Genomic DNA, 244,026 nt, shown 5'->3' with positions numbered 1-244,026 from the left:
TTGGGGCGGCAAGAAAGCTGGAGCCGGCCCTGCACCCACCGCCCTGCAGCGAGCTGAAGCCAGAGTGCAGGGTTGGGGTTGTCTCCCCCGGCAGCTGCGCTCCCTGTTCCCGCAGGCCTCTGCCAGCCATGGAGTTAGTCCCCAGCCCAACAGCTCTGACCGGCTGTGTGAGCAAAGGAGGCTGGGAGCTGAGCAACTCCCTGCAGCAGCAGGAGACAAGGGAACAGTGCCATTGCCTGCTCCATGGTACCAGCCAGAGCAGTAGCTGTCCTGTACTACCCGGCTCCAGCTGCCCGCCTCCAACTGGCTAGGAGGTCCAGGGGAGTGTAGAGCTGTCTGCGACAGGACTGCCCTACTCTTGCACTGCAGTTTGGGGGTGGGCAACACCCCCATGCTCCCCAACTCTGTCCTATGGAGGGCACTGGGGAATCAGGGCTTCAGCCCCACGGGAGGTGCTCAGGTTCTGGGTTTTAGCTGCAGGGCCCCATGGCCCCCCTGAAAAGATTCACGAACCCCCAGCAGGCTGCACAGCCCCTGTTGAGAGCCACTGTTCTAGAGGGAAGAGGTTCTGAAAGGGGAGAGCTAGGAATATGCCAAGGCCCAAGGGACACCTGGACCCAGACAGCAGTAGGTAGTCCAGATTGTGGTGGAACTACATGCGATGCCAGAGAAGAGTTGCAGTGGTTTGGCCTCTGCAGGGGCCCTGAGTTCTGTGGGGGGATGCTTCCCTAGGTGGTGACAAGAAGCCCAACTCCAGAAAAGGTAAAGCGCCTGGCTGGAGGAGACAGAGGAAATCAAGTGGGACTGAAAGCCTTAGTCATAACTAGGAAGTAGATTCAATGTTAGGGTAAGATTTTGTCATGGATATTTTTAGCAAAAGTCACTGACAGGTAACTGTCAAACAAAAATTGAGGGAAGCCTGGGGCCAGGGTGTCCATACTGCCTGCAAAGGTTGGGCAGCTCTGGGGCCCACTCTGAGCTCTGGGGATCCCCACTGCCTGTGGGGGGCTTGGAGCTCCAGGGGAGCCCCCCACCGCCCATATCCAACAGGAGCTGTGGAGGGTCCCCCACCGCCCACAGCAGCTGGGAACTCCAGGGATCCCCAGCACCCACAGCCACAAGGAGCTGTGAAGTCCTGTGTCATCCCCCACTGCCTCCGCAGTTGGAGGACCCTGAAGCTCCTGGCTGACTGGGATGAATTCACAGAGGTTGCTGGACTTCAAGGATTCCATGACTTCCACAACCTCTGTGAAAAAATTGGTTAGCCTTAGTTATGATCCTTCTGTGAAGGCTTCCTCTTGTACCAGGTTGTCGCCTTTTGTTAAGACCCCTAAAAGCCTCACTGGACTAACTGAAAGACCATTAGGGGAGGCTGAGGCAAGGATACAACTACTTTCTGCAACAGACTGTTAGGGTACACTCTAGGGTGAGTATCCATCATAACTCTTTCATTGCTGATTAAAGTACTGTTAACCGATTTGTGTCATTCTTAGGCTTCAGAATCAACAGCTCATTGCAATAGAGAAGGGACAATTTACACTGCTCTGAATTATATTTTAGGCTGCCCAAAGATTCAGGCAAAAACACACCATTGGTTGATACTTAAGTCAGGGGTGCTGAGAGCCATTGAACCAAACTGTAAACCATGCATATAATGGAAACCACATCAAGCCAGGGGGTCACCATCACCCCCAGCACCCATAGTCCCAGCACCTATGCACTTAGTTCACATCTTTAAGATTATCTTCACAACCATATAGGCTATACTTTTTTATTTTAAATAAAAATTCAGAGTATTTCTGGTATTTGGCTTCTTGTAACTAAAACCAAAACCAACTCACCTATCCACTGTGAATCGAACAGTAGGGGTTGAATTGGGCTATGTATTAACTTTAATCTGCTTCACAATTTCAGGGCTGCACATCAGCTAGTAATTACTTCATTACTCCTAAACCTGAATGTAAATCTTGAACTTATTTGGTGAGTTATCTTGCTTTACTGACCAAGTATCATTAATTTAATTTGAGCTGGACACCCCTGCCAAACCCACCTAAAAACAAAACAGTGGCGTGAACACACTTAATCTACCTCCTCCCCAGTTTAAAGTTCCTAAATTCCATAAACTTTCCCAAATGTGTCTACTTGGAATCCTGGTGAGTGGCGGGTGGGGGGAGGGAAGCTTCTGACAATGCAGAAAAATTTGCTGGATGAAGGCTTAAGACACATTTCCAATTAATTCTACAAACTGTAGTTGAGAAAATATATAGAAAGACAATTCATTTTATTAGCCTGATCCGCTTTCAGTCATAGAATTACAGTGAAAAAAGAATGGAGTCTTGCAACAAAAAATTAAACTTTTTTTTCGCTAACGCATAAAATAAATTAGTGAAGTAAATATATAGTAGAACAATTGGTTATTTTTATTAAATGGGGAAATTAGTCTCAAACTAGATGCGTGGCACATTACAAAAGTGACTTACAACATAAATGTATTGTATACCAAGCTCCTTGAACTTCAATATTTGTTCAGTTAGGTGGGAATCTACACTGACTTTAGGAGGGAATGAAAGAATAAATGTAAATTGGAGCCAGTATTTTAAAGTAAATATAGTGCTCATGAAAGAAGCTGTCTTGACTGCCCAGGTGAGTGAAGCCGTAAGAGATCCAGCTTGAGCAGTGGGAGTGCACATTTAACCCACCAATGTCCCTGTTGATCACCAAACTTTCATCACTGAACTTTACAGACAACACTTTTTTGACATTAAGGACTCAATTGTCTAGTAATGTTTCTGTTTCGGGACTGAAGAACTGCTCTTTGCAAGACTGATAAGTCAAATATTTTACAGTTCCCATTTAAAAATGATATTGGCCTTCAATGTAAGCACCCAAGTTTGGCATGGTTAGAAGATAAATGTATTATAGTGTTCCCAGCATCTTGTCAAGAATACACTCTCATCTAAATTGGTAGTTTTACGTGGAATTAATATTTTAATAGTTGAACTAATCTCTTCCAGAGATACAAAAATCTTATCTTTTGCTCCTTATTGTAGTTTGGCAAACTGAATTTTGAAAAGGAAGTGGAGAGAGAGAAGGTAATTAACTGATGCAATCCAACTCTCTGAACAGAAAACTGTTGGGATATTCCCGCAAGCCTTTTGCTCTGTTATTGAACTTGTCCTCCAGGCACAAGTTTATCTGTGGGGGACTTTGCGGGGGAGGGATGTTTGGTTTTTTGTACCTCATGGGAAAATATATTCCCTCCCCTCCTAGTATCTGCCTTTGCTTGCAAGGCTGGGGAAAAAATGCCCAGGATTGAGTTTCCTGATGTACTCACTCTAACTTCCTAAAATGGGGAAACCCTCATGCTGCTGAAGTTGAAGCTGTTTGTTCTGTATACATGGCTTCTGAGTCACATAGAAATTATTCACCATACACTGAAAACTAATAAGAAAAAGTGTTTAAATTTAAGTATCAAAATAATGGTTAACTCCCAGATTTAATGGCAGAATAACCTCCATTCCCACAACAGTGATCAGCAGAGAAACAGACTGGAAAATAGTCTATCCAGTAACAGGATTATGTACATATACTTTAGCTGGTCAGTGGCATAGTAGTCAGCAATCACAAGGCCAGCAGCTGAAATTTGCAATGCCTACTGTGAAGTAAGAGGCCTTCATCTGGCATTGAGCATTCATCATGAACAAGGAGCTGCCTATTGCTGACAGAAGAGCCCCCTGCCCATGAATGCTATTTTGAGTGTTTAAATGTTGGTATGGATCCCAAGTGAAGCAACGGAATGGAACATATGGTGAAGATGCAAGTGATGATGAATGTCAGCTCATGCACTTTTTCAACAGAGGGTACGTTTATACAGGGGAAAAAAAGACCTGCGACAGTGAATCTCCGAGCACAACTGTCTACACTGCTATTTTTAGCTTGTTTGTGTGAGCCCTTTGAACACATCAGTTGATCTAGGCTCTGAGACTTGCTGACATGGATTATTATGATTTTTTTTTTGGGTGCCTATGGGTATCCAGAGAAATAATCAACTTTTATATCAAGCCTAAACTCCCTCGCAGTTTAATTCTCAAATAAAGGTTTTAGTGCATCATTTAAACACAAATTTAACAAAACCAAACATTAGATAGCTCAGAAGGGGAAGTAGTGAGGATGCAAGAGCCTTCCCCCATTGCACTGTATGTGTAGAGACTTGCTATAATTGGAACACAGAAAGCAGACAGTGTCACTATGATTAAGCTCCCTAAAGGGGATAGAATGAGAGCAGGATTATGCCCTGCCATCTCTCCCTCACATATGCCAGCCAGCAAAGCGGGTGGATGGAAGATTTGGGTGGGGAGCTGGAAAGGAAGAAGCAGTTGTAAAAGGGGGATAGAGTCCCCACTCCCGCATATGCTCCCCTAGACCACATGGAAAAACTCTGACTACTTCACACCTTTAGGGGAGGATTAAAATGCAGACATTTTTCAAGTGCTCCAGTACATTTATACAGCTTGCCACAAAAATAATTAACTTCCATAATGCCAGGAGCTGAGATTTCTTGGTGAAAAAAGCCAAAAAGACATGTTGGCACCATAGACGTTGTTAATACATGCCACAAACACAGCATACAAGAAAGTTTAATTCAATTTTATTTTCCACTTCAACAGTTTTTAAATGATACATCATGCAGTCTGCCAGTGTATCCATACATCTTTAATAGATAGTATTTTAGAACCAAGATTAAAAGATTTACCCATGGAAGGGGGAGAGGGGTTCAGATCTGCTGTTAAGAGTTTAATACATTACAGCATCATTTGCTGTAGTGGCAATTTATTCCCCTTGTTACCACCAAAACGTGTCCACAGTTTAATTTTTCCTAAAATGAACACTACTGTACAGATACACAGAGCCCAGAAAATACACATCTGCAGTACACATTACACACTTTACAAACTAGACACGTATAATTCTACAGAATGCCTCAGTCCCCATAGTCCTCCTGAAATGACAAGTATTTCAAATTGATGGACAAAGTTGTTTAAGACAGACTCTGAAGTGTTGTTTCTGTGTTTGTTTAGCAGATATTTGTGTGTTTTTCAGTTCATAAAGTCCTTAAAGCAAAAATATCACAGCAAAGGTCAATTAAGATTATCCTGCTAGTATGATTTAATGATTCCCTTTCTTGTCATGGGTATCTACTTTATATTATAAAAAGTTATTGTCCCATCCTTGCTGTCCCCAGCCCCCGTCCCCAAGGAAAATTACATTCACGCTATTGTATGAAGCCACAATCCTCAAATACTTATTCCTTTCAGATATATGGAATCCAAAGACTGATTTGGTTTAGTTAGAGATTTGTTCATATTTAGTGAACTGATGAGGATTGCACTCTATTTCACATATTCTACAGTTACAAATCTACCTGAGAACTGCAAAGGTATGTTAATTCCTGGTTCTTCATAAATTTAAGTTTAAAAAAGTCACTCCGAAGTCTGTTGTAGACAGACATTAACATAGTTAAGAATCTATTTTTAAAAGTTTCCAATACATTCAGGATAATCTATTCTCACCCTTGTTTGGTGACGTACACACTTGGTTGCACATATCAGCCAGGATCCTTACTTTCAGCAAAACCAAAAACACATTTCAATAAATAAAAGATGAATTTGAGGATAAAACACGAGATAATAGAACTCATTAGTAAAAAATACAACTGAGCAGGAACATGCTCTTAATTAGTAGCAAAATGAAAAATGTGCACTTTAGTTCCATATTGCAAGTCAATCCATGAAAGCATCTCCATTATCTTAGTAAAACTTGTTCTGTGTAAAGTTTTACATATGAAATTTAATCTAAATTATTTAAATCAGTTTCCTTGCAAGCAAACATTTAGAATAAATATGAAATATGACATTCAAAAAGGAAAGAAAAAGGAAGCACAACAGCATTAAGTGAAATAGCAAAATACAGACTTTTGAACTCTAGTAGCAGAGGTGTGGTTTCCATTTGTGTATAAAATATATAAGATACTGTAAAAAGTAGTACAAAAATGTTGAATGAAATTAAACCCTTACCTAAAACAGTCTTAAGAATGGAAGATACTAGCAGCAGCATAAATTATAGCAACACATTCATGAGTTCAAATTATATAAATTTTCAGTCCTCCATTTTGAGGATTACAGTATAATATACCTCTTCAGCATTTCAGTGATAAAGTTATCTAAAAGTTAACTCTGAGGCACTTAAGTGATCTAAGCAAGATGGACTGACTGGCTGATCAGCACTAGCATGATTATCTAAGAGACATCAGAGCTAACTTATCAATGAAACTGAAGATAACTATCTATCTAAACTCTTATGCATAATAGGATGATTTTGCTTTTTGTTCTGATGTGGAACCTGGGCTTTGTTTTAAGCTAGAAGCAATTTTTAAATATAGCTGTGTGACAGATTTCAAATCAATGATACAGGAAAAACATACTCTACAGTAGTCCAGTTATATGACATCAGTGTATAAAGAAAAAATACAGAATGTTTGATAATAATTCATAGTTGGCATTCCACTCAGACAATGGTTTTAGAAACAAAAGAAGAGAGTTGATACTTTGTTAAATATACAAATTTTAGCTATACACAGCTATCAAGATAGAACAGGGTAACTTTGAAATAGTCCCATTACTGGAAATCGCATATGACAAGTTCACAGTTCATTTTCCTGATGGTGCCTATGCACATAATTTAAAGAAAAATAAATGAAACCTAGGAAAATACAAAATAAATTAAATGCAAATTTGCAGTCTTTAAATACTTTTAACAAAATGCTCCCCAAAATAGTGCAACATTTAAAAAAAATAAATTAAATCCAACTTACTGTGCTATAATTGAAAGCTTTCTAAATAATTTCTGTAGGAAAAAAATGTCTGAAGTCAATTCAGAATCTTTAGATATTCTCTATAGCAGGTTAAATATCTTTAAATATATGTCTACCAACACACACAACACATTCAGAACCCCAAAACTAACCCTAACGTTAAATAAGAACAAACAGCAGCAACCAAGACTAAAGGGGTATATTCTTGCTTTAGTCATCTTGAAATCTGTACTGCTTTAAGACATAGTTTGATATGCACATGTGAAACAAAAGCAGTAGGTATCCAACGTAAGAGCTTTGACTTTGGCCTGCTAACCTAGCTTTTCCATGGTGATTCCAGTGCTCCCTGCTGTGAAGATGGAAACTTTGTATCTGGCACTAAAAGAGAATCCAAAAAAGGCAAGTAGTCTCATTATTGGTTGAATGAGCTAAAGCTATCCAGAGGCAGACTTGCATATTATCAAGTTCCAATACAAATTTATTATTTACATTCTTTGCCTTTGCACAATGCTGTATTAACATGTGCCATCTTCCTAAATTCTTTTTGCACAGCACAATTGAAGTATGTACCCCCATGCTCTCTTAGGAGCACTCAATAGAATTTTCTCTAGGTACCCAAGAGACTATTAGCTCTCATTTCTGCATTCCAATATGAACATATCAGGGCTTGCCAGAAACATGATGGGAGGGGGAAGCATCTCACTTTTTTTCCCAAACAAGATTTCTGCAGCATTTTGAAAACTTTCAGAATTTCATGATGAACAATGCTTATAAGCTCATGGCTAGCTATCAAATTCAGGGAATACTCATCTCATCATAGGCAGAATTACAAGCAGATCAGAAGCTGAGATAGTTTGTGTGACCACTGAACTTCAAAATGTAATGCTATATTAACAGATTTCTCTCCATTCCATAGTTTGATCTTTAATAGGTATGATAGTAAAGAATATTTTTATACAGGTCCAAAGATTTTACCAGGATATTAAAAATGCTTCTTTGGGGAAATTTACTTCAGAAAATGTGTTTGAATTATTTTAATAATATAGCAGCACATTTTCATCCCCTAAAAATATAAAATAATATGTATATTATACAGTAAATCAGTCATGATAGAACACAATCAACTGCCTTTGATGGCACTTGGTTGATGAATGATTAACTATTTGATGCCAGAAGTCAGGATTTACTGATGCCACAGAGTACTTCAAACAGCATCAGTGTCAGCAGGGAAGCCCCAACTTAACCAGCGCCAAGGGGTAAAATGAAGTCAATGGAAGATATTTTGAATGGCAGACCTTCTATTGTTACTTAGATGGATATGTTACAGATATTGTATGTTTCCAAAGAACAGCTGAGCTGAACACACTTCTGTACACATGGAGATTCTATGAAGCTCAAATTATTTGAAAAGAGTGCACTGCAGATGGCAGTAGAAAGTACATGATGAACAGGACGCAGAGCAGGTTGAAGAAGAAAAAAAAATATCAGTGAATTAATGTCTGTCTTTCAACATGCTACGTGGAGCCTGACCTGTCAAAAGAGGAGAAGAGAGAAAAAAAAAAGTTAGTGAACATTTAGGTCAGCAAGGGAACATTTATTGGGCCCAATCCTGTACTCACATAAAGAACTTTAAGCACGGGAGTAGTCCAGATATCATAAATGGGATTACTCATCTGCTTAAAGTTAAACATGCATCTAAGCGTTTGCAGGATGGGGCCTTAGACAGTAAGCTATGAGGGAAGGGAATTTTTTCTTATCTATTTTTAAAGCCCCTAGTACAAAATTGGCACAATACATAAAGATATTAATAACCATGGTGAAAATCATTCTTCTCCATCTAAAATGTAATAGGGTGTCCTTATTTAAATATGTCCCATTGTACTATTTACAATCATAGAGTACTTAATTATTTTGTTCCTCCTTTCACCCTCAACCTTTTAATAGGGCTTTCCCTCTATTGCTAGGTATATGGATATAACAATAGAGATGTAAAATTTCAGAATCGGATATATTTAAAGGTGGGTTTAGGTAGCTAAATATCTTTACTATCAAGCCCATTTGTCTAAATATTATTTAGTAAGGAACATATCTGTATTTGAGTTTGTAACCACAGCAGGATGTGGATAAAGAAAAACAAACAAAATCACATCCAAAGGTTCAACATATGTCTTAACATAGAGATATTCATCTGCTTGTACAACCTACATCGTTCTTATCCACCACAAATAATGGAAACAAATAATTTTAGGAAACAAAGTTCAAGGTATATAAAACAGCCAAGTACAAGGGGAAGCTACTTAAAGTACATTAAAATAATTTCACAAACAGCAACTTGGAAGAATTGGCTTCCAAGAAAAATATTTGATTTTAAATCATGCCACAGGCTTCCCATTATATATAATTAATATATTTAATACTTTTCTGCATGCCTGGTTATAACAATAATTGGAAATTAGAAGACGATCAAAGTCTTGCTTATTCACTTTTTCTTGTAAGTTTGTTATAGTAAATTAAAAAAAAGAATAAATGCCGTTATTCAAAACACAATTAAAAAGTCAATGGTGCCAACATTTCTTTTTACTTGTGTTTTCAATACCAAAACACTGAATTCTGTTCTTTAAGTTTGCTTTGAAACAAATGCAGGGACAGTATGTCAGCTTCTCCTCACTCTCCTTGTAAATTCTTGCCAACTAACCAAAGCAGTTTTTAATATATACTTTTTATTGGTTGATTAAATAATGTTATAGCTTGCGTAAGGATGGGGAGGTGCTGGGAACATACCAGAGATTTCAGGATTAGGAAAAGGCACAGATATACATGACTGGCCTATGTTTATACAGTATTTCATTTATACAGATCCCAACACATATTGCTTTAATAAATGTCAGTAGACCACATAGTGGCATTACTTCTATTGTAAAAGTATTTCCATTTGAATTTCCCCACCTCTTACTAAATAAGGTGTCATGCAAATTTCAGCAAATATCAAATAAGAGTGGGAGGAGCAGGGAACAAGTCTCCTTGAAGACTGAAACATGAAGACATTCATACATCATCAAGGAAGAACTGAATACATTTGTTAGCTTCCTACCTATCATTGGCTAGTCTGTTTGGTATTTCCACACAGATAATGGGCTCCAAACACACCAGCTTGCTTATTTGTATATCATTATCTGGATAATGATTTCCAGGTTGCAGGTCAGCATTTCAGAGTAGTGTTGCTGGAGTGCTGGTAGCAAACGAAGTCTTGGGGAATGCTTTTGTGTTCATTAAGCTTCTCTCTAACAAAGGTGGTTTGTGAGAAAGAGAGAGCTGTGAAAGGCTTTGGCTTTCCACACTTGACCCTCCAAGGCTCAGATCCTCAGCTGCACCAGAGCTCTGCTCAGTGTCACTTTTCTGCTCCCCTGATTCCTGGGACTGTGGAGGCAGGTCCAGCCCCAGCTATAATGGGAACAGAATCAGGAATGCTTTAAACTATGCCTGGATGTCACAGCCCCCCAAAAGCCACTGAGCAGCCATGAATGGCCATAGCACCACACTGCTGTGGGCATGCCCCCAGAACAAGAACTGCTGCATTTTTTTTCTCTTCTTCAGCACCCAGCTCAAAGTCAACAATGTGAATTACCACAGTCACTCTTCAAGGATCAGTCAGGCCCTGACTTTGTGTTTTATTTATTCACTTTTTTAAAAAAGCTGCTATTAATACAAGTATCGGGGGGTAGCCATGTTAGTCTGTATCCACAAAAAAAACGAGGAGTCCGGTGGCACCTCAAGGACTAACAGATTTATTTGGGCATAAGCTTTCGTGGGTAAAAAACCTCACTTGCATCTGAAGAAGTGAGGTTTTTTACCCATGAAAACTTATGCCCAAATAAATCTGTTAGTCTTTAAGTTGCCACCGGAATCCCTGTTGTTTTTCTTAATACAAATTATTTTTATAACTTAAAAAAAATACATGAACACAACTCATTTAGGTTTGAGCATTCCCTGCAGTGTTTGCAACCTAGACATTTGTATGACAGCATGAAAAGCAGAAAGTGAAAACTGACTACTCTGTTTGCAACGTCCAAACCAAGCAAAATTCAACAACCTCCTTCTCACTCCCTGCATCATCCCTTCTCCTCTTCACCAGATGAATGGTGAAAAATAAATGAGCCATTTGAAATTTGCAGTTTAAAAAGTTTAAGTTGCATTTAGTAACACAAAAGTTGACTTTTCTTTTAAATTTAGTTTTTAACTTGGCCATGTATCTTTACATTCCCTGGCTGAGCATCACAGAAACTAAAATGCTCAACCAAATTCTGGTATTTGGGTGTGATTTGCAGTTAGTCAGGAGGAGACTGTGTGTGCGCATGAGGGGGAAGAGATTTTTAGAAATAAAACGAAAATCTTCCACCACACAAAAGTCAAAATTTGTAAATTCAAAACATTTCTTTGAAATTCAAAAAATTTTGAACAGCTTTAGTTTATCTACTCTGTGTTTGTAATGATAAGAATTGGTTCAGAACTGGCTAATTGTGGAACCAAAGTAGAAATTTACAGTTCCTTGATGTTCTGTCTCAATTAGACACTGGCACCAGAGTAACTACATTGATGTACTTACATCTGGGCCAGCTTCTAATGCAGACACAGTGCACTTATGTGAAGTGAAGATGACACTGGTAAGAGTTATCTAGTAAATTAATGGAGTAGCCACACCAGCAAAAAAACGCACTTTATATCAGTGCAGCACATCTACATTTAAGGTTTGCACATTTTGCAAATTTCTCTAATGTGGACAGGGCCTAACACTTCTGACATGATGCTTATGAAACACTTGACAATGGTTAAGCAGCTGATCTGCTATGACTGCTACTTATGCCAATTATTTCCCTGTTCCTTTTTTCTCCTCATTCCCCATCTCTTTCCTCCACCTGCTGTCTTGTCATATGCTAAGTTCCTTGAGCTAGAGACATCTTTTTACTAGATGTGTACAGCTCCTAGCACAATGGGACCATGATGGGGCAATCAAAGTCTTGATTGAGTGACTTGGTTTCTTTGTCCAGATCTAGCTTTTTATATGTACAACTGCTTATCCAATTCTGTGCACCACTGGAGCTAGTAGAAATGGCAAAAATAGCACTGACTTACTGACAAACGCTTAATCATGTTGTGATTAATAAGTTAACATCAATGACCAGACCAACAGTAATAAATGACTTATCTCGTGTGAAATGATCAATGGGCTATTAAGGTAACTTCCCTCATCATGTCATAAAATTTCCATTCTGGAGATAGGGTAGGCTACGCCACTTGACAATAAACAGTTCATGTAGGAATCACATTCCTGTTTCATTGCTGTTAAAAGATTATAAAGGAAGTTCAGCAGGGCACAATTTTATTTCAGGAGTTCTAAAACAATTCAAATGATGGGGTGCAATGGTGATGATTTATCAGCTATGCTGTGAAAATAATCTGTGTGAGTATCTGTGCAAGACATTCCATTTTAATAATATACTGAGAGTTATGCAGTGGCTTTCATCCAAAGATCTCAAAGCATTTGGACTACTGTATCTAGCCAGGAATCACTTGCTCAGCCTGGTTACAGAGTACTGGCCTTTAGCTGCAGGGCCAATGTAATCTCAGAGAGTAAACAAGTCAGTAAATTGACCAAGGAATATTAATGGACTGGAGAATGAAGTTGCCCTCCTAGATTTTGGCAACATAATTGAGTTAAAAGAAAAAAATTTAAAGCATATAGTTATATTCTGAAGTAGCAACTCTAAAAATAGTAACATGAAGTTCCATATTTATTGTATCAGTGACTTTCAGATCAAAGTTACTCAGTTGACCAATTGTTAACCACCATATTCTAGGATCTGAAATTCAAGTAATGTCTTTTATGGCCCAGCATAGTGATCAGTAAGAAATATTCCCCATATCAAAAACTACCTTATATTACACACATACCATTTTTAATAGGGTTGCATAGATGTAACAGAGTGAATTTGGTCCTGCAACTGGAAATTGAATAAAAATTCTATGGATGATGCAAGTACCAAAACAGAATCCAGTTTATAGCTGTGTTGGTTTTCTGTTCTAGTGGGATTAAAAACTTGAAAAAAAAAATTAATATAAAGTATATATGACAGTTTTGTCAAAAATGCTGATTTGATGAACCCAAAATGTTTTGTGAAGACATCTCAGGTTAGACAAACTTTCAAGAATTACCTCAATTTCATGCACAGCTGCTGATCAAGGGGACATGTTTCGTTTCAGAAACATCATGTGTCAGTGTGTCGGAAATTAAAAAAATTCGGAATCAATTTGGTTTGCAGGAAATTTCCAGTTTTAGCCAGATTTAGTTCCAAGGTCTGTTGATACAGGGTGTTCAGCAACAGTCTGCTTCTAGAACATGGAAGCAGTGAACAGGGCGTCTCTGAGAAGATGACCACTTCTGCAGTTCTGTTTGAGGGTTTCCTGCACCTGCTTTGTAGCAAATTTGATGTTGCCATTTATTATTGTACTTTTGTGCAGATGATTTCCTAAAAGCACACTCGGTATATACGGATACAGTTTATTTTTCCCACTATAGTTCTTGTTGTAAAACTTCTTATAGGCCTCTTACTGTACACTTTTCCTTTGTAATTATGTGTAGATGACAATACAATGAAGTTCTTAGGTTATGTTGCTGGCAAGACCAAAAAGCAAACTTCAATTAAGTATGAGCTAATACATGAAAAACCCCAGCAAAGGCTTGCCCAATTCATCTATAGCAAAAATATGCTGCCTGTAGCAACAGGGCTCAAGGCAAACACAAGCAGCAAAAACAACCCACACAGGATATTAAATAGCGTGAATGTGATTAGACGGATGGTTTGCATGCATGTATGACAAGAGACATTCTCAGCAAAAAACACACAGAGTATCTAAGAACGCTTAGTGCCTAAAGCAAACAGCAAACTTTCAAAAAAGAAACCAGGGAAGAGTCACAAAATAGCAGAATAAGAGCCATCCTTAAGGGAGGGGGGAAAAGTGAAAATCACTGGAAAGAACGTAACCATCCCTCAGTCTCTTTCAACAATTGACAGGCACCTGGCTAGAGTCCAAGTCATTTTAGTCAGTGCGATGGAACTGTACAGCTAAGTAAAGCTACTAACTGCCTAAAATAATAATTAGAATTTTAAAATATTGAAGAAATAAAGCACTTTTAGGAGACAAAGAGTTACAAAGTAAATAATGCTCGAGAGAGGATACCGTACATTCCTGGTCCTCCCAGTAGAAGCCGCTTTGCTCATTTGAAATCCTCGTGACTAATTTAAACTGTTAACTAATAGTTTTTCAATTGAAATCTGCCAGGAAAATGTAGAAAATATAAAAAAGCCAACAATATGTTTACAAAAAACTTAGGTATTAACATGAACATCAGCATGGAGTTAACCATGTGACGTCAGCACACTGTTCCAGTGGTAATCCTGGCCACATTTACTAGAGATGATGAATCTGCTGAGAAAGCAGGATAATCAGATGGCTAGGAATTTCCAGCCTTTATAGGAAACAAATTTGTGAAGCAGCCATGCACACAAAAAGGGAGTGTGGGGGGGCTCCAACCAACCACATTTCCTTCCTTCATGAGCAATTCCTTTAAAAAAAAACATTGTCAGGAGTGTCAAACTGGCTCCACCTGGTGAACAAATACTGAAGAACATTCAGGGTTCTCACTGCTTGGCAAATATTTTTAACTAGCTTCACATTCAAGGAGCTAATGTAAATCAATAAAGAATGTATGAACAAACTATAAACTATATCAGAGTTGGGATATTTAGCCACAATCTAAATATACAGAGAAAAATTCCTAAATGAGGAAAAAGCCACAGGAACATATCAAAGCTGTACATGGAGGCGATGCTTAGGCAAAGCTGAGAAAACAGAGACGAGAGGAAACATTTAAATCCAGCAAACTGATTAAAGGATTAGGCTTCACAGATGCATCCATTTTATGGTCAGAAGGGGACCACTGTGATCACCTACTCTGATCTCCTGCATAACACAAGCCATAGGACTTCCCTGAATTAATACCTGCTTCACATCCAATAGCTAAAGTCAAACTAGAGCAGATCTTTTAGAAATACATCCAGTCTTGATTTAAATATTTCCAGTGATGGAGAATCCACCACGGCCCTTAATTAGTTGTTCCAATAGTTAATTATCCTCACTGATAAAAATCTGTGCCACATTTCCAGTCTGAATTTATCCAGCTTCAACTTCCAGCCATGGAATCGTGGTATATTTTTGTCCGCTAGAAGGAAAAGGCCACTATTACCAAATTTCTGTTCCCCATACAGGGATTCGTAAGACACTGATCAAGTCACGCCTTAATCTATTTAGCCTATCCTAGAAAAGGTTAAGCTAAACAGATTGAGTCTTTTGAATCTACTATAAAGGCAGGTTTTCCAAGCCTTTAATAATTCTTATGGCTCTTCTCTGAGCCCTCTCCAATTTTTCAACATCTTTCTTGAATTGTGGACACTAGAAATGGGCACTGTGATCCAATAGCCATCACCAATAATGACAAATGCAGAGGTAACATAACCTTCCAGTGCCTGCTCAGTATTTCCCTCTTTGTACACCCAAGGATTGCACTGGGGAGCAGACAGTGTCTCTCAGTGGATAGAGCACTGGACCAGGACTTGGGTTCTGTTCCTGGCTCTGCCTCTGGCTGCTGACACACCTTGGGCAAGTTACTTCACCTCCTTGTGTCAGTTTCTCCTTCTGTAAACTGGGGATAATGAAACTGACCTCCTTTTGTGAAGCACTTTGAGATCTACTAATGAAAAATGCTATACAAGAGCTGGATATCATTAATATAATTATTAGCAGCCCTTTTGGCCATAGCATCACTTTGTGAGCTCATGTTAGCCGATTATCCACCATGACCCCAAACTCTTTTTCAGTCAGTGCTATAACATGAGAGAGTCCCCCATTCTGTAAGTACAGCCTATACACTTTGTTCTTAGATGCATGATTTTACATTTGACCTTACTGAAACACAAAACGTTTGCTTGCACCCAATTTCCCAAGCACTTCAGATTGCTCTGTATCAGTGACCTGTCCTCTTCATTATTCACCACTTCCCCAATATTTGGGTCATCTGCAAACTTCATCAGCAATGATTTTATGTTAGGTAGCATAAGGACAACCAATCTCTGAGGTTGGACACTGCATCTAGAAACACTCAATGATAATTTCTCATTTACTATAACATGGAGACCTATCAGTTAGCCAGATTTTAATCCACTGGACATGTGTCATGTTGATTTTGTATTGTTCTAGTTTCTTAATCAAAATGTGCATGTTCTATAAAAAAATCTGTGCAGATAAACAGTGATGCCTTCAAAACACACACACAAATCACAATGAAAGAGAAGGAGGGAACAACACGTGAAAGATGTTCTGATTTTGCAGATAGTGTATTAAAACTGTAGTGATGCTTGCTGTAGTGTAATTGCCTCTATTGTATATCCTGAATGTTGCTTGTATTGTATGATCCTAGGGGGAAAAAAAGCTTTCCCCAAAGCCAGCTTTGCCATTCATGCCTTTGTTTACAATGCAGTAAGATCTTCACCACCATCAAATATCAATGAAAATCACAATACGTGAACTAGAGGTGGGCAGAATTTTTTTTCTAAACAACATTTTTTCCATCAGAAAATGCCAATTCATCAAAACAACTTTTTTCACAGGAAAGGGTAGGTTTTGATGAAAAATTTTCAACTTAAAGATTCTGAAGTTATCAAAATGTTTCAATTTGACATTTTCAAAACAAAAATTCTGGTTTCCTGGTTCAAAACATCTGTTAATTACAGTAAAAAAATGGTCAAAATAAATATAAAACATTTAAAAATTATCAAAACAAAATGTTTTGATTGACCCAAACCTATTATTTTTTGGATTTTTGGTTTGTGAAAATTTGCAATTTTGACTTTGCATCCCAATTTGACATGGGAACATTTTTTTAAATCTCCAACATTTTTGCAGGACTAGAAAATTGTTTCCCACCCAGTTCTAATATAAACAACCCAACTCCCCTTTAACTTTCCTATTAAAAACACAGAGCTAATTTCAACATGTTGGCCAACCCCGTCCCTTTCTCCGGCTAAATGGCAGTGTGGCTGAGGCATCAGCCCACTGACATATTGTTCTCCCTTCTGATTACTACAACTACCAGTGCTCTAGCTGTTCACGTTATTGAGTTTGGTAGAATGTAGTGCAAGAAATTGAACATTGCTGTGTAACAGCTGCAGAGGATTAAAACAAAGGATGGTTCTCTCTGAAACTTGCCCTGCTTGCCTGCTGTCTGGAATTACAGTCACCTTAATTCAGTACAGGATAAAGCCAAAACTAATTAAAGAACAATTGCCTAATTTCACCTTCCTCCATTTTGCATCAGGAACAGAACACTTTTCATCAGCATTTTTTACAACACCAGTTTTTGTAAATCCTACAAAGTTTCCAAATTGCTGCTTTTTGTTCCCCTTTGGCATGCCACTTTCCATAAGCAGCATTCACTGTACATGTTTTAAGCTAGGCCTCTATTGCTACAGGAATGACCTATCAGATGGCTCCATCTCTCAAGTGGTCTCTCACCTTTATGGCATGAGATTTGCTTCTGAAAGTTCACATTCTGAATGGGGTCCAATAGACATCTTCATCACCCAAGCATCCAGAATCACTGAACAGCCCATTTCTCCATGCGTTCACGCACACACAAAACAGTTGCTCTTAAACTTTTCAGCTACATAACATTACCCCTGGATACCCTGGGTATTCTCTACCCTAAATATAGGGAATACTGCAAACAATGAGGGCACATTATGTTATCCAAAGCAAAAAATGGAAAGTTTGCAAGGGCAGCCACTGTACATGGGGAATCTTCTCCATATAACATAGGTTTTACTTTTGTACATTCCATATTTCAGCCTATATTTGTAATAACAGTTCAGTTTACATAAAAAGCATCCACAATGAGAAGGATGCTTGCACAGTGTTGTAGCTGTGTTGTTCCAGAGAGACGAGGTGGGAGAGGTAATATATTTTATTGGACCAAATTCTCTTGGTGAGAGAGACAAGCTTTTGAGCTACACAGAGCTCTTCTTCAGGTCTGGATATAATGAAAAAGGACAGATAATCTAAACCAGCATCTTGCAAAGTGTTCTGACAGTGCATTCCTTCTCACTACAATGGTTATTATTGTTCTTCATAACTAAGCAACCAGAAAAATAGATTCCAGATAAGCCACCAGAAAAAAGCCTTCACGGGTTTTCTAAGAACAAGAATGGGATATAAAAAGAGTGAATGTTGAACAGCAACAGATTTAAAAGTCACTCACTCACTCACTGTTTATTTCATGTTCTGGTAGTAACTGGAGTTTGACATTCCTCCTCCTCCTCGGATAGCATGAACCGCTGTTGGAGAAGATGCTGGGTAATGGCCAGGACGGATAGGCTTGGCTGTAGCATGAAAATCAAAACAAAATTTAGCACTCATAGCAGCAATCACACCTCACTTTCTGCTCTAGCACATCACTCTACTGTTATAAAAGTAACTGTTCTAGGCATTTCCTGACATCTAGAATAGTTTGGGCCAAATTCTGGCTGTGGGGAAAGTGACAACTTCCCTCACCCTGCCCACAGACACATGCTGCAAAGGTGATCACTTGCACTTGCTTTCTGCCAGCGATCATCCCTCTATACAACCACCTCATACATTCTGCTTCTGGAAACAGGACTTCTCAGTGAAACTGAATGGGGAAGACTGTACATGGTGACCACTGCTTGGGTTGGCCAGCCAGGTACTTGCATATGCCCACTTTCCTCCCACTACTATGGAGGAGATGAGAAGGCATCTTTGGGGGACTTTCTGGAGGAAGCAGAATGAAAGCATTTAAGTATATGCGCTCCCTGCTGCCCCCCTCAGGTTTTCCAGTGTGCTTCACCACACGATTTGAACACAGTGAATTCCACAACGAATTCCACTTCAAACACTACATGGCTGTGTGTGCAGTCTGTCCAGTGCCCTGGTAGCACCAGACATCCCTAAGCTGCACAGCAATTGCTTCTTAAAATAAAGTGTGCACAGAAGTGAGAGGATGAGAAAGGGGACAGAAGAGGGAGGAAGAGCAACAAGGGGAATGGAAGAGACAGACCAACTTAAGAAAGGTCATTAGAAGTACACAAGACACATTAAGCTATCTAAATCAGTAAACAAATATCTGAGGATCTTTATCCTTCAGGTGGGTTATGTTCTATAAAAGTGAGGTCCCTGAAGTGGCCATGGGTGTGGCGTGCACACCCTGTTCGGGGAGGCTATCCCCTTGCCTCAGCCCTTCGGACTGAGGCCTCGCCCTACTCTGCCAGAAGCTCCACTCCCACTCCACCCATCCCCAAACCTCCCAGCTGGTGCCCAGAGCAACCCGAGCCCCCTGGCCACCCAGAGCCCAGAGCAGTCCAGAGGAGCCCCGAGTCCTGGCCACCCAGAGCAGTCTGAAGGAGTCCCTAGCCTGGGCCACTTGGAGGAACTCTGAGCCCCGCCATGCCCTGGCCCCAGCATTAGCGGAGGTTTGGAGAGGTTTAGCCTTCCCCAGCCTTCATTACCTGCCGCCCATGGAAGTGTCCTTCCTGTAAGGAAGGGTGCACTGGCAAAACATAGCTGGGAATCAATAGTTTGCCCTGGATGCCTTCTACTATCACAGCACTTTTAAAATGTACACAAAGTTTGTGAACAACCCAATACCTTGTTTGCTTTATGTCCTTACCAATCTGAGCAGAGTGTGCTCTCCTTGCCATGTTCTTGGCTCTTACAGCCTCTTTAATGCGATCTACCTCCTGCTGGTAGCGTTTGCGGTCCCGCATGGCATTCTCCTTGGCTTCCTTCAGTGCACTCTCCAGAGTCTTAACTCTCTCTGCAGTAGCTCGAAGTCGTTTTTCCAGCTTAGGAAGCTCACAACGAAGATCTGCATTATCACGTACCAACTGTAGTAGGAAGAAGAAGAAATGGTATTACTCCTTTTGCAAAGCCATGTGGTCTAGTGGATAAGCCATCATGTCCTGCGGGAATAGAAGATTTCACTGTCATCCTTACAGAAATGTACTGGGGCGAAACAAATAGGGTTCTGTAAAATTCATTGTAAAGTACACAGGAAAGAGGAGGTTTTTCAACTATAATGATTTAGGAGCTGGTATTCCCTTGTTCTTCCACTGAAAACCTGAAAGTTTTGTATGTTTTGTTTTAATAGATGTGTTGGTCCCAGGATATTAGCGAGAGAAGATGGTGAGGTAATATATTTTATTGGACCTACTTCTGTTGGTGGGTGAGAGAGACAGACAAGCTTTCGAGCTGCACAATGCTGTTCAAAGAGAAGTCCAGTAATGAAATTTTGGATATACAAGGAAAGCAAGAGTCAAACCTCTTTCAGTGACAGCTGTATTTAATTTGTAAACCTCAACACTCTCTTTAGGAAATAAATCTGCCTAAATTTAATTTCAAAGATAAATAAATCCATAGCTTGTTGTCCAGATTCATACAAGATCAAACTAGAGATGCTCTTTGTGTTCCATATGCTTAAACTTCATGCTACTAACAAGACTGCTTCATGTATTAGACTGCCTTCAGCATTCCCTTCTTGAACTGTACCATCATTAGTGGTTAAATGCATGTGAAACACAGCCTAGTCTACTTCAGTAAGGATTTACAGCTTGTTGAATCAATCAGTCTGCTGCTACTGAAACCTCACAAAGGGGAAAAAATGATCAAGCAATAATGAATTCATTAACCCTCAGAACACTGACTACCCACAGATATTTAACATATTGGGGGAACAGCTAGTTTTCTACGGTTTCAGATGAACTACTGGAAGTGAGTGGGCATTCCCCATCACAGAGGGAGAATGGGTTTCTGGCTGCCAGGAGCTGGGCCAGCATCAGGACGCTTGGGAGGAACCAGTCCTTAACCTGAACAGAGAACCCTACCTCTTCTCTTCCATGCTACACTCCACTTCACCCTGCTGTCAGTTTCCAATTTCTCCCTCACGCCATGAGCCACTGTTGGCAAGATAGGTCATACCCGCAAACCCGTTTAGAGACGGGAAAGAAGAGTCACAGAGCCAGCAACAGAGGAGAGCAGGGGGAAACAAAGGGACAGGCTCAATGAGGGATGTGTGTGTTTGTGTGTGCACACAAACGGGGAGCTTTATTCATCTCTAGTCCCTACATAAAAGGGCACTGAAGTCAACTATCAGTTTTGGTTTTTTTAAATGTTGTACAGACACATTGACAAAGTCTTGCCCAAACAATTACCAAAGCACATTAGACTGGCATAAATGTATACAAATGTATATTTATGCCAAGCATCACATGTTCATGACACATGCATTCATTACACAAACATTGTGAGTGTAGGAGACCAACTCAGACTCCGATTTACTCCTGATGCAATTAATTTTAACTGAATATCATGGGTATTTTGGCAATTTAAACATTATTTCAATCAATCTAACAATATCGGAGGCAAATTACCTTCAATAAACTATCCTGGGAATAATTATATAGATAATTAGTCTCAATTAATTACAAAATCATCTATCAAAAAGGTCAATTAAAAATGTGATTTGGAATAATATAAAATAGTAACACGTTAACAGGATTCTCCTATGGCTAGAATTTCAGGGAAGACCATGGTTAAAAATTAACTGAAGAAAACAAACTACTAGACTAGCCCACTTTCTATTTAAAGATTGACTGCTAAAATCGAAGCCAGGGGTATTAGTCCCACCTGTTTGTGAACCTTTGTAAGCTGCTCCAGGTTGTTCTCAAGAAAGGAAATTTTCTGCTTCTGAGCAGCACTTCCTCCTGCATCATCGCTGTCCAGTTCAACACTCTGCACAGAGAGCAAATGATAGAATTAGAGCGAAGACTCTGAACCCAGGGAGAGGGAAAAGCTAGGGTTTTTGGGGGTCTTGTAAGCTCCCCAAAGGGAGACCACTTCTCAACAAAAAGGTCAAAAAAGACATTGCTTTTTCTGTTCATGTTGTGTTCTCAACAGCTACATTCCCTCAATATGGAAATTAAACAAATAAAAACCTTCACAAAAACACCTTAAGGATCTGGAAAGGGGAGTGGCGTGCAACCTTTTGACTAGCTTTCATGTTGACAAAAAATTCAGTTTCTCCGTGATAAAAAAAAATACCTTAAATTCTGCTAAAAATCATATGTCAGAGGTGCACAATGAATTTCTCAAATTTATTTTGCCTGGGGAAAGGATGAGGAGTTTTGAACCATAAAAAAGAACCACAGCCCACAATTACAGCTCAGGTCAGCACAAGTTTTAGGTATGGGTTTGGGTAAGTTCTGGTTCACTAACTCTGAGTCAGTAACTGAACTGATAAGTGAGATCAGCCCATTGCACTGAATAACTAGTTAGAGGGAAAAGCCTCAAAAACAGGAGCTGAAGCAGAATTCAACTTTCCTAGACAGAGCTGAAAGCACTCCAAATCTCACTCCCCCAGAGTACAACCAGCAGGGGAACAGCAAGCTCTCAGAAACCAAGATAATTGGGCATGGTATAAGAACATTGATAAATAAATTACAAGTCTGCTGGATTTACATCAGGAATTATATACACTACGCAATATAATAGCCTGGCAAGATTTTTACTGGGGGAAGGAGGTAGATTGTGTTAAAATAAAATCCAAGTAAGATTTGAACTTACTTTTTTGACTCGAGTGGTGAGGTCTTGAACAAAGAGTTTTCGTAGGTTGTGGAGGGTCTGAAGTTCTCTTGCCTGGAAATAGAATTTAAAAAAAAAAGTCAGTAAAATTTTGCAGATACTGTTGTAAAATTTCTCCTCACATAAGAACATGTAGGGTACATTATACTATAAGTATATATGCAGGTATGCCTGAAAATATACATATATCATTACTGTTTAAGTAACTTTAAATTAATGAATTGCATTAGTTGACAAAAGGGCATGAATTTGGGATGTAATCGGTGTGTGGGGAATCTGATGGTTTCACAGTATCTCTATCACAGCTCACTTTACTGTCCATAATCATTTCACATCAGCCAAAATTGAACTGATTGTAAAAGGGGGGAGGGGAAAACCATCACAATGAGTTAAGGCTTAGTTCATATGACTAAAAGCAAGCAATTGTAATTAGCAAAAAACCCAAATCCTTGTTTGTACATCTTCTGTCTCGCTCAGTCACATCCCCATAGTTCACTGTTTTTGGCTACATGTCTGCAGTAAAGTTCTCGCTGAACACATCTAACACACTGAAGAAAAAAATAAACCAACCAGAAAGACAGTCTCAAAAGCTGGCTGTGGTAACATGTCCCCAGCTATTAAATGACACTTAAATCATTGAGCCTTGAATTCATGCTATGACAATTTTGCTGACCAAACCTATGCACTGAAAGATGGTGACATTATACAGGCACTTAGATACCAAGGTGATAGGTGCCTTATAAATACCACAGGTTCATTCCTAATCTTTCAACACTACTTAATTTTGCTAAACTTCAGCATAAGAGCCACTTTATTCAAAGAGAAATGCGAGAGGCATGGCACAAAAAGTCTTAATCCTTTGCCCATTCTGTGAAGGGCAGAGAAACCGGTTACAGGAAGGAAATGTGCAAAACCATTTGGAAAAACAGTGAATTCCAACCCATTCTCTACTTTTTATATGTTGCACTGGTATGAAGGATATGCCCCAAGTTGATAATTATATATGGAGATATGCCTATCTCATAGAGCTGGAAGGGACCTTGAAAGGTCATTGAGTCCAGCCCCCTGCCTTCACTAGCAGGACCAAGTACTGATTTTTTCCCCAGATCCCTAAATGGCCCCCTCAAGGATTGAACTCACAACCCTGGGTTTAGCAGGCCAATGCTCAAATCACTGAGCTATCCCACCCCGTTAGGAGTTGCCTTAAAGCACAACCTTGGCTTTTCTATCTTATTTTCATCTTCTCACATAGAAATTTGAACTGGCCACTCAATAAATCAGGAGCGATAAGACTATAAGCTTTTGGACTGCCACGTCTTATCTTTATCACTTACTGGGAAAAACTAGAAAGTGATTCTGAACCCAAAAAAGGAGATGCTACTGCAAAAGGACGGATAGAAGTGCTTACTTCCACTTATCCACAGACACAAAATCAGTAGAAAAATGTGATGTAGAATTATCCACATAAACTGTTGTATTCATAACACATACCTTACACTGTTCTAATACAAACATACAGATGCACATTACTACTCTCAGAAGGGGAAATGTAATTTAGAGCTAGACAGAGTTTATTCTTATCCCACAGCTCTTATCCAAAGCAAGGGGCAGCATGAGTCCCAATTCCTTCCCCAGTTCCATCCTGAAACTAAGCCATCCGCTACTGATTACTTCCCTCACCACACTGGCTCAACTGTGCTGGTGGTCGGTGGAGGGGCCAAGTCAAGGCTATGCCCATTCTCAAGCCCTGCTGGGGACAGGAGACAGGTCTCCTGCTGAAGACCTACCTGCACAGGACAGGGAAATAGCAACCCCAGGGAGACAGCTCTCTCCACCACACAGTGACCTAGGACGCACACCATGCTTGCCGGGGTTTACACTCCCTTACTTCTTTGTGCACATGAGAAAGCCACAATCCTGGACTAAAATGGCACATGTTGCATGTAATTTGTTTTACTTGATTTTTCCTCCTGCTGCAGTAATTAACGACTGAAATTTTGATCATTGCTAATATTTTAATATAGCTGCAGCAACACCCTCTGAGATGCCATGGGAATGGACAAAAAAGAGTGCATGAGTGCACAACAGTTTAAGAAGTTCCTTGATTTTAACCAAAAACACCATCTGATATAATCGGTGCAAAATATCCATGTCCTATTGCTTAAAACTGAGCTCCAATTATATCACTTACTCACTGAATAGGCCAATATCGTCACAGGTTATTCTTACAATTCGTGAGCAGAATGAGCTGCAAGAGAACTCATCTGAAATCAGGAGGGTAGTTAAAGACTTTTTCTAAAATCAGGAAATGTTTATATCAAATATATATATTTGATATATGAAATCTGGGTGCCTAAAGTTCAGTTCCAAAATAAAAATAACCTGATTTTAAAATTATGCTCAATAGGAAAAAAAAATTAACAAAATATGTAAGCAATTATGCTTCTTCAATGCAAAATATAATATTTTGCATAGAGTTAATCAACAACTTATACAGTAACTGGAAGAATTACTAAAAAACGAAGTTATGTAAAAACTTTAAAAGATAACGTTTGAATGTTTTGCTCAAGAAGGTAAGGGAAAAATAAAACTGGCTAGAGCCAAATTGTTGGCAAGGGCTGAACAAGTTTCACCACACAGCTCTGAATACACACATCTTTCCTGAACTACCTCTGATATTCCAAAATTGAGTGGAAAAAAATGCCTATTGTGTGATAGTTTTGGGGCACACACCAATGTCCACCTGGGATTATGAGAAACACCACCAGATTTATTTTCCCTTCAGAGTCAGTTTTCAGAAGGAAAAAGCTAGCATGTTAACCTACCATACAATCTACTCCTCCTTCATAGGCTGATACAAATGTAGGGCAGGAAGGGACCTCAGGAGCCCCATGTTCTGAGGCAGGGCCAAATATACCTAGACCATCCCTGACAGGTGTTTGTCCAACCTGTTCTTAAAACCCTCCAGTGATGGGGATTCCACAACCTCCCTTGGAAGCCTATTCCAGAGCTTAACTATCCTTATAGTTAAAAAGTTTTTCCTAATACAACACCTACATTTTCCTTGTTGCAGATTAAGCACATTACTTCTTATCCTATTTTGAGAGGACATGGAGCACAATTGATCATTTCCCCCTTTATAACAGTTCTTAACATATCTGAAGACTTATCAGATCACCATCAGTCTTCTGTTCTTAAGACTAAACATACCCAGATTTTTTTTAATGTTTCCACATACATCAGCTTTTCTAAATCCTTTTATTATTTTTGTAGCTCTCCTTGTGACTCTCTACAATTTGTCCATATCTTCTTAAAGTATGGCACCCAAAACTTACACAGTCTTCCACCTAACGCCTCACCAGTGCCAAGTAGCGTGGGACAATTAATCCACTCGTATTGTAATCAAGAAGAAAACCACTGTTGTTTCATCCAGCCTTTTTACCTCTTCCAAAAATCTTGTATATTGCACAAAGTCAAAGTTTTTCACAAGAAGATTTCATAGCATTGATCTGAAGACAGAACTAGTTCTTCAAAAGAAGTGTCCTTTCAGTACTGATTGCAGAGCATAATGTATTTTATACAGGATTATACTGATTGCACAGTGATAAAGTACTAACATCTCTGAGAAACACAATTTAAATGTATTAATTGAATACATTGGTTATGACATTAAATCATAAATATCAAATATTGAAAAACTTGTAGAATGAGCCATTGAGATGACTATATGTAGGATGATAAGTAAACCGATCAGTAAAATAGCTTTAGGAAATTTAGAAATAAGGTGTAACCTAGATATGGGCAAAAGTGGGTTGGGTCAGATCCTAAAAGTATTCAAACAAGTTCAAGACAGAAGGACAGTTTGGAAATATACTACTTTTTTAAACTTATTTCTCACCTAAGCTGGTCATTTTCTTGCAAAAACATTGTAGGCAACAAGCACACACAAAAAGGCTGGCAACAAATCACTTGCAAAACCCTAAACCCTTGCAAAAAAGCTGATGTTTTAGTTATAACATACCACAGTTTCCTCCAGCCCTTTAAGATCTTCTCTTGCTTGTTCCCTTTTATCATTAAGCAGTCTAAAAAGAGAGACCATTATGTAAGCCAAACAACATACTGAAATCATGAAAATAAAAGAACATGAAACAGAATAGCATCAGTCAAAGTTTTCAGATTTGGATGGAACAGGTGTGCACACACTCGCACATCTGAGTAAATTGCACGTGCAATTACCCAACTGCACACACATGTGGAGGCTTTTCAGCAGTAATGACTGGGCCACCATCTCCATTTTGACATGCATCTCTTGTAACTGTATTTGAAAATTTAATCTTCTATATTTTCAGAAAAGTCTGAGAAAAAGCCCAAATAAGCAACTAGGCGGTTTTGTTAGTAGTGGATTGTTTGTTTTTACAGTACAATAAGCTAATCTGCAGTCTTGCAACAAGCAAGACATTTTCAGTTTATTTCCTTGCACACGGTAACAAAACTAGAGCTCTGAAAAGCTTATTTTGGCACATACTAAAACAACAAAAAAGCAAGACATAACCAATGTGGTGTGCCCTGTAATTTGTGGGTTAGCCTGGTTATTGGGATGGTGTCTTCTGTATGAGTATTTTGGTGTAAATGCTTCTCACTAGGAGACAATCTGGGATGAGTCAGGCAGGCAGGAAGACATTGGTCAAGATGATCAGCTTCCACTTAAGAGTTGTCAAGAGACAACACCATAAATATTATCTCTGGTGACTCTGGCATAGTCCTGGACAACCTACAGAACTAATCTGACCAGGACGGTTCAAAGCTGGCCAAGACTTGAAGTAGCCTCCTGGAAAACAAAGAATCCTTGTAGGGTTAAAAAGGACTCTCTTGAGGATATAAAGGGGGAACCAGACAGACACACACAGACTGTGCCAGTGTCTGAAGAAGCTAGGCCTGCCTCAGTTGCCATTATGGAATGGTAATACTTTAGGTAAGATAGACATGTTTACACGCTGTTTATTTAACATCCACTTTTCTCTAATGCTTTGATCCAGTTGTTAAATAAAAATGCTTTGTTTTAAGAAGGTTGTTGGTCACTATGTCACTTGTCCCTGTAAGAAGGAAACAGGTGCCTGAAACCCAACTGGATCTGCTGAGTAATATTCCATCTTCTGTGGTACCTATATGGCCTTCTCCATTCCCATAATATCCAAGCACTTCAATCTTTAGTGTATTTATCCTCACAACACCCCTGGCAAGTAGGCAAGTGCTATTATTCACATTTTACAGATGGACAAATGAGGCAACACAGGCAAAGTGACTTGTCCAAGGTCACACAAGAAGTCTGTTGGCAAAACAGGGACCTGAATTCATGCCCCCCCCCGCAAGTCCTAGGCCGGTGTCCTAACCACTATACCATCCTTCCCCTCTAAGTGGCTGGTATACAAAGGGTAACAATCTCAGAATGGAAGAATTGTGTGATTTCACCCCAAGACAGATAAGGCCTATCACCTGAGCAGGTGCACTTAAAGAGATCAGAAAGGGAACAGAGGTGCAGCTAGCTCGTAAGTATGACAATATACAAGAAACAAAGCTTAAAGAAATCAGAGAAGGAGACTGCAAACTTACATTAGCTTTTCCAGTTTCATTTCTCTTTCCTGATCCTCTATTTTCAATTTATCATAATCAGAGCTCAATTTCTCTTGTTCCAATTGCAGCTTCTGGTTCATACTGAAATGAGAAGGGGAGAAACCTATCCAGCTTGATACAGACCATTGTAGGTAAAACACTTCGAGAAACCTTCACATTCAGAACAGAGTTACCCACAGAGAATGAACCTGCAGTTCCACTGAGAGATTCTAGTATTTATACTAACCATGAAGGATCATTAACTGGAGCAATAGCCTTCATTAAAATATTTTTGGGAAACAAAACATACAAACATCTCTTGTCCCCTCCCCCCACATACCCTTTTTATACCTCAAGGGCACAACCTGTACTTCCAAAACTATTCTGTTTTCACATTTCTCATTTTTCAGTTATCATGCCTTATCCCTTTTATAAATGCGGTGGAAAATGAGCATTACATTGGGATGAGACAGATTTAATTAACTGTTTACAGAACCCAGGGTATAGCAGTAAGGAGCACAGTGCCCCATATTGTACTTTACATCATAATTCTATTGAGAAAGAATTCCAGTGCAGAATCATGCACTAGAAGTACAGACTTGGCTTCAGTATGTTTTCGGGGTACCTCATTAACTGATATATACTGAAACTGGTGATGCCAAGAAAAAACATCCATAGTGCTGGAACAGGAAGCAGCTGGAGTTTACTGGCTAGTAGTTGTTTGAAGAACCAGAATGGCTGTGGCAGGACCAGTCACCATGACAGGTGTTCAGAGTCTTTATTTTTCTAATTTGTTCTCATCTACTATTTCTATTATCTATAAGGCTTTAGGCATAACATTACTCTGTCTTTCTTCCTCCCCTCCACAATTCTTTTTATTGAAGTAGATACACAATAAGGAAAAGGACAGTTTAATCCATAATATTCTATACTTTTCTGTCCCTTTATCTTCAAATCAGTACAGAATAGTTATACAGAGTACCTGTACATGCTGGTTTCTAAGGCCAGCTAGGGCTAGTAGAACTCTGAGATACATAGGTATGGATGGAAGAACAATCGTACAATGTCATTAGAACAGTATAGAAAAGAGCTAAATGACAGGGAAACAATGAGCAAGCGTACTCTCTGATTTCATCAATGATTTTCTGCTTCTCCTCAATCTCATCTCGTAGCCTGGACAGCTGTTTCTGGTGGGCTTCCCTGTGACTCTCCATCTGCTGCTCCAGCGCTTTCTGTAGTTTGAAAAAACAGAAACGGTGTATTTCAATAGTTATCTGCTTTTGCTAATGCCTAATCCTTTCTTTTCTGCACATACGAGCTGAGTCAAACCTATAGTTTTAGATTTAAAAAGCAAATCACATCAGAACCTTACTCAATATACTGATTTATATAGACAGTGCGGTACCATCTATTGCACCAAGTGCTAGATTCATGACTGCGCATCTGTCTTATGTGGGGAAGCCCTGGTTTCTATTTCTGTGGCTTTGCAAGGAACATGTACAGGAAGATGGCAAGTGTGTGTTACTAAGCATCCCCCAAGAATTACAGCAGCTCCTGCCATCTACTGTACCATTGTACCCATCTGTTTACCAGGAAAAAAATTTTTTACTGCTTTAGTTGTGCAGATGAAGAACACCTAAAGGGGGATTTGGGGAGGGAAGCAGCTTACCCATGACACTACTGCCGAACTCCTAGAGCTAGAGATATTTCAAGTACTTGGGAAAGCTACATTTTTATTCTCTCTCTTTTTGACTTAATGTTACATAAGACATTTTTCCCTCACACTAGACATTGACTAATTCTGCATGGCTATTTAATCGTTAATTTAGGTTTTTGAATCTGAGGTCAAATTTTTGAAGTTCAGTTACTATCTTTGTGAAACACAGAATCCCCCCCACCCTCACCCTTCACACAAACTGTAATCCTCATTAAAAAAAACATAGCGGTTCTCTACATTATTGCTTAATATTTCCTCCTTGCATTCTACTTGCAAACAGGAAGGATAAATATCAGAAAATGTGTTTTTGCTTTATAATTCATTAGGTCATATTTAGGAGGAGGTTCTTTCCAGATGATTGGGCAATTGTTTAAATATGATCTGACCTTTCCTTATTAAATTCCAGTATAAAAATCACATTGATCCACAAGGCCTGATTCACCACTTAACTAATTTACTTCAATAGATTTCTACTGGTATAAAACTGAAGTAATGCAATGGTGAATCAGGCTCATTTTTGGTAAGGAAACCATTTCCAATTACGAGTGCTATATTAGACACTGAATTTCTCTCCTGGGTTCAAATGAAGAAGTGGATTTACTAAAATCTTTTTGATTAAATTTGTACAAATCTTTCAACTGAATCTTTTCACCTTTTGAAGTTAGCTCAACTTCCAAACCATGCAGCGCCAATATTTTGGCTACAATGTACCTTTTTCCCCCTGACAGCTTTACTTTATCAACATTATCAAGCTCTTCCTTTCAAATCGGGTAAGTCACTCCTACGTGGCATGTAGGTTTCCCAGTGGAAGTTTATGGCTCTGACAGATTATAAAAGTTTATTAAAAATTATTGGGCATCACATGTGCATTTGAAAGCAGAATTCAGACCTAATTGTCGGTTTGACAAGTGTTCTTGGTGAGAAAATCTATAATTGTGGCCTGCAATGCTACCTTCATTTCCTCTGCATCCTGAAGCAGGGTCAGATGCTCCTTCTCTTTATCCTGGAAGCTGACTTCATGCATTTTTTCTGTTAAGAGTTTAAAAAAAAAAAGTTAAGAATTAACCAAAGACTTACTCGACACACTGAATCTGAAACCATTAAAAAAAAATCACTACAACAGCTTTTTCTTTCCAGAAGCAGACAGAGAACTTCCACTCTCACTTCAAGAATATCGCATATTACCCATCTCCGATACATTTTTAATGGTAACAGAATAAATTGGCACACTAACAGTAATTTGTTGAAAAAGACTCACATATGGCTATGCAGGGCTCTATCTGAAGTGACATGTGGATAACCCATCCATCACCTTCTCCACTTATCACCAGGTCATACCCCCCATATACCTACAACTCCTCCCTATTCCCAGCATCCTCATGTCTACTTGTGACCCTTCCCACTGGCCTTAGGCCTTGGTGACTTCCATCCTTTTCTTCTATCTTTTCAGAGGATCCAAAGCATCTGATGCCACACCTACCCCTAGGAATAGATGGGGAAGCCTGAAGGTGGAGCCAAAACACGACTTGCCAGACCGTTAAATAATGAATTCTCTGACACAGCCTGCTGCTCCTGGAGTCTGAAGGGACCCCCAACAAGGAATATGGGGTGATGTTCTGGTTGGCAGGTGTATGGTGGAAATCAGGACCCACTGTGGCAGTGTGTGCTACAGAGGCTTAAGGACACTAGAGAGAATTGCTCTTTCAATAAATTTTTCATATGTTGTCACAAAAACCTAATTTGCAATCCATAAAATGAAGCCCATGTATTTTCAGGATGTAACGTAGCATCTAGGAAAGGAGCATTTCACCCAGGATCAAACAGGGAGCAGTCTCCCCAGTTGTAGAGCAGGCAACCCACAGGGCTTCTACGGGTCAGCAACTAGGGGAATTATTCCAGTTGGACTGGACTCGAAGAATATTACAATACCAGGAGGGCCTGATGCTGCTTCAACTGCATGAACTAGGCTGCTGTGGCTTAACTTTGAGTTTCATAACAAGCACAGTGTGTACTGCAAGTCACTGAACTGTTTGATACTGACTCAGTTGTACTGTTCTATGACTGAATATTAAGCATGCAGGACTATCCAATCTGGCTCAGCCATGTCATCGTTCTAGTAATGGGAGGAATGAATGACACGTGGGCAGGGGCAACCATTATTTGCAAGGAAAGGCACAACAAAATACAAGATCCTCAGAAGAGTTGTCAATGTGCCAGTTGGACAGAACTCAATTTTCTAGCCTGTAGAGGTAAAAAGTCTATGGACTAGAGGCCCCCCACAATTAATTACCCTGTTTTAAGTACAGTACCTTGAGCACGCAACTTGGCCAGCTCTTCATTAAGCGAGTCTTGTGACTCTTCTAGGTGCCTTCTCTTCTGTTCCATATTTTGCATGTAGTCTGTAAGGGATTTAATCTTTGCTTCATGCTTTAAAAAAAGTGAACAATAAGTAGATATAAATGGTAAAGCTTGTAATTTAGAAATTCAGGTACTCTCTTCCTATAAAGATCAGGGACGTGTGAAAGCTCTCTGCGTCCAGAGCTACCTTCTAGGAGGACGTGCTGTACAGGATCTACGATAGATGTAACACCAACACAGTCTTAACTCTTTGTGGCCTGTGGTTAACACTATGCAGCATGACAGGTATTTCCACAATGCCATATGGAATGCAGGACCAGCTTGTTATCAACCAGCAGCAATATTTTAAAGTCAAATTCACTTAACATTAGGATGGAATACATAACTGAGTAGCTTCCTGGGCATTTCGAGCTGTACTACTAGGAAGCCAGTTGTGCTGGTCAATAGCATCACTGATCATTTGCTCCTATTTTTTTTTAAACAAGAAAGGTCACTTTAATTAATAAAAATAGCAGCTGACACATTTCAAATGTAAAAAGAACAAAATATATTTTATTTTGAAACAAATTCTATTCCTAATTTCTGAGTTAAGAGGGGCCTGTGTGGGAGCTATTACAGTTCTACTGATGAGATCATTTCATTTTAAGAAGACCTGCCTCAGCATGGAGAAGAGGTCTAGATTTTTGAGTTCACATTATATTTCCGCATTTAGGGCAAAAGCCTCAAAGGTGCCAAGTAACTCCTAACCTTAATGGGAGTTGAAAGAGTTCAGTACCTCTCAGGACTGAGTTCTCAATTAAAAGTACATGTCAAATTCCACATCTATCATGGTGACAGTCGGCTAGATTTCTAAGTTTGATAAGAAGCATTTGGAATGCTCATTCCCCAAAGTGTGGAATTAGAGCAGCGCATGGCAGATACACTCAATTTTAAGGGCTCAATTAAACAATCCAAACCTCTATTAACTGTTGCTAAGTTTCCTTCTAGGCTTAAATACAGAGGGAGCCTCATCATGGTCTTATTCACAGGGTTCCCAGAATGACAAGGAAAAAAGTTCTCATGGTTGAAAAAATTAATGTGGTTGGTTTCCACACAGCACTAAAAGCACTCAAACACCAGAAGAGAGGTGTGGACCATCAATCTCAGCACAGTAGTGAGTTCCACTCCCAGTTCTGATCCTGCCTCATTCAATGGCCTCTGGCAAGTCACTTAACCTTTTTGCCTCAGATTCTCTATCTTTACAGGGGTGTGGAGGGGAATAATTAGGTAACATTTGTTAAGTGCTTTGAACATGTTGAACAAGTGCTATGTAACTGTTAGGTATTACCAGACTCCAGTATACAATTTTACTGATTAAAAAAAGCCCTGGGATAAGATCATTCCCATGCATGGTTCATTTCACATTTCTGACAAATGATCTATCCAGCCACAAATTGGTCTAGTGTTTTCCTGGAACATTTGGAAGCATGCTACAACTTCTGCCTTTCCATACCAAGATCTACAGCAAGTTCAATGGCTTGGAGAGCCACAGCAACTGCAAAACTGGGCCTGTCCCTACTTATATTTTAATGATAAACTACAGTTTTTTCACACTAAGTGCCAGCAAATTACATGTAGTGGACTCACAATCCCTCCCCACAATCAGGGAACATGGAGATGACCATGTGGAATCAATAAAACCCCATCATATTGGCAGTAGCACATTTCTTTTCCTTTTTCCCCTTTAGTATCACAAAAAGTCTGACCCAGAGGGGAATCCTCCAAGCTCTTTTTCTGGTCACACAACAGCCACCAGGAAACCCTGCTGCTCAGTATTATATGGTACCATTCTCCATAGTTTTAACAGTATCATTTCATATACTATACTGTATATCTGCTAATGCCTCTCCCAGCATATTTTACAAATGAACTGGATATTAATTTTGTTAATTTAATTTGCATGTCATTTTTTAAGTTAAAGGCAGAGTGTTCAAGGTATAGAGTTGCAGAAATAAAGTTGTTTCTTCAGCATGTACGGGATAAGCTGTACTTTACAGTATGAGGGAGATAGAAATCTACAGCCAAGCAGGCATGAGCTCATCATTGAGAAGTAGCATGTTTAAGAAGGTTGGGGGTGGAGGCAGGAGATTTCAAGGAAGAAGAGGGTAAATCAGTGAGACCCCAGAGAGGAGGAAGAGGAGGAGGAAAGAGGCATACTTGTGAGATGAGGAGCTGGCAGGCTGCAAGTTCCCTCTCACTGGCATTCATCTTCCTGTTGGAGTCTATCTGGGCACTCTCCAGCTGCTTGCTGCGGTTCACCAGAGATTTCACCTCAGACTTCATCTTACTGATATACAGCCGTGCCATGGTGAACTCCTCCTCGATTACCCCGTTCACATCTGCTAACTAAACACACAAAGAGTTGCATTGCTTAATGCAGGCTTATAAAAGAAAATAGCCAATGCAGAAAACTTTCTACTAGTGAACCAGTTGTCTAGAGCTAGGAGATCTCAGTAATACACAGCACAATTCACAAGTCCTGGGTATACCAGCTTGGATTTTTTCCCATTTACATTCCAAGATGTTGTATCACTCAACCTCTCAGAAAATTCATGGATAAAAGTCAGACAAAGGCCAAAAGTTAAGTCTTGCTGCTCAGGTTATAACCACTGATCCAATGATTCAACATTAAAAGTGGGAATAATTTAGAACCCTTGCCCTAATTGCAGTGACACATTGCAGAAGAGCTTTCCGATGCTGCTGGAGAGGCCATGAACCTCCCTTTTTAAAGTGACATTATAAAGCACCCTCCATTGTTACTTGTTTACACTGAAAACTGTCCTGTAAAGCCCTGGCTTCTTAATTAGTACAAAGCCTCCACTAGATGGTAAGCATCTATTTTCAAGTACTGTACCCTTTAACATAATTTCATATACAATTACATGGCCACCAGGGGTTGCTGTAACATCTTATGCAAGATTCACTCCTGTGCTACTAGGAAAAAAATGGTTAAAAAGAACTTCTAGATCAGATCACATTAATCTGGACAGAGCTACCTGCAATCTTATATCAACCCTAGATTTACTGGCTATTTGTATCAGCCAAAAACTGAAATGGCATGACAGTTTATTTTGCTTATTTTGAGATTGCAGTAGCTAAATTTCCAGAATTATTAAATACTTTAATATCCACTAATACACTAAGGAACATTCAGAACCTGTGGAATCCCATGATAACAGCAGAATTCCAGGAGCCCAATTTTCTCTTAGCTCGTTGAGCAAGGAATTCCTCAGCGAGCATGGATTTCCTTTCCCTCCCGTACCCAAATAGGCCTTCTAGCAACTCTTAAATGAACAGTTCATACTCCGGGAAATAATGATGCAGGACATATCATAAGAAACACATTGCCAGACAGACAAAGATCATGTCCTTTGTAAATCGAGAGGAACTGAGCACTTGCAAATCCCATTGACTTCAGTGAGAGAGAGGCAGGTGCACAACAACTCTCAGGATCAGGTCCAACGGGTATATCATGGACAAGGTATCCAGCGACACATACTTGTTTTTATCCTTGAAGTATGGGGAAAGAGTTTAAAAAGTAAGATGCCAGCTCCAATATTCCAAGTGAAGCAAAATGGAGAAAGTTAGTACACTAAATAGACAACATGAAATACTACCTGGAAATAGATTTGTCTCATGCAAACTTGCCAGAATGGTATAGCAACTAAACATAACATTTAGTTTCAAAAGAAAAAAGTGACATGGTCAACAGTGTAAAGAGAATTTGTATATCACCTACAGTGAATAGTTTGTTTAGTTACCTGATGCAGTTTTAGCCAGTGGCCATTAAAATACCGTTTCCAATTGCTGAAATTTCCTTTATCTACAGTGGGAGAAGTGAGAACCTTGAAGAACTTGGCCAGCTCTCTGTATTCAGAGGAGCCAGTTAGCATGAAAATTGCAAAGCAGTGAGTGGCGCAAGATTTCAGGTATCTCCAGAAACACTTCCACTCCCAGGGTTGTACTTTGTCAATAGCATTCGTTTATTTTCCACTTTGTTATTCCACAGAAGAAGAAATCATCAATAAGTTTCCTTTTCTACATTGTCTATAGTCAGGCATATGCTACAGCAATGCTGACATTTACGGGGTAATCAGAAAAATTCACCAATGCTGGAGATTGACATACTTGAGTTTGTCACCAATACTTTGATTTCCCTGAAAATTTGTGAAATTTCTAAATTCAGCCAGTGTTTAAATGATAAGCCACAAACATTTCTCCTCACATGACTCCGTCCTGATCTGCTGAACGGGTGCTAATACAAATCCTTGACTTCTCAAGAACAGAGCGCGCCCATCACAATAGATTGCGTAAGCTGCATGGTGGTTTTATGGCCTAGAAAAACATCCACTAAGACCAAAACAAATTATTTTAATTTGTGATCCAAGGAGGATTTAAGTAGCAGACTACAGAGGTGAAAGGTTGGGGCTGTAAATACCCATACCACCCATCCTCAGAACTACATCTTTATAGTCTTTTGAAAAAAGCAACATAAGATCTGGTTTACCGTTTTAACATCATTGGTACCAATGATTCCTCCAATCTCTCCCAGATCTTTAAGCAGTAAGTTCAGGATCTCTGTAGCTCTCTTTTTCTGATGATTACTGAGTTCCTGCAACTGACCCAGCTCTCGTTGGGTGGCCGTCAAAGCTGTCTGGAAAAGATTTAAGAGATGAGATTACAAACCTGTCCAATGATTCCCTTTATATAGAACAGCAACTATAGTTCAGAAAACTGACAGTTCATACTCTGAACAGAACAAACCCACACAGGTCAGTTTTCCTATTTCTGCATTTAAAAGATTGTCTTTATATGGTTGTTTTTATGTCTCCCCTTTGATAGAGATATAATTGTGACCCCCACATTTCATTTTCCCTTGTTTCAGTGCCATTCCATGGGTACAGGCTGTTCCATTATGGCTTTCAGGATACAGGATTATTTATTTTATTCATCTTTTTGCAGAATTCATTAGAGTCTGACATCCAAGTTACATATTAAACACACCAACATCTGCACCTTTCTAGCGTTTGTACAGTAATGCCTTCTATCTAACTACCGGTCCTTATCACCAGTGTCCTCAGCAGACAGCCAGTATGCCTTTTAGCAAATAGCACAGGAAAATGAAAATTGCTAATATAATGTTAAAAACATTACCAACGTGAAATCAATATTGTTGGTATCAGTTACAAAATAATGGAAATCACACCCTGACAAATAGACACGACTCACACATGCTCCAGAGTCTATCCTGCCTAACCCTTTGGGTATTTAAACCAAATCTAGATCTGAAGCTCTTGTAGACTTGGATATAGTAGGTGATATAGTTTGATCACATCCAAGAAGCTAAGGTATGTATCATCGGAGAAGAGAATAAGAAATGAGTGAATACAAAATGTTCTTGTAAATATTGGCACTCTTACTTCATCCCAATGCTAAGTTTTCTCTACTGCAGCCGGAGAAGTCAGGGAAAAGAAACATTTACGTTACATTCTGGTGGGGCTTGTCAAGATGCAGATTATTCCAACCTCCTTGAAGGGATAGGGGTGAAGGAGGGGGATTTTCACCAACCTGGCAGTTTTAGGGTAGACCCAGACTTCTAACTGGATAAATTTCAGCTGGAAGCAACATACCCATGCTAGCTCCAATCAAGCTAGAGCCCTAAAAATAGAGTGTAGCTGTAGCAATTTACACTGCCAGCATGAAGCTTAGATGTACCCTTAGCGAGTGAGGCTGAGACATTGTAGTGTCAAAGTAGATCTACATACCAGAATATTAGAAGAACAAAGAGAGGATAAAGCTAATAGCTGCTGAGAAGAAAGTCTAGTCATTAGAAAGAACATTACTACTGTTCTTTGCTCCTACAAATTACCATTATATTTTGAGTGTTGTATGCAAGTATCTGCCAACAATTACCACACAGTAGTATCAGAGTCTACCACAATTTTATTCTTCAAGATGGGTAATACACTTGACTACAATATTAATAAAAGATTTATAAATTGGTGCAGACTAGTGGGTATCTGGGATGCCCCAAAACTTTTACATCTCCCTAAAAATCAATCAGTCTTTTTGACAATGATAAACTGCATGTAAAAAGCAGACATCACATAGCGGAATAACCAGCAATGCTCCTACTGTTTTCTGTGACAGTTCATCAGCCAGCTGTTCATTGGCTCGGGTCTTGTCCTCCACTTCTTGTGATTTCTGGTCATAATTGACAGCTAATTCCTCCAGGGCCTGAAGAACCTCTTTCACCTCATCTTTTGCAGCTTCATTTTCAATCTGCAGACGAGTCAGTTCCTCTTGGATCTTCTCATAATCTCTTCTAGTGGAAGCCAAAAGCTGGAAATAGATGGCAGAGATCACAAGTAGGTCGCTGTTCCCCCAAGAACTAGCTCAAAAGATTTACAACATTGACTACGGGAGACAAGAGACCTTGCCACTCTATCAGAAACAATATAAGCAGCAGGTAGAATGTGCAAATACATCTTTGAGGAAACTAAGCAAAAAACCTCTGGACCTCATGGAAAAGAAAGCTTAATCAAATCCTATTATGCCACAAGCTTCAGACAGAAATAAAAACTTATTTTGAGCAATTTCATAGCTTCAAATGCTTTTTCTACTCTGAATTCAATGCTGTCCAATCTAAGAACCAAAATGAAAAAGACTTCAAGCCAAAGTGTCACAATTTTGAAGTGAACCATATAATTAGCTGTCTAAAGTAGCTTGGCATTTTGTTATAAGGAATATTTTAACAGGAAAAACTGTGATAATCATTTTAACTTGAGTTGAAAGAAACTATAGACAGACTTCTTTTAAAAAATTACTATTTGCACAGATCAACTTAAAATAAGCATTTTTATGCGCAAAGTGTTGATTAATAAAAAGAACACAGGTTTAGCACAGACTGATGGCTGTTTCCAACCTTCCTGTTATACCCATTTAATCCATTTCATTCTCAAATAAGAAGGGACGTAGGTAAGTTTATAGGATGGCGAAGATTATGCAGAGGTCAATTTCATATTCTACTCTCATCTCCTATTCCATCTTAATAAAAAAAATTAAACCATGGAAAATTCTTCAAAATTCAGATTGCACACACTCTGAACTGGAAAACCTCTCAGGTAAAGTTACCTGTAGGAGAACAGTGTCAAAATAAAAGAGAAAACTGAAAAGTATCTCACAATATTTCTTGCTAATAATACACTTTTGGAAAGTCACAAGTTGAAAAATCGTTTAAAACAATAAAATAAGGCAAAAAGCAGCACCAAATAAAGACTTCAAATTTAATGCATCAATTAAAAGAAGGGGTTATTGATCAGGGTCATCCTAATGGCAACATCCTGGACATTTATTCAGGAGATGCTTTTGTTTTTAAGGGTCTCACTTTTTGGGTTGGCTGGAGCTTGAAGCGCTGTAGATGTAGTTCTCCTAAGCTACTCACAGCCCTTAGTGCCAAATTAGTAGTCCTGGTGGGGGCTGAAGAATTAAATCCTGTCCGGTTTAGCCAGAGGGATAATGAACATGCCATGAGAGTGGACCGTTAAAACAATGAAGAAAAAACGTGGAGCTCTGAAAGATGGTGTGGTAAGCTCTTCTTTCTACTGCCACACTTTATAGGGATAATAAAAAGTTAGGTAAGCATGTGGTTATCATCAGCCTGAACTACCACTGTTCACTACCTCTTCACCCCCAAGCCTTGAGGAAGTTCAGCTCTAGATACAAAACCAGAACTGAGATAGTATCTCTTCACCTTCTCTTTCTATATATTCAGCATCTAGAGTTGTCTCAGAGGAAAGCTGGAAAATAGAAAGTAAGCAGGTTAGTTTCAGGACACATGCCCCTGCTCCAAAAATGTGGAAGAGATGATTCAGATGGTAATACTGTATCCTCAAAGTGAAGTGTTAGTTAATTTATCAGGACCTAGGGATAGAAGATGATTTAAATAATAATAACCAAACACCTTAAAAGTATTTCTCCACTAAACTGACATGGACTACTCCTTACGATTTATTTTAAAGTATTTTGATGTGCTTACCACTGTGGTTTCACAATACCACAAATCTATTGGTGCAATATACTACCGAATGTGTAAGTGGGAACACTACCCTTTACTTGATTGCAAGGGAAGCAGGGGCGAAAATCAAGACTTCAGGAGCTTAGTTATCTCATTCTCTACCAACTGGTTCACAAAGAAGAGATAACCCTTAATAATACTGATAGATAGGTGCAAGGAGGAGTTCTCTATCTTAAGGGGTACAGATCTGTGTTTCTGGAGTTCTATTCCCCATGTTTCACAACTTTGAGATGTAAGCTTCACTGTGGGGGCTATTAGAAGCAGCGTATTTACTACAGAGGCAAAAGAATCAGAATAAATAGGAGCGAACAAGTTATTGGCCATCCATCCAAAGGAAGAGTGACTGAAATCTTAGGATGGCTGGAACACTGTGAAAGGTCAATTTATGAACACATACATACAAAGAAAGCAGACCAGAACAATTTATCTAGCAATTAAGCTTAATTTAGTACATGGAGTTCTATCCCTCATGTTCTAGTAAAGCTTAGGCACGGCCTTCCTGCGAAGATTCAGAACTTCATCTGAGAATACCATATAGCAGTATGTAGCTCAAGTGTATGTACTTTCACCTGAGAAAGAAATAGTTAACCCATGGCAAAGGAATTCCAAGGGTATAATAACAGCATGTGTCCTATCCATAACATGGTTTATAATAGCATTGAATCTACTAGTTTAATCAGCCAGAAATAAGTGCTCTGGCTAATTAAGGAGAACAGCCACGTTGCATCATATATCAATGAACTAATCACAAGCAGTAATAGACAGCAGGTGGATCATTTCAATGAGAGCTGTGAGAAGCTTGTGAAGTTTACAGACATGAAGTCAAAGCCTCAAAAACCTTTATTTCCTCTTTTAGAAAGTCAAACTAACACAAATATTGCACTGCCCTCCAGAGGTGACAGACTGAGATCCCCATTAGAAGAGCCAGTAAAGCTTCTAAGCCAGTGGTACAACACTCGCCTCAGGGATTTTGATAATAAAGTTGGTGAAGCAGGAATGAATGCAGAAAAGAAAGAAAATGGTCACCATGGCAGGGATTAGAGGCCACTGAAAACAAACTAATATTAAATAAGGATCCAGAGGGAGGCAGGAGATGAGCTAGAATACAACAGACTCCCAAGTAAACAAACATCCAAAAGGAGAGTGATACAAATAGCCCAAGAACTGAAGGTAGGAAAAGATGCCAGAACCCAGGAGTACAGAAACTATACAAATGGGGAACTAGTGAAAATGAGTGAGATTTGGACACTAAATTAGACTTACAGACATTAGATCCACAAAGGACTACATTATTTTATTAAACAGAAGTAGATGGCTTAAAACCCTATAAAGTTAAGAATACACATCAGCAAGTTGTAGAACGTAATTTGAAGTATTATTGCCAGCAATATGTGAAATGCAACACTAATCAAGACACTCATAAGAATAGCCATACCGGGTCAGACTAATGGGCCACCTATCCCATTTTCCTGACAGTGGTCGGTGCCAGATGCTTCAGAGTGAATGAACAGAACAGGGACAATGTATCAAGTGATCGTTCCCTGTCATCCAGTCCCAGCTTCTGACAGAGTATAGGGTTACATCCCTGACCATCTTGATTAATAGCCATTGATGGAGCTATCCTCCATAAACTTATCTTATTCTTTTTTGAACATACAACATCCCCTGGCAACAAGTTCCGCAGGTTGACACAGCTGTTCAAAGCTGAACAGTCCCAGTCTTTCTAATTTCTCCTTGTATGGATGCTGTTCCATACCCTAATCATTTTTGTTGCCCCCATCTGAACCTTTTCCAACTCTAATACATTATTTTTGAGATGGGATGACCAGAACCACATGCAGTATTCAAGCCTACCATGGCTTCACATAGAGGCATTATGATATTTTCTGTCTAATCAGCTACCCCTTTCCTAATGGTTCCTAACATGGTTAGCTTTTCTGACTGCCGCTACAGATTGAGCAGATGTTTTCAGAGAATGCTCTACAATGTCTCCAAGATCTCTTTCTTGAGAGTGGTAGTTGAGATTATGTTTTCCAATGTGCATAATTTCATCTGCCATTTTGTTACCCAGTCACCCAGTTTTGTGATATCCCTTTGTAATTCTTCACAGTCAGCTTTGGGATTAAACTATTTTGAGTAATTTTCTACCACACTATCATTCGATGATTATCTGTTCTATTCATTCCCTCTGAAGAACCTCTCTTTGGCCACCGTTGGAAGACAGGATACTGGGCGAGATGGACCCAGTATGGCCATTCTTATTTTCTTATGTAATATGTTGAAAAGCACTGGTCCCAGTACAGATCCTTCGGGGACCTCTCTCACTTCTGAAAACTGACCATTTATTCCTACCCTTTGTTTCCTATATTTTAACCAGTTACTGATCCATGAGAGCATGGGCGGCTCTATGTTTTTTGACGCCCCAAGCACAGCAGTCAGGCAGCCTTCGGCGGCGTTTCTGCGGGAGGTCCGCCCCGGACACGCGGATTCGGCGGCGGTTCTGCGGGAGGTCTGCCTGTCCCACACCTTCAGCGTACTCATCGCCGATTTACCATCGAAACCACGGGACCGGCAAACCTCCTGCAGAAACGCCACGGAAGGCAGCCCCCCGCGGCTTGCCGCCTCAGGCACACCTTGATGCGCTGGTGCCTGGAGCCATCCCTGCATGAGAGGACCTTCTCTCCTATCCTATGACTGCCTAGTTTCCTTAAGAGCCTTTAGTGAGGGACCTTGTCAAAGGCTTTCTGAAAGTCCAAGTACCACTAAAGCAACTGAATCACCCTAGTCCATATGTTTGTTGACCCCCTCAAAGAATTCTAATGGATTGGTGAGACATGTTGTGTTCATCTAGGTTTCTGATAATTCTTTTTTTACACTATGGCTAACCTAGTGAGGAGGGTTTTAAACTAGATTTGATGGGAGTGGGAGACGAAAGCCCACATGTAAGTCAAAAACAAGGATCAGAATCTAGGTAGAGCATGGGCCATTTCAGGAGGAATATGGGCGAGAAAAGAGAGAACATTGGAGAAATCAAATCAGTATCTTAGATGTCTGTATACTGATGTGAGAAATATGGGGAATAAGCAGGAAGAACTCTCAAAAAAGATAAGAGGTGGGTGAAGGAGCAAATTTTGCTCTGTTTAACTGATCTCAGTTCACTTGCTGCACTGGTGTATCAGAGTTACTCTGTATTTACACTGCTTTAACAGCAGAAATTGACCCAAGAAAAGCTTAAAATATTTTTTTAAAAAGTGTGTCGAACTGCAAAAGAAAGCACAGCACAAAATAGAGGAATTTAACTCACTATGAAACATTTCACCTCCTCCAAATTTTCCGAAAAAATACCACAACTACATTTTGGAAGCTCAGCAATAGTGATTTAGCATTTATACAGTATTTTACATCTTCACACAATTACTACTGTATCCTCTTACCATCTCTGTGAGGTAGGTAAGGATCACCCGCATTTAAACACACACATTCCTTTTTCTGACACAGACACTGATATAAAGAGATATTAACTGATTCACTTAAGGTCTCAGAGCACATCAGTGGCAGTGCCAGGATGAAAACTCAAGAAAAACTGGTTCCATTTCCCACATACACTCCACTAAACTGTACAGCCTACCCATCAGTAATTCCCAATCCTGGGCATTACTAATTCAACAGTAGTAATAATTTTTAAAGCGTCAGCATTCCCAAGGAAATCAGGTAATTGGCTAACGTCCACCTTTGGCTTGCATTTTACAAGACAAACATACTGAAAAATGTTTTACCAGCATTTCTCACTTTCAAAAGCCCAGAGTTACCATCCTCTATATCGGGGGGATTGGAGGGGGGGGGTGCAACCTTTTTGGCCCGAGGGCCACATCAGGAAACAGAAATTGTATGGTGGGCCATGAATGCTCACAAAATTGGGGTTGGGGTGCGGGCTCTGGGGTGGGGCTGGGGATGAGGAGTTTGGAGTGTAGGAGGGTGGTCTGGGCTGGGACTGAGGGGTTTGGAGGGTGGGAGGGGAATCAGGGCTGGGGCAGGGGGTTGGGGCACGGGGAGAGGTTATGGGGTGCAGGCTCTGAGCGGCGCTCACCTCAAGTGGCTCCTGGAAGCAGTGCCATGCCCCTTCTCCGGCTCCTAGGCAGAGCTGCAGCCAGGTGGCTCTGCATGCTGCCCCATCTGCAGGCACCCCCCCTGCAGCTCCCATTGGAGCGCCAGACGGGGCCATTGGAGCACACAGGAGCCAGAGCAGGGCCATGCCGTGGCTTCCAAGAGCCGGTGGTGCAACCCTTAACCTTGCGCCCTGACCGGAGTGGGGCTGAGCCACGTGGTGTGGCTCACAAGCCGGCTTAAAACGGCTCAGCAGGCTGGATCCAGCCTATGGGCCGTAGTTTGCCCAACCCTCCTCTATATTATGGCCCAGCAATATGGTGTACTTGAATGTGTGCTCATTTAGACTTCAAAATCTCAAGGTGACCAGACTAACAAATTTAAAGTTTAAATCCTTCCATCTGTCACATAAAAGGCAACTGTCCACACACTTGGTAAGGCAACTCACATCTTTTCATGTATTTATACCTGCTCCTGTATTTTCCATTCCATGCATCTGATGAAGTGGGTTCTAGCCCACGAAAGCTTATGCCCAAATACATTTGTTAGTCTCTAAGGTGCCACAAGGTCACCATTGTCTTATGAAACAGATTTTTAGCCAGTTATGACATCTAGCAGCATAGCTAATACAGTAATGTTAAAAAACAAAAGCTCTTTGTGAAACAAAACTTTTATAACAAAGGTTCTTTGGATTTTTTACCTCATCTTGATCCAACATTTGTTGTTTTAGTTTCTCAGCCAACTGGCTCTGCTGGTTAATTTCATCATCCTGCAATTTAATAAAAAGATTTATTTCTGTAATCTGGATTTGAACCCTTTTCTTTTCTTTTGCAGGACCTGGACAACAGTAATGCCCCAAGATGGAAATGAAATGAGTATAAATAGGGATGGGCAAAAGAAAAAGAATGATAAAGAACAGCATGGTTAAAAAATACATTAGTGATTAGACGTCTCAATAAAAATCATAACATGTAGCTAAGCAGGCTTGCCTCAGATCATGACTAAGACACTGGAATGGCAGTAACTGCATCAAGCAAACAAACTGGTAACAGTCAATTTGTAATTGTATAACACAACAAGATCTTCAGTGCTAAGATTGCAGACTTCAGTTAAGGGCTTTTCCAAACACACACATATCTCATCTCTCCCTGCTTACACTGAAAGAGTTCCAAAATCTTGACAGTCATGGTGCCCCTAAAACGGAGCTGCTTTTATAGGGAAAGATCAGTCAGCAGTTTTACCGTCATGTTTGACTTTCAAAAGTTTAAATTAGCTGTGATAATATAAATATTATTTTATAAAAATGTCTGCTGCTCTATTCTGAAAGGAAATAGATTAGAGATAGGTTTATTAAACAAGAACTAGGGCCAGCCCTGAACTTCATTAAAAAAATACATCGTAAAACATGGAATGTGTACACTTTGTTACATTTATATCTTTCCTTCCCTACCAAAGACCTTGAAGGAAACATTATCCACCTTTGTGTGTCTACTGTAACTCCAGGTGTTCAAGTCTATTGACATTTCAGGTTTTTAGTTAAGACAATATCCTCAGGGTTAGACATTGTTGTTGAATGCAGAAGTAGAACAGAGCTGTCTGACTCCACTGAATATATTCTCTAAAAGCATGGATTCAGACAGACAGGTCAATCCCGGCAGCTGACAAAGTCACTCTCATCCACTCTTGTTAAGAGGGATGTCTATCTCTAAAGCAACTCAGCATCTAAGTGGCTGCTTTTGTGTCCCATCAGAGACAATCAGAATTCTGAATTTTCCTGGCGGCCATCCTAAACCATAGACTGATGTCTGATGGCAAGGCTAGCTAGCTAGTATATAGGACACTTCACTCTCAACACTTCAGATGGTCTTTCAGATTTCCTGTAAACATAAAATGTGGGTTCTTGTGAGTTATAAATGGGAATGCCTTGTTTTTATACTAGGGAAAATCACCACCCTTCATTATTCCCTATAATAGTGTAATAATGGATTGAATTGTGCATTCCTATATTTCCTGAAGAAATAAATCTCAAAAAAAGTGCAAGTGACTAGAACATCTATAGTTAGTCCTTTGAAGAATAATATAGCCTGTGTGGGTTTAGAGGGGACGGGGGAGAGTAAATAGTTAAGTACATTATGACTAGAATTTACACCTCTTGATAAGCTATGTGGAATATCTGCAATTTCACCAAGTGGCTCAGATGGTATTTTGAAAATCAAATCAAAGATTAAAACACTGCTTGATATTTCTGGGGTCAGACTGTGCATGGTCCTTGTCCAAGAGCACAATGGAAAGCACACGTTCAAGTAGCCCTAGCACTCTCTCCCACTGCATTCAGGACTCAGAGACAAGTGCAGTCCCTGTGCTCTCCTAAGTCCAACAGCTTTTAGCTATCAGCAGACACAGAGCCAATGCAGCTTTTTATGCATGATTTTCCATTTGTGTTGGACAATCCTGATGAATAAAATACATGAGTTAAAATGAAGTTTTGGTTCAGGAATATTTTTAAGCAATCCTCAGTTTTTGCCAAAAATGTTCATATCTTTTGGCACTCCTAACATATATGCTTATAGTTAAAATCTCCCGAACAGAAGTATTTTCTTTTGTCACCCAAGCCCAACTATTCAGAATGATAGGTGCCCTACAAATTGCTCTCTCATATATTTGAGAAGTACTGATAATGTATTGGACCTGCACAAGACAAATAAAAGACTCCTGTCCCAAGGTACCTGCATTCTAGGAGATTGACATAGATCAGACAAGATGCATTCATTAGAAGACCTAAAGGATGGTCTTAGATTTTACTTGTTAAATTAAAATCTAATATTTGTATCTCATGCTCTCTTCCCTACCTTCTCCTAAATAATGTTGAGATGAGGTGGTAGATAACTGATGTGGGTTCTGGATCTCCTGGAAAAGGTGAGGGATTCAGGAAGAAATGGGTCAGAACCTTACAAATTAATCTCAATCTTTGCCTAGACTTCAATGAGAGCTGTATAGAGACATACATGAGAGTGTGGAGTAAAATAGATGGATACAGCAGATCTGGTGGTGGGACTTTGAATCCTGGATTGCTTTCTACCCACCAAGAAAGAAAATTCATGAGGCTCAAAATGAAAATATAGAAAATCTGTGACCGCCTCACCAAGTAGTTATGTAAAATGGTGGATTGCTAGAGGTTTAGTGAGTTTCAATTATATGGCTCTTATCCCAAAATTCACTAGATGTTAAAAAAAAAAAAAAAAAAGAAATCAAACGGGGCTGGAAGGCTCTCCCTTGTTCTATTTTCATATCAGCTAGTGTGTATTAAATATCAAGCTGTAAATATCAGATGAGCCTACTGTTTTTAGGATGATTCACCAGTAACAGGATAGTCAAAGTCTATTTACTGTGCTGTGCAGTTATGGTCACAGTGGGACTGCATAAGGGGAAAAAATAATCCATAGGACCAGTATTTACCATAAACAGAGGCACTCAAGAGTAACAGCAGTGAGAACATAAAGTTCCTATACACAACACAGAGAAATCCCTAAAGGAGTTCAAACAGTTCCACACTACAGATAGACTGAAAATGAGCAACTTTGAGAAAGAAAATTGAAGGCAGTTAAGATATGCTTACAAGCCAAGAACACACACAGACACTAGTTTAAATAAAAGAATATAGCATAGAAAACGTTTCTTAAAACTATATAAAAAACTGGAATAAGCCAATAGCCCCCTCACCTGTTGGGAGAGGCAGCCTCATAGGTGCCTCTCACCACTGTGAGGGTAGGCAGCCATGTGCGTCACTCGCAAGCTGTGAAGATGGAGGCTAGGACTATTCTACACAGTAAATAGAAGGGACTACATCTTGAAGTTTGGGAAGGATACAGCACTGATAATGAAACAGCTAGGGACACGTACCCATTGACTGTTGGGAAGCAGTTTACGTACACAGAGCAGACTCAGAGAAACAATTTCCAGACCTTATCATCCAGCTGTCTGTAGAGACAGGTAATCTCTTCATCGTATTTCTGCTTCTCCTCAGTTGAGATGCTGGCAACAACAGGTGCAATGTTGTCAATGATGGGTGTGTTGTCACATGGCTCCAGATTTTTCTGCTCCTTAGCACTGATCTGCTCATCCTCAGGCACTGCTTCTCCTGCAGTGGCAGAGAGGAAACAGTTACAGGAAGCGTGTCATTAGAATCCATGAGAAATAGAGGCACTTCTGAAAACAAGGGTTAGACAAGAGGCCAGGAACTCAGCTGTCACACTGGTCCCTAGTGCAAGTCAGAGGAGCCTGAAGGAAGAGACCATAAAAACAGCTATTCAGCCAGATTCAGGGATGGGATGGCCACACACCCCCACTGGTAATTAGGAGGAGGAGTTATGGTAAGTAAGAGGGGGGGAAAAAATCAGACTAATTTTAAAGCGTATTAGGCTTAAGTATCTATTTTCCCCATTTTCCTGTTGTCCTCTCCTTCCCACCCCTATGTACTGCTATAGGAATACAACAGGGTGACCAGAAAGCAAATGTGAAAAATCGGGATGGGGATGAGGGGTAATGGGAGCCTATATGAGAAAGAGACCCAAAAATCAGGACTGTCCCTATAAAATCAGGACATCTGGTCACCCTAGAATACAAAGATCAAACAGCTGCATGAAAACAGCAAACTTCCAATACAGTCACAGAGATTGAACCAGGAAATTGTAACTCTGGGCATCAAAAGTGCAATAATTTAGATCGGTATGCAGTTGCAGAATAAACCTAGATATGATGTTCTTAAACTTTTTTCTTCAGAAGAATTTTCTCTGAAGAATATTTTCTTTACAAAAACATATGTGCATTCCAATTACTAGTCTGTGCAATTCATTGAAAAGGAACAGGCAAGTAGTTAATGCCAAAAATTGAATTGATGTTCATTATAATCTGGTGGGAACACTCCTCTAGTTGGTAAATACTGTGTGTATTGTATGGGGTTTGGGAGGGTTAAATTCCACTATCTGCATGAAGATTTTTTTTAAATCTAGAGAATATCTGCAGTTTAAGGCAGAACCTACCAAATTGTTGTTCCACAGATCAAATAACTAGCAGTCACTGTCAACTCTGCAGACACTATCCATAACACTGCTAGGTAAACAAGTAAATAACGCAAATGTAACAAAACAAAAGGAGACATGGTAATTCAACCCTGGGAGAAAGAATAGGGCCTGGGAGTGTAATGATCAATGTTTCCCAGATGTAATCAGACAAAGTTAGTGAGAAAATAAAATTTTCAAGCTTTAAAAAAATTACGAAATTATTAGACATACAACACAAAATCAAGCAACATAGAAATCCTACATTAAAAATATTCCTTGTCTACATTGCTGAGATCACTTTATACAATTAATACTGAAAATGTTAAATCTAATTTATTTTTCACCATTTATGCTATTGATTTAGCTTTTGCATTTCACTCATATTAAACAATGAAAGCAGATACTTTCTGCCCTTGGGAACTAGAACAGTGTTGTTATGTTTGGGTTCCCAAGGTGTGTAAATAACGTCTACAAAAAAAAGTTCAAACATTTTAAAAACCAAAAAAGAAAATTAAAATGAAAAACTTTTTCATTCATGTTGCTTTGTGTGGAAAAAACAACCACCACCAAAATTTGGATCTTAAAATTATATGACATTATCCTTCTTACTGGAACACACAAGTCAAATTCTGTCCTTGGGTATGTGCATACTTAATTGGTGCTGACTGACTGTCCTTGGGATTTGTGCACACATCTTTGTTTCTACTACAGCTTCATTTGGACAGAAAGTCACCTTTTATGGAGCCTTCCACCAAACAATGCTATTCAGAAGGTCAGCCAGCCAGCCAATAATATATTTCTGATTGCAGTTAATCTGCTTGTAGGCCAGGCCAGTGAGACAGAATTGGGGTTGAGAAAGTGCATACATTTAAAAAAAAAAAAAAAAAAAAAAACACGTTTGCTGTAAGAGCTGGTTACTCTGCATACAGTCATGCATCTTTGTTCCCTTTTCTAAAATGCTACTGGTCCTTCTAGGATGGAAAGGAAATTTAGAAAGTTACACTTAGCAAACATACAAGCATATTAGGAGACGATAAATTCCCAGCACTACACAAGACTCAACACACCAGACAAACTGTCTCCATGGCAATTTCACTGCATTAATGGAGAAATATTCCCTGCACGGAAGTGGCCTGAGTCTCCAGAGATGGCCCAAGAAAGCTATCATTACAGTCAGTTGACTGTAATAAGGAAGACAACCACAAACACCACCTGGGGAAAGAGAGCATTTATATAAACGGAAAGGTTTGATTTCTCCTGCTTTCATCAAAATCAAAAGCAGTTGCCTCCTCCCAATGAAGATTTTACATATGATGTTCAGAATGAGTGTAATTGATCTGTCTTCTGACCACAAATTCAAAGGTTTTCAAATCACTGGTGTGCATTTACTTCAGATTACCAGCGTTTTTTGTGTGTTGCATACAATTAACCTTTCGATTACTAGCTGCAGAAACACACAGGATTTGTCTGAAATAAAAAAATGTTTTTGTAATGACCCCATTCAAGTGGTTTTTCCCATAATTACAGTTTATTTTTAATAAGAAAAAACTGCAGTCAAGTATTAAGTAAAGATAGTCACAGTTAACTATTTGTCGAAATGTCACTATTTGTCAGAATGCTGGAATAGATAAAATCCTATGAATTGGCATTTACATGTTGAAATTTCAATCCCAGAAACTATCTACCAAATTACCCTCTCTCCCGCTATATGAACTGAACCTTATGCAGAGAATGGAATAGTAATTCCACTCTTTGTGCTACTCAGAACAGCACATTTACTGATCTCCACAGAAATTCCATCTGAAAGTCACAGGAGGGCAGGCGATCAGATTGTCAGTCTCTAATGCAGTCTAACAGATTGCTTATTCTAATGCCAAACTCACACCTAGGAGATAGCCAGCTATACTAGAGGCACCAGAAAGTAGAATTCCATGCTGGAAAATAGTGATTAAAAAAATAAAAATAAAGGTGAGAAATTAATAAGATCCTTTATAAATGTTTGTATCTCCTGTACTGTGCCTTCCTGTGACCCTATGTGAATTTTAGTACTTATGAAAGATACTGTAAACTGCTTGCAGTTTTGCCAGCTGAAATAATGGGTCTAGCTCCAAAATTTGCTGTGCAGCTTTTTACTTCCAGAAGCTGTCGATACGCTGGAAGAGAACAGAGCTCTGTGCAATTAGTGATAGCAGTTCCAGAGGTCAGCTTCTGCTTTCAGCTGCACCAGTGTAAATCTAAAGCGGCTCACTAACTTCAGTGCAGTTACTCCAGATTTACACTGGTTTAAAGGAAAATGAAATTTGGAGCTAGATGCCTTATAATAGTTGTACGTATTGTTATTATGCTAGTTTAATTATTTTGTAACAAACCACAGTGAAAACCACATTAGAGACAATCTCCTACAGGAAAAAAAATCTTAACATTACATTTTTTGTTCATAAATTTCACACTTATTTACCAAGTAAATGCTATACGATTTCATGACTACAACAGCCCAGTTACTCCAGATGTACCTAATTGAAGGCCGCAGTAACAAATAAATGACAATATAATTTTCCATTCATTATGCAGTTAGACAAGCAACTATGTAATTGCAGCTATCAGATGACCATTTATGCTCTAGAAAAGTTACCTGAAATTGTGTTCATTTGCAGTAAATGAATTCAATTTAGTGATTAATATAGAAAAAATCATTTAATCACAAATTCCTTCATTTCTTTTGAGCAACGCCATTGGAACACACCAAATTTGCAGGTTAAAATTAAACAAAAGACTGTTTTCAGATCTTGCTTTAAAAAAATTTTTTTTAAAAGATACCAATATTTTGCCCCATCTGGGTGTTTTTATCAACTCCAAATGCAGAAAATGATCTTTTCCGAAAAGTTATTACAGACAAGTATGAGCATGAGAGGGATGACCAACATGTCCAATTCCAATATTACTAGTATCTTTATATAGGATTTTTGTTAAGCTTTGTTGAAAACTAGGATCTTCCTTGCACCTATGGATTTCCAGCAGCATAAACATTTCACCTGAGTGTTAAAGAGTCAGGAGATTTGTACCATACCAGGAAATGAGCTAAACCAGTGGAGGCAAGACTAGGATGACCCAGACAATGGCAGGCATTCCTAGGCTTGGCTGCAAGTGGTTGCAGCCTGATGGTCAGATCAACAGTTCCAGTTGCTGTGAGGTTGAAGGTGCCATTAATTAGATGTTTGTTAAGTGTGATAAACATAAACTTAAAGCAATATTGATTATTTAGGCTTGGGGTTTGTTTTGGTTTTTCATATTTTAAGTTTTAATTCTCTGTTACATATGTTCCTAAAGTGTGCAATAGAGACCTGAAACTTTTAAAAAAATCCATATCGCAATAATTGATATTGCTTATATAGGCTCCTAAATTGTTGTTCATGGACTCCTCCTAATTTTCTCAACTGCTAAACAGCATTAAGAGACACTAAAAATATATACTTCCCTAATACTACTTTTCCTCATAAGCAATGATGTAGTTGCAACAGACATTATGCAATCATAAATCTGAGGGAAACTGTCTACATACTCATGAAGAGGAGGAAGCAGATTGTTCATGAGACTTTCTCTGTAAAATATGGCCCTTATTATGGAAGAGTTTGGGACCTCTGTTTTATCTACTCTGAACTGTATCAGTTTGGGAAAGTGACAAGCTAGCTTTTGAAGAATATCATCTCTGTCCTCTCTCAAACCCTTAGAAGAGACTGTGACCACCTCTGATACTGAGATAAGCACAGAGGCAGCTAAGGCTGCTGTTCCCCATAAGGGCAATGAAGGCACCTGCAGTCACAAAGGGTATGTCTACACTGCAGTTAGACACCCACGGCTGGCACAGGCCAGCTGGCCTGGGCTCATGTAATTGAGATCCAGAAATATGGGCTCGAGCTGCAGACTGAGCTCTGTGACCTTCTCATCTTGACTCCAGTCTGAGTCAGAATATCTACAATGCAATTAAACAACCCCTTAGTCCACTAGTCTGGGCTAGCCAGGGGTTTTAATTGCAGTGTAGACATATCCCCTAAGGGCAAAAGTGATCTAAAGAGTCTAAGGAGCAATTAAAATGGCCAACTTTGCAGAGTGGTGATCTTGAAAGGAATTATTCTGCTTTAGCACCGTGATTCAAAGTGGTAAGCAACATCAATTAAACAAAGGCAGAAGATACAGCAATACATCAATTAAGCTGCTATGCACATCCATCCCCAAACTCAAAGGCTTTAAAGTTTCTCCAAAGACACTATGGTGAAATTAGGTACTCATGAAAGTGAGTCTTTAGCACTGTTCTGAGACTAGAACAATGTAGACAGACGCTGTGCAAACTTCCTTATACAACTGTCACTCCAATTCAATCCTGATTTATTACTTCCTATTCCAGTGCTGGTATTCCTCTGAGCGAAAAACCTGCTAGTTATGGCAAATAATACAGCAGGTCATTAGTTCCATTTTTTCTGGTTCTGTAATATATATGGACCTAGTAGACTGAATAATCACTTATCATGGAAGTGTATTACCAGTTCATCATCATTTGGAAATTTTGTATTTTTCTGTGTTGAAAACTTGTATGACTGTTTTGCAATTCAAAGAAAGATTTAAACATCTAGAATGAAAAATAAATACATATTTTGTTTCATTGTTTCTTACCATTTCTCCACCTATTCAGTTCCATCTCCAGATGCTGGATAACATTCTTCAAACTCTTGTTTTTGTCTTTTTCCTTCTCATATTTTTTCTTCCATTCTTCTGCAGTCAGCTCTAGATTCACAGAAACTGTGTTCTTAATCGTCTTTGCTCTGTGTAATAATAAGGAAGGCATGAAAATATAAGTGATCATTAAATTGTTTTCATCACAATATTTCTCAGTGTAACATAGCAGGATTCAGATTTTAAAAAAACAGAACCAAAACACGGAATGCCTGCACCTTAGGAAATAAAGTACAATGCCACAGGTCACTCTTCTCTTAAACACCTTGGCACCTTGGAGCTTAAATATAAAAATGTTCACATAGCAAATGCAGCAACTGATTAGTAAAGGGATCAAGTCTCAAAAAGCAGATCCACTTTGAGGTACAGAAGTTCAAAAAGAATCCCTTTTAAATTAAAAGCAAACAAACAAAAAACCCACAAAAACCATGCTGCGGGAGGTATTCAGCACCAGAAAGTTTTGCCTTAATTTTCTTCAAGTTAGTTAAAACTAAAGTCTGTGAAGAATTCTCTCTCTTCTTGGTTCGAAGAAGGATTCTGCACGTAGAGTTAGGAACAGATTTTCATGTAAATTTTGTAATTCACCTTGGACAATATAAAGTAACACTGTATACCACTTTAGCACAAAAATATTAAATCCAGCTGAATTTACTAGTTACCACAGCTAGTAAAAATGGATAACTTTACTTCCCTTCTAAAGACGGCTCCTTTGATGGCATGCTGCTCCCTAAAGCCATAATATGGCACTGTCTCAGAACTGAGTACAAGTACCGCTTACTAAAATCACAGCACAACTACATGAAGAACGCTGGCCTTTCCCAGGGTGTCTCCCGTCCAGATACTGACCAGGGCCAAAACTGCTGAACTTGAGAGATCCTGCCTGATGTGCTCCATGAGGGAAACAGGCCATTAATACTAATAATGTTTAAATTGTTGGTGCTCAATATCTAAAGGCCTTTGCGTGCCTTAGAAAAGCATCCGCAATTATAAACAAAACCATACGCCTTATTATACTGCTAGAGTAAGAAATAAGCAAAACCCTAATACACATATCAACAGTAACAATGAATGAAGTTGACTCAGTTGCAGTTATTGTATCCCAGCAGTGATTGCAGTTTTGCACAAAAAAATCCCCACACAACCCACCACCCAAAACATGCAGGACAATTAGCAGGGCATCTGCTTTTGAATAGACGTTTTCTAAAAATAAAATGAGTTAGGAATAGAACTGAGCAAATAACTGATTTTTCAGTTTGGGGGCCAAAGTGAAAAATAAAAAAATTGATTTGAACCTAAAATTGAATTATTAGTTTTTTCCTCACCAGAAAAGGGGGGGCGGGGGGAAATTGTTTTGGTTCAAACAAAATATTTTGTTCAACCATATACAAATGTCAGTTTTTGTTTTGGATCATTTTCAGGTGGTTGTGGGGTTGTTGTTTTTTGGTTTTTTTTTTACTTTTTTTTTTTTTAATCTAAACTTGGAAACAAAATGCCATTTTGAAATGAAAAGTCAAAACATTTCATTTCAAAACTGTCAAAACAAGCAGTTTAGGTTTAAAAAAAATTCCCCCAATTTTTTTTTTAGCTGAAACTATTTATTAAATTCAACTCAAATTAGCAAATAGTTTCAGTGACATGAAAAAAATGCAGTTTTCAGTGAATTTACTATTCGCCACACAAATATCACCAGCTCTAGTTAGGAAAGCTACAATGTTGACTGCCCTTGGATTGCTCAACTATAGAGCCAACCAGAGTGAAGGCAACACTATGAGGTTAAACTTCAAGCAAAGGAATATTAGGACAAGCAATTTAATAATCAAAAGATGCAGTGTGTAAAGCACAAATGCAGAAAAGCTGATAAATAAACTACTTTTCTAAATAGATTACGTCCAATGACTAGCCCAGAGACACAGGATAATTATTAGCTGAACAGCCTAATTATTGTAATTCTCTTAACAAACTTTCTTCATGGCTCCATTAAGTGATTCTAAAAACATGGTTGATAACAAAAAACTCTGAAAACATTATGTCAGCAACCTCCATCTCTCCCACTGCTCCTCCACATCCCAGCCACTACACAATCAATCATGCTGCACGTTGGATGCAGTAGTTTTATTACTTGCATCTTTGGCACAGAGAACTATCCTCACAAGTGGAGAACCAGTGTTGACAGGGCCAATTCGATCAGGGTGGATGTAGTCCACTCCCAATAATTGAGAAGGTGTCAATTCCAGGAGAGGCAAAGCTGCTTTTGTAGTGAGCCAGCCACTCCCAGTCCCTATTCTCCTGTTTTAGTTCACTTATGCATGATTGGGGTGGGGGCGGTTAGCTGCCATAGTGTATCAAGAGAGAGAAGGACCATGTCTACACTACCACTTATGTGGGCAAAACTTTAATGTCGCTCTAGGGTGTGAAAAAACCACACCCCTGAGTGACATAAAAGTTTTCCCGCATAAGTGGTAGTGTGCACAGCACTATATTGGCAGGAGAGCTTCTCTCGCTAACCTAGCTACCGCCGCTAGTTGGGGGTGGTTTAATTATGTTGATGGGACAGCTCTCTCCAGTCATTGGCATGAGGGAGGAGAAGATGAAAAAAATCCTGGGATCAACACAGCTACACCACCACCGATTATAACAATGGAGTATCCTGCTAGTCTGCCAACACACACAGCTGGGCTGGCATCCTGGCCCTAAATAAAAAACATTATACATGATAAAAAATAAAACATATCTTGAGATAAAATTGCTTTCCTCCTCCTAGAAAAATACTTAGTATTTTTAGCATGGAACTTTGTTATTTCTAGTTTTACAGATGACATAGTAAGTGAAACAAACTCACAGCACTGCGTCTATTATTCATGCGGCAGCAATCAAGGCTCTCGTTAGCCAAGCTGTGCTGAGTCAGACAGTTTCTAAAAACCGATTTGCCTTCTGAACAGAAGGTCCATTTCTGAATCCCAGAGAGATGAAAATCCAAATATAGAAACTGGACTGCCGATGTTCAATGCACTTTGCTACGGCTGTATAAAATGAGGTTTTGATATATATATGGCACTATCTACACACAATGAATGTGAAAATCATTTCCAGTAATGTTAGAGGGGATTAATACATGCTTATGAAGGGAAACTAGCTTTCATGTTCTTACAGCTTTAAAAATATGTTAATCTATATTCAACTAAACTGAACTGCAAAATTGTATGATGTCCAACTTGGTGTGTTCTGACCTTTATCTGTACAAACAGGCAGCTCAGTGTTAACCTCATCTAGGCCCCCATCCATTGAAGCATTTACTCACAGGCTTAAAGTTAAGCACCTATTTAACTGCTTCACAAGATTGAGGCGCTATCCAAAAAGGACCAGGGACAAGCAATTTATTCAGACAGATGGAGTTGGCACAATAGGGACTATTTATTTTGTTATGTTATGAGGTATAAACCATTCACCAGAATTAACTGAATTCAAAGTGAAAAAATTACAGATATAAAGATGACAACAATGTGACCCCATTATACTGTTTAACAGTAACTCCCTGCTCCTAACCTCTAACAGTGGGCAGCATGCAAGACAATAAGCCACAACTACTGATCTATTACATAGCAACGTTTTTATAATTATTATTATTGCATCCCAATATTTGCGTTTACTCAGTTTCACTACTCAGTTATCACGTATCAATAAGGAGCAAAATGTCTCCAAGAAATGTAATTTATTTTTGCATGATGATACACATTTAAATTAAAACAAAATTAATGAACAAGAAAATCTTTAATAATAATCCCTCAGTCTAAGCATAGAAATGACTATTTCTCCATTTTATAGTGATTTTTGAATTATAATTTTGTCATAACTACAATGGGCCAGATGTTCCATTCCACCAAAAACCCAGAACGAAAGCCCCCATAAAATTCTCCCTGGGGAGTTCTTCCACATGCACCTATTCAAAGTGAGCAGTTTATGGCGCCACAGAGCAGGAAGGGGACAAAGACCCTTCTCCAATGGCAGCAGAACTCACAGGAAGTCGGTCACACTTCCCGTAGCTTGTGTCTGTTTTGCCACGTCTGGGTCCTATCTGCCCTGGCCGGGTCCTAGCAGATGCCAAGGGTAAGTTAATACTGGAGCAGCATCAGAATGTCCATAAGGGGAGAGTGCTGCAAAATGGCTCCACTCACTGTCACCTCTGGCTCCACCCACTAACTGTCCCACACAGCAAAGCTCCAAATGCATAGACGGGTGCATGCAGCTGAGCCATTTCACCTCCTCCATTGCCCCCTCAACTGCCCCCATCCCAATATATTGCAGTCTTTATGCCCCTTTCTGTCTATATGCAAGGAAGGCATCATCATCAGGCACCGGTTAAGAAACACAGGTCCCATCCTTCTCCCACTGAAGTCAATGGTAAAACTCCTATTAACTTTAATAGAAGCTGGAATGGAGCCATAATGAATAAAGCGTTGCCAGGTAAAAATTTCCACATTCTTATACCATCCCATGTAAAATGCTCCTTCAGAAGGGTGGGTTTTGCTGCAAATTGTGCACCTCAGGAAACATAACCCAATTTCTGACAGATAAATGAGATTCCAATATATTATACAAATAGTTAAGTAAATTATATTGCAAAGAGCAATTATTAGCACATATTGTTTTGTTTATCAGTCATACTTTTGGAAATTACTTGTTTTGTGTAGTGTAGCAAAGACTCCATAGATTATAATAAAAACAACTAGTTATTCAACGAGTATGGCTTTTTTTCTTTTCTTCTCTCTTTTTTTTTTAATACAAACTCCCACCATGGACTTCATAGAACTGTTTCTTGTGGACCAGTGTGTGACAAAATTTTCATTCTTGCCTTCATCTCCAGGCATCTTTAAAAGTGGCAAGATCCCATTTATGCATAAACCTACTGAAACAGACATTACACACAAATCCACATTATACTCCTCCTAAGAGGCGTCAGAAAATGCTTCCTTTGCAGTCCCATCAGGTACATCAAGGTGTCATTCAAGGGAAAACTAAACTTTAGAAGCTTCAAAAGCAGCCTCAAGTGAAAGCAAAACCAGATGAAGCAAAACCAGAAGTTGGTTAGCTTGGGGATGAAAAACACAGTGCTGTTGCCATTTCCACAACATTTTAAAGTGATGCTACTGTGCTTAGCCCTTCCAGGAACAAGAATTGGCTTTGAACTCTTGACCAGTGTAGTTTCCTGCCATCGTAACATTTATTTTTTCTTATAATCCAAGGAACAACCATACCATTTGTATTTCTGTAGCATCCTTCAGGACAAACTAAAAATTTAAAAACGAATGTCCACCTAACATAGTTCTCTTCTAAACACTCTGCAGTTCAACTGGTTCAGAACATGCTGCCAGAGCAAACAGAAGAAACAATGTCCAGGCCAATGCTGGAACTCACCTTTGTCCAAACATTAGGGTAGACTTGGTTTCTGCTTCATTGAAGATGGAGGGAGAACAGCAGATAACAATGGTAGTTCTGCAGTTCCCACCTAGGGAGTCTTGAAGAATTCGGGTCATTTTGCTGTCTCGGTATGGAACATGGGTTTTCTAATTGAAAGACAGATAAATTACTCTTCAAACAATATTTTAATACGGACATTAGAAAGAGCATGACGTACCAACAATTTAGACTTCACTGAGTTTCAATGTGTGACATAGGAATACTTGTTTTAATTCTACTAAGATGTGTTGTGCCTCCTAATAGCTCAACTGGTAGTCATTAGGAGTTAGTTTTCATTATACTTTCTAGATTAAATAGAAAAAGAGTGTTACATTAGTTTACAGTTCAAAGCTAATATTTCCCTTTCTCATTTCTAAGTGGAGATGTCAGCTTATTTCATGTATCCATGGTAAAGAAAGCTGACTGACAAACATAGCTTATTATTATTATTATTTAGTAGCACAAAGAGTAAAAAGGATTACTTACAGTTCCCTCTGCCAAGGCTGAGATCACGTTGCCCAGAGCAGACAAAGACTTATTGATATTTTTAGCTTCATCAAGAACAGAGCCCTCTGCTCCAGTTTTGCTGACCTACCAGATAACAGAAATAAGTCAGACTAAACTGTCAATGAGAGCTTGTGCAAACAACATTACGATACAGGAAGAGACAATGGAAAAGTTACAGAACCTTGGGAGAAAAAAGGTTATCCTCAAACTAAAGAAGTTATTTAAAAATGTATCTAATACTTTTAAAGCATCTTAGAGAAAGTCTATTTAATGGCATTTTCCATCTTTCTCTTGGTTCTCTTCCCATTAGCTCAAAGTAGGAACACAGTCTATGGGTGGGTCCTTACTTGATCAGTTCAATGGAAATTTTAAGAAGTGTAGGATCAGGCCATATATTTCTTTTAATTGTACTGCTGAAGGTACAATATATGCCTGATATTACTCCTGCATCCAGCCTGGGAAATGGATGCTACCTCACGGACAAGTGAAAAAATTGCCCATCCATGAACAGGCTAGCCTACTGGGAGGCTGCATAATTTCAGGTTTTCTTCTGAATGCCCCCAAACCAATTTAACAAGTCTCAAATCTGTGAATTTAAGGATGAAGGGAAGCTAACTGGGAATGCATTTTCCAAACTGCTATAACAATATTCTGAATTTTCTAATGGACATAAAGAAATGTATGCATGAATTTATTTTACGTGAAAGTGCTTTTTGCTGCCACAGTGTAAAGGCAATCTCCAATGGAATTATCAACCAATATATGAAGAAGGCTATTTTACCAATCGCGCAATATACTGCAACACAACATTTTCTTTTACCCATTTGTCTCTAAAGAGAGAAAAATAATGTCTATTACCATTATGGAAGAGCCATCTATACTATTTAAGTTTGATTATTTCTCAAATACTTAGTGCGAAGTGTGTGGGTGGAGAGCATGGGGAAATGCAACTGAGTCCTAAATTAGATCTGAAGTAATCCGTCTAACCAAGGAATTTTTATTACTATTTATTTACAGCCAGACATTCTGTTTGACTGCATGTTAAGAACATTTTCTTTGATGTTCAGATCAATTCTGGGCAACAAAATGGAGATTTGTTCCATTGTAATTTTGTTTGGGCTCATTCTTCTGAGTAAAGAGATACAAATTTCATTCTGTAAAAGTGGCAAAGAGCTCTGTGGCACCTTATAGACTAACAAACGTATTGGAGCATGAGCTTTCGTGGGTGAATACCCACTTCGTCGGATGCATGACATGATGAATGCATGATGAATTTCATTCTGCTTAACATTTTCTCTGTATCCAAATGAAAGCAAAAATAGCTTATGTCATCAGTGTTATGCATGTAGCCTTCAGCTATACCAATTGTATTAAACACTAATGTCTCAACACCCTAATATGCTAAAAAACTGAAGCACTGGAAATGGGATATGTCTGAATTAAAACTACCCCCCCCACCACCACCACCACAAACTGGTGGAAAGTCTATACTCCTGCTCATCACAGCTTTCTCTAGATGCTAGTGAACAAAACCGGCCTTCCATTACAGCAAACATGAAGATACATGCTCTGATACAGAATGTGTCAATGTACGTGAAAATTATGTTGTTGCAATTCACTCCATTACAAATTAACGACCAACTACAGATGCTGTGTTTTGCATTTCATTCTAGTTAGTACTACTGACCTGTTGCTTTTCCCCACCTTGAACTCCAAACATGTCACAGATTAAGTGTGAGCCAATATTCTTATCTACATACTAGACTTTAAATAAAATAAATAAATAATAAAGATATGCTACGTTTAGTTCCAGAAGTTGCATAGGCTACATTAATAGATTTAAGTTGCACCAAAACACACTCAATTTAGGAATACAATAATAGTTCTAAGCCTGGTAAAAAATTACTGATAAAACGTACTCATTACCTTCTCACTTCCAGCCAAGTCCACCAGATAAAGCTTTCCACTGAGTTTCTTTTCAGTTTCTACATTCTCTTGTTTAATATTAATCAGGAAGATACTGTGGCTTCTAGAGCTGTGTTCATTCATATCTATAAAGAAATAATAGTTTTGTTTAACACTCTTATTTGTAGAGATTTTTAAAATCTGCCAACATATGTTCTTATTTCATTTTATCATAGCTGGCCTGTGACCAGTCAATAAGCATAGAAGCTCCACACAATAATCTATTCAGAAGTATAAACTTCAGACAACTTCTTGAACTCTTCTGAAAGCAGCTGCCCCTCAAGAGTAGTGATGAACATTTATGCTGTCTAGAATGAGCTTTTATTTTCCACCCACGTGACTAAAAAATTAGCTAGATTCATGACAAATGACATGATCCTGGGGGGATGGGGTGGAAAATGTGAAGCATTTCTTTAGAAGGACCCTCATCAAATAATTTTTCTTAAACAGCATACACTTTGGGCCTAAGTTGAGAATCCTAATTTGTTTTCATTAAAATAAAAAGTCAGTGAAAACCCAAGCGGGAGGGATAGCTCAGTGGTTTGAGCATTGGCCTGCTAAACTCAGGGTTGTGAGTTCAATCCTTGAGGGGGCCACTTAGGGATCTGGGGCAAAAATTGGTCCTGCTAGTGAAGGCAGGGGGCTGGACTCAATGACCTTTCAAGGTCCCTTCCAGTTCTAGGAGATTGGTATATCTCCAATTATTACCAAGAGATTGAGGAGTACAAAGCACAATTACAGATGATATTCCTGTGATCAAAAGCACCCCTGTATTCACACCCTATGCAAAATACACCTTGTCAGATATCATTTAAAAACTAACACCACACTGATCAATCTTCTTGTGTAACCTATGTACAAGATGCTTATTAAGAGTTATGAACAAACTGAAATTATGACTACAGTGTGTTTACCAGACAAGTCTGGGGAGGGGGTAAACAAACAACAAGATGATGCCTCTAGCCAGGTGTCATCAAAGTGGATTGGAAATCACCAGTCAAGTGGCCATTCTTTGGCAATGAAGGGGGGCAGGAACAGATCTATCTGCATCTTAGCAAACACGGAACCTCTTTCTCCAAGAGACTTCATATTTCTTTTCTCACAGCTGGAATGAATTTTATCCAGGGGTGATCCTCAGGAAAATGAATTTCAAAGGGTGACTGGACTATAAAAGTGAGAGGCAAAAACATCCCAAGCTCTCTCTCTCTTCTCACATAAGTTGACAAAGGAACTAGCCCTTGGACTTTGGGACTGACTGATCCTGATATGAGAATTTGATTACCCCAGTTGCTGGGAACATGTAGTAAAGATTTAACCTTAAACCAAGTTTAGCTTGTTAAGTTTCAGGTAGTAGGAGGCATTTTATCTTTATTTTTTATAACCATTTCTAACTTTAATACCTTATACTTGTACTCATAACTTCTCTTTGTAGTTAAATAAATGTGTCTTATTTTTAATCTAAACTAACCCAGTTACCAAATACAGTAGCAAACTGTTGAATATTGACCCTTTAGCAAGAGCAACAGAACTTTAATATCTAACCTGTCCAGGAAAGGGCTGGACAGTGCAGAACATGTTTTTGGAAAAATCTGGGACTCGGAGTGTTTTGGGATCACCCTGCAAGTAGTAATCCAGGATGGCAGAAGACAGAGTTTGACTGACAGGCTTCTGGGGTTGGAGTTGCTGGACGAGAGGTGTAGCTGTACACAGACATTCAGGGTGTGGCCTGCATGTTGTCAGGTTGTTTGTGAGCAGGCCTAATTGGAAGCTACAATAGCAAAGCATTATGAGGCACCCACAGTTGTGGGGCAGATAGTGACACAGCCTCTTGCTGGTCTGTATTGCATCCCTGGAACATGACAATTCTCCTGCTGTGTAACAAGAGAATGACTACGGTATATTAGAATGGGAATGGGAAGGAAGTTTGTTAAGGTGTGGAGTGCAAGTGTTTTTGAGAATTATGATGCAAGTCATAAAGCATTTAAGTTGAAATGGGTCTGGATGTAATTGTTGCCATGGTGTTCATCAGAAATGCACATGAGGATTTGTATGGGAAATTTAAAGTGATTTTTGTTGCTTTTGTGTCAGAGTGAGAGCCCTGGGGCCTGGAATTCTCAATTATCCACACAATAGGTACAGCATGGTCAGGCGCAGTACAAGTTTCCATACAACATAAGCTTGGATCTAACCACATTGTGTTGGAGGTGGTAGTGAGCTATCCAAGATGTCAGACAAGTAACCACCTCCTTTCCCTCCACTCACCCTTCTCTATCACCACTGACCTCACTACCATCTTTTTGCTCTCCCAAGCTTGCAATCTTTGTGTTCACTTCAGTTCCACTCTCCTTCTCCCCTCACTTTCTCTACAACATTCCCAGAGTTTTCCTCTTCCTCTCCCTACCTTCAACCCAAGCACTAGTTTGTTCTCTGGTTGATTCCTGTCTGGACTTCTACACCTTGGTGTGGGGCTGGACCTGAAGTTAAGAGTAGATTTGGGTGTCTAGTCTGAAGAAATTAGTAGAAACATGGGAGCATAGACTACTCTCAGAGAACCAAGAAAAGAAAAGGAAAGAAAGAGAAGCTGTTCTATAGAAGTTTTTTAGGTGTGGTAAGAACGGCAAAGGAAAACCAGAAGAGCACAGTACTTTAGAAATGGAAGGAGGTGAGAGTGTAGGGGAGAATAGTATTCTCCACTGAGTAACAGCAAACTGAAGAACAACAAGGATTCAGAAGGAACTGCCGGAACTGGCTAGGAGGTAGTCATTTGCTTTTTTAGAGGAGAAGTTTCCAAATATACTTGAGTAATGACATTTGTCTGTGCCAAACTCACTAGTTGCATCAAAGGCAGTCTATGCTATAGTCTGGGGACTGGGTCAATGATATCTGTCTTTTTCATCACCATGCCCAGCATGGTACAATGCACCATGACAATAGTTACAGATCTGGTAAAGGGTGCAGTAAAAATACAACTCAGTCCAGGCCTCTGCTTCAGAATGATATCATAGAATCATAGAATCATAGAATTCAAGATCAGAAGGGACCATTATGATCATCTAGTCTGACCTCCTGCAAGATGCAGGCCACATAAGCCGATCTACCCACTCCTTTAGCAAGCGACCCCTGCCCCATGCTTCGGAGGAAGGCGAAAAACCTCCAGGGCCACTGCCAATCTGCCCTGGAGGAAAATTCCTTCCCGACCCCAAATATGGCGGTCAGCTGAACCCCGAGCATGCGGGCAAGACTCTCCAGCCATACCCTCTGGAAAAAGGTTAGGAAACAAAGCAAAAGACAGAGCAGACCTTATTTTGAAGGTCTGTTTAAACAACATTCTGCCGTCTTTATATGTTGTTGTGACCAACTGATTCCTCCAGAATTTTGAATTTTAGGACAGAATAGGAAACAATTCCACTTTTTAAAATCTTATTTGTTATATTCAGGTCTCAAAAATCTGGAATGTAGCAAATGAAATGTATGCCTGCAAAGAAGCCCCAAATCAGTATGATTTAAACACAGCCCATTCACTTAGTATCCCAAAGCACTTTGTGAATGTTAAGAATCTCATCGTCAGCTAGGCAGGAAAGTATTCTCTCTACTCTACAGATGAGTAAACTGAGGCAGGGATAAATCATAAAGCTAGAACGAATCACAAAATGAGCACAGGGGCATAGAGGGAATATGGAACAAAACCTAGAATTCACAAAATAAAACCCTCAGCCTGGAACCCACTAGATGCCTACATTCACATTTTCAAGATATCAGAGTTTTATTGAACAGCAGTAAACTGTGGACATTTTAGAGCTGAAGTTATGAAATCTAGCATTATAATTTGGACTGATTTAAATAACAATTTAATAGAAATCTCTTGCTCAAAAGGGAAATTACTTATTTTTTCCGGTATAAGCTTGGAAATTATTTTTCAGGTATAATTTGTCACATTTTATTCAATAATGACTGATAGAATAAATAAACTATAGTGAGCTATATGTAGTTAGTGCATCCATCCACTGCTCATTTTCTTAATGAAACACACATCATAACTAAAATCAACACTAACAGACTGTCTACACAACAGTCACCCACAATACAAAACAGCAATTAACAGTGATTTAAAAAAACCCACTAGCTTGACAATTTCATAACTTTTCATTCTATAACTTTTGTCTGCTAAAATAAATATTACAAAATAGTATTTAAAAATATTTTTATGTTTTAACATAATCTAAAAAATAGTCTCCATGTTATTTTGAAAACAGTATCACAAGCCATTCTTTAAAAAGTTATACGTTTCCTGGCACACTTATACAGTAGTATACATCGCTGCTAAAAATGTAAGGAATCTCACAATGCCTGTGTCAAGAAATTGCAATGTATGCAATGCATGTTAAACTGAGGTACCAATTCAGCTCCCATTGAAGTCAATGTGAGTTTTCAAATTGTTATAGTCGGAGCTGGACGAGCCGTAAATGTCTATTTGCACTTGGTTTTTAATGGTCTCCAAGAGTCATTTATTGGGCCAAAGTTAAAAGATCTTCTCACATCACAGGTCATCATTAAAAAGTCAACATTCACCAACAGTTCTAGCACACTGGTACCTGAGAGTGAGTTAGTAAGTAAAGTACTTAAACACATGCTTAATTGTAAGCACACGAGTAATCCGATTTACTTCAACAGAATTATCCACCTGCTTTGATGGATTGGGGTGTTATTTCCTAATCTAAGCAAGACACAAAATATAGGTACTAAGCGCTATTGTTTCTTTATATACTTCTTTGAGATCACTTACTTGTAACAGCTACATGGCGGTTTGCTTTCCCTTCATCAATGACATCCATAACTTCTTCAGGACTAGAGACAAACCTCTCTGTGCATCCCTAGAAACACGTACATTCAGTATTTAGAAGTATAGAAAATGTGTCTTTGTATCTTTTCATAGTAATGTAAAATGTTCATCTCTCAGGCAAAAATAAATATCCAATATGAACATTCAAGAGAGATATGGCCAAAATCTGCCATCAAATTGACTTCAGTGGGGGGGGGGGACTTGAGAAGATTCTACTCTCAGATTGTATTAAAGGATCAATCAAATCAAACACTCCAAATAAGAGGATTCTGTACAATCAGAAAATGCTGAAGTATCAAATAACTTCCATTAGAACCTCTAAATTCCTCTAGATTATTTTCCTCACAATTGCCTACATGTTCAGGGTTTTTATTCTGTAAATTCTATTGCCGCCACATGCATAAAGTGCCATAGGGATAGCTGTGTTAGTATGGCCACAAAAACAATGAGGAGTCTGGTGGCGCCTTAAAGACTAACAGATTTATTTGGGCATAAGCTTTTGTGGGTAAAAAAACCACTTCTGGATCTGAAGAAGTGGGTTTTTTACCCACGAAAGCTTATGCCCAAATAAATCTGTTAGTCTTTAAGGTGCCACCAGACTCCTCATTTTACACACACACACACACACACACACACACACACACCATGTTAAGGAAGGTGCAATTGGAAAGTAGAGGCTGGTTTAAGGACCCACGGAGTGGGGAGAAGGGGAAAATGAACCAAATCAAACATCTGAAAGTCTTCCTTATACCTTTACATATGGAACTCTGTTTTTATCTTCATGTACTGCAAGGTTCGTCTTTGACACTAGAAGAAAGATTACATGTATTAGGAGTATTTCACTTACAAATTCTGTCAACTGGAGGAATGACAAAAGTATAATTTGAACACACTATAACTCATTACAAAACTCAAATTCAGAATGAGGATATTTTTTTCCTGTTCCTTACTTTAAAAAAAAGTTATCCTGAATTTCAGGGGTGGGCTTTATATCTAAAATGATTTTTATGGCTGAGAGCTTTTGTTGCACGCTCCAGTCATGTATTGAACATGTACTGAAGAAACATGAAACCAACTTGGATTTCCTGAAGAAAGCAAGTATTTCAAAGGCTTAATAGAGTTCCAGTCAACTTCACTGCTCTTGTGTTAATATTACAGTTCACCATCACCATCTCCAGACTAATTGAATATGTTCAGGCTGGAACAACAGTTGAAACAATCTATTATTTTTTTAATGTTTCCAAGTTCTTCTAACCAACAGAAACATAGTAAAACACTGATTAAAGCTTGGTCTATTCTTCTACTCTGGGCTAAAATTTAACTATGTAAATCTAACCTAACTTCTGACACATACTGTATAAAGTCTGCATTTCAACTGCAAACTGGCTGTAAGTCATGAGGTTTACATGTACAGCATGCATGAAAATAATGTTAGTTTGCAGGACTCAGAAGTAGTCTGGCTGGCAAGAAAGTACAAAATCTCAGAAGTCTGTAGCTTATAAGCAAGCTATGTATATCTACACTGGACACAAATGCACCTCTGGCACTTGGATTTTGTACACCACTGAAGCATCCTTATTTACACAGAAAAGGTGTGGCGCACAGTGACTCAACAATTCAAATGCCTCTTCTAATATCATAAAATAAGAGCCAGATAATCAGATAACCTAAACCAGTTTAAATAAAATTTAGAAATTCAGTCTTTCAGCTGTAAATTTAATTCAAGCTTTTCAATATGATGGCACTGAATCAATAAAAAACAGGAAAGAAACATATTCCCCAAACTCCTCATAACCCAGCCAGTGGGGAACAAAAAAGCATGCTGTTACTTACCATCAAGTAAGTCCCTTATTTTGTCCAAGTAAATTTCAAAGTAAGAAACCTAGTGCAAAACAAGTATTTGTTTTAGATTTATAGCACTGACTCAAGTGTTCTTCTTTACTTGTACTGTCATATCTATGAAAATAAGAGGAGGCAAATGACTCAGCTAAAAAGGTATCCAGTATTACCCAGTGAAGGGTAATTTCACACTGGTCCATCAACAAAATAAGGTGAATATATCTACTTTCGTTCTTTTCTTTCACAAAGTCTCTTGAGACAGGCAGAATTGAAAATGGAAATTGAGATAGCAGAAAATTAACAAGCTCAAATGTTACCTTAGCATATGTCGTATAAGGTACCACTTTGACATTTGTAAAAGCTATACTGATGTACATTACAAGAAGACACTTAGCAGGTTTTGTACAACATCTGTATTAAACTAGTTAATCCAAGTTAAGACCATTCTTAAAGTTAAGCACCTGCATAAGCACTTTCTGAATCAGGACCAAAAGGAGGAGTGAGCTGAAGAGAAACAATGCTTTGTTTAAAAATAAAAATAAAAATTGGGAGAGACAATGTACAAAAACCTCAAAATAAAGGGCTAACTCGGCATTGGCATAAACAAGCAAAACCGCGTTTAAGTTAATGGAGTTGTGGCTACTAGTATCTGGATTAAGTTTTGTCCAGTGAATGAGTATTGGTATAGTTAGGCTCCGTTTTATCTGCATAATTTTATTTTAAGGAAAATACAAGCTACACTCATAACTCTGTTGCCAATTTGTTTTAGTGTGACAAAAGTTTCTTTATCATTTACTGTAGCAGTGCTGCTATAGGCAATTAAGGGATAACTTTATACTGTCAACTTATTTTGACATGTAATGATATCTATTGTAGGTCAACTCCATTACATTTGTAATGGAACAAAATCTTTGTTTTCCTAGAGTTCACGCCAAAGGCTAAAATGGTTAAATAGATGTCACTACTAGGTAGATGAGATTTAATAAGGCAATGATTGGCAAGAAAGAAGTCTAGAAGATATGCCATCATTCATTACAGGAGAAGACATGAACAAAGCTCATAGGTCTCAATTACAGTCTCCTCCTGGACACCAACATTGTCAGACTTACACATTCAAGTCAAGAGGTGAAAGACTGAAAAAAAGAAAAAGAAAAAAAAGAAAAAAAAACAGATTTCATCATAAGCAGCTGAGCTGGTTGAAGTTTTTTTGTTTGAAACAATTTGTCAAAAAGCCCAATTCAGTATTTCCTGTTTATTTTGTCAGCAGCTGCACATTAAACTCCATGTTCTATGGTTGATAAGCCATTAAACCAAATGTGAAGTTTTCAGAATGTGCCTCCTTATTTACTCTGTTTGACTGGATAATATACTACAATCCATTTTGTTAGGGTCTTTTTATTGCAGATCTCATTAATTTTTAAAATTAAATCTCTTTCAAAATTTTAGCTATTCAGGCAGAACAGTCAGCGTAGTTGCGTTATTGGGTAAAAGATTTTAATGGAATAATTCTTATTATTTAATGAAACCAGCTTACCGCATACATTTTAAAACACATTTCTGATATTAACAGCCATTGGAAGATTCCATTCTAGGCCATTCGAAATTCTGTCCAACCCACTTGCTCTAAGGCTTTGCCAACACTAGCAATATTCAAACCCATAAGTCACAAATGCTTTAACCACCTAGCCCACTCCATGCTAGCATTTTCATCATTGCTACCACTGATGGAGAATCACCAATGATTAACTACAGGTCTACATTTTGTTAATGCAGTTGCACCCAACGCTACAGGGATTCTACCCATATTTTTATACTATGCTATCACTGTGGCATGCAAGTGACTCTAACCCAACTAACTGCCCCAGTATTTAAACTACATTGACTTCTAGACACATTTCAACAAGAGATTGTTATAACTTAAACAGGTTTTAAAACTGAAATTTAGTGGCATGGCTTTAAGTCTCTGGGAGTAACAAGAAGATACCTGTTTATATATACACATATGCATTAGTCACTGTGGGCTATGTTACAGCACTCCCTTCTGGAGTCTGCAGTCAAGGGGAGTTTTGCCTGAGTAAGGAGAGATAACTATGGTTCCATGCTTTTCAAAGACCGTGGAGCCTCATGCCTCAAACCATTCACTTATCCCATGTAGAAATAAATAAATACTGATAATTTGTTACTGTATAACACCTATAATCAGAGAACCTCAAAGAATCCTCATTTTAGAAAAAGGGAAATGGAAGCACACAAAGCTTAAACTACTTGCTCCAATCAGCGGCAGAGATGGGAGTAAACTTTAGGCTGCTCATTTTTCAGGCTGGCACTCTAATTGACACCATCAATCTGTTTAATACATTTTTTACAAGTAATTACTGATATTCCTGGGTAACTTGGATCACAAATTTAGGCCATAGTTCCCGGCCAATGGGAGCTGCAGAGCCGACGCTTGGGCGGGGGCAGCATGCGGAGACTCCTGGCTGCTCCTATGTTTATGGGGGACATGCCGCTGGTTCTAGGAGCCACGGCATGCGCAGAGTGGGGCAAGCCCTCAACCCTGCTCCCCAGCTGCAACAGAGCAAGCCCCCGACCCTACTCCCCGGCAGGAGCTCGAGGGCCAGATTAAAAGGTCTGATGGGCCGAACGTGGCCTGTAGTTTGCCAACCCCTGCTCCATAGTCTCTCACTAAAGTGCCATGCCTATCAAATTATTATTAACCAATAACAAGGGCTGATCTGAAACTCCATGTATTTAAGTTAGGGAAGCAATATAGAAAAACAGTACATTATACTATTACAGAGATCTGAAATACAAAAAGAAAAAATCTCAGCAAGGATATTGTAGCCTAACTACAGCAGACACAACTATATCGGATTCCTGTACAAAAACCTAATTTTATATTAATGGGTCTTTGAATCACCTAAGGAAAATGAAAAATCCTGCAGTGAAATGTTACATTTTATAACAAGATTGAGTTTTACCATCCAGCTCATTGTCTTCCATCTGACCCATTATATAACATGTCATTTTGCATTTACCTTTATGTGAAACTCCAGGTTTTCATCCATGGAATAGATGTGATCAAAGATGTCATGTGCAATTCTTGGAATTATTCCCATTAGCTGATGGTCGTGCAGCTTCCCCTAAAGACACAATGGCAAACTGTAACTTGGAAAGAGTTGTTTGTGTGTCAGAACAGAGAAGGCCTTCCTCATACAAACCTTCAGACAGTGGGCACCTCTGAACACGTCCCCTGCTCTCTAGGGATTTGTTTGATGTAAAACACACATTAGAAGGTGGCAGAGTGACTCAATGTGTTAGCACTCATCACTCTACAAAGTGCCCACTGGTTTTGTCAGTTGCTGGCATTCTGTGCAGAATGCTCTCCTACTGCCAATCACACTGTCCAACTCCGATTTAACCCGGAGAAAACACACAAACAAAACCCACTCAGAAAATATGCAACAGTGTTCCTGGTTAAATTGAGATGTACGGAAACCTGCAGAAAAGAAAAACCTCCTGAAGCTGCATTCATCAGACTCTATTCTACCACTTCACTGGCGCAGGCAGCTAAAAAGGAGATCTGGGAAGGAGGGTATTTTGGTTATACTGTGGCTTGATTTTGTGGGGCCAGCTGCCAAGATGCACAGTCTTGCAAACAGGATCATTCTCTTAGTGGGCACAGCCAGCTTCCTATGCCCTATCAAGCAGCTCCAAATATTAAGTAAAACCAGTTTCCCTAACTGCATGACATCTTTCAGTTGCTTTCCTTTATACAGGTGAGTCAACCTTAAAAGTGAATTATGAGAGCTTGAAACAAAATCTTTCTATGAACACAGCAGAAAAAGATCTCACACCTTGTGCAGTCATGCACACATAGTTAAAGAAAGGCCCTGATGATACAATAGAAAGGATTTTTTCCAGTGATTATGAAATATTATTGTAACATATGAACTCAAGAAAGATATGGTCTGCAAAAACAAACCCCATAAAAGTGTTAACATCACTAATAAAAATGGTCAACATCAGAGAAGATGTTGATTTCAGTATCATACCACTACTTTTAAAAATTCGGTAGATATCCATGTTGCTATGAATCATGAGAAATCATTAAAAAAAATGTAGTCAGTAGTCATTTCTATGAGTAAAACCCATTTCAACTGTAAAACTAACATACACAAAAATCAGAGCAAGTTAGGAAGAAAAGACTGAATTTACAGACTAGTTATATAGCTTTTTATATAATGTACAAATGTCTGGATCTTAGTGGTTTGTCATATACAACTGTCCTACCAATCAGTCAGCTATTACTGTTTTCAGATACATTCCTTGTAGACACAACTTGCTGCATTTAAATACACTGGAGCAGGTGGAGTGACAGTCATCTTATAAACATTAAGCCAGTATGACAGAAATCAAACATGAAAACTGGTACGTTCTATATATAGCTGTCTATCTCAAGGGTTTTGTTCAAAGTATCCACTAGTTTTCTGCCCTTGAATTACAGATCCTAGGGAAAAATAGAATCAATTATCCTGCTACATGCCCCTTCCTAGAAAAGCAGAACTCGGCTATATTTAGACCATGAATATTCAATTAACGTTAAAATGTGTATATGTTTTGGAATTTATACAAAGTTAATGTTAACCACTATATAGTTTGGCTTGGAAGATTTTTACTGGTAAATGTTAGTAAACAATTTCACCATACAAATACAAACCACTGTAAAAGTATTTCCACCGACAATTAAAATTTACAGATAGGCAAGCTAAGAAAAACGCTGCCTGACAACTTGGTGTTTGATAATTATATTTACTCTGTATATATTGACAATTTGTGATTTAATGATCATAAAGTTTGCACTTTTTGAATCTCAATGTCTGTCATTAAATAACTATCTCATCTCCTCATAATTTCCCCCAACTTGGAACATTTAAATCAATAAAAATTAAAAAAAAAAAAACCGTAAACCCCATAATTTCACACAACTGAAAATTTAAATCAATGCAAGTAGAAATGCTCAAAATAGATGTTGACATTATCTGATGGGAAAAAAATCAAATTCTGCCAAGCCTATATGTATGGCAACCCATTCAGCTCCTCAAAGAATGAGAAGCCTGCATCGCTCAGTAAAGTGGTTCGCTGCAGTCAGTGAGAAGGAAAATAGAGGTGATATATTAAATTAAAAATATTTTCTGAATCCCTGATTATTTTTGGGGTTGGGGGGAGGGAGTGGAGATGATCCATTCTTTACCTTGCCATCAAAGGGCTCATGCCTCATTGCTTATGTCTGTGCCATTAAGACATGCTATTACTGAACTGGCACTGCAGTATAACTTTAATGCAATTAACTCCTGCCCTTTGGATCAGTCTGCAATCAGCTTTGCTAGCACACCTGCCCTATAGTACTGTTTGGAGTGTGCTTTCTCTAATGGGAAGAGAATATCTTATACACACCCCAAATAAATGACAATGTATTGGTCCAGCTTTGAGCAGGGGGTTGGACTAGATTGTTGCATCACAGGAGCAGGAACAAAGTCTAACAGTCAAGTGTGGTCACAAGCAGAGAGAGAACTCTTTATTCCACGCCAGCAGGCTCTTATATACAAGATGGTGGCTAATTGATTAATCAAATCAACACAGCTGCAGCTGTAACCCATAGGGTAATTATCCTACACACCTGTATCCTATTTACAATTAGCTGGCCAATGAGAACAAGCCCAAGGCCAGTCCTTCACACACAACTCTCAGCATAATCAACTCAGTATCTCACATTCTAATCCCACATCTCCCCCCTCTATTCAAAATAAAGAAGAGGGAAAGGAAAAAGGAAAAAAGGAAAGAGAAGAATAAAGGTGTTAGCAAAACATTTCCAACTCATGACAACATAACACTATAATCTATCACAAACCAAAATTAAAACTTTATAAAACCAACCTATGACCATGCAATCCTTAACATATCACAGATTAATTAGCTACAAATTATAACATTTATCACAGAAGACACAACTTCCAAAACCTTTCTTAAATCCTTAACATGAAAAAAGGATTTAATTTTCATATTAGCAAAAGTAGAAACACCAAACAAACAAAAACAGAACACAACAAACAAATGATGTAAATTCTGCAGGATTCCCCCCTCTCTATTAAATTACCAAAATATCCCTCAAGTGTCAGGTGATCAAACTGACACTGAGGGTGGGGGGATTCTAAAGAAAACACATCAAACCACATAACAACACAACAACAATTCTGGCCAGAAGACAGACAACACAAAACACAACAAATTTTTTTTTTTTTTTTTTTTTTTTTTTTTACTCTAAATAATAATTGCATGGTACACTAAATGCTATACAGCCAACACAAAATCTCTTTCAGGCACAGCAAAAATCATTTCAAACAAGAAAAGTCCTGACAGAGCTAGCAAATAGTTCTCCTCCGGGGGCTCTAGTTCCACGGCGATCTTTGCATCTCAACCAGTCTCACATTCTCTGTGTCACACAATCAGCACAAGCGAGACATTAGTGCAGAGGAAACAAGTCAAATGTACATAATAAAGCTCCCAGCAGGTGTGCACTCCCTGCTCCAGGAACAACACTTGCACCTCATCGTTCAGCTGATTGTGCTGCTCTATCAAGCCAGCGCACTCCCGCCCGCCATAGGCGATGCAAACTCTCTGTCCTGGATGGAGCTGTGAGCGGTTCAGATCTGGGAAGCTGGACATCGTGCTATTCTCCTCTCCCTGCTCCCTGCACCGACCACCCTCATACAAGGCCAGGTGGAAAAACACTCTGCTGAGCTCTACCTGCAACACGGGGATCCGGGCTGTCCCCAGCATCCTGTCTACCAAGGAGCTGGGCGTAGAAAACGCGGGTGCCCAACAGGGAACATTTCCCCAGGCGCCTGGACAGCACGCTCGCCATCTTGACAGTCTCCTGCTCCGCTGACACAATGGTTCCCATATAGCTGCTCACCTCTAGGTTCGGGTATGCCTCCCTTTTCGGGCATCCTGCGGCTCCCAGCCGCTTAGCATTATGCTCAAATGCGCCCCTCTTTTCTCTTTTCGGGCGTCCTGCGCCTCCCTTTTCGGGCGTCCTGCGCCTCCCAGCCGCTTATCACTGTGCTCAAATGCGCCCCTCTTTTCGGGCGTCCTGCGCCTCCCTTTTTGGGCGTCCTGCGCCTCCCTTTTCGGGCGTCCTGCGCCTCCCTTTTCGGGCGTCCTGCGCCTCCCTTTTTGGGCGTCCTGCGCCTCCCAGCCGCTTATCACTGTGCTCAAATGCGCCCCTTTTTTCGGGCGTCCTGCGCCTCCCTTTTCGGGCGTTCTGCGCCTCCTTTTTCGGGCGTCCTGCGGTTCCCAGCCGCTTATCACTGAGACCCAGGTGCATCTCCCCCTTTTTTTTTTTTTTTTTTTTTTTTTTTTCTTCTTCTTTCTTACTTTCTTTTCAGGCAACCGATACTATAGCCCGCAGCTTCTCCGCCAATTGTTGCATCACATCAGGGTCACCATTTGTTGCATCATAGGAGCAGGAATGAAGTCTAACAGTCAAGTGTGGTCACAAGCAGAGAGAGAACTCTTTATTCCACGCCAGCAGGCTCTTATATACAAGATGGTGGCTAATTGATTAATCAAATCAACACAGCTGCAGCTGTAACCCATAGGGTAATTATCCTACACACCTGTATCCTATTTACAATTAGCTGGCCAATGAGAACAAGCCCAAGGCCAGTCCTTCACACACAACTCTCAGCATAATCAACTCAGTATCTCACATTCTAATCCCACACTAGATGACCTCCTGAGGTCCCTTCCAACCCTGATATTCTATGATTCTATAAAATAAAAGGTTCTCCTTTTCTTAATGAGCTCTCATGCTCCACCCTCTCCTTATGTACGCAGACCAGTCCCAGAAAACAAAGGGTCTATGTGAAAAAAGATAAATGAAGTGTGCATGCAAATTGAACACCCAGAATACACTTTGTAAACCTCTTCTACGGCCAGGCCCGGTTTCCATTGAGGTCAATAGGAACTTTCTTCAATGGAAGCAATATCATGCTCACAAAGACAACAACTTTTTTCCTCCTGCCGCACAGAAATACTTTTTTCAAGAGGCTCAGCATAGTGGGATTTATTAACATTTGCGCATGGTGATGCACTGAAAGAGGAGGAAATTTTATTCTATTTCATTATAAATCGAGTTTCACTAAAATCAGAGTTCACTGAAGCAGGTTCCACTGTATTAGAATTTTAAAAAATGTTCATATCAATGTTGGAGGCAAGAGAAACCAAGGTGGCCTAAGTCACACAGAAGTTAAAGCTACAAAACTCTCATTGTTCCAGTTGTAACCTCAAGAATGGTTTAGAGGAAAGTTCTACTGCTGCCATCCTGACAGTGCTGCCAGTGAACACACCAAAACAGCGATGCTTTGCTCATTAAAACCCTTCATTTTAATAAGAACATTATTTCCCACATTTTAACATGGGAGACAAGCAGCAGCTAGTGAACTGTAACACTGAGACAGTGCTCTTATTTCAGGCCGTTGACACAATAACGAGGACCTATGGCAGACTTGCTTCTGAAGAGACTAGCTTGAGCTCAAAGCCCATATGAATCAATTGAATATAAGCTTATGTGAGATTAGTGGACAAAAGAAAAGGTACCTCCCTACACATGCAGATTGATACGAGTCTTAGCTAGTTCAATGTGGCTCTCTCAGGCTTCCCTATACAAGTTAGAAATGCAAGACTTGGGTTTATCAGAGCTCCTTTGTACTACTTTGTCCTGTTAAGTGTAACACTGAAATGTGAGATACTTCACATATATTACAGAAAATCCACCATAAAAGCTTCACCTTAAGGATTTAATATTTCTTCTATTTTAGATCAGCTTATGTATTTCCCCCTTTAAAGTATTGTACTGGCATTACAAGAGGATGTTGAGTTAAAAAGAGGGATTAAAGCTGAAAACAGACATGATTCCTCTTTAAATGTGACAGGTGGCTTTATTAATTTTTTTTTTTAAATAAAAAAAGAAGAAAATGCCCCTTTTTCCACAGCAGGCAGTTTTCCTTATCAGAGTCTGTAATTCTGAATATAAATTAACTTGAAGAAATCTTTCCTCATAGTACGTGAAAGCACCAGCTCAAGCCCTGCAGACATTTTGATTTAATTACCTTCTGAGCTAGTGGGATGACTGAATAATCCACCATCTGTGTGGATTGAGCTGATGTTTCCTCTCCCCTCCCACTCCAGCCCTCAATTTACAGAAGGAAGCAAGGGCAGACTTAATTAGACATGAGCCATCAGTTATTACATCCCTCTGTAAAGGAGCAATTGTGGCAAACAAACAGCAATTCTACAAGCACCTGAAAACAAAACAAAAAAATTAAAAAGCTGAAGAAAATATTACTGGCTTTCTCCCTACACCTTTCTATTAATTAGGTCACTTGTATTAATCATTCAGCAAATCTGCTTGATGCTGCTAAACAAGTTTGAGTAAGACTTCTTTCCTGGTTGGAGCTGCTTCTTTCACAGCCTTCTATTTACGGTTTGTAGCTTGAACTGAAAATATGGTGGAAAAAGGTTATCCAGCTTCTTATATACTGACTTTGGGAGGCTCTTGCTGTGAGACAGATCTCAGCCCAACACTCAGACTGCATCACATGTAAGTAAACCCATCACACAATTAAATGTTTGCAGAGATTATATCAAGAGTTCAAAATATCATCTAACTGCCTGTGCTTGTAGGTACCTTCCCCTTGTTAAGGGTAAGATGCCCTGAGGCTGCAGACCACATTATACTTCTCTCTGCTGGAAACACAGATATATTCAGGACTTCAGCCTTTGGCCTTGCATTCCTCTCTTCAAGAGCAATGATTCAAATGCTCAGCTTTTTATGCTGCAGCATGCGTGAGTAGAATTCCCGTAAGAGGATTGCAAATGAGAAAAACAAAAAATTGAAGGATGAATTTTCGCAATGCTGCATTCAAGATGAGTACACAAACCCTTATTATTGATTTTGTTTTGTGATTAACAAATCCCATTCCAAACCTCTAAAAATACATACATCTAACCTGGCATGATCAATCTGGAGAAGCTGCAGTTTGCACTTGTCATTCACTGTTCCTTATGTCAGCTACTTATCAATAAAAACCCCTTAAGAAAATTCTACACTGAAGAAATCTCTACAAGCATTATAAACAAGACATATGTATGTCTTCTTACATGCCACTTGTATGCCACAAAAGTACAATTCATTTTTCTAGGCATCCAGATTGTCTAAAGCAACCAATTCCATTTAATTCCCAAATTCCTACTCAATTACAATCAAATATTACTACTTTACCTCCATAGTATGTGTTTTTCCTGAAGATGTCTGTCCATAAGCAAAAATTGTTCCATTGTAGCCTTCAAGAACATCTGCAGGAATGAAGAAAATAATCAAAATCCACATTGTTGTCTTAAATACTGCATTTTCAGAAAAGAGTGTTTAGCAAATCACTATTTACATTGATCAAAATTCAATAAGAAAATGAAGAAATTTGTGAAAAGACACAAAAAAGCACATAGATCCACCGAGTCACTATGTTAATGAAAAAAGTGGGATTTCTTTACAACAAGATCTAATTTAAATAATTAGAAAGTCATTTGTACCCCCTACATTTATCAAGTACCGGAGAGAAAATTAAAACTCAGATATACGTTTGATACCTACCATTTCCCATAGCTATGGCATTGACAATATTTACAGCTTCATTAATTTTCCAGGGAGTAGTGGGGAGGGGGCAGCCTGAGAGCTGGAGGATTTGGGGTTTATTTTATTCTGATTATATTTGCTGGTACAATGTTATAGTTCAATACAGCACACAACAGTACATAATTGTTTATTTGCAATGCAAGCGGGATCTTCCAGCTGGGGGAAGGGGAATATACACAGGTGTTCGTAACACTCATGGATTTTTAAGAACTCAGGCTAGTAGTACTGGGTAAATTTTTCAGATCCTGAAATCAAATAATCAGATAATAATGCAGAGCACCAGAGTATCTGTGCATCGAGGTGATTAAAATACATTGCACTCAGCTCTTAACTCCTCTTTCCATATATAAAAATATCACACAAATATAATGTAGTTTTCCCCTTCCCTAGCAAGAGAAGGCCTATAATAAATTCACAAATGGAAAAAGCATATTAAAAGAAGTCTACTCTGGTATAAACAAACTAGTCTATGAATTCAGCCCAGCCCATTACATTTACCAAGGGGCTTCTAAACAGGTCTGAGTTTCTCTTTATTATTTCACAACATTCATTCAGAATTCCCTTTTGGAAAAAGCATCTCATTGATTTGCAGTTAAATGAAGTGTGAGCTCAGGCAGACAGAAATGTCTATAACAGTATTAGCCTGAATATTATAGAGACAACAGCATTCCCAGAGGTCTGGTTGCAGCTAGCCTTCTATTATTTATAGGCCCTGATTCTGACCACTATTATACCAGCCTACATCAAAACTAAACAAATTCACTTGTAATTTCATGGGTGAGATTTTAATGTCACTTTTCTAGAAAGCTTGAGGCACATCAGACAAGGTGTTTAGAAGGTATGATGGTTAGAGGGGGGATTCTCTCATTTAACATTTTCTTAACTTTTGTGGATAATCAAAACTTTAAAACAGCTTGCCCTAGAAACGCAAGCTTTGAGTTTCTATCTGTCAGTCTAGGCAACGGACAATGCCTGGGGCAGCCTAGGAGGGTTGTCGTGGGTGGCTGGATAGGGAGGAATGCCTAAAGCAAGGAGAATCTTGGAAATGCCTGTGGTGGTAGTGAAAGTGGGAGGGAGAACCGGAGTTGACCTTAGGGGTGGGCGACAGCCCAGGGCGCCATAGTCGAGGTGGTGGGGGGGTGCCATGGTGAAGAGGCAAGGGTGGCGGGTGAAGCTTCCTCTGGGCCCCCCTCCCACTCGCCCCCCCCCCCCCAGTCACTGCTCACAACGTCCCTCCTCTACTCCCATCCCTCTCCCAAAGTGGGGGGGGCTCATAGGGAGGAGAGGAAAGATATGGCAAGGAGGGGGGCCTTGCTGGGGAGGAGATGGAGGAGAAACACAGTGAGCGGCGGAGGTCTCGTGGGAAAGGGGTGGAGGACAGGAGGGTCACACAAGGTATGGCTTGTGAGATATTTAAACATTCAATTTGCTGAACAACAATATCATGCCAAAATACACATAACATTATATGTAAAGTTATGAACATAAGCACATTTCTAAAGACAAGTCTGGGGAGAGGCTAAGCCAGTTCCTCAGAGACAAAGGGCAAGCTGACACCTCAGCCAGGTGTCAACAAGGCTGATGGACCATGACGTGCTAAGTGGCCATTTTGGCAAGGAAGGGGGTGGGGACAAAAATGTACATCTTAGCAAAAATACTGCCTGGAGCTTCCTTTCTTCACCAGACTGCCTCTGCCCTTGGCTCCCAGGTGGAAATGCTTCTGAAAGAGATGGGGGGACATGACTATAAAAAGGGGGCAGACAGCCCAAAAGATCCCTCTCTCTCTCTCTCCCCCGTCCCACCTTATTCTCTATACCTGTGAAGACAAAAGGAAACAGCCATTGGACTCTGGAGGAGGAGTCCTCACCTGAGAGTTCGGTCAGTAATCTGCTGGAGCATATGGTGGGAAACTTTGCTTGAATCTAATACATTTTGTCAAGTTCACCACTAAAAAGACATTTTATTTTTATTGTAACCACTTCTGACTTCTATGCCTCATTACTTATGCTAAAAATCTGCCTTGTTATAGTTAATCAACTTGTTTTACTGTTTTATCTAATCTATTGTGTTTAAGTTGGAGTGTCTGGGTACTCTATTTAAAATAATAAAATAGCATAGTACTCCCTTAAAGGTATAATGGACTAAATATATTGGTAATGTCCAGGAGGGGGCTGGGCAGTACAGAACATACATTTCTGGGGAACAGCTGGAACTGGGGGTATGTTGGGGTCACCCTGCAGCATAACCACGGCTGGTAAGAGCCAAGGCTGGTTGCAGCACAGAGCCATATCTGGGAGTGACTACTTGCTGGAGGCTGTTTGTGAGCCGTCCAGGTTGGAGGCTACCGCAGCAAAACATTATAAGGGGCACGCCAGATTACAGGGCAGGGGTGACACAGCTATTCATTAGTCTGGATTGTGCCCCACTACGTCATAATGGCATATTACACAATTGATATGCAACCTTCACTGGCTCCAAAATGAAATAGGGCATTTGCTTCAAGGGGTTGGTCCTGACCACTACAGCCCTGAAAGGTCAAGGTTCAGGTTCTCTCACACCACGTTTGGATGGATGTGTGCACACGCAGATATACACTTGGTCCTTATCACTTTCTCTTTTCTCTCCCTTTCTCTCAATCTGTTTTCTGCCCTTTTGGCTTGTAATCTCTTTGTTACATGAACTGTCTTCCTCTGCTCTGAGACAGAGCCTAGAACATTTAAGGTTCTGCTGCAATATATAAACAAAGAGGGTTCCACAATGGAAAGCTTTCCACGTAAAATGTCCTCTTCCTTCATGAGAGAGATTTTTGCTTTGGCCTTTGTCAGTTATATTGCCTTTGTTGACTGCAGCTCCTGCAAAGAGTCATGGAGTGAGAAGTGGTCTGTACACATTTACACACACACCAGAGTGGTCCTCTTCTGAGTCATCATTAATTCCTGACCCAACTCTTCTCTATAAATACATTTTAAGTGTTATTCTTTTCTTCAAACTCTAAAATCCAAATGAAGCTAATCCTTAATCATAAAATCATAGTATATTAGGGTTGGAAGGGACCTCAGGAGGTCATCTAGTCCAACCCCCTGCTCAAAGCAGGACCAATCCCCACACAGATTTTTACCCCAGTTTCCTAAATGGCCCCCTCAAGGATTGAACTCACAATGCTGGGTTTAGCAGGCCAATGCTCAAACCACTGAGCTATCCTTCCCCATACCCACATGCCTTCCCTCCCTGCTTCCTTCTATCGACCCAGTGAGCTCAGCCATTCAGCTATTACAGTGTGGTAAATATTAGTACAAGCTGACCACTGAGGATCACGTCATATGGGGCCACATTCTCTGGCCCATTCCATTCATTTTTCTCCTTTATCATCATTCCTGTCCTTGCTACTTAGCCCTCTCATACTTATACCCTCTCACAGAGTCTGTTCTTTTCCACAGTTGTTTTTTTTTAAGCGATGTTAAAGAATGGCCTGTAAAAAGAAACACTAGGGCCACTTGTGTCCTTAGACCTGTTTGTAGACTCTGTATAATGAAAGTTTTCTTGCATGCGTTTTTAAATTTAAAAAAATAAACTTCAGTGCTCCTATTTTCTGTGGAGAATAAATGCCTTCCTCCAGAATTCATGAGCCTTTTTTTATTTAAAAAAAAAGGGGGGGGGTCAGGGGGGGAAGAGCTTGTTCTGCTCATTCTGTTTAAACAGATTACTGGTATTTATATCTGATACAAGATCCTAAGGCAAGACTTTTAAACATTAAATATAATCTAACAATATACAGTTTTAAAAATATTGTTGAATCAATTATCCTAGAGGTAGGCAGTATAATCCAGTATTTCTCTTCCATCTACAATTCTATAATTAAATATTCAAAAAAGTACACAAATAACTGAAAGAGACAGTCAATGGGCTATTCAATGAGAACTACCCAAAAAGCAATTACCACAAAGAAATCATTAAAACAATTCATTGTCTCTTCCTCCAAGGCTGCACATACACAGTAAAAATTGCTACAACTAAAAAGCAAAGCTAGTGTTGGCCATTACATATTGACCACGTAGTTTAACAACATCTAGTAACCATGGTGTTTAATTCCTTTCAGTCAGCAGTATTCTTCCAATAGGACAGTGCATGAAAGACAAAGACCTCAGACCTAATCATCTCTCTGTATAGGAAAAAAGCTGAAGCCTTTTTTCTGATGATAAAAGACCGGATCAGAGTGGGAAGGGACAGGAGGGCGGAAAATAGAGCAAAAGAAAAAAGAACGAATATATGACCCACCACGGCCTATTATAATCCTTCAAAAAAATGGATTTTACAAAAATCACCACACTGGAGAGATTAACAAATGCCTCTAAAATCTAGATTATCATACTACATAGATTGTTTCTGTACAAAAGTGTATGGTTTCATATGGTCCATATACATAGGGATATGAAAATAATTTGGCTTAGCGACTGCTGTTTATTAAAAAGGACTGATGCTTTTCTGCTCTTTTGCTAAAAGTCCTCATTTAGAAAATTCTACTGTCAATGCAATTATTATAACCATCATTTTAGAAACCAGTGGTCAGTCAGGCATTCTCTACAATTATATTAATCACAATGAAACCACTGGGTCCTGTGAGTGTATATTTTGAATAAGGATACAAGAGAACTATTGGAAAGCTACTGAAACATAAAAACAATGAGTCTGGCACCCAGGATGCCAGCAAGATAACATCAGTAAATATTTTCAATGGAATGCATTCAATCAGTGTTTTCCAAAAGCTTTTGAAAGCTGAGCCCCAGTTCAGGAAAATGAAACCAATTGTTCCCCTACTCCCCCAACCCAACTCCCATTGTGTTGTTAAAGGCAGACCCTTCCTAATTTACACAGTCCCTATAATTGGGCCCCCTCCTTTGGAAAACATTGGGTGTAGATCTTCATAACAGGATACTACTTTTTTTTTTTAAATACCTTGAACCATGAAATAGTTAATGTTGACATTTAAAACAACATCACTGGCATCGAAGTTAAACCCCATTAAAAGAATGAGGCAGTTCAGACCTCAGAGCTGTTGTTTCAGGTTGTCTATTAACTCAGGTAGATAGATATCCATCTTACACTCACTTCTGTTTTGAAGATTTCCTTTGCAACCATAACAGCTGAAGACACTGCTTTCATTTTTGTGGGGCGGGGGGAGGGAGACTCTGGAGAATAACTGAGAGGTGGGTCCACACTTCCCCAGCCAGCCCATCACACCCCCAGGTAGCATGCCTCACACTGAGAGTAACACAGCATTAAACAACAAATCAATGCACCCCTGGACAGTTTATAACACCCTAAAGGAGCATTAAAAAGCTTTAAACAAGGCTGTCAAGTGATTTCAGCATCCAAAAAGTGCAACCATCGGCCTTGGTGCCTTATTTGCCATTATGAAACCAATCTGGGCTGACCCTGAGAGGTACTGAACAACTACATGGCCACCTGCTATTGCTCAGCACCTCTGGATCACATCCTTAGAGGGTGCTGAATAAGTTCATGGTTCTCAAGTTAAAGCATAAAACTGAAATGACTTATAGTAATTTTTTTTCCAGATACAGGTGTGCAATCTGACTGTCACTAAGGTATGTCTACACTGCCGCTTGGAGTGTGACTCCCAGGCCAGACAGACAGACATATGCAATCTCTACTTGAGCTAGTGTGCTAACGAGCTAGCCAACCAAGCTCAGACTCCAGGGGTCAGGCATGCTCATAGTTTGGTGACTAGCCCATGCCACTGCTCATGCTTCAAAGTCCACATTGCTATTTTTAGCATACTAGACTGAGCAGAACTAATGCATGTCTGTCTACCTGGGCTGGGAGGCATGCTGCCAGCTACAGTGTAGACGTACTTTTTTGTGTGTTTAGCTTCCTTTAATGGGTGCTATCTGTGCACAAAGCAGCAGCTGATTCAAGCCCTTTGTGTTCTCTTCTTAGACAAGAAACATCTTTGAAGCCATAAATTGTTCTAGTAAAGTACCTCAGCAGCAGCTGATCTTCATCCTTTTAGCAAAACTGAAGTTTCTCATCTTTCTTGAAGCCATTCTATCATCTTCAGTTGTATAGGTGACCAGGCCCTGTCCTATGGGCCTACCCACATTTAGGAAAGTTTTTAGAAAGCAGTCTCTACTACTGTTTTGTGGGATTTTTTTTTCCCCAAAAAAGTTCCTGCTAACATGGGTTTAAAACACAGTTTCCTTAGTCACAGTACAGCAGACAAAAACATGTTAAACCAATCTTAGAAAGCCATTTTCTAGACGAGGTGCTTTCCTACTGTTTTATCTACTGGAGGAAATAGTTTCTGACAGTGTTTTAAAATGATTCCACACTCACTAAACAAACTGTGTTTAACCCACGTTAGCAGAAATTGTTTCTGAAACTCATTTAAAAGCTGGTTCCTACCAGAAGATGAACTCCAATGTAAATGGGACAATACTGCTGTTAAATCCAGAAAAAAAATTAACGTTTACATTTGCTGTAATAGAGAACAATTGTGACACTTACCTTTAACAATCTGCTTGGCACAGGCATTATAAACTTGTTCCTGGGTCGTGTTTGGTGGTAACACTCTATCAAAGACATAAGGTTTTGCCTGCTGAAATAATAAAACACAAAGTAATGTTTTAGAAAATGATAAAAACCTATAGCCAAAGCAGTAAGAAGGCAGAACCCATTTAATAGGCACCCAGATCAAAGGCGTGGCTGTTTAAATTAGGGAAGATGTTCAGTGCAACAGATACGATGTATTTCAGTGAACAAACAATGAATAAACAACACATCTGATGTTGTCTGAAAGTCTGTTCCCAGTCATTAGCAAATATGGAATGGCACATGTTGCCCTCAAATTTCCTATGTATTTAGCTCATTGAATTGGATACAGTTAAAGAAAGTGGTAGGAAACAATGGGCTAAAATGTGACTAATGTAATCCTGAGTTCTTCCCCATCTCTTCCAGAATTTAAGACAGAAGATCCATATTTCTAACCCAAATCTATGACTGAAAAGGAATCTGTGTCAAAGTTCATCACAACTTTCTACCATTCTAACCGTAGGGGTAAAGATCACTGAAGACAGACCAAATTAATTCAAATTATCATCAGTTTTAAAAGCCCTGCATTGCTGTCTAACCAGCCCCATATCAATCTTAAACGTTGTTAGCACATTTGATTATTTGGAAAGAAAATAGCTGGACTTCAGCTAAGTGCTGAAAATGCAAATAAGTTGAAGCATAGCAGTAATCAAAGAAAAGAAGCCAAGGAGTAGAAGGCCTAACCAATTAGTAGACTAGTATACTGGTTTTTTACTCAAAGAATTACAAAGATTTTCAGCTGGAACAATGTGAATGTTTTTTTGTGCGCTAGAAACAAATATGATTACAAAGTGAAGCACGTGTTTATGAAATGAAACAAAAACATTTGGCTGTGGGGATTTTATCATTGGGATTTTATCAGGTTGCAGAGGATGATCTTGCCACAGAAACGAAGTTAGCCAGGGATTCTAAATACCATGGCAAATGATGCACTGAAAAGTCGTGAATACGTGGAAAAATCATACACATGCATTAACGAAGTGGAATCTGCTTTTCTTCCTTCTGGCAGCAACATGGGATTGGTTACAAAGAAATACATGCCAGCTATCCTTTGAAATAAACCTTTGATGTGGAAGACATTAAAAGGTAAATAGTTTTTAAGACAGAAGCTTAGAGAACATCCTTACAGATCAGTAAAAACAAGTAAACGCTAAGCTATCTTCATTTAAAATAAGATTTCTTCAGTTAAATGCCATGAAGAACAGAAGCCAATTCTTCTCTCTCTAATTTTCCACCAAAGAATGCAATACCTCCAATCCAAAATACAATACTTATTCTGGAAATCCCTGTAACGCTGTTTCAAGTAACTGATTGATGGCTAAATCTGACATAATGGGTCACACTCTTGTAAATCATGCAATCACATCTGCCATCTGTAGCCAACTGTTCAAATATTTGTGCTTGACTCACTATTTTCTTGTTACACTCTGATTTATTTTAAGCTAACCATGTACCTGACACTTCCGCAACTCTGAACATTCACTTCTTAAACTACAGTAAAACACATACAAGCAAGATAAATATAAAATATATTAGAAAAAGCTCATCCTTGAGATATGAAATACTGTAGATAAGAACATGTATTACCCAACCATTTTTTAAAAAGTTGGAGGCACATAAAACTATATACTGTCCTGTTGCAATAAAGCATGTGTGGTATATTCTCAAAGAACAGATCTCAAGTAGCCTATGTGAAATGAATTTAGTTGCCTTCATCCAGTTCCTAGTTAATAGGTTTCCATCTCTCTCTCATGCACATGCATGATCCCCTTTTTTGATCTCTTAAGGGCTTGTCTACACTGGGAACTTATTCTGGAATAGGGTAGGGTGTGAGTTTAAAGTGCTGTAGCTATTCTGAAATAACTCCCTGAGTAGAAAAAAGAGCATCTTTTCCCATTTAGCTATCCACAATAGCTATCCTGGTTAATTTCCCCATGTAAGATGAGCCATGAGCAGAAAGCCCAAGGAAGGACTGAATGTACTTGGAGCCTGAACTACCCTCTCACCCACAGAGACATTTGCCCCAGGTTAGGGTTGAGGTCCATCAGCCAAGCTATACGGCAGACCTTGCACCATGCTGTTACCATGTACACAGAGAACTTCAGTTTCCAGGGCAATCAATACAGCTCTTTCATGAGCACTCAACAAGAAAAATGCCAGAGATCTTCAAGAACTCAGGTAGACGATCCATCATAATCTTGTACACAGCTGAAAGGGTAAATTTCACAAGCACTCTCTGCAAGTTACAAACATTAAATTGTTTTATTGATCAAACTAAAAAGTAAAAGAGTGTGAGCAAACAGCTCAAAAAGTGCCATGTAGGTTAAATTACCTCATACAGTTCTTTTGAAAAAAATGCCAGCTAATTTATTTTATATCATTTCTAGCAGTCTCACCACATTAATTTTCAACCCAGATGATCACTTGCACTTTAGAAAGGAGAGCTTCAAAAATGATATACTAATAGCAATAATAAATAACTAAGGAAAATTAGACTGCAAGATTCATCACAGCTGTCTAGAACCATTAACTTCTGACCTTATGAGGCATCCCTGAAATCATACACTAAAATTAGAGATGGACCCAAGGCACAAGTTTGGGCAAGCATTCAAACTCCTACAGTAGGGAGCTCTGTAGATCCAGGGCTTTGGTATAAAGTAATCTCTAACAAACACTGTTACTGGTAGCCAAATTCTGGAGCTATTAAAGAATGTGTCCCAATATATCCAATTCAATGGACAGAACTCTCTCTAAGAAAAGTTATAATTACATTTAAGGTAGTGTAAACAGGGTTCTCCAACTCCTCTATCCCCCACACACCCCTTCTTTGGGCTACCATTGATCCCCTACGATAAGCTCCTCCCACACCTGTTAGTTTTTCAGGTTTAATCTTAAGGTTGTTCACACCTGCCTTTATATAATACTTTTAAACATTCCGAACTCTTCACACCTTTGCTTTGTTTTTTTTCCCACATGTGAAAAAAAGGTACAAGTAGCAAATGTTTTATAAAATGGACTACTGTGAGCTCACTTTAACTTGTAACATCAACATACACACACACAAAACCTATGTTAAAGGAACATTAAGACTCCAATACCAAGCACTCAAAAGTTAGGAAATGCAAGAATTAAAGGTAGTCTACAACCTTAATTCAGACCCCTTAAGTATATGCATGACAACAGAGTTTTCAATTACATTATCATGTATTTTTTGCACAAGATTATTGTGACAATTGGGCTATACCTTGCACCTGCTTAGGTATTTACCATGGAAAATAGGTCAAGACATTTTCAATAAAGAATGATATAAGCAGGTACAAGAGAACAACACAGAGAAACTAAATTAGTCCAAAGATCATAGGACTTAAGAAAATTCAAGGACAGTGTTGAAATCATGCTAATATAAACAGATGGGGAACTGGAAAATAATGAACCAAAATTGGTGTGTTGGACATTAGGCCTAATTTGTTGACAATAAATAATAAGAGGATGAGCTATTCCAATCACCATCACCTTTTTGCATCCTTAAAAAAATTTTGAGGAAGAGAGAAAAGAACAGATGTAGGCTACTGAAACAAGCCTCATCATCATGGCTGCTACCTTCACCATCTTCTGGAACTGGGAACCTTCTTTATCCTAATCCCAAGAGATAACTTGACCAGACCAGGGCAGAGAGGGGGACCCAGATAATATCGCCACCCTCTGCCAACTCCAGATGAATCTCAACCACTACCTTGGATGAAATGTGATCAGACTAACAGCAACAACAACTGCTCCAGCCCACCTCAAACCTTCTCTCCCCAAAAGGACAGTTATTACCATCCTTGATACCCTCTAAAAGACTGTCAAACAAGGGGGAGTTTCCATCTAAAAAGTCTCTCCAGCTAAAGGGAAAGGAACAAGGGATGTTGTTAAAATGAAAGCCTTACTTAATATTTTACATTTCAAATGCTGTAACTGGTTTCCCTCCTTTTCTGTATCTTTAATAGAAAGTTAGAAGGATTTTTAATGGTGTCATTGCCATGGCATTAAGCGGGCTGAGGTCTCTGTATACCAAACCTTCTTTATACTGTTGAACAGTGACTGGGTTATACAAGGACTTTTGGCCCATTTATTCCATCTAAATTAATACAGCAGGACCCCTCAGATCTTCCTGAAGATGGAAAGTCTGTCCTATTTGAAGTACTTGTGCAGGCAGGTCTATGCCCATCCATAACTAAAGGCCCTCCCCCTCAACTAAGGCAGAGGGACCACTAAGTCCAGGTTCCAACTGATTATGGGGGACAAAGGAGAAAACAGGAATGGGAATGAGGTCCAAGGTTGAAAAATAAAGGAACTAGAAGGGGACATCAAGCAGAAAGTCCCAAACAGTTCCCACCACTCCTCAAAGGTGTCCAAGAGGTCAGACGCTACCCAGATATGCAAGCAGACAAGGGGTCAGAAATAGGTCCCGCATCCGCAGAGCTCCCCATGTGCAGCTTCCTCCTCCTGGATGGAGGTCCATCTTAGTCAATGCCAGGAAGAAATTGACGAGGCAGTCCTGAAATTTTGTAAGGTCACAAATAGGGTGTACATAGACCTCAGTAGAAGGTTTTAGAGGAGCTAGAAGAAGGGCTGCACACTAAATAGATGCAGCACAAGGGACGAATGTCAGGGGAGTTTGTGAATTGCACCAGGTGCACACCCATGTTCATGGCTCCTTAGAGGAGCCGCCAACTAGTATCCTCAGAGGGCCATAGAACCAGAGTGGAGTACAGACTGGCCCATTGGGGTTCCTTGTCCTTCTAAGGTGGTAAGAGGTCCGGCCACTTGGTGTTGGGGCAGGACACAAGGGCGAGGAAGTGGATATTATGAAGCATGAGCACATAGAGATGTTCTCTGGATTAAGCTCAGAGGCAGACTGGCTGGATGTTGCGCAGGCAGCTCAGGTGGCGTATTGGCTGTGTCCAGTGAGGCTCGCAGGGCAGGAGCCCAATGATGAATTTCTGCAGGCCAGAAGTGAGGGGTGGGTGGGGAGCCCCTCCCACAGGGCCCACTCAGGGAAAGCTGGAGAACCAGTCCCAATCCCAGTCCCCAACCCCACTCCCAACTCACGGTCCCATTTTCCCTCCCCAGTCCCTCTCCCACAGCTTCCAGACTTAGTTTCCGTTCCCTATCCCAGGCTTCTTGTCCCAGTCGGTGCTCCTTACCCCTTGCCCTGCAGATCCGGCTTTTGACCCCTCTGTGTTCAAATCAGGCAGCTTCCTCCAGCAAGAAGCGAGAGACGCCCTGCTCTCAGTTCAAGTGCTTGGACCTGACACAGCCTGCAGCAGCCCAAAGCTGCAACTGCAGAGAAAGACCCGTTCAGCTCCAGAGTGGGGCATCCCTAGTGCAGACAGAATCTTCAGGGAATTTAGCAGCTAAAATGGAGCATTTGCAAATTGCTATTTTGCTGTTTTCAAGAATGAAGCAAGGGGGAAGTACAGAGAAAAGTGCCTTTCACTGAGAGCTCTCTGCTCTCAGATGTACAAATCAAGAGACTGTGGGTAACAGCAGCATTTCAGCTAATCAAGCATAAAGAGCGAGAACAGGAAAGAGATGGTTTGTCCAGGACACATGGAAAAATGGACAAGATGCAAGGGATGTGGTTTAGTTAGGCCAGTGGATCTCAACCTTTCTAAACTACTGTACCCCTTTCAGGAGTCTGATTTGTCTTGCATACCCCCAAGTTTCACCTCACTTAAAAATACTTGCTTACAAAAATCAGACAAACTAAAAAACTGTCACAGCATGCTATTACTGAAAAATTGCTTACTTTCTCATCTTTACCATATAATTATAAAAGAAATAAAAAAGAATATAAATATTGTACTTACATTTCAGTATATATTATATGGGGCAGTATAAACAAGTCATTGTATGAAATTTTAGTTTGTACTGACTTTGCTAGTGCTTTTTATGTAGCTTGTTGTAAAACTAGGTAAATATCTATTATGTGTTAAATGTACCCCCTGGAAGAGCTCTGTGTTCCCCCAGGGGTACACATACCATTGGTTGAGAACCACTGCATTAGACCACATCTTTAGTAAATTAATTCATCTGAGAACTATCCAAACAGTGAGTCATATTGTGCAGGTCATGGTTCTTCCATAATGGCTTCCACCAGGTGGAGGGCTGCCATCAGAGTTTCAAACCTCTTCCTCCAGTTGCAGATCCCCAAGTTCCAAAACCCTATCTAAATCCTTCCCTGCTGATCCCCTTATTAACCCTGATAGAGGCTGTCCTTGCAGTAGCCATGACAATGCACCGTGTAGTGTCAACAACTCAGAGGGCAAATCTATGCCTTCAAATAAAGTTAAGTAAACTCCTCCATAATGTACACCTGAATGTTCAAGATGTTAGTTGCTTTGCAATAAGTAAAACTGGTCAAGAACCAAGGTTCCAGAGATCTAACTGCCCCTGAATGGCTGGCTGGATCTAAACACTGACTCTCAAATTTCATCCACCTTGTATTCCTAGTGATTTGAAGAACTGGCAGTTACAACTGTAGACCACTGCCTGCTTTATACTTCAGAATCCTCTCTCTCACTTGTGACTTCATTCTTGCAGGTAGCCACTGCCATTAGGCTGGGAAAGAGCTCCTGAGAGTTGAGCTACTAATCGGACATGTGAGGGGACTCAGGCTAGACTCTGGGAGCACAGAATTTAATATACCATCCCCTACATTTGCAGGAGCCAATGGCTTACTTGAGCTTTGATGGCCCTCACCCCTTTCCACTCAGGTGATGGGCCCCCCTCTCCCAGTCACCTCCCACTCACAACCACCAAGGGAGAAGGGACTCTTAAATGGGCCACTACCCTCCTATGCCCCCACCTCCACTAGTCCAGACAATGCCTTTGAGGTGCATTCAGAGATGTGACTCTGATCGTTACTGTCAGTCAATCATTTAGTGGCACCAAATCTTTTTGATCCTCTCAGAGGGGAATACTGCAGAGCTGTATTAGACCACATAGTCATCTTTACCGGGTAGATTGCGTGCACTATGACTATTAAGAAAACTTGGTCATTATTCTGCATCATTGATCATTCAGGTCAGAGATTTTTGTTGTTGATGCTAAAATTAATAATGTATAACTGGGTTAAACATATCAAGCAAAGTACATTCACCAAGATATCGAAAGTACTAACAGATGATCATATGACTTCATTATACATATAATATCTCAGAGCATTCAAATATGCATACTTTAAAAATGACACCATTCACATACAACACTAACAAGAAAAGAATACTTGTTGCATGCCTGAAAGGGAACATAAGAACATAAGTTTTATAGAGAGTGAAAAGCAATGTATTATCGGAGGCTGTGGCAAGGTGCTGGTTGAGAAGCCCTTAATGATATCAGCGCCTGCCACTCCAGGCCCAATCAAGGGAATGGATTGGGGCTGAGTGAATAGCCCCGTGCCTGCCCAATAACTGGCCGCACCTGCCAGTCTTATTATCCTGGCTATAAAGGCTGAGAGAAAGGCAGAGAAGGGGGAAAAAGGGAGAGAGAAATGTCAAGCACAGAAGGAAGTGGGAGCATCCTAGTCTGTTGCCTCCTAGTCTGTTGTAGGCAAAGACTGTATATAGTTGGGAACGGGTGGTGGGAAACCTTTTGAGAATAAAGAGCACGGGTGTTGCACCAGACTGGAGTGTCCCTGACTCATTGAAAAGGGGGGCCCAGGGGCACAGTGTGAACCCCGTTACAGAGGCACTCAATCTTTAACTCAGCCACCCCATGTCAAGTACTGGTATTATTGCCAAGAAGAGAAGAATGATTTCATGTCATCTTCCTAGCCTATATTAGTGTCAAATTATGACATTTGATGCCATCTCAAAATTGTAAGTGTAGGGGCCACGTTGATTGCATCATGACTGCTATATCAAATTTGTTCCATTCACAAGGAGAAAGGGCTAACACCCTTCTCTCCAAGTCAGAATGGGATCTGAAAGTCTAAATGGGTTCTTTTTCACCAATAATACAGAGTCTACAATTGAATCTTAGTTTACAATTCCTGCTGATGCACAAGAACAAACAGAACCCATCTCACTCTCCCATAGCTCTGTTAGCTTCAGAGTGCCACCAGAATTAAAAAGCAGGTTAAAAATTTGTTTGCTTTCCTAACACATACATTTGATTAAATAAAAAGGAAGAGGCCAGCGGTTGTACTGAGTAAGGATGTGCCTTTTTTACCCAGGGCATTTTCTGACCATAACTGCTCTTTATTTAAAAAAATGATAAAGAACATGTTAAATACATCTAACAATAAATAAGATTTAAAGACAGGTGTAAGAAAAGGTTTTACAGATAACTAAATTAATTACTCAGCTCATAATCTCTCTGGAATACCAAGTCAATGTACGCCAACAGCATTTCCCATGAACTATTAAATCCTGATAATAATCCTAATCCTCAACTGAAAAAGAAATGAGACCAAGCAATTACGTACGAACAGGCACTGCAGAGCAATTCAAGTCAGGAAATAGCTTGACAGACCACACAGCAGACTTGAGTATTTCGCTGGGGTTGCTGGAATCTAGCACACAGCTGCAGCGCAATTTGTAACTTTCATTCTCTGCAGAAAGAATCTTTAACCTTTTGTAACATGTTCAAAGAGTACAGAAATTTTACACCATGAAATTGTTGATATGGTGGAATAATTTGCAATCTAGAAATAGAAGTTCTAGAAGTCACTCCTCAGTTTTAGTTTCCCCTGAATTCATGTTAAGGTAATAGACCTGGAAACTGTTCTCTTTGAAAATGCCTTAGAACATTAGGGCATGAATATAAAAAGTCTTCATAATACAAAGAAGCCAACTTAAATAGCTAACTGATAAAAATAAATTCTTTAAGTGCCTAACCTTTCCATAAGCCTGTGGTTACAGCAGCAACTGCTAAATGCACTAAGTGAACAGAACATGCAGTCTTCACCATTCAATTAGACACCCGCAAAAGACAAATGGCCTGCTGAGTTGGGCTTGCAGGGCTCAGGCTAAGAGGCTGTTTAATTGCAATGTACACATTTGAGCTAAGCCTGGAGCCCAGGCTTTAGGACCCTTTGAGATGGGCCTCTGAGGTTGCTTTCATAGAATCATAGATTATTAGGGTTGGAAGGGACCCTCAGGAGATCATCTAGTCCAACCCCCTGCTCAAAGCAGGACCAATCCCCAAATGGCCCCTTCAGGGATTGAACTCACAACCCTGACTTTAGCAGGCCAATGCTCAAACCACTGAGCTATCCCTCCCTCCCAAAAAAGTAGTTTTTCACCACAGATGGGACTTGAACCCACAATCTTTGACTTAGAAAGCCATTGCCTTATCCATTAGGCCACTGGGGAAGCCAATTAACCAGTTTTAAGCCATACAGTCCTGGTTTTCTGAAGTACTGCCCCCTATCCAGTAGCAATTTAGAACTGGATATGGTTGTCTGGTATTTTCACATGCAGTTGGGGCGTGCATGGAGGACCCCATTTTTTCAGAGCGTGCCACCCCCAGCCAGTGTGACCCACCTCACACATCACTCCGGCAGGGCGCAATCATGCCATTCCCAGAAGTACTGGAATGTCTGGTATTCTGGGGATGCCACAGTGCCCATCCTATTATGGAGGAAACAGAAAGGTAGTGGGGAAGGAAGGAGAAATTCCAGGGAAGCCTGAGGAAATGAATTAACTACATTTTGTAGTATTCCCGAGATAGATGTGTTTGATGCTTAAAGTGTCAGATATCTGGCTTCATTGTGATACGGTGAGTTCTGAACATCTTTACTAATTGTAACAGTTACACATACCAGGTTTAAATTACAAATAGGCCTTACCCAGAAAAAAGGGTATCTGCATCCAGGATTTGTACTTTAAATAAGATCAGTTTTACTAAGGAACATTTTACACGTCTCTTGTTTGAAAAGAAGAGGTTTTGCCACAGAGTTTATATCTTTAATCAAACATGTGTCTGTACTGTCAAAAACACCACCGATCATACACTCTAACTTGCAAATAGACTTTTTTTAAAAATATAATTACCTTGTTTATCAGGTTGATCTGAAGTTGCGATGTAAATATAATAGATTTACATGAAAACTAGTCTAAAAATGGGGTATAATCAATTGTAAATTACCAGAGTTACTAGTTAATAAATAAACAAAGCACAAATAGGAATTATCTCCATTTTACACCTGGAAATCTGAAGCAAAGAGGTCATATATCAAGTTTGTGAGAGCAAAAAAAGAATCCAGATGTACCAAGTCCTAGTCCTGAGCTTTAACTATGATACCCATTCCTCTTTTTCCACTTTCCATTTTGTTTGTATTGGAGTCCATAACAAAGAAAGTCACAGCAACCATTTTCTAGGTGTTGAGCCCTGAATGCTGCTGGTCATTTTAGCAAAAATATATCAAGATCCAAAATTTACCAATGACAACATGGCCTCATGTTCAAAAAAGATAGAATTAGGATGGCTTACTTAGCTCAAAATAAAGTAAAGTAGTCTATATGAAACAGGCTCATGTCTTTTTACAGCAAGTGACTTCATATCTCTAGGACAGTGTTTCCCAAACTTGGGACGCTGCTTGTGTAGGGAAAACCCCTGGTGGGCCTGGCAGGTTTGTTTACCTGCCCATCCGCAGGTTTGGCCGATCGCGGCTCCCACTGGCCGCGGTTCACTGCTCCAGACCAATGGGAGCTGCTGGAAGTGGCGGCCAGTACGTCCCTCAGCCCGTGCCACTTCCAGCAGCTCCCATTGGCCTGGAGCGGCGAACCACGGCCAGTGGGAGCCGCTATCGGCTGAACCTGCGTACGGGGCAGGTAAACAAACTGTCTCGGCCTGCCAGAGGATTTCTCTAAACAAGTGGCATCCCAAATTTGGGAAACACTGCTCTAGGATAAATTTAAATTGTTCTCCTGAGAACAAATATATTTAGAAACAATTTTGGTGCATGGGTTATTCAGAATAAGATTCTATAAAATTAATCTGGCATAAATACAAAAAAAAATCCTACTTCATGTCAGTGATTGAGAAAATAAATCTAAACTCTGGTGGATTTTCCAGTTTTTAAAAATACTTACTAAGATGGCTGGTTCTTGCATTTGCATTTTGGTAGAAGGGCAAGTTTATCATTAAAAATTATCAAAGTAAAGCCTAAAATGGATTCATCCAAAAGAATGGTAACAAACACCACCTTTCTACAGTAGAGTAGGATGACTTCTTGCTATCAGATATGATCAGGAATTCTACTGCCTATATTAAGGGCAATAATGGACAAAGAATTAGGATGGGCTGGTAGGGAAGTTACTGGAATGAAGTCAAAAGGTCTGGATTCTAGTCACAGCTCTTCCACAAACTTGTGAAATTGGGCAACTCACGTAACTTATTATTTGCACTTTAATTTCTCCTGCTGTAAGAGGGACATAATACTTCCCACTTCACAGGGGTACTGCAAGGATAAATTCATTTTGTAAGATGCTTAGATACTAGAGTGATGAGCACCAAGAAATACCCGTAAATCAGATAAATGAACTCCCCCTCCCCCCATTTCTCATCTCTGAGATAGTTTATAATATTTCTCTACATCTTAATTTTGGCTCGAATATAGCAAGCTGCACCATGCAAGGGGACCCCCATGCCACACAAAGCAGCTTGCAGATGGGGGCCTTAATTACTTTTCAGTATATGTAACACCTCACAATCAGTTTCTCTCTCTCTCTCATAAACAGCACTTGATTAATTCACAGCAAACAATAGGCATTTGAACAGCAGCATTATCTTTCCGCAGCATAATTTAAGCTTCATTTTTAGTCTTCATAGAGAAGAAGCCATGCAGAGAAGAAACTATGTTAATAATAAATTGGAAAAAGGATTTCATTTAGAGCCTGTATAACGCTGATTTAAAATGCACATTCACAACCTCACTATTTGGGTCCTTTACCATGTGCTGTGGAATTAGAATCGTGAATTTCCAACTTAAGTTGTTTTCATAAGGTTAAAGGGCTTTCCCCAGCCTTCCTCCCTCTTCTCCCTTTAAATTATATGAATTAAGGCAGAATAAAAAAAAATATTTCAGACACACAATAAATTATGCATTTATTCCTAAATCACAGAAAGGCTGCTGCACTACGAAACCAGATGTAGATAAAGGCAGATCAAAAAAGGGTACATTTTTGCCAAAATGAGATTGCAAGGAGAAACCTGTTCTTCACACACGAGTTTGAGATGTTAGTTTGCACCCATCTAAAATAGGTGTAAATCTCTCCCATTATATTGTGCCGCTATATCACACAGTATGTACCAAATGAACCACTAGCATAAACAGACACAATTCCAACACACATCAGTGAATCTGGATTTACTCCTTTACCTATAGATGCAGTTGAAATAGTACTAAAGGGGAGAGCAAGACATTCCATCCAACCCGATACTTGTTCTCACAGTTTTCCAGTAGTTTGTGTTACTGCATTATGGGGGGAAAGTCAGTATTTATTTTAGGTTAAAATGCCCTTATTGACATGGAATGTATTTGCAGTCCCATTCAGCACACAGTCACAAACCAATTCATTTTACTTCCACAAAACACAGTCAAAGTCAGTCCGAGCTAAACCTTTAAAATGCTGCTTTCCAACTGCTCTTAAGACAAGCCATGCTCTCTCAGACCACATTCTGAAGTCCTTAGGTAATAATAATTGGAGATGTACCAATCTCCTAGAACTGGAAGGGACCTTGAAAGGTTATTAAGTCCAGCCCCCTGCCTTCACTAGCAGGACCAATTTTTGCCCCAGATCCTTAAGTGGCCTCCTCAAGGATTGAACTCACAACCACCCTGGGTTTAGCAGGCCAATGCTCAAACCACTGAGCTATCCCTCCCCCTAACCAAAAGTCCTGTAAGGACACTAGACACATTATTCCAGGCCACAATTAACATGTTGGTTTTCTTTTCCAACACATTCAATGCTTTCCGTCTTCAATGGTGACCTTCCAGGACCAGCAAGATGAGAGGCCCCTTGTAAGCATCCAACTAAAGCACTGCCAAGTTGAATGAAAGATGGACTCATGATTTTTCCAACAATCCTTTACTCAAGTTTTACTGGGTTTGAGGACAAAAGCCAAGGATAACCTGGCTGCTTTCCTGAATCATTGGGTTGTAAAAACTAAAAGATCGGGTTCCAATTCATCTCCCATGTTTGTTTTTGTATGTGTAAAATTAATAACTTGGAGACACTATCAAAACCTAGCTTTACAGAAGGACAAGGGGAAGAGAAGTTACTGTCTGTAATACCCTCCCCTAGAGGCCTGAAACTAACACTCTAATACACGTGCTTCTCTAATAAGCCATCTTTATTCTCCCCTTGCACTTGAAGTGGCAACAGAATTACATCACTTTTAATATTCCATTTTTTATAAAAACACAAAAGAACTCTGCTGCAGAACCACTAGAGAAGCATCAAATATTGTTTCTAAAGTCCCATTTAAAGAAAACTAGAAATTTAAAGATTATATTATACTATTCACAACAACATGGAAATGAATTTATTAATAAGATATTCTCAGCCAGATCATCATAATAGCAACAGACGACACACAATGCCCTCTCAAAAGGTCAATGGAAAATGGTTATATTCAGATGAACTACAGATGGGGCAAAGTCTCTATTTAATGTGAGGTTTTATTAGAAAAGCATTCATATAAGCACGAGAGATAGGCAAACACTGAGAAAAATTAAACATGTTTTAGGGAAGCACAAATGATAAAGGGAGCTGCTGATTATCAACTCTGCATATGGAAGAGAACTGCAGCATCAGGACCGTAGTATGTGACCCCCTTCATTGTAACCCCATTTTGGCATCTTGGGTCAAGGTATCACTTACAGATTTATGGGAAACTAGATGGCTCAGGGGATTAGGAATGGGATACAGAGCATTCTAGGTCACAAATTCAAATCCAAGCCAGGTCAGCAGGGGTCATCATGAAATGAGATGGCAGTCTTGGTCCACATAAACAGTATCCTTCTTGGCACTCTCAGCAAAACCAAGGCCTGAATGGGAATGGAGAGCTAAATTAGCTGCTTACTGCTCCAGGTGGTCCCTCCGGATCAGGGTAGGCATACGTTGGAAGGAAAACATATGGAAGCTTGCACTCCCACTGCCTGTGCTGTACAATACCTGCTCTGTTGGCAGTGGAGCTGAGCCAACACAATTCACAAGTACATATAAAACTTCCATATTCAAAAAAATAAAAAATAAAAAAGTAAAGGCCCATATATTTCTGCACGAGATTCATTGCTTGTTATCCACACTCACTGATTTCCTCTGCAACGCTATCCTGAAGATATAGCCAAGTCAAAGTAACTGAGACACAGATATTTCCACAAACTCTAAGTGTTTAACATCCAGACTACCATAACAGTAATAATCCCATTACTGTTAACATGCAACTACAGATAGTAAATGTTATTACTAGAAACAATATTGGAACATTTAGGGGTTTTTTTCCATCCTACATGAGAAAAACTGTAGATTCTTAGAAGTCAAAACCAAGTAGTGTTCCAAGGTAGCAGAAAGAGCATGACAACAGAGCCTGTGATTTAATAGTGGAATGAGTATGTTACTAGGGCCTAGGAACGCCTAAATTCTAGTCCCTGCTGCATCACTGACTGACTCACTGTGAGGCCATAAGCAAGTCACTTGAACATACTACGTCATCTGGCACACAAAGTAATTTCCAATCTTAGAGAAGGGTTGAAAGGCTCAATTATATAATGTTTTTACAACACTCTGAGCATTTATATTATGTTCTAAATGTTAAGTATTACCAGCCTACCTCAGCGGCTTCACATGTAACACAATTTAAAAGACATTTAAAAAAAAAAAAAGAATTAATGTTGGCAAATTACAGCACAACCAGTTGCATACCTCCTTCCGTCTCTCCATAATGCTATTCTTTGGGGAATTACATGCGAAAACATGTTGACATAAAAGATAGCAAGCACTCTGACGGTAGCTTCAGCCTTGTCTACACTGGAATTTTAGCCACCAGCACAGCTGCACAAGCACACACTTCTAGCATGCAGCTTACCTGGTTTCAGTCTATTTACATATGGTGTAAATTGTTTATGTAGGGGCTTACACCAATGCAACTACACCAGGGGCTAAAATCCCATTGTCCAAAAGACTTTCCAAATCCCAAGCGTCATCAAAGCAGGCACTGCCCTGTCTCTGTAAGTAATGCAGAGACTGGCTGCTCGTGGCAGAATCCTCTTTCGAGATGGAGTGAAGACTGCAACTAGACAGAGATCCTATTACACTTAAACATGTGTAAACATTTTGATTATTTATTGCATGCAAGACATTTCTCTTTGTAGTGGTACTTCTGAAGATTCCCCTTCATTGACTGTGCAGCAGTCTGATTTCTGCTTTGTGTACAATATTATTAAAGCATGGTATAAGCTTGATTAATGTAACTTGTACCTAGAAGCTCACTGTATAAGAGCAAGAGATAAATAAGAAATACACAGGATCTATTTGTTAAAGCTTTATTTTCCATCTCTCTGGTGTAATGTTCTCTCTTCACAATCGCTAAATTCTTGTCACTGTGCAACACTTCGATTTCATTTCTCATTTCCTTAGGGTGACCAGACAGCAAGAATGAAAAATCAGGTCAGCGGGTAGGGAGGTAATAGATGCTATACAAGACAAAGACCTAAATGTCAGGACTGTCCCTATAAAAATCAGGACATCTGGTCACCCTACATTTCCTTCAATTCTGTTCTCAGCTAGACTGTTGTGTGCTTCACTCTCCTCCTAACATTTCACACTCCATCCAGGACCATCTTTTTTAAACAAATCAATGTTCTAATCCAAGGAAGGGAACAGCAGCCCAACCGAGAGGCACAGAGTGGTCACTAACTGAGTTAGTCACTGGAAACTTTGATTCTAACAAGACGATACTGATAAGTGGGGGTCCTGCCCTGTAAAAGGCAGTCAAGACCCTTTATTCATGATCTTGAAATCCATAAGCTTCTGCTGTTCAGTCTGAAGAAATATTTTCCCTGATGAATCTTCTCTCACTAATTTGAGAAAGAAAACAGATCACCTTGATTTTAAGGGTGAGTCATCAGCATTGCCAACATTCATGATTTTAAACACAAGTCTCACAATATTTGGTGTTGTCTTTAAAGCTCCAACATCTGGAATCAGGTGATTACATTAGAATCTCAGATTCTATATATAAGGTTTCTAGCCCTTGTGGTTCCAGGAAAAAAAGCTTGAAAATCTGAATCCTAAGAGTTCAAAAACTAGATGGCAAATAAAAAGATCCCAACATTTATTATTTTTAAATCTCATACTTTAGGGAGGGGTGGACTAAGTTCCCGCTAAGGTGCCACCAAGGGCCGCACACCTAACTCCTCCAACCCCGGAGCTGCTGTTGTGGGGAGAAAGGCGCCTCTTCCTCAGCTCCAGCCCTGGACTGCTGTTACGGGGAGAGGTGCTCTCCTCCGGCTCAGGTGCTGCTTGGGGGCGGGGCCGTCCTTTCTCCCTAGCCCCACTCCAGAGCCCATTCCCCAAACCCCTCATTCCCAGCCCCACTCCGGAGCCTGCACCCCCAGCCAGAGCCCTCACCCCAACCCTCTTCCCCAGCCCTGAGCCCCCTCCCACATTTCGAACCCCTCAGCCCCACCACACATTACGTCCATATTGGTGCACATAGCAAAATTCATTCCGCACATTGATGGGAAAAATTAAAGGGAACATTGGGGATGGACCCTGATATAATGGTTGAGTCCTTAGAATGACTCAGTATAACCAACCTTATTTCAAGGAAAATAGGGTCAGTCTTCATTTGAAAGTATCAACCTAGAGGTGGGCAGAAACAAAGTTCATGCTTGCAAGAATTTTGAAGTACCTTCTTCTCCTAATTTTGGAGCACATGCCATGAAGACAACTAGCATGCCTGAAATAGAACATTTTTTCCAGTTTTCTGAAACAGGGGGATAGATTATAAAATGTTATATGAAGAACCTGCCCCACCACCACCCAAAAAGCCAAACATACACACACTAGCATTAATGCAACATTAAAGTTGAGAAATCAGGAACTCAAAAGCCAAGAAATCCAGAGTTGTGTGACTTTATCCAAAATGTGATTGCACTGACTCTGCCTGGCTTAGCGAGACCAGCAGTTGGTACAGAGGTGCCTATGCCAACCCACCTATCAACATATTTATCTGGGCAGGAAGGGATATATTCTCCTGTGCCTTGTACAATTGGACCCTAATTTCAGCTGGAGCCACTATGCACTACTGTAACCCAAACAATTATTACATAAACAATATGAATAATTGAAAAACAACATGACTTCACTGCCAGATTGATAAATATTTATGGCATGGAGCCAATTAGAAATAAAATATACAGTCTAATATTTTCCTATATTGATTGGAATTTTATTTAAAATGTTGGGGAGTTGTTTTCTTTTAGAAGTTTCTTTCTTCGACTTGCGCTTTTTAAATAAAGTAGGAAATGGATCTTTTGGCCTACAATTCCTGTGAATCGGTTACCCCCTCAAAATGCAATAAGGCTTACATAGACAATATGTTCATATTTAGGTTCTCTTCTCTTGCTGTGTAGCAATAAGGCTGACATGAAGTTACCGGATATATCTCGCCCCTTTTTTCCTGCTAAAACTGGTCACACTGAGTAGAATTTCCTGACTTATCCTTCAAACAGTATATAGTCTTGCCATTACAGCCTTTTCCTCTGCAGCTTCTTATTATACAAAATTAATTAATAGCACCTGGAGTCTTAGGGGCACAAAGGTAGTGGGATTCGGTTAGACAATGTGAACACAGCCTCTGGAACACTAGTTTCAGACTCAGATGAAGGAACATAGGCTTAATTTCTCACCTTCCCTGAAAAAAGCAGTGGAAAAAAGGACCATGTCCACATCACACAACAAGAGCAACCTCCTTATAATACCAGTCATCAAAACAAGGACTATTAACATAGGATCATGGGTAATCCAGGCCTTCTTGCATGTCTCCACCTAACAGAAGGAATCTGCCAGATAGAGGAAGAGGAAAGGGTGACACACAATTAACAGTAAACAACTTGGGACAAATGTGCAAGAAGTGGTTAGTCAGCCAGGTTTTCTAGCCAAAGATGTCAGATTCTCAGATGGGGAAATGCTGGTATCCCAAATCTTAGTAACAGGGAGAAAAAAATACCTAAATACGTACTCCCTTAAAAAACCCACGAAAGGATAGGTCAACTAGCTGTAATACGTAGCTCCTTAGGGAAGTAGAAGCAACCAAACCAAGAACACAGCATACATAGGATATTCACTGAAGATCTGGATTTCACAATACGTCTACTCAGAACAGCTAGACCGCCCAGAGTGCAGGTGGTCATTATGTCAGGTCTCTCACATGTTAACCTTCTTCCCAGAGCACAAAGGACCAGGATTGTCACATAATTTAGCATCTGTGCTCTACTAGCATCAAGCTCATCAATCCTGTTTGTACCATCAAGGCATTCTACATAAATCCTTCTCCAAATCATTCTGTCCGGCAGGCATTCCCTGGAAAAAGCAGTCACTAAGATCTTTGCACTGAAGAGCCACAAGTAGCTGCTCTTTTTATTAAGATACAAGCCATCTGACACAGCTTTTTTTTTTATTTCCAGTATTTCCTATCCTAATTGCCAGAATGCAACATCCTATCTTCACTGTCCAGTAGGTAAAATATGCACTATTGACTTACACATTGAAAGGGCCAAAACTGGACAGCATGTTTATTTTTTTTTAAAAACCTAATCATTTGGCAGATTAATTTATTATTAGAAGCATTAGGATGGTTGTGGCCTCCACATATCATCATCAGAACCACAATTATATAGCTAAAGATAGTCCCTGTCCAGAGGAGTTTACAATATAAATCAACAAGGTTGAGAGAAAAGGGATTGAGACACAGAGATTAAGTGACTTGCTCAAGGTCACACAAGCCTGTGGCAGAGCCAGGAATTAAACCCAGATCTCCGGAGTCTCTGTCCAATGTCTTAATCATAAAACCATTCAACTGCAGAACTATTGTTAAAGCTAAACAGGTTATGAGGTGCCTCAAGCCAGAACAGCAGGTAGAGAACACACCAAAGGACATAAAAATTCTGCATTTCAGCCAAGGTCCAATGTAAATGCCTCATGCAGCCATTAAAAGAGTAACAGGGAGATGGGTTAAAAAGCAGAAATACCATTCTGTGTGGTGCGACATTCACCAATTCTGCTGATACAATAAAGTTAGCAGGCAAATAAGTGGTTCAGGCTGCAGTTAAAAAACATCCACTTCAATAAGCCTTCCCAAAAGTCTAGCACACAGTACTCCTCCTGGGGAAATTCTGCTCCACTGCAGACACACAGAATTCATGTTGCCCGCAGATTATTTTTTTCTCCTCAGAAAACAGATTCTGCCAGAGATCTGCTGCTATTACCCCTTTTGCCCACCAGAGGCTGCTGTGGCACCAGAACAGAGGCCAGCTGGCTCACAGGCCAGAGCAGCCAGCTGCAGAGATGGAGGAGGAGAGCTGAATTCCTCACAGCACCCTGCCCGTGGAGACAGATGAGGAGACACGGAGTATGAGGGGACAGACAAAGCGAGGCACACTGGGCTGCTGGGGGGGCACCTCACACAGACTGGAGTTCAGAAGGGGTAGTGGGCGAACAGGCTGAAGCAGGGCACAAAAGCTAGTGAGGTGACAGCATTAAGCCAGGGTCTGAATGGTAGGAGGGGTGCAGGGACACATGAGGACAAGGACAAATGTTCCTGATTGAATGGGAGAGGCTAGGGGTCAGGCAGAGTCTGCATGGGGAAGGTTCCCCAACTCCCTTATAATCCCTCCCCCGAAAAAAACCTGTTCCATACTTCCCTCCCTTCACCTCCCCCCCCCACCCCGACACACACACCCAACACCCTCCAGGCTCACTCCCAGGCTCCTTCCCAGCAATTATTTCCCTCTCCCTCAGCTTCTCTGCTACCCTTACCTCCCCCAAGCCTTTGCACTGCCCACTGCTTCTGAGGGGTGTGGGAAATACATTTCTGTATTGTAGTTTAAATGAATTACTCCAAGTTCTGTATTAATATGCCTAGTAAAGAATCTATTCGTCAAAAAACATTTCCTGAATCTTTTTTGTTGTCTATATTATTAGAGACATACTTGCTGACAGGTATTTCAAAATAAATTCCCAAAATAATTGAAACTGGCGTGATTATTTTGTGCTATTTTGACAAAATAAAATATGGAGAAATTTGCAGAGTTTAAATTATTGTGTGCAGAATTTTTTAATTTTTGGCATAGAATTCCCCCGGGGATTAACAGCAAGTCATCAGGAACACCACACAGCACAAGGGGAAAGCTCCCCTGTCAGGAAGCACATTCTGGCAGAGTGATTAACAGATGAGAGGTCTATTGAACACAGCATTTGTTACTGCAGCAAACAAGTTAGCCATTTCTGAATGTGCAGCACTGTCAGTTTTTACACCAAATTTAAAATGTTTTTGATTAAAGGACAGGGACAGTGCAGACTCACATGCATGTTCCACCACTGTGACAAATGCAGAAAGTCACAGAGCTATTTGGGCAATGTACTGCCTGCCTCAGCAAGATGGTAATAAATCTGATTTTAGATTAACTGGGTATCAATCAGTGTTATCACTTACAGGACAGACCTAGAACAACCCACTCTTAACAAGATTATACCATAAGAGAAAAAGTAATGAAAGGCAGTGAAGCATTCTAGTCTAATGCTTAGAGCAGAGAATTGGCAGTCAGTTCATTCCACTCCTAAGTCCCATTCCCAGTTCTGATGTCAGTTTGCAGAGTATCCTGAGGAAAGTCACTCTCTATGCCCTCTTTTCCCTGTCTGTTAATAGAGGATACCTCTTCACATGGGAGAGGAGAGGCTTAATTAACATTTAAAAGGTGCTTTAGGCTCCATGAGAGTAGTAGGCTGAAAAGGTAAGAACCATTTTTATTCCAAACAATTTAAAAAAAAAAATACACACACTCCACACAGTTACAGTTGCTATGTGACAACATTTAGAAGACCTAAGCAGCACTTAAGACGACATAAATCCTGCACTGTCCACATAAACGCAAATCTTCATCAAGTATAAAGAAATGCATATTTCAGCACAACCACCTTAACTCTGACTTGTAGACTGTTGTTGGGAGTCATTATGCACTACCAAAGGGATAAACAATTAAGTTTGAATGCGATGAAAAGGGGTAGCCAGGGGATTGCTTCAACGAAGGAGTAATAAAGTTAGATCAACAGGCCGGATCATTTTAGCAGTTGCATTTTCTAACCAACTGAAAGGTTATGAAGTCAGTATTGAGAACACTGGAGAGGAGATGCCTGCTGTAGTCAAGAGCATGGCAAGCGTTTATGCTGCATGGTTAGAAACAAACAAGTTAGATCTTAGAAGTGCTTTGGAAGCAATAGCAGGAAGATCTGAGCTACAGGGGGTGAAGGAGAACAGAAAGTTCACCAAATTATTTAATTAAAAAGGAGCACATGCACTGGCCAAACCTAAACAATGAATCCTTCAGAGCCCTGTCTTATTCGATGAGTACCTGACAAGATATGCACACTCACTATGCACTGTAGCTAAATTAATCCCAAATCCACATTCAGAAAAGTCCACCTTTGCTCTAAGCGTTGTAAAACTTGCAAGAGAGATCATAAATATATTAAGTGCTAGACCAAAGATTGGCTTTTTGATTCCAGACAACACTTAACTCAGTAGGTTCTGGGCCCTCCCAGAAAAGTCACTCTATGCTTTATGTACTCTCCTGGTACTTGGTATTGCATGTTCCTGAGGCAACACGTGGGGGAGAGGGGGACGCAGAGTCACATGCACGCCCCTGATTTCTGCCACGGATCACACCAGAATGTGGCCAGCAGTAGCTTTTTGGCACTGTGTGGGAGGGAAGGGAGCCACGGGGGGGGATGACCTGGCCCATGTCTTTGCAGAACTCATCTCTTCCCCCCTTTTTTCTGGGTCGCTAGCCCGCCAGACGCAGTGGGGCAAGAAAGGAGCCTGCCGGCCAGGCTGTTGGTGAGCTGAGCACTGCAACCAGGGGCTGGTTCTCCTCACAGTGCTGGGAGTGGGACACGCCCTGCTCGGGGGGCCAAAGGGGCAAAGCAGGGAGAGAACAGCAAGAGGGGGAGCACGTAAAGGGCCAATGGGTGGGCAGCAGAAGGGACAAGTAACCGGCCGCCACCTGGTGCCTGCCTGCACTCAGCAGCCACGGCAGTTCACAGCACATAGCCAGTGCCGGCTGGAAAGGGGATGGAGGGCAGGACCCTGCTAGCGAAGAGCCAGCACACAGCAGGATCAGCCAGCCTGCGCACTGCAGCTTTGCCCCACCACCAGCCTGGCACACCCACCCCATCGTTGGCACTGGACCCCCCCACTCACTGATCGCAAGGGGACGGCTGGCAAGCAGGTATCTGGCCAGCAGTAGGACCTGCCAGTACTGGTGGGAGGGAGAGACATAAAATATGGGACAATTTGCCCATTTTTAAGATAACATTGGGACACCTGGAGGAGGGCTTAAATATGGGACTGTCCCTTTAAAAACGGGACGTCTGGTGACCTTAAGTATACTGGTTCATACAATAGCTAGTTTCATGTACGCTGACACTTACTGTATCAATGATGATGCACTACTAAAGACTCTGGTGGTGTTGTTACTATAAAGTTAGGATATATACACAAATTTATCATTAGTCTTTAATACTGAGCTCCGCTAACTACATTATAGGGCGTTCATTTCCTGAGCTCTCTCTAAAAAATTGAATTTCATCTGTATATGCATGATAATATAAGTGTGATTTACATACCATTTGAACCTTAAGGATAACCTTCCCTTTTGTTTACAACAATATTGTTTTTTATATTCAACATTTTTTTCCTATTTGCCAACAGCAAAAATACACCTAAGTACCTTGGTTTGCAGCTGCAGTCACACCCCTAATGCTAGATGTCACTATTCTATAAAATCAAAACTAAAGAATTTACACTTATTTGTATCATAAATATACCAAACAGTCCTTTTTCCATGCATGGGATGAGAACACTTCATCCCCAACTTCAGATGCCCCAGGAACCTCTCAGACTCTCTCCACCGAGTTGCATCACTACCAACTCTAACACAGTCCTTTGCACCAATATTATATTATATACAATGCCTCTCTGCCTTTAGCCCTCTCCTCCAGGCCCTGGTTAGCCCCCTTCTCCCTTCCTGGGTCTCTTATACCCCTCAGCTGCTGGGCGAATTGGCTCATCAACTCTCCCAGCCTGATCAGCTAATTAGCTTGCATATCCTCAGCCTTCTCCAGGGGAGCTGATTGATCAGATAGCTGGCTCACCCACTAACTCTCAGCATCCTGTCACACTCTGACAAGTAAATTATACAGAATATATTTCTCACTCTTGAATAAGTAAATAAAATTTCATTTTGATAAGCAAGTAACTACAGCAAATTTCAATTTTTTCCCAAAATTTCCATGGAAAAAAAACATTTTTCCATGCCTTCAAATTTCCAGACATTTTACATCCTTAATTCAGATACTATGAGAGTGGGGATCACATAGGTTCGTAAGAGATAAACAAAGGTGAAGGTACATTTTGGTAACAAATGCAAAAGAAGTCATTTTACAAATACTGGAACCTCCATTTCCTTCTCAAAATTAGCTTGGACCAGTTCAAAGATTGATAATGATGAAAATTATTTTCTGTTGCCATCTTCTTCCCCTCCACCAGCTTCACTGACAGCAGTGTACCTAGTTTTAAAGTAATCAAAATTTTAACTGTGCAGTTGAAGATGGTCTCTGGTATGAATAGCAAAGATTACTGGTGATTCAAATTTTGCAGTGCAATAGGATTTCATTCAGCAGACAGAGGTGCACAGAGAAATACTATAGACACTTTGCATAAGATTAGACTCTTCTCTGATATTTTACATCTCTTACTAAAGAAGCACTCACACAGTTAAATCCTGTATTTCAAAAAAGTATTCTGGTTTTAAATAATCCTGAACCCCAACTAGGAGGTTTTTTTGGAATTACAAGGAGGACCACAATCAGCCTTCTAAAGTCAACGTCCACTTGAAGGATAACATGCACATTCCTCCAAAGCCAGGCCCCACGGCTGCCTCCACCACTGTGGAGTTAGATGAAGTTAGTAGATTTCCATTACAGGAAGACAGGTTTAAAGAGAAGGAAAGGGCCACAATATTTCAGACAGCTATTTCAAAGAGACTTTGATTTCTCCAGAAGACAGACCCACCAAGAAAGACATGTGCTTCTGAGCAACAGCTCTTTAAGAATTCTTAAAGGGAAGAGTTTGGGGTATTTTATGGGTTGGTTGGTTGGTTGGTTTGAAATACACAGCTTTCTCTGGAATACCTCCCTTCAAATTATCAGGTTGAGTCCCCTGCTCAGTATATTGTAAAATATTCCCATGGGGAAACCACTAATATTCCAACATGGATTTTTCTTTGGAGCTAAGGAAAGCCTTGGTTACCCCACAGTCACTCAGTAATTGCCCACCTTCCTGTCCTTCTCCCCTATGTCATTTTTCCGCTTCCATACAAGCAGTCAGCTCAAGCAGGGTTTACTGTATATTGCACACATAGGCTACTATCTCAAATGACTTGCACTCAATACCCTTTCAGTATCCTGCAGAGACATCGCTGAAAGACATGCTCTGAACTTTGCTGCTTCAGACTGCAATAGTCTGAACAGTTTCTTAATAGAAAATCTACTCTGCATCTATATTCAGCTCTACATTCACAATTTCTTCAAGCGATCAGAATGGCATGACTAACACCACTCTGGAATCAAGGTCTCATCTAGATGTGACCTTTGGGTTTTGAAAGGCTAAAGGAAGGTAAAAATGAATGAAGGAAAAGGAAGGGTCTGTAAGAAGCTGCATGGTGTAAATAGGTTGTGTTAGATCTTCACTGAGTTGTAGCGTTACAGGCTCAGCTAAGAAATTTAACAAAATGGACACAAAATATGCGTATGCATTAGGTGCTCTTAAGAAAAGTTGCAACTGAAATTTGCCTGCATTCTGTATATTCATATTTTTAACAAAAAAAAATCCAGACACCAAGAGCTAGCAAACTAAAGGAAATGATAATCAACCAAAACGTTCCAAGCCCTGGAGGCTAAATGGATGGAATTTCAATTATGCACACCCCTCGCTCCAAAAAGGAGACTTGATCATGCAATTCATCTTTTTCTTCAGTAAAAGTATTTCCCCTTCTGCACTCATCAGTAAGTTACGTTTTTGGCCATTTAGAAAGGTATTACAACCACCACTACATAACTTCACTTATGCACATCTAAGCCTTATACATTTCTAAGTCTTTTAAACAAGAAAATAGACAAAGATGAGACATCTACTTACAAATGACACTTTAAACATTGTTCACACTGAAGTGGCTCCCTCTTTCCAGCTGTAGATATCTAAATATAGTCAGCTGTTTTAGCAGGCTGATTGCAATGCAACTTACACAGCTGAGAAGGTTCATGAATGGCTAGAAACACATGAGGTACTACACAAGTCAACATGGAAGACATAGGAAATCTTTAAGTGACTCACTTTGATGGTTGCTGTTGGTAAGGACACAGGGTGACCAGTGTGGGTCTTGGGAGGGGGAGGGGGTTTAATGGTAATCAACAGTGCATTTTTACAAGATATTATGAAATTCCAATATTCCTCACACTCAAAACTGAAATATTAGGTCTTCAAAAAAATTATAGGGAAAAAATAAGCATGTTCCTATTGCAAGGTCCTCGGTCAGCAGCTCTCGTTTCCTCTTTCATTTTATCTTTTGCTACAGCCAATCACTGACAGCCTGACAGTGCTCTGTTAAGCAAGGTGTGAAGCAACTCTGCATTTTTTCCAGTATAAGAGCGTCACATCACCTTCTTAACCAAAACAGCCACTCCCCAGTTTACCTCAGAGGGAGTGGAGAACCTCATACAAAGTCTCCTCTGACCATACAAAAAAGTCCAGATGGACTGAGCAGTATTCTCTGAAAGCTTTTCTTATGATTATGACTGTAACAGTGTGAACAGGAGTCTCCTGAAGTCAGTTTGAGCACTACCATCAACTGCCTCCCGTGAGATGTACTAACACCACAATAAATCTGCCAAACTAGAAAAATATAGGCAAGTCCAGCTGCTGAACACATTGCAAGCAATTAGCATTCCTCTAACTCTTTACATCTACCATTGCTATTAACACTGAGCTTTGGTGCATGTAAACACACAACATAATATATAATGGAAAAGCCTCCTTGGAAAAATCCATTGAAGCCTCATATTTGCTGAAATAGCTACAACAGCTAAGAAACACGCTCACAAAACAACAATGAAGCTAACAGATGTTCTTAATGCAGACAATTTTGTGACTAAAGAATGTGTAAATATATTATTAAATAAGGGAAACATTTAGATTCTTTAACAAAGGTTAAGACACAAATCAGGTCAGTTCTGAATTAATTGTACATGCCTAACTACAGCATTACTAAGGCACAATATATTGAACTGAAGTATCTGATACATTTTTAACATGTCTTGTGACATCAAGTCAAGACATCTGATAAACTAAATGTCAATTGGGGGACTTATTTTCACTTCTATAGGGACATCCTCTAGAGGGCCTCAAAGTGCTTTACAAAAATTAGTTAATCTTCACTTGATAGGTGAGTCACAGGAAAGGTAAGATAGGACTTCTTGAGTTTTATTCCCAGCTCTGCCAAAGACTAAATGCACAGCTTCCTGCCTTCACATCAGTTAGATTTCCTCCTCTTTGCACCAAGAGCGGGAGGGCGGGGAGGGGAGGGGCGGGGGTGTTTAAGCCTGTCATTGGGTAGGCAGGACCCTAGCTACAGAGAAGTTTGCTTTGGGATGCTTCAGACAAACGTATCCAGACTGCCTTCATTAGAAAAGGGTTAATGGACTTGTGGTTGCTAGAAGTCAATGATAATGAGGAACCAAGATTTACTGAAGGTTAGTGTTTCAACACCTTGCACAGCTCCCATTACGAACAGGCTGCAAGATGGGAATTTAGCTCTCTGCCATAGACTCAGGCACCTTAGCACCACATCTACTCATGTTCAGCATTCACCCATATGAAAAAGCTGGAAACTAAGTGTAACCAAAATTGCGCGCCTCTGGTCCTGAGTTTTTGACTTGTCCTACAAAAAGTCAAAGGGTTCACCTTGTCCCAGGATCTGTTTCAAATACTCTTAATGCCCAGCTAAAGAGGTTGATTAGTTTTCTCCATAATGCATGGTTATTCTTTGAGATACCATACATCCCAGATATCTTCTGAAAGGACACACTCAAGGAAAACTGAAGTGATAGCATTTAACATTACTGACAAGGCAGAAGATGAGACACTAGAAATTGAAAATATGGTAGCAATTAAGAAGCTCTTGCTATTGGAAAGTTAAGTAATATGAAGGATAGACATAATAAAAAATTATGAACATACCCACACTGATTAACCATAACTCAATCTCCATCTCAGAGATTGGCATTATTAACTGCCTATATAGTGGCTTTTATCTTCAAAGTGCTTTACAGACTGAAGGGTATGCTTGTGTTCATTTTAAATAAAATGTGATTTACAAGGTCCTTATGCAGAAAGCAGCATGCTGTGGCTCACCATAGGAACATTCTAGAAAAGGACAAGGGGAGGAGGGCGAGTTCTACATGTGGAGTGGAGAAGTATACGCATGTGATGAACAAATCCTTATATGAAAAGGTTAAACATGATTGGTTAGAGGTTTGTGTTATGTAAGTGCCCATGTGCTATAAAATAACAATGGGAGGGGCTCTTTGCTGGAGGGACTCTGCCTGATTTTTGTACCAGGGACTCTCCCTTTGTGCACATTGAATAAAGCCTTGTTGAATTGAATTGAATCGAAGACCCCTTGATTCTGCTCAGCATCTGACTCATTTGCGAACCACAAAATCCCAACCAAACATTAATTAATGCAAGGTCAAGTCTGAGAGAGAGAGAGAACACACGTATCCCACTTTGTTTGTTAGATCAGTGGCTCTCAACCTTTCCAAAATACTGTACCCCTTTCAGAAGTCTGATTTGTCTTGCGTACCCCAAGTTTCAACTCGCTTAAAATCTACTTGCTTACAAAATCAGACATGAAAATAGAAGAGTGTCACAGCATACTGTTACCGAAAAATGTGCTGACTTTCTCATTTTTACCATATAATTATAAAATAAATCCATTGGAATATAAATATTGTACTTACATTTCAGGGTATAGTATATAGAGCAGTGTAAACAAAACACTGCATGAAATTTTACTTTGTAAAAACTAGGCAAAGTCAGTACAACAGTCTACATAAAAAGCACTCGCAAATATCTCAATGACGAAGTGCCCCCTGGAAGACCTCTGAGTACCCCAAGGGGTACGCATACCCGTGGTTGAGAACCATGATGTTAGATTAACTTTCAAAAAGACTCCTCAATCCCATTTCCTCTAAAATATTTCAATAAAGGTTTTCCCAATTCCTGTCTGGCTACCTCTATTGCCTAGTTTCAAGTTAACTCATGATCATATATTCAAGACAAAGGGAAGCAACCCACATTAGAAATTGGACCATAGACAGAACTATTCCCTGAAGTCAAGGAATCTAAACATCAATGCTGAGACCTTGATTTCAAGATCTTACATGTGTCCACTTCTAAAAAGGAGCCCTCACCCGTCTCTTCTCCCCTCTCCCCCTGTAAATTATAAATTTAACCCCTCCCTTACTCACAGGATGACCCTGAGAGACACTTGTCTTCTGTCTACCTTGTGAAATTCTTCACTTGGAGCACTGAATTAAAAATCCACCATCATCTCTTTTCCCAGACTATAAGACTGTCCATACGAAAATATATAATTAGACAAAAACCTATCACAGGGAAAAGTCATGCCAAATCATATGCTTCTATTTATTAAAAAATTCACCCGAATGTGTTTCTCCAAGAGAAAGAGACCATACAGCAGCTAGCAGAACATGATTGACCAGGGCACAAGAGATATGTAACTGCAACTCTTTCTACAATTTTTTTTAGAATTTTATAAATCAGGTATCATGTAAAAACCAAGAATCTGAACTTCAAAATATCAAACCTTTAGCTATAATTCCACATTGTTGACACACATACTGGTGTTTATAGGACATTGGGATTAAAAAATAAAATAAAAGTGGAACAGGGGCTTGGAAAAGACTGCATTTGAACATGAGGAGGGCTGAAAGGAACTTGTTTCAGTGAAAACAGTGAACATTATTATAAGAAACACATGCTTGAAATGAGTGTAAATGGAAGCTGGTTTTCATTTCATTTTTCCCCTTGACAAAACACCCACAGGATCACTTCATCCACCACTGAAATGCAAACATGGGTTGAAACATTATTTTTCAATTAGCAGCACAACACCTTAGGATAGGACAAAGAATGCTCTTTCCAAATGACTCTCCAGAAGCAAGCAGAACATAGTTACCCACACTGAAATCTGGCAATCCACCTATACTTTCTCAGAGTCCCATGGAATCTTTAATGGGCACCATGGTTCATGATGTTGGTTTTGCATCTGAAAGGCAAACACTTCTGCCTCAAAACTGTGTTAGAGAACCTGTCCTGTACCAGCTCACAGGGTACCAATGGCTAACTCAGCAACAGCTCTTCCTGCAGCACCTAAGGCTACATATTCAGGAAACCTCCCACCATTGAGCTTTTGTGGTGGTGCAATCACTGTTACTGAAGTCCAGCCACCAGCATATGTACCGTCACATCATCTAGCCTTGCTAGATTTAAGATATTACCAATAATCAGTCTACACCAGAACTCCCAGTGCTGCTGCACACAAGAGAAATTTCACAGAAACAGACAAGACCAATATGTTCCTTGTCTACATTGGCAATTTAACAGCACTGCAACTTTCTCGCTCAGGGGTGTGAAAAAACACCCCTCTGAGTGCAGCAAGTTGCAGCGCTGTAAAGCACCAGTGTAAACAGTGCCCCAGCACTGGGAGCTATGCCCCTCATTGAGGTGGTTTTTTTAAGAGTGCTGGGAGAGCTCTCTCTCTCCCAGCGCTGCGCCACCACCACACAAGGCACGTTAAAGCACTGCCGCGTTGCCAGTGTAGACTAGTCCTTAAAAGTGTCCTAAGAATGTACTAACCCAGCCCAGCTTGTGAAATCTGTCAGGATCAGAGATGAGGTGGTTTGAAGGAAAGCAAATTTAAATTTGAGAATACAGAAATGTCTGCAGGAAGCCCTTATCTGTACAAATATACATTTGCTGTTAAATCTCTCATTGCCCTAAATTACAATCGAGAATGCAATATATTAGATTTTTAAATTCATTAGGCGGTTGGCTGTTTTTCAAAGAGGGAAGCTGCAAAAATTAATTTCTTAATAAAGAAGGCAGCTGCAGATCCAGCCCTCATGTACTAGACAATTAACTTCTCTGTTAGAACCAGAAACTCTACTACACTAATTATTCCACTGCAGTAAGAACTCCACCTCCTAAACAGCTTCCCCTTCAATTAATTATTAAGCATAACAGTACCTAGAGCAATCTACTCTTTTTAGCAGTTCCAACAATTACTCCCTGGATGGCTACAACTACAGTCCTTAAGTTAGTGAAACATGTTTGTTCTGCAGCAGATAGGGAAGCCTTATAAACTGAAAGAAAATGTGGTACTTATGCAAGATGTGTCCCATTCACCTTGAGCTAATTCATGGGTTGGAGTAGGAGGGAAATCACCACAGAAATAAAGTGACAGATTTGCCAGCACTCTGCTGTTCCATCTCTAGAAATAATCAGGCATGGAAACAACACAGCCCAACATTACAGGAAAGTTAGCACAGCATGACACATCTTATACATAAAGTAGAGAGATGAAAGGCATCAGGTGAACCACATGCTTTGCAATTTATCAACTTATGTCATACTGAAGGAAAACCTGATGGTGTGGGAGGATTAGTCATGTTTTCTAAAAGAGAATAACCCACCACACATTTGTATCATTTCATGGTGCCTTTGGAGATCATAGCTTCAAAGATATGATATGTTTATCTCTGCAAGCTGCTTGTACTTCATTACAGGTATCTCAGATGAGCTCTTTTATGGAAACAATCCTTAAACTTCATGGAAATAAAGAAGTTAGGAGGGGGCAGGGAAATGGACTATAGGTGCACAGTTATAACACATTAAAGGTTTCCAGCTTAATTTTTCCCACTAGAAAAATTGTAACAAAATATATCACACACCTAATGAATGACTGTACATCAAGTATGTATTGTGTGTGTTGTATAAAAGGAAAGAAAAAAATCCCAACACATGGGAAATATATTTTCTCAAAAAAAAAATTAACACGTTTAACTGAACAAATTGACAGGTTAGATTTTGCTAATTTAAAATAAAATCAACTTCACTAGCAATACAGACATTCCCACCCCACATCAAGCTATGAGAGTATAATTTCTGGTATTTCTAGGGTGTCTCACATCAAGATATGATAGTCTACCTTTGTACATTGAGAGGTGGACATATTGATGTGGATTTCATTAAAAGAGCAACGTGCCATGCAGCATCAGAGAGAACTACCAAATCATGGAAATGACTTTCAAGAACCAGTGAGGATTTTTATGCCACATTGTCACTGCTCTACCATCCATTTGTTTTAGGACTTTTTTCTAAATAAGCTAATTAGGCATGAATGATCCAGATAAATAGTCTGTTAAGATCTTTAAACAGAAAGAATTTATGGACCTAATTCTCTTCTTACTAGTGCAACTTTCATTAACTTCACTATCATTCCTGCATAAGAGAAAGAGAATAGTCTGACCTGATACTTTAAGGAGAAAATATATTGTCAGTAGTACACAGTCATAATTCTCAGTAGTAAACACATTAGAAAACTAGGTAAAAATAGACATTGTTTCCCTAGAGGAATGGGCTATCATTATTTGCATCTGACAAGTACTGTATGTGTTATGCTGTGAAACACCATTTGACCTTTTGCTCCCTATATTCCTACATGTTCTGTAATGTCTGATTAACAAAAGAAAAAATTATTCAATGTCTCTTCACAAAAATGTAGTCACTAAACACAATAAGGAATCTTTAGAGCAGTTCAAGGCTGAAACAATAGATAGTAGGACTTCCCTCTGGGGGAACACACTATGCTAGTACAAGGACCCTTAGGCTTGTTCCATTTTTCCTTACTGGTTTTTCTCTCTCACACTCACACACACTTTGAGGTCCCATATCATAGCCATCATCCTTCTAGTCAAGCACAACTGGCAAGGACTTGCTTCAAAGCCCACCAGTGCCACACTGGAATGAATCCTGTTGAGCAACAACTAAAAACAAATATTCCTCTCCCTCCCTAACCCTACGTTGCCTGCACAATAACAGATGTGCAAAACTCAGCAGATTCAATATGCAGAGGTACATGCCAATATTTTGCACTAGTTCAGACTTAAGTTTCATCTCAAAAAAGGAATGTGAAACCAGAATCAAAGTTAATTTCTGTCTCCTTCCTGGAAATAGAAAGCACTGACATTACGACAGCGAGAAATTAGTTCAGGAAATCCAGATTGCTAAATATCACAACTAAGTCTAAATACATCAGTTTCTGCCTTTCACTAACAGCAAGCTTCAAAATGAGTGGGCACTACAGATCCATCTGAAGAACAAAGAAAGAACTTGTTCCTGCATTTCCTCAGTTCAGTTCAATTCCTTACTCTTTTTTTTTTTTTTAATTTTTCGGGGGAAAATATATTGTGGGCCCAAAAACTTAGCTGGGAAAAAAGTCTTTTTACATCACAGGCAGCTTATTTCCTCGCAGAGCCTCCCTGTGTATCCCTCCCAGTCCCCGATCCTGCGAACACTTAGGGCTTGGCTACACTTGCAGATGTGCAGCGCTGGGAGTTACAGCTGTGTTCGTACAGCTGTGTAGGGACAGCGCTGGTGCGTGGCCACACTGACAGCTAACAGCGCTGCAGTGTGGCCACATTTGCAGCGCTGTATTGAGAGGTGCATTATGGGCAGCTATCCCACAGAGCACCTCGTCCCATTTTGGCGCTGTGGGTTGTGGGAAGGGGACGGAAGGGTGCGGGTCATTCCGCTTCCTGTCCCAACGCCCCGTGGTGCATCACTTCACATCCCAGCAGTCACAGTTTTTCCGGCCACATTTGGCGCCATTGTGAGTCTCTTGCTGTGTTTTACTCTCTCTGTGAAGCGCGATTTCTGCGGGAAATGGAGCCCGAGCTGCTGAGGACTGTGCTGATGAGTGTCGCCAGCACATCATGTTTGGCAGTTGAGCTATTCCTTCAGCTCCAAAGTGACAGTGAGGAGTCCGACGATGATATCGAGTCGCCTGACGCGTGTGACACTAAATTGCTTGTGGCATTCATGGATATGCTCAGCACCGTGGAACGCCACTTTTGGGCTCAGGAAACAAGCACTGAGTGGTGGAATCACATCGTCATGGAAGTCTGGGATGAGGAGCAGTGGCTGCAGAACTTTCGGATGAGAAAAGCCACTTTCATGGGACTGTGTGCTGAGCTCACCCCCACCCTGCGGCGCAAGGACACAAGATTGAGAGCTGCCCTGACGGTGGAAAAGAGGGTGGCTATTGCAATCTGGAAGCTGGCAACTCCAGACAGCTACCGGTCGGTCGGGAACCAGTTTGGAGTGGGAAAGTCGACCGTTGGAATCGTGTTGATGCAAGTTTGCAGGGCCATTAATCGCATCCTGCTAAGAAGAACCATGACTCTGGGGTACGTGCAGGACATTGTGGATGGCTTTGCACAAATAGGTTTCCCTAACTGTGGAGGGGCGATAGATGGGACGCATATTCCTATTCTGGCACCCCCCCCCCCACCTAGCATCCGAGTACGTTAATCGGAAGAGGTATTTCTCTATGGTTCTCCAGGCGCTTGTGGATCACCGTGGGCATTTCATTGACATTAACACATGCTGCCCTGGAAAGGTGCATGATGCACGCATCTTTCAGAACAGTGGCCTGTTCAGGAAGATGCAGGCAGGGACTTTTTTCCCAGACAGGAAGATCACAGTAGGGGACATCGAAATGCCCATTGTGATCCTTGGAGACCACGCTTACCTGTTACTGCCTTGGCTCATGAAACCCTATACAGGGAAGCTTGACAGGAGCAAGGACCGGTTCAACTACAGGCTGAGCCGGTGCCGAATGACTGTGGAGTGTGCTTTTGGCCATTTAAAAGGTCGCTGGAGATCTCTGTATGGGAAGCTAGACTTGGGGGAAAGCAGCATCCCCGCGGTTATATCCGCATGCTGCACCCTCCATAATATTTGTGAAGGGAAGGGTGAAACATTCAGTCAGGCATGGACCACCGAGGTTCAAGTCCTGGAGGCTGAATTTGCACAGCCAGAGAGCAGGGCTACTAGAGAGGCCCAGCACAGGGCTACAAGGATTAGGGATGCCTTGAGGGAGGAATTTGAGGCTGAAAGCCAACAGTAATGTTTGCTTCCTTGCACGGGAGTGAAGTGCAGTGGTTACACTGTTAGTAGGATTCTGTTTTCCCTAAAATGATTTGCAGTGCCTGTTTCTTTACTGGGCTACGGTATCTTTCACTTTCTGCAATAATAAAGACTGTTTTCAAAGCCAAGAATTCTTTTATTGAAAAGAAAATAACTTTCTTGACAGACACATAACATTTTGGGAACCTAAAAGGGCAGCGTGGTGGGTTGGTGAACTGTACAGTCACAGGTTTGAATATGTCCTGTCTGGAGTGCTGTGCAATGACTGCTGCACTTCAGGGTGCATATACTGCATGGTGATGGGGGTTGAGTGCAGAGGGTAAGGGTCGTAGTTCTCAGGGCTGGTTGGTGAACGTACAGGTGTTGGAGGCAGCTGGTGGAGGTAAGAACCTGGATGCTGGGGAAGGGGGTTTGGAGCTGACCTTGGGGCACAAGGGAAAAAGCTTTGGGCTGGGGGGGGGGGGGCGGCACGGTTTTGCTCTGCCTGCATGGCTACCAGTGACTGGATAGAGTCCGCTTGGCGCGCCAGGATGCTTAGCAGCTGCTTTGTGCTTCTCCTCCTGGCCACTGCGTTTCTCTGGCGGATCCTGCTTTCCCTTTCTCTCCAGTCCTGCAGGTTTTTACTCTCTCTGGCAGAGTGATCCATAACTGCTTTCAGCATGTCTTCCTTGGTTTTTCGCAGCTTCTTCCTGAGGTTTTGTAGTCTCTGTGCAGTCAAGGAGACGGGCAGTCCAGCAGTCAAGGTTGCTTTTGGAAAGGCAAAAATGGCAACAGTTAACAGGGGTAGCATTGTTCATAATCTCATCCAGACAGTAATTCCCACACACTGAGGAGTTTACAGTCTTCACTTTAGCATACTTTTCCCATACCAAACAGAGCGCACATAACCCAACAGGAGCCACGAAATGGTGAGTAAGGGAGACTGATTGCTTCAGGGCTGTGCAGGGGTTTCTGTGCGTTGGGGACAGCAAACAGCTACAGGGGCCATCTGCACTGAACAGTCTCCCAACATTTTCCACAGGAGTTAATCCTGGAAGATATCTCGCTGCTGTGGGTCACCAGGGAAGAGCGGGAAGGTCTTCTACAGCAATGCGGATTCCGCCCTGGCCCCTATGCAGCTTGCCTGTGTGCAGCAATGGTCCCCCCACCCCTCGCGGCACAGTGGCGCGGACGTGTTAGCCTGACTGGGACAAGGACCACAATGGCTCTCCCTATAAACTTGCGCAGGCGCATTGCCCACGCTCTGGCTGAAACTTTTGAGGAGATTACCGAGGGTGATTACCACGACGTGATATACCACATCAATGGGCTATTCCACATCTAGGCATGCATGCATGCAGCCTTAACCCCCACTCCTCTCCCGAAACATTTCCATCCTGAAAATAAAAGCTGCTTACCGGTAACCCGCTCCTCTGCTTGCCCTTCACCAAGTACTGGCTGCTGTGATTGGCTACCTTCCTCCTCGCTTGAGAAGAGCTCCTGGCTGCATGCCTCCTGGGACTCCGGGGTGTCTCCCCCCACCCCAGTACCCTCACTCTTGGTTTCCTCCCCCACCCTCCTCCTTTTCCTCCTGTCCCCCACCCCGCTCAGAAGTGTCCATCGTGGTCATCGGATTGGCAGTGGAGTCAGCCCCAAGTATCGCATCCAGCTCCCTGTAAAAACAGCAGGTCGTGGGGGCAGCGCCAGAGCGGCGGTTTCCCTCGCGGGCTTTGTAAAAGGCACTCCGCAGCTTCTTTACTTTAACCCTGCACTGCAGCGCGTCCCGGTCATGGCCCCTTTCCAGCATGGCCTTTGATACCTGTCCAAAGGTATCATAATTCCTACGGCTGGAGCGCAGCTGGGACTGCACAGCTTCCTCCCCCCAAACACTGATGAGGTCCAACAACTCGCCATTGCTCCATGCTGGGGCTCGTTTGGCGCGTGGAGGCATGGTCACCTGGAAAGATTCACTGATTGCTCAGCCAGGTGTGGATTGCAAACAGGAAGGGGATTTTTAAAATTCCCGGGGCATTTAAAGGGCGGGTGCAAACTGATGAGCAGAGTGGCTGAACAGGAATTCTGGGATATCTCCTAATACCCTGGAGGCCAATAACAGCGCTGGTGTGTGGCCACACCTGTCGAGCAGCGCTGCATCACCAGCGCTGCACTCGTTAAACCCAAGCAGACTAGGTGTACAGCCAGCGCTGCAGCCAGGGAGTTGCAGTGCTGGATGTGCCTTGCAGGTGTGGACAGTTACTAAGTTGCAGCGCTGGAAAGCCTCCACCAGCGCTGCAACTCTCAAGTGTAGCCAAGCCCTTAGGCATGTGAGTACAGTAGTTGCAGCTGTTAAGTGTTTTCAGGTCCCCAAGCCAGCAAGATACTTCACTGGCTGAGCTCAGCACACCATTTAACATTCACAGAATGCAAGAAAAAAAAATGCCAAGGAAAATACATTTGCAGATACATCAGGCAAAACCAAATAGCTAACTTGAGGATACAGAGGAACAAAGACAACAAACTACGCAGCAGTCTACTGAAAAATCTGTTGTGAAGCTCGATAAGGAATCCAGTAGCTTAGTTAAAAGTGAACTGCAAAAGAAAGCAATTTATTTATTGCTTTTGCCTCTTAGTGCCCTACTATGATCAAGGTCAGTTGGCCATCATGGCAAAAAAAAGGGTTAAGTCACAGTAAAAACGCAGGAGTCATAATCTGAATTTAAAAATAAGTCATGGCACACCAAAATTTTCATTATATTATTGGCCATGGAAAATTGAGAAAAGTTAATTAGTCTCCAATTTGCAAAGCCATTTAGTTATATTAGTTTATCCATACTAAATGGCACACTTGTACAGCCAAATCTGAGAAGATTCATGGAGGAGGCTGGTTCAGGTGACAAAGACCATGGATATAATCCCACTCCTATTAAAGTCAAGGGGAATTTTGCCATTTACTTCAATGGGGCCAGGATTTGATTGTTTTAGATAAGCAAATCCTGAAAGTCAGAGAGTCATGGGTATGATAAATGTACAGCTTTATTCATGATATATAGAAATAGACTCAAAGATGTCCCAAAAGAAATTGGGGAGGAGGAGTCATTTGCCTTTAAAAAAGAAACAGCAGTAATTACAAGTCTTCCCTTCCTGTAGGTGCTGGAGAACCTTCTGAAGCCCATAAAACTATAACAGGAAAGAACAACAGGAGGTGCATGATGTTGACTATTTCACAAAGAAAGTATTTTCCCCCAGCTGTTTGTCAGGAGCTTGAGTTAAGAAAAAGAAAATCTCTCTTTAAGGGTTCAGAAGAGTTGGATTAGACATCTTCTCTCCTTTCAGTTATTCAAGTTTCAGTCTTGTCTTTTGTGATGACTGAAAATAGTGGAATTTTGTCTTCTCATAGAAAAATCAGTCGTGATATTGCTGAAGAAAAAGATGCTGGAGTAACAAAAAACCCACTTTATGGCCTTTATTCAGAAGCAACAAAGGACCATTTGAAATTGTGGTTGATTTGTTTAATTTAGCTTTGCAGTTCCATCTTAATAACTTCATGAATGTTAAAGAAAAAGAGTGCTCTTCTAAAATGAAGACCATGCTGGGAATATTTTCTAGCAGAAACGTGATTTTTCTGTGGGTAAGTATTACTAGTTATTGGACCTGAGCATAATGAATGAAGCACTAAATAATGAAGATCAATAATGCATTCTATTATTAATAGTATATTGCAGTAGTACCCATAGGTTCCAGTTAAGGTCAAGGCCTCAAGTGTGAAAATATTCGTATGTATGTTTATAATTCAAAAACTGTAAAGAGATACAGAAAACATCAGCCCCCTTAAGCCAGTATAAACTAGCTGATTTCTCACAGGTATCATGGCAGCGAACCCAACTCAGGAGATACAGTTTTTTCTCTGTTTTTTCTCTCTTTAATGTGACAGACTTACAAGCAAGGGCTGGTCTACACTACGGGGGGGCGGGGGGGGGGAAATCGATCTAAATTACGCAACTTCAGCTATGAATAACTTACATACTTAGGTCACTGTGTTGTGTCGACAGGAGATGAGCTTCTCGTTGAGGCGGAGTACTGGATTCGATGCTAGAGCAATCTCTGGTTGATTTATCGCGTCTATACTAGACACTATAAATCGACTCCTGCTGGATCGATAGCTGCCTGTCGATCCGGTCTGTGGTGTAGACAAGCCCTAAATCTCATTGGATGTCACTAGGTCTTCTTCCCAGACCCTGCCTATATCATGAGAAAGAGAAACGAAGAAGCTCTTCTGGTTGAGACAAGCTTTCCAGGATGATAACTAAAGGTGTGAAGATTTATCCTGCCAAACCACAAAAGTTATACACAAGGGTCAAAATACACTTTTACATGTCATAAATTAGAGACTATGACCTCCAATGCATAAAAACTAGAAAATATCTGTTTTTCCTTTTTGTCTTTGGAGAGAGCAGCTAATGCTTTATAGTGATGTTTGAGCACTTTCTTCAGCGGAATCATTTTAAACTGAACTCAATGTTTTCCAAAGAACTACATTAAAAGCAGAGACATGCTATAACCAGAATTACAATTTGCACATGGTTTCACTTAATTAATATACTTTGTGTGGTTTTTAAGCTCACTAACATTTGCATGGAAAAGATCTCTCTTTCATACGGTTTCATCTCTTCCTGCTAGTTATTTCTCCTTCATTCTAAACATTCATGGCCTGAAGTCACAATCCTCTGTTTCTGACATCAGATTAATTGCTGTGGAGATTATTATGATTACAACTCAAGGTGAGGAATGAGAGTTTATCTGCTCAGAAAGCAAATATCCTGTTTTGATGCAATGCCCTGAGTAATTAAAAAGAGAAGAGAAATAGACTTTTCTATAACATTTATCTCAAAACATTTCAGTCTTTCATGAGTCATTTAGCAGCTCTCTAATGAAAAAGTGCTCGTCCTTCCAATAAATTCTGACAATAGCTGTAAGCAATTGAAATAAGAACCTTGTTGTTAACCAACTAGCCATTTATGTGGTTTATTATTTATTTATTGATCTCAAGCACTTATTTAAGTATTTGGTTATAAAAACAAATCTTATAACGAGTAACATAAATATGGCTGTGATCACTGCAGGTCAAAATACAAAACAAAGCATCAAGGGAAAACATAATCCAGCAAGTCAGACAATTAACCACATACTAGCTCAAGCAGAAATGACCTATATCATGCACTGAAGATCACCAAAGCCTCATGTTGGCAGATCGCCAAAGGGAGCCCATCCCAAAGATAAGGGCCCTCAATTGGAAAACTTCAGCTCCAAGAACTCCCAGCAAGCACACCCCAGACTATCTTAACTGCAATGATAAGCAGTCTATAGGAGAGTTGAGTCCCAGATAGGGTGACCAGATGTCTTGTTTTTAAAGGGACAGTCCCATATTTAAGCCCTCCTGCAGGTGTCCTGACTTTCTTAAAAACGGGCAAATTGTCCTGTATTTTCTGTCTCCTCCCCAAATCTGTACTGATGGTTCCTGCTGCTGACCAGATCCCTGCTTGCCAACCACCCACCCACCAGCAGTGAGGGGGCGAGGGGGCAATGACCAACAGTGGGAGTGGGTGTGCAAGGTTGGTGGGAGGACAAAGCTGCAGCATGCAGGACTAGCCACTCCTCCTGCAGGTCCATCAGCACAGCCCCCTGCCCTCCCACGCAGTGCTGAAAGGCTGCTGCTGGCCACTTTCTGGTGTGAACCCAGGCAGAAATCGGGGTGGGGGGGCATGTGATCCTGCATGCCACCCCCATGTGCTGCCTCAGGAAGATGCATCACCAGGTACCAGGAGAGGCAGGTTCATCCTGGGGGCCCAGCCAAGCACAGAGGGCAGAGAGCACTAGGAAAGGAGAGTCAGGTTGGTGGGTCACTGCCTCTGTGTGAGAGAGGTATATGGGAGTGTGTGTGTCACCTCTCCCCCTGTGAACCCTAAAGCCTTAAGTAAATAAAAAAAATCCAACTGTGCAGTATTTCTTTTTAACAGGAGTTCAGTCAACTTGATGTTAATTTGAACATTTGTACTGCATAGTTCGGATTGATTTTCGTTGAACTTGCTTGAATACGAGTAATTTTACTAGGCATCCCGTATTCAGCATACAAAAATATGGTCACCCTAGTCCCAGACCATACAGGGACCCAAATAACCACATAGACTGCTTTTTTAGTGATCATGTTAAATATGATCCAGTCAATGATTCCAGAGCCCTTTGCTGTTATGAAGGTTACTTCCCGGAGTGATATGCTGGTGGAACAAGAATATTGGCCTGTCCAGAAATCTGATGTCACTAGGACCTGGAGTAGTGAACTGATGCTTAAATACATATTTTAGACTTTGTGGTAGAAAGAAACACCATGTGCAGCTCTACTTATATAAGGATGAACATTTCAACCATATCACTAACTTGCCCAGGGAATGAGATTTTATTACACTGTGCTCCCAGACAATTAGAATCAACTATTTGTTCTACTGGAATCTGTAACCATTTATCAAGGTGCCTCTATAAAGAATGCATAATAAAATGTAATGATTGATTTACATACAAACTACACTCAGCAACTACACACTGCAAAACTATACTTATATTCCTGCTTCGAACAAACAGATTAGGATTTAATCTCTGCCTTCTGCTTCTCTCTTTGACCTCACATGGCTCTAATGCAAACACAACGCAAAACAGGTGGGAGAGAGCTACCATTGAAGCTAGCACATTCAGGGAGCACCGATCTTGTGTTCCACAAAACAGGGCGCGCACGAAGTAACCACGGGCCGGGTGCCCGGGGGGCTCAGAAACCCGTAAGAACTCCAAGCCCTGCGCCTCGTGTAAAGCAAGAGAGGCGGAAAGGCTCCTCGATCCATTCAAGCGAAGAAACTTTCCCGGGAAAGAAGGCGGCCTCCAGCGGCTGCCGCAACGAGCTCTCTCTAGCTGTGTGCCAGCAAAGGGGCTGAAGGGAACCCAGCAATGAGCAGCGCGCACGCAGCCCGTACACCTCTCTCCTTCCACCTGCACCGACCGCAGCCTGGCAGGTTTCTACACAGCGCCGCTGGTGAGAGGCAGAGAGCAGAGCAAGCCAAGCCGGGGGGGAGAAAGGACTCACACTGAGCTCTGCAATTCTCCCCTGAAATTGTTGTCACCTGCCAATCATTTGAGGTACCCCAGGAGCGAGGGAGCGCGCGAGCATGCCCAGTGCGCAGAATGACATCAGGGCTGGGGGCTGCAGCCCAGGTGGGAATGGAGGCCGGCTCCCTTCAGTCCCGTCCCACCCCCCCACCCCCCGCAGGTACAAACGGGGGGGGGCGCGGCGCAGGGGCTGCCCTCTGCCGCCCGGCCTGGAGCCGCGGAGGCGGTAACTGGTCCCCGGGGGAAAAGCCGCGGGGTGCAGAGCGGGCTAGTGCCCCCAGACCCGTCTCATCCCAACAGGGGCCGCGTGCCCGCGGGGGGGGAGGGGGCAATAAACCCCGAGGCAAAGGGGTCTGGGGAACTGAGACCCCCCCCGGGGGCGTCCCCAGCCCTGCCCCCGGCTGGAGGAAGCGGGGTCCCCTGCAATTCTGCGGCAGGAGCCTGCACAGACCCCCGCCCGCTACCCCAGCGCCTGGCTGGGATCACCCCCGCCCGCCCCGGAGCAGGAACAATGGGCCGCGGCAGGGAGGGAGCCGGGGGCCAGGCCAGGGCGCGGGTGCGGCGCGTGGGGGGATGGTGCTTTTTGCCAGGGCTGCAGAACCGCGGCCCCGGGATGCTCAGCCCCACGGAGGCTGGGAGCGGGACAGCGGGAACCTCCCGACGGGACTTACCCCGATCACCACCGTCTCCTCGCCTTTGAACTTGGGGATGAATTTGTCCCCGCGCAGGATCTCCGCCTCGTTGAGGGGCCGGAACCGGCACATCACTTTGATGCTGCATTCGGCGGGGTCCGCCATCTCGGAGCGGTGGGAGGGACGCTGCAGGGCGAGCTGCAACCCGCGTGCCTAATGCATCCAGCCTCCAGCGCGGCAGGGACCGCGACCGCCCGGCCCCCCTTCAGCAGGTGGTCACGGGGCGGGGGCTGCGAGAAACGGCGACCCTGCGTCGTCCCGCTTCTCCTGCAAAAACCAACCGGCCCCGGCCGCGGCAGAGCCGCTGGTGCAGAGCGCCGGGGTGGGGCTCGCACCCCGCGCCGGGACTGCGGGGCTCCCTGCGGGCAGCAACCAGACAAAGCGGCCGCTCCGCTGCCCCTGCCGCTCCGGCAGCCTCTTGCGAGCCCCGCCACCCTTCGCCGCCCCCAGAGGCTTTGTGACTTCACCGCATTACATCAACCCCTCGCACAGCTCGGGCTCCAGGGGAGAGGAGCCAGCAACGCACGCTGGGAGCTGTAGTCCTCCGAGCGGCACGCAGGTGGGGGGCTGGACGGTAAAGGGGGGAGGAAAGGGCCGCGTACCCCACTTTCTTTGGGTGTCTGACTACTGAGGGGTGAGGATTGACGGGTGATGGGCGCTATTTTGAAAGCCGCTGACAGCTCCCCAGCTGAGAGGAAATCTGTTCCTCCTTAGAGCAGGGTGAAGTGTTGCAAAGTTTCACAAATCACACACAACTCAAAAGTGTTTAACAATGACAAACATATTTTTCCCGGTTTTGGGCAGCTCTGTTTCCAATCAGGGGCTTGAATTTCCAATCTTGGTCGTTTTAGTTAATTACATTAACATTACACCGGCTCAGCAGGGAATGAGCTCTCAGACTGTTATTTTTCATAACTCCTCCTCCCTTCCCACCCCCTGAATATTTTCAACGCTCCAAAACATGTCAGTTTGGGTGTTTGTTTAGATTTTTTATTATTATTTTTCTTACTTTTGTTTCCAATATGGGGTTTTATCAGTTTAACCCCAAATCCAGAAACCCCAGTTGTACTTAATTAAAAATGAGAGCTAGAGAGAAAAGGGGAATAGACCCTATAGTATATGTGGCTTGTTAATGTCCTGACATGTTCTGTGAAGTGCACTTTTAAATGCAGATGATTACTTTCCTGCTGCACATGAGCCATACACACACTCTGTGCTTTCTTTCGCAGACTTTACCTTTGTTCCTTCTTGCTTTATTGGACTCAATATGAAATAAAGGTCATTCTGACTGGAAGTATGTGTTTTCTTTTTGCATATGGAAAATATAATAGAATCAGTATCCCATAGTATTCAACCATGCTGAAGAGCTTCTGTACACCTGATTGGGAGCTATGTCACAGGATTTTTTACTTTATAGTCCGTATCCCATGCTTTTCTGAAAACGTGAAATGAAGCAAACATGTTCTGTAGTAGTCTCTGGTTGAAATTCTGCCCTGTTGAAGTCAATGGGAGATTTGTCATTGATTTCAAGGGGATCAGGACTTCATCCCTGTGTTTGTCCATGTGACAATAGATTGGATTATTGTCACATTATTGGTGGGTTGGCTCTTTTAGCACCTAATGAATGGGTGTAAGTAGAGCACTGGTTCTCAACCATTTCCATACCATTTGTGACAGATATGACAATATCCTGCAATACTGTGTGCAAACCTTATGGAATGAAGTAAAGCCGTATTGAATTACACTTAGTAACTTCAGGGTCCATTGTATTGAAAATTGAAATGTTTGTGTACTACTGTTAGGGTGACTTAACAGCAAATGTGAAAAATTGGGACGGGGTGGGGGTAATAGGAGCCGATATAAGAAAAAGACCCAAAAAAAGCCTGGGAGGCAGGAGAAGTGAAACAGTTCACCCCCTGCTCCGCCTCCTCCCTGAGCATGCTGTCGCTGCTTCACTTCTCCCGCCTCCCAGGCTTGCAGCGCCAATCAGCTTAGGCGCCGCAAGCCTGGGAGGCGGGAGAAGTGAAGCAGCCACGGCGTGCTTGGGGAGGAGGCGGGGCAGGGGTGAGCTGGGGCTGGGAGTTCCCCTTCATGCTGCCCCCACCCTTACTTGCTGCAGGCAGCCCTCCCCGTGCTCCCCTGCCCCAGCTCCCTGCGCCTAAATGCTGGCGGCGACCAGGGCAACCGAAGATCCGGCCGCCACGGTCGCTACCGAAGAAAATGCCACCCCCCAAATCCTAGCACCCTAGGCGACTGCCTAGGTCACCTAAATGGTTGCACTGGCCCTGCTGGTCACCTTAACTACTGTGGGATTTATGGAATTTCTTTAGGATGAAGAAGGATTAATGTAATCTCTAGGAGATAATGTGAATTTCAAAAGACTATGATAAATAATATAGCAGACATGACTGATCTTTTTGGACAATATGTGTGAAGTGGAATTCTTAGGAGGTACTGGGGATGGGGAGGTTGCAACCCCCACCTACTGGCTCAGCCTTTGAAGCTTTTCCCTGATGGGGAACCTTTTGTCTGCTGATCACCTGTGACATGAGGACAGTTCAGAGACAGCCTGCATTCTCCAGGGAGTAACTGACAAAGAAAAAATGTTTGAATGAATAGCCTGAGTTTAAGATGACTCAAGGCTTCTTCGTATTCCAGCAAATGAAAAGGACCTCTGGTCCATGGAGGGCCTCAATCCCTAGGGAAGGGTTGGATAACATGGCCTACGGCGGCCCCATAAGACTAGGTGCTAGTTCTGAGCTGAGGCTGTTATAAATTTGTGACCACAAACAAGACCTCTTTTGGGAGCTCACCTGCCAGAGTGCATGGTGCAGATGCTGGGGGGAAATCTCTTGCAAGCTTATTTTTAGCATGCTTGTAGATTCTTTTCATGTGTTTTCGCTAATACTTTTACCATAATAAATAAGCCTGCATAGGAAGAGTTATGTGGTAACTTATAAGTGTGGGAAATGACACTGTGTGCTGTCTCTGAGGGGAGAAGCAAGCAAGTGTGTTTAGGTGAACTGTCTTTTGCTGGGAATAATACGGTGAAGGCAGGGAACATTTCAGTCTGGACACGAGGGAGAGAGATGTAAGTCTCCACCCAAGAAAGGCAATGGCTAGGAGGCCAGAAGGCTGAGTGCAGATGCCTTTGCTGGATCACTGAGGGGAAACACAGGGGCAGTTGGCCTGAACTGTGATTCCATGTTACAATAAAAAAATGGTTTGGGGATCTCTGTTTTAGCCATATAGCTAGCCCATGGGTTGCAACCTTCTCCAGCTTGAGAGGCCATGAAGCAGGCTATAATTGCAGCCTATTCCAAATGCTAACAGGAAACTCCTCATTATGCTGTTGTATTACAATAAAAGTTTTTAAATGGGCTGTTATCAATTCCTGGGAAGCTTAGAAAAAAATTCTACTTAGAAACAATAAATTCATAGGCAGGGGCAGTAGGAAGGGAGTTGTCATTAGATATATTTGCATGAAAAGATAAGTAGTTTTGTTTCTTAGCATTTTATCTTGATTGAGGCTCCTCTGACGTGATGAAGGAGGGGCAAAGTGGTACGTGGAAAATAAAACTTCTACTGAATTGTTGTCTATCTGTCAGCTAACCTATTTCAATTTGGTTGGTTGATTAGGGTCAGCCCTCATTTGCTGACACCTAGCATGGGCAGGGCTCTCCGTGCTTAACAAAGTGCTCAAAAACCATTTTTACCTTTTTTTTCCTTTTTGAGATTGTAATGAATTGCAGAGTAAAACAACTACATCTGAAATGATCTGGCTGTGAAATTCACAAGAGGTGGGAGAAGCCATAAAGGTTTGAAAGCTGTAGCCCCCTGTCAATAGCATGTTATAATAAAGATGCTATTTTCTGTATGTGGAAACTATTGTGTGTTTAGACACAGATCACTGTTTGTTTTATTGTGGTCCAATTGATAACTTAACATGAAAGATACAATACCCTGCTTATTGTGCAGGATTAATCATGGATCTAACAAGCATATGACTACACCTGTCATGCTCCAAAAGGGCAGTAATGTGCTAAGTTGTTAGGACTGTCCTGACTGGATTGTTTTTAGGGTGTCATAACTCAGGCAGTTCTTGAGCCAATCACTTGACACTTGGAACAATTCTACCTTAGGCTCAGATCTAACCTACCGGTTTTGAGACTGTTGTGTGTGTGTCTCTCTCTCTTTAAAAAAAAAATAAAAAAGAAGAGAGATGCAAAAATTAGACTTATAACATAACCTCTGTTGCAACCTTATCTTTAACTATGGAAACTGTCATTATTCCATAATGATGGAAAGCCATCATCACCACTACAGACTTTTTCAGTGCACTGCAGGATGCAAGCTTCACCAAGTGTCAAACATGGGTATCTCTCGTTAAATATAACCTGTACAGAGTATCAGTTTGTCTCACAATCATTATTGCAAGTGGCCTTCACGGAAGTTGCTATCCATTAGTTTTCATTGCTACAATCCATATCTTCTTAGGGCATGGCCGAGTCAAAGGTGCTTTAGCTTCATTATATTTTATGTATTGGTTTGTTTTCTGGTAGATGCCCTTCCTTGCTACCTATTCATAAACAATCTACTACTAAACCAAAACTACAGGCCAGTAAGTATGATGTAGCAATTATTATAGCACTTATCTTTCTCTAAAGCACTATATAAACATTAATGAGATCTCTCACACACACACACACACCCCGCCCAGGGAGATAAACAGGCAGTTTTACAGTAGTTATTTGTTGAGTACCATAAATATGCCAACTACTGTACAAACATAGAAGTCTCGGTTTTGAGCCTAACGATCTTACAAGTTAATCAGAGATAACATTCAAGTGCAAAATGCACATAGGTTTAGAGTCCCATATGTGAGAAGTCCTTTATACATGAAATTCTGCTACAAAATCTTCATGTTAAGTGTAAAGGATAGCATAGAAGAGGACAAAGATATGAGTTGGGAAACATTCAAAGAGGTTGGGTAGGAAGGAATTCTCTCTGTGCCACTCCAATAGTTTGCCACTGTATATCCTATACAGGACTAAGCCATACAATATTTAATATTTAGCTGTGGTTGCCCACAATAAATGTATTAGAACTACTCTGTCAGTAAAATGGCATATTAACACTGACCAAAAGCAAAATATATGCACGTGTGTTCCAAAAAAAATTCAGCAGAGATTCAATACCAGAATATGTTTACCATGCTGATTTCTTGAGAGAGAGTGTGTGTGAGTGAGTGTGTGTGTGAGAGAGAGATATGAAGAATGTAAACCATAATAAACTAGAAAACACCAAACACTCTCTTCATCACATAGCGTTCATTAACACCTAGGCTTGCCTAGGTATCCATCACCAGTATATGAAATTTGTCACATAAAATAACAAGGTGAAGTAGTGACCAAAAGAGGCCAAAAACCCTAGAAGTCAATTCCTCCCTCACATAAGTGCACACAGTTCTCCTGGATTTCAGTAAGAACTGCACATGCTTTTACGAGAGCAAAATTAGGCTCCAAGGAAGAGGAAGGCGGTGGGAGGCTTAAATTAAGTATCTGTGCTAATGTTGGATGCCTGTACGTAACTGAGAGAATATTGATAAGCCTGGTCATTTGCGGTTTAAACAATACTGACAGGGAAGCACCCTTAGGCAATCAGAAGAGGTAAATGAAGCTCAACTTGACAGGGAATGTGTATGGTTACAAAGGCTGACATTTCAGGCCCTGCCACCTTCAATCTTAGAAAAGCAAACAAGCTTTACAATAATCACAAGCTAAGCAAATTTCTCATACTCAACCCCTCCCCCCCCACAAAAGCTGCTCATCATGGCTGCTGAATGCTGTGAGCAAGAATCATTCTTGTCAGCTGGTAAGTAGGCGCTGTTACCTAAACCTGTGCATGGACTCTCAACCTCTGCGGTCAGTTTCCTTCAAACAGAATTCCTACCAGATTGCATTAGTGTGAGGCTGAGTCACACTCACGCAAACAGGGAGATGGGGGGAGGGGTCGAGGGGACAGTTCTTTTACGTTTCCTAGGAGATTTGTCTTCATTGCTCTCTTTAGATGGTGGTAACCTCATTATGGTGGGCTGACATCAACTCAGCAGGAAATTTAGTGTAGGCTCCCGTACACTTCTGAAAAAAAGCAACTACATCAAAGGTAGTTTGCAATGTTCAGTGTGTGGTAGACTATTACTGTATAGTGTGATTTGTTCCTACAGATTATCAACTAATTAACATGCCTCCCCATATACTTCAAGCTTTTCACTAGCCTCAGACAGCATATTTACAATTCATGACGAGTGGGTGATGTCTTATGAAAACTGTTCTAATTTATATTTCCAGTTTCTTCATTACTAAGGAACTATTTTTGAGCAAACTAGAACAGTTTTTAGTTTCTCATTAGGATGGTTGTAGTTCCCACCCCAGTAAGGGGGTAAGACACGCACTCTTCTGAAAACTTTTGTACTATAAAGCTTCCCCACCCCTTCCCTTCCCTTTGTATAGTATTGTCACAGAACAGCCAGATCCCTGGCTAAATCTTACTTCAACATAGTCTCAACAATTTTATTTTCTCCCATGTTCCTACTAGGAAAAAAAAATTAGGTAAATGGAGGCAGGCCAAACATTTACCCCTGCAGAACCAATATAGTGCTCTACATGGCTCTAGAACACAAAGCCTGCTATAGTCTCTGTTGCACTGCAAAAAACCCTTAGGAGCATTAGATAGAGCCCCATCTTACAGCATGGGTGTGACCTGTTCTTTCTCTTTTTGTGGGGTATATAAGGGGTTGCTGATAGTTATGTTCAATAAGGAGACTAAAGGACTAATCTTGGTATTAGAGAGTGAGCTGTCCCATCTCACTGTTCCATAAGAAGGGAGCAGCCCAGTCCCTGTTCTGTCACTTCTCACTAAGGCTCAGATCCTGCAGTGAGCTCCACATTGGTAGCCCCCATACAGCTCCATTCAGTTTGGCTCTGTATGGGGGCAGGGATTTACCCAAATAGATCATCTCACACTGACATGCTTGTCATCTGTCCTACTGGCTTCAGTGGGACTGTCAGGGCACATGCCCAATTGTTTGCAGAATCAATTGGCCTAAGCCATCAGCAGGAAGGCAGAGCAGCCCGGTTCTCTGCAGGCAAATCAGCGCAGCCATCTTGATAAAGAAGTTCAGTGGGGTGGCCTGCTGAGGCCACATGCTTGGACCAGCTTACAGAGTCAGGGCAAAATATTGTTCTGCAAGCTGGGGCATGGTTGGTAATAGGTCAGTTTCAATTTGTTTTAAACTTTTTTTTATTGTCCGTGGCTACTGTGGGCATCTTTCTCCTCCTTGAAGAGCTTTAGGCTGATGCTGATGTGATGCTTGCCAGCAGAGAGCCTTGGCTGCTCCAGGTGCAGCGAGCGCGGGCCCAAGCTCTCCCTGCTGCAGGCCCTGCCCTAGCAAAGCACATAGTCCCACGCTGACATCAATGAGATTGCACCTCTGAGTGAAATTAAGGATATAGTAAAACCTCAGCATTACAAACACCAGCGTTACAAACTGACATGGGCAGTGCATCGCATAGGCCGGGGCAGTCTGTGCCTTCCCAAAGAGCCCAGCATGGCCCTGGCCACTCTCCTGCCTGCCCTTGGCCCCAGCCCAGGCAGGCTGCTCCTCTTCAGGGAAGCGGGCTGGGGCTGGGGCTAGGGTAGCCTTGTGAGGTATCATTAGAAAACTCATAATTTGCTGAGTATTGCCCTGGCAACATTGTAGGTAAGGTTATAAAATTCTACTGTAGGAGATTGCTGAAACATACACCAAATTTAGAAAAGCAGGCACAAATCCGTTCCTCAGAGACAAAAGGCAAACTAGCACTTCAGCCACGCGTCAACAAAATCAAATGGACTATCACCGGGTTAAGTGGCCATTCTTTGGCAGGGAAAAGGGTTTGAGTGAGAAATGTATATCCTGGCAAAGAAAACAGCTGCAAGTTCCCATCCCACAGACTGTCACCTACAGCCCAGCTGGAGCTGAGTCTCAAAGAAGAGAATTGCTATAAGAAATGGGGCAAACTCCTTAGATTACCTCCCCCTTCATTTTTACTTACAGCATCAACAAGAGCTGAAGGACAAAGGAAGCCTCACTGCACTGGGGAGGGATCCTGGCTGAAAGAATCAGCCAGTAAGACTGCTGGAACATGTGGTGAGAGAGACCCTTTTGCTTTAAAAGTTCACTTAGCTTGTTAAGTTAGGTATTAGTTTGTGTTTTAGCTTTTATTCCTCATTACTTGTAATCACATAAAATCTATCTTTCTGTAGTTAATAAACTTTGAAGTTTGGGATAACAAGATTTGTGCATATCATTTTCTATTCATGAAATAATGGCCTTTATAGGAGCTTGTGTTGTCCAGGGCGGGGGCTGGGCAGTACAAGAGACATTTCCGGGGGAAAGTCTGGGACTGGGAGTTTGCTGGTGTTGCCCACAGTGTAATTCATGAGTGGCTAGACATAGCACTCAGCTGGGATGATTTACATGCTGGAGGCTGTGTGGGAGTGGTTGCTGTCACAGCAAAGCAGTGTAAAAGGCACCCCCAGGTTGGAGAATTGAAGGGCCACAGCTGTTCATCAGTCTGGATTGTACCCTATGTAATGTCACAACTATATATCTGGCTCTGGTACATGCTTCCAGAGATTCATTTTGGGGCCAAGCACGGAGCATTTCAAGCCCAAAGTACTTTATCTGAGAATGTAGCAAGCATTTGAAAGGGGGGAGAAGAATTGGAATTCAGCTTTTCCTTGAAATATGCACCACTCGTTCCCATTTCACCAGAGCATGCCTGACAATTCCCCAGTCCAGGAGCTTGTGTACATTGAGCAGATGAGTGGTGCTTTAAAGCATGTTGGTAATTAATAGGTGTTTTTTTTTAATAACACTGTGCACCTAGGGCAGAGACAGACATTTGGCCAAGATTAGTTGGATCATTTCAGGTATTTCTACATTCAATAAAATAATAAATCTGTGCCATTTTTATACTTCGTAAATTCATTTATTTACTTTTTATTTTTGCGTTTAAACAGTTACTAACCCTAAAATGGATTTATGCTGAAACGGGTAATTGTTTGTGTTGGGCTCTCTTCCCCAAGTGCCAATGATTTACTACAGTTTATCTCAGCAAAGGTTAGTCGTGTAGTGGCATTTATCTATCTATTGAGAATACTTCTACGTAGTTAACTGGCACTAGAAAAAATATTTGCATGGATATTCACGCCAATGCAATATATGATTTCAGGTGTGTAGTTTGTACTTTATTGTTCTAATACTATTTTTCAATGCAAATGTAATCAGAGAATAAAATATTAACAAATACAAATTTCATGTGCCTGTTTACCAAAATTATACATTTCTGATTAATTTAGTGAAGTGTTTCTCATCTCACTGTAGCCAGCAGGAGTTTGGTGAATTAAGAACCACTTAATTTTTAAAAATCTCCCATATTTCACTTAGAAACCAGACGACATGCTAACATAAGCCCTAATTCTGTAAACTTACGTTAGCTTTCCTACTGTGAGTAGTACCACTGACTTCAATTGTAGCAAAGTTAAGTGTGTCTCTGTGTGTTTGCAGGATCAGAGCCATGATTAGCACAGAATCATGTTTAGTTATTCTTCCAAGGCCCAATCCTGTGAGGTGAGCCACACCCTCAACTTCCGCTTATTTCACTGGGACTGGAGGATGCTCAGCTTTTCTCAGGATGATGTTTGAAAGCAGAACAATGGCTAGTTTCAAAAGAGAAATATGCAATAAACCCAATTATTAGAGGGGGGTGAAGTCTGCTGGGTCAACAGTTTTTGTGTTAGTTTAAATTATTAATGAACATTAATAAACATTCTCTTAGGACATCTTTGTGGGCTAGATGTTGGATAAAGAACATGCATTTTGAAAACTCCTATCCATTTTGTATGCTTCCTTAAGTGTTAAGGCAGAAGCTCTGTCCCTAACTCACTCCATTGTTCCTGCTCAATATAGTTGATCACTAACAGAGCTCCCAAGAAATGGGAGAGCTGCCATATCGATGATCTGCAATAGTTGTGCACAGTAGAGTGAGTTAATGACACAATTTTAGCCATTACTCCTAATTTCCTGGATTATATCAGTTTAAACTAGGGAGTAGTTATGTTAATGTAATGCCAGTCCTGGGAGCAATACTGCTTTTTAGTGATAAACCACTTACTCCCCAGCCTCCCTTCCAGACTCCTGCCTTTCCATGGAGGAGGGCTGCATGCTGCTCTTTCTGAAGCCTGAGAACATTGTTGGATGTGTTTATCATTTACAGAACACCATAAGCATATGTGGCATTTAACAAAGAAAAAAGACCTTGCCCTGAGGCACCTACAGTCTAACATTAGCATTACACACACAATGAACACAATGTGCTCCATCCCCCAGGGCAGAGCACATCCAATTCCAGGTCCTCCAAGTTAACAACAAAAAACCAACCTGGGTCTTGAACTCGAAACTTACCATACTGGATCAAAACAGTGGCCCTTCTAATCCAGTATCTTGCCTCTGTCTATGGCAAGTGCTTTCAGAGTAATGTGAGAGTTAACACAGCAGTAAGTAGTTGCGAAATAACCTGCTCACAGGAAAAATTTCTGCCTAACCACATAAGGTGTTGCTGTGTTGTTTACTTTTTTGTTTCTGAAAGAAGCGTGATAGGTTAGAATTTATCTCTATATCCGAATCACAGGGCGTTTTGATTTGGCTAATACAAAATACTTTAGTTATGTTTAAAACTGTAATCCCATGGACGGCATAGAGCTGTGCAAGAACCATAACTTGCTTGGCAGGACATCCCAATGATTTTTATACTTGTTTTTGCTCCAAATTGGAGTACAACCAAAAAAATTTCCTGAAAAACAAAATTTGCACACAAAAAATAAAATAAAAAGTTCAAACAACAGTTTGGGTCCACTGAAACATCCCACTTCAATAAAATTGAAGTATTTAATTCAAATTTTGACTTTTATATTATATTAAAAATGGAAAAAGTAGTTTCAAAATAAAAAAAATAAAAAATTCTGTTCCAAAATGCTTCACGTCAATTTTTTTTTAAAAGAACAAAATGTCATTGAAATCTGTAAAAAGTCAAAGTTTAGATTTCAACAAAATGGAATTTTCCAATAGAAAAATGTTCAGTGAGAAAAATTGACCAGTTCTACTAAGAAGCAAGTTAAGAAAAGCTACTTTTGTCCCTGATTCAGAAAAAAAACATGCAAGCATGTGATTAACTTCAAGTTTGAATAAACCCATAAGCAAAGCACTTAACTATATGCATAAGCCATATTGAATTCAATGGGATTAGCCATGTCTTTAAAATTAAGCATGGCCATATGAGTTTTGCTGAAGTGAGGTTTAGTTATTTATGTTGCATCTGCAAATGTGATCGTGCTTATTAAACACAACTGAGTTAGTTTAATTTTACTACTACTACTAATCATTTTAGAATAAAACCCATTTAAAAAGTACAAATTTAAGTAATTTCATAAGCACCCCAATACAATTTTCTTTTAGAGAAGATCTAGAACAGTGGCTCTCAACATTTCCAGACTACTATACCTCTTTCAGGAGTCTGATATATAATTATAAAATAAATCAACTAGAATATAAATATTGTACTTATATTTCAGTGTATATTATATAGAGCAGTATAAACGTCATTGTATGAAATTATAGTGTGTGCTGATGTTACTAGTGCTTTTTATGTAGCCTATTGTAAAACTAGGCAAATGTCTAGATAAGTTGATGTAACCCCTGGAAGACATCTGCATTATCCCAGGCTACATGTACCCCTGGTTGAGAACCACTGACCTCGGAGGTACGTAAGCAGGCTGCCTCCTTTAATTTTCTTTCTAAATTATTCCAAACATTTTCAATGATTATGCAAAATCCCCTGAGTTTTACTGTGTGGCAAAGTAACACTCTTGTTGCTTTTAAAAAGCAAAGCAAAATCCTTTTGGAGTAATGTCTACAAAGAGTGAAATACCATTGCGGGTTTATGGTGCCATCTTCTGGTGTCATTTACAAAGCTGCCTCACTTAGTCACATATTCATCATGCAAGTGCGTGGGATGATGGGTGTTTAAAGGCACTTTACGCGGAAAGCAACTTTCAGTGAAAAAAATGTGAATTCAGGAATATTCATTCTATTATGGATAATGATAGTGAGAATCAAGCACTAGTGCTTGTGACTTTTCAAGTATTTATCCACAGTGAAACTGTTATTGGGGAAAGAAGAGGGGGAGAGAGAGACACACTGTAGTCCAGTGGCTAGGAAACCCACATGGAAGACCCTGAGGCCAGTCTCCCTGCTCTAACCACTCTCCTGTTACTTATCCTGCCTGGTTATATGGTTTTAACCATAGTTTTAGTATACACATGCAACTTTTTAATTAACATCTTACACCCAAATTAACCTTCATCCCATACAAAGCTAATATTTGCATGTACACCATCATTGGTTCATGTGAGAAATGTTGTGTCATTAAGTGCATTTACTGGGTGCATTATAAATACCTAGATAATTTGATGTGCTAAAGAAACAAAGGCCATCTCCTATTATTTTGTATGGTATCCCTGCTTGTGTCTCTTTGTCCTACATTTTAAAGACCAGTTGGGTCGTAACAGCTTGTCAGCTATATTGCCAGATCTGCTGCATGTGTTTCCTTTCCCACTTAGAGACAAATTTGCTTTACTATTAATTGCTATCTAGGAAAGACAACAAAGGAAGGAGCAGGCTTGCTTTTGCTCACGAGGGCTTCTGAAATAGGAAGAGATGTATTTTCCTTCATAACTCAGAGTGGAGCTAAGAATATCTCCAAACAGTCTTGGGCCTATGAATGGAAGAAGCAGGAGTCTACATTTTGAAGACATGCCTCCCCTCCAAGGCTGAACCTAGAGAGCTGGAGATATGGCTGCTCTGGATAAATAGTCTTCTGTAGTTATTGGAATGTTTCCTTGGTCAAAGATCCTCCTTCCACCATGGGGCTGAGCACGTCCTTCTGAATAATACTGGAATCTAGAAGGAGGTCAGATGGTTTTGAATGGGAGGCCACTGCTGAGCCCACTTTGGAGTAGGCAAGTCACAACTCTTGGAAGGAAGCATCTAGTTGGCAGATATTTCTAGCAAACAGAGCCATGTCAGGAATTCATGTTAGAGCATGAGATAGGAGACACCCCTGATGTTCTCTAGTAACCATATCACAGATGGCAGGGGAAGGGACAACCAGAGTAGAAGGCTCAGAGTCAGAGTCCTCTTCTCCTTCCAACGTGTCCACAGGTAAGGGCAAAGCGGGAGGAAGGCTGCAAGGAAGATGGTCTTCTGTCCTGCAAAGGAAGGAAGGAAGGAACAAACCAAAACAAATAAAGGATTGAGGAAGAGGACTCATTAAGTGGAAGGAATAGAGCACTGGTTAAATTGTTTTTTGGGTCGGCAGGAAGAGAAAATGCCTACACTAGGAGAAAGAAATAAGGTTGCATAGCCTTGTCCAACTGAGGTGGGGGAGGGGGCCAAAGAAAGAATGGAAATCTTTCAACTGTTTCAGCTTCGAATCAGTAGAGGGGAATCTCTTGTCTGGCTCCACTGATCCAGGGTCAGTTCCTGGCCTTTCTGCACAGCAGGGAAGGGATATGCAGTGTGATCACCTTTCAACCCATAGTACTTCCACCGCCAGCTGCCCCTTGAGGGCACTCAGTGTAAACAGGCCTCACAACAGGTAGCTGAAGTGGGTTGGAGCAGGAGAGGAAGAGCCTCTTCCTGGTTTCTTCTGCTGCTGCTCCATAAAAAGTTAATCACCACCTGAAGCAAAGGAAAAAGGTCTCAGGGAAGCAGGAAAATCTGGGTAACAAAGTCTGGGAAGAGTTATGAGGAAGGTTTGGCACCCAGACTTCCTTGATCTGCATACCTACTTTTCCAAGAAAAAAGAGAAACTTCCACTGTTTGCTCTGGCTTCCCTACCTTGGAATATCTAAGTCAAATACCCACTTAGCTAGTAAATTTCTAGCTTAGTTTATATTATTAAACAGTTGGGATTTTGAAATTTATGTTCTAAAATCAGCAATTGTCCTCATGATCCATTATGAAACTGATTATACTGGGATTCTGATTTGTTAGGTTTTGTTCATGAATCAGCATTTGGTTTGTGGTAGCTATAATGTTTCTCACAATGGGATACTTATCCACTGTGAAACTAAAGATCAGGAGAAAAGTCATGACCAGTGCACTTCATATTATGCATGTGAGAGAGGTTCACAATACATCTCAACCTTATGTGAACATCCGACAGAACAGGTCAGGATCCCGTGTTTGTTTTTACTGTTATCTGTGTCGGTTTTGATCTGCTTTTATTTAATTCTCAGGTATAAAGTGGAGGATGCAACACAGAATATTTGCACACCACAAAATTAGTGAGAATGGGTGGAAGATTGCCCTCAGTTGAACAGATGGAGCTCCAGTGAAACTAGCATGTAACTGAGGGTGGAATTTAGCCCATTATGTTTAGGCAGTATTCCTCAAACTCCCAGACACTACATTTGACATTTTTTGCTGATATGCTCCTTTACCACCTCTCCCTCTCATCAGAATGAACACAGAACTGATTTAGTACAAGTCCTTATTTATAATCTAATTGCTTGCTCCACTATTAAGACTCAATTATTTGACAAATCTCATAACACAGTTTGTGGGGTCAATTTCTGATCATCTTGAACCCAATTTTCAAAAATGATTATTTGGCAATTTTAGGGAATGTAATTTTATCGTGGAGCACAGGTAGTAATTTGAAATAAATTAACATTAAAACGTATCAAACTAATACATCAGTCAGTCCTACAGTACTTAACATATATGGATGGATCTTTAGATTGTGTTCAAAACCCAAAGGAAAAACCTGAAGTTGAATTACATTTGAACTATTTTTTGTTGCCAGACATCTTCCTTAATAATTAATAACCATTAAAGCACAAAACAATTATGCTGATGATATATCTTTATGTTCACAATAGAAGTCAGAGGTAAGACAGATACTGTATCATTAACACACACTAAATTGCCATCACAGAAATATAACCCACTCGTTGGTAATCCCTGCTCCATTTAGGCATAAAGAGAAATTAAGAATAGTTTCTGACTAGAGTTCTGATTTAATTTTTTTGTAGATGCATGCTGGAATTCAGTATTATTCGTCACTTCTTTTCTTTTTCCAATACTATTTAAAAGACAACGGAAGTGATGAAAATTAACCGGAGACCCCCCCCCATGATTCATCAACATGGTTTTAAACAATTAATATGCATACTACATATTATGAATGGAGCAATCAATTTCATAATTCTTGGACAGTTTGTTGGCTGCATGTGCCATATTGGAAAATATTATAGTATTTAGACATATATTTAAAAAGTAATATGCCGAGCTGCTGTACAGTTATCTACACGATCAGTTAGTTGAGTACTAAAATGACATCCAGAGGACAGTAGAATTTTTCTGGTTACTTTACAATGGACAAAATGGCTATTAACCTCATTAGTTCCACTGCATGCTTTTAAAAAGTTACATTGTTCCTGCAAAATCTAGAAGCATGTCAAAATACGACTTTATAACCTTGTCTACATGATGTCAACTACAGTAGTAGATATTTGGCCTCTGGGTCAAGTTAAACATCTGTGATTCCATGGAAATGGTTCTCTCAAATGTCTGAACAAAGGCATAAGGATGAGGACTTTCAGTAAAATTGACAGCAGTTTCAGATGGTACTGGAAGATACTGAATTCTGTTTGGCATTTAATGCCACAGCAATTTATGAGCAGTCAGTGAACAGGCTTTTTTTGGTAGTCTTCTCTTTCACTGTTGGGTGCTAAACCAAAGGTAAATGTTTTTGTGGGTCCTCTAAGAAGTATATGGTTGACCTCACAGCAAACTGAAATAAAAATTAATTTTTAACACAGCTCAGGCTATAGCTCTAATAAGCCCTAATAGACTGTATAGCAAGAGTGGCATCTGAGTCAGTTCTATTTTACAGTAAAAATACATTACTGCTAATCCTTTACATGGAACATACTCCAAAGTGTATAGTATTGCTTATCAAATAGCCTTTGGAGAATATAAAGATGCCTTCTTCACCACCGCACCAAACACATTTGGCCATAATGCATTCTAGGTAAAGCTCCAGTCAGAGGTTTTTCAAGTAACTAAAGACCAATTCTTCTCTAGAAAGCCACAAAAGGTGACTGCTAGGTAACCAACACATTCTCAGTCTAATTTACCATGAAAATGGTTTAAATTAGTCATTTAAAATAGTTTGAACTAAATATCTAGTTGTAATCTACTAAATACAATACTTTCAATCTTCAGCAGGATGGCTTTCGTGTGCTCACAATGCCCTGACATTTTTATGAACAAAAGAAGGCCTCTTGGGCTATCTAGACTAAACATAGAGGTAGAAATGACAGAATTCTCTGTTAGCTATGTACAAAACAGAAGACAAATGGTTCTGCAATATGCTAATAATCTAACCAATAACTCAAGTGAGAAATTTAGCATCTGTACTTCAAACCACATAAGCTGTCTAGCTATTTACAAAAGTAACTAGTTCTACACAAAATCCAAAATAATTGTCAAAGGGTATGTATATGTAAAGAACAATTTATCAATCATGCAGGGCACTATGGCAGATCTGGGCTGAATGCTAAGGGTGAACACCCTCTGCATTGCCTACCCAAATCCCACATTCATCCTTTACCCATTACCATATCTAGTGGTACAGGGCTTCCAGGGGCTGTGGAGAAATATGCAGGAAATGCTCCTTGAAACCCCCCCCCCACCTCACCTTTCTCTTCTTATGGCCCTTATAACTTTTTTAAAGAGAATAATGGTACTAGTTATCAGTAACAACAGGAAATACTTCTGGATCGCCTACAGCATCTCAGGCTGCTGCGAAGCTCTCTGATAGACAAGAGCTGGAAAATACTTCAAAACAATATCTACTGAATTACCTGTAACAGAATAAAACAGCTAACGGGAGGGAAAAGTGTCTTTGAAGAAGACAAACAATATATCTTTATGAAACAACTAAAAAAGAGGCATAAATTGATATCATGGCACACAGGAAGAAGGACACGTACACTTTGTTGAAGGAGAAAGCACTATTTACTCTTTATGTGTTTCTGTGCAAAACCTGCAATATGAACGGAAGAACTAATTAAAACCAACCCTGAGAGCAAGGCAGAAGTGTAAGTTTTCATTTTACCTGCTGCTCTACATGCTGGCACTTCAATACACTTCAGCTTCAGTGAGATAGTTATAAAACATCCAAGAACTTAGAATAAACTAGATTTAATTGCAGGGCTTAACTGTGGATGTCACCCAATCACTCACCTGATGTAGTAGTACATTTCCAGTAAAATGGTTCTACACAAGTAGGTATGAAGCAACTCTTGCAACACATTAGATGGGAATTATTTCTGTGATTTCTAGTATACTCAAGTCTATCTAAGGTATGTACAGCAGAACCCCAGAGTTACAAACACCTCGGGAATGGAGGTTGTTCGTAACTCTGCAATGTTTGTAACTCTGAACAAAATGTTATGGTTCTTTCAAAAATTTATAACTGAACATTGACTTAATATAACTTTGAAACTTTACTATGCAGCAGAAAAATGCGGCTTTTAACCATCTTAATTTAAATGAAACAAGCACAGAACTTACCTTGTCAAATCTTTTTCTTAAGCTTTTTTTTTTTTTTAAAAGTAATTTATGTTTAACACAGTACTGTTCAGCATTTGCTCTTTTTTGGTCTCTGCTGCCTGACTGTGTACTTCTGGTTCCAAATGAGGTATGTGGTTGACTGGTCAGTTTGTAATTCTGAGGCTCTACTGTATATGGTTCCCATTACTCCAGCATTGGAGCACTTCACAATTTTTAATTTAATTCTCCTACTATTACCACCCCTGTGAGATAGTGAAGTGCTATTATCCCCATTTTACAGATGGGGAACTGAGAGACAGAAAGAATAAGTGACTTGCACAAGGTCACACAGGAAGTTCTCTGGTGGAAACACAACAGATTGAACCTGGGTCTCTTGAGTTCCACCACTGGCCTATTGTTTCTCTCCTGTTATACTACAAATACATTAAAGGCAGGAAACAATCTCTTTCTCATAAAAGTGGCAGTTTTAGTGAATATACTTGGATTAAAAACATCTCAGAAGACTACCAGTACTACCTTAACATCCAAATTGTTTTCACATTGTGAAATAAACACATATGCAACATGTCCATGTTTTGATATGTATTTTTATTTCCCTGCAGTTTTCACTTATCAAGAACAAGTAACAGGGAAAGTTGTCTGAACTAGTGCATAAACAAACATTCTGAAACACCACTACACGTATCTAATTTACAAGAACCATATAAAAAAAGTCACTAAAACACTACACTACGAAGGTGTCCAACGCTTACAGTCAGACTTTTTCCAACCCGTTACTTGCCTTGTAGCCACAGGAAAATTCTCCAAAATTGAAAAGACAATCTTGCCACAACCCTCCCCCCTCCCACCACCTGGGATGGCTCGATATCTAGACATCCAATAATTATTGCAATGATATATAATGCAATACATACCTGGTAAAATATCCTTTACGTGGTGTGTTACAGTTTTAAAGCCGGTTAAAATATGCAGTCGTCAGATAAAATGTAATCAGTTGAAAATTTTTCATATCTGCACAGTTTAATGTGTGCTAGATGCATAATTTTTCCTAGTCAGTTTTTTCTGTGTAATTATCTTTTATAAACTGGTATTATAAATAGAAATATACATTCAAAATATATGGAAAAGTGAGTTACTACATTAAATTTGCATGTATCGATCCATCCCTTTCCCCTGCACAGTAATAGAAAATACTATTTTGCCTTGAACTTCATATTTGACAGTGAAATGCCACTAAAGTATTTACCAAAAAGTCCATCTAGTCAAATTGTGAAACAAAATGAACCAAGTGAAAACTTTACATTTCCTTTAGAAAAAAATTACAAGAATTTCATTTCCTAGCTATGAATCTTTTAACTTTTTTTTTAGACACAAAGTTGGATTTATTTGTACAAGATACAAAATGTAAACATGGCAAAATAAATAGTTAAAACAAGTGATGCAGGATCTCATTTCATGCTCATGATCCCATTAAAGAATTATTTTTTAAATCCATTCAGTTGCAAATTCAAGTGCAAAAGCATGATGATGAATATCTACTATTCAAGTAACAGAAATAATATTGATGATACAAATAAACTATTTTACAAGGTAGTGATTTTCCCAATTTTACAAAATGTACATTATATATCGACTTAATATACGATATAATGATAGTCCATTTAGGTCCGTTTCAGTTCCCTGTGATCCACAGAGTGTTGTATTTTGCATTCAGTTGGAATATAAATGACTACACCATCAGCACAGGTAAAGCCACTGGTTTGAGGTTATGTCACTTCCATGGCTACTGTTGTCTCTGCTATGCCATTTAAACCCAGTCGTTCTGGTTCGTGGTTCTCTCTGTAATAAAATGGAATAGTTACAAGTAGGACATTAATACTTCTATGTAAGATTTCATAGTATTTTTGTTGATATAAGTATTTCTGCACAGATCTCTTATTCATGGTATGGAAAGACCATTAAATATATCAAACAAATAGGCAGGAACAGGGCAAGTTCTCTCTGAACTTGATCAGACTTCTGCTTGAAAACCAAATACTGTCTTTAGTCCATCAATACCATGATCCTATTCATGCGCTGCCGCATGAATAAAGTACTAACAGCTAACTTTGCTGAAGTTGAAAACCTGTTGATGATTTCCTATAAGACAGAACTAAAGCAGTGGTGGGCAACCTGCGGCCTATGAGCTGCATGCAGCCCATCCGGGTAAGCTGACTGCGGGCTGTAAGACATTTTGTGGATGTTGACTGTCTGCGGGCACGGCCCCCTGCAGCGTCCAGTGGCCGCTGTTTGCCGTTCCTGGCCAACGGGAGCTGTGGGAAGCACAACTGTTCCATGCATGCTGGTGCACAAATTACTGTTCTAACATAGCCCATCTTTTTATCAGTTTAGTTAAATACTTCTCAGCACTAGCATAAAGAATTTTAAATTTTGTATCAGTCTTTATATACTGCTCTTTGGGATTTTGCACCTGTTAGAATCCTAAGGCTTCTCTAGAGTAGGAATAAAGGTGCTAACATAATTTGAAACAGCCCTTTGCATCTAGTGTAGACAGAGCTGAGCACCCTAAACGTTCAAAGGGGTGTTTCTAGGATGTTGGGGTTTTTTGTTGTTCTTTTTGGTTAAAGTACCTTTTCTCTAGTCTAGACATACTTTGACCTATATCCAGTTTTATTTAGTAAAAAACAAAACCAAAAAAACTTCACACCAAAAAAATGTAGTTGTGAATGACATTGCAAAGTGAGCCATAACCTGTTAGTGCCCATTCTGTATTCCCGTACTTTATAAACAATAGATATAATTTTGTAATTCATAGATTACACAGTCCATCAGACTAATTTAATGTAAGGAAAATTTAAGTTTTTTGGTTTTGGTGTTTTTTTGTTTTTTTGTTTTTTTTTAAAGAGAAATTTTTGGATACTTTTCCAAGATCACCCTTCCTCCATACATAGTAATCTGTATTTAAATATACTAAAACTGCAATACAACAACTGGTACAGGGAACCAAATTATGCTGAGGGAGTTTCGTGATGGAAGTGAGGTCAGCGTGCCAGACTGTGCCTCTAAAATGCACCCACGGAGTTTGGGGAAGGGCATAAGCATAATTTCTTTTGGGGAAAGCAGAGTCTGGGCAGCCTGGAAGTGGCTAGAGCTGCATTAGATTAATCAAATCAAAATGATAACCTGAACAACTCATTTTACACAGTTATGTAAAAATAATAGTATACTTAGATATAGATTTATAATTGAACACATATGTCATCATTTTAGACCTCAATCCTGCAAAAGGATTATCTAGACATGAACTTGTATGACTGCTAGAAGCCTACTGAAGTAAAGGTGTGCAGGTGGGGATCCCTTTGTAGGACCAAAGTCATAGATTTTGAGATCTTTGAGCAAGGGACTATATTTTACTTAACGCTCTACTGAGCCAGGTACATTTATGGAACTATTCATATAATAATACCGGAATTTAAGAAATTCTGCCCCAATATACTATATACACACCTTGCTATACTGCTGATGGCACTGCTGGGAGTAACCTTTGGCACCCTGTCCATACTGGCAGCAACTGTGGCAAGTTTTAAGGCTGTTGGCGATGGCGCTGAAGTCCTTGCATTGATATGTACATTGACTGGAGAAACAACACTGACATTGTTTAGATGCACTGCATTAGTCAGGCAAGAATTGTTCATGGGAAGTGTTTGAGGGCTGCTTGTGCACAAAGCTGGAATTAAGTGGTTTGTGGTGCTGTGGCCAACTGTCCTTACAAGTTGTACAGCTGAAATCCCTGGGCTGGATGATAAAGCCATGTTGGTGGAGTACAGAGTTTTAGAGGTTCCTGTTAGAAACAAAACATTTCAGTAAAAATTACACAATAAAAATGCATGTAATTGTTTAGTCGCAAAACAGAAGTTTAAACATAAGCTTAAGTATAAGGCTGTAATTATCAATGGCAATAATTACCCCATAATCCCACTGCCAAAGTTACATCTTGGGAACAAAATTATTACAGTTTATTTGCAGTCACAACTTTTACAGTCTTTTCTGTTCAATGAAGAGGAAAAAAAGTTTGCCTCCAAGTCCCAGTTAGTGTAGACTGCTCAGAGCACTACCCTTTCTCTTGTATAACGTGCTAAGGAAGGACCTGATTTACCACAACTGGCCTGAGCCACATTTCTCTCCTGGATCAGTTCCAGCATATTGATTTACTATATATTAACTCTCTTCCTCCCCACCAGTGCACAGGTTCTATAAACGCTATTAGCTGTTAAACAAAAAACACCATAAAACCCCTCTGATTTATTATCTAAATCAAATCCTAATGTACTTTTGTCTGCACCAGTAAAGCAACAATCCAACCTGTATGATTTTGTCATGATTGGTTTCTGATAAGTGGAGTCTCTCAGAAAAATTGCAATTTCAGATACATTAGGGCTTTGCAGCTAGGTTCATGGTCTCTGGAAAAACGGCTCTAGTCTGTGCCAGTATGTACATTTAGTACCTATTCAGAAAAGAATTTAAGCACATACTTAACTTTGGGTATATACTTACATCAATGATGTCAATGGGATAAAGATAAATATATATATTCTATCCTGATTTGGGGCTACAGTACTAACTAAAGAATGAAATTTTGTAAGACTGTAGAACCAACTATGGATTTGAAAGTTTTAAATACCAACTCCCTCCCCATAAAACCATCCAGAAGATCACGAGACACTGAATAATGGCTGTGACAAAGTTCCTCCTCTATCTTGGTGGGTCCTGCGCTTATGTTTGCCTCAGAGATTCACCATGTGGGTCTGGGAACAGCCCAGAGACCTTCCCCTCTGGTAGAACCCACAGTCCAGGTCACTTCCTCCTGTGTCTGATCAGGAGTTGGGAGGTCTGGGGGGAACCCAGGCCCACCCTCTACTTCGGGGTCCAGCCCAGGGCCCTGTGGACTGCAGCTATCTACAGTGCCTCCTGGAACAGCTGCGCGACAGCTACAACTCCCTGGGCTACTTCCCCATGGCCTCCTCCCAACACCTTCTTTATCCTCACCACAGGACCTTTCTCCTGGTGTCTGATAATGCTTGTACTCTTCAATCCTCCAGCAATACACCTTCCCACTCTCAGCTCCTAGTGCCTCTTGCTCCCAGCTCCTCGAATGCACGCTACAAACTGAAGTGAGGTCCTTTTTAAACTCAGGTGCCCTGATTATCCAGCTTGTCCTAATTAATTCTAGCAGTTTCCTTCTTAATTGGCTCCAAGTGTCCTAATTAGCCTGCCTGCCTCAATTGGTTCCAGCAAGTTCCTGCTTGTTCTGGAACTGCCCCTGTTACCTTACCCAGGGAAAAGGGATCTACTTAATCTGGGACTAATATATCTGCCTTCTAACACTCTCCTGTATCCATCTGGTCTGACCCTGTCACATGGCATTTTAAAAAAATTGTGTGAATAGAGTCATAGACTGCACCAATCATAACCAATCTGTACTTTACAAAGAGTTTTTATTACTTTGAAAAGAAAATGGAAAAGTTACTGAATTAGTGTTCATGGTTTAAAGATAGGATATTTTTGTTCTGTAGACGCTGTTAGATCTTCAACATTATCAAAATATAGTTTGTACTTTACTAACATATTAGCATTAGAATAAGGCCAGGCCATTGTACAGAAATGTATAATTAAAAGAGTAATAATTAAAATCAGCACCGTTAGTTATTTATTCAACTCAAATATAGTTTTAGAAATTAGAAGTCCTTTGTTTAAAGATTCTGAACTCTCCATTAGACAGCTAACATTAAGAAATCATCACCTGAAGGCTGGACAACACCATTTATATTGTTGTGGCTGGTGTTCTGTTCCTTTGTTACCTCACTGCGACTGGGAGCAGGTGCACTGACCACTGCAGATGCAGCAAAGTGGGCGCTGGCTGAGTCAAGTGTTTTGGACATGCAGTCAGAGGTGCTTGAGCCCTATGGAATTAACCAAATAGTGTTTAGAATTCTGCCAGTACTAGCTGACAAAACACATTAAGACAACAACAGTACGTAGCTACTAGTGAATTAAGGGGAAGCATCTTTTAAACCAACATTATAACATGAAATATTTAAAGGTCATGAATTTAGTTTTATGCATCCCTCCCAACAATGGTCGACCTAGACAATTACAAAGAAAGTTGACAGGCTGCATGGGGAGCTTCTTCAATCTTCAACCGCAAAAGGTCTCATTAAACTGATACACATCAAATACATAGTGTGTTTGTCAAGTCTTTTGTATCACAGACTTTGGAAGGCTTTTGAAATCCTGAAGGTTTTATTTATTTATTTTACGTATATACACTAGCGTCTAGGCAAGGTCCAAAACAATATTCTGTTAGGGATTAATTTGCCTCATAGGGACCTTGCCTACTGAGTTTTGGCAGAATGTTTCTTCTACTAATCCAGCCACCTTGGAGACATGATAAGTACTAATATTCATTTTTTCAGCACTTGCTATCTACCCTTTGATAAACAGACGTTTTGCAGCATGAACTTTCGTGGGTGAATACCCACTTCTTCGGATGCAAGTGACTTGCATCCGAAGAAGTGGGTATTCACCCACGAAAGCTCATGCTGCAAAACGTCTGTTAGTCTATAAGGTGCCACAGGATTCTTTGCTGCTTCTACAGAACCAGACTAACACGGCTACCCCTCTGATACTTGATACCCTTTGATACAGTACCCTATTGTTTGTATATGGCAGGGGTTCTCAATCTTTTTCTTTCTGAGGCCTCCCCCACAAACACATACCATGCTATAAAAACTCCACGGCCCACCTCTGCCACAATCGTTTTTCTGCATATAAAAGCCAGGACTGGCATTACGGGGTACCAAGCAGGGTAATTGCCAAGAGCCCCATGCCACAGGGGGCCCCACAAAGCTAAGTGGCTCAGGATTCGGCTTCAGCCCCAGGTGGCAGGCTTCGGGGCCCTGGGCTTCAGCTTTCTGCCCTGGGCCCCAGCAAGTCTAATGCTGGCCCTGCTTGGTGAACCCCCTAAAACCTGCTTGCAGCCCCTAGGGGGCCCCAGACCACTAGTTGAGAACCACTGGTATATGATTGCATATTTAATACACTAACTTTTCCAATATCTAAATCATCAAATATCATTTTCTCCTCCTAATTAGAATCACCATTCCATATTTTATGGAAATAGACCAAAAAAACCACTTTGCAACCAATAATATATACAGGAAGATTATGATGAATAAATACAGAAATTGGTTGGGGGGAGAAAGGAACACTGGTGTTCATGTATACACTGCTCACAATATAAGGAAAAGAGTTTTCTAGTAATGTTTAATAAAATTTTTGATTTAATAAATATATTTTTCTTATTAATTAGCAAAATACTAACTATGTAAACCTGACAGTAAGTGCATCCTTTGCCCACAGTGGATATTACATTGGAAAACTTAAATTCTCACAAAAGAATTCAGAACATAACACATTTAAAAGCTGTTTTTAACTCAATAACTACCAAAGAGCTAAGTTGTGCCACTCCTACTCAGACTACCCTACTTCAAAATTAGTTACACTGATTTCAAATAGACTATTCACACAGTAAGGTACGACTCAATGACAGTACAAGTGGCAAATTCTAACCCTAAACAAAGTGTATTTAATTTCTAAGAAATTTAAATATGAAAAAGAAAACATATAATTGTGCAGGCAGTAAGACATCAAACATTTTCATATTCTCTTACAGGAATGCTTGTTAAGCAAACTTGCTTTAAAATCCAGTTTTGTTGTGTTTGGGGGTTTTTTTGCTTTCAAAAGGAAACAAGACAATAGCCAAGACCAACAGAAATGCTTTTTAGAGACAGTGTAATAATATTTTTCTCCAATAAAAAAAATCCTCACAATGTTTGCAATCCAAATAGTGCAGCATTGTGCATGAAACCCTGAGTGAAATTGGCAAACTGACAAAACAAAGTGAAACTGGCTATTCTGTTTCTGTTGCCTAAGTGTTAAAAGTAAAACAAACATAAAAATAGTAACAAAGAGTCCTGTGGCACCTTATAGACTAACAGACATATTGGAGCATAAGCTTTCATGGGTGAATACCCACTTCGTCAGACACATGTGAGTATTCACCCACGAAAGCTCATGTTCCAATACGTCGGTTAGTCTATAAGGTGCCACAGGACTCTTCGTTGCTTTTTACAGATCCAGACTAACACGGCTACCCCTCTGATAAAAATAGTGAAACCATTTTAAAACCATTTGCAAGAACATTCATACTTTCAAAATACGCACTCATTTAGCAGTGTCCCTTCAAAGTTTATAAGAAAAACCTCATTCTGAATTACAAGAAAAAATAAAAGCAAAAAAATTATGGTAGGCAGAGAGTTGCTGAGTTTTCCAAAGCCACACAGAGAAATTTAAAAGAATTTTGGTCAAAATAATTTAAATGCATTTCACACAATCAGTACATTAACAAAAGGTTATCTTAACTTGTGACAAAGACTTAACAAAAAGTGAGCAAGCAGGAGGGGGAACCTACTGTGGAAGACGATCTTGGCACATCAAAAAGATTTTAAAGGAATATTACCTGTGCTTTTGGATGCGTCTGTTGTGAGGAATGCTGAGACTGCTGTTTCTGCTGAAGCTGAGCAAGTTGCTGTCTTTGCATTTGAACTAATTGCTGTTGATGTGTCTGAAACTGCTCCTCTGTGATACCCCCTGTTACTGTGGAAGAGAAAAACAAAGCCAGAGTTTCACGTACTTGAAGAAAACAAACTTTTCTAGAACAAAAGTGAAGTACAAAGCAAACTGACATGGGACAATGCAATGCGAAAACAAGAAGCATGAAAGGAGGGTACTGAACACTTGCAGAGACCTCAATATATCTATGTCTGTAAAGGTGAACCCACCAGTGTAAATGTGTATCACTGGCCCATTCCCTTTGAGTATAAAGTCACCTACGATAAGGGTCTGATAGTTCAGAAACAACAGCTTCTTACTAGCACTGAAAAGTGCCTTCAATGTGTTTCTTCTCAGTAGCTATGGCTATTGTACTGGGTAGGCTATTTTTTGGTAGGCAAGTTAAACTGAAACTACATCATAGCCACACTCACTAAATGACATCCTTTATGAAGCTACACCATTTCCCAACCAATGGAACCATAAAGAAATTTTTCTCCTGGCTTCTGGGAAATGAGGAGGGTCTCCCATATCATGGCTGGGTCAGGGGAATGGCTAATTCACTTTTCTTTCACTATAACCACTCTCAGCTACTACCCTCTATAGTAGCCTCCTTCTACCTTTCTTCCCTCTGAGATGTGGGGACGTGTTCAGAAGGAGAGCACCTGGTAGTTCCAGCACCATCTAGTATTTGTGCTATGTGATCAGATCTCCATGCTACCAATATGTACTAGGCAATGTGAGTGGAGCACCATTCAGTGCACTTAAGCAGCAGGTTCAGAGGTGCACCAAAATCTTGAAGACCAAGGAACTGGAATATGATGAGAAAAACTGGCTCCCCAGGTCTAAAATCTAGCATATGGCCCCAATAATTTCATGAAGGACCACAGTCAGTGTTTAAGGTTAATAAGCAATTTCTATCCTGTGATTTTTGAACTGCTCCTGTTATTTCATCCCCTCTTGTTATTTTTTAAAAAGAGTGTTGAAGGAGGACTTGAGCAGCATTTTCTGCAACTATTACATCAAGGCCTCATTAATTGGGGGGGGGGGGGGGAGAGAGATTTCAAGCGAGATTAAAGAGTTTGCTGACTAGTAAGAAACACATTGAGGCAAACCTGAAGGGTATCACCTTCTCAAAGGGCATTAGGAAGGTAAGTGCTGTGTGCCCCAATTTCCATATCTACAAATTGGGGATGGTGGTGGCTATCTTTTTATAAAGTGCTTTGAGATGAGTGGGTGAAAACTGCTAGAAAAATAACTACAACTCCCCACATGCTGTTGAATAAAGGCAAGGTGCAGGCCGTCACTATTCCTGAGGTTTTGCTGCAGCCATAGGAATAATAATTAACCCAGTGATCAGTTTCACCCAGAGAGAGAAAACAATTATAAAGGCCATCATCACCCCACTGATTTACTTTCCCCACTGGCTGCTATGAGAGCTGCTACCTGTGTACTCATTCAGCCACAAAAGCAAACATTCCTTATGCTGATCCCATAGTGGGAAAGGATATGTCCATCAAGACAGACAGCACCAGCACTGGCCCAGCCTCAGCACAATACAACAAAATGTCATTAATTCCCAATTTAATGAACTCCAAACCTGAAAGTAAAATTTTAGCACAGGATTACATTTAGTGAAGTGCAAGACTGAAGAGGTGCTACTGTACTACAAGGCCCACTGACACGACATAATCGTTAGAAAATCTTAGTGATTCGGAAAGGTCGTCAGTTTTCTTGTAGGTTACCATAACGAAAATATCAGTAGCCCTAAATTATAAAAAATGAATTGAAATGACCATAATGAATAGCAAGTTTTTACATCATACTAGCTTTTCACAAGGAGAAAAAGCCTCCAATGAGTCTGTTGGGGGAACATATCTTACATTTGTAAAGGAATGGACTTGAATTCTCTCCCATATCCAATTACTGTATATGATCCTATGGCAACAACTATTGTCTACTATATTTTCTGAAGACTCATGTAAAACAGCTGCAATATACAAGCACTTTATCAACTGGAAAGCTCTATTAACCGGCATTTCTGATATCTCCCAATACAAATCTTCAATCTAGTAACCGGGACTAGTATACTGCCCAGGAGATTATGCAATTGCACATTCTGCACTCTACTTTTATGCAAAAGAAGCAGAAGACAAGTAAGCAAGTGGATATCAGGGATTTATTCAAAAAATCAGCTTCCAGAGTGTGTCATCAGGTCATTACAGATTCAGCCCAATCTCCTACACCTTCTACAGCTACAATGATAATTGATAATGATGACCGTGAAGCACTGCACTATCCTGAAGTGCCTTCTGAATCAAAGATTAACTTATGTTCAGTATACTTTTAGTGTTAAGTGTATTTTTAATGATCTGGGTGTACACCATGCAGTGCCCATAGTGATATGTAGTGTCATAAGATAACCTACCGTATAGAAAACTTTACCTGTATACACTTAAGTGCTTCAAGAAACCAACCACTCTGTAGTGTAGTACTACTATTGGATTTGTGAGTACCTGTATACTATTATATACTTCATTCATTTGATTGATTCTAATTCTTTGAAAATTGGTATTCCGTTGGTAAGCATAACTCTTAGTTAACCAGAATTTTTGATTAAACAGCACCCCCTAATCTCCAAACATGCCAGATAACAAAGCTTTTACTGTGAATCTGCTTTGAACTGAAAGTTTTGTTAAGCATTTCATCTGAAATAGTGTTTCAATGCCAAGGTATTTTTCTTCAAACCATAATAAGCAGAATTCAACACTCTGAAGGAAATAAAGCATACCGAAAGCTAAAAAAAAAAAAAAATGTAGGAAACATTGGTGTTTAAAGCAAAATTGAAAGGTCAATACAGAATTATAGATATGGGTGGGAAAGGGAGAGAAATAGGGCAAAATGAACTCTCCCCTATTTCTCCTTCCTATGCAAAACACACATATAAACTGAAGATCATTCAAAAGAAGTCAGAGGCCAGAATCAAAACTATGATTGCAGTAATAACCACATCAGAATTAACACTGCGTGAGGTGCATGTAGACTACTAGCTATTCCTACGATAAAGAAAAACGATGCAAGATTATATTTATTCTTGGTTATTTACTGGTTCATAGCTATGACAAATATACCAACCACCAACTGTGTTACCCTTATCTGTTGTTTTCCATAACTAATTTAGACAGAATCCTTATTTCCTCAACCAAATTAATTTAAAATATTGTTAACTACTTAATGCTACCTGGATTTTATTCAGTCATAGAATTAAGTTCTTTTAGGTGCTGACAAAGAGCGGATTCGATATCCAAAGTTCCTGTTCAGTAAACCTTGCAGCATCTCATTCTCAACTATAATTACATATACTCAATGGTATTGTAACCCCAAATTATATCTAGAATCTACAGGAATAGTATCTGCTGAATGAAAAAACACCATGCTAACAATTAAAATATTAACCATTCTACACTTTCAGTGTTGGCTCTAGTTCATCTGCTACTTACATTTTAGGTAAGCAATGGAAGGAGGACTCTAGTTACAGTCAAGTCAGACCATATTCAGAAATCAACATGCAAATATTTTCTCATAGCACTCTCTAATTAAGTGGGCTTCCAACATCCCAGGAAAACTGACTTTTCGAGTTAGGTACTAGTGCAATAGTAATTCTTTATGTATTGTTTAGAGGGATGCTGCAGGAAACAGCTGAAACAGGACTAGACACAAGAGCAGAATAGTTCATTCTGACTGGTCTTTCTTACTACTCACTTTCAAAACACAGATGTTGGATCATCAGACAGTAGGTTTTTTTTTTAAACCAAGATTTTCTTTACATTTACTCCTAATGTAAAGTAATCTGAGTAAGCAAGCGCTTACTGAGTAAGCAAGCAAAATAAATCTTTAGCCAGCTTATTTATTTTTCCCTAGAATGAAATAAGACACCTGTAGTTAAAATATGAGTACTGATGGTCACAATTAAATCTTGTTAAATTTGCTACACAAAATATTACCCATTTCACAGCAAAATCCTTTTCAAACTACGTGTCGTGTGTGTGTGTCTGTGGTTTAAAAAAAAAAAAGCTTCTGATTAATCTATAGGCATACACTTTATTGAGCTATGCCATCTTCTATAAAGATTGCTAAATCTGACTCAGGTATTCCAGTATACCACTTCCTTATGTTTATTTTTTTTATTTGTAAAAGTGTCTCTATTAGTTTACATCCACACGTACACTCTTAAAACACATTAATAAAGCAAATTAATTCAGTTATACATCTATAGACATTGCAGTTAGCTTTTTGGTTTACCAGCCTTTCCAACATGGTTTAAAAAAAAAAAAAAACCTCTACAGTGGTAGTTTATGTGTTTATTTCTGCATGGTTTCTTTTCTCTTTGATTTCCTAAATTCCATACCTTGACTGAATTACCGTTGAAAAAGTATGCACAACAGGTTCAGTCAGTGAACAAAACTTTGTGTGAGAATCAATCACCTCACAACAGTCTTCTAAAATTAGCATAAACAAGGACAGTAAGGCCCAGTAAGGAACTGGGAAGATAAACCTATTGTTTTGTTCTTAAAATTTGGTAGAGTATGATTGTTATTGCCTGATTTAAAAAAAAAACAAAAACCTAAATATGATGCACAGTCATTTATAATACCTACTTAATTATAATTTATTTTTATTATATGTATTGCAGTAACTCAGGCTCCAATCAAGAAACAGAGCTACATCTTGCTAGACACTGTACATACGTGTTGTAAAAGTCCCTGCCCCAGAGAGCTCACAAATTAATTAAGTGTTGACCCATATATCAGTTGCACAAATATTTCTAGACAGATTTTTAAATTATGTTTGACACATTGTTACAAATATGAAATATGTCAATTTATGTAGGAGACTACGGAACCTAGGATTTTAGTAACAACCACCATTCTTAATTATGTCACTGGTATGAGTCCTGGCAACATCCGTAGCTATCACCTAATGACTTTTTAGTGGTCAATCTGAAATTAGCTGGTGGTCTTAATCTGATGGTCACATCAAAAGTCACCATCATCTTTAGTATCCTTGTCAATCTTAGAGCCCAAGAACTGAATGATCTTGCATTGTCACTCTCCGCATCATGGTTAAAGCAAATTAAGGGGAAATGTGGAAGTTTGCAAAGTTTTAAAGATTCCATTGTCTGAGGATTTTAATCTGTAGTGTTGCTATCTATTTTAGGATTTTCTAGCACTGCCATCATGGTAGCATTTGAATGCACATATAAATTAAATGTGCAGAGAAAGGTCCACAGTGAAATTAATGGACTCTTCTGCTCTTCTCCCTTCCTCAGTAATAATAATCTCTGCATTAGAGAATGTTATATATCATTCCTGCTATGGTGAGAAAGCTTATCATTATCTAATAAGAGGATTTTTCAGATTGCCCTAAAGATGGGTAGACTTTTCATTAGTCTAACTGCTTCATTCCACAGCCAAGTCACTCATATGAGTGTGCTTATCTATGATTCTTACATCCTTCATTAGAATCAACTAGTGGGAGGGTGGAGGGGGGGGGTAAGAGATGGATTGCAGTGTAGTTACTGATGTTCACTGAGCCCTGATGCGCTTGTAATTTTAAAGATCAGGAACTTGAACTAGCAATAAAAGTGGACTGGGAGCCAAGAGCAATCTGCTCTGTCCTGTTCAAGAGGTGGACTGCTATAATATGCATAAATTAAAGCCTTTGCATGGCTTCCACCTTCAGCCCCACAAATAAGAACTTGTAGTTCACCATACATTTATCATCCCTAGACTGGATAGTTACCTCATAGTATCTAGCTACACATACCTATTTCTGTTACCCTCATTCAAACATTTCTTCCAGTTGTCTGTTATACCAACACTGTTGTATCTTGCCTGAAAGTAGACTAAGTTCTTCAGGGCAAAGGTTGTCTTTCAACATAGGCCTGCACAGCACTGAGCACAACCAGACCTCTGGATGCTACAGTGATCATAAACGACAATGGAAACTGCAGGAAGTGGTCACATTTCCTAGCAAACTTGAGGTAGAAGATATTTGTCACCAGCAATGTAACCTAATTATCTAGGCTTAGCGATGGGTCCAGAAGGGCCATGAAAGTTTGCACCACTTTGATCTGAAGGGGCAGACTGCTTCAGTGGAAAACATCTATGCTAATTCTTCAAACCACTTCCCCCTTTCCAACTGACATAACACGAGAAAGAAAGAAAAAATTAGTTTGAACCAACTGTTCTTTATTCATATGCTGATCTGGCACCTTTTACGAGCACTAGATTCACATATTTATTCTCTTAAAATCAAGCGCTTAGGAACAGACACCCCTCTTCACATATTTGTAAAGTAGCTAGAACATTTTGGGCACCATTGTAATACAAATAAAGCAATGTTATTAATAAAGCAATAATATTAATAAATAAAATTGTAAATACAAGGCAGGAGTTGTTTTACAGATTTCTTATGCACTGAAGATCACAGCAGGTAACCTTAAGACTTATTTTCAGTTACGACAATAACCTTTCCAAAAATGGATCTTTACTGGTACTTCATTGTCAGCTCTTTAAAGGTAGATTTGTGGTGCAAGTTAAACTCATGCCGTCACACCAACTTGGCTGACAATTATCTTCTGAATAGAACCACGAACCATGTGGTCCCTGTACACAATACTGATTGTAAATATGTGGTTTTATTTTTAAAATTCATATATTAGTAATTCTTGTCATTTTATAGATCTAAAATAAATCAATCAAGTGCCTACTTCTGCGCGCTATACATTGCACAATTAAAAATACCATCAGAAACATATTAGGTCAAATGTTTTTTAAAAAATTAAACTCCAGATTTGCTACACTGCAAATTCAGCAAATGTTATTTGGCAAGTGACAACTGAGAGGTTAAAAAAAATTCTACATATCACAAGCTGATGTTTCATTTTTAACGACAAGCGCAAGTAGTCTTCGTCCTTGTCTACACTTGGGTTTTTCACACCAGCATAAATGTACGGGTGCAAACCCCTTGTGTAGATACAATGCTCTGGTGTAACAAGTAACTTGTAATAGCTGTTTCTTTTTCTTTTACACTGTGCTGTCTCCTCCTCATTAGCAGTAAATCATTCTTCTGTTCTCTATCAAATTAAAGGTCTAATCCTACACATCCTTGCTAGTGAGGAAGCACTTAATACCTTGAGTTGTCCCATGGGCACTGTGTACTACACTTAGTAGTAAGGGATTGCAGAACTGGGTTCTTACGTTTTAAAAATTATTCAGACCAGGACTATCTGGTTTAAAAAAGTCTCACGTGCCAGGAAAGCCTGTGACACTTTCAATACATACAAAAAGTTGTATTAGTACAATGTTAAAGTTGCAATGTTAAATTTATGAAGTCTGAAAATGTAAAAGTTAAGGTTCTTACAGCAACTTGAACTGGGTTGCACTGTACATATGTATGGTCTTTTCAGAGAGAGAAAGCAAAATGCTTTGTGGTTTATCCTAAGCTTCCATTATTAAAGGTTATTTCATATCTGCATAAGGAAAAGAACATTTTACAAAAATATAGCCAATCTTTGTACACTTTAAGTGATAAATAAAATGGAATTTAGATCTAAAAACTCTGTCACAGGTAATGCTGTGTATACAATCTTATATTACAACTATAAAACATTAAATATGAAATTTAGAACATTTAATAAATATATTAACAATAAATCTTAAAATTGCAAGTACATAAGAATTCTCATCACTTTCATCTTTAGCGAAAATAATTTGTTTCATAAGTATTTGGCAAATAGTAAACTTTTAAAATAAAGAAATCCTTCAGCTGTAGTTATTATATGCACAAACTGGAGATTAAGTCCTGAATTTTGAAGTTTCTATAATTTACATACAAGACAACAGACAGATACTAGGGAAATACAAGGAAACAATGAGCCAATGCTGTTCAGCATGACAGGCAGTGGTTTCAGAACACCAGCAGCCTACATCAAGATTTGTGTAAACATCATGGCAAAGGAAGTTTTAAATAGGGATTTGAAGGAGGATAATGAAATAGCTTTACAAATGTTTATCTATAGGCATACACTTTATTGGGCTATGCCTATAGATCAGGCCTGCACAACATGTGGCCCACATGGGCTCACTGTGTGGCCCGCGGGGGGTGAGTAGGCAAGCAGCGGGGTGGGGCAAGCCAACGGCCGGCCGGCCGGCAAGGTGCTGAAGAGGCCAGGGCAGGCTGGGGAGTGATGGTCAGCCAGCGGCAGGGAGCGGGGGCAGCAGCAGAAGGTAAGAGGCCAGCGGCGGGCAGGCAGGCGAGCTGGCGGCGGGGGGAGCAGGTGAGCTGGATGCAGACAGGCAGGTGAGCCGGCGGCAGCCGGGAGTGGGGGAGACGCGCTGAGGAGGCAAGCCGAGGGGATGGGGGGGATGACAAGCCGAGTGGGCGGGCAGTGGCAGGTGAACTGGTGGCAGGGGAGGGGGGGGCTGAGGAGCCGGGCAGGCAGTGGTGGGGGAGCAGGTGAGCTGGCGGCGCTGGGGGTGGGGAATGGGGGGATGACAATCCGAGTGGACGGGCAGTGGCAGGGGGGCTGAGGAGGCGAGTGGGTGGCAGGGGGTGAGGAAGCGAGCCGGGGTGGGGTGGGGTGGGAGGATGATGAGCCGAGCAGGCGGGTAGTGGCGGGGGGGCTTTATACTGGGGGGGGGGGGGTGGAGGTGGCGAGCGTCGAGTCGGTGGCTGACCGGTTCTACTGATCTTCTCTCTCATAAAAATTGGTCCTTTAATGCTGCTTTTCTCTGGGCTGGGGGTTGTCTGCAAAGAGGGTGTTCCCAAAGGAAGGTGCTTGCTTCTAACCCCCTAGGCCGTCAGTATGTCTGCTCTTCTCTAGTCAGCTCACTTGACAAGTCTGATTGTCCTTGGTCTGGCTCCCATCCCCTCTCCAAAGGGTTGCAGCTGTCTGGAGGTGCCGGCCTTTCATGCCTTCCTCAGTCACACCTTTTATTCATTCAACAGGGCAATTGATTACAAAGTGGGGGAAAGATCTTATTCTAGTTCCAGCAAAGACATTTTTCTTTTACCTTAACTATACTACCTTAGGGACCTGTTATAACATATTACCAAGGTTCAATACCGCTGTTTCGGCGGGGCAGCGCTGGGGAAAGAGGGTTTGTTTCCACAGGGTGGGCGGCGCTGGGGCGGGGGGGTGTTTTGGGAGGTCTGGGTGGCACTGGGGAGGGGGTGTTTCAGTGGGGGGTGGGAGGTTTCGGCCCTCAGCTGTTTTCTTTGGAGTAATATGGTCCTCGCCACTTTATGAGTTGTGCAGGCCTGCTATAAAATGGAGAACTCCTCCCAAGCATGAGGGGCAACATGGGAGAAAGCATGAAAGTGCTTGTTTGAAAATTTAACAAATAGAGACTGACATAATTGGCAGACTGGAGGAGAGAGTCTCAACATTTTGATACTGAATGGAAGGTAGGGTGAGGTTAGGCTGTGAAAGAAGACAAGCAGCTTTTCTTTGAGCAAATAAAAGAGAGGTGGGGTAGTTGAGGAATTTAAAATAGATGACATGGTTAAAGCAATGGGCTCAGGGAACAATCTTTGCAGCAGCATTCTGAATGGACATGAGCAAGCAGGACTGCATTTGTCAAGGTCAGAGAAAAGGATGTTGCAATAATTGAGATGAGAGCCTAAACAGGAATTCTGACTGTGTAGATGGAGAGGAATGGTCATATCTTAGAGAGTTATGCAGAAAGAATCTGCAAGACTTAAGACTATGTCTACATGACCACATGTGTCGGCAAAACGTACGTCATTCAGGGGTGTGAAAAAACACCACCCCCCCAAGTGATATAAGTTTTGCCGACTTAAGTAGTAGTGTGCACACCGCTGTGTTGGCTGGAGAGCTTCTTCTGTGTACATAGCTAGCACTGCTCATTGAGGTGGTTGTATTATGTTGATGGGAGAACTCTCTCCAGTCAGCATAGAGAGGTTATACAAGCTGTGCCACAGTAAGATCACTAATACAGACATGGTCTTAGTCTGGATGTGATGACCTAGAGAGAAGTCAGAGCTGAAGATGACATTCAGGCCCAATGGTGGTGGTGTTGCCCAGAATGATCAAAAGAGGAAGGGGGGGGGGAGAAGGTCAAGTGCTGTGTTTTAGCCACACTGTACACGAGCTGACGACTAGACAACCTGGAAAAAATGTCAGAGTGGGGCCAAGATTTTAGTTTAGATAGAAGGAAACTGATTTAGAGAAAAGAGGTAGATCGATGAATCAGTGTAGAAATAGTTGTTGAATTTATGCTTGTGGATGAGATTACTCGGAGATACAGAAGAGAAGGGGACCAAGGACTAAGCCCTTTGGAACTCCCTCAGAAAGTTGAAAGGGGGCATGCTGAAGAAGTGATTACAGAGGAAGGAGCAGAACTAGGAAAGGACAGTCATGGATAAGGTTGGACAAGATTGAGCATAGTTGGTGTCGAAGGCTGTTGACAGGTCAAGGAGAATGCAGATGGAGTACTGTTTCTAAGGTTGGCTAGGAAGACTTTGGTAAGAGCGGTTTCAGTGGCGTGCAAGTGATAGACGCCAGACTAGAAAGGGTGTAGGATGGACTTGGAGGAGAGGAACTCCAGAAAGCAATTACAGACAGTGCATTCAATGAGCTTAGAGATGGAGTATTCGCTGGAGAAGCAAGTAAAGTCACAGGTGGGATTTTTTGTTTGTTTTGCTTGTTTTTTTTAAAGATGGAACAAACTAACACATACTTGTATTGTGAGGGGAAAGGGCCAGATGAGAGTGGAGAATAGTAAGTGAAAGGATGAGAATGGGTGCAAGGGAGATCAGGAGGTGGCATGGAGTCACTGGGGCAAGTGGAGGGGTTAGAGGAGAACAGCAGATGAGAAACTTCTGCATCTGTGACAGTGGAGAAGGAGAAGAGTTTGGGGGGGGGAAGGCGAGGGGAGAGGGAAGAGCATTTGGTCAATCTTCTCTTGGAAGAAATTGGTGAAGTGGATGATGGGGATGAGGCAGGGCTGATCTTGTAATGAGAGTTAAAAGTGGAGGACAGTGATGCAAGGAGAGCAGCGTAGTAAATGGTCCTTTAACAAGTGGGACAACTGGCAAGAGGTGTAGGTCAAATGAAGAGTTGAGGCCAAGGAAATATGCAGCTAAGGTGTCAGATGGGTCATGAATGTGGAAGCTGAATATGAGGAGATGTGGGAGACTGTGAAGAGAGTAAGAGAGAGAGACAAAAGTCAAAATGAGAGGGAAAGACTGATGAGGAAGAGTTAGGTGAATGGTAGTTGTCAGCAACTTGGAAGGGGAAGAGAGACGACGGTCAGATGCAGAGCTATTCGAACAAGGAGAAAGAATGGGAAGAGGAAAATGTTGGAAGCAGCCCAACACCCTCACCCCAGTCTGATCTAATATGGAGCGCATGAGACGAGAGGCCTCCATAAGAAAGGGCAGCTGCAGAGGCAGCTTCAGCCAAAGGAATCCAGATCTCTGGAAGAGCCATGAGCTGGAGTAGTGAGCTGGAGTAGACTGTGATCTTAATAAAGATGAAGTGGTTGTTCCAAAGAAAGCAAGAAAAAGGGATAGGGGGAGAAAAGAGATGGGTGTGAAGTTAGGAATGGTGACATAAAAGGGGCAGAGGTGATGACAGCAATGTGTGTAGGATGTGGAGAGAGTGGGCATGGAGGGAGGACCAAAATTAAGGTAAATGTCACCAGAGGTGAGGAGGATGTGGGACCTGGATTTGAGCTGGTAGGAAGTGGGGGGAGATTGGGATGGAGAGAGGAAGAAAAGGTAGCAGGCAGAGCTAGTTGAATTAGAGATGAGTGGCAGATGGACAAGATTACAAAAGTTTTCTCCTGGCCCTGGGGCCAAGTCCTTGCCATCTGGGAAGGGTCCTCTGCTTTGTGCAAAGCTTCCCAATGCAGAGTCGCAGCTGATGGTTAGGGGGCCACTCTAGGCTGTTTAACTACCATCAGCGGGTTGCTCTATGTTGTTACTTTACAGATCTCCGATATTGATACATTTCTGAAAAAGACAGAAGATGCTGCCAGTGTCTTGGTGGAGTATGCCGTAATGTTTGGAGATAGCAGGTGGAAATACAGTGTATGATTCAATTAGGTGAGATGGCTTGGCTTTTCAACAAGCCTGATACAGCCACAAAGAGGCAGGGAGACTGTCTGAAAGGTAATAAAGCAAGGCTCTGGAAACATCCAAAGTAAGTAGCTTCTTCCCTCCCATCGAGGGTAGTATCAGGAAGAAGACTGGCAGGTTGATTGAAGTGAAAAAACAAGATTACCTTAGGGATGAGTTTAGGGTGCAGTCTCAGAACCACTCTGTCCCTATGAAATGAGATACAAGGAGATCCAGACACAAGAGTTTAGCGCTTGCTGACCCTCCACACTGAGGTAATAGCTCCCAGAAAGCACATCTTAAGATCAAGGAGATGATGCAGCTATCTGATAACAGCTTGAATGGAAGTTCCATGAGTTTCAGGAGGGTGGTGTTAAGATCCCATGCAGGAGTCAGGTCTCTAACACGTGGGTATGTATGCAGGAGGTCCTTGAAGAATCTGGATACTGTTGGATGACTGAAGACCAAGTATGACTGCATCAGAGTGTGACATGTTGATATTGCTGCAAGGTGGACTTTGCGAGAACTAAAAGTCAATCCAGCCTGTTTCAAGTGTGGCATGTAGTCAACGATTTCTGGTATTAACTGGAATTAATTTATGCTGGGTTCCCCATAGGAGAACCATTTCCATTTGGAGGGGTGGATTTTCTGGTAGACGATTTCTGGCTTTGTATGGGGTTTTCTTGAACCTGTCAAAAACAGTCTCTGTCAATAGAGCTCAACCAGCCTATATCCAAGCTGCCACATGCAACAACTATAGGGCTGGGTGCAATATTTGATAGTGGTTCTGAGATATCTGGCACATGAGTCCAGTAGTGAGGATTTTTAATACCTCAATCTACTTGATGGTAGTACCATGTGCCTGAAGGATAGCTAATGTCATACCTATACTTAAGAAAGGGAAAAAAAGAGATCCAGGCAATTACAGATTGGTTAATCTGATCTCAGTAAACTTAAAACAAATTCTGATAGAAAGAATAATTAAATTCATGGAAGTAAATAGAAAAGATGATGTAATGCAACATGGATTTACCAAAGATAGATCATTCTTTAAGAAAATAACTTTTTCTAGATAAGGGAAGTGTAGTAGTGCTAATATACTTGGACTTCAGTAAAGCATTTCACCTGGTAGTTTATGGGAAATTATTAGTTGGGGGCGGAGGGGAAGAGGATCAGTACAAGAATTATTAGGGGGATAAGGAACTGGCTAAAGGGGAGAAGGCAATGAGATGCGATGAAAGGTGATCTATCAGACTGGAAGGAGGTTACTAGTAGAATTGCTCTTGGGATCAATCGTATTTAATATTTTTATTAATGACCTTGGCACAGAAAGTAGGAGCATGCTAATTAAGTTGACTGATACAAAACTGGGAGGCAGCATCAATACAGAAGAGGACTGGAACATTATACAAGAAGATCTAGTTTACCCTGAAGGCTGGAGTGACAGAAATGGGATGAAATTCAATAGTACAAAGTACAAGGTCATGCACTCAGGGTCTAATAAGAATTTCTGCTAGAAGCTGCATCGTCATAAGTAAGACACAACGGAGGAGGAGAGAGACTTGGGTATGTGAGTCAATCACAGGATGATTCAGAGCCATCCGTGTGATGCAGCTGTGAAAAAGGCAAATGTGATGTTAGGATGCAACAGGTCCGGCATTTCTAGTGGAGACAGAGAAGTGTTAATGCCATTCTATAAGGCACTGATAAAACCTCATTTGGAATACTGTGCACAATTCCGGTTCTCCAGGTTCAAGAAAGATTAATTCAGCCTGGAACCAATGCAGAGAAGAGCTACTAGGATGATTAAGGGAATGGAGGACACTGGAGAAGCTTAGCTTGTTTAGTCTAGCAAAAAGAAGAGAGGGGATATGACTCCTCTCTATAAATACATTAAGGGGGTAATACCAGGGATGGTGAAGAGCGATTGAAGCAAAAGGACAACGTTGGTACAACAAATGGATATAAACTGGCCATGAACATATTCAGACTGGAAACTAGAAGGTGATTTCTAACCATCAGTGAGGTGAAGTTCTGGAACAGCCTCCCAGTAGGAGTTGTGATGGCAAACAAACTTAATAAGTTTTAAGAGCAAGCTAGACAAACGTATGAGTGTGTCCATATGACTGGGTACCTTGTGATGGTAGAGGGTGGACTCAGCTGCCCTGGCACTCACTTCTAGTTTAAATGTAAAGTGTAAATCCAGAGGGGTTATCCAGTGACAGCAGGTCCACAGCCTGATGACCTCCTGGTAGAAGGGTTATGACCGAGCACTCCTATCTTGTTTATATAATGCACTGTTGATGCACTGCCTGTCAAAATCTGTGCTATGCAAGTTGAGAGCCACAAACCAAATCTTGATCTCGAAGACATGGAAAGATGAGAGGCAAGCGTTACCACCTTGAACCTAAGATGGCGTAAGTACTTGCTGAGTCTTCTCAGGTCTAAGATAGGACAAAGAGCCCCCTTTTCTTCTTCAGGATTAAGAAACTCCAGGAATACAAGCCTCTTCCCCTGAATTCTAGTGGCACCTCCTCCATGGCTCCTACGCAAATCAACAAGGCCACCTCTACTTTTTACAGGCTCTTGTGCAAAAGGTCTCTGATAGGGGAAGGAGGGTGGATCCAGGTAAAAAGTAGAATTGGATGGGTAGCCATGGGCAATGATCTCTAACATCCATCTGTCCAACGTTATGGCAGGCCAAACCCATGGGGTGAGGTGGCTGCTGAAGTTCATGCTCTCTGGACTAGATGTGATGTAGCTCCCAAACATCCTGTCAAATTTTCTGAAATGCTGTAGAAGCACGATGCATTGCCAAGGCATGGTACTCAAGTTGCCAGGAATGACAGGCTGGCACCTGTTGTCTTGATGGGGGTTGAGGGTGATACAGCTTATGGTACAGGGTTGGGATGTAAAACCCAGGGAGTGCAGGATGGCCTCTGAGTCTCTGAACGAGTGCAAAGCACTGTCCATTCACTCACTAAGTAGTTCCATGCCCTCAAAAGTTAAGTCCTTGATTGTGACCTGAATCTCCCTAGGGATGCCCAATGCTTTGAGCCAAGATTCTCTGCTCATCATCATTGCTGTGACCATAGATCTAACTGTGGTGTTGACAACATCCACAGAAGCCTATATGGCCATCTTGGTCAGCAACTGGCCTTCCCTGATTATTTCTGAGACTCTCTCAGTTGTCACGTGGGAGTTTTGAGAGAAAGGGTGTTGCTCTATCCCTGGTCAAAAAGTCATATCTGGACAGTACGGACTGGCAATTTGCCACTCACATTTGTAATGAGGCAGATTCTTTTCCATGATGCCATGTCCTTGCTTGGCTTCGTCTTCTCCACTCTTGTCTTTGATGTCACCTATCTGCTAGACAGTGTGTCGGATGAAGCTAACTTGTCATCTCCTCTGGGTTTGAAGAGACCCCTATATGTTGCTACAGAAGATGAAGTTTCAATCAGGTGTCTCATAACTTACATATTCTTGCAGAAAATGGTAGGCACACCAACATATGGGATTCTCCTTAACAGAAGATGTACCTATGGGTGTCTTATCTTTCAATGGAAAACAGTCCATCATAAGACAGGCAGGGCTTGAAGACCACTGTTTTCAAATCTGCCATGTTGAGGAGCCCAGTACAAGAGAGTGTGTGCAGGGAGGATCTGTTCATCAATAGTCAGCACAGATGGGTAAGTATTATTCATGGTGGTCATATGTAAGTGAATCAAAAGAGTACTGAAGATTTTTTGAAGAATTTAAGATAATTTAGCCCAAGTTAAAAACTAGTAGGTCAGACGGCTCACCATGTTCTGTCTTGCTGTCACAGGCAACAAGACAGAACTGAGGGAGGGTCAGAGTTGCCCCACCCTTTATGCTGCCCTTGTAAGGTAGCACAAGGAGGCACAGGACACTTGCGCAGCTCTGACAGATTCTGTTATTTAAATTACTCCAAGTACATGTGCTTGAGGTGCATTGGCACCTACACAGAAGGATCTGGATGACAACTCAAAAAACTAAGTTACATCTAGGTAGTGGATGCCATTTATACATGTTAAAGTTTGGGGAGGAGGGGGAGAATTTAAAATAGAACAAAGAATTCCTAAATAGTCAATAATTGCACACAAAACGTCCCATCAAAGACTACTTCACCAAAGTTAATTATACAAAATGATGACCTTCCACAAAAGCCATAAACAAACTGTCACTGCATGGGATGAAAATAATGCATCTGTTACTCATGACTATCATCAAGATACCACTGACAACTCTTCTCCTGTAGCTAATGAGTGACAGTCACACTGTGGTACATGTAGATATATTGTACTTCAAGAACTGGTATTCCCTCAAACAGAATCTTCCCACTACACATATACATTAATGGAGTCAATACACACATAAAAATAGTTATTGCACTGCTATTACAACACCAGTGCTTTATATCAACATATTCTTGCTGCTTTCTCTCTGCTTCAGCAGGATATGAAAGCCAAATGAATAAGCCCTTTAAATTAAATGCTGTTTTGCACTTACAAGGAGTATTTTTCCTTCCTTACACAGTGGTTCAGCTAACAAGATACCTTAAAACTCTCAATCTCAGCAACTGGAGGCGTAGCACAGCAGCACTGAAACACAGGTAATTCCTGATTTTTTGATTCATGAATACCCAAATCTGCATTATCTAACACATTATCTGGCCTTTATCTACCCAAATTTTTTTTTCAGAAACTTGAAGTTGGTTTTTGTGAAAATTTTGTGCATCTCAAACCTTCAAAATAACTAGTTTTTACCTGTACTTGTTTGGTCACATATCCCCACTGATGACGTTGTCAGCCCAATCCCAGGGATAACACAGGAGATGTAAATGTCAAGTTCCACAACAATTCAAATCCTTGCCTACCTGATATGCCATTCTTGCTGGTGTTCAATAAAGCTACAGATGCTGCAGAAACTCTTTTATTATTCACAGTCTGCCCTGGTTTCCTTGAGGTACATTCTTCACTATCACTGTCCTGTAAATTTAGTAGCCTTGGCTGGAAACACTGCAGTCGACATGATCTGATATTGCTTAGTATTTCAGAAAGGGACAGTCTGTTTTCACAATGTTTATTGGAAGCATTGGTCCGTGAGAAATTAGAAGAAAAGTCTACAGTTTGGGAAGAGCTTGAAAAACTATTTAGCATTTCGGGGTCTATCTGTTTCAGGACAGGATCGTGTTCTGTAGATATTCGGTCCATTATAACCCTGATTTAAAAAGAAAAGAACAAAAAACAATTTAATAGACATTAGTTATGTGATCTCTTTTTAAAGGATGGGAAGGTTAAAAGGGCCAAAATAATCAAAGCAATACCACTCTACCTTCCTCCCCTGCCAATTCGCCTTCTTGCAAATCCTATGCATCTTCTTGGGACCGTAAGGGTTGTGAGGCAATGCCTGTACCTCAGCTTGTCCAATTCTGCCAGTTCCGAATTCTCACATGAATAATTAGTTTGGTCCAAACGAGGCTGTGGAGGAGAAGAAAATTCAATTTCGCACAAATTTATGGCATATGTTTGGGTCAAGAAAACTATGACTGTATAATACCATTTCTTAAAAGTATTTTACAACACTACCTATGACTGAAACAGGGAGGAATGCTCTCAGTATAACTGGGTTCAAAAAAGAACTAGGTAAGTTCATGGAGAACAGGTTCATCAATCACTATTAGCCAAGATGGTCAGGGATGCAATTCCATGCTCGGGGTGACCTTAAACCTCTGACTACCAGAAGCTGGGAATGGAAGACAGGGCTGGATCATTTCATAATTGCCTTGGTCAGTACATTCCTCCTGAAACTCTAGTACAGGCCACTGTCAGAGACAGGATACTGGGTAAGATGAACCATGGTCTGACCCACTTTGTCAACTCTTGTTTTCAAACAAGAGTTCACATCACAAAACTAAGAGGTCAGACAACTCTGCGACAAGGAGGTGGGAATTTTGGGAGGAGGTGTGTGCCACAATACATACCCTTTCTTGATTGCACCAGAAAAAAAAGTGCAATAAAAAATCATTCATTTTGCTGTTGGAAGAGCGGAGGAGGAGGAAGCTGCAGCTAAATCTCTAGGGCTGAGTGGATCTAATGACTAAATTAGTGGCCAAGCAAGGATGGCACTTGCTGCCAGCACTCAGAAAATTCAGCAAAATTGAAGAACAAACTAGGGAACCGGAGCTGGATGCAAATATACAAGCCAACAGCCTGATCAATTTTAAGTATCTGCAAAGTAGAAGAGCATTAGAGTAACAACATCTGATAACCTGTAGGAACCTGGAAATCACTAAGATACACCTGAGGCTACAGAACCATAAGATGCACTTAAGAAAACCCATGGGAGAATAAGAGGAACAAATACAGAAAGCTTCATGACCTACAGTGTCCAAAGAAGGAACCAAGTCACTTGGGAGGCTGCTGGGATACTTGCAGACAAGACAGCACATCTGATCTATTTAGTTGAGACCAAAGATCCTCCAGTAGACTTTTACGGAGTACATATTTCTACATTCTGGATATTGTATAAAAACTTTTTTGTCCTCTGCACCAATCAACCTAGTTCATTACAGGGAAGTTAATGTAATTAAAAATGATGTTTTTTTAATTAAATAGGATGTCTTTTAAATACTTGTATTTTAAGATTAAGCTTACAAAAAGGATTGTGTGTCACTACCCAGCCTCTTATGTCTCAGGGCGGCAAGCAAAGAGAATGGATCACTCTGAAGGTATGGTGGCGGCTTGCCTGTGGGTTCCTCTGCAGTAGACACTTCACCAACCTCACCGCTTGGTGAGTTATCTCAATGACACTGGATCTAAGACGATATGACACTACAGGGTTAGTCTCAATCCTGTTCCACTATATGCATTCATGGCTGATTTTGACAGTGTTAAGCATCTACAGCTACCACTGATTTCAAAAAGGAGTTTTAGGTGATCAACACTTATGACCAATGAAGCTATCAGTATCAAGTAAACTGAGAGCACTAAAGATCTCCCCCACTGCCACAGTTTCAAAACCAAGACATCTGTCTCAAGATCCAAGGACTGAGTCAGCCAGTTTCCAAATCACACTGGCCTCACATTTTCCCTCTGTGATGCAGCAGCGTGTGCACAGAGCAGGAAGAAAAGTGCAAAAAATTTCAGAGTAAAGCTTACTTCCTAAGATTTACAAAAGCATACAGAGCTTATGTAAAATAAATACTTTCATATGTTAAGGCTCAGGTTTTTCTTTTCTTGATATTTCAAACCAATAAAAGAATAACAGAATTGTATTATCTTACTAAAATCCAGACTATCTAGAAAATCACAGAAGTATGCTTTGATAAAATATATGCTATACAAAACAAGTGAATTTCTGAAGGCAAAAAAGAATTTCAGGACCTGAAAAAAATATATATTTTAGCAGAAGCTTCTTTAGTTTGTGCTGATTAGTATTTTAAATTCTAATTATGTCACTTATTTCTTCTTCTCCCATCCCTACACTATTGAGGAGGTATTGCAACACTTATGGTTGACATTTTGCTAAACTGCTTCAAGTTTGAAGGCTGAAGCACCACCTGTGTCTGCGAGGTTATACTACACCTTCAAAGAATTTTGTACTCTTCTTTAAGAATCTGGATGATCTCAAAGGATAGTCACTTACAGCAAAACGTATTAATACTTAGTGAAACAAGAACGTACAAAAGGCATTTTTATAAACATATAAAAATGAATAAGTGTCTTTCTTTGGATGATAATTTTTCTGATGAATTTCACTTAATATTTTTTTAAATAGTCCTCTTACAGCTCATTTGATGTGGGCCCCCCGAGGATGGGAAGAGAAAGACTGTCATTTAAGCTTGCCCAGTTACTGGATCATTCTGGGTGATCAAGAATTTGAGGCATAGTAATCTTCCTAAGTAAATTATCTGGTGCTTGAACTGAGCCAATTTTCACACTGTTTATTCTAAACAGTTAAGAGATCTTTTACATGAAGTTTTTTATATTTCCATTTAGAATGTACACCAAAGACCTTTCAAAGGTAGTCTAGTTGCTGTCTGTATTTTAAAATTAAAGTATTTCAAGCAAAAAAAAAAAAGAGCATAATTGATGAAACTGCACATACAGATTTTAGATTAGCGTTCAAGACAGACATCTGGTATAAGGGCAAAGTACTCAAATTTAAGTACTCACTACTCTATTTAAGCAGCATCTTGTTATAAAAAATAAATCTCTATTAACCCTAAGTTCTTTGACTCAAGAAGTATATTTATACAGCAGTTACAACAAATATCAACATTCTTTTTAGTAACTTCTGCATTTTACACTTAGATGACTCTACATGGTTTCAGTTTAAATCTCTTTAGTTGTCCTAAATATTAGTAGATCTAGCCCACCGTTTCTTGGGGCTTGTCTACACAAACATTTACTTGGCATTTGAAATAGGTCTAGGCCAAAGCACATTAACTATCAGTGCACATCAGCAGGGTCCACATGGACAGTTAGAACACAGGAGGCGACTACAAGATAGATTCACATCCCACCTTGTTTGTGCAGACAAGCACTGAATTAAATGTGCTATCATATTGCATATCCAGGTTTCTGTGCCACCTCAGAACCCTTGTTATTTGTGCCAGAACATGAAGGCTGAGGGGAAAAAGGAGCTGGGAGAACTAGAAAAGCAGTACTCCCTGTTTCCTAGCAGTGATGGTTGATTTGACTAGCTGGAAGTGCTACAGATTATCTTGAAGCACTCACTGAATCTACAGTAAGAAAAGAGGAAGAAAGATGTAGAAGAAAAATAAGCCCAAAATGAAAGGTGGTTGTGAAGATTTTCTTTGGATTGAACAAACAGCCTAATTCCTTGTCTCAGATAGAGACACTCCTCTTAATATTAGCTTGCTGCCAGGACGCTATTAAAAACAGCAACAAAAATTCTTACAGCATAATACTGGCATCCCGCTCTTCTTCTGAAAGCGCAAGGTCCATCGGGATCATTTTCTTCTTCAGGTTCCGATACTGGTGAGGGTACCTAAAGCACAAGCAAATTCACTCTCTATAATCATACTATCCACAATTTAGAGATACTTCACAGCCTCTTTAAAGCCACTAATAATTAAATATAGGTCATAAGCAATTAACTCTTTTTGACTGTATACTGAGTAATGCTACTCTGCATTTATGTAGTGCTTTGTATTCAGAGATTTTCAAATAGCTTACAAAGATGGATAAATTTTTTTAACTTTTGGGGGGGGGGGGGGAAATGAAGCACAGAAAGGTAAAGTAACATCCCCAAGGTCATACAATAAATCAGTGGAGAATCAGCAATAAAACCAGATCTCTTGACTCCCAGTCTTGTGCTTAATCCACTGAACCACAGCTGTCGAAACTGCCATCCCAAGTTATCTATTTAACACTTAAAATTGAGAAAATCATATCAGAAATATCAGGAGAAAAATCTAGGACTGATGAGAAAGCATTTCCAATATAGTTTATAATATGCTATTTTGGTAGCAGCATTTGTCAGAAAAACAGATGGTGGAAGATGGTCCTCTAAAATGCAGGTGTACAAACACCTGCATCGATTTCACTAAAATGCAATGTATTTGAGATAAAAACTTGATGGCCACATAAAGCATTCACATACTTGGCATTTATACAGCTTTTCTTCAATGGATCTCAGAGCTCTTTAGAAAGTTGGGTAAGTATTATTAACCCATTTTACGAACAGTGTCAGGAATATAACCTCTACCTACCTCCCAGCCCCCTCCTCTAATTGCTACGCCCTTCTATCTTTGTCAAAATAACAGAACCAACCTCAATTATTTTACATGACTATGCTATATAAGCGTTTGTCTCAACCCAACTATTCAACATCTCTTATCAGGAGAACCATATACTCACTTTTGAGGTTAGATCACCTAAACTCAAGTCAATTTTTATTTTTTTCCCCAGTTATAAGTAACTACTTGTATTTTATTTTAGTTAAAAATTACCTGTGGGAATTCATCTTCATCTGAACTGTGGAAGTCATACTGTTTAATGTCACTCTTACTGATAACAGGCAATGGCTCAGTAGTGGGCTGCTGAGGAGTTATTACACTCTCTATTTTAGGCTTCTTTGGATACTTCTTCTTTTGACGGACAACGTCTGACATGTCTTCCTTTAGAGATGGGTGGTGAGGATGCTGTTTGTAAAGAAGGTTTTTTTGGACAAGAGAAAGAAAACGTAATATTCCTTAATTCATTAAAACTTCTCTCCTCTTTTCCTGAAACATACATTTGGGAAGCCATTATTGTTTGCAATCTCAGAGCTAAACAAAAGGACCACTGAAATATCTTTTATACTGAACAAATCTCTTTTTTAGACTACACAGGGTGTTGTGGTTTTTTGGACCAATCAATTCAATAGCCTGTAGCTGAAAATCCCATTCTGGTTATTTTCAAAACTCAGTTTCCTAAGTCACAAGACATGCAATTCTCTTAAATGTTTTAAATTTGCTTGGGATATGGAATAAAGAACGATGATTTGGGTTTATTCCATTTATTTCTCATTTCATCACTTTTCATTTTGTTTAGAATCCCGTGCTAATGGTTATTACTATTTCATCCTAGTAGCTTACTTCAGCAAGATTAATCTACAGTATGAAGCTGATCAGAATTAAATAAAAAACTTTATTCAAGAACAAATGCTTATCAGCAACAGTTAAACTTCAGAACTCTCACGATACTTTAAAACTTTAACCAATACTTATCCTCACTCTCTACCTTTCTGTTACAAGTAAGACACAGTTTGGTTGCTGAGGAAACTACAAGTTTTTCTAAGAATGTAACTTGTCAGCATCAATGTTGGATTGTAGCTAATGCAAACAATGGAAGTAATTTTAATAATCGATAAACACAGTACAATGGATAGGTATTTAGAAATTTGGTCACCCCTTCTAGAACGCTCAGGAGGGCTCTCTAGCTAGAAAAACAGAATTGTTAGCCAGGATCTTTGAATAATTAACCTGATCCTACGCAAGTAAAAGATGTACTATTTTTATGTTTTACTGTAACTTTGCCTTCATTAAAAAAACAAACAAAACACACACACAGTACAAGGTAAGTTCGTTCTTGTAACAGAATAAAGGTAACTGCCTGCAACTAACCAGTAGATGTCACTAGTGTTAAATAAAAACTGTAATTCATAGTCATAATGCTATAAAATCATATTTTGGAATCAATCTAGGAAGCAAAAGGGCAAACAATTTAGGAATATCATATAATATGTTCCTGCAATATGCTTTTGTCAATTCAATTTTTAAATGCTGTTTCATTACTATAAAACTGAAGTGTGCCCATGACCTATATACTTTTACAAAAGCAAGGTCTCTCTGACAGACATATTTCTTTCTTAACAGAAAAAAACAGTTAAATGGTGGCAGCAATCTACCCCCCTTAGTCTCCTCCCCACATTTAAAAAAACCTGAAAACAGATGTTGTATTCTACTGTATTTTAAATGTGTGGATTCTGATGCCTGCCACTGCTTAATTTTTCTCTTTCTTGATGTGTCATTTCCTCTCAGAGCTCAGCAAAAGGAGAACCATCTGTCCAAATAACATTCAGTGCACAGTTCTGATTCTGCTTTGTCCCAAGTGGAAACAATAAAGCAAAAAGGAATTCCCTCTGCTTCCTTCCTCCCTCTGCTTTCACCTCTTTTCTTTCCCTGGCTTTGACTGAGGCTCCTCATAGAGGCCAACCACAGATTCAGGAATTCAGAGCTGCTCCTGTTACAATGATTGTTTTGTTGTTTTTTTAAATCAGGCACATAGGCAACAGAAATCCTCACGGTCTTACCTGCTTTTTTATACTGATTTTTATACTTTACTGTATTTAATTCTGGGCTTCACAATCATTAACAGTGATCTGGGACCAGAAGGACTTCTGGATTAAGAGGAAATATTAACAGCCTCAGCCTCATCCTCTCCTGCATTACAATGGTTTGCTTCATGCTTCATGTCCCCAAGAGAACTGAGAATTGTATAGCTTGCTTAAGTGGGAAGAGGTAAAGACACAACCATATACAGTTGCATCCGAAGAAGTGAGCTGGAGCCCAAGAAAGCTTATGCTGAAATAAATTTGTTAGTCTCTAAGATGCCACAAGTACTCCTGTTCTTTTTGTGGATACAGACTAACACGGCTGCTACTCTGAAACCTATTTGAAGAGTGTGAGCATCCAGAAGGGACAAATTATTTAGGAATTGTTCTACCTCTTGATGAGATCCATTAGATTCTGGAACAGACTCCCAATGGTGGAAGTCCCATCACATGGTAAGTTTAAAACTAAACTAGACAAACCATTCAAAACCTACAGTACATACTGTTGAGCATACTGACCTAATAGCCATTTCAATTTAAGTTAGTTATAGAGGCTCAGCACCAATCAGCATTTGACACAGGACAAGAAAAAAAAACAACCTTAATTTTTTTCTCATCAGGAAATAAGGATAGCGCTCTTTTCTTGTAGTAATAAGACAACATTGTGCAGAAATACCTGAATCTCTCATTCTATTCATGGAGTAGCCCTGAGGAATTGTGTTTACTTTAGGTCCTTCTGTACTAAATATTTTACTTCTATTGTGCACAAAAGGTCAAAACTACCCTCTAATGGAATATTCAGATAATTATTCTACAATCTTTTGGGGTTTTTTGAATACCTAATATTTATTCATCTATTTTGAGCAGTCCAATACAAAGGAGAGAGAGATCTCTACAGGATTTTTTTCCCTTGTTTTTTGAGCTTTGAGAATGTATTTTTCAGGAAGCACTAAGGAAAAGGGAAGGATAAAGGTAAGCACTAGGTAAAAAACTGATCAGTGTAGGATGGATGTTTGGATCTAACTCCACTATCTCTTAGGCAATTCCGATTTGATGATCTGGCTAGATTACACCTGAACTCTTGATATGTTTCTTCTCTTCTGAGGTATCTAGACCAGGAGTTTTAAAATGTTTATTTGTTAGAGAGTATTTATTTGGTGGAGCTTCTCCCACTAATGATTTAAATAGAGAGATCTCAAAAAGATTAATTATTTTATCTATTGCCTGAGTTTACAAAAAACTGTGCAGTGTGACCAGTTTGAAGGTGTCCAAAATTTCTAGCTATGCATGTTTCTAGCTATGTAACATCTACTTTTCCGATGTTACAAACACTCCCAAGTTCAGTAGGTATAAAAATAAAACTAGACTAACTGTGGTTCAGCACAGACAGAAGGAAGTTAAGGAACAACACTCTTCTGCAAATAAAGGATAACATTTCACAAAATTTGGCAGCCCACAGCTCTCCCGATCTCAGCCTGTCAAAATAATTAACATGCGCATGACAAATAGAGTAAGTCTTCCAGATCTCTCCCTCCTGGTAGCTTCTGGTGCCTACGTAGAATTAAAAGGCTCACACCTTGTCTGTATTGTTTTCCACTAACAACACACAGTTTCTGATACTATCACACTGTCGACAGAGAGAGGAAATCAGAATCACTGCTAGTTGACACTGACAGTGCACAGCTCTCAATAATGTCAGACTACTGACAGACAACCCAAGGAGTTTCCTGAAAATTTTGGTCGCTCAGTTTTCACTAAGCATTGACATGATACAAAATAAACAGTAAAGCTTGTATTCTTGAGCTAGCTAGCTAGCTACCTGGAATTGTTAACAGGCCGTGATCTCTGATGCATAATCCCTAGTTTATGCCAACCCCTAGAATACTGTAGCTTTTTCCTTGCCTTTTACTGACACCCCACATATCCCTAATATTCTCATCTGTGTGTTGTGGAATGATTCTGTCCAAAGCTATCAGTATTCCTGGACTGTGCTGCTGAAAAAAGTTCAAAGCTCTACTCCCCAAAAGGAAGGCAAGAGAAGTAGTTCACTATATGTCTCAGTATATGGTATAGGCCCTTAAATTCACATTTAAGTGTTTACGTATGTATCTCCTTACAACTAAAAGAGAGTATAGTGAGAAAGATAGGAACGAAGAATACTATATTATTCTTTTTTAAGGAAAAAACTGATGTCAGGTGTCACTGATACCAAGACATCTGAACCACGTTAGATTATAAGCTTTTCAGGCTAGGGAGGGTCTTTTACTCTCTTTCCCAATCCAAGCACCTGCTCTGCACATTAGATTGACTAGCCAACCCAACTACAAGAGCTGTTCAAAGCAACAAGATGTCTCATTGTGGACAAAAACCAGTTTACCTTAACTTTACATTCTTGAACTTTGTGGTGGTTTCCATTATGAAGAGTTGCTGGAGTGGTGCTCATCTCTTTGTCAGGTCTATTAAGCTTGACTTCATTAAGGATTTCACCTCCATAATCACCCAAGTGGTACCTGAAAGTTATAGAAGGGGAACTTTATACATTTTAATGGCAACACCATATTATCAAAAAAAAATAAGCTGTACAACAAACACAATTTTCAGTTTTATGAAGTTTACAGTGAGATTTAAGCCTTCAACTAAGCAAAAAAGTTCCAAAGTCATGTATACATACAGAAGCAGTAGCTTAATTTACAAAATATGTTACTATGCATCTGAGATAGAAGGAAACCCCTTTATTTAATGCAGTATTTTATACATATTTAAAGTGGGGCTCTCATAGTTAATGTTGGATGGCAACATTTACCTTTTTTCCACAACTTCTAATGTTAAATGCAACAACTCCCGTTTTGTTTTCTCTCTTCTCTTAATCATCTCCAAAATTGTTATGGCTCTGCTAAACTCTCTTCTTAATTTCAACATCTTCTCATAAGAGGCTTCATCATTCTTTCGATTCTATTGAAAATAGATGGAATGTTAGTTAGAGCATAGATCAAAAGCAAAATCTGGAAGATGTAAATTACGTCAGTTTAGCAAAATATTATACATTGTGGTCAGAAAGCAGAATCTGACCATAGCATAAACCTTTCACAAGAATAAACTATTCAGTGCACCAAACCGTAAGTATGATTACAAGAAGAGCTATCAAATCCTAAGCTAATTTTTTTCTTCAAAAAAAGCTCCAATCAAGTCAATGGAAGTTTATTTTTACAAAGAGCTGAGGATTTGGCCCCAAAATATTTTGCTTACCTAGATTCTGCAAGTGATGAGTTTTGCTATACTTAAGGTTTAAGGTTGATATCAAATTATGGAAAATTTAAGACTTTACAGTTCCAGCTATAACCAACTTAAGCTAGTGATTAGCAACTCAAACAGCTGATCTGTATTGTGTTGTTCCTCTGTCTCCCACAAACAGGTTCAAGTAAATTGTGATAGAAATCAGATATAAAGTCATTACTAGGTTGGTTTGACACAATTTGTTCTTGACAAATCCATGCTGACAGCTACTTATCACCTTATTATCTGCTAGGTGTTTGCAAATTGATTGCATAATTATTTGCTCCATTTTCTTTCCAGGTACTGAAGTTAAGCTGACTGGTCTGTAATTCCCTGGGTTGTTCTTATTTCCCTTTCAGTACTACATTTGCCCTGTCCAGTCCTCTCGAATCTCTCCTGTCTTCCACGACTTTTCAAATATAATCGCTAATGGCTCAAATATTTCCTCAAACAGCTCCTTGAGTATTCGATGATGTATTTCAACAGACCCTGGTGACCTGAAGACATTTAACTTGTCTAGTGGTACGTCTACACAGCTGACTTTAAAGCGCTGCTGCAGCAGCACTTTAACATGGCTGGGTAGTCGCAGCTCCAGTGCTGGGAGAGAGCTCTCCTGGCACTGTAATAAAACCACCTGCGTGAGGAGAATAGCTACCAGCGCTATCTACGCTGCCACTTTACAGCGCTGAAACTTGCATCGCTCAGAGGTCTGTTTTTTCACACCCCTGAGCGAAGAAAGTTTCAGTGTTGTAAGTAGCAGTGTAAACAAGGCCCAAGTAATTTTTAACTTGTTTTTTTCCCTATTTTAGCCTCTGATCCTGCCTCATTTTCATTGGCATTCACTGGCATGTTAGATGTCCAATCACTACCAACTTTTTTCATAAAAACCGAAATAAAATCATCCTGCTTTCTGAGGCATTTTAAGGTATAATTCTGTGGCAGCTTTGAGTAACTTTTTTTTTTAAATGGAAGTGCTTTTTTTAAGTTAAACAAGAAAATAAATGCTACAATCTGTGCAGTATTCTACTCTAATATTAAATTAAATTTATTTTACGCTGCCCCTTAAATTTTCAATGCATGATAAATTTTTGTACTGAAAATGCCTAGCTACATTGCTGAAGTTGTCTGGAGGAAGATGGATGTTTAGGAACAGTTGGAGCCTTCGGCATCCAAGAATGAATAGGATATTGTTTGAGCTGTTTGGCATCCTGTGATGGGGAGCTGCCCCTCACTGGCAGAAAAGGGGTTAAAAGCAGCCCTAGGGAGGCTGCACTGGAGACAGCCAGTTAGAGAGGGGCTGCAAGGAGCAGCCAATCATGGCCTAGCAGGCCCACAGAAGAAGGCCTGCAGGGCAGAGCAGAGTTGAGTAGCTGACTGGAACTAGAGAGGAGAAGAGCAGGCTCCTAGCAGGGGGAAAAAGCTCCAGCACCTAGGACAATTCAGTGCTGCAAGCAGGGGCTGGAGAGCTAGAGAGAGCTCCTGGCTGGCCACTAGGGCCTGCAGGCTGAGGCCCGGAGGTAAGAGCAGAAGACGGTGCTGGAGCTGCATGGGAAGCGGCCCTGGAACAATGGACTGCAGTTGCCACTGAGGGAAGTGGCTGGGCAGAGATTGCAGGTCCCCCAGAAGGGGAGAACACCGAGTATGACACAGCTGGAGGGCAGTGTCAGGAAGAGGATGCCGCAGTCCTGGGAGTGACGGGTCCAGAAGTAGAGGTGACGTTGGGCAAGATACCAGCAGAAGAGGGCACAGAGCTAATTCCCAATATAGCCAGTAAGAAGTACTGCAGCGGTGAGTCGCACCCCATCACACATCCAAGAAGCAGTTGAGAGGATGCATCACACCTTTCCCTCCCACTTGTGGCCAGGTCAAGGAGGAGACTTAATACTCTTTTCTTCAACTCAATTACCAGTTCCATCATAACCCTCTACCGCTGCATCCAACAACAATGGATAAGCATGCTAAATACATTTCTACTAAAATGATCAGGTACTGCACAGGAAACTGATTATAAAACCACAGCAGCAGGAGTATGACCTTTAGCTACTTTTATTATTAGAAAACAGGCTAGATTACAATTTATTGTGTCAGTTTAACAAGGTTTAAATTTACTTAGGACATTAGACAGACACTATAATGATGAACATAATACAAAAAGACTAGTTGATAGATAACAAATTTAGGCATATTATGGGGTTATCCTACAAAGTGCTGAGCATCCTGGTCTTTGCTGGATTGGGACCAAAGTGCTTAGCATGCTGCAGGATCCAGTCCTATATTCACAAATTACCTTTCGAGTCTGCATTTTCTCAGTTCTCCTCCGAAAGGCAACGTAAGGGTCATTGTTGGTGGAGCCGTCCCTTTTTTCTTGTTTGATTTGAGGGATAAGGGATGGCCCCCTGCAGTTCTTACGTTTTCTCACCCAGTAGTCATAGACAGCTTTAATAAGGTAATCATCCTCATTTAGCAGCAATTTAGCTTCCTGAAGTGTTACAAGCTGAAAGAAAACACAAAGATGTAGTTCAGTAAGAATAGCAATGAGAAAGTCATTTACAGTCTTCATTCATCCTTCTTTCTAAAGCTTCTAGATAAACCTAACAATTCTCTTGCATTGAAAGGCTTGATTTGCACTATAACATGTGGGTCATGTACTCAGCCTCAAAAGGAGTTCTGTGGCAGTGGCATATGAGGTAGTATTAAGCCTACCATCCACATTAAAGTAAAAGAACATGATAAACATCAGCAGTGGAATTTTTTTTTAGACGTTATAAAATATGTCATATCTCCACAATAACCACTGCCACTTAGCACTAACACAATAATTTTGTCTATTCTGACTGGAATGAGTACTAGCTATACAATCTAGAGTAGTGCAAGGAGAGCAATGGCAAAAAAAAAAAAAAAAAGGGGGGGGGGGGGAAGTCAGCAATTCTGTCCTAACACTACTATTATCCCCACAACACCCATATAGTAGTTTTGTGTCCATTCTGCCTGGAAGGAATACTAGCCTTAGTGGCCACACGCACCTGCTCACATGCCCATACAGTATCTACAGAGAAAGGTATATGTACTTCATTTATATATATATATATATATATAACACTTTAAAAAGCCAGTCTGTCTATTACTATGAACAGCATTTTAGAAATTCTAAAATATTCAGTTTTCCTTCCTTTGGTTTTATGAATTAATATTTTTAAAGTATCAATTCTGCACTGGGAACAGGATTCATTATTTAATTTTGTTCTCTCTGTAAAGGAAAGTGGACTTTTGGCCAACCCTATCTGCTAATTATATTCCCACAAGGGGCTCCATTAATATGGACACCGAGGGGCGAGAGGGGTTGTCCTTTTGCTTACTCAGGTAGCTCCTCAAACTGACTGACAGGATCATTTGGCATCTTTCTTCTCTTCAGCTAGCAACTGACCCTCACTGAACAGCTTTTAACTTCATCAGTAGGACTCACATTCCAAATAAAACTAAAATACAAACTATGTACAAAGTAAGATTTTTAGGTGGATTCCAGGGTTTTGGAAGCCCTTACAGAAAAGCAATTTACAGGTGGGATCAAACTTGTTTCTGCTTGTGGGGATCCAACAATCTAGAAATTGTTTTTTGCCTAGTGGTTCCTAACACTCAAATTCAGTATTCTGAATCCTATAACCCGAAGTATCAGCAGAAGCTCGAGCATCCACAAAATGGTCCATGAAATTATGTAGAGAACACCAAAAAGCTGCCTGACATCTTCTCTAAACAGACAGTCCCCACAAAGCAGTCACATTATAATCAGCAATTCCTAATGCCTCCATAGGACACACAAAACCCTCTGATATATATGCTTCCTTAACACAGACTCAAATCCATTCAGCAAGGACCAACAGAAAATGAATTGTTCTTGGCAAGAACACAAGAAAAACAAGGAGTCTGAAGCACTGACTTCTTTGACTTTATGTAGGTAAGATTTCAGGACCTCAGTGGCATCTAGGAAATGCCAAGCCCCTTCATTATCAAAAGACAGCAGGGGCCTAAAGGGAAGGAGAGTAATTTTTATATTCCTGTGCAACTCAGCATTCATCTTCAATGTAAAGCTGAGAACCAAGAGATGTGTTACTTTAACACTGAAAAACCGGAAAGAGGAATCACCACGAGGGGACTGCAAGTTCATCCTAATTATGGTTACCAGAAAGGTCATTTTAATTGAGAGCCAAAATAAGAGTAACCAATGTCAGTGTTTTACAAGAGATAAATACTCAATGTTTGAAACACTACAGTAGCCAAGGAGAAACAATTATTTGTTTAGCCAAAACCTGTTCCAACTGCTCTGAAAAAATCTGGCTACTAAGGGATGCAAACCCACCCAGTGTCTTTCCACAGCTCTCTCACTACTGAACCCGACTTCTCAACATACTGAGAGACAGACCTTTATCTAGTTAAAGAAACTACAAGAACATAGAGAACAGAGCACCACTTTGATCTTTTAACTCCTAGCATTGGTGCAAACCAAAAGAGCATTCCAACTGGAACTGTGGACCATGGAGACAGACAACTTTCTTAATCTCAGCTAAATATTTGCCTCACTTTGAGAGTCAGCCCCAGATGTTTCAAGGTTTGCTTCTCACACACCAATTCTTTCAATGTAGTTTTCCTTCTGCAGTAAAATGAAATGGCTCTGGAGACATCAAATCCAAAAAGAGAGGGCCCTTGTTGATTAGATTAGATCAGTTAACTAGCTTGAATTGTAAGGCCAGGCAAGAGACACTAGAATCAATATTCCTTCATCTCCCTTTACTTTTTAACACAATCCTTGGGGGATCCACTTCATTTCCCTCCAAATCAAACTCATCAAGACTGATAGCTTTACAAATCAGTTAATCGCTTGCAAATTGAGGACTCCTACCAGGACTGCTATTCTTAAGGCTCTGAGATTCTTCCCCATTTATTTTAAGAGAACATTCTTCTCTGACTCAGGTTCTATTCCTGGTGAGCATCTGGCACATAATAAACAAGACCACCTTAATTTTGTTTATTGAAGGACTGACTAGCTTGGAGACTATCTCCTAGAACAACATTAATGCTAGTCTCACTGCTCTGAGCTCAAGGACTGACATATGCATCCCTTTCTTGCCTGGGCCATGTCTCCTGGGCTTTTTCCCAATTCCAAAAACTGGTGTTGCTGGTGATGACTGTCCTGTGGGGCTCCTGCACTGGAAGGGCTTTCAGTAAAATTCTCTGGGAATTCCCACAGGCAGAGATTTGTCTGATCATGTTGCCAAGAACAGACGCATGCAGCTCTCCTAACTGAGCCCCCTGAGAGTCAGGAAAGCACTTAGGAGATGACAAGAGTGCTTCCAGGCCCATTGCACCAGTTCTATGAACAAAATCATAACTCAATACTTGTTCAACTTATGGAAACTTTCTCCCTGGACTTCCTTACTTTTTCACTCTCCTGCAAAGAGTACTAATGGCAGTACTAAAGAGAGCCCCCAGATGTATAATTTACTGAGGTGGCATGAACTGTACTCAGATCCAGCTGTGAAAGGTACAGGGGCTCCTCAGCCCTTTCCCTACCATGTTTCTCACTATGGGTTGGCTTTAGCTTCCCAGCAAGATCCAGCACCAGCTGGAGATCCTATCCACTGTCTACTCAAGGGTGGAAAAAGGAGATGTGACCACTGTAGGCCATTCTGCTCCCTGGAAAGGGTACACACAGTCGACACCACACAAGGAGCACCTCGTGAGTGTCCTCTTCTGAGGCTCCATCTTTAACCAGCTAAGAGATTCATTGAAGCATCTTATCCATGGCAAACATAGAAAACAGGCTGGTTAATGAAGACATGTTGCTAACTGAAGAGAAAAAGGAGCCAAAATCTTCCTTCGGTCCTTTGGTGGAGCTACCCAATTAAGCAAAAAAGGAACACCAACCCAACTTCCCATTTGCTGGAACCTCCTGTGACAAGGTGTAAAAGCACTCTGGCATGAGAGAGGTGATGATCTAACCAGAGTTATAAAAGAAAAACAGAAGCTGGTGCAAAAGAGGGAATTATAGAGGAAGTGCATGTTCTTTCTCCAACCAACTGGCTGAAGTGCAAAAGGTCACATGTGTTTATTACCAAGTAGTTTAAGTTGATTTGTTCTTGTTTTGAGTTTTATTTTTTTAAATGAAGCATGCCTGAAAAAAGGAATATGAAGTGACCAGTCACTGGGATTTTTATTTTTCCTTTCCTGATTTGTGAATCTTCACATCGTCTTACACTCCCTACAAACAGAAAAGTAATCTGTATCTACAACCTGCAAGATGAGGGTTTAAAAAAAAATTAAAAAGGAAAAAGATGTATCTCAGTAACCGATTAGTTTATTCACCTGACACTCCATCAGATTATATATAGTTTATTATTGTTAAGGTCAACAATGTCCGCAGAATTACCTTTCCTAGTTGTAGTGTAATATAGAGAAACTGTTTAAGAAATTTCTAATACACGTTTTGCATATTTAGGGTAAAACATTAAAAGAGTAAATCATTAAGGGATTTTTATAAAAGACACAGCTCAAATTAGAATCCAAACTCAGAGCTGGAGGGATGTGCACCACCAAGTTACTGAGCACTCAACTCCAACTGAAGTTCTATGATTTCCACTGAAGTCAACAGAAACAGAGTGCTCCCCAATTCTCAGGATCAGGAATTAAGTTTGGAAAGTAAACTAAAGCGACTAAAGATTAGCTTGTAACAACAGAAAAATCCTGGGTTTAGCTTGTTTTGGGCTTTTTGGTTTTTTTTTTTTTTAAATTAGAATACAAATTTAAAATGTCAGGTTTTTTTTTCCTCCAAAGTAACGGAATTTAAGGCCAAAAGGGACCACTAGAGCATCTAGTCTGACCTCCTGGATATCACTGGCCACCCCCCCTCCCCCGCACACTAAACCCAATATTAGACCAAAGAAAAGGAACGCTAAGGAAAATCAGGATGTGCATGCAAAAAACTGTCAGCCTACTAAAGTTGATATCTCTAACACTGATATTGACAAAATAGGATGATAGACATCCCCTTTATTGCACTAAATTTTGGTGTTCAATGAGGACATTAAAAAAAAATTATTTCACTTACCATTTTCATTCTAGGTAATTAAACATTTAGTGACTCTACCTGCCTAATAAGATAAAGAAGAGTATTGTGGTTTTATGAACACACACTATGGATCTGGGGTTGTGTTTTTCAAACAACTAGTGGGATGCACAGTAGTGATACTCAAAGGTTAAGAAAAATAAATGAGAGATTAAATAGAAGTGAAACAAAATCAAAACATTAATGAGAATGATTATCCGTAAAAGAAGAGAGGATTATTTCTTAAGAGTGCAATACCTGATTAGAACTGGCTTTTTCAAGCCTGTCAATCATAATTTCAAACTGTAGCGGCTTGATTTCCATCTTCCGATTGAGTCTGTTTAATAACGTCTCATCTTCAGAGTCCATATCGTAATCTGGTTGTTCATTGTCCAGATTAAAGGCTGAAACAGAAACATGTATAAAAGCAGCTTTTAGTTACAGAAGTCACTTATTTATGTTAAGGATTCCAAATTAAGATATTACAGTAACGTATCACCATTTTTAGCTGCAAATTAACACCCTTCAAACTAGCTGACCTCTGTTATGTCTTTTAAGTGTGTAAGTTTCTCATTATCTGTTAATTTTAATGTTTTCCAATATTCTTATATATTTAATTTAAATTAAAACCTACTTTTCTTTAGTATGTATTCAGCAAAGGAGAAAAGGTTAGAGCCAAGTTATATTAATATCAGGTGCTGAATTATTAAGAGATTGAGTCACTTTATACATCAGTCACCATAAGATTTACTTTAAAAAAAAATCTAATTTAAAATTTGCATTAAAAATCAGGGTTATTTAACATTTTACCCAGGCCAGCTTAACTTGTCTCCCTCCAACCCACAAAAGCAAAAAAATGTCAAGTGGCAACTAAAATTCTGTCGATAAACTCATGTGCAAATTTTTCTGAAAGATTAAATTATTATAATTTTCAGATGTAACCCTTACTCAGACAAAAGGCACATGAAAAACAGAGCTCCAATGTAATTTTAAATTGACTATTTTTCCTATTTGAGATGATATATAATATAATGTGGGGTTTTTTTTTTAATTTTTGTATCATGTTTATAAAAGGGCTCGATCAATACCAATGGAAATTAAAGGCACTACTAATGCCAAAAACAGGTACAGCATAGGAAGAATGAAAAAGCAACCAAATCTCTTTTCTTCTTCCCTCCCCAACGATACTGCCCTGATAACATGCCCCAGCCTTGACCTGGAAACATTGTTTCTCTAGAACTTAGAGCATAACTTCAGCTTCCATGCATATTAAATCTTTGTCTCTGTCAGTTAAGATGTAATCCAGACAGGACAAGTATCAGGTAGATAATGCAGCAAAGCCAATTCATTTCAGATAGATTATTTAAATCCTAACGACGGCAAGAACTTTCAATCAGTGCTAACGTTCAATTAGTGAATGTTTCAAACTAGGAACCTAAAAGGTTGAAAATGGGATAAGGAGTCTTTCAGTTCCCCAAATCATTTAATTTTTATGATTACTGCAGTAGAACCATTGAAGGCTTATGTTAAAAGAAATTTATTTACCTTAGGGTAAGAAATCCATTCTAAAAAACTTTAGTATTTAATTCAGAACTGAATATAGGCGCTGTGCTATAAATACATAAATGATAATGAATAATACTGTTTATTAAGTACTGAATCACTGAAATTGTATTTAAAAATAGTTCCATGATGTGTGTCAAAAGTTTACACAAGATTTCATTCAGATGGAAATCTGATAATCAGTAGAATTTATTACTTAGAAAAAGACTTGTGAGGATGTTACAGTTCACAACACTAGGTCCTAGTTGCTCAATGAAAGTCTATAGGAATTCATCAAAGTCCATAGATTGAAAAGATGAAAACAGAACCATGAATTGGTAAAATATTATGGAAAATGGTACTTATAAAATCCTGCAAACTTGCACCTTCGTTCATCCACACTAAAATAAAAACAGTTTAAGTAAAAAGCCAGCAGTCTTTCCCGTTTAGAGTTTTAGAATTTCAGTGGTGAGACTTCATGTTACCAAGATTTCATTATTTTAAATACGTATTACAGTTTTTGAAGAAATCGTAAAAGATGTGTAGGAAATTCCTACTGCGAATTAGCTGGGTCTAGAGTTGTTGGAGGGGGAAAAAAAGCCATGTTTTCAGTGTTGCCAACTCCAGAAATTTTATCACGAGTGCTGTGGTATTTTATCTTTTGCCTTAAATACCTAGCCCCTGGAGATGTATGTTTACATGAGACTCTCAACTCTCATTAAAGAAGTGTGCAGCCCTCATGGATGCAGAAAAAAACCCTGAAAACACAAACCCTAATGGTTCAGACATCAGAAAGCAAATAAAAAGAACAATTTTATAATCTTATGATTTTTAAGATGCAATTTCGGGGGGGGGGGGGGCCGGGCCTGATGTATACATTCTGAACGGTTGCGGCAGATTATGCTCAGGTCTAAATTAGAGCTGTCGATTAATTGCAGTCAACTCACGTGATTAATTAAAAAAAATTAATTGAGATAAAAAATTGTGATTAATCGCATTGTTAAACAATACAATATCAACTGAAATTTATTAAATATTTTTGGGTGTTTTTCTACATTTTCAAATATATTGATTTCTGTTACAACACATCATACAAAGTGTACAGTGCTCACTTTATATTATTATTACTACAAATATTTTCACTGTAAAAATGATAGTGTTTTTCAATTCACCTCATACAAGTACTGAAGTGCAATCTCTATCGTAAAAGTGCAACTTGCAAATGTAGATTTATTTTATTACATAACGGCACTCAAAAAACAATGTAAAACATTAGAGTCTACAAGTCCATTCAGTCCTATTTCTAGTGCAGCCAATCGCTAAGACAAACAAGTTTGTTTACATTTATGGGACATAATGCTGCCTGCTTCTTATTTACAATGTCACCTGACAGTGAGAACAGGCATTTGCATGGCACTTTTGTAGCCGGCATTAATAGGTATAAACATTCATATGCCTATTCATGCTTCGGCCACCATTCCAGAGGACATGCTTCCATGCTGACGATGCTTGTTTAAAAAAAAAAATGCGTTCATTACATTTATGACTGAAGTCCTTGGGGGAGAATTGTATGTCTCCTGCTCTGTTTTACCCACATTCTACCATATATTTCATGCTATAGCAATCTTGGATGCTGCCACAGCACGTTGTTTGTTTTAAGAACACTTTCACTTCAGATTTGACAAAACGCAAAGAAGATATCAATGTGAGATTTCTAAAGATAGCTACAGCACTCAACCCAATGTTTAAGATTCTGAAGTGCCTTCCAAAATCTGAGTGGGGTGAGGTGTGGAGCATGCTTTCAGAAGTCTTAAAAGAGCAACACTCCGATGCGGAAACTAGAGAACTGAACCACTAAAAAAGAAAATCAACCTTCTGCTGATGGCATCTGACTCAGATAATGAAAATGAATTTGAATCGGTCTGCACTGCTTTGGATCATAATCGAGCAGAACCCATCATCGGCATGTCCTCTGGAAGGGTGGTTGAAGCATGAAGGGACATACGAATCTTTAGCGCATCTGGCACGTAAATATCTTGCAACGAGGGCTGCAACAGTGCCATGCAAACACCTGTTATCACTTTCAGGTCACATTGTAAACAAGAAGCAGGTAGCATTATCTCCTGCAAATGTAAACAAACTTGTTTGTCTTAGTGATTGGCTGCACAAGAAGTAGGACTGAATGGACTTGTAGGCTCTAAAGATTTACATTGTTTTATTTTTGAATACAGTTATGTTTTTGTACATAATTCTACATTTGTAAGTTCAACTTTCATGATAAAGAGATTGTTCTACAGTACTTGTATTAGATTAATTGAAAAATACTATCTTTTGTTTTTTACTGTGCAAATATTTGTAATAAAAATAATCATATAAAGTGAGCACTGTACACTTTGTATTCTGTGTGGTAATTGAAATCAATATATTTTAAAATGTAGAAAACATCCAAAAATGTTTAAATAAATGCTATTCTGTTATTCTTTAATAGTGCAATTAATTTTTTTAATCGCTTGACAGCCCTAGTCTAAATGTTTCATTTATTTTTAATTTGGGGAAGGAGTACTGTACTTGCAAGAAAAAAAGAAAATACTGATTTGTTCACTACACTTAATGAGGGGGATCTAAAAATATGCCTTAATATGGTCTTAATCACATTAATAGGTTTTTTTGGTAATAGATTAATTGCAATGGATTTAAAATTTTGTGGGTTCAGTTAGAATCTAATTTTGAAATGCCTTTATTTTATTTTAAAAACAAACTGGGGTTGCTGGGGAAGAAATGCTATTGTACCAGAATACCTTTTCTCATACCAACGAATCAGAAATTAACAAAAGAGATCTTACTTCTATTGTGCTAAAAGTAATGGATTATACTTAACACAGTGAGCCTCGGGGCTGAAATTTAGTAAAAACCCTTGCCTTTTAATTTTAACAGATTAATGTTTTACACAATATACAAATTAGATTATCCACTTTTAGAATACTGATTCCAGACCAAAGAATTCTATTAAGACTATATTCCTTTCTACATCTTTACTGTTCAAAACATTAATATCTAAACAAAGACATAATAGTGGTGTAAGAGTGCCACTACAATTAAGATTACATCTTAGTATCTTTCTAAATCATCGAACATCAACATGCTTAGTCAGATTTCTTTGAAATCCGGTATGCCTTAGAAGGGTGCAGGGTAGGCTTAGTGAAACAATCATTGGTGCTAGGGGTTCTGGAGAGATGAACCCCACCATCACCTGCCATTTTTAAAACACTTTCTAGGTGCCACCTCCTTTCCTCCCTGCCCAAGGAGAGATCAGTCTGTGTGATGTGGGTCAAAATGGTGTCAATCTATTGAGATTTATTCAAGGTTGTTCATAGAATCAGAGAAATATAGGACTGGAAGGAAATTCATTTAGTCATCTAGTCCAGTCTCCAGCACCAAGGCCGAGCTAAGTATTATCTAGACCTTCACTGACAGGTGTTTGTCTAAATTGTTCTTAAAAACCTCCAATGACAAAGATTCCACAACCTCCCTAGGTAATTTGTTCCAGTGCTTAACTACCCTTACAGTTAGGTTAGACATTAGGAAAGACTTCCTAACTCTCCCTTGCTGCAACTTAAGCCCATTACTTTTTGTCCTGACCTCAGTGGTTAAGGAGAACAATTTATCACCCTCCTCTTTATAACAACCTTTTATATATTTGAAGACTGTTATGCCCCCTCAGTCTTATCTTCTCCAGACTAAACAAACCCAGTTTTTTCAGTCTTTACTTGCAGGTCATGTTTTCTAGACCTTCAATCATTTTTGTTGCTCTTCTCTAGTCCAATTTGTCCACATCTTTCCCAAAGTGTGGTGCCCAGAATTGGGCACAATACTCCAGTTGAGGCCTTATCAGTGCAAAGTAGAGCGGAAAAATTACTTCTTGTGCGTTGTTTACAATACGCTTGTTAATACATGCAGGATGATGTTCACCTTTTTTGCAACAGTATTAGTCTGTTGATTCATTTAGTTTGTGATCCACTATAACCCCCAGATCCTTTTCTGCAGTTTTCTTCCTAGGAAGTCATTTCCCAGCGTGTATTTGTGCAACTGATTATTCCTTCCCAAGTGTAGTACTTTGCCTTTGTCCTTACTGAACTTCATCCTATTTTATTTAGACCTTTTCTCCAGTTTGTCAAGATCATTTTGAATTCTAATCCTACCCTCCAATGTGCCTGCTACCCCTTCCACATTGGATTTGTCCACAAACTTTATAAGTGTACACTCTATACCATTATCCAAGTCATTGATGAAGATACAGACCCAGGACAGATCCATGCATGACCCCAACTTGATATGCTTTTCCTGCTCAATTGTGAACTATTGATAACTACTCTGACTACTCTTTTCCAGCCAGTTGTGCACCTACCTTACAGTAGGTTCATCTAGGCTATATTTCTCTAGGTTTTTTTTTTTTTTTTTTTATAAACAGGTCAGGTTAGACAGTGTCAAAAGCCTCACTAAAGTAATCCACTGCTTCCCCCCCATCCACAATGCTCGTTACCCTGTCAAAGAAGGATATTAGCTTGGTTTGACATGATTTGTTCTTGACAAATCCATGCTGACTGTTAATTACCTTATTTTCTTGTAAATGCTTACAAATTACTGTATGTACTCGATCAAGCCGGTTCGTTTACAAGCCGATCTCCACCAAGATGGATAAGAAAAAATGGAAAATTTTTATAACCCGTTCATAAGCTGACCCTATAATTCAGAGGTCAGCAAACTTTGGCTCCTGGGCCATCAGGATAAGCTGCTGGTGGGCTGAGATGGTTTGTTTACCTCGAGCATCCGCAGGCACGGAGGTAAACCTAAGTAAACAAAGTGTCCTGGCGTGCCAGCTGCTTACCCTGTGGGCCAGGACAGCAACTGGTGGGGAAACTTTGGGGGCGAGGGAGAGAAGCTAGGAGTCAGGGGAGTAACCCCTGTGACCACCCCCCACATGACCCCACCCCTAGCCCGGGACCCCCACACTCTCCCCGTCCCATCCCTTCCCACTTTATCTGGGGAGGATGTCTCTGGGTATGTCCAGGCTACCAGCCGTATTGGCGGGGTGGGGGGGTGGAAGCGATCGATTTATCAGGGTTCGATATATCGCGTCTCATTGAGACATGATATATTGATCCCCGAACGCGCTCCCCGTTGACTCCAGAACTCCACCAGAGTGAGCAGCGGTAGCGGAGTCGACGGGCGAGCCGCGGCCGTCGATCCCGCGCCACGAGGACGGGAGGTAAGTCAGAATAAGATACGTCGACTAGCTGAAGTTGCGTATCTTACATTGACACCCCCCACCCCCAGGGTAGACCAGGCCTCTGGCTTGGCTGGAGCTGCTCCAGTAGGCTGAGCAGTGTGGCCGCAGCCTGCTCTGTCAGGCCAGACCGGGCAGCACAGCTGCAGCATGTTCCAGCAGGCTGGGCCAGGTGGCACGGCCACAGCATGCTCTGGCGGGCTGGGCGGTGCAGCCACAGCCTGCTCTGGGGGGCAGGGCCAAGCAGCACGGCTGCAGCCTGCCAGCCCCAGAGCTGCAGCTGCTTTGGAGGCTGGGGGAAGAGCAGCGTGGCAAGAAGCGGAGAGACTCTGGCCCCACCTCTTCCCTTCTGTGTCTGCTGGCTGTGCTGCCTCTCCTTGCTCCCTCTGTTGGGGGGAAGGGGCTGTGTCTCACGTCTCCCTCTCTATACCCATTCATAAGCCGACCCCCTTCTCTGGTGCATCCCTTTTTTACAAAATCAGCTTATGAATGAGTATATACAGTAATTGTTTGATTCATTATCTTTCCAGGTACCAAGGTTAAGCTGACTGGTCTATAATTACCTAGGGTATCCTTACTCCCCTTTTTACAGATAAGTACTATATTTGCCTTTTTCCAATCCTTTGGGGTCTCTCCTCAAATAATTTCTAATGGTTCGAAGATCTCTTAAGCCAGTTCTTTAAGTAACCTAGGATGTATTTCATCATGGTATGCTGACCTGAAGGCATCTAACTTATTCTTTCCGTATTTCAGCCTCAGATCCTATCCTATTAACAATGATGTTCCCTATGTAGTCATACAATCACTGCTACCTTTTTTGGTGACACCTTAGCCATTATGGCATTTTCTGTTACTGTCTTTCCCTCTTAATCCAGTAATGGGCCTAACCTCTCCTTGGTCTTCCTCTTGCTTCTCACGTATTTGTAAAATGCGTTCTTGTTACCTTTTATATTCCTAGCTAGTTTAATCTCGTTTTGTGCCTTGGCCTTTTTAATTTTGACCTTACATGCTTGTGTTGTTTTTTTATATTCATCCTTCATAATCTGACCTAGTTTCTACTTTTTGTATGACTCTTTTTTGAGGTTCAGGTCATTGAAGATTTCCTGATTGAGCCAAGGTGGTCTCATCATTTTTCCTATCTTTCCTACACACTGGGATAGTTTGCTCTTGTGCCCCAAATAATGTCTCTAAAAAACTACCAGCTCTCCTAAACTCTTTTTTCGCTTAAATTTACTTCCCATGAGATCTTACCTACCAGTTCTCCAAGTTTGCTCAAGTCTGCCTTCTTGAAGTCCATTTTCTTTATTCTGCTGTTTTCTCTCCTATCATTCCTTAGAGTCATGAACACTATCATTACATGATCACTTTCATCCAAGCGCCTTCTACCTTCAGATTCTCAACTAGTTCCTCTCTGTCAGAATCAAATCCAGAATAGCCTCTCCCTAGTCACCTTCTGTAATAAAAAGATGTCTCCAATATGTTCCAAGAACTTCTTGGATAATCTGTGCCCTGCTGTATTATTTTCGCAATAGATGTCAGGGTAGCTGAAGTAGGTAATCCACTTCCTAGACAGAAACAGTAGCTAGGTTGATGGAATAATTCTTTTATCAACCTAGCACTGTCTACACTGGGGGTTAGGTCAACTTAACTATGTCACTCAGGGATGTGGATTTTTCAACAGGGTGGTTAATGGAGATGGATGGTAGGGAAGGGAAGCGGTTGGTGCTCAGGTGAGGGAGGCATGGCACCCTCAGCCTTGCCTATGCACCGAACCCCGCTGCACCCCACAGTTCTGCCAGTGCACCCCAACACTGCATGAAAGCTAATAGTAAGTATTGGAAGAACATTAATTGGGAAATTGGAGAGTTCGTGGCTGACTGGAAACGATGTACTGTATGGCAGTGAAACATTACTAGCTCTGAAACCTCAGTGTTTCTCAGAGATGGGATACATTTATTGGACAGGGGTCTAACTGCCAGTCCTTTGGAATGGAAACTCACGCCAACCCTGCCACAAACAGCCCCTCCAACCATTGTGAAACAAAACCAGGAACACTATTTCTCTGTAATACAGCTGTCTTTCACTCCAGGTACTACATGCAAGTCGATTATAGGAGGGGAGGTATAAGAGAATAATGGCAACAGAAACACTGTATACCAGAGAGTGAAGATTTCAAAGAAATTTGTCACTTGCTTGGTGGGGTGAGGTGTGAGTACAATAGTGGGGATGAGGCCAGCTTGGAGGAAGGACAAGGTGAATGGGTCAAAGGCATGTCTGGGGAGGTCTGAAAGCAAAGCGAGTGGAGTGCTTGTGTGCAAGGGGAGAGAGGAGTGGCATTGGCAGAGTTTGCTAATTGCAAGATATTATATGGACACCTGCCTAAATGATTACTAACTCCAAACAACAACATATCTAGTCCTGTTCAAAAAACTCATAAATTCAATGGCAAAAAAGTATGTTAATGCACAGTTAAGATTGCTTGGTGCTATATCTTCCCACTGCAGAACGCTGAGTTTGCACAAAACTCAAACTTCTGAAAAATCAGGAAATGCAGACTTACGGTTGCCGTAACTCTGTCCTCTTTCAGCAATGTCCCAATATGTTTCATTAACGCATACCCTTTACTCTGCCAACCCCTAAGCTGCTGAAATGTACCATCTCTTCACCTTCTACAACCTATTTACTCTCACCCACAAGGTTCCATCTAACACTATTAAAGGACAAAAGGAAAAAGAAAGGTTTCCCAGCCACCTTCTTTTTATCCTCTTTGAGCAATGCTTCAATATGCACATACTCACACTATCCCTTCTCACTACAAGATTCGGATCCTGGCATACACTCACATACTTAACCAAATCCACAGAAAATTTTTATACATATGGTATTCTAAGAGTCACTTTGCAACCTTTTACAACTCCTTTACCCTGAGGATACATCTACGTTTGAGCTGGGAGGTCTGACTCCCAGCTAACATAGATGTACCGATGCTAGCTCTGCTCGAGCTAGCACACTAAAAAACAGCAGCGTAGCCAGAGCAGCGAAGGCAGTGATTTGAGCTATCCTCCCGAGTATATGCCCAGTGGAGTCCAGGAGGTTTGTACTCTGGCAACTAGCAAAAGCCCCCACTCATGCTACTCCAGTGCTATACTGATATTTTTAGCATACTAGCTCAAGCAAAGCTTGTGTGCGTGTGTGTGTGTGTGTGTATATATATATGTCTATGCATTTGGGAATAACGCCTCTTAGCTCAAAGGTAGATATCTCAACCTATGTGTTCACTTAACCATCATTAAAGCATCAGAATTATTTCATTTCACCTCACTACTGACAATATCCTTTGTAATAAAAGCCCCACCACTGGCAATCTCCACAATGCTGTATAGAAATTATGAATACTACATCCTAAAAGACACCTATTTCCTTTCCTCATACATGAGAGGGTGCAAAACATAGAACTCCTCATATCACAACCATAGCTCTGTCACACTCCTCAAAGTAATCCACAGATCTCACAAACACACCTCTACCAAGCAGAGCTAACTACTGTCAGCACCATTTAGTTCAGCAACACCTGATACTGACCACATTTGTTTTAGCTGGAGTGCATGCAGATAATAAATGCTCAGGCTGCTCTCATACCCCAGCTCACTATGGACAAAATCCTTTGTAATAAAATCTCTGTGCCCTAATTATATAAATGTGCATAACTCTGCACTGAAATGATGCATGCTGGATCCCGAAGGTACACATGCAGCTGTTCCCTTTGCTCACATACAAAAGGAAACCTAGATCCACACATGTCCTCATCTCACAAACACACCTTTAGCAAACAGGTCCAATTACTACCTCTCCCATTTAGTGCTGGTAACCCTAACACACTGACTACACCTGTAGTGTATGCACATAATTCCCACTGGCTATTGAAAACTCCAAAGGAAAAGTGGCATGGGCAATCTCTTTTTCCCCCTCCTCCTCCTCCTGTTTGTTCTTTAATAGTGTTATGTGGAATCCTGCGGGTGAGAGAAAATACTTTGTAAAAGGAGGTGGCACATTTCAGCAGCCAGGGCATTGGCAGAATAAAACTGTGTGTATTAACAGGGCATGTTGGTGCACTGCCTAGCTTTCAAAAGTTTGAGTTTTGCTCAACTCAGCATTCTGCAAGGAGACAACATACCACCAAACAACCTTAACTCTACATTAACATAGTTTTTTACCACTGATTCTCTTTTACATTTAGACCCAGTATACACTTAAAACTTGAATCAACAGACATAACTACAGCGCTCATGGGCGTGAAAATCCACATCTCTGAATCACATAGCTATGTCGACCTAACCTCCAGTATAGATGCAGATAAGTCAACAGAAGAATGCTTCTGTCAATAAGCTGCTGTTGCTCAGGGAGGTAGAGTTCCCACAGCAACAAAAAAACCACACACTTTCATGCTGTATTCTGCATCTACACTACAGGATTACAGAGATGTAGCTACAGTGCCCGTAGACTAGACATGACCTTAGTCTGTTCATCCTATCCAAACTAAGTCACAGCCCAAGATTTATTAAACCATAATTCACTATCATAAGAGCAATTGTAATATGAATGGATTTCTACTTAAAATAAAAATATTAATTGGTTAATGTTGATACATTTAAAGAATCATAGAAAAATTAACTTTGATTCTCTTTTGTGAACTGCTTGCTGACAGTGTAAACCATATGGATCTGAGTAGCAGCCCCTTGCAATAAGGATAGTCTATGAACAGTTTTTCTACCAATATAACTATTTTGGTAAGGCATGTGATTTGATTTTATTTTATTTTATTTAAAAAAAATAATTTTATTGATACTATTTCCTTTGGTTGCTTCCTCACACTACTAACATCATCTCTGTCTTATCCAAAAGGGAGCTTCAGCCAACTCACTGTCATACAACTCCCAATTTTGGAAAAATACTAAGAAAGACAAGAAAATACACCACCCAGACATTCAAATAAGTCTGTCTCCATCTATATCCATAGACAGCTCAATGACACCTTGTAAACAACAGATTCATGGAGGCTGAAACATCTTCAAAGAATAAACACAAAGAATCAATAGAGCATCTATATCTGGCACAGGATGCAGATCAACAAAATCAACATAGCATGTATCATAAACAAGCCTAACAAATGGAGTCAAAGAGATCAGAGGACTCCTGTATTATCCAAGATACTTCAACGTAACTTTGCCAATAAATCCTTCCAATTTTTTTTTATTATTTTTTTAAATAAAAAGAGGGTCAGGGTGATAACCAGCAAGGAGGTCAGTGGCGAGAAAGGATTTCTTGAGTATGGACTTAATCAACCATTTGAAAAGTGCTTGGTTTCTTGCCTTCCCAGAAAGGCATTGATAATTTCCACCAATAAGTAGAGCCAGTGTCTTACCACAAGATTTTATTATTATTTTGATTTATTTGTAGTGTGGTAGTGACAAGGAGCCCCAGTCACAGACTAGCACCCCACTGTACTAACTGTTGTACAAACACAAAACCTAAAAATGGTCTATGCCCAAAGAGTTTACAATAATACGACAAGTGGGATGAATCCAGTTTACAAGCTGGCAACCTAAATACCTCAGAGAACATGACTATTCAAAAACAAAGCAAACAGTGACCTTATGTTTGTTTCCCCCTAAAATGCATCTATTACCACACAGGCAGTCAATCCCATCCAAATCAGGGCAGTCTCAGGTATGACAAATTGAAAATTCTTTGCAGTAATAAATATGCGATTCTACATTTTTGCAAAACCTACACATATTCACCAAAATTACCTATAGCCCAGAATACTTCTGCAAGTTAGAACTTCACATACACTACAGTGAAGAGCCCATTTTTTACCTCCAACACAATCTCAGCATAAAGTTTTAAAAACTTTTCATGCTACAATCAGGTGACCAGATACAGTGATTTCCACTACAGATATTCTCCTATTTAATCTATCTTCTTGCTAAGGTGATCTGCGAATAGAGATAAAGGGCACTCAGGAACCACAGCATCAAAAACCGATGACAAAAAACAATCATCACAGACAACTTTTAGTATGGCTCCTTCAGTTATTCCATCTCAGAGTTAGGAAATCAAATGGATTCTATGATGGTGTGATCAACACAACAGATAACTAGTAGGATTTGGCCTCTGGTTACTGTCTATCTTAAACACATACAAAAGGTCAATATGGGAATCCACAAGTCAGCCCTACAAATAATACTTTCCTCTCTCCCTAAATCCCCAAATCCTCCTGGCTACTTCAAAGAAGAAACAAGGACTTAGCTACTTTAACTATTACCAGGTTTTTTTGGGGGGTCCTTCCACCTATCCTATGAATACTTTTATAATTTTGCCTCTGCAATCATTAAGAATTTTCCCAAGTTAACTTAAAGGAAGACAGAACAACATATCCATGAACTTACGTTGAATGTGAATGAACTGCTTTGGCTGTTTAAACTCTCCTTTGTACAGGCGATTGTAATAGTTGACATTGCTCTCTGCCTCAGGAACTGGGATAACCATGCTCTCTTTCTTTTCTCTAAAGACTTGCTGTGCCGAAATAGCTCGTTGTAAATGGTGTTCCTGAAAGAAGAAAAGTTTAGAATTTATTTATATGGCAGTATTTATTTTTTTAAAATAGAAAAATTTGATAAAGTTAGTCCATTTTCCTAGCAATAGTGTTCTAAAGTGTCATGGAAAAGACCCTAGTAAAAATTTTTTTGGGTTTTTTTTTTTTTGGCGCTTCCGGGCCAGCAGGGACAGTAATGGGAGAGAAAGAGTCCTCTACATTTAACACTAAGTCATAGGCAAATTCAGCTGTTGACAGGTTCCACATAAGGAAAAAAAAATCTCAAGCCTCCATTAATGATATGGGGGACTCTAGATGGAGGAAAAAAAAATCTAAGCATACCCACAAACCTTTTTTTTAAATACAAAAAACAGACATTAGGTGTTCCAAGTTAAACAAAATAATCTAAAAGGTGAGTATAGAAAGTATCATGGCTCAAAATCAACAACGTATGCACATTAATTCTTTATAGTATGGGAAGCCCATGGTTCAAATCAAGATCATGAATGAACTTAATCCACTGCCAAATGCAAAATAATACCATGTTTTTATTTAAGATTGATGCACCAGCCAGTTTTCAGAATGGAGAGAGAGGGCAACAAAAAATGATTAAGGGTATGGAACAGCTTCCATATAAGGAAAGATTAAAAAGACTGGGACCATTAAGCTTGGAAAGAGACTAAGGGGAGATATGACAGAGGTCTATAAAATCATGAATGGTGTGGAGAAAGTGAATAAGGAAGTGTTATTTATCCTTTCACATAACACAAGAACCAGGGGTCACCTAATGAAATTAATAGGCAGCAGGTTTAAAACAAACAAAAGGAAGTACTTCTTCACACAACACACAGTTAACCTGTGGAATTTGTTGCCAGGAGAGTTTGTGAAGGCCAAAACTCTATAAGTGCGTTCTAAAAAGAATTAGGTAAGTTCATGGAGTAAAGGTCCATCAATGGCTATTAGCCAAGATGGTCAGGGATGCAATCCCATGCGCTGGCTGTCCCTAAGACTCTGACTGCTAGATGTTAGGACTAGACGACAGGGGTTGGATCATTTGATAATTGCCATGCTCTGTTCATTCCCTCTGGGGCACCTGGCATTGGCCACTGTTGGAAGACAGGTTACTGGGCTAGATGGACCATTGGTCTGACCCAGTATGGCCATTATGTTGTTCATGTGTTACCTGCTTCTGTTTTTAGGGTGTTTTTTTTTTAAAATACTATAATAGGCAAAAGTAACAGGCACATATTTCCCCACAGAAGAACACACAGAATATTTGTGGAACTCCAGTTCTTCAAATATGCAACAGTATTCATTATACTTTGTATTCTTACCCTACTGGAGACAGAATAACCACACAAGTCACAGGAAGTATGAATTACATTATCCCTTCATTAGGTTATCAGAATTCTTTAGCATCCATATATCTTTCTAGTTATTTTGGTGCAAATCCAACCACACATGTGGATTAGCATAGGATAATTGTGATTTTTCTCCTTCAATGGATTTTGTAAAACGTTCACACTATAATCCATGAGACAAAGAAAGAAAGCTGCTAGAAAACATAATATACAATTATATTTGCAGTGTAACTTTGCTTCAATAATTTTTTATGCAACCAAGGCTGGAAAAATGTATGAAACCTACTAATCAGAGATTAAACCTCCTAGCAATAAAAGGTACATGGTGAACCCCACTAGCAAGACCCAGAGAAAATACCAGATGAACAGTTCCCACACACCAGATTTGCAGCTGCTGGGAATGGAGAGGATCACATACTACGGTCCTGCCATGGAACCTTCTTGGGGGCTTCATCTTTCATATCAGGCTAATAGGATTATGATAAACTTGAAGCCAAATTCTCTCTTGCTGCCATAAGGAAATTTTTCATCTCTCTGCCTCCACCACTGCTTTGCTATAAGGGGTTCAGATTCGCTATTCTATCTATTCCCTCACACTCCTGGCTATTGGAAGAAGGGGTAAATGGAAAAAATCCCCTATTACTCTCGTCCCTTCCCAGCATCTGAGGTTTGGGTGGTCTTCCCTCCCACGAATAACTCCAATGTGTCTCTTGTGCTCATAATTTCAGCAAGAAGCGACACTGTGAAAATGACAATTATACATCTATGAAGAAGCATTTTATTCTTTTAAATTTCATTTGATGCAGGTTGGCAGACGCAAGAAAAGTATGCCGCATTGGTTTATATTTGGTAAACTCTCTAAACAACCAAAAGGAATAGAGGTTTCTCTTTTTAATTCTGCAAAAATCAGTTTTCATTCATCTGCCTTTACTTGTTGAAACAATGGATATTTCAAAACATGCATATTTATTTAATAAATATTTTATTTTTAATTCAAGTTATTTCAGCAATGGGAAGGAAGTATCCACTACTAAAACAAACTGCAATGGCAAAACTACAGACTTCACAAACTCTAGAAAAGGAGCACTAGGCATCTCCAACAGAAATAAAGTCAAAATGAATCGATTAATCAGGCTCCCAAGACTTAAGTGCAATGCTGTAACTCAGCCCAAAGAGTGTACATTCAAATATCTGGTGTGTTTTTCTGAAATTATTACATCTTGTGAATGTCTAACACTTCATCATGTAAGTCTCTTTTTAAAAATAAAGACGAACAAGGCTATTTTGAGCAATTTAACTAAGAAAATTAAGTTATTCAGTTCGTTTCTAGATTTCTTGCTACCTGTCAAACAGCCCCAGAGTGGTCCCTAATTGATACCAATACAACACATCAAGTGGACCAGAAGACTGATCTACAACTGAGGTGGGAAAATACCAAGTTTTTTTCTGCCATTCCTTGTCCTCAGATAGGCCACTGAAACTACGATTCCTGCAGGACATGCCCTTATTTTACTTCTTCAAAATCTTCTTTGTCCAGACCACTATTTTAATTGTCAGCACACCTTGAAGAATGTATCTCTCTCCTTACCTGGCTGTTATAACTCCTGTTTCCCTAAACATACTTAGAGAGGACTTTTTGTTTTAATTTATATGGATTGCAACATGCATCAATATCAAATCTGGACCAAGTGAGAAGATCAATACAGGAGACCATCACTGTCAAACTACATTAAAAATTTCACTGAAGTTTGGGAAGTAGAAGATTGGATAGTAAAGAAACTGTCTAGCTCTCCTCCTAGATGGGCATCCTATGCCTCACTTAGGTATCTGGGGCAAAAATTGGTCCTGTTAGTGAAGGCAGGGGGCTGGACTCGATGATCTTTCAAGGTCCCTTCCAGTTCTAGGAGGTTGGTTGGTAACCTGGTGCCTAATCCCAAATGCTTGATGAAGTAGCAAAGGTATTAAATTGCTCTTTATGGAGAATCTGTGACCTTGGGAGTTTCTTATTGCACACACAGCTTTGAAGTAGGCCTGGGATGATAGGATGACCACACACAGTCAGATTCAGGGTTTAAATTATAGTAACAGGCACCTTGAGAAACCCTAGTTTTCAAGGATTCCATGCGCTGATCTTATTCCGATTGAGTCCACTTCATCTGTAATCCAAGATTACAACTTTCTTGATGTACTAACACCACCGATGCAGCCATTACTATCTTTCCTGCACTGTGAAGTAACAAGGATCTTACTGCAAGGTGGTAATGGCACCATCCCATTTTATGGCCTAGCACAGCTTCCAGAAACCACTTGTTTGATTGACATGTGAATTTCTATTCAGACCTTAATTGGATTTCTAGTCATTCCCAAGGCACTTGCTTTTCCCTCCTGCACTTAACTTCCTATGCTAACATTTCATACTTTATTAGATTAATTAGATTTGGCAACTTTTCCTCTGAGATTTTGTTCTAATACATTTAGTTAAATTCTCTTGCACCTTTTTTCAGTAAACAAACTCCACGGTGTCAAAGACTGGCTCAATCTGTGCAATACGAATGTGCAAGGGCATCCGTGGTCAAACTTTATCATGCAAAGAAATTCCTGTTGCTTTTTCAATTTGACATTTTATCTAAAGTAACAATAAATTTCTATTAAAAGGACTATAAAATAGATGCTGAATAAAGTGCTCTGAAATCCTTATAGGCAACAAGCCTCAAGCTATCTTAGAAGTGCCATACCAGGGATTAAATCACTTACATTTTAAAAACAAACTTTTTGAAAATAAGATAAGTAACCTAATTTGTATAGAAAGTAAGGAATAAAAATGTACTGATTGATGAAGAGATAGAGAAATTTGATCTGTTTGAAAGGGAAGGCATATAACAATTGAAATTCAGGAAACCTTTTGCTCTAGAAATATTTCTATATTTTATTTAATAATGGAAATTAAAAACACATTTTCTTCACAATCTTAAGAAATACTACAAATAAGAAATAAAGTATACAAAGAGAGTTTATAAAAACTGAGAGGTAATTAAGGATTTCGGGCATTACTCTAGTCTGAATGAAAATAAACAAACATGAATTCTCAACTATAACCAAAAAACCAGTACTGAAACATACTATGATTTTCTGAAACAACTGTTCTTTATTTCAAGGGTCACAGACTAAGCAACAGGCTATCAAAATCTTCTAAAGATTCAAAACTTAATGAAAAAAAATCTATACAAGCTAAATGTTAATTCCTACAACTGAAATTCTGTTTGCTATATTAAAGACTTTCATATTAGACTTGATCTACTAAAAGGGATACAGCAAACTTGAAATATGATCAGTTTTCAAAAGGGAGTTAAAAGTAGTCTTGGACATACCAAGACTAAGTAGTCTTCAGTATATTGCATAAGATATCCATTTTTTGTGGTTTTACAAATCAGAATATCATATTTTTACAAAGTATTTATCTCCCCTGTTGGTGTATGAAAGGTCCATACAAACAACTAACTGAATTACTATTAAGACAAAACAGTGAAACTGAAAATGCAAGTGCTGCCAAATGAATAAAGGAAGAAACTAAAAGGTAGAGACTTTTTCCCCATTTCTAATGTCTCAAAAAATTCAGACAAATGTGATTTATACTGATATATCACTTTAACGCTAAAAACAAAAACTGAATGTTCAAATCAAAAATAGCTGAGTTTAATACAAATTATTCTTGCAGTTTAAGCATATTTTGTAATATTCAAATGAATCACAATTTTCCTATGTGAGAGTTAAATATATATGTAAATATTTAATTAAGCAATTAGTGTAGATTTAATTCATAGCATTAAAATACAGTCACAACACTGACGGAAGATTACAAATACAGCTCAGGGTCATTCACTTCAGTTACTAAAATAGAAATATTGATGGTACACACGCAGATCAGACTTTTCTAAAAAATAAATTGCAATGGAAGAGTAAGAGATCTAATTTGATATAATCTTCACATTGAGAGGAAAGGTAGGTAAGAACAACTATTACCACAATTATCATCAAAAAGTGAAAACAGGTTAAATAAGGATATTCTGTTATCTATTCATCCTATAAATAATTAATTGGCACATAAAAACTGTTCAACAGGAGTTAATTACATACAAGTAATTTAAAGGTAAAAAATATTATAGGAATGTTGAAATTATCCCAAAAGGGTATTTTACAGACCCAAGAAATTTTAGCAGGTAAGAAATTAGCTTCTCTGTGGTATGTCTTCACTAGCAATGTGAAAGTGCTGCCGCGGCAGCACTTTAACATGGCTGTGTAGTTGTGGCACTGGCGCTGGGAAAGCTCTCCCAGCACTGTAAAAAAACCACCCCCACGAGGGGAGTAGCTACCAGCGCTGAAAGGCCTTGTCTAAACTGCTACTTTACAGTGCTGAAACTTGTAGCACTCAGGGGGGTGTTTTTTCACATCCCTAAGGGAGAAAGTTGCAGCGCTGTAAAGTGGCAGTGTAGACAAGGCCTCACAGGTCACCATAGTACTTCCCCAAAACTCTACAGAGAATTCCAAGGCAGATTTATCTAATCAGATGAAATCTCTTCCAGGCCCACTCAGAGGTAAACAGTAGTCTGCTCTATTTCCAAACCAAAACAAAAGTAAGAGAAGGAAAAAGAGGGAATCCATAAAAAAGGTTACTACACTAAAGCCTGGATGTCCTTCTGTGTGAACACTATATCTACTGAATTTAGGACATTAAAGTTATAGGTTGAGATTTTCAAACCTGATTTGGGGACTTAGATTCACAACTCCAATTCAACTTTAATGGGTGTTGTGTCAAATTCCCTTGTCAACTCTAAAAATCTCAACCACAGATTTTAAAGAAAGTGTGTAGAACACTGCAGTAACACCTCTGCACAACATTAACAAGATCCCTAATAGTTATGGAATGCAATGACAACCTTGGTCAAGTGGTCTTCAATCTTTTCAGGGCTAGGCCAATTTGCTTTTTTACAGATTTTCAAGATGCAAACACGAATCTATTTGACAATTATTGAAAAGTCAATTTTAGTAAATCGCATTTCTGGTCTTCAAAAAAAACAGAAAAGGAACACCTTTTGTTTTCTCCTGTGGTTAGTCCATCCATTCTGTAATTGCACTGAATAAGTGCCTTGTGACTACATTCATCTGCTCAGCCAGTCTTGCTATTTGGTTGATCTTTTTTTTTTTTTTACAATATGGAAGGCTACAGTGGAGACTGGATTCCTCTCTGTCCAGCAGGATATGACAGTTTCTCTTAGGAAGGCCTTGATTTGTGCTCCCCTAATTTATGCAGACAAATTCTCTCTTTTGGAAAGAACATACTTCCCGTGCCTGCATTATTTTCCCACCCTAAAAGTATCTATCACTTCATGTTTTATAGAAGACCTGTCGGAATTCTCTGTGTGGAAAGAGCATAACTATAGTATTTCCATCAGCACCATACAGACCCTCTGCACTGGCCCAAGTGAACTACTAGCTAGGATTCTCCACCCCAAGAGATTTGGTCTCCCTTAGAATTCCAATAGAGAGAACTGACTGAAATAAGAAAGTCGGATATAGGACAGGAAGCATGCTTGAAAGTTCTCTCTTAATAGCTAAAAAGCTTTGGGTTGGGGGGGGTGGGGAGATAATCTTAAAGTTTAATGACTTGGTTTGTTTTCTGAAAGGCAAGTGTTTTCGTGCATTAAAGTATCATAAATATAACTAATGTTTTTCAAGGGACCTAGGAAAAAAATTTCCCCTAGGATTTTAAGGGATTGAGGTCCCTTCTTGATATTTGGTCCTTTAAAAGGTAATACACCTCTACTCTATAAGGCTGTCCTCAGGAGACAAAAAAATCTTACTGCATTATAGGTGAAATCGCATTACATCAAACTTGCTTTGATCCGCCCGAGTGTGCAGCCCTGCCCCCCCCAGAAGCACTGCTTTACTGCATTATATGCAAATTCATGTTATATCAGGCCGCGTTATATCAGGGTAGAGGTGTATTAGATATACAGGTACATGGAGGATAGTCCAAACAACAAGAAATGGATTTAAAAGATTTCAACTCAATTTGGATAGAGAGTTGCCAGCATCCAAGATCCTCCTTCATGAAAGGATTAGATTGGTTTAAAAAAACTCTGATCTAGATGTCTCTTACTGGTAGAAGCCAGAGAAAGACTGGTGGCAATGACCATGGCTCCTGCCTCAAGGGTGAGAAAGGACTGGTGGAAATAGTCCTTAGTTTCACTTCTGGACTCACCATATTGTTCAAGTATAATTAGCCCATTTCAGAAGGCCTTAGGAGGGAAAACTCAACCATTTCTACTGCTACTGACTGTTCATGTGGACCATCACTATCTAGAGCAGTGGTTCTCAAAGCCGGTCTGCTGCTTGTCTGGGAAAGCCCCTGGCAGGCCGGACCGGGTTTGTTTACCTGCCGCATCCGCAGGTTCGGCCAATCACAGCTCCCATTGGCCGCGGTTCGCCGCTCCAGGCAAATGGGGGCTGCGGGAAAGACAGCCAACACATCCCTCAGCCCGGGCTGCTTCCACTGGCCTGAAGCGGTGAACCACAGCCAATGGGAGCCGCGATTGGCCAAACCTGCAGACGCGGCAGGTAAACAAACCGGCCCAGCCCGCCAGGGGCTTTCCCTGAATAAGCAGCGGACCAGCTTTTGAGATCCACTGATCTAGAGGGTACCGGAAAAAGTGGCCTTGGCTACACAGAAGAACCACCACCTCAGGAGAATCAAAAGAGCTAGGCATTTGGGGCAACCTTTTTTTTCTTTCAGTCCTATTTTTACTGCTAGAGAATGGCTAAAGGGAAGAAATATTTTGTCAATGGCAACATGAGCTATGCCATTCTGTTGCATAACTCAGCAGAACATCAACAGTAAGGTGGCAGAGGAGTGTTAGAATAAGCTATGCCACTCCAATCCACTCCCTGTGTATGTAACAAAGCTACTGGCTGTTCAGTCATTCACTGCAGGTGCAGGCAAGGAGCTGAATGCTACTAATAGAGAATAAAGATTTAGAAAAACCTTCGGCACTAAGGGTATATGCCCAATGTATTACACTTCATTTAAAATTGCAAGATTCCTTGGGAAAATGCATCAGCCAACCACAATAATCTACTCTCTTGTGCAGGGGTGAAAGTAACTTATAGGACTTATCGGTACTGCCCGAGTCCTGAGGGGGCGTGGCCTCATCCGGAAGAGACGTGGCCTCTCAAGATTTAAAGGCCCTGGGGAATCAGCTGTGGCTGGGAGACCCAGAGCCTTTAAATCAACCAGGGGCTCCCAGCTGCAGAGGTGGCTGGGAGCCCCCCGGGGCTTAGGGGCAAATTAAAGGGCCCGGGGCTCTGGCCGCCAGGGGGAACCCTGAGCTTTGCGGGGCTGGGGCAGGGATTTAAAGGGCCCAGAGCGCCTGCTGCTGAGGGAAGCACGGAGCCCTTTAAATCCTGGCCCCAGTCCGGCTGCCAGAGCCGTGGCCGGGATTCAAAGGGCTCTGGGCTGCCCGCAGCTGCAGGGAGCTTTGAGCCCGTTAAATCCCTGCCCCACCCCAGCCGCCGGAGCCGCGGCCGGGATTTAAAGGGCTCTGGGCTACCCACAGCAGCGGGGAGCTCTGAGCCCTTTAAATCTCAGCTGTGGCCGGGATTTGAAGGGCTCAGGGCTGCCTGCAGCTGTGGGCAGCCCAAACCCCTTTCAATCTCCACCAAGAAAGTCGATGTAGTCCAGCACGGTGTACTGGCACTTGCTTTCACCTCTGGCTTACTTTCACCTCTGACTGTATGTATGTGTATGAATGTGTCACAAACAATGCAGCTGCAGCCTGCCACCGACCAGCAGCGACCCCAGCAACCGGCCCCTGTGGGCTGCTGCCTGCAGAGAGCCAGCAGGTGCCGCTGGGCTGGGTCTGCCAAGGAGTAAGTAACCAAGGCAAAAACCACAGCCAGCCAGCCGGGGGAGAGAGGAAGAAGTCAGGGGTGAATGAAGGACAACTGGAATAACCTTCATGAAATATACAAGATATTTAGAGAAAAATTTGTCAATTTCAGCCTCTGCACTCTGCAGGCAGGACAAAACAAAGAGATCTGAGATTGCACCCGATGTCCTAAGGACATTTCAGGTGTCTAAATCAATATATAAAGAGGGTGGATTGGAATGAAAACTACTATTTCTTTCAAAGGAGGCACAATAATTTCCCTGAATATTCAGTTTTCCCTTCCAATCCCTTTGTGGTTTTGTATATGGGGGCTATTTGCTTCCCCTGTGAATCTTTAGTTGCTTTAGCAAAATTGCTTTGCCCAAAATAAACCCTAATCATCATGACACATCTTTCCACCATGTTCTCCATGTTTTTTGTGTTTTTTTTTAAACAGTAACATTTCAAAGAGGATCTGCAAGCAGTTTGGACATCACAACCATGATCCTCTGCTGGGGAGGGAATGGGATAGATTAGAACTTGGAAACGGTTCCTGATTTTGATTGTGTTTAGGAGATCCTCTCATTCCGGGGGGCAGAAAAGAACTGCCCCTGCCATGGTCACACACACCCAACAACAACTAGGAATGAAATTAACAAGGATGCCAGAAACGGCTCCTAACTCTGGGCACTGAACTGCACAGGGAACAGCTGAGTTTAAACTGTTCTTTTGCAGGCAGCAGCAGCAGGCATCTCAGCCAGTGTCCCTACTGCAAGCTAGAGCCTAGAGGAGAACCCCTGCTTGGCGGGGGGGGGGGAAATGCAGAGCCTTGTCTGGAGCCTGGCTGGAGGAGGGGGAGGGAGGAGCCGAGAAGCCAATGTGATAGTGAGTTTTCCCCTTCCACCTGCTTTTATTAGCTCTGGATTTAAGCTGTGCAGTCAAATGCTTGTATTTGTTGTGTATATTAGTATTGGAGAGATCCCCTCATCCCCAAGGCAGAAAAGAATTACCCCTGCCATGGTCAAACACACCCTCCCCTCGACCCCCTCCCTCCAGCTACTGTGAGTGAAATTAACAAGGATGCCAGAAACCTAACCCTGGGGGCTGAACCATCAGGGAACAGCTGAGTTTAAACTATTCTTATGCAGGGAGCAGGCTTCTCTCTCCCTCCCTCAGTCAGTCCCATACCTCTGCTCTTGTGTCTGCTTTTTTTGGGGGGGGGGGGGGGGGGGGCCAAGGGGAGAAAGAGAGACAAGATGGGGACAGAAGAGAAGAAACATACTCTTTGCCAATGGGAGAGAGCTCTCTCAATGCCATAATTAAACCACAGGAGGCAGTAGCTATATAGGTGGAATAGCACTCCCGCCGATAAGGCTGTCCACACCGGTGTTTCTGTCAGTATAATTTTTGTCACTAAGAGGTGTTTTTTCCCACACCCCTGAGCGACATAAGTTATACCGACAAAAGTGCTAGTGTAAACATGCCCTTAGGGCCATTAGCTTCAACATAGCTGTGACTATTTACACCAGCTGAGGATTTGCCACTAGGGAATAACCATCCAAAACACAGAAATCCAGCAGAATGAAGAAAAAGCTGTATTTTCAGGAGTAAATGTGAAGAAGCAATTGGAGTGATAATTAGGGCCCTACTAAAGTCATGGTCCATTTTGGACAATTTCACGGTCATAGGATTTTTAAAATAGTAAATTTCATGATTTCAGTTATTTAAATCTGAAATTTCACAGTGTTGTAATTGTAGGGGTCCTGACCCAAAAAGGAGTTGTGAGGGGGTTGCAAGGTTATTGTAGGGGGAGGTTGCGGCACTGCTATCCTTACTTCTGCGCTACTGCTGGCAGCAGTGCTACTTTCAGAGCTGGGCGCCCAGCCAACAGCCACCTCTCTCCAGCCACCCGCCTCTGAAGGCAGCACAGAAGTAAGGGTAGCAATACTGCAACCCCCTAAAATAACCTTGTGACCCCCCCCCCCGCAACTGTCTCTTGGATCAGGACCCCCAATTAGAGAAATGCTAGTCTCCCTCATGAAATCTATATAGTATAGGGTAAAAGCACACACAAGTCCAGATTTCACCAGGAGGAGGGGAGGGGCACCAGATTTCATGGTCCATGATGTGTTTTTTGTGGCCATGAATTTGGTAGGGCTCTAGCAATAATGGACACCAAATTAAAAACATGAGTGTGCAAAACAATGTGACAGCAAATTCATCATACAGAGGCATTTACAAAGCAGAGAGACAGTAGTCCCTCTCTTTGTGGCTTTGGTACAACCACATCTGGAGTAGTGTGCTGAATTTCAGGAATCAAACAGCCAGAAAGATAAATTGGAAGGACTTCAAAGAAAAGTAGTAAAACTGATAAGAAGCTGAAGGAATTGAATTATAAGGAAAAATGAAGAGAGTAGGACATACATGCTCACGGCATGACTGGAGCAGGAGGGAGCAAGAGAACATAATTAATATTTGACCAACATAAACATGAACATTTAGATGGGCATAATGAGATAAAGTTAAGGGAGGAAAAATTTGCTGTTCATCATGAAAAACTTTCAAGAACTATATTTAGCAAACTGGAAAATAGCCTCTCAAGGTAGAAATCCTAATGATTGTCAACAGTGATAGAACACTAGAAAACACACTGCTGGGGAAAATTCTATAGTAGTAGAAAGATGGGCTGGACGTTGTATAAAGTATGCCAAATTTGAGCCAAAAGAACAGTTAGTTCCTTAATCACAAGCAGCACAATTCTGCCCTCACAGAGATGCAACTTTTGTTAACTGAGGAAGATAGTCCTCTTTCCTCTTCAATTTTTGGTTTTCTTTAAGAGCAGATGACTCTATCAGATGACCTATTATATCCACCTTTATTATACTTTAGACAGGCAGTTTTAAACAGAGAGCTATTTATGCTCCAGAAGCCTAAAGCTCTTTCACTCTCTGCCAGCTCTCTTGTCAGCTTACTTCTGGCAAAAGCAGATATAGGAAAAGGGCAGATATAATGAAGTTGTCTCTCTTTTTATTTTACATGGTTAGGCATCCTGTCAGTGTATATGCATTCATTACATATTCCCACAGATTTCAATGGGACTTGCACCTGTGTAAGTGAGGGAAGAATTTAACTCAAGATTTTTACCCTGGAATTGCTGACTTTGTACTCAACTTTATACCAACGCTGCTGAATATGAGTACCGTATTTTTGGTTACAGCCCTCAGTAACAATATAATATGGTTTTTACAAATTAAATAATTAAAATATCTGCTCTGAATACCATTTTAAATTTTGTGAAGCAACAGGAGCACAAGATTTGGCACTGTACGATCCCCTCTTCTCCCCCTTAAAAGTCAACTTGTCTGAGGAATCTCTTTCCATGGTTTCATTAAGATTAAAGACAAGGAAGCTTTAGTACATATGTTTGGGAAGCCCCAGTGTACTGAGGTAAGGATTTAAACTGGGCACAGAGAATCAGATTTTCAAATAGTTTCTTAAACTTTCACCATAGAATTAACCCTCAGCTTGAGTTAATCCTGTGTTCTCGTTCAACAGCACTTTCCTGACAATACCAGCAGTTAGATAGAATCACACAAACCTATCTATTTAAACCTACATTGCCAGTACCAACCGGAAATCATAATGCACAAGTGAACTGAAGGGTCATTTCTTCTGCTGTGAAGATGCTTTGCAAGTGGAAGACTGAAACCACTGGAAGACAAGAGAATGGTTGTTGATAACAGGATTGAGGTCTGGGAAAAGGGGATAAATGCTATGTGCTTGGGAGGAGAACAAGATGCAATGAAATAAAACCTCCCTCCTTGTGAGAGTTTGGAGGGGGGGGGGGAAGGAGTGGAGAAAGCTCTTACAAATAGACAAAACTGGAATTCAAAATCCTGTGAAGGATTGTCATTACCACATAAATTTTAAAAGTCAATGTACAAAGCAGTGTTACGCTGGCTAGTGTTTGCCAAGCTTCAGCAACATATGCAATTTCAGAACACTGTATATACAAACTAAATGGGAAAAAAAATTGTTAATACAAAGTTAAGGTTGCACAGCGAGATCACATGTCCTTCCAAAACAGAAAGTAGTGCAAAACTCAAAACTTCTGAAAACCAGAAAATATGGTATTAATATAAATGCTCACACATTTTCTGCCCCCTCCCCCTGCAGCTGGGAACAGCCACTGGGAATTATCTGCATGCACTCCAGCTGCATTCACTGTGTTAGGTGTAGCTGTACTGAATGGTGGAGGAATACATAAGAGCAGCTTAGAAGAGTTGTGATTAGGATACAGATGCTCCCCGACTTACACAAGCCTTCTGTTCCAGAACACCTTGCATAAGTCAAATTTTGCATAAGTCAGGGACGTATACCCGACAATTACGTGGGAAAAAAACGCTTACAGAACTTTTTCCGTAAGTGCGGGCTTGCATAACCCGGGGAACATCTGTATAAGGTGATCTGGGTCTGAGTCCCCACCATGCCTGTTACCAAAGGAAGATAATCCAGCAGAAGATATTACCTCACCTGCCTTGTCTCATAAAAGAAAGAGGTGCAGCAGTACCTGGAGGTTCCAGTCTGCATCATTTCAATACAAAATTGTGTAAATCATGTTAGTAGGAGGGCATTGGGGTCCTTTTGCCATGGGTATTGTCAGTAGAGTGGAGGGATATGAGAACAATCTGTAAATTTAATAATGGGTAGGGGAAAGTATAGGTTTAGACAGTATTCTGTGTGCAAGTGTGCAGGGGTTGTACAAGGGTATGAAGTGGTTGTTAAATTTTACAACTATGGTATTTGGTTAGGGGAGCAGCTTCAGTGTTTGAGAGTAGGGCAAGTGCAGGTAGCACCTGTCCATTACATTGAAAAGGGAGAGTGTAAGTGTGTGTGTGATGGGCACCGTGGAGCATCGCTCAAAGAGGGTAGAATTAAGACTTCATGGATGTTTATATTAACTCTGTATTTCCTGGTTTTCAGAAGTACAAACTATCACAGTGCAATCTTAACTCTACTTTAACTATTTTTTTTTGGCATTTAATTTCCTAGCTTTCTAAAACAGAAATGTTTGTGGGTAGGAGTTAATGGTCATTCAGGCAGTTGTAGTTCTCACCTAGGTTTGCAGCAATAATCAAGAGAGCTAGCTTCTTTTTTTTTTTTTTTTTTTTTTTTAATATCAGTACATTTCAAATGGATTTTACATCACTGTCCCCATTTTAGAGATGAAAAACTGAGGCACTGAGAAGTGAAATGACTTGCCTAGGGTCAACTCTAAGAAGAGTCCCAGACAAGTGGTCTTTCCTGGCATCTATGTGATTCCTCAGTGCTCCTATCCCTCCAATACATTTTGTTATAGCAGTATGCGGATGATAGTCATGCTTTGAAATGGGTAGCTGCTAACATTGCCAGTGAGAGAAATCTCACCCATGGTCTATGTCCCAAAATGATGATAGTTTTATTAGATGGATGTTACAGTAACTTTAATCGTATGAGAGAAGATTGCTGTGTCACTTTCCTTCTCTACCCCCCTACAACATAAAGCCCCTCCTGACAACATTTCCAGCTCTCCCTCCCCTTTCATTAAGCCATTAGTTGGCACCATAGAGAAGCACTAAAGGTAAGAAGTTAGTCCTTGCTGTCTCCTACTCTATGCTGCTGTGTTCACATACCACAGGCAGCAGCTTACTAGGCTGCACGATACCTTGGTTATGTAGCCCTAGCTGTTCACTGAGCTAGCCCCTCACTCCCACCTCCAGCTGGGAATGCTGCTGCTACTTCAGCCAGGTTTACCCAGTCTATCCACTCCCCTACCCACTCTGGCCCACCCCCACATCCCACACAGGGGATAACGTGTATAACCATTTATTTTACAGATTTACATGCCCGGAAACCTTTGGAACTCCAGCAGCTGCTGTGTTCTCTATGCCTTTGTTAGCCTCATAAATAAGATGTCACCACTGCCTGTGGAAAATTGTGTCTGTATTCAGTGCCACTGCCCTGTACTCATGGCTTCATGCAACTAAGCAATTCCCTCCTCATTTCCCTCACCCCTGGTGGGCCATACTCACCTGGCTGGAGCTATGAATGGCACCGTGCCTCCAAAGCAGGAGAGTCAATAAACCTGTCTTGTTTAAAACTTTAGGGGATAGCTCAGTGGTTTGAGCATTGGCCTGCTAAACCCAGGGTTGTGAATTCAATCCTTGAGGGGGCCATTTAGGGATCTGGGGCAAAAATCTGTCTGGGGATTGGTCCTGCTTTGAGCAGGGGGTTGGATTAGGTGACCTCCTGGAGGTCCCTTCCAACCCTGATATTCTATGAACTTCTAAGCAAAGGGAGTTCTGAATCTTTATTTTTGCTTTCCATTGTGACTATACTGACTTTGTAACCTCTGTTTTATCTGTAGCTACTGCGATTGCTGCCTTGAGGGGTTCCCCCTCCACACTCACAGAACACCTGAGCCGGATGAGGAGGTGGAAGAAAAGAACTCCGGATGATATATTCAGTGAGGTCCTGCAAGACAGTGCTGAATCAGAGGGCTTGGAGGATGAATACTGCAGACTGTATGGAGAAGGAAAAAGCAGACAAAGAGGGAGATGCACCAGGATATAATGGGGCTTCTCCAGCAGCAAACACATATGCTGCAGACTCTTGTGGACCTACAAGTTCAACAATCCTCAGTTCGCCTATCTTGCAGTTCATGGAGAACTCCAGTATAGTACCTCCCTACATGAGCCCCTCAACATTCCACACAGCATCAGGGGCCACATCCCTACCGCTACCACTCCACCTCAGGGAACATTAAGGAAAACCACAGCTTCACATACATCAACACAGGTCACTGTATGTGCAGCTAAAATGGAAATGAATGCTCTTTAAGCTCCATTCCATAAATATGTTAAGGCTTTCATGTATTTGCTTTTAATTTGCACAGAATTTTTTGAAGTGTTTTTGTTACTCAAACTGTTGTTTGGAAGATAATTAATCTTTATTAGTTCCCAACATATACTGCAGAATGCCTGCTGATACGCACCCACTTACTTGTTAGTGTACACTTTGACACAACTCAGGATCATTGACTAACAGTGTAATAATCGAAGATTTACAGCAAGGACTATAAAATTAATAGATGCACTGTCAGTGTTATATTCATAGATGTGCACACAATTCCTAACAGCCCCCAAACTGTAGGGCCAGGGTACAGTATGCCACAACGCATTACTGTGGCTCGCTGTTAAAGTGCTCTTTCAAAGCCTCCCTGAACCATATAGCATCGCACTGAGCTCCTCTGATAGCCCTTATATGTGGCTGTTCAAACTGAAAAGACAGCTGCTACACCTCTGCCCTCAATCACGGCAGCAATTTTCCCTCCTTTGCTTCACAGATCTTATGCAGGACACAGCAAGCACTAAAACCATTCGGGATATTTTTCTCACTGAGATCCAGTCTGGTGAGTATACAACGCCAGTGCCCCTCCAATCTACCAAAAGCACATTCAACTGTCATTCTGCACCTGCTGAGCCAGTAGCTGAATCTTCCCTTGGTGCTGCCAAGGTGACCTGTGTTCAGCTTCACGAGCCAGGGAAATAAGGGGCAGGCTGGGTCCCCCACAATCGCTATTGGCATTTCAACATTACCAATGGTAATCTGTTGGTCAGGAAAGGAAGTCCCTATTAGTATCTTTCTGAATAGTCCTGTGCTCTTAAAGATGCAAGTGTCATGCATCTTCCCTGACAGATGATGGTGAAATGTCCCCAGTAATCCACTAGTGCTTGCATAACCATAGAAAAATAGCCCTTTCTGTTGATGTACTCTCTGACAGAGTGGTTTAGTGCCAAAACACGTACATGCTTGCCATCTCTTCCTCCATCGCAGTTCAGGAACTCCACTGATGCAAATATATCCATTGTGTCTTGAACACTGCCAAGAGTCACAGTCCTAAATAAGAGGAGACAATTAATGGTCCTACATGCTTCCATGACAACTCCAAAATGATTTCCCACTGATCAGCAGCAATCTGGTATTAGAAGCTTCTGTAGTGCGATCACCACTCGCTTCTCCACTACAAGTGCGACTCTCAGTTTGGTGTCCCTGTGCTGGAAGGCTGAGGCAAGCATGGAACACAGATACAGGAATGAGGCCTTGAACATCTGAAAGTTCTGCAGACACTGCTCATCCTTCCATGCCTGCATTAAAATGCGATCCAACCAGTCAGTGCTTGTTTCTCAGGCCCAGAAGTGGTGCTCCACATCTGCATCTGCTTCATGAATGCCAACAACAACAACCACCATCTTGAATTGGTTCTCACTCTGACTCACAGCAATTTGACCTCCAAGAAATAGTCACACAACCATAGAATCGTAGGACTGGATGTCAAGAGATCATCTAATCCAGTCTCCTGTACTCATGGCAGCACTAAATATGATCTAGACCATCCCTGACAGGTGTTTGTCTAACATGCTCTTAAAAATAGCCAGTGATGGAGATTCCACAATGTCCCTAGGCAATTTTATTTCAGTGCTTAATCACCCTGACAGTTAGGGCTTTTCCTAATGTCCAACCTAAACTGCTCTTAGTTCAATTTAAGCTCATTGCTTCTTGTCCTATCCTCAGAGGTTAAGAACAGCAGCTTTTCTCCCTTCTCCTTGTAACCACCTTTCATATACTTAAACTGTTATGATGTCCGCTCTCAGTCTTCTTCAAGCTAAAGAAACCCAATTTTTTCAATCTTCCCTCATGGGTCATACGTTCTAGATCTTTAATCCTTTTGTTGCTCTTCTCTGGACTTTCTCCAATTTCCCAACATCTTTCCTGAAATATGGCACCCAGAACTGGACACAATACTCCAGTTGAGGCTTAATCAGCGCAGAACAGAGCGGAAAAATTATTTCTCATGTCTTGCTTACAGCACTCCTGCTAATACATCCCAGAAGGATTTTGTTGGTTTTTTTGCAACAGTGTTACACCATTGACTCATATTTAGTTTGTGATCCACTATGACCCCCGGATCCCTTTCTGCAGTACTCTTTCCTAGGCAGTCATTTCAGTATGTAACTGATTGTTCCTTCCTAAGTGGAGTACTTTGCATTTGTCCTTATTGAATTTCATCCTATTTACTTCAGACCATTTCTCCAGTTTGTCTAGACCATTTTGAATTATAATCCTATCCTCCAAAGCACTTGCAATCCCTCCCAGCTTGGTATCGTTCACAAACTTTGTAAATGTTCTCTCTATGCCATTATCTAAATCACTGATGAAGATATTGAATAGAACTGAACCCAGAACTGATCCCTGCGGGACCCCACGAGATATGCCCTTCTAGCATGACTGTGAACCATGGATAACTACTCTCTGTGAATGATTTTCCAAACAGTTATGCACCCATCTCATAATAGCTGTATCTAGATTGTATTTTCCTAGTTTGTTTAAGAGACGGTCACGTAAGACAGTATCAAAAGCCTTACTAAAGTCAAGCTATACCACAACTAACGCTTCCCCCCTATACACAAGGCTTATTACCATAGCAAAGAAAGCTATCATGTTCCCTGAGGCTCTGTAAAAACCAGTGAATTGTTCATCCCGTGCAATGCTCATGACAATAGTGCAGAGCTGTGCAGGCTCCATGCTTCTGCCAGAGATGGCAAACAGCAACAAGTTCCACTCAGGTTTGTGGGAATTTCAAAATAGGTGCAAAAATTTTGGGACAGAGGTGGTATTATGTGGTGCAGAAAGCTGCACAATGGGAACTTGACCCTGCAGTCCCAGTCACCTCTGCATGACTTGTTTCTGCCTCACCACATTTGCCAAAACTTCCCAAATGACAGTGCACTGGATGGGCAGTTGTATGCTGTGCATCGCAACCAGTGCTCCTAGTGAGTACGCACAGCACTGAAGTAAGGAGTCAAGTATGCATACACACAAGCGATATTCTACCTGTGACAGCTTTATGCTGACAAAATTTGTAGGATAAACATGCTCCCAGACAATCCCAGGGTTAGGATGTGGGACTCACATAGGCAAACTGCCTCCAGGCTCACATATGGCTCTCTTGAGGCTCTCCTGAGGGGAGCAAGGAAGGGGGGCCATACCCTTGTAGACTGGCTGTGGCTCCCCGGATCATTGCACACACATGGGATGGGAATGTGAGGCTGACAAGCACCCCTGCAGCATTGTTCCACAACCCATCGCCACTAACCCTCACGTCTCCCTTCCCGCATCCCTCCCACCCCCTCCTACCCCCCTAATCCTCCAACCACGCTTCCTCTACTCCCATGGTTCCAACTAGTCTTCTACCCCAATACCCTCCCCTCCTTGTATTTGTTTACGTAACTTATTTTCTTCTCAAAAAATAGTTGCAGCAGCATCCGAATATTTACCTCAGATTTCTGCCCTACACTGAATTTAAATTCACGGTGCCTGGGCTAGTGCGCAGATTCTCAAACCGTTACATGCCCTCAGAGCCACATCAGTCCTGTGATGCAGCAGTAGTTCTCCAGAGAGTTAGCCTCTCTCGCTGCATATACACCTCTACCCCGATATAATGCAACCCAATATAACACGAATTTGGATATAATGCAGTAAAGCAGCGGCTCCGGGGGGGGGGGGGGAACGGACGACGACTGCACGCTCCAGCGGATCAAAGCAAGTTCGATATAACACAATAAGATTTTTTGGCTCCCGAGGACGGCATTATATCGAGGTAGAGGTGTACTCAGAATAATCTATTAGGCATGCAAATAGGCATATGAGCTTAGCGCATCTCACTGAAGCAGATTTTTTTTAAATAACGTTTTAATCTGATTTCCCCCCCAAGGACTTGAGGGTACTGTGCACTCAGTTGGGGTAACGTCAAGCATTTGAGACTCTGGTGCAATGATATGAGCCTTGGTTTGCTCTCCAGCTCTGAGCAGGTGCCCTATCTTGGGAACCACGTGGTCAAATGATCCAAAATTTGGATCACTAACAGAACTCTGCAGCCTCATCTGGAACACCAAATTTCAAGTCAATCCAAGCAACCATACAGATTTTTAGAGCTTTAAAACAGAAAGCTGGTCTTATCCCTAACTATATCAGAGGTGTTCCTCTGCTATAACTCATATATAAATAATAAACATCTAGAAAGCAGACTGCCAAAAGCAAACTATGTAGAGATGCTTTATTCAGCTTCTACCACATTTCTCCCCTAAGGAAAGAAATCCTGTCTTGATTGTTCCTATGCTTAGACAGATTAGGTTTTGCTGGTAAAAGTTGGTAAACCATACACACAAAAGACAAACAAAATTTTCCATCAATAATCATCAAAATTTACAGATAGGCAACATAAGAAAAATGTTGCTTTAGATGGTTGTCAAACTTTTGTACTGGTGACCCCTTTCACATAGCAAGCCTCTGAGTGAGACACTCCCCTTATAAATTAGAAACACTTTTTTACACATTTAACACCATTATAAATGCTGGAGGCAAAGCAGGGTCTGGGGTTTAGGCTGACAGTTTGCGACCCCCCATGTAATAAACTCACGACCCCCTCAGGGGTTTGTTTTAAGGATATTTATGTTGTATATTTTGACATGATGTTTACAACTTGTGTTTTAAAGGTTATAAAAGCTTTAACTTTTTGAATCTCAATGCTTATTGGTCCACTGTCATTAAAGAATTATTGTCTGACCATGCCCATATATTTCCTGCAACTATGAAAATTTAAATAAAAAAATAAATGCTTAAAAATCTATACTACACCTCTACCCCAATATAACGCTGTCCCCGGGAGCCAAAAAATCTTATAACACGGTTTCACCTATAACGCAGTATCGAATTTGCTTTGATCCACCGGAGCGCGCAGCCCCGCCTCACTGGAGCACTGCTTTACCGAGTTATATCCGAATTCATGTTATATTGGGTCGCGTTATATCGGGGTAGAGGTGTATCCATCAAAATAAAAAATAAAAATAGAATTCTGCCAAGCCTATCTATACCTTTGCACAAACTCCACTCTCTTGAGATACCAGACCTAAAATCACTCGTTCCCAAGTTCTGACCTACAGAATTTTGCATATAGCCCCTGGTTTGACCATTTGTACTCTTGCTTCTTTTGGGTCTACTCTTCTTAAGTCCCTCCCATGGAAATGACTTTGGTGGATTCAGCTGCATTTCATCAGTGCATTCCCAACACATGAAACTTTCAACTTAAAACAATCTCTCTGGAACAGTAGGCCCTTACAGGGGGAAAAAATTATCTTATTTATACAGGCCTAAAGCTGTAAGGGCACAGACTGATTTGATTACTCTCTGCCCCCAATATTCCCAAATTGCACCACACACTTACCAAAAAAAAAAAAAAAAAATTACCATGACAATCTCTTTGCATATATATTTTCAACAAATCCTCATCATACAAGGAGCAGTAGACTAAAACTTGTTCACAGTAATTACACCTTTTATATTAATTAGTATCCAATACTATGAAGAATATGAGTTAGATTTGTAGAGTATCTCATCTAACACTTAATTCCCATATACTGTAAAATAAAAATAAATAAAAAGTCGAGGCAGTTTATTTTTCACATAATTCAAGCTCTGCAGAAAAAACACAATTAGGTAGGAGATATCAATATCTACATCAAGCCAATAATGTATACTTTTTAAAAGAAATTTTGTTTTACTTATTCCTGATATTACATGCACTTGGTAAAACTAATCTCTCTCTCTCTCACACACACACACACACACACACACACGCTTTACTGGGGGAGAGGCATATTTGTAGAAAGGACAACAGGCTCTTAAATAATATAAAAGCCACCAATGGTGCGCCGCACCTGGCACATATCCTAGTTAGCTGAGGAATGACTAAAAGAAGCTGCTTATCACCTTACTTATTGAAAAAAGTTCATCAAGTTGTAAGTGTAATATTAAGCATTCCTTATTAAAATCCAGAAGACTGAACACTACATACGATATAAGCCAAACAACTATGAAATGTTTCCTTCAGTTCAGTATTGAAAGGGCAAGAGACGGGGAGGGGAAGGAGGAGATCCTATATATGGTTAGGAAATCATAATTTCATATAGACAAAAAAGTACATACACATTATGTTCAAGTACGAGTACCAACTCTTGTATACAAGAAGCAACTCTTGATCAGATATAGTTCTGTTGTTATAAAGACACTAAATAATTTATATACTTACATAGCAACTTTCATACAAAAATATCAAAGTGTTTTCCAAATATTAATTTAGCCTCACAACACAGCTGTTAAGTATCAGCATCCTCATTTTACAAATGCAGAAATGGAGGAAGAGAGGCATTAAGTGACTTGCCCCAAATCATACAAGTCAACACAGTCCCAAACAAACATGGAACTTGGTGTCATAAGCAAAGAGATGACTAAGGGGGGATATGATAGAGGTCTATAAAATCATGATTGGTGTGAAGAAAATAAATAAGGAAATGTTATTTAGTCCTTCTAATAACACAAAAACTAGGGGTCATCAAATGAAATTAATAGGCAGTAGGTTTAAAACAACCAACCAAAGGAAGTATTTTTTCCCACACAATGCACAGTCAACCTGTAGAACTTGTCAGAGGATGTTGTGAAGGCCAAGACTATAACAGAGTTCAAAAAAGAACTAAATAAGTTCATGGAGGATAGATCCATCAATAGCTATTAGCCAAGATGGGCAGGGATGCTGTCCCTAGCCTCTGTTTGCCAGAAGCTGGGAATGGGCGACAGGGGATGGATCACTGGATGATTACTTGTTCTGTTCATTCCCTCTTGGGCACCTGGCATTGCTCACTGTTGGAAGACAGGATACTGGGCTAGATGGACCTTTGGGCTGACCCAGTATGGTCGTTCTTATGAAGTGATCATACAGTTGTAACCTAGTTTTATTCACACATGATGCTCATATGTTTTGAAGGCATTTACCAAAATATAATATAGCACTCACCTAGTTTTTCCACAGTGTAAAGATGGAATCTCAGCCTTGAAGGCCTCATGTTGTGGTCATTACCCTTGCATCACATAAAGCAGTGTTTCCCTAAATGTGGAACATGCACTCCTGCACACCTGGGGGAGCTGTACCTCCAGAGTCTCAGCTTTATTGTAAAAAGGGGGAGGAAAGGCCCTATATCTGTTATGGGTACAAGAAACCTAAACAAACTTTAAAATGAGAAGTGAACATACTAGATGCAGAAATATTTGCTGAATTTGCAGAGAGCCTGAAAATTAGCTCTGAGGTGCCAGTGAGGATACTTTAAGTATCAGTAGTGTTGACTATTTAAGCACATAAAATAATAATCTCCATAATAGGATACTACTTTAACAATACTATTTCCCAAAGTGGGGTGAAGGGTTGTGAAGAACAAGCAGATATCGTGTATAAATTAACCTGACGACAAGGACTTTAACAACATATGCAGGTGTTAAAGAGAGAAGGGCATGACTGTTTTCATTTTCCTGATGAGGGATTCAGTTTTCAAAAGTTTGGGAAACATTCCCAAAAGGAACAGGTACAACTATCTTTAGAACCTGTCAATGCCATTCATTAAAGCACTGCTGTCAAACGGAAATCTGGTCAATTTCAAAACATGAGTTAAAAAGTAGTTTCATGCTGCCTTTGACTCTACCACCAATGCTGGTGGTTATGTGTTTTCACTACCACCGTATGAAAAACCCACACAAACAAAAGAGGAAAAATTACTATTGGCTCTGATCCTGCAACTGAATCTACAGAGAACACCACTCACTTCAATGAAACTCTACCTCAGGTGGACCCTTACGCCTGAGCAATGTGTGTCTAGGATTGGGACCTAATTATGTAAATAAATAAAAAGATGGAGACAAGTGGAAATGTCTATACAGGGATTACTGTCAAATACCAAAGACAAACAAGAGGGAAAATATTTTTCTACATCTTTTTTGGTTACAGATGTCTTCACTGTTGCTTGTAATAACAAAAAAGTTCAGAATTAAGAAAGGAGTGTAATTTGTGCAAAATGAAAGCACTCTAGACCAGCCTTTTTCAAAGTTCAGGTCGTGACCCAGTACTGAGTCATGGCATGTAAGGCACTAGGTCACTGTGGTCAGCACCACCGACCGGGACGTTAGTGCCTACTTGTTCCGACACCGTGCTGCGCCCCGGAAGCGGCCAGCAGCAGGTCCGGCTTCTAGGCAGAGGGCCACGGAGCACCATGCACTGCCCCCCCAAGCACCAGCTCTGCACTCCCATTGGCCAGGAATTGTCCAATGGGAGCTGGAGGGAGGGGGCAGTGCTTGGAGGCAAGACCTGTGCAGAGCCGTTTGTGTGCCTCTGCCTAGGAGCCGGACCTGCTGCTGGCCCCTTCAGGTGCAGCATGGTCTGCAGTGCCAGGACAGGTGGGAAGCCTGCCTCCGCACCGCAGCTGCGTCGCTGATCGGGAGCCACTGGAGGTAAGTCCACACTCCAACCCTGCACCCCGAACCTCTGCCCCAGCCCTGAGCCCCCCCCCCAAACCCAGATCCCTCCTGCACCCAAACCGCTCATCCCCAGCCCCACCCCAGAGACTGCACCCCCCACCATGACCCCCTCCCACACCTCAATCACCTCCTTCCCCAAACCCAGAGCCCCTCATTCCCGGCCCAACCCTGCAGTGCTCACCCCCCGCACCTCAACCCTGTGCCCCAGCTCTGAGCCCCTCCCACACCCCAAACCCATCATCCCCAGCTGCAATCTTCTTCAACTGGGTCCCCAGAAAAAAAGTTTGCAAACCACTGCTCTAGACCAATTCCCTCAGCTGGGGAACTAGTGTGCTGCTTTGGAAGTACGACCAGCTCCAGGCAGCTACGAAGTAAGATAAACTGAAATCAGGTTTCCAACATTGCAATGGAAGTAGAGAATGGAGAAAGAAAAACATAATACAGAGACCAAGGGAATTCAATTTACTCTGCCAACGCTCAAAATTACATGATGGTTTAAATGAGTACTGAAAGGAGTACCCTCAAATGACCGAGTCAAAGACTTAAAAATGAAATGTACCCATTTCAATTTTAAGATTTTCCCCCATGCGTACATTAAAATATAGTGCATTTTAGCATCATTGACAATAGCCTTACCTTGCTACTGTTGGGTTTCTATTCTGTATCACCTTTGACTTTAAATATGAAGTCATGCCTAGTTATAAATGAATGAATGCTCAAATCTAAATGTCTGAGTTAAATCTCCAATAGCACTTCAACTGCCCAGTCACAACTATCAATTACTGTGATGTATGTGTGTCTGTAACTACACAAAGGAATTCAAATCCACCTCTTAAAGCCTTCAATTACTCTTGATTTTGGCTCGTTATTAAAATTAATTTTTACCTAAAAGGTGTAACACAATAGCCTCCAATGTACATCTCTACCTCAATATAACACTGTCCTTTGGAGCCAAAAAATCTTACTGTGTTATAGGTGAAACCACGTTATATCAAACTTGGTTTGATTCGCCGGAATGCGCAGTCCCCCCTCTCCCCCCCCCGAGCGCTGCTTTACCGCGTTATAGCCAAATTCGTGTTATATCGGGTCATGTTATATCGGGGTAGAGGTGTATTTTAATTCAGATTTGGTAGTTAAGTGCTAGGAAATACATCATGTACTAGTGTACTATACTGTTTTCTGAATTAAGATTATTAAGTAGATTTTCAATATAGCATCTGAGGAATTTGACAATGCTCCCCTTCTCCGCACCTTCTAATACTAAACACACACAAAAAAGAGAGAAGTTCTGTTGTCACTTATGACATAATAAATTCAGATTCGTTCCATTTAAATCAGAATAATTTCTCCAGATTTATGTAATTTTAACTGAGAGCAGGATGTGGCCCAATAGCTCAATTCAGTTAAAATTGTGGACATCAGTAGATTCAGATCTTGAAGTACAATCCTACACTCCCTGCACACAGAGAACTCCCATGAAAATTACAGATACACGGAAACACAACACTGGGCTCCCAGTTTGTATAATGTCGTATCAGCAAGGGTACAAGCCTATTAGTAAAATACTGAAAATGGCAAGATATTTCCAGAATTTATTTGAAGATTCACTGGTAAAATGGCAATATTAAAGGTCAGATTGTGATACCCGTACTCACACTGAGCAGTACCTTACTACACAATCTTTTCCCACTGAATTCAATAAGATTGCTTTTGGTGTAAGTATTTTTCAACGTAAACGGCATAACAATCTGGACAAGTGTAGTAGTATGACATTATAATATAAAGTAGGAGAGTAGAAATGCATGGTAAAAGTTTAATAATAATTTAAACCTCCCATTCTAATCACAATATATTTATGTGAGAAGTATCTAATACTTCAAAATTATCAGAATAAAACACACACACAGAATTTATGTAGAAAAATACTCACAAACCTTTATTCATTACAGGTTAACAGTTTAATTTGAACCTCAGCTTTTATGATGATGATAATAGTATAAAAAAATTGAGATGCTATGAAACCATATTTTTTGGTGCAAATTAAGGTTCAGAGAAGTTCAGTGGCTTCTTATGAGCCAAAACCACACAACTTATTGAACACAAGAGGACCCCTGCACGCACATGGGTCCCACTAACTTCACCGAGGCTTCATACAAGGGATGGGGTTCACATGCAGGAATGGGACCAGAGAAACATCTCAGTTTGCTTGCTTGTACAGTGAATTTAACTATCAAGCTGTCTTACTCCAGCTCTTTTCAGTGTATTTCTTTGTAGGGGTAGCTTAGTACCTTTCCCAAACCTGAAGAACTCTGTGTAGCTTGAAAACTTGTCTTTCTCACCAACAAAAATTGGTCCAATAAAAAGATATTGGATATCACCCACCCGGTCTCTCTATAATCTCTAAGTAATTAAACACAGAGTGACTAACACACTTAACTGTCAAGTAAAAAAAAAAAGTGCATAAAGTTGATCTCTCTCTCTAGTAAAAACTGTTGCAAATGTAGTGACAACAATAATCGTAATTTAACATTAGATCCTGGAATTCAACCAGAAATGATGTTTGAAGTGGCTAGCATTTATGCTTATATATTAAGCCATAACAATCTCAGTATGGAATGACCTTAGAATTGAAAAGTATATTGCTGTCTGTTTAAAATTACACACACACATTCCAGGGCTCTAAGATCAAAATACAGTAGAGCATCGTAAGTGTTGAGCACCATACATTATAATTTGTAATACAAGTGAAATACAATGAGGTCAGAACCATGAGTAACCAATGGAAGACACAAAAGATTTCTTTCAATATTAACAGTTAAATGAGAAAGCCAATCAGAGAGAGTTGGAGCCTTCTTTTGACAGCCAGAACCTCTGAAAAGCCAATCCACATAGTGGGCTGGCTACAAGGCGGAGACAGAGATTCATTGAAGAAATTCTTATGGGTGCATTTACTCTCAACTCTGCATACAAGTACAGCCACACAAGGGGACATCCTGTGTGCCTGCAGTGAGCAGGATGCAAATCTAACAGTGCAAGTGTCAAGTCTTTAAGAAGGACAATGACAAGTTCAGACAAGCAGCACTGCAATCATGGATAGCAAGTATTCACAGTGCTGTCCTAATGCTCACAAGACTCATCTTAAAATTACCTTCTAGTAAAGATACAGACAATAATGTATCCCTACCTACAGCACTGCAGAAATGGACAGCAAGCATTCGACAGGCAATACATGTTTCCTAACACTGACTAGCTTACTTAAAATCATCTTAACACTAAACAGCATGGTGTACATTGTAAAATCTAGGTCTAGTTATAGATCCAGCTACAGCTATGCAATAACTGCAGGTATTTTACATGCACAACTGAACAACACTAACTCCTAGTTACTGTGTTTCTTAAACATTCAAGTACAAAGCATTCTTATAGCAGTTATATTTCCAACTATACGATCTGCAACAGCAGACAGCTGGTATTCTACTTGCAACATTTACAAAGCCCTTCCTCAAGAGTGCAATAACGCAGCCTGCACCAGACTGTGTATATATTTTGCAGGCTGCAATATCACTCCAGTTTCAGCAATGAACAGATAAAGCAGCTCCCAGCATATTATTTAAAAATCCTGAACTACAATGCACAAAAGCTTTCCAGTATGATGCACACAGCAGTGTATCTTCAGTTACAGCACCGCAGCAATGGACAGCTGAGATACTACATGGCATGCATGCTCCCTACATCGGATGCAACAGTTAAACTCAGAACATAAGCGCAGTCTGTCTTTATATTTCCAGCTCTTAATGTGGGAATGGGGGTCTCCCCCCATCCTATTTCACTCTCGTTTAGTGTCAGTCCCATTACACACACACACGGTAGGACAATATAAAAGCAGGACGTTCCTATTTTACAATGCAAAGCCTTCCTGGTTGCACGAAAGAGCACAGCGCACACAGCCCCCTCCACTCCCCTGCTGCCTTGGAATCCCACATACACAACAGTGAAGAGTGCAGCAGCACAGGCACGCTACGCCAAGAGCGGCCGGCGCGCACACTCTCCCATTCAAGGATGCCTCTTGCGCCTACTTCTCTCTTACGCTAGCGTAAGAGCCTCCCCCGGCTAATCAAAACACTCGCGAGTCGGGACGCAAAGAAGATGGCGGAGCAGGGCCCGCTTACGGCGTCGGAGGAGAGTTTACGCTGCGCTACTTGCGCAGGACCCATAAGGAACATGCACGGCTGCGGCGTGGAGCGTGCGTAGCGCGCTTGGTGAATACCAATGGCCTATTTCCCGGGAGGGGAGGGGGTGTCTGATAAACAATGGTGCCCCCCCTGCGCGGCTTCCTTACCGATTCCTCCTCCTTCTCCATGCCCGTGGGCATCTGCGGCACGGCCCGGTTGATAGAGACGCAGTCGTTGAGATCGGGCATGTCCTTGCCGCGGTAGATGGGCAGCGGTTTGGCGGCGTCTAGCGCCCGGGCTCGGAAGGAGAGTTTGCTCATTGTCTCCCCCTCACAATAACACCCCGGGGCCGGGCGGGCGGGGGGCCCCTCACTGCGGCCGCGCCGCCGCCTCCCAGCCGCTCCCGCACCCGGCCCGCAACACCATGGAGGGCCCCGCCGCCCCGGCACAGCTCCCCGCAGAGCCGCCCGCAGCTCGCCGCGCACGCCCCGCAGCCCTAGTTCCGCGCCGGGCTCGCTCGATCCGCTCCCTGCGCCATGGCAAACATGGCGGACATTAACCAAAGCGGCCAGCGATCCCGGCAGCCAACGCGAGAGCGGGGGGGGGGGGAGAATGGAGAGCGAGTGAGAGGGGGCGCCGGGCTGCGCGCGCAGCCCGCCCGTGGGGACAGCGAGCGCGAGCGCGGCCGGCAGCGCGACCCGGGCTGCGGGGTGTGAGGGCCGGGCGGGCGGCGGGGGACTCTGGCCCGCGGCGCAGCGACTCGGCCACATCGACTCTAGCGGAGCCTAAGCACCTGAATTGGGCATGAGCTGGGGTGTGTGCGCACACACCTGCGCTCACGTGCGCAAATAGCCCTTGGCACATGGACCGCTGCACTGCTGCGCCCAGCGCACCCACCGCTGTAAACACCTGCAGCTTGCAGCGCTTAGTGTAGATGACGTGGGGGATGTACAGCCCGATGCACAAAGGCCTTTTCCCCACTGTGCACACTACAACACACCACCCACCACAGACAAGGAACTAGCTCTCCACCCGCGTGAAATATATTTTATATCTGTAGAGCTGCACAGTTCCCAGCACCACATACAGCTATAGAGCGACACCCGTTCAGGTGCAGATAATATACAAATCAAATATACAGATCTACATCCACAAAATATATAAGATGGCAGTTTATAGCAATGAAGCCCCCCTGTCATTTAATGCATTAACAACATATTGAAAATGAAGAAACACTTTCCAAAGTGGAGGTTGATGTAATTGAAGCAAATGGGAGTTTTGGCTGTCAGCTTCAAAGAGACAAGGATTTCAAACATGGTTCCCAAAACTCAGAGTTTGTCTATAGTTCTCATCAACTTCTGTAGGTCCTATACATGTGTCTGTCAAATACCTGAGTTCAGGATTCCATGTTTCTCCTACAGTGGTTGATAATATAACTCGGGGGACTAGCTAGCCATCTGAAATTTGGATACAAATTAACTAATGTGATGCACACTGTTATCCTACCCACGGATGGGAGATCATCTAAACTCCCAAACCAGAATATGTTTACTAACACAGAAAGTGCAGTTACATTTAGATATCAAGCAATGTAATAATAGAAGACATGATGAAGAATAAAAACAATACCAGTCAGTCACCTCTAATAAAAGGAAAGATGTTCTTCTAGTTAAGGCACTGGAGACCAGGACTCAGGAGATCAATTCTGCACTAGAAAATTAAGTCAGCTTAATTATGTAGCTCAGGGGTGTGAATGATCCCGACCCCTGAGCAGTGTATTTAAGCTGACCTAACCCCCAGTACAGACAACGCTAGGTTAACAGAAGGGTTAGGGTTACCACCTCTCAAAGAGGTGCATTACCTTATGCTGAAGGAAGAATCCCTCCTGTCAGTGTAGGTAGTGTCTACACTGACGTGTTACAGCACTTGCCTGTATTAGGGCAAGTCTACACTCCAGTGTTATATCGGTGCAGCTGCACCACTGTATGCTGACGGAAGAGCACTCTCCCGCCGATACAGCGCCTGTGTGGACAGCACAAAACTTACATCGCTCGGGGAGGGGACCTTTTTCACACCCCTGAACAACATACGTTATATCGACTTAGGCTGTAGTGTACATCTGCCCTATATTAAGACCTCCTCAAAAATAGGGTAACAGCAGATTATTATACTAGCTTTTCACCTCTGGTGATCTAGGTCCAAATGGGTTTTAGGAGAACCAGAAAGAAGGTCTCACCTGATATTTTAGGGAAGAGAGGCGGACAGGGACTGAATGGTTTCAGTGTGATACCCAGGAGAAGATGGATGTTGTTGATTATAGTGTCACTTTAGATTAAATTAAAGGTTATGGAGGCTTCCCAGGATGATAAGGCATGAGTTGATAGAAAATAAATGCTTGGTCATGACCTTTAAGGTATATAGGTGGACTTAGTCTCCTCAACCTCCATTGTGAACATTTAAATCATACACAGTTCCAAACAGAATTTAGAACCAATACCATTCAATCTGCATAGAGATAGACACTTTTCACATACTTACTGCATCACAAGGGGGAAAACCAGAAAAGAAACAAGTGTCAACCTTTTCTCAGGAGAGATACAGGATTGGAAGAGCAAAAACATGGATATTAACTAGTAAAAATGGTAGTGTCACCATTGCCAAGTGTGGAAACTTACACTGTGTGCGCATTAATTTATTATTAAAACTAGTTATCACATCCTCATTTTGTGAGTAAATCCACCTTTTAAAAACAAATAGATTTAAAAATAGGATGCACAATACAACTGCCAACAGGTACACATACACAAAATAGGTTTAATAAGTGTCAGAGTCGATACATTTCAGTAGGCACTAGTAGCAACCCCTGTAGTTAAAATTCAGTACTTTTTCCATTATAACTTCCTGTTTTCATATGCACAGAACATTTTGAAGTTTGCCTTTTCAGCTGAAATTTTCTGTTTTCAGTACCTTCTCCAGTTAGTTGTTTAGGAAAGTGAGCTTTTTTTTATTTTATTATTATTATAGCAGAGTGAAAAGTAAATTTTATCCACGGTAAAACCCCACATTTGTGTTTTCTTAGAGGCCACAGGAAAAATCCCATAAACCATAGCTGCTATAAGAAGTTTTATTTCTGTGCTGCAACAGAGATGTAAACTGCTTTCATTTATCAGAGTGGTATGCTAACACTGTTGATGACCATATAAATATTAATCTTGTTAACTATTTGACTGTTGATCATCCTTATTAGAAAAATCCACCATGGCTGGATATCATACAAGTTCAAAATTCGGGAAAAAATATCTATTAAATCACATCTATTCCAGCCCCTGAAGCTAGTGGAGGACTGTTCCTCACAGTATATTCTCCAATGCTTGGTTCCATATATTACATACACACGCTATTGCTGAGGTTTAAATTCTGTGATCTTACTCATGCAAGATTCCTACAAACTTCAAAAAGTTTTGACTGAGTAGGGATTGCATGATTAGGCCCAAAGGTTGGTATGTTTCTTTCAATTTTGTATTTTAGAATTGTAAGTAAAGCACCTCCTTACTATGACAACAGTCACTGTAAAATTAAATGCATATTTAGGGACTTTTTAAATGGGGATTGTATTATCTGATAGACCACTCCATGAAAACCATTGCATTCTTGTGTGTGTGACACACACACACACACACACACACTTACTTACATAAGGAGAATTTTTTGCATGTGCCCACACACAGAAATATTCTCACACATATACATTAATGGCATTAAAGGTCCAATAGAAGAATCTATCAGGTAAATAATAGGCATTTTAAAATTCTTTACAATTGTGATTGCACATTTCTTGCACTTATTGCCATAGGAACAAGGTGTTTTATTTACAAAATCATTTAAAACCAATTACTACTTGCATGGGGCCAACCTTGTGTGAAGTATTTATTACATATGCCCACACATGGTGTGTATTAATATATACAAAACACCCCCCTTACACACACACAGAGGTATGTATGTATAATACACACACATAACATAATGTTTCCCTTGGAGCATCTATTATATGAAAATATCCTTTCATTTTATTTATGTTACCAATTTTTACAGTGCCTATTATGATAGAGGATTCAATTGAATTTTTTAATTTATTTTTTTAAATTATACTGCTATAGTGACTGTCACCAATCTACATTTAATAAATAGCATATTAAACATTCAGAATAGCCAAAAATTAACAACCAAAACAAAACATTTAAACATAACACAGAATAAGCTCACAACAAAACTAAATCAAAACAAGGAGAAATTCAATGTTGATAAGTGCAAAGTAATGCACGCTGGAAAACATAATCCCAACTATACATACAAAATGATGGGGTCTAAATTAGCTGTTGCCACTCAAAAAGAAACAGATCTTGGCATCATCATGGATAGTTCTTTGAAAACATCTGCTCAATATGCAGCAGGAGTCAAAAAAACTAACAATGTTAGGAATCAATAAGGAATAGATAATAAGACAGAAAACATCATAATGCCACTATTTAAAACCATGGCATGCCCATACCTTGAATACTACATGCAGGTCTGGTCGCCCCCATTTCAGAAAAGATATATTAGAATTGGAAATAATAACAGGGCAATGAAAATTATTAGGGGTATGGAAAAGCTTCCATACAAGGAGAGATTAAGATAGTTCATCTTAGAAAAGATATGACTAAGGGAGAATATGACAGAGGTCTACAAAATCATGAATGATGTGGAGAAAGTGATTAAGGAAATATTACTTACCCCTTCACATAGCACAAGAACCTGAAATTAATAGGCAGCAGATTTCAAACAAACAAAAGAAAGTACTTCACGCAATGCACAGTCAAGCTGTGGAACTCATTGCCAGGGGATGTTGTGAAGGGCAAAACTATACATGGCTTCAAAAAAGAATTAGATAAGATCATGGAGGATAGCTCCATCAATGGCTATTAACCAAGATGGTCAGGGATACAACCCCAGGCTCTGGGTGTCCTTAAATCTCTGACTGCCAGTAGCTGGGCCTAGACAACAGGAGATGGATCACTTAATAATTGCCCTGTTTTGTTCATTCCCTCTGAAGCACCTGGCACTGGCCACTGTCGCAAGACAGGATACTGGACTAGATGGACCATTGGTCTGACCCAGTAGGGCCATTCTTATATTCTTAATCACCAAAACAAATAAACAAAAGGCCATTCAGGCTTTAAAAGATAATCAACATCTGGAATTGCATTCAACGGCCAGTTCAATGATCTAAGCACTGATTTTGTGTGCTCATAACATTGAACCCTATGTAGAAGATGGGTCGCTGCATTCTACACCAGCTGAAACCCCTGGGTGTTTTTCAGGGACACTCCTGAGTGAATTACAGATCTGCTGTGAAAGACTTCCCTGTGTACAGGACCCTACAAGCTAGCGGAGGGGTGTACTGCTAATGTCACTCCTGGCTATTCCCTCAAAGGATCATAGGAACAGGTTACTTACATAAATATTTTATTTATATCAGTCTTTTTAAAGACATCCTCACTAATCTCATTATCTGTATCTCACACAAATATAAAATTAGAGCCCTGCACAGAACTATTTTTTTAATCCAGCTCTCACCCCACAATATCCACTTCCAACTGCTCCCTCATTTTTTCTTGCATTTGTATCTCATTCTCACGCACAAAAACTTTAGATCCCACATATCCTGCAAGAGACAGAGATTCCCCCATGCTACCAAAAAAACAGTTTGTTAATATATTGTATATAAATGGAATTCTGACAATTTTTACTACTAAAAGACTAAAACAAATCTTGCGTAAACCATGTAAAATACTTCAAAACTTTTAATACTTAAATTTAAGCGAGGTTGAGAAAGAGATTTGATGCCTATTATAACAGGAGTTAAAGTGTTTTCCCACAAATTACCGCAGTTTGTTTTTTTGCCCACCCAATCCCGCCCACAACAAAGTACGTTTTACCCGGTCCCACTATTTTCGCTACCTCTGCTCCAGCTGTCACTATGGGTCCCCCTGAACCAGTGCAGAAAACTATTTAATGGTTAGTGTAGATGAGATAAAGCCATTTTCAGCACCATTACAAAATGCATTCTAGAAACTAATGCTTCTGAAAATGGAATTATCTTCTCTATGCTATACAGTAAAATATTTTCAGTTCCAGTACAAGGGAAATCATTGCTGACAACCTTTGTCAACAATGGGTCAAATTCCTAATGTAGACAGGACTTGAGGACCTGATTTTGGTTAGTGTAATGCCAATAACTAGTGGAGTTGCTCCTGATTTACATCAGAACCCTGATCTGGGACTGGGATTCTGCAGGTCCCACAGGACCCATTCCCCCTATTATAGCACCTGATAGGTGTTTGTCTAACTTGTTCTTAAATACCTTTAGTGATATAGATTTCACAATCTCTCAAGGTAATTTGTTCCAGTGCTTAATTGCCCTTACAATTAGGAAGTCTTTCCCAATGTCTAACCTAAATCTTCCTGGCTGCAATTTAAGCCCATTACTTCTTGTAATGTCCTCAGTGGATAAGGAGAATAACAACCTTTTATGTACTTGAAGATAGTTATCGTGTATCCCCTCAGTCTTCTCTAGATTAAACAAACCCATTTTCTTTCAATCTTTCCTCATAGTTGATGTTTTCTAGACCTTTAATAATTTTTTGTTGCACTCCTCTGGGCTTTCTCCAAGTTGTACACATGTTTCACAAAGTGTGGTGTCCAGAACTGGAAACAATGCTCCAGTTGAGGCCTTATCAGTGCTGAGCAGAGTGAAAGAATTACCTCTCATGTCTTGCTTACAACACTCCTGCTAATACATTCTCAGAATGATGTTCACTTTTTTTGCAACAGTATTACATTATTGACTCATATTTAGTTTGTGATCCTTTTCTGCAGTCCTCCTTCTAGGCAGTCATTCCCAGCTTGTATTTGTGCAACTGATTTTTCCTTCTTAAATGTAGTATTATGCATTTGTCCTTATTAAATTTCATCCTATTTATATCAGACCATTTCTCCATTTTGTCAAGATCATTTTGAATTCTAACCCTGTCCTCCAAAGCATTTGCAACCCCTCCCAGCTGTGGTATTGTCTGCAGATTTTATAAGTGTACTTTCTATGCCATTATCCAAATCATTTATGAAGATACTGAATAGAACCAGCCCCAGGACGGATCCCTGAGGGATTCCACTCGATATGACCTTCCAGCTTGACTGTGAATCTTTGATAACTATTCTGAATACACTTTTCCAACCAGTTGTGGGCTATATTTCCCTAGCGTGATAATGAAAAAATAATGTGAAACAGTATAAAAAGCCTTACTGAAGTCGAAATATATCACATCTATTGCTTTCTCCCATCCAAAAGGCTTGTTATCCTGTTCAAGGAGGATATTAGGTTGGTTTGACATGATTTGTTCATGACAAATCCATGATGATATTACTTATCACCTCATTATCTTCTAGGATCTAGCAAACTGATTGCTCCATTAGCTTTCTGGGGACTGAAGTTAAGATAACTTATCTATAATTCCCTGGGTTATCCTTATTCCCCATTTTATAGCTGGGTACTATATTTACCCTTTTCTAGTTCTCTGAGATCTCTCTCCTATTCAGTGAGTTCTCAAAGATAATTGCTAATGGCTCAGAGATCTCTTCAACCAGTTCCTTAAGTATTCTAGGATGTATTTTGTCAGGTCCTGCTGACTTGAAGTCATCTAAGTTGTCTAAGTAATTCTTAACTTGTTCTTTCCCTATTTTAGCCTCAGATCCTACCCTATTTACACTCATGTTCACAATGTTAGTCATCCAATCACTGCTAACCTTTTTTTGATGAAAACTGAAACAAAAAAGGCATTTAAGACTTTGTTCATTGCTGCATTTTCTGTTATTGTCTTTCCCTCCTCATTGAGTAATGGGCCTACCTTCCTCTTGCATCTAATGTATATGTAAGATGTTTCTAGTTATGTCCCTAACTAGTTAAATCTCATTTTTGCCTTGGCCTTTCTAATTTTGTCTCTACATGCTTGTGGGTTTTTATATTAATCCTTTATAATTTGACCTAGTTTCCACTTTTTGTGCGACTCTTTTTTGAGTTTCAAGTCATTGAAGCCTCCTGTGTAAGCCAGGGTGGTCTCTTTCCTTTCTTCCTATCTTTCCTATGGATTGGGATAGTTTGCTCTTGTGCTCTTAATAATGTCTCTTTAAAAAACTACCAACTCTGCTGAACTCTTTTTTCCCTTTGACTTGCTTCCCACAGGATCTTACCTATCAATTCTCTGAGTTTGCTCAAGTCTGCCTTCTTGAAGTGCATTGTCTTTATTACCCTCCTACCATTCCTTAGAATCATTAAGTCTGTCATTTCATGATCACTTTCATCCAAGCTTCCTTACATCTTCAAATTCTGAATCAGTTCCTCCCTAAATGAGAACAGCCTCTCCCCTAGTCACTTTCTCCTCCTTCTGTACTAAAAAAGTTGTCTCCAATGCATTCCAAGTACTTGTTGAATAATCTGTGCCCTGTTGTCTTATTGTCCCAACAATTGTCTTGGTAGTTGAAGTCATCACCAAAGTCCTCATCCGTTTCTTCTTCCTGGTTAGGTGGTCTATAGTAGACCTGACCATGACACCACCCTTATTTTTTGCCCCTTTAATCCTTAACCACAGAGATGTTCAGCAAGTCCGTCTCCCACTTCTATCTCAACTTCAGTGCAAGTTTATACATCTTTGATAGACAGGAAAAACACCTTTTTTCCCCGCCTGTCCTTCTTGAACAAACTATAACCTTCTATACCAATATTCTAGTTATATGAATTATCTCACCTAGTCTCTGGATGCTAATTGTGTCATAATTTTGATTATTCACTAACATTTTTAGTTCTTCCTGTTTATTCCCAATACTTCTTGCATCAGTATACAGACATCTAAGATGTTTATTAGATTTTCCCCTCTATATTCCTTCTTGTCTCTTCTTTGTCTCTGCTATGATTGCCCATGTTGCCTCCAGATTGTGACCCTTCACCCAGGTCTCCATGTTCTAGACTTACCTGTGGGCTTTTGTCTCCTGCCCCCATCGATCCTCAAAATCCACCTCTTTAGGTTAGCCAAGCTGTATTCGAAGATACTCTGTTCCTTCTTTGATAGGTGGACCACATCTCTTCTCAGAACAGCATCCCATGATCGAAGAAGCCAATGCTCTCCTGGCAACTCTATCCATGCCGCCATATGTTCACTTCCAGGATGTGTCTGTCTCCAATTGGGCCCCTACCGTTGACCAGAAGGATCAATCAGACCACCACCTGAGACCTCAGCTCCCTCACCCCACACTCCCAGATCCCTGTAGTCACTTCTGATCTGCTCAGTGTTATACCCTGCCATATCATTAGGGCCCACATGGATGAGTAGCATGGGGTAGTAGTCAGAGGGCCGGATGCTCCTTGGCAATCATCATCATATCTGAATGCTTCCCATGAGATAAAATGAGAATAGTGATTTTTCTGTCATTCCCTGCTTCCTTTCTAGCAAGAAATAGACATCTCATACATTTCCATGACATTCTTTGTGTCTTCAATTAACACAAATGAAACAATAGATGTTCATAATCTTATTCCCTTTTCAGAGTAGCAGCCATGTTAGTCTGTATCTGCAAAAAGAACAGGAGTACTTATGGCACTTTAGAGACTAACAAATTTATTTGAGCATATTAATTCAAGTTCAGCAGTCTCTCTTTGGAGTCTGTTTTTGAAGTTTTTTTGTTGAAGAATTGCCACCTTCAAGTCTGTCACTGAGTGGTTAGAGAGTTTGAAGTGTTCTCCCACTGGTTTTTGAATGTTATGATTCCTGATGTCAGATTTGTGTCCATTTATTCTTTTGCATAGAGACTGTCCAGTTTGGCCAATGTATGTGGCAGAGGAGCATTGCTGGCACATGATGGCATATATCACGTTGTGATAATGGCCTGTAGAAAGTGGAGTTAGAGAGCTGCCTAGCAGCCTCTTGTTCATATTCCAACCTATTCATGACGACAGCACCTCCTGTGTCAGCCTTTTTGATTATGATGTCAGAGTTGTTCCTGAGGCTGTTGGTGGTGTTGTGTGCAGCACAGCTGAGGTTATGAGGTTATGCAATTTTACAACAAAAAAACTTCAAAAACAGACTCCAAAGAGAGACTGCTGAACTTGAATTAATATGCAAATTAGATACAATTAACTTAGATTTGAACAGAGACTGGGAATGGTTGGGCTATTACACTAATTGAATCTATTTCCTCATGTTATTTCCTCACACCTTCTATGGGTCATCTCGATTATCACTTCAAAAGTTTTTTTTCTCCTGCTGATGATAGCTCATCTCAATTGATTGGCCTCTTACCGTTGGTATGGCTACTTCCACCTTTTCATGTTCTCTGTATGTATAAATATTTTGCTGTATGTTCCAGTCTATGCATCTGATGAAGTGGGCTATAGCCCATGAAAGCTTATGCTCAAATAAATTTGTTAGTCTCTAACGTGCCATAAGTACTCCTGTTCTTTTTGCTTATTCCCTTTGTATGTGTTTCCCCTTTTTTCACTGCTTAAACTTAGAAAAGCAAACAAAATTAGAGTAGTATATTCAGACTTCAACGTGGCTCTGGGTCCTAAACTCATCACACTGTGCCTATGTATTGCAGGCAATGCTGGTTTTTTTTTAAATCGGGGCCCTTTACAATACTGTGTTATTTTATGTAATCTGAGAGCTGCTGTGCATAGGCAGAAGGCATAGGGTGAAGAAAGTTTCAACTTTAAATTAGAACTTATTCTTGCTTTTTTAACTTGAAGCCAGATCCTTAAATTATTTTTTTATATATTCATCTCTCTTTCTGTGAAATATTACAGATTTTGATAGAACCCAGACAATGAAGTACAAACTGTTTGTACTTGACCCTCAGATAAAAGAACTGACTTCTGAAAGGCAAAATCAAAGAAATAATATAGAAATGGGGGGAGAGGCATAGCTCAGTGGTTTGAGCATTGGCCTGCTAAACCCAAGGTTATGAGTTCAATCCTTGAGGAGGCCACTTAGGGATCTGGGGCAAAAATTGGTCCTGCTAGTGAAGCCAGGGGGCTGGACTCGATGACCTTTCAAGGTCCCTTTCAGTTCTAGGAGATTGGTATATCTCCAATTATTACCTATTACCTATCTCAGGCAAAAACATTTGTTCAATAGTTGAATTGTCCTTACTTGGTTCCTTTGTAACTGATGTGATAAATATACATTACTACATATGGGGCAAATCCTAAAGTACTTACTCAGGTTTCATTCAGTCCTTATATCAATCAAGATTTGCTTGAGTAAGAATGAAGTGAACACTGAATAAGGACCTGAGGATATGGCTCAGAGTAAATATATGGATATTCATGTTTTCCTCTCAGTAGGATTTATTTTTCTAATTTCTGTTTCTGAGACCATTTTGTCCATATGACCAAAACCACCCATTTTATCATATATGCAGTTAACATTGTGGAAGATTGAGTTAATTTATAAAAGGCAGGGGAACTTAGAGGATGTAGTTATGGATACTAGGGAAAGGCATGCAGCAATGCCTAGACTGATATAGTTTGGGATGCTTATCAACTTTAACTCAGAATGTCCTTGCTTTGGTGTCTAATCCTTGATGTTATTTAAACATTATTTGAGTTAAATGACATTCTTACCAGAAACAGAAAAAAAATGAACATTACAGAAAACTCACCAAGCAAGCACACCAACAGGTTCTGATCCAACCTCTAACTAGCACTAACATCTTCCACCCCATCACCCTAACCCTAGACCTCTAAGCAAGACATTGATGCACATTTTCCAGATAGGTACATTGAGAATTATCTCAGTGTACAATATTCCTTCGTGACCCAACTGTGAACATTTAGTATTCTCTTATTTTACATTTTTATTTGCATGTTTGTGATCTTGTAAATAGACATTGGGTTGAAATATTAAAAAAAAAGAATGAACACTATAAAGAAATGCATAGGGACATCGGCTGAAAGAATCTTAAAAGTCCTCTAAACAAGGTATGCTGCAATTCATTTTTTTAGGTGTGTTTACATAATTTAATTGTATCATATTAAAATAGAGGTTAAATGGAATTTAAGG

At 40.4% G+C, this 244,026-nt stretch overlaps 2 protein-coding genes and 1 long non-coding RNA gene across 14 annotated transcripts; 1 reads left to right on the top strand and 2 right to left on the bottom strand.

The window, feature by feature from the left end:
• Positions 1-7,775: 7,775 nt before the first annotated feature.
• KIF5C (kinesin family member 5C) lies at positions 7,776-129,208 on the bottom strand. Of its 7 annotated transcripts, none has more exons than XM_045032322.1 (27): positions 128,722-128,852; positions 124,922-125,140; positions 86,210-86,300; positions 79,277-79,350; positions 71,970-72,074; positions 68,926-68,974; positions 67,844-67,899; positions 67,036-67,123; positions 62,214-62,338; positions 60,267-60,371; positions 59,739-59,887; positions 54,267-54,415; positions 48,501-48,676; positions 45,239-45,307; positions 38,493-38,699; positions 36,865-37,011; positions 34,515-34,703; positions 32,270-32,387; positions 30,913-30,989; positions 29,366-29,475; positions 28,244-28,345; positions 26,655-26,715; positions 22,616-22,687; positions 21,680-21,784; positions 19,665-19,881; positions 18,240-18,360; positions 7,776-8,401 (listed from the first exon to the last, which is right to left on the bottom strand). In XM_045032322.1, exons 4-26 carry the CDS (start codon positions 79,280-79,282, stop codon positions 18,251-18,253), a joined length of 2,592 nt encoding a protein of 863 aa, XP_044888257.1. In that variant the 5' UTR covers positions 79,283-79,350; positions 86,210-86,300; positions 124,922-125,140; positions 128,722-128,852; the 3' UTR covers positions 7,776-8,401; positions 18,240-18,250. The 7 variants fall into 7 exon arrangements, with proteins under 7 accessions (XP_044888257.1, XP_044888255.1, XP_044888256.1 ...); XM_045032320.1 differs by having other exon boundaries at positions 124,922-125,225; positions 128,722-128,845; XM_045032321.1 differs by having other exon boundaries at positions 124,926-125,225; positions 128,722-128,845.
• A 17,834-nt stretch (positions 129,209-147,042) lies between these two features.
• EPC2 (enhancer of polycomb homolog 2) lies at positions 147,043-240,983 on the bottom strand. 6 transcript variants are annotated; one of them, XM_045032846.1, is made up of 15 exons: positions 232,042-232,049; positions 220,094-220,184; positions 202,818-202,977; positions 189,801-189,946; positions 184,734-184,940; positions 181,977-182,125; positions 181,551-181,683; positions 177,309-177,500; positions 176,255-176,344; positions 172,664-172,809; positions 172,206-172,549; positions 155,070-155,206; positions 152,292-152,451; positions 149,999-150,332; positions 147,043-148,330 (listed from the first exon to the last, which is right to left on the bottom strand). In XM_045032846.1, exons 2-15 carry the CDS (start codon positions 220,151-220,153, stop codon positions 148,258-148,260), a joined length of 2,331 nt encoding a protein of 776 aa, XP_044888781.1. In that variant the 5' UTR covers positions 220,154-220,184; positions 232,042-232,049; the 3' UTR covers positions 147,043-148,257. The 6 variants fall into 6 exon arrangements, with proteins under 6 accessions (XP_044888781.1, XP_044888780.1, XP_044888782.1 ...); XM_045032845.1 differs by lacking the exon at positions 220,094-220,184 and having other exon boundaries at positions 232,042-232,429; XM_045032847.1 differs by lacking the exons at positions 220,094-220,184; positions 232,042-232,049 and adding an exon at positions 231,872-231,931.
• LOC123378734 lies at positions 212,191-219,080 on the top strand. Its single transcript, XR_006582719.1, has 3 exons — positions 212,191-212,247; positions 215,802-215,996; positions 218,653-219,080. It is a non-coding gene; the product is annotated as an uncharacterized LOC123378734 (long non-coding RNA).
• Positions 240,984-244,026: the final 3,043 nt, after the last annotated feature.

This window comes from Mauremys mutica, chromosome 10 (genome assembly GCF_020497125.1).
Source record: "Mauremys mutica isolate MM-2020 ecotype Southern chromosome 10, ASM2049712v1, whole genome shotgun sequence".
In the NCBI taxonomy this organism is placed as follows: Eukaryota; Metazoa; Chordata; order Testudines; family Geoemydidae; genus Mauremys; species Mauremys mutica.
This window is presented reverse-complemented; position numbering and strand designations above follow the sequence as displayed.

Bases quoted from the DNA above. Each gene is read 5' to 3' on its own strand.
- KIF5C (XM_045032317.1), bottom strand. From the start codon at position 128,847: ATGGCGGACCCCGCCGAATGCAGCATCAAAGTGATGTGCCGGTTCCGG. The intron at 45,308-48,500 runs GTCTGGAAATTG...ATTAAATTGCAG, and splicing joins ACAGACAGCTGGATGATAAG to GATGATGAAATTAACCAGCA. The intron at 38,700-45,238 runs GTAAAAAATCCA...ATCTATTTCCAG, and splicing joins AAATGTTGGATCAAGATGAG to CTTTTGGCTTCCACTAGAAG.
- EPC2 (XM_045032845.1), bottom strand. From the start codon at position 232,194: ATGAGCAAACTCTCCTTCCGAGCCCGGGCGCTAGACGCCGCCAAACCG. The intron at 152,452-155,069 runs GTAATATTCCTT...TTAATTCCATAG, and splicing joins AGACGCATCCAAAAGCACAG to GGCTCAAGCACCTCTGACTG. The intron at 148,331-149,998 runs GTGTGTATATAG...ATTTTATTACAG, and splicing joins GCCATCAGCAGTATAGCAAG to AGAGAACCACGAACCAGAAC.